Source organism: Poecile atricapillus, chromosome 29, assembly GCF_030490865.1.
Source record: "Poecile atricapillus isolate bPoeAtr1 chromosome 29, bPoeAtr1.hap1, whole genome shotgun sequence".
Taxonomy (NCBI): Eukaryota; Metazoa; Chordata; class Aves; order Passeriformes; family Paridae; genus Poecile; species Poecile atricapillus.
Window position 1 is genome coordinate 298,274 of NC_081277.1, and position 286,756 is coordinate 585,029.

The window sequence follows — 286,756 nt, forward strand, 5'->3', positions numbered from 1 at the left end:
TGACAAGTCCAATTGACACCTCTCTGTGACACCACGGCGCTGAAAGACCCATTATTCCATTCTCTGGGACATCACATCAGAGACAGAACCAAATGAAGACTCTCTGTCACACCACAGCCCCAACAACCTCAATTCCATCCCATTTGTGGCAACAGACAAATCAAGGCACCTGTGCAACTTTCTCTGGGACTGCACAACAGTGATCACTCCACTTTTCCCCTCTCTGGGACACCACACCAGTGACACACTCACTTTTCCCCTCTTTGTGACACCACAGAAGTGACAGGCCCAATTGATGCCTCTCTGTCACACCAGTGCAGAGGCAGTCTCAGTTTTTTCCTCTCTGTGACATCACACCAATCAGGGACCCATTTTCCCCTCTCTATCACATCACTGCACTGACAACTCTCATTTACGCCTCTCTGTGACACCACAGTGCTGACAGAGGCATTATTCCCCTCTCTGGGACATCACAGTCATCACAGCCTCAAATTCATCCCCTCTGTAAAACTGCAGCAGTGACTGATCCACTTTTCCTCCATTTGTGACATCAGAGCAGTGACAGGCCCAACTTACATCTGTTTATGACACCAAAGTGGTGGCAGCCTCAGTTTTTTCCTCTCTGTGACATCACAAAAATGAGTGATCCAGTTTCACCTCTCTGGGACATCACTGCAGTCAGTGACAAGTCCAATTTACACCTCTCTGGGACACCACAGTGCTGACAGACTCATTATTCCCTTCTCTGTGACATCACAGCAGAGACAGAACCAATTCAAACCTCTCCCTGATACCATAGCCATGACATCCCCAACTGCATCCCCTCTGTGGCAACAGACAAGTCAGAACACCTGTGGAACTTTCTCTCACACTCCACAGCTGTGATAGCCCCTCTTTTCCCCTCTCTGGGACATCACAGCAGTGGGACACCCCAATCTACGCCTCTCTGGGACATCACAGCAGTGAAAGACCCCAGTTTCCACCCTTTAAGACATCACAGCACTGACAGACCAAATTTCACCCTTTCTGTCACACCACAGATGCAACAAGCTCAATTTACACCTATCTGACACACCCCAGCGGTGACAGTGCCAGGTTTCTCCTCTCCGTGACATAACATCAAAGACAAGTGGGAATTCATCCCCTCCTATAGGCCACAGCAGTGACAGCCTCAGTTTTCCTCTCTCTGGGAGATCACTGCACTGACAAGTCCAATTGACACCTCTCTGTGACACCACGGCGCTGAAAGACCCATTACTCCCCTCTCTGGGACATCACATCAGAGACAGAACCAAATGAAGACTCTCTGTCACACCACAGCCCCAACAACCCCAATTCCATCCCCTTTGTGGCAACAGACAAGTCATAGCACCTGTGCAACTTTCTCTGGGACTGCACAACAGTGATCACTCCACTTTTCCCCTCTCTGGGACACCACACCAGTGACACACTCACTTTTCCCCTCTTTGTGACACCACAGAAGTGACAGGCCCAATTGATGCCTCTCTGTCACACCAGTGCAGAGGCAGTCTCAGTTTTTTCCTCTCTGTGACATCACACCAATCAGGGACCCATTTTCCCCTCTCTATCACATCACTGCACTGACAACTCTCATTTACGCCTCTCTGTGACACCACAGTGCTGACAGAGGCATTATTCCCCTCTCTGGGACATCACATCAGAGACAGAACCAAATGAAGACTCTCTGTCATACCACAGCCCCAGTTCCATTCCATTTGTGGCAACAGACAAGTCATAGCACCTGTGCAACTTTCTCTGGGACTGCACAACAGTGATCACTCCACTTTTCCCCTCTCTGGGACACCACAGCAGTGACACACTCACTTTTCCCCTCTTTGTGACACCACAGAAGTGACAGGCCCAATTGATGCCTCTCTGTCACACCAGTGCAGAGGCAGTCTCAGTTTTTTCCTCTCTGTGACATCACACCAATCAGGGACCCATTTTCCCCTCTCTATCACATCACTGCACTGACAACTCTCATTTACGCCTCTCTGTGACACCACAGTGCTGAAAGAGGCATTATTCCCCTCTCTGGGACATCACAGTCATCACAGCCTCAAATTCATCCCCTCTGTAACACCGCAGCAGTGACTGATCCACTTGTCCTCCATTTGTGACATCAGATCAGTGGCAGGCCCAACTTACATCTGTTTATGACACCAAAGTGGTGGCAGCCTCAGTTTTTTCCTCTCTGTGACATCACAAAAATGAGTGACCCAGTTTCACCTCTCTGGGACATCACTGCAGTCAGTGACAAGTCCAATTTACACCTCTCTGAGACACCACAGTGCTGACAGACTCATTATTCTCTTCTCTGTGACATCACAGCAGAGACAGAACCAATTCAAACCTCTCCCTGATACCATAGCCATGACATCCCCAACTGCATCCCCTCTGTGGCAACAGACAAGTCAGACCACCTGTGGAACTTTCTCTCACACTCCACAGCTGTGATAGCCCCTCTTTTCCCCTCTCTGGGACATCACAGCAGTGAAAGACCCCAGTTTCCACCCTTTAAGACATCACAGCACTGACAGACCAAATTTCACCCTTTCTGTCACACCACAGATGGAACAAGCTCAATTTACACCTATCTGACACACCCCAGCGGTGACAGTGCCAGGTTTCTCCTCTCCGTGACATAACATCAAAGACAAGTGGGAATTCATCCCCTCCTATAGGCCACAGCAGTGACAGCCTCAGTTTTCCTCTCTCTGGGAGATCACTGCACTGACAAGTCCAATTGACACCTCTCTGTGACACCACGGCGCTGAAAGACCCATTATTCCATTCTCTGGGGCATCACATCAGAGACAGAACCAAATGAAGACTCTCTGTCACACCACAGCCCCAACAACCCCAATTCCATCCCCTTTGTGGCAACAGACAAGTCATAGCACCTGTGGAACTTTCTCTGGGACTGCACAACAGTGATCACTCCACTTTTCCCCTCTCTGGGACACCACAGCAGTGACACACTCACTTTTCCCCTCTTTGTGACACCACAGAAGTGACAGGCCCAATTGATGCCTCTCTGTCACACCAGTGCAGAGGCAGTCTCAGTTTTTTCCTCTCTGTGACATCACACCAATCAGGGACCCATTTTCCCCTCTCTATCACATCACTGCACTGACAACTCTCATTTACGCCTCTCTGTGACACCACAGTGCTGACAGAGGCATTATTCCCCTCTCTGGGACATCACAGTCATCACAGCCTCAAATTCATCCCCTCTGTAAAACTGCAGCAGTGACTGATCCACTTTTCCTCCATTTGTGACATCAGAGCAGTGACAGGCCCAACTTACATCTGTTTATGACACCAAAGTGGTGGCAGCCTCAGTTTTTTCCTCTCTGTGACATCACAAAAATGAGTGACCCAGTTTCACCTCTCTGGGACATCACTGCAGTCAGTGACAAGTCCAATTTACACCTCTCTGGGACACCACAGTGCTGACAGACTCATTATTCCCTTCTCTGTGACATCACAGCAGAGACAGAACCAATTCAAACCTCTCCCTGATACCATAGCCATGACATCCCCAACTGCATCCCCTCTGTGGCAACAGACAAGTCAGAACACCTGTGGAACTTTCTCTCACACTCCACAGCTGTGATAGCCCCTCTTTTCCCCTCTCTGGGACATCACAGCAGTGGGACACCCCAATCTACGCCTCTCTGGGACATCACAGCAGTGAAAGACCCCAGTTTCCACCCTTTAAGACATCACAGCACTGACAGACCAAATTTCACCCTTTCTGTCACACCACAGATGGAACAAGCCCAATTTACACCTATCTGTAACACCCCAGCGGTGACAGTGCCAGGTTTCTCCTCTCCGTGACATAACATCAAAGACAAGTGGGAATTCATCCCCTCCTATAGGCCACAGCAGTGACAGCCTCAGTTTTCCTCTCTCTGGGAGATCACTGCACTGACAAGTCCAATTGACACCTCTCTGTGACACCACGGCGCTGAAAGACCCATTACTCCCCTCTCTGGGACATCACATCAGAGACAGAACCAAATGAAGACTCTCTGTCACACCACAGCCCCAACAACCCCAATTCCATCCCCTTTGTGGCAACAGACAAGTCATAGCACCTGTGCAACTTTCTCTGGGACTGCACAACAGTGATCACTCCACTTTTCCCCTCTCTGGGACACCACACCAGTGACACACTCACTTTTCCCCTCTTTGTGACACCACAGAAGTGACAGGCCCAATTGATGCCTCTCTGTCACACCAGTGCAGAGGCAGTCTCAGTTTTTTCCTCTCTGTGACATCACACCAATGATGGACCCATTTTCCCCTCTCTATGACATCACTGCACTGACAACTCTCATTTACGCCTCTCTGTGACACCACAGTGCTGACAGAGGCATTATTCCCCTCTCTGGGACATCACATCAGAGACAGAACCAAATGAAGACTCTCTGTCATACCACAGCCCCAGTTCCATTCCATTTGTGGCAACAGACAAGTCATAGCACCTGTGCAACTTTCTCTGGGACTGCACAACAGTGATCACTCCACTTTTCCCCTCTCTGGGACACCACAGCAGTGACACACTCACTTTTCCCCTCTTTGTGACACCACAGAAGTGACAGGCCCAATTGATGCCTCTCTGTCACACCAGTGCAGAGGCAGTCTCAGTTTTTTCCTCTCTGTGACATCACACCAATCAGGGACCCATTTTCCCCTCTCTATCACATCACTGCACTGACAACTCTCATTTACGCCTCTCTGTGACACCACAGTGCTGACAGAGGCATTATTCCCCTCTCTGGGACATCACAGTCATCACAGCCTCAAATTCATCCCCTCTGTAACACCGCAGCAGTGACTGATCCACTTGTCCTCCATTTGTGACATCAGATCAGTGGCAGGCCCAACTTACATCTGTTTATGACACCAAAGTGGTGGCAGCCTCAGTTTTTTCCTCTCTGTGACATCACAAAAATGAGTGACCCAGTTTCACCTCTCTGGGACATCACTGCAGTCAGTGACAAGTCCAATTTACACCTCTCTGAGACACCACAGTGCTGACAGACTCATTATTCTCTTCTCTGTGACATCACAGCAGAGACAGATCCAATTCAAACCTCTCCCTGATACCATAGCCATGACATCCCCAACTGCATCCCCTCTGTGGCAACAGACAAGTCAGACCACCTGTGGAACTTTCTCTCACACTCCACAGCTGTGATAGCCCCTCTTTTCCCCTCTCTGGGACATCACAGCAGTGGGACACCCCAATCTACGCCTCTCTGGGACATCACAGCAGTGAAAGACCCAGTTTCCACCCTTTAAGACATCACAGCACTGACAGACCAAATTTCACCCTTTCTGTCACACCACAGATGGAACAAGCCCAATTTACACCTATCTGTAACACCCCAGCGGTGACAGTGCCAGGTTTCTCCTCTCCGTGACATAACATCAAAGACAAGTGGGAATTCATCCCCTCCTATAGGCCACAGCAGTGACAGCCTCAGTTTTCCTCTCTCTGGGAGATCACTGCACTGACAAGTCCAATTGACACCTCTCTGTGACACCACGGCGCTGAAAGACCCATTACTCCATTCTCTGGGACATCACATCAGAGACAGAACCAAATGAAGACTCTCTGTCACACCACAGCCCCAACAACCTCAATTCCATCCCATTTGTGGCAACAGACAAGTCATAGCACCTGTGCAACTTTCTCTGGGACTGCACAACAGTGATCACTCCACTTTTCCCCTCTCTGGGACACCACAGCAGTGACACACTCACTTTTCCCCTCTTTGTGACACCACAGAAGTGACAGGCCCAATTGATGCCTCTCTGTCACACCAGTGCAGAGGCAGTCTCAGTTTTTTCCTCTCTGTGACATCACACCAATCAGGGACCCATTTTCCCCTCTCTATCACATCACTGCACTGACAACTCTCATTTACGCCTCTCTGTGACACCACAGTGCTGACAGAGGCATTATTCCCCTCTCTGGGACATCACAGTCATCACAGCCTCAAATTCATCCCCTCTGTAAAACTGCAGCAGTGACTGATCCACTTTTCCTCCATTTGTGACATCAGAGCAGTGACAGGCCCAACTTACATCTGTTTATGACACCAAAGTGGTGGCAGCCTCAGTTTTTTCCTCTCTGTGACATCACAAAAATGAGTGATCCAGTTTCACCTCTCTGGGACATCACTGCAGTCAGTGACAAGTCCAATTTACACCTCTCTGGGACACCACAGTGCTGACAGACTCATTATTCCCTTCTCTGTGACATCACAGCAGAGACAGAACCAATTCAAACCTCTCCCTGATACCATAGCCATGACATCCCCAACTGCATCCCCTCTGTGGCAACAGACAAGTCAGAACACCTGTGGAACTTTCTCTCACACTCCACAGCTGTGATAGCCCCTCTTTTCCCCTCTCTGGGACATCACAGCAGTGGGACACCCCAATCTACGCCTCTCTGGGACATCACAGCAGTGAAAGACCCAGTTTCCACCCTTTAAGACATCACAGCACTGACAGACCAAATTTCACCCTTTCTGTCACACCACAGATGGAACAAGCCCAATTTACACCTATCTGTAACACCCCAGCGGTGACAGTGCCAGGTTTCTCCTCTCCGTGACATAACATCAAAGACAAGTGGGAATTCATCCCCTCCTATAGGCCACAGCAGTGACAGCCTCAGTTTTCCTCTCTCTGGGAGATCACTGCACTGACAAGTCCAATTGACACCTCTCTGTGACACCACGGCGCTGAAAGACCCATTACTCCCCTCTCTGGGACATCACATCAGAGACAGAACCAAATGAAGACTCTCTGTCACACCACAGCCCCAACAACCCCAATTCCATCCCCTTTGTGGCAACAGACAAGTCATAGCACCTGTGCAACTTTCTCTGGGACTGCACAACAGTGATCACTCCACTTTTCCCCTCTCTGGGACACCACACCAGTGACACACTCACTTTTCCCCTCTTTGTGACACCACAGAAGTGACAGGCCCAATTGATGCCTCTCTGTCACACCAGTGCAGAGGCAGTCTCAGTTTTTTCCTCTCTGTGACATCACACCAATGATGGACCCATTTTCCCCTCTCTATGACATCACTGCACTGACAACTCTCATTTACGCCTCTCTGTGACACCACAGTGCTGACAGAGGCATTATTCCCCTCTCTGGGACATCACATCAGAGACAGAACCAAATGAAGACTCTCTGTCATACCACAGCCCCAGTTCCATTCCATTTGTGGCAACAGACAAGTCATAGCACCTGTGCAACTTTCTCTGGGACTGCACAACAGTGATCACTCCACTTTTCCCCTCTCTGGGACACCACAGCAGTGACACACTCACTTTTCCCCTCTTTGTGACACCACAGAAGTGACAGGCCCAATTGATGCCTCTCTGTCACACCAGTGCAGAGGCAGTCTCAGTTTTTTCCTCTCTGTGACATCACACCAATCAGGGACCCATTTTCCCCTCTCTATCACATCACTGCACTGACAACTCTCATTTACGCCTCTCTGTGACACCACAGTGCTGACAGAGGCATTATTCCCCTCTCTGGGACATCACAGTCATCACAGCCTCAAATTCATCCCCTCTGTAAAACTGCAGCAGTGACTGATCCACTTTTCCTCCATTTGTGACATCAGAGCAGTGACAGGCCCAACTTACATCTGTTTATGACACCAAAGTGGTGGCAGCCTCAGTTTTTTCCTCTCTGTGACATCACAAAAATGAGTGATCCAGTTTCACCTCTCTGGGACATCACTGCAGTCAGTGACAAGTCCAATTTACACCTCTCTGGGACACCACAGTGCTGACAGACTCATTATTCCCTTCTCTGTGACATCACAGCAGAGACAGAACCAATTCAAACCTCTCCCTGATACCATAGCCATGACATCCCCAACTGCATCCCCTCTGTGGCAACAGACAAGTCAGAACACCTGTGGAACTTTCTCTCACACTCCACAGCTGTGATAGCCCCTCTTTTCCCCTCTCTGGGACATCACAGCAGTGGGACACCCCAATCTACGCCTCTCTGGGACATCACAGCAGTGAAAGACCCAGTTTCCACCCTTTAAGACATCACAGCACTGACAGACCAAATTTCACCCTTTCTGTCACACCACAGATGGAACAAGCCCAATTTACACCTATCTGTAACACCCCAGCGGTGACAGTGCCAGGTTTCTCCTCTCCGTGACATAACATCAAAGACAAGTGGGAATTCATCCCCTCCTATAGGCCACAGCAGTGACAGCCTCAGTTTTCCTCTCTCTGGGAGAGCACTGCACTGACAAGTCCAATTGACACCTCTCTGTGACACCACGGCGCTGAAAGACCCATTACTCCCCTCTCTGGGACATCACATCAGAGACAGAACCAAATGAAGACTCTCTGTCACACCACAGCCCCAACAACCCCAATTCCATCCCCTTTGTGGCAACAGACAAGTCATAGCACCTGTGCAACTTTCTCTGGGACTGCACAACAGTGATCACTCCACTTTTCCCCTCTCTGGGACACCACACCAGTGACACACTCACTTTTCCCCTCTTTGTGACACCACAGAAGTGACAGGCCCAATTGATGCCTCTCTGTGACACCAGTGCAGAGGCAGTCTCAGTTTTTTCCTCTCTGTGACATCACACCAATGATGGACCCATTTTCCCCTCTCTATGACATCACTGCACTGACAACTCTCATTTACGCCTCTCTGTGACACCACAGTGCTGACAGAGGCATTATTCCCGTCTCTGGGACATCACATCAGAGACAGAACCAAATGAAGACTCTCTGTCATACCACAGCCCCAGTTCCATTCCATTTGTGGCAACAGACAAGTCATAGCACCTGTGCAACTTTCTCTGGGACTGCACAACAGTGATCACTCCACTTTTCCCCTCTCTGGGACACCACAGCAGTGACACACTCACTTTTCCCCTCTTTGTGACACCACAGAAGTGACAGGCCCAATTGATGCCTCTCTGTCACACCAGTGCAGAGGCAGTCTCAGTTTTTTCCTCTCTGTGACATCACACCAATCAGGGACCCATTTTCCCCTCTCTATCACATCACTGCACTGACAACTCTCATTTACGCCTCTCTGTGACACCACAGTGCTGACAGAGGCATTATTCCCCTCTCTGGGACATCACAGTCATCACAGCCTCAAATTCATCCCCTCTGTAACACCGCAGCAGTGACTGATCCACTTGTCCTCCATTTGTGACATCAGAGCAGTGACAGGCCCAACTTACATCTGTTTATGACACCAAAGTGGTGGCAGCCTCAGTTTTTTCCTCTCTGTGACATCACAAAAATGAGTGATCCAGTTTCACCTCTCTGGGACATCACTGCAGTCAGTGACAAGTCCAATTTACACCTCTCTGGGACACCACAGTGCTGACAGACTCATTATTCCCTTCTCTGTGACATCACAGCAGAGACAGAACCAATTCAAACCTCTCCCTGATACCATAGCCATGACATCCCCAACTGCATCCCCTCTGTGGCAACAGACAAGTCAGACCACCTGTGGAACTTTCTCTCACACTCCACAGCTGTGATAGCCCCTCTTTTCCCCTCTCTGGGACATCACAGCAGTGAAAGACCCCAGTTTCCACCCTTTAAGACATCACAGCACTGACAGACCAAATTTCACCCTTTCTGTCACACCACAGATGGAACAAGCTCAATTTACACCTATCTGTATCACCCCAGAGGTGACAGTGCCAGGTTTCTCCTCTCCGTGACATAACATCAAAGACAAGTGGGAATTCATCCCCTCCTATAGGCCACAGCAGTGACAGCCTCAGTTTTCCTCTCTCTGGGAGATCACTGCACTGACAAGTCCAATTGACACCTCTCGGTGACACCACGGCGCTGAAAGACCCATTATTCCATTCTCTGGGGCATCACATCAGAGACAGAACCAAATGAAGACTCTCTGTCACACCACAGCCCCAACAACCCCAATTCCATCCCCTTTGTGGCAACAGACAAGTCATAGCACCTGTGGAACTTTCTCTGGGACTGCACAACAGTGATCACTCCACTTTTCCCCTCTCTGGGACACCACAGCAGTGACACACTCACTTTTCCCCTCTTTGTGACACCACAGAAGTGACAGGCCCAATTGATGCCTCTCTGTCACACCAGTGCAGAGGCAGTCTCAGTTTTTTCCTCTCTGTGACATCACACCAATCAGGGACCCATTTTCCCCTCTCTATCACATCACTGCACTGACAACTCTCATTTACGCCTCTCTGTGACACCACAGTGCTGACAGAGGCATTATTCCCCTCTCTGGGACATCACAGTCATCACAGCCACAAACTCATCCCCTCTGTAACACCGCAGCAGTGACTGATTCACTTGTCCTCCATTTGTGACATCAGATCAGTGACAGGCCCAACTTACATCTGTTTATGACACCAAAGTGGTGGCAGCCTCAGTTTTTTCCTCTCTGTGACATCACAAAAATGAGTGACCCAGTTTCACCTCTCTGGGACATCACTGCAGTCAGTGACAAGTCCAATTTACACCTCTCTGGGACACCACAGTGCTGACAGACTCATTATTCTCTTCTCTGTGACATCACAGCAGAGACAGATCCAATTCAAACCTCTCCCTGATACCATAGCCATGACATCCCCAACTGCATCCCCTCTGTGGCAACAGACAAGTCAGAACACCTGTGGAACTTTCTCTCACACTCCACAGCTGTGATAGCCCCTCTTTTCCCCCTCTGGGACATCACAGCAGTGGGACACCCCAATCTACGCCTCTCTGGGACATCACAGCAGTGAAAGACCCCAGTTTCCACCCTTTAAGACATCACAGCACTGACAGACCAAATTTCACCCTTTCTGTCACACCACAGATGGAACAAGCTCAATTTACACCTATCTGACACACCCCAGCGGTGACAGTGCCAGGTTTCTCCTCTCCATGACATAACATCAAAGACAAGTGGGAATTCATCCCCTCCTATAGGCCACAGCAGTGACAGCCTCAGTTTTCCTCTCTCTGGGAGATCACTGCACTGACAAGTCCAATTGACACCTCTCTGTGACACCACGGCGCTGAAAGACCCATTATTCCATTCTCTGGGACATCACATCAGAGACAGAACCAAATGAAGACTCTCTGTCACACCACAGCCCCAACAACCTCAATTCCATCCCATTTGTGGCAACAGACAAGTCATAGCACCTGTGCAACTTTCTCTGGGACTGCACAACAGTGATCACTCCACTTTTCCCCTCTCTGGGACACTACAGCAGTGACACACTCACTTTTCCCCTCTTTGTGACACCACAGAAGTGACAGGCCCAATTGATGCCTCTCTGTCACACCAGTGCAGAGGCAGTCTCAGTTTTTTCCTCTCTGTGACATCACACCAATGATGGACCCATTTTCCCCTCTCTATGACATCACTGCACTGACAACTCTCATTTACGCCTCTCTGTGACACCACAGTGCTGACAGAGGCATTATTCCCCTCTCTGGGACATCACATCAGAGACAGAACCAAATGAAGACTCTCTGTCATACCACTGCCCCAGTTCCATTCCATTTGTGGCAACAGACAAGTCATAGCACCTGTGCAACTTTCTCTGGGACTGCACAACAGTGATCACTCCACTTTTCCCCTCTCTGGGACACCACAGCAGTGACACACTCACTTTTCCCCTCTTTGTGACACCACAGAAGTGACAGGCCCAATTGATGCCTCTCTGTCACACCAGTGCAGAGGCAGTCTCAGTTTTTTCCTCTCTCTGACATCACACCAATCAGGGACCCATTTTCCCCTCTCTATCACATCACTGCACTGACAACTCTCATTTACGCCTCTCTGTGACACCACAGTGCTGACAGAGGCATTATTCCCCTCTCTGGGACATCACAGTCATCACAGCCTCAAATTCATCCCCTCTGTAACACCGCAGCAGTGACTGATCCACTTGTCCTCCATTTGCGACATCAGATCAGTGGCAGGCCCAACTTACATCTGTTTATGACACCAAAGTGGTGGCAGCCTCAGTTTTTTCCTCTCTGTGACATCACAAAAATGAGTGACCCAGTTTCACCTCTCTGGGACATCACTGCAGTCAGTGACAAGTCCAATTTACACCTCTCTGAGACACCACAGTGCTGACAGACTCATTATTCTCTTCTCTGTGACATCACAGCAGAGACAGAACCAATTCAAACCTCTCCCTGATACCATAGCCATGACATCCCCAACTGCATCCCCTCTGTGGCAACAGACAAGTCAGACCACCTGTGGAACTTTCTCTCACACTCCACAGCTGTGATAGCCCCTCTTTTCCCCTCTCTGGGACATCACAGCAGTGAAAGACCCCAGTTTCCACCCTTTAAGACATCACAGCACTGACAGACCAAATTTCACCCTTTCTGTCACACCACAGATGGAACAAGCTCAATTTACACCTATCTGACACACCCCAGCGGTGACAGTGCCAGGTTTCTCCTCTCCATGACATAACATCAAAGACAAGTGGGAATTCATCCCCTCCTATAGGCCACAGCAGTGACAGCCTCAGTTTTCCTCTCTCTGGGAGATCACTGCACTGACAAGTCCAATTGACACCTCTCTGTGACACCACGGCGCTGAAAGACCCATTATTCCATTCTCTGGGACATCACATCAGAGACAGAACCAAATGAAGACTCTCTGTCACACCACAGCCCAAACAACCTCAATTCCATCCCATTTGTGGCAACAGACAAGTCATAGCACCTGTGCAACTTTCTCTGGGACTGCACAACAGTGATCACTCCACTTTTCCCCTCTCTGGGACACCACAGCAGTGACACACTCACTTTTCCCCTCTTTGTGACACCACAGAAGTGACAGGCCCAATTGATGCCTCTCTGTCACACCAGTGCAGAGGCAGTCTCAGTTTTTTCCTCTCTGTGACATCACACCAATCAGGGACCCATTTTCCTCTCTCTATCACATCACTGCACTGACAACACTCATTTACGCCTCTCTGTGACACCACAGTGCTGACAGAGGCATTATTCCCCTCTCTGGGACATCACAGTCATCACAGCCTCAAATTCATCCCCTCTGTAACACCGCAGCAGTGACTGATCCACTTGTCCTCCATTTGTGACATCAGATCAGTGGCAGGCCCAACTTACATCCGTTTATGACACCAAAGTGGTGGCAGCCTCAGTTTTTTCCTCTCTGTGACATCACAAAAATGAGTGACCCAGTTTCACCTCTCTGGGACATCACTGCAGTCAGTGACAAGTCCAATTTACACCTCTCTGAGACACCACAGTGCTGACAGACTCATTATTCTCTTCTCTGTGACATCACAGCAGAGACAGAACCAATTCAAACCTCTCCCTGATACCATAGCCATGACATCCCCAACTGCATCCCCTCTGTGGCAACAGACAAGTCAGAACACCTGTGGAACTTTCTCTCACACTCCACAGCTGTGATAGCCCCTCTTTTCCCCTCTCTGGGACATCACAGCAGTGGGACACCCCAATCTACGCCTCTCTGGGACATCACAGCAGTGAAAGACCCCAGTTTCCACCCTTTAAGACATCACAGCACTGACAGACCAAATTTCACCCTTTCTGTCACACCACAGATGGAACAAGCTCAATTTACACCTATCTGACACACCCCAGCGGTGACAGTGCCAGGTTTCTCCTCTCCGTGACATAACATCAAAGACAAGTGGGAATTCATCCCCTCCTATAGGCCACAGCAGTGACAGCCTCAGTTTTCCTCTCTCTGGGAGATCACTGCACTGACAAGTCCAATTGACACCTCTCTGTGACACCACGGCGCTGAAAGACCCATTATTCCATTCTCTGGGACATCACATCAGAGACAGAACCAAATGAAGACTCTCTGTCTCACCACAGCCCCAACAACCCCAATTCCATCCCCTTTGTGGCAACAGACAAGTCATAGCACCTGTGGAACTTTCTCTGGGACTGCACAACAGTGATCACTCCACTTTTCCCCTCTCTGGGACACCACAGCAGTGACACACTCACTTTTCCCCTCTTTGTGACACCACAGAAGTGACAGGCCCAATTGATGCCTCTCTGTCACACCAGTGCAGAGGCAGTCTCAGTTTTTTCCTCTCTCTGACATCACACCAATCAGGGACCCATTTTCCCCTCTCTATCACATCACTGCACTGACAACTCTCATTTACACCTCTCTGTGACACCACAGTGCTGACAGAGGCATTATTCCCCTCTCTGGGACATCACAGTCATCACAGCTTCAAATTCATCCCCTCTGTTACACCGCAGCAGTGACTGATCCACTTTTCCTCCATTTGTGACATCAGATCAGTGACAGGCCCAACTTACATCTGTTTATGACACCAAAGTGGTGGCAGCCTCAGTTTTTTCCTCTCTGTGACATCACAAAAATGAGTGACCCAGTTTCACCTCTCTGGGACATCACTGCAGTCAGTGACAAGTCCAATTTACACCTCTCTGAGACACCACAGTGCTGACAGACTCATTATTCTCTTCTCTGTGACATCACAGCAGAGACAGAACCAATTCAAACCTCTCCCTGATACCATAGCCATGACATCCCCAACTGCATCCCCTCTGTGGCAACAGACAAGTCAGACCACCTGTGGAACTTTCTCTCACACTCCACAGCTGTGATAGCCCCTCTTTTCCCCTCTCTGGGACATCACAGCAGTGAAAGACCCCAGTTTCCACCCTTTAAGACATCACAGCACTGACAGACCAAATTTCACCCTTTCTGTCACACCACAGATGGAACAAGCTCAATTTACACCTATCTGTATCACCCCAGAGGTGACAGTGCCAGGTTTCTCCTCTCCGTGACATAACATCAAAGACAAGTGGGAATTCATCCCCTCCTATAGGCCACAGCAGTGACAGCCTCAGTTTTCCTCTCTCTGGGAGATCACTGCACTGACAAGTCCAATTGACACCTCTTGGTGACACCACGGCGCTGAAAGACCCATTATTCCATTCTCTGGGACATCACATCAGAGACAGAACCAAATGAAGACTCTCTGTCACACCACAGCCCCAACAACCTCAATTCCATCCCCTTTGTGGCAACAGACAAGTCATAGCACCTGTGCAACTTTCTCTGGGACTGCACAACAGTGATCACTCCACTTTTCCCCTCTCTGGGACACCACAGCAGTGACACACTCACTTTTCCCCTCTTTGTGACACCACAGAAGTGACAGGCCCAATTGATGCCTCTCTGTCACACCAGTGCAGAGGCAGTCTCAGTTTTTTCCTCTCTGTGACATCACACCAATCAGGGACCCATTTTCCCCTCTCTATCACATCACTGCACTGACAACTCTCATTTACGCCTCTCTGTGACACCACAGTGCTGACAGAGGCATTATTCCCCTCTCTGGGACATCACAGTCATCACAGCCTCAAATTCATCCCCTCTGTAACACCGCAGCAGTGACTGATCCACTTGTCCTCCATTTGTGACATCAGATCAGTGACAGGCTCAACTTACATCTGTTTATGACACCAAAGTGGTGGCAGCCTCAGTTTTTTCCTCTCTGTGACATCACAAAAATGAGTGACCCAGTTTCACCTCTCTGGGACATCACTGCAGTCAGTGACAAGTCCAATTTACACCTCTCTGAGACACCACAGTGCTGACAGACTCATTATTCTCTTCTCTGTGACATCACAGCAGAGACAGATCCAATTCAAACCTCTCCCTGATACCATAGCCATGACATCCCCAACTGCATCCCCTCTGTGGCAACAGACAAGTCAGAACACCTGTGGAACTTTCTCTCACACTCCACAGCTGTGATAGCCCCTCTTTTCCCCTCTCTGGGACATCACAGCAGTGGGACACCCCAATCTACGCCTCTCTGGGACATCACAGCAGTGAAAGACCCCAGTTTCCACCCTTTAAGACATCACAGCACTGACAGACCAAATTTCACCCTTTCTGTCACACCACAGATGGAACAAGCTCAATTTGCACCTATCTGACACACCCCAGCGGTGACAGTGCCAGGTTTCTCCTCTCCGTGACATAACATCAAAGACAAGTGGGAATTCATCCCCTCCTATAGGCCACAGCAGTGACAGCCTCAGTTTTCCTCTCTCTGGGAGATCACTGCACTGACAAGTCCAATTGACACCTCTTGGTGACACCACGGCGCTGAAAGACCCATTATTCCATTCTCTGGGACATCACATCAGAGACAGAACCAAATGAAGACTCTCTGTCACACCACAGCCCCAACAACCTCAATTCCATCCCATTTGTGGCAACAGACAAGTCATAGCACCTGTGCAACTTTCTCTGGGACTGCACAACAGTGATCACTCCACTTTTCCCCTCTCTGGGACACCACAGCAGTGACACACTCACTTTTCCCCTCTTTGTGACACCACAGAAGTGACAGGCCCAATTGATGCCTCTCTGTCACACCAGTGCAGAGGCAGTCTCAGTTTTTTCCTCTCTGTGACATCACACCAATCAGGGACCCATTTTCCCCTCTCTATCACATCACTGCACTGACAACTCTCATTTACGCCTCTCTGTGACACCACAGTGCTGACAGAGGCATTATTCCCCTCTCTGGGACATCACAGTCATCACAGCCTCAAATTCATCCCCTCTGTAAAACTGCAGCAGTGACTGATCCACTTTTCCTCCATTTGTGACATCAGAGCAGTGACAGGCCCAACTTACATCTGTTTATGACACCAAAGTGGTGGCAGCCTCAGTTTTTTCCTCTCTGTGACATCACAAAAATGAGTGATCCAGTTTCACCTCTCTGGGACATCACTGCAGTCAGTGACAAGTCCAATTTACACCTCTCTGGGACACCACAGTGCTGACAGACTCATTATTCCCTTCTCTGTGACATCACAGCAGAGACAGAACCAATTCAAACCTCTCCCTGATACCATAGCCATGACATCCCCAACTGCATCCCCTCTGTGGCAACAGACAAGTCAGACCACCTGTGGAACTTTCTCTCACACTCCACAGCTGTGATAGCCCCTCTTTTCCCCTCTCTGGGACATCACAGCAGTGGGACACCCCAATCTACGCCTCTCTGGGACATCACAGCAGTGAAAGACCCAGTTTCCACCCTTTAAGACATCACAGCACTGACAGACCAAATTTCACCCTTTCTGTCACACCACAGATGGAACAAGCCCAATTTACACCTATCTGTAACACCCCAGCGGTGACAGTGCCAGGTTTCTCCTCTCCGTGACATAACATCAAAGACAAGTGGGAATTCATCCCCTCCTATAGGCCACAGCAGTGACAGCCTCAGTTTTCCTCTCTCTGGGAGATCACTGCACTGACAAGTCCAATTGACACCTCTCTGTGACACCACGGCGCTGAAAGACCCATTACTCCCCTCTCTGGGACATCACATCAGAGACAGAACCAAATGAAGACTCTCTGTCACACCACAGCCCCAACAACCCCAATTCCATCCCCTTTGTGGCAACAGACAAGTCATAGCACCTGTGCAACTTTCTCTGGGACTGCACAACAGTGATCACTCCACTTTTCCCCTCTCTGGGACACCACACCAGTGACACACTCACTTTTCCCCTCTTTGTGACACCACAGAAGTGACAGGCCCAATTGATGCCTCTCTGTCACACCAGTGCAGAGGCAGTCTCAGTTTTTTCCTCTCTGTGACATCACACCAATGATGGACCCATTTTCCCCTCTCTATGACATCACTGCACTGACAACTCTCATTTACGCCTCTCTGTGACACCACAGTGCTGACAGAGGCATTATTCCCCTCTCTGGGACATCACATCAGAGACAGAACCAAATGAAGACTCTCTGTCATACCACAGCCCCAGTTCCATTCCATTTGTGGCAACAGACAAGTCATAGCACCTGTGCAACTTTCTCTGGGACTGCACAACAGTGATCACTCCACTTTTCCCCTCTCTGGGGCACCACAGCAGTGACACACTCACTTTTCCCCTCTTTGTGACACCACAGAAGTGACAGGCCCAATTGATGCCTCTCTGTCACACCAGTGCAGAGGCAGTCTCAGTTTTTTCCTCTCTGTGACATCACACCAATCAGGGACCCATTTTCCCCTCTCTATCACATCACTGCACTGACAACTCTCATTTACGCCTCTCTGTGACACCACAGTGCTGACAGAGGCATTATTCCCCTCTCTGGGACATCACAGTCATCACAGCCTCAAATTCATCCCCTCTGTAACACCGCAGCAGTGACTGATCCACTTGTCCTCCATTTGTGACATCAGATCAGTGGCAGGCCCAACTTACATCTGTTTATGACACCAAAGTGGTGGCAGCCTCAGTTTTTTCCTCTCTGTGACATCACAAAAATGAGTGACCCAGTTTCACCTCTCTGGGACATCACTGCAGTCAGTGACAAGTCCAATTTACACCTCTCTGAGACACCACAGTGCTGACAGACTCATTATTCTCTTCTCTGTGACATCACAGCAGAGACAGAACCAATTCAAACCTCTCCCTGATACCATAGCCATGACATCCCCAACTGCATCCCCTCTGTGGCAACAGACAAGTCAGACCACCTGTGGAACTTTCTCTCACACTCCACAGCTGTGATAGCCCCTCTTTTCCCCTCTCTGGGACATCACAGCAGTGGGACACCCCAATCTACGCCTCTCTGGGACATCACAGCAGTGAAAGACCCCAGTTTCCACCCTTTAAGACATCACAGCACTGACAGACCAAATTTCACCCTTTCTGTCACACCACAGATGGAACAAGCTCAATTTACACCTATCTGACACACCCCAGCGGTGACAGTGCCAGGTTTCTCCTCTCCATGACATAACATCAAAGACAAGTGGGAATTCATCCCCTCCTATAGGCCACAGCAGTGACAGCCTCAGTTTTCCTCTCTCTGGGAGATCACTGCACTGACAAGTCCAATTGACACCTCTCTGTGACACCACGGCGCTGAAAGACCCATTACTCCCCTCTCTGGGACATCACATCAGAGACAGAACCAAATGAAGACTCTCTGTCACACCACAGCCCCAACAACCTCAATTCCATCCCCTTTGTGGCAACAGACAAGTCATAGCACCTGTGCAACTTTCTCTGGGACTGCACAACAGTGATCACTCCACTTTTCCCCTCTCTGGGACACTACAACAGTGACACACTCACTTTTCCCCTCTTTGTGACACCACAGAAGTGACAGGCCCAATTGATGCCTCTCTGTGACACCAGTGCAGAGGCAGTCTCAGTTTTTTCCTCTCTGTGACATCACACCAATGATGGACCCATTTTCCCCTCTCTATGACATCACTGCACTGACAACTCTCATTTACGCCTCTCTGTGACACCACAGTGCTGACAGAGGCATTATTCCCCTCTCTGGGACATCACATCAGAGACAGAACCAAATGAAGACTCTCTGTCATACCACAGCCCCAGTTCCATTCCATTTGTGGCAACAGACAAGTCATAGCACCTGTGCAACTTTCTCTGGGACTGCACAACAGTGATCACTCCACTTTTCCCCTCTCTGGGACACCACAGCAGTGACACACTCACTTTTCCCCTCTTTGTGACACCACAGAAGTGACAGGCCCAATTGATGCCTCTCTGTCACACCAGTGCAGAGGCAGTCTCAGTTTTTTCCTCTCTGTGACATCACACCAATCAGGGACCCATTTTCCTCTCTCTATCACATCACTGCACTGACAACACTCATTTACGCCTCTCTGTGACACCACAGTGCTGACAGAGGCATTATTCCCCTCTCTGGGACATCACAGTCATCACAGCCTCAAATTCATCCCCTCTGTAACACCGCAGCAGTGACTGATCCACTTGTCCTCCATTTGTGACATCAGATCAGTGGCAGGCCCAACTTACATCTGTTTATGACACCAAAGTGGTGGCAGCCTCAGTTTTTTCCTCTCTGTGACATCACAAAAATGAGTGACCCAGTTTCACCTCTCTGGGACATCACTGCAGTCAGTGACAAGTCCAATTTACACCTCTCTGAGACACCACAGTGCTGACAGACTCATTATTCTCTTCTCTGTGACATCACAGCAGAGACAGAACCAATTCAAACCTCTCCCTGATACCATAGCCATGACATCCCCAACTGCATCCCCTCTGTGGCAACAGACAAGTCAGAACACCTGTGGAACTTTCTCTCACACTCCACAGCTGTGATAGCCCCTCTTTTCCCCTCTCTGGGACATCACAGCAGTGGGACACCCCAATCTACGCCTCTCTGGGACATCACAGCAGTGAAAGACCCCAGTTTCCACCCTTTAAGACATCACAGCACTGACAGACCAAATTTCACCCTTTCTGTCACACCACAGATGGAACAAGCTCAATTTACACCTATCTGACACACCCCAGCGGTGACAGTGCCAGGTTTCTCCTCTCCGTGACATAACATCAAAGACAAGTGGGAATTCATCCCCTCCTATAGGCCACAGCAGTGACAGCCTCAGTTTTCCTCTCTCTGGGAGATCACTGCACTGACAAGTCCAATTGACACCTCTCTGTGACACCACGGCGCTGAAAGACCCATTATTCCATTCTCTGGGACATCACATCAGAGACAGAACCAAATGAAGACTCTCTGTCTCACCACAGCCCCAACAACCCCAATTCCATCCCCTTTGTGGCAACAGACAAGTCATAGCACCTGTGCAACTTTCTCTGGGACTGCACAACAGTGATCACTCCACTTTTCCCCTCTCTGGGACACCACAGCAGTGACTCACTTTTCCCCTCTTTGTGACACCACAGAAGTGACAGGCCCAATTGATGCCTCTCTGTCACACCAGTGCAGAGGCAGTCTCAGTTTTTTCCTCTCTGTGACATCACACCAATCAGGGACCCATTTTCCCCTCTCTATCACATCACTGCACTGACAACTCTCATTTACGCCTCTCTGTGACACCACAGTGCTGACAGAGGCATTATTCCCCTCTCTGGGACATCACAGTCATCACAGCCTCAAATTCATCCCCTCTGTAACACCGCAGCAGTGACTGATCCACTTGTCCTCCATTTGTGACATCAGATCAGTGGCAGGCCCAACTTACATCTGTTTATGACACCAAAGTGGTGGCAGCCTCAGTTTTTTCCTCTCTGTGACATCACAAAAATGAGTGACCCAGTTTCACCTCTCTGGGACATCACTGCAGTCAGTGACAAGTCCAATTTACACCTCTCTGAGACACCACAGTGCTGACAGACTCATTATTCTCTTCTCTGTGACATCACAGCAGAGACAGAACCAATTCAAACCTCTCCCTGATACCATAGCCATGACATCCCCAACTGCATCCCCTCTGTGGCAACAGACAAGTCAGAACACCTGTGGAACTTTCTCTCACACTCCACAGCTGTGATAGCCCCTCTTTTCCCCTCTCTGGGACATCACAGCAGTGGGACACCCCAATCTACGCCTCTCTGGGACATCACAGCAGTGAAAGACCCCAGTTTCCACCCTTTAAGACATCACAGCACTGACAGACCAAATTTCACCCTTTCTGTCACACCACAGATGCAACAAGCTCAATTTACACCTATCTGACACACCCCAGCGGTGACAGTGCCAGGTTTCTCCTCTCCGTGACATAACATCAAAGACAAGTGGGAATTCATCCCCTCCTATAGGCCACAGCAGTGACAGCCTCAGTTTTCCTCTCTCTGGGAGATCACTGCACTGACAAGTCCAATTGACACCTCTCTGTGACACCACGGCGCTGAAAGACCCATTATTCCATTCTCTGGGACATCACATCAGAGACAGAACCAAATGAAGACTCTCTGTCACACCACAGCCCCAACAACCTCAATTCCATCCCATTTGTGGCAACAGACAAATCATAGCACCTGTGCAACTTTCTCTGGGACTGCACAACAGTGATCACTCCACTTTTCCCCTCTCTGGGACACCACAGCAGTGACACACTCACTTTTCCCCTCTTTGTGACACCACAGAAGTGACAGGCCCAATTGATGCCTCTCTGTCACACCAGTGCAGAGGCAGTCTCAGTTTTTTCCTCTCTGTGACATCACACCAATCAGGGACCCATTTTCCCCTCTCTATCACATCACTGCACTGACAACTCTCATTTACACCTCTCTGTGACACCACAGTGCTGACAGAGGCATTATTCCCCTCTCTGGGACATCACAGTCATCACAGCTTCAAATTCATCCCCTCTGTTACACCGCAGCAGTGACTGATCCACTTTTCCTCCATTTGTGACATCAGATCAGTGACAGGCCCAACTTACATCTGTTTATGACACCAAAGTGGTGGCAGCCTCAGTTTTTTCCTCTCTGTGACATCACAAAAATGAGTGACCCAGTTTCACCTCTCTGGGACATCACTGCAGTCAGTGACAAGTCCAATTTACACCTCTCTGAGACACCACAGTGCTGACAGACTCATTATTCTCTTCTCTGTGACATCACAGCAGAGACAGAACCAATTCAAACCTCTCCCTGATACCATAGCCATGACATCCCCAACTGCATCCCCTCTGTGGCAACAGACAAGTCAGACCACCTGTGGAACTTTCTCTCACACTCCACAGCTGTGATAGCCCCTCTTTTCCCCTCTCTGGGACATCACAGCAGTGAAAGACCCCAGTTTCCACCCTTTAAGACATCACAGCACTGACAGACCAAATTTCACCCTTTCTGTCACACCACAGATGGAACAAGCTCAATTTACACCTATCTGTATCACCCCAGAGGTGACAGTGCCAGGTTTCTCCTCTCCGTGACATAACATCAAAGACAAGTGGGAATTCATCCCCTCCTATAGGCCACAGCAGTGACAGCCTCAGTTTTCCTCTCTCTGGGAGATCACTGCACTGACAAGTCCAATTGACACCTCTCTGTGACACCACGGCGCTGAAAGACCCATTATTCCATTCTCTGGGACATCACATCAGAGACAGAACCAAATGAAGACTCTCTGTCACACCACAGCCCCAACAACCTCAATTCCATCCCCTTTGTGGCAACAGACAAGTCATAGCACCTGTGCAACTTTCTCTGGGACTGCACAACAGTGATCACTCCACTTTTCCCCTCTCTGGGACACCACAGCAGTGACACACTCACTTTTCCCCTCTTTGTGACACCACAGAAGTGACAGGCCCAATTGATGCCTCTCTGTCACACCAGTGCAGAGGCAGTCTCAGTTTTTTCCTCTCTGTGACATCACACCAATCAGGGACCCATTTTCCCCTCTCTATCACATCACTGCACTGACAACTCTCATTTACGCCTCTCTGTGACACCACAGTGCTGACAGAGGCATTATTCCCCTCTCTGGGACATCACAGTCATCACAGCCTCAAATTCATCCCCTCTGTAACACCGCAGCAGTGACTGATCCACTTGTCCTCCATTTGTGACATCAGATCAGTGACAGGCTCAACTTACATCTGTTTATGACACCAAAGTGGTGGCAGCCTCAGTTTTTTCCTCTCTGTGACATCACAAAAATGAGTGACCCAGTTTCACCTCTCTGGGACATCACTGCAGTCAGTGACAAGTCCAATTTACACCTCTCTGAGACACCACAGTGCTGACAGACTCATTATTCTCTTCTCTGTGACATCACAGCAGAGACAGATCCAATTCAAACCTCTCCCTGATACCATAGCCATGACATCCCCAACTGCATCCCCTCTGTGGCAACAGACAAGTCAGAACACCTGTGGAACTTTCTCTCACACTCCACAGCTGTGATAGCCCCTCTTTTCCCCTCTCTGGGACATCACAGCAGTGAAAGACCCCAGTTTCCACCCTTTAAGACATCACAGCACTGACAGACCAAATTTCACCCTTTCTGTCACACCACAGATGGAACAAGCTCAATTTACACCTATCTGACACACCCCAGCGGTGACAGTGCCAGGTTTCTCCTCTCCGTGACATAACATCAAAGACAAGTGGGAATTCATCCCCTCCTATAGGCCACAGCAGTGACAGCCTCAGTTTTCCTCTCTCTGGGAGATCACTGCACTGACAAGTCCAATTGACACCTCTTGGTGACACCACGGCGCTGAAAGACCCATTATTCCATTCTCTGGGACATCACATCAGAGACAGAACCAAATGAAGACTCTCTGTCACACCACAGCCCCAACAACCTCAATTCCATCCCATTTGTGGCAACAGACAAGTCATAGCACCTGTGCAACTTTCTCTGGGACTGCATAACAGTGATCACTCCACTTTTCCCCTCTCTGGGACACCACAGCAGTGACACACTCACTTTTCCCCTCTTTGTGACACCACAGAAGTGACAGGCCCAATTGATGCCTCTCTGTCACACCAGTGCAGAGGCAGTCTCAGTTTTTTCCTCTCTCTGACATCACACCAATCAGGGACCCATTTTCCCCTCTCTATCACATCACTGCACTGACAACTCTCATTTACACCTCTCTGTGACACCACAGTGCTGACAGAGGCATTATTCCCCTCTCTGGGACATCACAGTCATCACAGCCTCAAATTCATCCCCTCTGTAACACCGCAGCAGTGACTGATCCACTTGTCCTCCATTTGTGACATCAGATCAGTGGCAGGCCCAACTTACATCTGTTTATGACACCAAAGTGGTGGCAGCCTCAGTTTTTTCCTCTCTGTGACATCACAAAAATGAGTGACCCAGTTTCACCTCTCTGGGACATCACTGCAGTCAGTGACAAGTCCAATTTACACCTCTCTGAGACACCACAGTGCTGACAGACTCATTATTCTCTTCTCTGTGACATCACAGCAGAGACAGATCCAATTCAAACCTCTCCCTGATACCATAGCCATGACATCCCCAACTGCATCCCCTCTGTGGCAACAGACAAGTCAGAACACCTGTGGAACTTTCTCTCACACTCCACAGCTGTGATAGCCCCTCTTTTCCCCTCTCTGGGACATCACAGCAGTGAAAGACCCCAGTTTCCACCCTTTAAGACATCACAGCACTGACAGACCAAATTTCACCCTTTCTGTCACACCACAGATGGAACAAGCTCAATTTACACCTATCTGTATCACCCCAGAGGTGACAGTGCCAGGTTTCTCCTCTCCGTGACATAACATCAAAGACAAGTGGGAATTCATCCCCTCCTATAGGCCACAGCAGTGACAGCCTCAGTTTTCCTCTCTCTGGGAGATCACTGCACTGACAAGTCCAATTGACACCTCTTGGTGACACCACGGCGCTGAAAGACCCATTATTCCATTCTCTGGGACATCACATCAGAGACAGAACCAAATGAAGACTCTCTGTCACACCACAGCCCCAACAACCTCAATTCCATCCCATTTGTGGCAACAGACAAGTCATAGCACCTGTGCAACTTTCTCTGGGACTGCATAACAGTGATCACTCCACTTTTCCCCTCTCTGGGACACCACAGCAGTGACACACTCACTTTTCCCCTCTTTGTGACACCACAGAAGTGACAGGCCCAATTGATGCCTCTCTGTCACACCAGTGCAGAGGCAGTCTCAGTTTTTTCCTCTCTCTGACATCACACCAATCAGGGACCCATTTTCCCCTCTCTATCACATCACTGCACTGACAACTCTCATTTACACCTCTCTGTGACACCACAGTGCTGACAGAGGCATTATTCCCCTCTCTGGGACATCACAGTCATCACAGCCTCAAATTCATCCCCTCTGTAAAACTGCAGCAGTGACTGATCCACTTGTCCTCCATTTGTGACATCAGAGCAGTGACAGGCCCAACTTACATCTGTTTATGACACCAAAGTGGTGGCAGCCTCAGTTTTTTCCTCTCTGTGACATCACAAAAATGAGTGACCCAGTTTCACCTCTCTGGGACATCACTGCAGTCAGTGACAAGTCCAATTTACACCTCTCTGGGACACCACAGTGGTGACAGACTCATTATTCTCTTCTCTGTGACATCACAGCAGAGACAGAACCAATTCAAACCTCTCCCTGATACCATAGCCATGACATCCCCAACTGCATCCCCTCTGTGGCAACAGACAAGTCAGACCACCTGTGGAACTTTCTCTCACACTCCACAGCTGTGATAGCCCCTCTTTTCCCCTCTCTGGGACATCACAGCAGTGAAAGACCCCAGTTTCCACCCTTTAAGACATCACAGCACTGACAGACCAAATTTCACCCTTTCTGTCACACCACAGATGGAACAAGCTCAATTTACACCTATCTGTATCACCCCAGAGGTGACAGTGCCAGGTTTCTCCTCTCCGTGACATAACATCAAAGACAAGTGGGAATTCATCCCCTCCTATAGGCCACAGCAGTGACAGCCTCAGTTTTCCTCTCTCTGGGAGATCACTGCACTGACAAGTCCAATTGACACCTCTCTGTGACACCACGGCGCTGAAAGACCCATTATTCCATTCTCTGGGACATCACATCAGAGACAGAACCAAATGAAGACTCTCTGTCACACCACAGCCCCAACAACCTCAATTCCATCCCCTTTGTGGCAACAGACAAGTCATAGCACCTGTGCAACTTTCTCTGGGACTGCACAACAGTGATCACTCCACTTTTCCCCTCTCTGGGACACCACAGCAGTGACACACTCACTTTTCCCCTCTTTGTGACACCACAGAAGTGACAGGCCCAATTGATGCCTCTCTGTCACACCAGTGCAGAGGCAGTCTCAGTTTTTTCCTCTCTGTGACATCACACCAATCAGGGACCCATTTTCCCCTCTCTATCACATCACTGCACTGACAACTCTCATTTACGCCTCTCTGTGACACCACAGTGCTGACAGAGGCATTATTCCCCTCTCTGGGACATCACAGTCATCACAGCCTCAAATTCATCCCCTCTGTAACACCGCAGCAGTGACTGATCCACTTGTCCTCCATTTGTGACATCAGATCAGTGGCAGGCCCAACTTACATCTGTTTATGACACCAAAGTGGTGGCAGCCTCAGTTTTTTCCTCTCTGTGACATCACAAAAATGAGTGACCCAGTTTCACCTCTCTGGGACATCACTGCAGTCAGTGACAAGTCCAATTTACACCTCTCTGAGACACCACAGTGCTGACAGACTCATTATTCTCTTCTCTGTGACATCACAGCAGAGACAGATCCAATTCAAACCTCTCCCTGATACCATAGCCATGACATCCCCAACTGCATCCCCTCTGTGGCAACAGACAAGTCAGAACACCTGTGGAACTTTCTCTCACACTCCACAGCTGTGATAGCCCCTCTTTTCCCCTCTCTGGGACATCACAGCAGTGAAAGACCCCAGTTTCCACCCTTTAAGACATCACAGCACTGACAGACCAAATTTCACCCTTTCTGTCACACCACAGATGGAACAAGCTCAATTTACACCTATCTGTATCACCCCAGAGGTGACAGTGCCAGGTTTCTCCTCTCCGTGACATAACATCAAAGACAAGTGGGAATTCATCCCCTCCTATAGGCCACAGCAGTGACAGCCTCAGTTTTCCTCTCTCTGGGAGATCACTGCACTGACAAGTCCAATTGACACCTCTTGGTGACACCACGGCGCTGAAAGACCCATTATTCCATTCTCTGGGACATCACATCAGAGACAGAACCAAATGAAGACTCTCTGTCACACCACAGCCCCAACAACCTCAATTCCATCCCATTTGTGGCAACAGACAAGTCATAGCACCTGTGCAACTTTCTCTGGGACTGCATAACAGTGATCACTCCACTTTTCCCCTCTCTGGGACACCACAGCAGTGACACACTCACTTTTCCCCTCTTTGTGACACCACAGAAGTGACAGGCCCAATTGATGCCTCTCTGTCACACCAGTGCAGAGGCAGTCTCAGTTTTTTCCTCTCTCTGACATCACACCAATCAGGGACCCATTTTCCCCTCTCTATCACATCACTGCACTGACAACTCTCATTTACACCTCTCTGTGACACCACAGTGCTGACAGAGGCATTATTCCCCTCTCTGGGACATCACAGTCATCACAGCCTCAAATTCATCCCCTCTGTAACACCGCAGCAGTGACTGATCCACTTGTCCTCCATTTGTGACATCAGATCAGTGGCAGGCCCAACTTACATCTGTTTATGACACCAAAGTGGTGGCAGCCTCAGTTTTTTCCTCTCTGTGACATCACAAAAATGAGTGACCCAGTTTCACCTCTCTGGGACATCACTGCAGTCAGTGACAAGTCCAATTTACACCTCTCTGAGACACCACAGTGCTGACAGACTCATTATTCTCTTCTCTGTGACATCACAGCAGAGACAGATCCAATTCAAACCTCTCCCTGATACCATAGCCATGACATCCCCAACTGCATCCCCTCTGTGGCAACAGACAAGTCAGAACACCTGTGGAACTTTCTCTCACACTCCACAGCTGTGATAGCCCCTCTTTTCCCCTCTCTGGGACATCACAGCAGTGAAAGACCCCAGTTTCCACCCTTTAAGACATCACAGCACTGACAGACCAAATTTCACCCTTTCTGTCACACCACAGATGGAACAAGCTCAATTTACACCTATCTGACACACCCCAGCGGTGACAGTGCCAGGTTTCTCCTCTCCGTGACATAACATCAAAGACAAGTGGGAATTCATCCCCTCCTATAGGCCACAGCAGTGACAGCCTCAGTTTTCCTCTCTCTGGGAGATCACTGCACTGACAAGTCCAATTGACACCTCTCTGTGACACCACGGCGCTGAAAGACCCATTATTCCATTCTCTGGGACATCACATCAGAGACAGAACCAAATGAAGACTCTCTGTCTCACCACAGCCCCAACAACCCCAATTCCATCCCCTTTGTGGCAACAGACAAGTCATAGCACCTGTGGAACTTTCTCTGGGACTGCACAACAGTGATCACTCCACTTTTCCCCTCTCTGGGACACCACAGCAGTGACACACTCACTTTTCCCCTCTTTGTGACACCACAGAAGTGACAGGCCCAATTGATGCCTCTCTGTCACACCAGTGCAGAGGCAGTCTCAGTTTTTTCCTCTCTCTGACATCACACCAATCAGGGACCCATTTTCCCCTCTCTATCACATCACTGCACTGACAACTCTCATTTACACCTCTCTGTGACACCACAGTGCTGACAGAGGCATTATTCCCCTCTCTGGGACATCACAGTCATCACAGCTTCAAATTCATCCCCTCTGTTACACCGCAGCAGTGACTGATCCACTTTTCCTCCATTTGTGACATCAGATCAGTGACAGGCCCAACTTACATCTGTTTATGACACCAAAGTGGTGGCAGCCTCAGTTTTTTCCTCTCTGTGACATCACAAAAATGAGTGACCCAGTTTCACCTCTCTGGGACATCACTGCAGTCAGTGACAAGTCCAATTTACACCTCTCTGAGACACCACAGTGCTGACAGACTCATTATTCTCTTCTCTGTGACATCACAGCAGAGACAGAACCAATTCAAACCTCTCCCTGATACCATAGCCATGACATCCCCAACTGCATCCCCTCTGTGGCAACAGACAAGTCAGACCACCTGTGGAACTTTCTCTCACACTCCACAGCTGTGATAGCCCCTCTTTTCCCCTCTCTGGGACATCACAGCAGTGAAAGACCCCAGTTTCCACCCTTTAAGACATCACAGCACTGACAGACCAAATTTCACCCTTTCTGTCACACCACAGATGGAACAAGCTCAATTTACACCTATCTGTATCACCCCAGAGGTGACAGTGCCAGGTTTCTCCTCTCCGTGACATAACATCAAAGACAAGTGGGAATTCATCCCCTCCTATAGGCCACAGCAGTGACAGCCTCAGTTTTCCTCTCTCTGGGAGATCACTGCACTGACAAGTCCAATTGACACCTCTTGGTGACACCACGGCGCTGAAAGACCCATTATTCCATTCTCTGGGACATCACATCAGAGACAGAACCAAATGAAGACTCTCTGTCACACCACAGCCCCAACAACCTCAATTCCATCCCCTTTGTGGCAACAGACAAGTCATAGCACCTGTGCAACTTTCTCTGGGACTGCACAACAGTGATCACTCCACTTTTCCCCTCTCTGGGACACCACAGCAGTGACACACTCACTTTTCCCCTCTTTGTGACACCACAGAAGTGACAGGCCCAATTGATGCCTCTCTGTCACACCAGTGCAGAGGCAGTCTCAGTTTTTTCCTCTCTGTGACATCACACCAATCAGGGACCCATTTTCCCCTCTCTATCACATCACTGCACTGACAACTCTCATTTACGCCTCTCTGTGACACCACAGTGCTGACAGAGGCATTATTCCCCTCTCTGGGACATCACAGTCATCACAGCCTCAAATTCATCCCCTCTGTAACACCGCAGCAGTGACTGATCCACTTGTCCTCCATTTGTGACATCAGATCAGTGACAGGCTCAACTTACATCTGTTTATGACACCAAAGTGGTGGCAGCCTCAGTTTTTTCCTCTCTGTGACATCACAAAAATGAGTGACCCAGTTTCACCTCTCTGGGACATCACTGCAGTCAGTGACAAGTCCAATTTACACCTCTCTGAGACACCACAGTGCTGACAGACTCATTATTCTCTTCTCTGTGACATCACAGCAGAGACAGATCCAATTCAAACCTCTCCCTGATACCATAGCCATGACATCCCCAACTGCATCCCCTCTGTGGCAACAGACAAGTCAGAACACCTGTGGAACTTTCTCTCACACTCCACAGCTGTGATAGCCCCTCTTTTCCCCTCTCTGGGACATCACAGCAGTGGGACACCCCAATCTACGCCTCTCTGGGACATCACAGCAGTGAAAGACCCCAGTTTCCACCCTTTAAGACATCACAGCACTGACAGACCAAATTTCACCCTTTCTGTCACACCACAGATGGAACAAGCTCAATTTGCACCTATCTGACACACCCCAGCGGTGACAGTGCCAGGTTTCTCCTCTCCGTGACATAACATCAAAGACAAGTGGGAATTCATCCCCTCCTATAGGCCACAGCAGTGACAGCCTCAGTTTTCCTCTCTCTGGGAGATCACTGCACTGACAAGTCCAATTGACACCTCTTGGTGACACCACGGCGCTGAAAGACCCATTATTCCATTCTCTGGGACATCACATCAGAGACAGAACCAAATGAAGACTCTCTGTCACACCACAGCCCCAACAACCTCAATTCCATCCCATTTGTGGCAACAGACAAGTCATAGCACCTGTGCAACTTTCTCTGGGACTGCACAACAGTGATCACTCCACTTTTCCCCTCTCTGGGACACCACAGCAGTGACACACTCACTTTTCCCCTCTTTGTGACACCACAGAAGTGACAGGCCCAATTGATGCCTCTCTGTCACACCAGTGCAGAGGCAGTCTCAGTTTTTTCCTCTCTGTGACATCACACCAATCAGGGACCCATTTTCCCCTCTCTATCACATCACTGCACTGACAACTCTCATTTACGCCTCTCTGTGACACCACAGTGCTGACAGAGGCATTATTCCCCTCTCTGGGACATCACAGTCATCACAGCCTCAAATTCATCCCCTCTGTAAAACTGCAGCAGTGACTGATCCACTTTTCCTCCATTTGTGACATCAGAGCAGTGACAGGCCCAACTTACATCTGTTTATGACACCAAAGTGGTGGCAGCCTCAGTTTTTTCCTCTCTGTGACATCACAAAAATGAGTGATCCAGTTTCACCTCTCTGGGACATCACTGCAGTCAGTGACAAGTCCAATTTACACCTCTCTGGGACACCACAGTGCTGACAGACTCATTATTCCCTTCTCTGTGACATCACAGCAGAGACAGAACCAATTCAAACCTCTCCCTGATACCATAGCCATGACATCCCCAACTGCATCCCCTCTGTGGCAACAGACAAGTCAGACCACCTGTGGAACTTTCTCTCACACTCCACAGCTGTGATAGCCCCTCTTTTCCCCTCTCTGGGACATCACAGCAGTGGGACACCCCAATCTACGCCTCTCTGGGACATCACAGCAGTGAAAGACCCAGTTTCCACCCTTTAAGACATCACAGCACTGACAGACCAAATTTCACCCTTTCTGTCACACCACAGATGGAACAAGCCCAATTTACACCTATCTGTAACACCCCAGCGGTGACAGTGCCAGGTTTCTCCTCTCCGTGACATAACATCAAAGACAAGTGGGAATTCATCCCCTCCTATAGGCCACAGCAGTGACAGCCTCAGTTTTCCTCTCTCTGGGAGATCACTGCACTGACAAGTCCAATTGACACCTCTCTGTGACACCACGGCGCTGAAAGACCCATTACTCCCCTCTCTGGGACATCACATCAGAGACAGAACCAAATGAAGACTCTCTGTCACACCACAGCCCCAACAACCCCAATTCCATCCCCTTTGTGGCAACAGACAAGTCATAGCACCTGTGCAACTTTCTCTGGGACTGCACAACAGTGATCACTCCACTTTTCCCCTCTCTGGGACACCACACCAGTGACACACTCACTTTTCCCCTCTTTGTGACACCACAGAAGTGACAGGCCCAATTGATGCCTCTCTGTCACACCAGTGCAGAGGCAGTCTCAGTTTTTTCCTCTCTGTGACATCACACCAATGATGGACCCATTTTCCCCTCTCTATGACATCACTGCACTGACAACTCTCATTTACGCCTCTCTGTGACACCACAGTGCTGACAGAGGCATTATTCCCCTCTCTGGGACATCACATCAGAGACAGAACCAAATGAAGACTCTCTGTCATACCACAGCCCCAGTTCCATTCCATTTGTGGCAACAGACAAGTCATAGCACCTGTGCAACTTTCTCTGGGACTGCACAACAGTGATCACTCCACTTTTCCCCTCTCTGGGGCACCACAGCAGTGACACACTCACTTTTCCCCTCTTTGTGACACCACAGAAGTGACAGGCCCAATTGATGCCTCTCTGTCACACCAGTGCAGAGGCAGTCTCAGTTTTTTCCTCTCTGTGACATCACACCAATCAGGGACCCATTTTCCCCTCTCTATCACATCACTGCACTGACAACTCTCATTTACGCCTCTCTGTGACACCACAGTGCTGACAGAGGCATTATTCCCCTCTCTGGGACATCACAGTCATCACAGCCTCAAATTCATCCCCTCTGTAACACCGCAGCAGTGACTGATCCACTTGTCCTCCATTTGTGACATCAGATCAGTGGCAGGCCCAACTTACATCTGTTTATGACACCAAAGTGGTGGCAGCCTCAGTTTTTTCCTCTCTGTGACATCACAAAAATGAGTGACCCAGTTTCACCTCTCTGGGACATCACTGCAGTCAGTGACAAGTCCAATTTACACCTCTCTGAGACACCACAGTGCTGACAGACTCATTATTCTCTTCTCTGTGACATCACAGCAGAGACAGAACCAATTCAAACCTCTCCCTGATACCATAGCCATGACATCCCCAACTGCATCCCCTCTGTGGCAACAGACAAGTCAGACCACCTGTGGAACTTTCTCTCACACTCCACAGCTGTGATAGCCCCTCTTTTCCCCTCTCTGGGACATCACAGCAGTGGGACACCCCAATCTACGCCTCTCTGGGACATCACAGCAGTGAAAGACCCCAGTTTCCACCCTTTAAGACATCACAGCACTGACAGACCAAATTTCACCCTTTCTGTCACACCACAGATGGAACAAGCTCAATTTACACCTATCTGACACACCCCAGCGGTGACAGTGCCAGGTTTCTCCTCTCCATGACATAACATCAAAGACAAGTGGGAATTCATCCCCTCCTATAGGCCACAGCAGTGACAGCCTCAGTTTTCCTCTCTCTGGGAGATCACTGCACTGACAAGTCCAATTGACACCTCTCTGTGACACCACGGCGCTGAAAGACCCATTACTCCCCTCTCTGGGACATCACATCAGAGACAGAACCAAATGAAGACTCTCTGTCACACCACAGCCCCAACAACCTCAATTCCATCCCCTTTGTGGCAACAGACAAGTCATAGCACCTGTGCAACTTTCTCTGGGACTGCACAACAGTGATCACTCCACTTTTCCCCTCTCTGGGACACTACAACAGTGACACACTCACTTTTCCCCTCTTTGTGACACCACAGAAGTGACAGGCCCAATTGATGCCTCTCTGTGACACCAGTGCAGAGGCAGTCTCAGTTTTTTCCTCTCTGTGACATCACACCAATGATGGACCCATTTTCCCCTCTCTATGACATCACTGCACTGACAACTCTCATTTACGCCTCTCTGTGACACCACAGTGCTGACAGAGGCATTATTCCCCTCTCTGGGACATCACATCAGAGACAGAACCAAATGAAGACTCTCTGTCATACCACAGCCCCAGTTCCATTCCATTTGTGGCAACAGACAAGTCATAGCACCTGTGCAACTTTCTCTGGGACTGCACAACAGTGATCACTCCACTTTTCCCCTCTCTGGGACACCACAGCAGTGACACACTCACTTTTCCCCTCTTTGTGACACCACAGAAGTGACAGGCCCAATTGATGCCTCTCTGTCACACCAGTGCAGAGGCAGTCTCAGTTTTTTCCTCTCTGTGACATCACACCAATCAGGGACCCATTTTCCTCTCTCTATCACATCACTGCACTGACAACACTCATTTACGCCTCTCTGTGACACCACAGTGCTGACAGAGGCATTATTCCCCTCTCTGGGACATCACAGTCATCACAGCCTCAAATTCATCCCCTCTGTAACACCGCAGCAGTGACTGATCCACTTGTCCTCCATTTGTGACATCAGATCAGTGGCAGGCCCAACTTACATCTGTTTATGACACCAAAGTGGTGGCAGCCTCAGTTTTTTCCTCTCTGTGACATCACAAAAATGAGTGACCCAGTTTCACCTCTCTGGGACATCACTGCAGTCAGTGACAAGTCCAATTTACACCTCTCTGAGACACCACAGTGCTGACAGACTCATTATTCTCTTCTCTGTGACATCACAGCAGAGACAGAACCAATTCAAACCTCTCCCTGATACCATAGCCATGACATCCCCAACTGCATCCCCTCTGTGGCAACAGACAAGTCAGAACACCTGTGGAACTTTCTCTCACACTCCACAGCTGTGATAGCCCCTCTTTTCCCCTCTCTGGGACATCACAGCAGTGGGACACCCCAATCTACGCCTCTCTGGGACATCACAGCAGTGAAAGACCCCAGTTTCCACCCTTTAAGACATCACAGCACTGACAGACCAAATTTCACCCTTTCTGTCACACCACAGATGGAACAAGCTCAATTTACACCTATCTGACACACCCCAGCGGTGACAGTGCCAGGTTTCTCCTCTCCGTGACATAACATCAAAGACAAGTGGGAATTCATCCCCTCCTATAGGCCACAGCAGTGACAGCCTCAGTTTTCCTCTCTCTGGGAGATCACTGCACTGACAAGTCCAATTGACACCTCTCTGTGACACCACGGCGCTGAAAGACCCATTATTCCATTCTCTGGGACATCACATCAGAGACAGAACCAAATGAAGACTCTCTGTCTCACCACAGCCCCAACAACCCCAATTCCATCCCCTTTGTGGCAACAGACAAGTCATAGCACCTGTGCAACTTTCTCTGGGACTGCACAACAGTGATCACTCCACTTTTCCCCTCTCTGGGACACCACAGCAGTGACTCACTTTTCCCCTCTTTGTGACACCACAGAAGTGACAGGCCCAATTGATGCCTCTCTGTCACACCAGTGCAGAGGCAGTCTCAGTTTTTTCCTCTCTGTGACATCACACCAATCAGGGACCCATTTTCCCCTCTCTATCACATCACTGCACTGACAACTCTCATTTACGCCTCTCTGTGACACCACAGTGCTGACAGAGGCATTATTCCCCTCTCTGGGACATCACAGTCATCACAGCCTCAAATTCATCCCCTCTGTAACACCGCAGCAGTGACTGATCCACTTGTCCTCCATTTGTGACATCAGATCAGTGGCAGGCCCAACTTACATCTGTTTATGACACCAAAGTGGTGGCAGCCTCAGTTTTTTCCTCTCTGTGACATCACAAAAATGAGTGACCCAGTTTCACCTCTCTGGGACATCACTGCAGTCAGTGACAAGTCCAATTTACACCTCTCTGAGACACCACAGTGCTGACAGACTCATTATTCTCTTCTCTGTGACATCACAGCAGAGACAGAACCAATTCAAACCTCTCCCTGATACCATAGCCATGACATCCCCAACTGCATCCCCTCTGTGGCAACAGACAAGTCAGAACACCTGTGGAACTTTCTCTCACACTCCACAGCTGTGATAGCCCCTCTTTTCCCCTCTCTGGGACATCACAGCAGTGGGACACCCCAATCTACGCCTCTCTGGGACATCACAGCAGTGAAAGACCCCAGTTTCCACCCTTTAAGACATCACAGCACTGACAGACCAAATTTCACCCTTTCTGTCACACCACAGATGCAACAAGCTCAATTTACACCTATCTGACACACCCCAGCGGTGACAGTGCCAGGTTTCTCCTCTCCGTGACATAACATCAAAGACAAGTGGGAATTCATCCCCTCCTATAGGCCACAGCAGTGACAGCCTCAGTTTTCCTCTCTCTGGGAGATCACTGCACTGACAAGTCCAATTGACACCTCTCTGTGACACCACGGCGCTGAAAGACCCATTATTCCATTCTCTGGGACATCACATCAGAGACAGAACCAAATGAAGACTCTCTGTCACACCACAGCCCCAACAACCTCAATTCCATCCCATTTGTGGCAACAGACAAATCATAGCACCTGTGCAACTTTCTCTGGGACTGCACAACAGTGATCACTCCACTTTTCCCCTCTCTGGGACACCACAGCAGTGACACACTCACTTTTCCCCTCTTTGTGACACCACAGAAGTGACAGGCCCAATTGATGCCTCTCTGTCACACCAGTGCAGAGGCAGTCTCAGTTTTTTCCTCTCTGTGACATCACACCAATCAGGGACCCATTTTCCCCTCTCTATCACATCACTGCACTGACAACTCTCATTTACACCTCTCTGTGACACCACAGTGCTGACAGAGGCATTATTCCCCTCTCTGGGACATCACAGTCATCACAGCTTCAAATTCATCCCCTCTGTTACACCGCAGCAGTGACTGATCCACTTTTCCTCCATTTGTGACATCAGATCAGTGACAGGCCCAACTTACATCTGTTTATGACACCAAAGTGGTGGCAGCCTCAGTTTTTTCCTCTCTGTGACATCACAAAAATGAGTGACCCAGTTTCACCTCTCTGGGACATCACTGCAGTCAGTGACAAGTCCAATTTACACCTCTCTGAGACACCACAGTGCTGACAGACTCATTATTCTCTTCTCTGTGACATCACAGCAGAGACAGAACCAATTCAAACCTCTCCCTGATACCATAGCCATGACATCCCCAACTGCATCCCCTCTGTGGCAACAGACAAGTCAGACCACCTGTGGAACTTTCTCTCACACTCCACAGCTGTGATAGCCCCTCTTTTCCCCTCTCTGGGACATCACAGCAGTGAAAGACCCCAGTTTCCACCCTTTAAGACATCACAGCACTGACAGACCAAATTTCACCCTTTCTGTCACACCACAGATGGAACAAGCTCAATTTACACCTATCTGTATCACCCCAGAGGTGACAGTGCCAGGTTTCTCCTCTCCGTGACATAACATCAAAGACAAGTGGGAATTCATCCCCTCCTATAGGCCACAGCAGTGACAGCCTCAGTTTTCCTCTCTCTGGGAGATCACTGCACTGACAAGTCCAATTGACACCTCTCTGTGACACCACGGCGCTGAAAGACCCATTATTCCATTCTCTGGGACATCACATCAGAGACAGAACCAAATGAAGACTCTCTGTCACACCACAGCCCCAACAACCTCAATTCCATCCCCTTTGTGGCAACAGACAAGTCATAGCACCTGTGCAACTTTCTCTGGGACTGCACAACAGTGATCACTCCACTTTTCCCCTCTCTGGGACACCACAGCAGTGACACACTCACTTTTCCCCTCTTTGTGACACCACAGAAGTGACAGGCCCAATTGATGCCTCTCTGTCACACCAGTGCAGAGGCAGTCTCAGTTTTTTCCTCTCTGTGACATCACACCAATCAGGGACCCATTTTCCCCTCTCTATCACATCACTGCACTGACAACTCTCATTTACGCCTCTCTGTGACACCACAGTGCTGACAGAGGCATTATTCCCCTCTCTGGGACATCACAGTCATCACAGCCTCAAATTCATCCCCTCTGTAACACCGCAGCAGTGACTGATCCACTTGTCCTCCATTTGTGACATCAGATCAGTGACAGGCTCAACTTACATCTGTTTATGACACCAAAGTTGTGGCAGCCTCAGTTTTTTCCTCTCTGTGACATCACAAAAATGAGTGACCCAGTTTCACCTCTCTGGGACATCACTGCAGTCAGTGACAAGTCCAATTTACACCTCTCTGAGACACCACAGTGCTGACAGACTCATTATTCTCTTCTCTGTGACATCACAGCAGAGACAGATCCAATTCAAACCTCTCCCTGATACCATAGCCATGACATCCCCAACTGCATCCCCTCTGTGGCAACAGACAAGTCAGAACACCTGTGGAACTTTCTCTCACACTCCACAGCTGTGATAGCCCCTCTTTTCCCCTCTCTGGGACATCACAGCAGTGAAAGACCCCAGTTTCCACCCTTTAAGACATCACAGCACTGACAGACCAAATTTCACCCTTTCTGTCACACCACAGATGGAACAAGCTCAATTTACACCTATCTGACACACCCCAGCGGTGACAGTGCCAGGTTTCTCCTCTCCGTGACATAACATCAAAGACAAGTGGGAATTCATCCCCTCCTATAGGCCACAGCAGTGACAGCCTCAGTTTTCCTCTCTCTGGGAGATCACTGCACTGACAAGTCCAATTGACACCTCTTGGTGACACCACGGCGCTGAAAGACCCATTATTCCATTCTCTGGGACATCACATCAGAGACAGAACCAAATGAAGACTCTCTGTCACACCACAGCCCCAACAACCTCAATTCCATCCCATTTGTGGCAACAGACAAGTCATAGCACCTGTGCAACTTTCTCTGGGACTGCATAACAGTGATCACTCCACTTTTCCCCTCTCTGGGACACCACAGCAGTGACACACTCACTTTTCCCCTCTTTGTGACACCACAGAAGTGACAGGCCCAATTGATGCCTCTCTGTCACACCAGTGCAGAGGCAGTCTCAGTTTTTTCCTCTCTCTGACATCACACCAATCAGGGACCCATTTTCCCCTCTCTATCACATCACTGCACTGACAACTCTCATTTACACCTCTCTGTGACACCACAGTGCTGACAGAGGCATTATTCCCCTCTCTGGGACATCACAGTCATCACAGCCTCAAATTCATCCCCTCTGTAACACCGCAGCAGTGACTGATCCACTTGTCCTCCATTTGTGACATCAGATCAGTGGCAGGCCCAACTTACATCTGTTTATGACACCAAAGTGGTGGCAGCCTCAGTTTTTTCCTCTCTGTGACATCACAAAAATGAGTGACCCAGTTTCACCTCTCTGGGACATCACTGCAGTCAGTGACAAGTCCAATTTACACCTCTCTGAGACACCACAGTGCTGACAGACTCATTATTCTCTTCTCTGTGACATCACAGCAGAGACAGATCCAATTCAAACCTCTCCCTGATACCATAGCCATGACATCCCCAACTGCATCCCCTCTGTGGCAACAGACAAGTCAGAACACCTGTGGAACTTTCTCTCACACTCCACAGCTGTGATAGCCCCTCTTTTCCCCTCTCTGGGACATCACAGCAGTGAAAGACCCCAGTTTCCACCCTTTAAGACATCACAGCACTGACAGACCAAATTTCACCCTTTCTGTCACACCACAGATGGAACAAGCTCAATTTACACCTATCTGTATCACCCCAGAGGTGACAGTGCCAGGTTTCTCCTCTCCGTGACATAACATCAAAGACAAGTGGGAATTCATCCCCTCCTATAGGCCACAGCAGTGACAGCCTCAGTTTTCCTCTCTCTGGGAGATCACTGCACTGACAAGTCCAATTGACACCTCTTGGTGACACCACGGCGCTGAAAGACCCATTATTCCATTCTCTGGGACATCACATCAGAGACAGAACCAAATGAAGACTCTCTGTCACACCACAGCCCCAACAACCTCAATTCCATCCCATTTGTGGCAACAGACAAGTCATAGCACCTGTGCAACTTTCTCTGGGACTGCATAACAGTGATCACTCCACTTTTCCCCTCTCTGGGACACCACAGCAGTGACACACTCACTTTTCCCCTCTTTGTGACACCACAGAAGTGACAGGCCCAATTGATGCCTCTCTGTCACACCAGTGCAGAGGCAGTCTCAGTTTTTTCCTCTCTCTGACATCACACCAATCAGGGACCCATTTTCCCCTCTCTATCACATCACTGCACTGACAACTCTCATTTACACCTCTCTGTGACACCACAGTGCTGACAGAGGCATTATTCCCCTCTCTGGGACATCACAGTCATCACAGCCTCAAATTCATCCCCTCTGTAAAACTGCAGCAGTGACTGATCCACTTGTCCTCCATTTGTGACATCAGAGCAGTGACAGGCCCAACTTACATCTGTTTATGACACCAAAGTGGTGGCAGCCTCAGTTTTTTCCTCTCTGTGACATCACAAAAATGAGTGACCCAGTTTCACCTCTCTGGGACATCACTGCAGTCAGTGACAAGTCCAATTTACACCTCTCTGGGACACCACAGTGGTGACAGACTCATTATTCTCTTCTCTGTGACATCACAGCAGAGACAGAACCAATTCAAACCTCTCCCTGATACCATAGCCATGACATCCCCAACTGCATCCCCTCTGTGGCAACAGACAAGTCAGACCACCTGTGGAACTTTCTCTCACACTCCACAGCTGTGATAGCCCCTCTTTTCCCCTCTCTGGGACATCACAGCAGTGAAAGACCCCAGTTTCCACCCTTTAAGACATCACAGCACTGACAGACCAAATTTCACCCTTTCTGTCACACCACAGATGGAACAAGCTCAATTTACACCTATCTGTATCACCCCAGAGGTGACAGTGCCAGGTTTCTCCTCTCCGTGACATAACATCAAAGACAAGTGGGAATTCATCCCCTCCTATAGGCCACAGCAGTGACAGCCTCAGTTTTCCTCTCTCTGGGAGATCACTGCACTGACAAGTCCAATTGACACCTCTCTGTGACACCACGGCGCTGAAAGACCCATTATTCCATTCTCTGGGACATCACATCAGAGACAGAACCAAATGAAGACTCTCTGTCACACCACAGCCCCAACAACCTCAATTCCATCCCCTTTGTGGCAACAGACAAGTCATAGCACCTGTGCAACTTTCTCTGGGACTGCACAACAGTGATCACTCCACTTTTCCCCTCTCTGGGACACCACAGCAGTGACACACTCACTTTTCCCCTCTTTGTGACACCACAGAAGTGACAGGCCCAATTGATGCCTCTCTGTCACACCAGTGCAGAGGCAGTCTCAGTTTTTTCCTCTCTGTGACATCACACCAATCAGGGACCCATTTTCCCCTCTCTATCACATCACTGCACTGACAACTCTCATTTACGCCTCTCTGTGACACCACAGTGCTGACAGAGGCATTATTCCCCTCTCTGGGACATCACAGTCATCACAGCCTCAAATTCATCCCCTCTGTAACACCGCAGCAGTGACTGATCCACTTGTCCTCCATTTGTGACATCAGATCAGTGGCAGGCCCAACTTACATCTGTTTATGACACCAAAGTGGTGGCAGCCTCAGTTTTTTCCTCTCTGTGACATCACAAAAATGAGTGACCCAGTTTCACCTCTCTGGGACATCACTGCAGTCAGTGACAAGTCCAATTTACACCTCTCTGAGACACCACAGTGCTGACAGACTCATTATTCTCTTCTCTGTGACATCACAGCAGAGACAGATCCAATTCAAACCTCTCCCTGATACCATAGCCATGACATCCCCAACTGCATCCCCTCTGTGGCAACAGACAAGTCAGAACACCTGTGGAACTTTCTCTCACACTCCACAGCTGTGATAGCCCCTCTTTTCCCCTCTCTGGGACATCACAGCAGTGAAAGACCCCAGTTTCCACCCTTTAAGACATCACAGCACTGACAGACCAAATTTCACCCTTTCTGTCACACCACAGATGGAACAAGCTCAATTTACACCTATCTGTATCACCCCAGAGGTGACAGTGCCAGGTTTCTCCTCTCCGTGACATAACATCAAAGACAAGTGGGAATTCATCCCCTCCTATAGGCCACAGCAGTGACAGCCTCAGTTTTCCTCTCTCTGGGAGATCACTGCACTGACAAGTCCAATTGACACCTCTTGGTGACACCACGGCGCTGAAAGACCCATTATTCCATTCTCTGGGACATCACATCAGAGACAGAACCAAATGAAGACTCTCTGTCACACCACAGCCCCAACAACCTCAATTCCATCCCATTTGTGGCAACAGACAAGTCATAGCACCTGTGCAACTTTCTCTGGGACTGCATAACAGTGATCACTCCACTTTTCCCCTCTCTGGGACACCACAGCAGTGACACACTCACTTTTCCCCTCTTTGTGACACCACAGAAGTGACAGGCCCAATTGATGCCTCTCTGTCACACCAGTGCAGAGGCAGTCTCAGTTTTTTCCTCTCTCTGACATCACACCAATCAGGGACCCATTTTCCCCTCTCTATCACATCACTGCACTGACAACTCTCATTTACACCTCTCTGTGACACCACAGTGCTGACAGAGGCATTATTCCCCTCTCTGGGACATCACAGTCATCACAGCCTCAAATTCATCCCCTCTGTAACACCGCAGCAGTGACTGATCCACTTGTCCTCCATTTGTGACATCAGATCAGTGGCAGGCCCAACTTACATCTGTTTATGACACCAAAGTGGTGGCAGCCTCAGTTTTTTCCTCTCTGTGACATCACAAAAATGAGTGACCCAGTTTCACCTCTCTGGGACATCACTGCAGTCAGTGACAAGTCCAATTTACACCTCTCTGAGACACCACAGTGCTGACAGACTCATTATTCTCTTCTCTGTGACATCACAGCAGAGACAGATCCAATTCAAACCTCTCCCTGATACCATAGCCATGACATCCCCAACTGCATCCCCTCTGTGGCAACAGACAAGTCAGAACACCTGTGGAACTTTCTCTCACACTCCACAGCTGTGATAGCCCCTCTTTTCCCCTCTCTGGGACATCACAGCAGTGAAAGACCCCAGTTTCCACCCTTTAAGACATCACAGCACTGACAGACCAAATTTCACCCTTTCTGTCACACCACAGATGGAACAAGCTCAATTTACACCTATCTGTATCACCCCAGAGGTGACAGTGCCAGGTTTCTCCTCTCCGTGACATAACATCAAAGACAAGTGGGAATTCATCCCCTCCTATAGGCCACAGCAGTGACAGCCTCAGTTTTCCTCTCTCTGGGAGATCACTGCACTGACAAGTCCAATTGACACCTCTCGGTGACACCACGGCGCTGAAAGACCCATTATTCCATTCTCTGGGACATCACACCAGAGACAGAACCAAATGAAGACTCTCTGTCACACCACAGCCCCAACAACCCCAATTCCATCCCCTTTGTGGCAACAGACAAGTCATAGCACCTGTGCAACTTTCTCTGGGACTGCACAACAGTGATCACTCCACTTTTCCCCTCTCTGGGACACCACAGCAGTGACACACTCACTTTTCCCCTCTTTGTGACACCACAGAAGTGACAGGCCCAATTGATGCCTCTCTGTCACACCACTGCAGAGGCAGTCTCAGTTTTTTCCTCTCTGTGACATCACACCAATCAGGGACCCATTTTCCCCTCTCTATCACATCACTGCACTGACAACTCTCATTTACGCCTCTCTGTGACACCACAGTGCTGACAGAGGCATTATTCCGCTCTCTGGGACATCACAGTCATCACAGCCTCAAATTCATCCCCTCTGGAACACCGCAGCAGTGACTGATTCACTTGTCCTCCATTTGTGACATCAGATCAGTGACAGGCCCAACTTACATCTGTTTATGACACCAAAGTGGTGGCAGCCTCAGTTTTTTCCTCTCTGTGACATCACAAAAATGAGTGACCCAGTTTCACCTCTCTGGGACATCACTGCAGTCAGTGACAAGTCCAATTTACACCTCTCTGAGACACCACAGTGCTGACAGACTCATTATTCTCTTCTCTGTGACATCACAGCAGAGACAGATCCAATTCAAACCTCTCCCTGATACCATAGCCATGACATCCCCAACTGCATCCCCTCTGTGGCAACAGACAAGTCAGAACACCTGTGGAACTTTCTCTCACACTCCACAGCTGTGATAGCCCCTCTTTTCCCCTCTCTGGGACATCACAGCAGTGGGACACCCCAATCTACGCCTCTCTGGGACATCACAGCAGTGAAAGACCCCAGTTTCCACCCTTTAAGACATCACAGCACTGACAGACCAAATTTCACCCTTTCTGTCACACCACAGATGGAACAAGCTCAATTTACACCTATCTGACACACCCCAGCGGTGACAGTGCCAGGTTTCTCCTCTCCGTGACATAACATCAAAGACAAGTGGGAATTCATCCCCTCCTATAGGCCACAGCAGTGACAGCCTCAGTTTTCCTCTCTCTGGGAGATCACTGCACTGACAAGTCCAATTGACACCTCTCTGTGACACCACGGCGCTGAAAGACCCATTATTCCATTCTCTGGGACATCACATCAGAGACAGAACCAAATGAAGACTCTCTGTCACACCACAGCCCCAACAACCTCAATTCCATCCCATTTGTGGCAACAGACAAGTCATAGCACCTGTGCAACTTTCTCTGGGACTGCACAACAGTGATCACTCCACTTTTCCCCTCTCTGGGACACCACACCAGTGACACACTCACTTTTCCCCTCTTTGTGACACCACAGAAGTGACAGGCCCAATTGATGCCTCTCTGTCACACCAGTGCAGAGGCAGTCTCAGTTTTTTCCTCTCTCTGACATCACACCAATCAGGGACCCATTTTCCCCTCTCTATCACATCACTGCACTGACAACTCTCATTTACACCTCTCTGTGACACCACAGTGCTGACAGAGGCATTATTCCGCTCTCTGGGACATCACAGTCATCACAGCCTCAAATTCATCCCCTCTGTAACACCGCAGCAGTGACTGATCCACTTGTCCTCCATTTGTGACATCAGATCAGTGACAGGCCCAACTTACATCTGTTTATGACACCAAAGTGGTGGCAGCCTCAGTTTTTTCCTCTCTGTGACATCACAAAAATGAGTGACCCAGTTTCACCTCTCTGGGACATCACTGCAGTCAGTGACAAGTCCAATTTACACCTCTCTGAGACACCACAGTGCTGACAGACTCATTATTCTCTTCTCTGTGACATCACAGCAGAGACAGAACCAATTCAAACCTCTCCCTGATACCATAGCCATGACATCCCCAACTGCATCCCCTCTGTGGCAACAGACAAGTCAGACCACCTGTGGAACTTTCTCTCACACTCCACAGCTGTGATAGCCCCTCTTTTCCCCTCTCTGGGACATCACAGCAGTGAAAGACCCCAGTTTCCACCCTTTAAGACATCACAGCACTGACAGACCAAATTTCACCCTTTCTGTCACACCACAGATGGAACAAGCTCAATTTACACCTATCTGTATCACCCCAGAGGTGACAATGCCAGGTTTCTCCTCTCCGTGACATAACATCAAAGACAAGTGGGAATTCATCCCCTCCTATAGGCCACAGCAGTGACAGCCTCAGTTTTCCTCTCTCTGGGAGATCACTGCACTGACAAGTCCAATTGACACCTCTCTGTGACACCACGGCGCTGAAAGACCCATTATTCCATTCTCTGGGGCATCACATCAGAGACAGAACCAAATGAAGACTCTCTGTCACACCACAGCCCCAACAACCCCAATTCCATCCCCTTTGTGGCAACAGACAAGTCATAGCACCTGTGGAACTTTCTCTGGGACTGCACAACAGTGATCACTCCACTTTTCCCCTCTCTGGGACACCACAGCAGTGACACACTCACTTTTCCCCTCTTTGTGACACCACAGAAGTGACAGGCCCAATTGATGCCTCTCTGTCACACCAGTGCAGAGGCAGTCTCAGTTTTTTCCTCTCTGTGACATCACACCAATCAGGGACCCATTTTCCCCTCTCTATCACATCACTGCACTGACAACTCTCATTTACGCCTCTCTGTGACACCACAGTGCTGACAGAGGCATTATTCCCCTCTCTGGGACATCACAGTCATCACAGCCTCAAATTCATCCCCTCTGGAACACCGCAGCAGTGACTGATTCACTTGTCCTCCATTTGTGACATCAGATCAGTGACAGGCCCAACTTACATCTGTTTATGACACCAAAGTGGTGGCAGCCTCAGTTTTTTCCTCTCTGTGACATCACAAAAATGAGTGACCCAGTTTCACCTCTCTGGGACATCACTGCAGTCAGTGACAAGTCCAATTTACACCTCTCTGAGACACCACAGTGCTGACAGACTCATTATTCTCTTCTCTGTGACATCACAGCAGAGACAGATCCAATTCAAACCTCTCCCTGATACCATAGCCATGACATCCCCAACTGCATCCCCTCTGTGGCAACAGACAAGTCAGAACACCTGTGGAACTTTCTCTCACACTCCACAGCTGTGATAGCCCCTCTTTTCCCCTCTCTGGGACATCACAGCAGTGGGACACCCCAATCTACGCCTCTCTGGGACATCACAGCAGTGAAAGACCCCAGTTTCCACCCTTTAAGACATCACAGCACTGACAGACCAAATTTCACCCTTTCTGTCACACCACAGATGGAACAAGCTCAATTTACACCTATCTGACACACCCCAGCGGTGACAGTGCCAGGTTTCTCCTCTCCATGACATAACATCAAAGACAAGTGGGAATTCATCCCCTCCTATAGGCCACAGCAGTGACAGCCTCAGTTTTCCTCTCTCTGGGAGATCACTGCACTGACAAGTCCAATTGACACCTCTCTGTGACACCACGGTGCTGAAAGACCCATTATTCCCCTCTCGGGGACATCACATCAGAGACAGAACCAAATGAAGACTCTCTGTCATACCACAGCCCCAACAACCCCAATTCCATCCCCTTTGTGGCAACAGACAAGTCATAGCACCTGTGCAACTTTCTCTGGGACTGCACAACAGTGATCACTCCACTTTTCCCCTCTCTGGGACACCACACCAGTGACACACTCACTTTTCCCCTCTTTGTGACACCACAGAAGTGACAGGCCCAATTGATGCCTCTCTGTCACACCGGTGCAGAGGCAGACTCAGTTTTTTCCTCTCTCTGACATCACACCAATCAGGGACCCATTTTCCCCTCTCTATGACATCACTGCACTGACAACTCTCATTTACGCCTCTCTGTGACACCACAGTGCTGACAGAGGCATTATTCCGCTCTCTGGGACATCACAGTCATCACAGCCTCAAATTCATCCCCTCTGGAACACCGCAGCAGTGACTGATTCACTTTTCCTCCATTTGTGACATCAGAGCAGTGACAGGCCCAACTTACATCTGTTTATGACACCAAAGTGGTGGCAGCCTCAGTTTTTTCCTCTCTGTGACATCACAAAAATGAGTGACCCAGTTTCACCTCTCTGGGACATCACTGCAGTCAGTGACAAGTCCAATTTACACCTCTCTGGGACACCACAGTGGTGACAGACTCATTATTCTCTTCTCTGTGACATCACAGCAGAGACAGAACCAATTCAAACCTCTCCCTGATACCATAGCCATGACATCCCCAACTGCATCCCCTCTGTGGCAACAGACAAGTCAGAACACCTGTGGAACTTTCTCTCACACTCCACAGCTGTGATAGCCCCTCTTTTCCCCTCTCTGGGACATCACAGCAGTGGGACACCCCAATCTACGCCTCTCTGGGACATCACAGCAGTGAAAGACCCAGTTTCCACCCTTTAAGACATCACAGCACTGACAGACCAAATTTCACCCTTTCTGTCACACCACAGATGCAACAAGCTCAATTTACACCTATCTGACACACCCCAGTGATGACAGTGCCAGGTTTCTCCTCTCCATGACATAACATCAAAGACAAGTGGGAATTCATCCCCTCCTATAGGCCACAGCAGTGACAGCCTCAGTTTTCCTCTCTCTGGGAGATCACTGCACTGACAAGTCCAATTGACACCTCTCGGTGACACCACGGCGCTGAAAGACCCATTACTCCCCTCTCTGGGACATCACAGCAGAACCCATTTAAAACTCTCTGTCATACCACAGCCCCAACAACCCCAATTCCATCCCCTTTGTGGCAACAGACAAGTCATAGCACCTGTGCAACTTTCTCTGGGACTGCACAACAGTGATCACTCCACTTTTCCCCTCTCTGGGACACCACAGCAGTGACACACTCACTTTTCCCCTCTTTGTGACACCACAGAAGTGACAGGCCCAATTGATGCCTCTCTGTCACACCGGTGCAGAGGCAGACTCAGTTTTTTCCTCTCTCTGACATCACACCAATCAGGGACCCATTTTCCCCTCTCTATCACATCACTGCACTGACAACTCTCATTTACGCCTCTCTGTGACACCACAGTGCTGACAGAGGCATTATTCCGCTCTCTGGGACATCACAGTCATCACAGCCTCAAATTCATCCCCTCTGGAACACCGCAGCAGTGACTGATTCACTTTTCCTCCATTTGTGACATCAGAGCAGTGACAGGCCCAACTTACATCTGTTTATGACACCAAAGTGGTGGCAGCCTCAGTTTTTTCCTCTCTGTGACATCACAAAAATGAGTGACCCAGTTTCACCTCTCTGGGACATCACTGCAGTCAGTGACAAGTCCAATTTACACCTCTCTGGGACACCACAGTGCTGACAGACTCATTATTCCCTTCTCTGTGACATCACAGCAGAGACAGAACCAATTCAAACCTCTCCCTGATACCATAGCCATGACATCCCCAACTGCATCCCCTCTGTGGCAACAGACAAGTCAGAACACCTGTGGAACTTTCTCTCACACTCCACAGCTGTGATAGCCCCTCTTTTCCCCTCTCTGGGACATCACAGCAGTGGGACACCCCAATCTACGCCTCTCTGGGACATCACAGCAGTGAAAGACCCAGTTTCCACCCTTTAAGACATCACAGCACTGACAGACCAAATTTCACCCTTTCTGTCACACCACAGATGCAACAAGCTCAATTTACACCTATCTGACACACCCCAGTGGTGACAGTGCCAGGTTTCTCCTCTCCATGACATAACATCAAAGACAAGTGGGAATTCATCCCCTCCTATAGGCCACAGCAGTGACAGCCTCAGTTTTCCTCTCTCTGGGAGATCACTGCACTGACAAGTCCAATTGACACCTCTCGGTGACACCACGGCGCTGAAAGACCCATTACTCCCCTCTCTGGGACATCACAGCAGAACCCATTTAAAACTCTCTGTCATACCACAGCCCCAACAACCCCAATTCCATCCCCTTTGTGGCAACAGACAAGTCATAGCACCTGTGCAACTTTCTCTGGGACTGCACAACAGTGATCACTCCACTTTTCCCCTCTCTGGGACACCACAGCAGTGACACACTCACTTTTCCCCTCTTTGTGACACCACAGAAGTGACAGGCCCAATTGATGCCTCTCTGTCACACCGGTGCAGAGGCAGACTCAGTTTTTTCCTCTCTCTGACATCACACCAATCAGGGACCCATTTTCCCCTCTCTATCACATCACTGCACTGACAACTCTCATTTACGCCTCTCTGTGACACCACAGTGCTGACAGAGGCATTATTCCGCTCTCTGGGACATCACAGTCATCACAGCCTCAAATTCATCCCCTCTGGAACACCGCAGCAGTGACTGATTCACTTTTCCTCCATTTGTGACATCAGAGCAGTGACAGGCCCAACTTACATCTGTTTATGACACCAAAGTGGTGGCAGCCTCAGTTTTTTCCTCTCTGTGACATCACAAAAATGAGTGACCCAGTTTCACCTCTCTGGGACATCACTGCAGTCAGTGACAAGTCCAATTTACACCTCTCTGGGACACCACAGTGCTGACAGACTCATTATTCTCTTCTCTGTGACATCACAGCAGAGACAGAACCAATTCAAACCTCTCCCTGATACCATAGCCATGACATCCCCAACTGCATCCCCTCTGTGGCAACAGACAAGTCAGAACACCTGTGGAACTTTCTCTCACACTCCACAGCTGTGATAGCCCCTCTTTTCCCCTCTCTGGGACATCACAGCAGTGGGACACCCCAATCTACGCCTCTCTGGGACATCACAGCAGTGAAAGACCCAGTTTCCACCCTTTAAGACATCACAGCACTGACAGACCAAATTTCACCCTTTCTGTCACACCACAGATGCAACAAGCTCAATTTACACCTATCTGACACACCCCAGTGATGACAGTGCCAGGTTTCTCCTCTCCATGACATAACATCAAAGACAAGTGGGAATTCATCCCCTCCTATAGGCCACAGCAGTGACAGCCTCAGTTTTCCTCTCTCTGGGAGATCACTGCACTGACAAGTCCAATTGACACCTCTCGGTGACACCACGGCGCTGAAAGACCCATTACTCCCCTCTCTGGGACATCACAGCAGAACCCATTTAAAACTCTCTGTCATACCACAGCCCCAACAACCCCAATTCCATCCCCTTTGTGGCAACAGACAAGTCATAGCACCTGTGCAACTTTCTCTGGGACTGCACAACAGTGATCACTCCACTTTTCCCCTCTCTGGGACACCACAGCAGTGACACACTCACTTTTCCCCTCTTTGTGACACCACAGAAGTGACAGGCCCAATTGATGCCTCTCTGTCACACCGGTGCAGAGGCAGACTCAGTTTTTTCCTCTCTCTGACATCACACCAATCAGGGACCCATTTTCCCCTCTCTATCACATCACTGCACTGACAACTCTCATTTACGCCTCTCTGTGACACCACAGTGCTGACAGAGGCATTATTCCGCTCTCTGGGACATCACAGTCATCACAGCCTCAAATTCATCCCCTCTGGAACACCGCAGCAGTGACTGATTCACTTTTCCTCCATTTGTGACATCAGAGCAGTGACAGGCCCAACTTACATCTGTTTATGACACCAAAGTGGTGGCAGCCTCAGTTTTTTCCTCTCTGTGACATCACAAAAATGAGTGACCCAGTTTCACCTCTCTGGGACATCACTGCAGTCAGTGACAAGTCCAATTTACACCTCTCTGGGACACCACAGTGCTGACAGACTCATTATTCCCTTCTCTGTGACATCACAGCAGAGACAGAACCAATTCAAACCTCTCCCTGATACCATAGCCATGACATCCCCAACTGCATCCCCTCTGTGGCAACAGACAAGTCAGAACACCTGTGGAACTTTCTCTCACACTCCACAGCTGTGATAGCCCCTCTTTTCCCCTCTCTGGGACATCACAGCAGTGGGACACCCCAATCTACGCCTCTCTGGGACATCACAGCAGTGAAAGACCCAGTTTCCACCCTTTAAGACATCACAGCACTGACAGACCAAATTTCACCCTTTCTGTCACACCACAGATGCAACAAGCTCAATTTACACCTATCTGACACACCCCAGTGGTGACAGTGCCAGGTTTCTCCTCTCCATGACATAACATCAAAGACAAGTGGGAATTCATCCCCTCCTATAGGCCACAGCAGTGACAGCCTCAGTTTTCCTCTCTCTGGGAGATCACTGCACTGACAAGTCCAATTGACACCTCTCGGTGACACCACGGCGCTGAAAGACCCATTACTCCCCTCTCTGGGACATCACAGCAGAACCCATTTAAAACTCTCTGTCATACCACAGCCCCAACAACCCCAATTCCATCCCCTTTGTGGCAACAGACAAGTCATAGCACCTGTGCAACTTTCTCTGGGACTGCACAACAGTGATCACTCCACTTTTCCCCTCTCTGGGACACCACAGCAGTGACACACTCACTTTTCCCCTCTTTGTGACACCACAGAAGTGACAGGCCCAATTGATGCCTCTCTGTCACACCGGTGCAGAGGCAGACTCAGTTTTTTCCTCTCTCTGACATCACACCAATCAGGGACCCATTTTCCCCTCTCTATGACATCACTGCACTGACAACTCTCATTTACGCCTCTCTGTGACACCACAGTGCTGACAGAGGCATTATTCCGCTCTCTGGGACATCACAGTCATCACAGCCTCAAATTCATCCCCTCTGGAACACCGCAGCAGTGACTGATTCACTTTTCCTCCATTTGTGACATCAGAGCAGTGACAGGCCCAACTTACATCTGTTTATGACACCAAAGTGGTGGCAGCCTCAGTTTTTTCCTCTCTGTGACATCACAAAAATGAGTGACCCAGTTTCACCTCTCTGGGACATCACTGCAGTCAGTGACAAGTCCAATTTACACCTCTCTGGGACACCACAGTGCTGACAGACTCATTATTCCCTTCTCTGTGACATCACAGCAGAGACAGAACCAATTCAAACCTCTCCCTGATACCATAGCCATGACATCCCCAACTGCATCCCCTCTGTGGCAACAGACAAGTCAGAACACCTGTGGAACTTTCTCTCACACTCCACAGCTGTGATAGCCCCTCTTTTCCCCTCTCTGGGACATCACAGCAGTGGGACACCCCAATCTACGCCTCTCTGGGACATCACAGCAGTGAAAGACCCAGTTTCCACCCTTTAAGACATCACAGCACTGACAGACCAAATTTCACCCTTTCTGTCACACCACAGATGCAACAAGCTCAATTTACACCTATCTGACACACCCCAGTGGTGACAGTGCCAGGTTTCTCCTCTCCATGACATAACATCAAAGACAAGTGGGAATTCATCCCCTCCTATAGGCCACAGCAGTGACAGCCTCAGTTTTCCTCTCTCTGGGAGATCACTGCACTGACAAGTCCAATTGACACCTCTCGGTGACACCACGGCGCTGAAAGACCCATTACTCCCCTCTCTGGGACATCACAGCAGAACCCATTTAAAACTCTCTGTCATACCACAGCCCCAACAACCCCAATTCCATCCCCTTTGTGGCAACAGACAAGTCATAGCACCTGTGCAACTTTCTCTGGGACTGCACAACAGTGATCACTCCACTTTTCCCCTCTCTGGGACACCACAGCAGTGACACACTCACTTTTCCCCTCTTTGTGACACCACAGAAGTGACAGGCCCAATTGATGCCTCTCTGTCACACCGGTGCAGAGGCAGACTCAGTTTTTTCCTCTCTCTGACATCACACCAATCAGGGACCCATTTTCCCCTCTCTATCACATCACTGCACTGACAACTCTCATTTACGCCTCTCTGTGACACCACAGTGCTGACAGAGGCATTATTCCGCTCTCTGGGACATCACAGTCATCACAGCCTCAAATTCATCCCCTCTGGAACACCGCAGCAGTGACTGATTCACTTTTCCTCCATTTGTGACATCAGAGCAGTGACAGGCCCAACTTACATCTGTTTATGACACCAAAGTGGTGGCAGCCTCAGTTTTTTCCTCTCTGTGACATCACAAAAATGAGTGACCCAGTTTCACCTCTCTGGGACATCACTGCAGTCAGTGACAAGTCCAATTTACACCTCTCTGGGACACCACAGTGGTGACAGACTCATTATTCTCTTCTCTGTGACATCACAGCAGAGACAGAACCAATTCAAACCTCTCCCTGATACCATAGCCATGACATCCCCAACTGCATCCCCTCTGTGGCAACAGACAAGTCAGAACACCTGTGGAACTTTCTCTCACACTCCACAGCTGTGATAGCCCCTCTTTTCCCCTCTCTGGGACATCACAGCAGTGGGACACCCCAATCTACGCCTCTCTGGGACATCACAGCAGTGAAAGACCCAGTTTCCACCCTTTAAGACATCACAGCACTGACAGACCAAATTTCACCCTTTCTGTCACACCACAGATGCAACAAGCTCAATTTACACCTATCTGACACACCCCAGTGATGACAGTGCCAGGTTTCTCCTCTCCATGACATAACATCAAAGACAAGTGGGAATTCATCCCCTCCTATAGGCCACAGCAGTGACAGCCTCAGTTTTCCTCTCTCTGGGAGATCACTGCACTGACAAGTCCAATTGACACCTCTCGGTGACACCACGGCGCTGAAAGACCCATTACTCCCCTCTCTGGGACATCACAGCAGAACCCATTTAAAACTCTCTGTCATACCACAGCCCCAACAACCCCAATTCCATCCCCTTTGTGGCAACAGACAAGTCATAGCACCTGTGCAACTTTCTCTGGGACTGCACAACAGTGATCACTCCACTTTTCCCCTCTCTGGGACACCACAGCAGTGACACACTCACTTTTCCCCTCTTTGTGACACCACAGAAGTGACAGGCCCAATTGATGCCTCTCTGTCACACCGGTGCAGAGGCAGACTCAGTTTTTTCCTCTCTCTGACATCACACCAATCAGGGACCCATTTTCCCCTCTCTATCACATCACTGCACTGACAACTCTCATTTACGCCTCTCTGTGACACCACAGTGCTGACAGAGGCATTATTCCGCTCTCTGGGACATCACAGTCATCACAGCCTCAAATTCATCCCCTCTGGAACACCGCAGCAGTGACTGATTCACTTTTCCTCCATTTGTGACATCAGAGCAGTGACAGGCCCAACTTACATCTGTTTATGACACCAAAGTGGTGGCAGCCTCAGTTTTTTCCTCTCTGTGACATCACAAAAATGAGTGACCCAGTTTCACCTCTCTGGGACATCACTGCAGTCAGTGACAAGTCCAATTTACACCTCTCTGGGACACCACAGTGCTGACAGACTCATTATTCCCTTCTCTGTGACATCACAGCAGAGACAGAACCAATTCAAACCTCTCCCTGATACCATAGCCATGACATCCCCAACTGCATCCCCTCTGTGGCAACAGACAAGTCAGAACACCTGTGGAACTTTCTCTCACACTCCACAGCTGTGATAGCCCCTCTTTTCCCCTCTCTGGGACATCACAGCAGTGGGACACCCCAATCTACGCCTCTCTGGGACATCACAGCAGTGAAAGACCCAGTTTCCACCCTTTAAGACATCACAGCACTGACAGACCAAATTTCACCCTTTCTGTCACACCACAGATGCAACAAGCTCAATTTACACCTATCTGACACACCCCAGTGGTGACAGTGCCAGGTTTCTCCTCTCCATGACATAACATCAAAGACAAGTGGGAATTCATCCCCTCCTATAGGCCACAGCAGTGACAGCCTCAGTTTTCCTCTCTCTGGGAGATCACTGCACTGACAAGTCCAATTGACACCTCTCGGTGACACCACGGCGCTGAAAGACCCATTACTCCCCTCTCTGGGACATCACAGCAGAACCCATTTAAAACTCTCTGTCATACCACAGCCCCAACAACCCCAATTCCATCCCCTTTGTGGCAACAGACAAGTCATAGCACCTGTGCAACTTTCTCTGGGACTGCACAACAGTGATCACTCCACTTTTCCCCTCTCTGGGACACCACAGCAGTGACACACTCACTTTTCCCCTCTTTGTGACACCACAGAAGTGACAGGCCCAATTGATGCCTCTCTGTCACACCGGTGCAGAGGCAGACTCAGTTTTTTCCTCTCTCTGACATCACACCAATCAGGGACCCATTTTCCCCTCTCTATGACATCACTGCACTGACAACTCTCATTTACGCCTCTCTGTGACACCACAGTGCTGACAGAGGCATTATTCCGCTCTCTGGGACATCACAGTCATCACAGCCTCAAATTCATCCCCTCTGGAACACCGCAGCAGTGACTGATTCACTTTTCCTCCATTTGTGACATCAGAGCAGTGACAGGCCCAACTTACATCTGTTTATGACACCAAAGTGGTGGCAGCCTCAGTTTTTTCCTCTCTGTGACATCACAAAAATGAGTGACCCAGTTTCACCTCTCTGGGACATCACTGCAGTCAGTGACAAGTCCAATTTACACCTCTCTGGGACACCACAGTGCTGACAGACTCATTATTCCCTTCTCTGTGACATCACAGCAGAGACAGAACCAATTCAAACCTCTCCCTGATACCATAGCCATGACATCCCCAACTGCATCCCCTCTGTGGCAACAGACAAGTCAGAACACCTGTGGAACTTTCTCTCACACTCCACAGCTGTGATAGCCCCTCTTTTCCCCTCTCTGGGACATCACAGCAGTGGGACACCCCAATCTACGCCTCTCTGGGACATCACAGCAGTGAAAGACCCAGTTTCCACCCTTTAAGACATCACAGCACTGACAGACCAAATTTCACCCTTTCTGTCACACCACAGATGCAACAAGCTCAATTTACACCTATCTGACACACCCCAGTGGTGACAGTGCCAGGTTTCTCCTCTCCATGACATAACATCAAAGACAAGTGGGAATTCATCCCCTCCTATAGGCCACAGCAGTGACAGCCTCAGTTTTCCTCTCTCTGGGAGATCACTGCACTGACAAGTCCAATTGACACCTCTCGGTGACACCACGGCGCTGAAAGACCCATTACTCCCCTCTCTGGGACATCACAGCAGAACCCATTTAAAACTCTCTGTCATACCACAGCCCCAACAACCCCAATTCCATCCCATTTGTGGCAACAGACAAGTCATAGCACCTGTGCAACTTTCTCTGGGACTGCACAACAGTGATCACTCCACTTTTCCCCTCTCTGGGACACCACAGCAGTGACACACTCACTTTTCCCCTCTTTGTGACACCACAGAAGTGACAGGCCCAATTGATGCCTCTCTGTCACACCGGTGCAGAGGCAGACTCAGTTTTTTCCTCTCTCTGACATCACACCAATCAGGGACCCATTTTCCCCTCTCTATCACATCACTGCACTGACAACTCTCATTTACGCCTCTCTGTGACACCACAGTGCTGACAGAGGCATTATTCCGCTCTCTGGGACATCACAGTCATCACAGCCTCAAATTCATCCCCTCTGGAACACCGCAGCAGTGACTGATTCACTTTTCCTCCATTTGTGACATCAGAGCAGTGACAGGCCCAACTTACATCTGTTTATGACACCAAAGTGGTGGCAGCCTCAGTTTTTTCCTCTCTGTGACATCACAAAAATGAGTGACCCAGTTTCACCTCTCTGGGACATCACTGCAGTCCGTGACAAGTCCAATTTACACCTCTCTGGGACACCACAGTTCTGACAGACTCATTATTCTCTTCTCTGTGACATCACAGCAGAGACAGAACCAATTCAAACCTCTCCCTGATACCATAGCCATGACATCCCCAACTGCATCCCCTCTGTGGCAACAGACAAGTCAGAACACCTGTGGAACTTTCTCTCACACTCCACAGCTGTGATAGCCCCTCTTTTCCCCTCTCTGGGACATCACAGCAGTGGGACACCCCAATCTACGCCTCTCTGGGACATCACAGCAGTGAAAGACCCAGTTTCCACCCTTTAAGACATCACAGCACTGACAGACCAAATTTCACCCTTTCTGTCACACCACAGATGCAACAAGCTCAATTTACACCTATCTGACACACCCCAGTGGTGACAGTGCCAGGTTTCTCCTCTCCATGACATAACATCAAAGACAAGTGGGAATTCATCCCCTCCTATAGGCCACAGCAGTGACAGCCTCAGTTTTCCTCTCTCTGGGAGATCACTGCACTGACAAGTCCAATTGACACCTCTCGGTGACACCACGGCGCTGAAAGACCCATTACTCCCCTCTCTGGGACATCACAGCAGAACCCATTTAAAACTCTCTGTCATACCACAGCCCCAACAACCCCAATTCCATCCCCTTTGTGGCAACAGACAAGTCATAGCACCTGTGCAACTTTCTCTGGGACTGCACAACAGTGATCACTCCACTTTTCCCCTCTCTGGGACACCACAGCAGTGACACACTCACTTTTCCCCTCTTTGTGACACCACAGAAGTGACAGGCCCAATTGATGCCTCTCTGTCACACCGGTGCAGAGGCAGACTCAGTTTTTTCCTCTCTCTGACATCACACCAATCAGGGACCCATTTTCCCCTCTCTATCACATCACTGCACTGACAACTCTCATTTACGCCTCTCTGTGACACCACAGTGCTGACAGAGGCATTATTCCGCTCTCTGGGACATCACAGTCATCACAGCCTCAAATTCATCCCCTCTGGAACACCGCAGCAGTGACTGATTCACTTTTCCTCCATTTGTGACATCAGAGCAGTGACAGGCCCAACTTACATCTGTTTATGACACCAAAGTGGTGGCAGCCTCAGTTTTTTCCTCTCTGTGACATCACAAAAATGAGTGACCCAGTTTCACCTCTCTGGGACATCACTGCAGTCAGTGACAAGTCCAATTTACACCTCTCTGGGACACCACAGTGCTGACAGACTCATTATTCCCTTCTCTGTGACATCACAGCAGAGACAGAACCAATTCAAACCTCTCCCTGATACCATAGCCATGACATCCCCAACTGCATCCCCTCTGTGGCAACAGACAAGTCAGAACACCTGTGGAACTTTCTCTCACACTCCACAGCTGTGATAGCCCCTCTTTTCCCCTCTCTGGGACATCACAGCAGTGGGACACCCCAATCTACGCCTCTCTGGGACATCACAGCAGTGAAAGACCCAGTTTCCACCCTTTAAGACATCACAGCACTGACAGACCAAATTTCACCCTTTCTGTCACACCACAGATGCAACAAGCTCAATTTACACCTATCTGACACACCCCAGTGGTGACAGTGCCAGGTTTCTCCTCTCCATGACATAACATCAAAGACAAGTGGGAATTCATCCCCTCCTATAGGCCACAGCAGTGACAGCCTCAGTTTTCCTCTCTCTGGGAGATCACTGCACTGACAAGTCCAATTGACACCTCTCGGTGACACCACGGCGCTGAAAGACCCATTACTCCCCTCTCTGGGACATCACAGCAGAACCCATTTAAAACTCTCTGTCATACCACAGCCCCAACAACCCCAATTCCATCCCCTTTGTGGCAACAGACAAGTCATAGCACCTGTGCAACTTTCTCTGGGACTGCACAACAGTGATCACTCCACTTTTCCCCTCTCTGGGACACCACAGCAGTGACACACTCACTTTTCCCCTCTTTGTGACACCACAGAAGTGACAGGCCCAATTGATGCCTCTCTGTCACACCGGTGCAGAGGCAGACTCAGTTTTTTCCTCTCTCTGACATCACACCAATCAGGGACCCATTTTCCCCTCTCTATCACATCACTGCACTGACAACTCTCATTTACGCCTCTCTGTGACACCACAGTGCTGACAGAGGCATTATTCCGCTCTCTGGGACATCACAGTCATCACAGCCTCAAATTCATCCCCTCTGGAACACCGCAGCAGTGACTGATTCACTTTTCCTCCATTTGTGACATCAGAGCAGTGACAGGCCCAACTTACATCTGTTTATGACACCAAAGTGGTGGCAGCCTCAGTTTTTTCCTCTCTGTGACATCACAAAAATGAGTGACCCAGTTTCACCTCTCTGGGACATCACTGCAGTCAGTGACAAGTCCAATTTACACCTCTCTGGGACACCACAGTGCTGACAGACTCATTATTCCCTTCTCTGTGACATCACAGCAGAGACAGAACCAATTCAAACCTCTCCCTGATACCATAGCCATGACATCCCCAACTGCATCCCCTCTGTGGCAACAGACAAGTCAGAACACCTGTGGAACTTTCTCTCACACTCCACAGCTTTTCCCCTCTCTTTTCCCCTCTCTGGGACATCACAGCAGTGGGACACCCCAATCTACGCCTCTCTGGGACATCACAGCAGTGAAAGACCCCAGTTTCCACCCTTTAAGACATCACAGCACTGACAGACCAAATTTCACCCTTTCTGTCACACCACAGATGCAACAAGCCCAATTTACACCTATCTGACACACCCCAGCGGTGACAGTGCCAGGTTTCTCCTCTCCGTGACATAACATCAAAGACAAGTGGGAATTCATCCCCTCCTATTGTCCACAGCAGTGACAGCCTCAGTTTTCCTCTCTCTGGGAGATCACTGCACTGACAAGTCCAATTGACACCTCTCGGTGACACCACGGCGCTGAAAGACCCATTACTCCCCTCTCTGGGACATCACAGCAGAACCAATTTAAAACTCTCTGTCATACCACAGCCCCAACAACTCCAATTCCATCCCCTTTGTGGCAACAGACAAGTCATAGCACCTGTGCAACTTTCTCTGGGACTGCACAACAGTGATCACTCCACTTTTCCCCTCTCTGGGACACCACACCAGTGACACACTCACTTTTCCCCTCTTTGTGACACCACAGAAGTGACAGGCCCAATTGATGCCTCTCTGTCACACCAGTGCAGAGGCAGTCTCAGTTTTTTCCTCTCTCTGACATCACACCAATCAGGGACCCATTTTCCCCTCTCTATGACATCACTGCACTGACAACTCTCATTTACGCCTCTCTGTGACACCACAGTGCTGACAGAGGCATTATTCCGCTCTCTGGGACATCACAGTCATCACAGCCTCAAATTCATCCCCTCTGGAACACCGCAGCAGTGACTGATTCACTTTTCCTCCATTTGTGACATCAGAGCAGTGACAGGCCCAACTTACATCTGTTTATGACACCAAAGTGGTGGCAGCCTCAGTTTTTTCCTCTCTGTGACATCACAAAAATGAGTGACCCAGTTTCACCTCTCTGGGACATCACTGCAGTCAGTGACAAGTCCAATTTACACCTCTCTGGGACACCACAGTGCTGACAGACTCATTATTCCCTTCTCTGTGACATCACAGCAGAGACAGAACCAATTCAAACCTCTCCCTGATACCATAGCCATGACATCCCCAACTGCATCCCCTCTGTGGCAACAGACAAGTCAGAACACCTGTGGAACTTTCTCTCACACTCCACAGCTGTGATAGCCCCTCTTTTCCCCTCTCTGGGACATCACAGCAGTGGGACACCCCAACCTACGCCTCTCTGGGACATCACAGCAGTGAAAGACCCAGTTTCCACCCTTTAAGACATCACAGCACTGACAGACCAAATTTCACCCTTTCTGTCACACCACAGATGGAACAAGCTCAATTTACACCTATCTGTAACACCCCAGCGGTGACAGTGCCAGGTTTCTCCTCTCCATGACATAACATCAAAGACAAGTGGGAATTCATCCCCTCCTATAGGCCACAGCAGTGACAGCCTCAGTTTTCCTCTCTCTGGGAGATCACTGCACTGACAAGTCCAATTGACACCTCTCGGTGACACCACGGCGCTGAAAGACCCATTACTCCCCTCTCTGGGACATCACAGCAGAACCCATTTAAAACTCTCTGTCATACCACAGCCCCAACAACCCCAATTCCATCCCCTTTGTGGCAACAGACAAGTCATAGCACCTGTGCAACTTTCTCTGGGACTGCACAACAGTGATCACTCCACTTTTCCCCTCTCTGGGACACCACACCAGTGACACACTCACTTTTCCCCTCTTTGTGACACCACAGAAGTGACAGGCCCAATTGATGCCTCTCTGTGACACCGGTGCAGAGGCAGACTCAGTTTTTTCCTCTCTCTGACATCACACCAATCAGGGACCCATTTTCCCCTCTCTATCACATCACTGCACTGACAACTCTCATTTACGCCTCTCTGTGACACCACAGTGCTGACAGAGGCATTATTTTCCTCTCTGGGACATCACAGTCATCACAGCCTCAAATTCATCCCCTCTGGAACACCGCAGCAGTGACTGATTCACTTTTCCTCCATTTGTGACATCAGAGCAGTGACAGGCCCAACTTACATCTGTTTATGACACCAAAGTGGTGGCAGCCTCAGTTTTTTCCTCTCTGTGACATCACAAAAATGAGTGACCCAGTTTCACCTCTCTGGGACATCACTGCAGTCAGTGACAAGTCCAATTTACACCTCTCTGGGACACCACAGTGCTGACAGACTCATTATTCCCTTCTCTGTGACATCACAGCAGAGACAGAACCAATTCAAACCTCTCCCTGATACCATAGCCATGACATCCCCAACTGCATCCCCTCTGTGGCAACAGACAAGTCAGAACACCTGTGGAACTTTCTCTCACACTCCACAGCTTTTCCCCTCTCTTTTCCCCTCTCTGGGACATCACAGCAGTGGGACACCCCAATCTACGCCTCTCTGGGACATCACAGCAGTGAAAGACCCAGTTTCCACCCTTTAAGACATCACAGCACTGACAGACCAAATTTCACCCTTTCTGTCACACCACAGATGGAACAAGCTCAATTTACACCTATCTGTAACACCCCAGCGGTGACAGTGCCAGGTTTCTCCTCTCCATGACATAACATCAAAGACAAGTGGGAATTCATCCCCTCCTATAGGCCACAGCAGTGACAGCCTCAGTTTTCCTCTCTCTGGGAGATCACTGCACTGACAAGTCCAATTGACACCTCTCGGTGACACCACGGCGCTGAAAGACCCATTACTCCCCTCTCTGGGACATCACAGCAGAACCCATTTAAAACTCTCTGTCATACCACAGCCCCAACAACCCCAATTCCATCCCATTTGTGGCAACAGACAAGTCATAGCACCTGTGCAACTTTCTCTGGGACTGCACAACAGTGATCACTCCACTTTTCCCCTCTCTGGGACACCACACCAGTGACACACTCACTTTTCCCCTCTTTGTGACACCACAGAAGTGACAGGCCCAATTGATGCCTCTCTGTGACACCGGTGCAGAGGCAGACTCAGTTTTTTCCTCTCTCTGACATCACACCAATCAGGGACCCATTTTCCCCTCTCTATCACATCACTGCACTGACAACTCTCATTTACGCCTCTCTGTGACACCACAGTGCTGACAGAGGCATTATTTTCCTCTCTGGGACATCACAGTCATCACAGCCTCAAATTCATCCCCTCTGGAACACCGCAGCAGTGACTGATTCACTTTTCCTCCATTTGTGACAGCAGAGCAGTGACAGGCCCAACTTACATCTGTTTATGACACCAAAGTGGTGGCAGCCTCAGTTTTTTCCTCTCTGTGACATCACAAAAATGAGTGACCCAGTTTCACCTCTCTGGGACATCACTGCAGTCAGTGACAAGTCCAATTTACACCTCTCTGGGACACCACAGTGCTGACAGACTCATTATTCCCTTCTCTGTGACATCACAGCAGAGACAGAACCAATTCAAACCTCTCCCTGATACCATAGCCATGACATCCCCAACTGCATCCCCTCTGTGGCAACAGACAAGTCAGAACACCTGTGGAACTTTCTCTCACACTCCACAGCTGTGATAAGCCCCTCTTTTCCCCTCTCTGGGACATCACAGCAGTGGGACACCCCAATCTACGCCTCTCTGGGACATCACAGCAGTGAAAGACCCAGTTTCCACCCTTTAAGACATCACAGCACTGACAGACCAAATTTCACCCTTTCTGTCACACCACAGATGCAACAAGCCCAATTTACACCTATCTGACACACCCCAGCGGTGACAGTGCCAGGTTTCTCCTCTCCGTGACATAACATCAAAGACAAGTGGGAATTCATCCCCTCCTATTGTCCACAGCAGTGACAGCCTCAGTTTTCCTCTCTCTGGGAGATCACTGCACTGACAAGTCCAATTGACACCTCTCTGTGACACCACGGCGCTGAAAGACCCATTACTCCCCTCTCTGGGACATCACATCAGAGACAGAACCAAATGAGGACTCTCTGTCATACCACAGCCCCAACAACCCCAATTCCATCCCCTTTGTGGCAACAGACAAGTCATAGCACCTGTGCAACTTTCTCTGGGACTGCACAACAGTGATCACTCCACTTTTCCCCTCTCTGGGACACCACAGCAGTGACACACTCACTTTTCCCCTCTTTGTGACACCACAGAAGTGACAGGCCCAATTGATGCCTCTCTGTCACACCAGTGCAGAGGCAGTCTCAGTTTTTTCCTCTCTGTGACATCACACCAATCAGGGACCCATTTTCCCCTCTCTATCACATCACTGCACTGACAACTCTCATTTACGCCTCTCTGTGACACCACAGTGCTGACAGAGGCATTATTCCGCTCTCTGGGACATCACAGTCATCACAGCCTCAAATTCATCCCCTCTGGAACACCGCAGCAGTGACTGATTCACTTTTCCTCCATTTGTGACATCAGAGCAGTGACAGGCCCAACTTACATCTGTTTATGACACCAAAGTGATGGCAGCCTCAGTTTTTTCCTCTCTGTGACATCACAAAAATGAGTGACCCAGTTTCACCTCTCTGGGACATCACTGCAGTCAGTGACAAGTCCAATTTACACCTCTCTGGGACACCACAGTGCTGACAGACTCATTATTCCCTTCTCTGTGACATCACAGCAGAGACAGAACCAATTCAAACCTCTCCCTGATACCATAGCCATGACATCCCCAACTGCATCCCCTCTGTGGCAACAGACAAGTCAGAACACCTGTGGAACTTTCTCTCACACTCCACAGCTGTGATAGCCCCTCTTTTCCCCTCTCTGGGACATCACAGCAGTGGGACACCCCAACCTACGCCTCTCTGGGACATCACAGCAGTGAAAGACCCAGTTTCCACCCTTTAAGACATCACAGCACTGACAGACCAAATTTCACCCTTTCTGTCACACCACAGATGGAACAAGCTCAATTTACACCTATCTGTAACACCCCAGCGGTGACAGTGCCAGGTTTCTCCTCTCCATGACATAACATCAAAGACAAGTGGGAATTCATCCCCTCCTATAGGCCACAGCAGTGACAGCCTCAGTTTTCCTCTCTCTGGGAGATCACTGCACTGACAAGTCCAATTGACACCTCTCGGTGACACCACGGCGCTGAAAGACCCATTACTCCCCTCTCTGGGACATCACAGCAGAACCCATTTAAAACTCTCTGTCATACCACAGCCCCAACAACCCCAATTCCATCCCCTTTGTGGCAACAGACAAGTCATAGCACCTGTGCAACTTTCTCTGGGACTGCACAACAGTGATCACTCCACTTTTCCCCTCTCTGGGACACCACACCAGTGACACACTCACTTTTCCCCTCTTTGTGACACCACAGAAGTGACAGGCCCAATTGATGCCTCTCTGTGACACCGGTGCAGAGGCAGACTCAGTTTTTTCCTCTCTCTGACATCACACCAATCAGGGACCCATTTTCCCCTCTCTATCACATCACTGCACTGACAACTCTCATTTACGCCTCTCTGTGACACCACAGTGCTGACAGAGGCATTATTTTCCTCTCTGGGACATCACAGTCATCACAGCCTCAAATTCATCCCCTCTGGAACACCGCAGCAGTGACTGATTCACTTTTCCTCCATTTGTGACATCAGAGCAGTGACAGGCCCAACTTACATCTGTTTATGACACCAAAGTGGTGGCAGCCTCAGTTTTTTCCTCTCTGTGACATCACAAAAATGAGTGACCCAGTTTCACCTCTCTGGGACATCACTGCAGTCAGTGACAAGTCCAATTTACACCTCTCTGGGACACCACAGTGCTGACAGACTCATTATTCCCTTCTCTGTGACATCACAGCAGAGACAGAACCAATTCAAACCTCTCCCTGATACCATAGCCATGACATCCCCAACTGCATCCCCTCTGTGGCAACAGACAAGTCAGAACACCTGTGGAACTTTCTCTCACACTCCACAGCTGTGATAGCCCCTCTTTTCCCCTCTCTGGGACATCACAGCAGTGGGACACCCCAACCTACGCCTCTCTGGGACATCACAGCAGTGAAAGACCCCAGTTTCCACCCTTTAAGACATCACAGCACTGACAGACCAAATTTCACCCTTTCTGTCACACCACAGATGGAACAAGCTCAATTTACACCTATCTGTAACACCCCAGCGGTGACAGTGCCAGGTTTCTCCTCTCCATGACATAACATCAAAGACAAGTGGGAATTCATCCCCTCCTATAGGCCACAGCAGTGACAGCCTCAGTTTTCCTCTCTCTGGGAGATCACTGCACTGACAAGTCCAATTGACACCTCTCGGTGACACCACGGCGCTGAAAGACCCATTACTCCCCTCTCTGGGACATCACAGCAGAACCCATTTAAAACTCTCTGTCATACCACAGCCCCAACAACCCCAATTCCATCCCCTTTGTGGCAACAGACAAGTCATAGCACCTGTGCAACTTTCTCTGGGACTGCACAACAGTGATCACTCCACTTTTCCCCTCTCTGGGACACCACAGCAGTGACACACTCACTTTTCCCCTCTTTGTGACACCACAGAAGTGACAGGCCCAATTGATGCCTCTCTGTGACACCGGTGCAGAGGCAGACTCAGTTTTTTCCTCTCTCTGACATCACACCAATCAGGGACCCATTTTCCCCTCTCTATCACATCACTGCACTGACAACTCTCATTTACGCCTCTCTGTGACACCACAGTGCTGACAGAGGCATTATTTTCCTCTCTGGGACATCACAGTCATCACAGCCTCAAATTCATCCCCTCTGGAACACCGCAGCAGTGACTGATTCACTTTTCCTCCATTTGTGACATCAGAGCAGTGACAGGCCCAACTTACATCTGTTTATGACACCAAAGTGGTGGCAGCCTCAGTTTTTTCCTCTCTGTGACATCACAAAAATGAGTGACCCAGTTTCACCTCTCTGGGACATCACTGCAGTCAGTGACAAGTCCAATTTACACCTCTCTGGGACACCACAGTGCTGACAGACTCATTATTCCCTTCTCTGTGACATCACAGCAGAGACAGAACCAATTCAAACCTCTCCCTGATACCATAGCCATGACATCCCCAACTGCATCCCCTCTGTGGCAACAGACAAGTCAGAACACCTGTGGAACTTTCTCTCACACTCCACAGCTTTTCCCCTCTCTTTTCCCCTCTCTGGGACATCACAGCAGTGGGACACCCCAATCTACGCCTCTCTGGGACATCACAGCAGTGAAAGACCCAGTTTCCACCCTTTAAGACATCACAGCACTGACAGACCAAATTTCACCCTTTCTGTCACACCACAGATGGAACAAGCTCAATTTACACCTATCTGTAACACCCCAGCGGTGACAGTGCCAGGTTTCTCCTCTCCATGACATAACATCAAAGACAAGTGGGAATTCATCCCCTCCTATAGGCCACAGCAGTGACAGCCTCAGTTTTCCTCTCTCTGGGAGATCACTGCACTGACAAGTCCAATTGACACCTCTCGGTGACACCACGGCGCTGAAAGACCCATTACTCCCCTCTCTGGGACATCACAGCAGAACCCATTTAAAACTCTCTGTCATACCACAGCCCCAACAACCCCAATTCCATCCCATTTGTGGCAACAGACAAGTCATAGCACCTGTGCAACTTTCTCTGGGACTGCACAACAGTGATCACTCCACTTTTCCCCTCTCTGGGACACCACACCAGTGACACACTCACTTTTCCCCTCTTTGTGACACCACAGAAGTGACAGGCCCAATTGATGCCTCTCTGTGACACCGGTGCAGAGGCAGACTCAGTTTTTTCCTCTCTCTGACATCACACCAATCAGGGACCCATTTTCCCCTCTCTATCACATCACTGCACTGACAACTCTCATTTACGCCTCTCTGTGACACCACAGTGCTGACAGAGGCATTATTTTCCTCTCTGGGACATCACAGTCATCACAGCCTCAAATTCATCCCCTCTGGAACACCGCAGCAGTGACTGATTCACTTTTCCTCCATTTGTGACATCAGAGCAGTGACAGGCCCAACTTACATCTGTTTATGACACCAAAGTGGTGGCAGCCTCAGTTTTTTCCTCTCTGTGACATCACAAAAATGAGTGACCCAGTTTCACCTCTCTGGGACATCACTGCAGTCAGTGACAAGTCCAATTTACACCTCTCTGGGACACCACAGTGCTGACAGACTCATTATTCCCTTCTCTGTGACATCACAGCAGAGACAGAACCAATTCAAACCTCTCCCTGATACCATAGCCATGACATCCCCAACTGCATCCCCTCTGTGGCAACAGACAAGTCAGAACACCTGTGGAACTTTCTCTCACACTCCACAGCTGTGATAAGCCCCTCTTTTCCCCTCTCTGGGACATCACAGCAGTGGGACACCCCAATCTACGCCTCTCTGGGACATCACAGCAGTGAAAGACCCAGTTTCCACCCTTTAAGACATCACAGCACTGACAGACCAAATTTCACCCTTTCTGTCACACCACAGATGCAACAAGCCCAATTTACACCTATCTGACACACCCCAGCGGTGACAGTGCCAGGTTTCTCCTCTCCGTGACATAACATCAAAGACAAGTGGGAATTCATCCCCTCCTATTGTCCACAGCAGTGACAGCCTCAGTTTTCCTCTCTCTGGGAGATCACTGCACTGACAAGTCCAATTGACACCTCTCTGTGACACCACGGCGCTGAAAGACCCATTACTCCCCTCTCTGGGACATCACATCAGAGACAGAACCAAATGAGGACTCTCTGTCATACCACAGCCCCAACAACCCCAATTCCATCCCCTTTGTGGCAACAGACAAGTCATAGCACCTGTGCAACTTTCTCTGGGACTGCACAACAGTGATCACTCCACTTTTCCCCTCTCTGGGACACCACAGCAGTGACACACTCACTTTTCCCCTCTTTGTGACACCACAGAAGTGACAGGCCCAATTGATGCCTCTCTGTCACACCAGTGCAGAGGCAGTCTCAGTTTTTTCCTCTCTGTGACATCACACCAATCAGGGACCCATTTTCCCCTCTCTATCACATCACTGCACTGACAACTCTCATTTACGCCTCTCTGTGACACCACAGTGCTGACAGAGGCATTATTCCGCTCTCTGGGACATCACAGTCATCACAGCCTCAAATTCATCCCCTCTGGAACACCGCAGCAGTGACTGATTCACTTTTCCTCCATTTGTGACATCAGAGCAGTGACAGGCCCAACTTACATCTGTTTATGACACCAAAGTGGTGGCAGCCTCAGTTTTTTCCTCTCTGTGACATCACAAAAATGAGTGACCCAGTTTCACCTCTCTGGGACATCACTGCAGTCAGTGACAAGTCCAATTTACACCTCTCTGGGACACCACAGTGCTGACAGACTCATTATTCCCTTCTCTGTGACATCACAGCAGAGACAGAACCAATTCAAACCTCTCCCTGATACCATAGCCATGACATCCCCAACTGCATCCCCTCTGTGGCAACAGACAAGTCAGAACACCTGTGGAACTTTCTCTCACACTCCACAGCTGTGATAAGCCCCTCTTTTCCCCTCTCTGGGACATCACAGCAGTGGGACACCCCAATCTACGCCTCTCTGGGACATCACAGCAGTGAAAGACCCAGTTTCCACCCTTTAAGACATCACAGCACTGACAGACCAAATTTCACCCTTTCTGTCACACCACAGATGCAACAAGCCCAATTTACACCTATCTGACACACCCCAGCGGTGACAGTGCCAGGTTTCTCCTCTCCGTGACATAACATCAAAGACAAGTGGGAATTCATCCCCTCCTATTGTCCACAGCAGTGACAGCCTCAGTTTTCCTCTCTCTGGGAGATCACTGCACTGACAAGTCCAATTGACACCTCTCTGTGACACCACGGCGCTGAAAGACCCATTACTCCCCTCTCTGGGACATCACATCAGAGACAGAACCAAATGAGGACTCTCTGTCATACCACAGCCCCAACAACCCCAATTCCATCCCCTTTGTGGCAACAGACAAGTCATAGCACCTGTGCAACTTTCTCTGGGACTGCACAACAGTGATCACTCCACTTTTCCCCTCTCTGGGACACCACACCAGTGACACACTCACTTTTCCCCTCTTTGTGACACCACAGAAGTGACAGGCCCAATTGATGCCTCTCTGTGACACCGGTGCAGAGGCAGACTCAGTTTTTTCCTCTCTCTGACATCACACCAATCAGGGACCCATTTTCCCCTCTCTATCACATCACTGCACTGACAACTCTCATTTACGCCTCTCTGTGACACCACAGTGCTGACAGAGGCATTATTTTCCTCTCTGGGACATCACAGTCATCACAGCCTCAAATTCATCCCCTCTGGAACACCGCAGCAGTGACTGATTCACTTTTCCTCCATTTGTGACATCAGAGCAGTGACAGGCCCAACTTACATCTGTTTATGACACCAAAGTGGTGGCAGCCTCAGTTTTTTCCTCTCTGTGACATCACAAAAATGAGTGACCCAGTTTCACCTCTCTGGGACATCACTGCAGTCAGTGACAAGTCCAATTTACACCTCTCTGGGACACCACAGTGCTGACAGACTCATTATTCCCTTCTCTGTGACATCACAGCAGAGACAGAACCAATTCAAACCTCTCCCTGATACCATAGCCATGACATCCCCAACTGCATCCCCTCTGTGGCAACAGACAAGTCAGACCACCTGTGGAACTTTCTCTCACACTCCACAGCTGTGATAGCCCCTCTTTTCCCCTCTCTGGGACATCACAGCAGTGGGACACCCCAACCTACGCCTCTCTGGGACATCACAGCAGTGAAAGACCCAGTTTCCACCCTTTAAGACATCACAGCACTGACAGACCAAATTTCACCCTTTCTGTCACACCACAGATGGAACAAGCTCAATTTACACCTATCTGTAACACCCCAGCGGTGACAGTGCCAGGTTTCTCCTCTCCATGACATAACATCAAAGACAAGTGGGAATTCATCCCCTCCTATAGGCCACAGCAGTGACAGCCTCAGTTTTCCTCTCTCTGGGAGATCACTGCACTGACAAGTCCAATTGACACCTCTCGGTGACACCACGGCGCTGAAAGACCCATTACTCCCCTCTCTGGGACATCACAGCAGAACCCATTTAAAACTCTCTGTCATACCACAGCCCCAACAACCCCAATTCCATCCCCTTTGTGGCAACAGACAAGTCATAGCACCTGTGCAACTTTCTCTGGGACTGCACAACAGTGATCACTCCACTTTTCCCCTCTCTGGGACACCACACCAGTGACACACTCACTTTTCCCCTCTTTGTGACACCACAGAAGTGACAGGCCCAATTGATGCCTCTCTGTGACACCGGTGCAGAGGCAGACTCAGTTTTTTCCTCTCTCTGACATCACACCAATCAGGGACCCATTTTCCCCTCTCTATCACATCACTGCACTGACAACTCTCATTTACGCCTCTCTGTGACACCACAGTGCTGACAGAGGCATTATTTTCCTCTCTGGGACATCACAGTCATCACAGCCTCAAATTCATCCCCTCTGGAACACCGCAGCAGTGACTGATTCACTTTTCCTCCATTTGTGACATCAGAGCAGTGACAGGCCCAACTTACATCTGTTTATGACACCAAAGTGGTGGCAGCCTCAGTTTTTTCCTCTCTGTGACATCACAAAAATGAGTGACCCAGTTTCACCTCTCTGGGACATCACTGCAGTCAGTGACAAGTCCAATTTACACCTCTCTGGGACACCACAGTGCTGACAGACTCATTATTCCCTTCTCTGTGACATCACAGCAGAGACAGAACCAATTCAAACCTCTCCCTGATACCATAGCCATGACATCCCCAACTGCATCCCCTCTGTGGCAACAGACAAGTCAGAACACCTGTGGAACTTTCTCTCACACTCCACAGCTTTTCCCCTCTCTTTTCCCCTCTCTGGGACATCACAGCAGTGGGACACCCCAATCTACGCCTCTCTGGGACATCACAGCAGTGAAAGACCCAGTTTCCACCCTTTAAGACATCACAGCACTGACAGACCAAATTTCACCCTTTCTGTCACACCACAGATGGAACAAGCTCAATTTACACCTATCTGTAACACCCCAGCGGTGACAGTGCCAGGTTTCTCCTCTCCATGACATAACATCAAAGACAAGTGGGAATTCATCCCCTCCTATAGGCCACAGCAGTGACAGCCTCAGTTTTCCTCTCTCTGGGAGATCACTGCACTGACAAGTCCAATTGACACCTCTCTGTGACACCACGGCGCTGAAAGACCCATTACTCCCCTCTCTGGGACATCACAGCAGAACCCATTTAAAACTCTCTGTCATACCACAGCCCCAACAACCCCAATTCCATCCCATTTGTGGCAACAGACAAGTCATAGCACCTGTGCAACTTTCTCTGGGACTGCACAACAGTGATCACTCCACTTTTCCCCTCTCTGGGACACCACACCAGTGACACACTCACTTTTCCCCTCTTTGTGACACCACAGAAGTGACAGGCCCAATTGATGCCTCTCTGTGACACCGGTGCAGAGGCAGACTCAGTTTTTTCCTCTCTCTGACATCACACCAATCAGGGACCCATTTTCCCCTCTCTATCACATCACTGCACTGACAACTCTCATTTACGCCTCTCTGTGACACCACAGTGCTGACAGAGGCATTATTTTCCTCTCTGGGACATCACAGTCATCACAGCCTCAAATTCATCCCCTCTGGAACACCGCAGCAGTGACTGATTCACTTTTCCTCCATTTGTGACAGCAGAGCAGTGACAGGCCCAACTTACATCTGTTTATGACACCAAAGTGGTGGCAGCCTCAGTTTTTTCCTCTCTGTGACATCACAAAAATGAGTGACCCAGTTTCACCTCTCTGGGACATCACTGCAGTCAGTGACAAGTCCAATTTACACCTCTCTGGGACACCACAGTGCTGACAGACTCATTATTCCCTTCTCTGTGACATCACAGCAGAGACAGAACCAATTCAAACCTCTCCCTGATACCATAGCCATGACATCCCCAACTGCATCCCCTCTGTGGCAACAGACAAGTCAGAACACCTGTGGAACTTTCTCTCACACTCCACAGCTGTGATAAGCCCCTCTTTTCCCCTCTCTGGGACATCACAGCAGTGGGACACCCCAATCTACGCCTCTCTGGGACATCACAGCAGTGAAAGACCCAGTTTCCACCCTTTAAGACATCACAGCACTGACAGACCAAATTTCACCCTTTCTGTCACACCACAGATGCAACAAGCCCAATTTACACCTATCTGACACACCCCAGCGGTGACAGTGCCAGGTTTCTCCTCTCCGTGACATAACATCAAAGACAAGTGGGAATTCATCCCCTCCTATTGTCCACAGCAGTGACAGCCTCAGTTTTCCTCTCTCTGGGAGATCACTGCACTGACAAGTCCAATTGACACCTCTCTGTGACACCACGGCGCTGAAAGACCCATTACTCCCCTCTCTGGGACATCACATCAGAGACAGAACCAAATGAGGACTCTCTGTCATACCACAGCCCCAACAACCCCAATTCCATCCCCTTTGTGGCAACAGACAAGTCATAGCACCTGTGCAACTTTCTCTGGGACTGCACAACAGTGATCACTCCACTTTTCCCCTCTCTGGGACACCACAGCAGTGACACACTCACTTTTCCCCTCTTTGTGACACCACAGAAGTGACAGGCCCAATTGATGCCTCTCTGTCACACCAGTGCAGAGGCAGTCTCAGTTTTTTCCTCTCTGTGACATCACACCAATCAGGGACCCATTTTCCCCTCTCTATCACATCACTGCACTGACAACTCTCATTTACGCCTCTCTGTGACACCACAGTGCTGACAGAGGCATTATTCCGCTCTCTGGGACATCACAGTCATCACAGCCTCAAATTCATCCCCTCTGGAACACCGCAGCAGTGACTGATTCACTTTTCCTCCATTTGTGACATCAGAGCAGTGACAGGCCCAACTTACATCTGTTTATGACACCAAAGTGGTGGCAGCCTCAGTTTTTTCCTCTCTGTGACATCACAAAAATGAGTGACCCAGTTTCACCTCTCTGGGACATCACTGCAGTCAGTGACAAGTCCAATTTACACCTCTCTGGGACACCACAGTGCTGACAGACTCATTATTCCCTTCTCTGTGACATCACAGCAGAGACAGAACCAATTCAAACCTCTCCCTGATACCATAGCCATGACATCCCCAACTGCATCCCCTCTGTGGCAACAGACAAGTCAGAACACCTGTGGAACTTTCTCTCACACTCCACAGCTGTGATAAGCCCCTCTTTTCCCCTCTCTGGGACATCACAGCAGTGGGACACCCCAATCTACGCCTCTCTGGGACATCACAGCAGTGAAAGACCCAGTTTCCACCCTTTAAGACATCACAGCACTGACAGACCAAATTTCACCCTTTCTGTCACACCACAGATGCAACAAGCCCAATTTACACCTATCTGACACACCCCAGCGGTGACAGTGCCAGGTTTCTCCTCTCCGTGACATAACATCAAAGACAAGTGGGAATTCATCCCCTCCTATAGGCCACAGCAGTGACAGCCTCAGTTTTCCTCTCTCTGGGAGATCACTGCACTGACAAGTCCAATTGACACCTCTCTGTGACACCACGGCGCTGAAAGACCCATTACTCCCCTCTCTGGGACATCACATCAGAGACAGAACCAAATGAGGACTCTCTGTCATACCACAGCCCCAACAACCCCAATTCCATCCCCTTTGTGGCAACAGACAAGTCATAGCACCTGTGCAACTTTCTCTGGGACTGCACAACAGTGATCACTCCACTTTTCCCCTCTCTGGGACACCACAGCAGTGACACACTCACTTTTCCCCTCTTTGTGACACCACAGAAGTGACAGGCCCAATTGATGCCTCTCTGTCACACCAGTGCAGAGGCAGTCTCAGTTTTTTCCTCTCTGTGACATCACACCAATCAGGGACCCATTTTCCCCTCTCTATCACATCACTGCACTGACAACTCTCATTTACGCCTCTCTGTGACACCACAGTGCTGACAGAGGCATTATTCCGCTCTCTGGGACATCACAGTCATCACAGCCTCAAATTCATCCCCTCTGGAACACCGCAGCAGTGACTGATTCACTTTTCCTCCATTTGTGACATCAGAGCAGTGACAGGCCCAACTTACATCTGTTTATGACACCAAAGTGGTGGCAGCCTCAGTTTTTTCCTCTCTGTGACATCACAAAAATGAGTGACCCAGTTTCACCTCTCTGGGACATCACTGCAGTCAGTGACAAGTCCAATTTACACCTCTCTGGGACACCACAGTGCTGACAGACTCATTATTCCCTTCTCTGTGACATCACAGCAGAGACAGAACCAATTCAAACCTCTCCCTGATACCATAGCCATGACATCCCCAACTGCATCCCCTCTGTGGCAACAGACAAGTCAGAACACCTGTGGAACTTTCTCTCACACTCCACAGCTGTGATAGCCCCTCTTTTCCCCTCTCTGGGACATCACAGCAGTGGGACACCCCAACCTACGCCTCTCTGGGACATCACAGCAGTGAAAGACCCAGTTTCCACCCTTTAAGACATCACAGCACTGACAGACCAAATTTCACCCTTTCTGTCACACCACAGATGGAACAAGCTCAATTTACACCTATCTGTAACACCCCAGCGGTGACAGTGCCAGGTTTCTCCTCTCCATGACATAACATCAAAGACAAGTGGGAATTCATCCCCTCCTATAGGCCACAGCAGTGACAGCCTCAGTTTTCCTCTCTCTGGGAGATCACTGCACTGACAAGTCCAATTGACACCTCTCGGTGACACCACGGCGCTGAAAGACCCATTACTCCCCTCTCTGGGACATCACAGCAGAACCCATTTAAAACTCTCTGTCATACCACAGCCCCAACAACCCCAATTCCATCCCCTTTGTGGCAACAGACAAGTCATAGCACCTGTGCAACTTTCTCTGGGACTGCACAACAGTGATCACTCCACTTTTCCCCTCTCTGGGACACCACACCAGTGACACACTCACTTTTCCCCTCTTTGTGACACCACAGAAGTGACAGGCCCAATTGATGCCTCTCTGTGACACCGGTGCAGAGGCAGACTCAGTTTTTTCCTCTCTCTGACATCACACCAATCAGGGACCCATTTTCCCCTCTCTATCACATCACTGCACTGACAACTCTCATTTACGCCTCTCTGTGACACCACAGTGCTGACAGAGGCATTATTTTCCTCTCTGGGACATCACAGTCATCACAGCCTCAAATTCATCCCCTCTGGAACACCGCAGCAGTGACTGATTCACTTTTCCTCCATTTGTGACATCAGAGCAGTGACAGGCCCAACTTACATCTGTTTATGACACCAAAGTGGTGGCAGCCTCAGTTTTTTCCTCTCTGTGACATCACAAAAATGAGTGACCCAGTTTCACCTCTCTGGGACATCACTGCAGTCAGTGACAAGTCCAATTTACACCTCTCTGGGACACCACAGTGCTGACAGACTCATTATTCCCTTCTCTGTGACATCACAGCAGAGACAGAACCAATTCAAACCTCTCCCTGATACCATAGCCATGACATCCCCAACTGCATCCCCTCTGTGGCAACAGACAAGTCAGAACACCTGTGGAACTTTCTCTCACACTCCACAGCTTTTCCCCTCTCTTTTCCCCTCTCTGGGACATCACAGCAGTGGGACACCCCAATCTACGCCTCTCTGGGACATCACAGCAGTGAAAGACCCAGTTTCCACCCTTTAAGACATCACAGCACTGACAGACCAAATTTCACCCTTTCTGTCACACCACAGATGGAACAAGCTCAATTTACACCTATCTGTAACACCCCAGCGGTGACAGTGCCAGGTTTCTCCTCTCCATGACATAACATCAAAGACAAGTGGGAATTCATCCCCTCCTATAGGCCACAGCAGTGACAGCCTCAGTTTTCCTCTCTCTGGGAGATCACTGCACTGACAAGTCCAATTGACACCTCTCGGTGACACCACGGCGCTGAAAGACCCATTACTCCCCTCTCTGGGACATCACAGCAGAACCCATTTAAAACTCTCTGTCATACCACAGCCCCAACAACCCCAATTCCATCCCCTTTGTGGCAACAGACAAGTCATAGCACCTGTGCAACTTTCTCTGGGACTGCACAACAGTGATCACTCCACTTTTCCCCTCTCTGGGACACCACACCAGTGACACACTCACTTTTCCCCTCTTTGTGACACCACAGAAGTGACAGGCCCAATTGATGCCTCTCTGTGACACCGGTGCAGAGGCAGACTCAGTTTTTTCCTCTCTCTGACATCACACCAATCAGGGACCCATTTTCCCCTCTCTATCACATCACTGCACTGACAACTCTCATTTACGCCTCTCTGTGACACCACAGTGCTGACAGAGGCATTATTTTCCTCTCTGGGACATCACAGTCATCACAGCCTCAAATTCATCCCCTCTGGAACACCGCAGCAGTGACTGATTCACTTTTCCTCCATTTGTGACATCAGAGCAGTGACAGGCCCAACTTACATCTGTTTATGACACCAAAGTGGTGGCAGCCTCAGTTTTTTCCTCTCTGTGACATCACAAAAATGAGTGACCCAGTTTCACCTCTCTGGGACATCACTGCAGTCAGTGACAAGTCCAATTTACACCTCTCTGGGACACCACAGTGCTGACAGACTCATTATTCCCTTCTCTGTGACATCACAGCAGAGACAGAACCAATTCAAACCTCTCCCTGATACCATAGCCATGACATCCCCAACTGCATCCCCTCTGTGGCAACAGACAAGTCAGAACACCTGTGGAACTTTCTCTCACACTCCACAGCTTTTCCCCTCTCTTTTCCCCTCTCTGGGACATCACAGCAGTGGGACACCCCAATCTACGCCTCTCTGGGACATCACAGCAGTGAAAGACCCAGTTTCCACCCTTTAAGACATCACAGCACTGACAGACCAAATTTCACCCTTTCTGTCACACCACAGATGGAACAAGCTCAATTTACACCTATCTGTAACACCCCAGCGGTGACAGTGCCAGGTTTCTCCTCTCCATGACATAACATCAAAGACAAGTGGGAATTCATCCCCTCCTATAGGCCACAGCAGTGACAGCCTCAGTTTTCCTCTCTCTGGGAGATCACTGCACTGACAAGTCCAATTGACACCTCTCGGTGACACCACGGCGCTGAAAGACCCATTACTCCCCTCTCTGGGACATCACAGCAGAACCCATTTAAAACTCTCTGTCATACCACAGCCCCAACAACCCCAATTCCATCCCATTTGTGGCAACAGACAAGTCATAGCACCTGTGCAACTTTCTCTGGGACTGCACAACAGTGATCACTCCACTTTTCCCCTCTCTGGGACACCACACCAGTGACACACTCACTTTTCCCCTCTTTGTGACACCACAGAAGTGACAGGCCCAATTGATGCCTCTCTGTGACACCGGTGCAGAGGCAGACTCAGTTTTTTCCTCTCTCTGACATCACACCAATCAGGGACCCATTTTCCCCTCTCTATCACATCACTGCACTGACAACTCTCATTTACGCCTCTCTGTGACACCACAGTGCTGACAGAGGCATTATTTTCCTCTCTGGGACATCACAGTCATCACAGCCTCAAATTCATCCCCTCTGGAACACCGCAGCAGTGACTGATTCACTTTTCCTCCATTTGTGACATCAGAGCAGTGACAGGCCCAACTTACATCTGTTTATGACACCAAAGTGGTGGCAGCCTCAGTTTTTTCCTCTCTGTGACATCACAAAAATGAGTGACCCAGTTTCACCTCTCTGGGACATCACTGCAGTCAGTGACAAGTCCAATTTACACCTCTCTGGGACACCACAGTGCTGACAGACTCATTATTCCCTTCTCTGTGACATCACAGCAGAGACAGAACCAATTCAAACCTCTCCCTGATACCATAGCCATGACATCCCCAACTGCATCCCCTCTGTGGCAACAGACAAGTCAGAACACCTGTGGAACTTTCTCTCACACTCCACAGCTGTGATAAGCCCCTCTTTTCCCCTCTCTGGGACATCACAGCAGTGGGACACCCCAATCTACGCCTCTCTGGGACATCACAGCAGTGAAAGACCCAGTTTCCACCCTTTAAGACATCACAGCACTGACAGACCAAATTTCACCCTTTCTGTCACACCACAGATGCAACAAGCCCAATTTACACCTATCTGACACACCCCAGCGGTGACAGTGCCAGGTTTCTCCTCTCCGTGACATAACATCAAAGACAAGTGGGAATTCATCCCCTCCTATTGTCCACAGCAGTGACAGCCTCAGTTTTCCTCTCTCTGGGAGATCACTGCACTGACAAGTCCAATTGACACCTCTCGGTGACACCACGGCGCTGAAAGACCCATTACTCCCCTCTCTGGGACATCACATCAGAGACAGAACCAAATGAGGACTCTCTGTCATACCACAGCCCCAACAACCCCAATTCCATCCCCTTTGTGGCAACAGACAAGTCATAGCACCTGTGCAACTTTCTCTGGGACTGCACAACAGTGATCACTCCACTTTTCCCCTCTCTGGGACACCACAGCAGTGACACACTCACTTTTCCCCTCTTTGTGACACCACAGAAGTGACAGGCCCAATTGATGCCTCTCTGTCACACCAGTGCAGAGGCAGTCTCAGTTTTTTCCTCTCTCTGACATCACACCAATCAGGGACCCATTTTCCCCTCTCTATCACATCACTGCACTGACAACTCTCATTTACGCCTCTCTGTGACACCACAGTGCTGACAGAGGCATTATTCCGCTCTCTGGGACATCACAGTCATCACAGCCTCAAATTCATCCCCTCTGGAACACCGCAGCAGTGACTGATTCACTTTTCCTCCATTTGTGACATCAGAGCAGTGACAGGCCCAACTTACATCTGTTTATGACACCAAAGTGGTGGCAGCCTCAGTTTTTTCCTCTCTGTGACATCACAAAAATGAGTGACCCAGTTTCACCTCTCTGGGACATCACTGCAGTCAGTGACAAGTCCAATTTACACCTCTCTGGGACACCACAGTGCTGACAGACTCATTATTCCCTTCTCTGTGACATCACAGCAGAGACAGAACCAATTCAAACCTCTCCCTGATACCATAGCCATGACATCCCCAACTGCATCCCCTCTGTGGCAACAGACAAGTCAGAACACCTGTGGAACTTTCTCTCACACTCCACAGCTGTGATAGCCCCTCTTTTCCCCTCTCTGGGACATCACAGCAGTGGGACACCCCAACCTACGCCTCTCTGGGACATCACAGCAGTGAAAGACCCAGTTTCCACCCTTTAAGACATCACAGCACTGACAGACCAAATTTCACCCTTTCTGTCACACCACAGATGGAACAAGCTCAATTTACACCTATCTGTAACACCCCAGCGGTGACAGTGCCAGGTTTCTCCTCTCCATGACATAACATCAAAGACAAGTGGGAATTCATCCCCTCCTATAGGCCACAGCAGTGACAGCCTCAGTTTTCCTCTCTCTGGGAGATCACTGCACTGACAAGTCCAATTGACACCTCTCGGTGACACCACGGCGCTGAAAGACCCATTACTCCCCTCTCTGGGACATCACAGCAGAACCCATTTAAAACTCTCTGTCATACCACAGCCCCAACAACCCCAATTCCATCCCCTTTGTGGCAACAGACAAGTCATAGCACCTGTGCAACTTTCTCTGGGACTGCACAACAGTGATCACTCCACTTTTCCCCTCTCTGGGACACCACACCAGTGACACACTCACTTTTCCCCTCTTTGTGACACCACAGAAGTGACAGGCCCAATTGATGCCTCTCTGTGACACCGGTGCAGAGGCAGACTCAGTTTTTTCCTCTCTCTGACATCACACCAATCAGGGACCCATTTTCCCCTCTCTATCACATCACTGCACTGACAACTCTCATTTACGCCTCTCTGTGACACCACAGTGCTGACAGAGGCATTATTTTCCTCTCTGGGACATCACAGTCATCACAGCCTCAAATTCATCCCCTCTGGAACACCGCAGCAGTGACTGATTCACTTTTCCTCCATTTGTGACATCAGAGCAGTGACAGGCCCAACTTACATCTGTTTATGACACCAAAGTGGTGGCAGCCTCAGTTTTTTCCTCTCTGTGACATCACAAAAATGAGTGACCCAGTTTCACCTCTCTGGGACATCACTGCAGTCAGTGACAAGTCCAATTTACACCTCTCTGGGACACCACAGTGCTGACAGACTCATTATTCCCTTCTCTGTGACATCACAGCAGAGACAGAACCAATTCAAACCTCTCCCTGATACCATAGCCATGACATCCCCAACTGCATCCCCTCTGTGGCAACAGACAAGTCAGAACACCTGTGGAACTTTCTCTCACACTCCACAGCTGTGATAAGCCCCTCTTTTCCCCTCTCTGGGACATCACAGCAGTGGGACACCCCAATCTACGCCTCTCTGGGACATCACAGCAGTGAAAGACCCAGTTTCCACCCTTTAAGACATCACAGCACTGACAGACCAAATTTCACCCTTTCTGTCACACCACAGATGCAACAAGCCCAATTTACACCTATCTGACACACCCCAGCGGTGACAGTGCCAGGTTTCTCCTCTCCGTGACATAACATCAAAGACAAGTGGGAATTCATCCCCTCCTATTGTCCACAGCAGTGACAGCCTCAGTTTTCCTCTCTCTGGGAGATCACTGCACTGACAAGTCCAATTGACACCTCTCGGTGACACCACGGCGCTGAAAGACCCATTACTCCCCTCTCTGGGACATCACATCAGAGACAGAACCAAATGAGGACTCTCTGTCATACCACAGCCCCAACAACCCCAATTCCATCCCCTTTGTGGCAACAGACAAGTCATAGCACCTGTGCAACTTTCTCTGGGACTGCACAACAGTGATCACTCCACTTTTCCCCTCTCTGGGACACCACAGCAGTGACACACTCACTTTTCCCCTCTTTGTGACACCACAGAAGTGACAGGCCCAATTGATGCCTCTCTGTCACACCAGTGCAGAGGCAGTCTCAGTTTTTTCCTCTCTCTGACATCACACCAATCAGGGACCCATTTTCCCCTCTCTATCACATCACTGCACTGACAACTCTCATTTACGCCTCTCTGTGACACCACAGTGCTGACAGAGGCATTATTCCGCTCTCTGGGACATCACAGTCATCACAGCCTCAAATTCATCCCCTCTGGAACACCGCAGCAGTGACTGATTCACTTTTCCTCCATTTGTGACATCAGAGCAGTGACAGGCCCAACTTACATCTGTTTATGACACCAAAGTGGTGGCAGCCTCAGTTTTTTCCTCTCTGTGACATCACAAAAATGAGTGACCCAGTTTCACCTCTCTGGGACATCACTGCAGTCAGTGACAAGTCCAATTTACACCTCTCTGGGACACCACAGTGCTGACAGACTCATTATTCCCTTCTCTGTGACATCACAGCAGAGACAGAACCAATTCAAACCTCTCCCTGATACCATAGCCATGACATCCCCAACTGCATCCCCTCTGTGGCAACAGACAAGTCAGAACACCTGTGGAACTTTCTCTCACACTCCACAGCTGTGATAGCCCCTCTTTTCCCCTCTCTGGGACATCACAGCAGTGGGACACCCCAACCTACGCCTCTCTGGGACATCACAGCAGTGAAAGACCCAGTTTCCACCCTTTAAGACATCACAGCACTGACAGACCAAATTTCACCCTTTCTGTCACACCACAGATGGAACAAGCTCAATTTACACCTATCTGTAACACCCCAGCGGTGACAGTGCCAGGTTTCTCCTCTCCATGACATAACATCAAAGACAAGTGGGAATTCATCCCCTCCTATAGGCCACAGCAGTGACAGCCTCAGTTTTCCTCTCTCTGGGAGATCACTGCACTGACAAGTCCAATTGACACCTCTCGGTGACACCACGGCGCTGAAAGACCCATTACTCCCCTCTCTGGGACATCACAGCAGAACCCATTTAAAACTCTCTGTCATACCACAGCCCCAACAACCCCAATTCCATCCCCTTTGTGGCAACAGACAAGTCATAGCACCTGTGCAACTTTCTCTGGGACTGCACAACAGTGATCACTCCACTTTTCCCCTCTCTGGGACACCACACCAGTGACACACTCACTTTTCCCCTCTTTGTGACACCACAGAAGTGACAGGCCCAATTGATGCCTCTCTGTCACACCGGTGCAGAGGCAGTCTCAGTTTTTTCCTCTCTCTGACATCACACCAATCAGGGACCCATTTTCCCCTCTCTATGACATCACTGCACTGACAACTCTCATTTACGCCTCTCTGTGACACCACAGTGCTGACAGAGGCATTATTCCGCTCTCTGGGACATCACAGTCATCACAGCCTCAAATTCATCCCCTCTGGAACACCGCAGCAGTGACTGATTCACTTTTCCTCCATTTGTGACATCAGAGCAGTGACAGGCCCAACTTACATCTGTTTATGACACCAAAGTGGTGGCAGCCTCAGTTTTTTCCTCTCTGTGACATCACAAAAATGAGTGATCCAGTTTCACCTCTCTGGGACATCACTGCAGTCAGTGACAAGTCCAATTTACACCTCTCTGGGACACCACAGTGCTGACAGACTCATTATTCCCTTCTCTGTGACATCACAGCAGAGACAGAACCAATTCAAACCTCTCCCTGATACCATAGCCATGACATCCCCAACTGCATCCCCTCTCTGGCAACAGACAAGTCAGAACACCTGCGGAACTTTCTCTCACACTCCACAGCTGTGATAGCCCCTCTTTTCCCCTCTCTGGGACATCACAGCAGTGGGACACCCCAACCTACGCCTCTCTGGGACATCACAGCAGTGAAAGACCCAGTTTCCACCCTTTAAGACATCACAGCACTGACAGACCAAATTTCACCCTTTCTGTCACACCACAGATGGAACAAGCTCAATTTACACCTATCTGACACACCCCAGCGGTGACAGTGCCAGGTTTCTCCTCTCCGTGACATAACATCAAAGACAAGTGGTAATTCATCCCCTCCTATAGGCCACAGCAGTGACAGCCTCAGTTTTCCTCTCTCTGGGAGATCACTGCACTGACAAGTCCAATTGACACCTCTCGGTGACACCACGGCGCTGAAAGACCCATTACTCCCCTCTCTGGGACATCACAGCAGAACCCATTTAAAACTCTCTGTCATACCACAGCCCCAACAACCCCAATTCCATCCCCTTTGTGGCAACAGACAAGTCATAGCACCTGTGCAACTTTCTCTGGGACTGCACAACAGTGATCACTCCACTTTTCCCCTCTCTGGGACACCACAGCAGTGACACACTCACTTTTCCCCTCTTTGTGACACCACAGAAGTGACAGGCCCAATTGATGCCTCTCTGTCACACCAGTGCAGAGGCAGTCTCAGTTTTTTCCTCTCTGTGACATCACACCAATCAGGGACCCATTTTCCCCTCTCTATCACATCACTGCACTGACAACTCTCATTTACGCCTCTCTGTGACACCACAGTGCTGACAGAGGCATTATTCCCCTCTCTGGGACATCACAGTCATCACAGCCTCAAATTCATCCCCTCTGGAACACCGCAGCAGTGACTGATTCACTTTTCCTCCATTTGTGACATCAGAGCAGTGACAGGCCCAACTTACATCTGTTTATGACACCAAAGTGGTGGCAGCCTCAGTTTTTTCCTCTCTGTGACATCACAAAAATGAGTGACCCAGTTTCACCTCTCTGGGACATCACTGCAGTCAGTGACAAGTCCAATTTACACCTCTCTGGGACACCACAGTGCTGACAGACTCATTATTCCCTTCTCTGTGACATCACAGCAGAGACAGAACCAATTCAAACCTCTCCCTGATACCATAGCCATGACATCCCCAACTGCATCCCCTCTGTGGCAACAGACAAGTCAGAACACCTGTGGAACTTTCTCTCACACTCCACAGCTGTGATAAGCCCCTCTTTTCCCCTCTCTGGGACATCACAGCAGTGGGACACCCCAATCTACGCCTCTCTGGGACATCACAGCAGTGAAAGACCCAGTTTCCACCCTTTAAGACATCACAGCACTGACAGACCAAATTTCACCCTTTCTGTCACACCACAGATGCAACAAGCCCAATTTACACCTATCTGACACACCCCAGCGGTGACAGTGCCAGGTTTCTCCTCTCCATGACATAACATCAAAGACAAGTGGGAATTCATCCCCTCCTATTGTCCACAGCAGTGACAGCCTCAGTTTTCCTCTCTCTGGGAGATCACTGCACTGACAAGTCCAATTGACACCTCTCTGTGACACCACGGCGCTGAAAGACCCATTACTCCCCTCTCTGGGACATCACATCAGAGACAGAACCAAATGAGGACTCTCTGTCATACCACAGCCCCAACAACCCCAATTCCATCCCCTTTGTGGCAACAGACAAGTCATAGCACCTGTGCAACTTTCTCTGGGACTGCACAACAGTGATCACTCCACTTTTCCCCTCTCTGGGACACCACACCAGTGACACACTCACTTTTCCCCTCTTTGTGACACCACAGAAGTGACAGGCCCAATTGATGCCTCTCTGTGACACCGGTGCAGAGGCAGACTCAGTTTTTTCCTCTCTCTGACATCACACCAATCAGGGACCCATTTTCCCCTCTCTATGACATCACTGCACTGACAACTCTCATTTACGCCTCTCTGTGACACCACAGTGCTGACAGAGGCATTATTCCGCTCTCTGGGACATCACAGTCATCACAGCCTCAAATTCATCCCCTCTGGAACACCGCAGCAGTGACTGATTCACTTTTCCTCCATTTGTGACATCAGAGCAGTGACAGGCCCAACTTACATCTGTTTATGACACCAAAGTGGTGGCAGCCTCAGTTTTTTCCTCTCTGTGACATCACAAAAATGAGTGATCCAGTTTCACCTCTCTGGGACATCACTGCAGTCAGTGACAAGTCCAATTTACACCTCTCTGGGACACCACAGTGCTGACAGACTCATTATTCCCTTCTCTGTGACATCACAGCAGAGACAGAACCAATTCAAACCTCTCCCTGATACCATAGCCATGACATCCCCAACTGCATCCCCTCTCTGGCAACAGACAAGTCAGAACACCTGCGGAACTTTCTCTCACACTCCACAGCTGTGATAGCCCCTCTTTTCCCCTCTCTGGGACATCACAGCAGTGGGACACCCCAACCTACGCCTCTCTGGGACATCACAGCAGTGAAAGACCCAGTTTCCACCCTTTAAGACATCACAGCACTGACAGACCAAATTTCACCCTTTCTGTCACACCACAGATGGAACAAGCTCAATTTACACCTATCTGACACACCCCAGCGGTGACAGTGCCAGGTTTCTCCTCTCCGTGACATAACATCAAAGACAAGTGGGAATTCATCCCCTCCTATAGGCCACAGCAGTGACAGCCTCAGTTTTCCTCTCTCTGGGAGATCACTGCACTGACAAGTCCAATTGACACCTCTCGGTGACACCACGGCGCTGAAAGACCCATTACTCCCCTCTCTGGGACATCACAGCAGAACCCATTTAAAACTCTCTGTCATACCACAGCCCCAACAACCCCAATTCCATCCCCTTTGTGGCAACAGACAAGTCATAGCACCTGTGCAACTTTCTCTGGGACTGCACAACAGTGATCACTCCACTTTTCCCCTCTCTGGGACACCACAGCAGTGACACACTCACTTTTCCCCTCTTTGTGACACCACAGAAGTGACAGGCCCAATTGATGCCTCTCTGTCACACCAGTGCAGAGGCAGTCTCAGTTTTTTCCTCTCTGTGACATCACACCAATCAGGGACCCATTTTCCCCTCTCTATCACATCACTGCCCTGACAACTCTCATTTACGCCTCTCTGTGACACCACAGTGCTGACAGAGGCATTATTCCCCTCTCTGGGACATCACAGTCATCACAGCCTCAAATTCATCCCCTCTGGAACACCGCAGCAGTGACTGATTCACTTTTCCTCCATTTGTGACATCAGAGCAGTGACAGGCCCAACTTACATCTGTTTATGACACCAAAGTGGTGGCAGCCTCAGTTTTTTCCTCTCTGTGACATCACAAAAATGAGTGACCCAGTTTCACCTCTCTGGGACATCACTGCAGTCAGTGACAAGTCCAATTTACACCTCTCTGGGACACCACAGTGCTGACAGACTCATTATTCCCTTCTCTGTGACATCACAGCAGAGACAGAACCAATTCAAACCTCTCCCTGATACCATAGCCATGACATCCCCAACTGCATCCCCTCTGTGGCAACAGACAAGTCAGAACACCTGTGGAACTTTCTCTCACACTCCACAGCTGTGATAGCCCCTCTTTTCCCCTCTCTGGGACATCACAGCAGTGGGACACCCCAATCTACGCCTCTCTGGGACATCACAGCAGTGAAAGACCCAGTTTCCACCCTTTAAGACATCACAGCACTGACAGACCAAATTTCACCCTTTCTGTCACACCACAGATGGAACAAGCTCAATTTACACCTATCTGTAACACCCCTGCGGTGACAGTGCCAGGTTTCTCCTCTCCATGACATAACATCAAAGACAAGTGGGAATTCATCCCCTCCTATAGGCCACAGCAGTGACAGCCTCAGTTTTCCTCTCTCTGGGAGATCACTGCACTGACAAGTCCAATTGACACCTCTCGGTGACACCACGGCGCTGAAAGACCCATTACTCCCCTCTCTGGGACATCACAGCAGAACCCATTTAAAACTCTCTGTCATACCACAGCCCCAACAACCCCAATTCCATCCCCTTTGTGGCAACAGACAAGTCATAGCACCTGTGCAACTTTCTCTGGGACTGCACAACAGTGATCACTCCACTTTTCCCCTCTCTGGGACACCACAGCAGTGACACACTCACTTTTCCCCTCTTTGTGACACCACAGAAGTGACAGGCCCAATTGATGCCTCTCTGTCACACCAGTGCAGAGGCAGTCTCAGTTTTTTCCTCTCTCTGACATCACACCAATCAGGGACCCATTTTCCCCTCTCTATCACATCACTGCACTGACAACTCTCATTTACGCCTCTCTGTGACACCACAGTGCTGACAGAGGCATTATTCCGCTCTCTGGGACATCACAGTCATCACAGCCTCAAATTCATCCCCTCTGGAACACCGCAGCAGTGACTGATTCACTTTTCCTCCATTTGTGACATCAGAGCAGTGACAGGCCCAACTTACATCTGTTTATGACACCAAAGTGGTGGCAGCCTCAGTTTTTTCCTCTCTGTGACATCACAAAAATGAGTGACCCAGTTTCACCTCTCTGGGACATCACTGCAGTCAGTGACAAGTCCAATTTACACCTCTCTGGGACACCACAGTGCTGACAGACTCATTATTCCCTTCTCTGTGACATCACAGCAGAGACAGAACCAATTCAAACCTCTCCCTGATACCATAGCCATGACATCCCCAACTGCATCCCCTCTGTGGCAACAGACAAGTCAGAACACCTGTGGAACTTTCTCTCACACTCCACAGCTGTGATAAGCCCCTCTTTTCCCCTCTCTGGGACATCACAGCAGTGGGACACCCCAATCTACGCCTCTCTGGGACATCACAGCAGTGAAAGACCCCAGTTTCCACCCTTTAAGACATCACAGCACTGACAGACCAAATTTCACCCTTTCTGTCACACCACAGATGGAACAAGCCCAATTTACACCTATCTGTATCACCCCAGCGCTGACAGTGCCAGGTTTCTCCTCTCTGTGACATAACATCAAAGACAAGTGGGAATTCATCCCCTCTGTCTTGGTTCTAGAAGACAGGTGTCTGCTATGGAGAGCAGGAGCCTCCCTTGCGATGAAAGAATGTAGACCCCCTCCCTCCGAATTATTATAATTTTGAAATCAAAGGGTTTTCAGGCAGCGATCTGGGGATAGGAATAACAGTTCTTTACTAGTATAACCAGGTAAACAAACAAACAATAACTACAGCAATAACAAGAAAACAGAACCAGGGACCCCGGGACAGCTTTCTCGGCTGAGACGGGATGGAGGAGAGGCTTTGTTTTCACAAACCCCCTCGGGCAGTCAGTCCTGGTGCTCCTGCAGAGCTCCGAGGAAACAGTCAGCTGGAACAGCAGGGACGAGCTGCGATCCTGGGCTGGTGGATGAGGTGTATCAGCAGCTCCACGGCGATGCCTGGCAGGACAGGGGGTGCGAGGCCACCAACCAAAGAGGGGAGAAGGAGAGGCAGCAGCTCCGCGACCCAGCGCACGAACGTCCTTCTTCCCCGAAGCCGAGGAAAAAAAGCCAGCTAAAAACTGTCCCCACCCTCCTTTTTCTGCCCCCTTCCCCGCCACCCTGGGCCCGGCTACTCTTTGTCTTTTGTGAGCACCCTTAAGTACCGGTAGTTAGGTTTCCCAGCACATAATGGGTAAAAATTCCCACCTAACCCTCAACACCCTCCTATAGGCCACAGCAGTGACAGCCTCAGTTTTCCTCTCTCTGGGAGATCACTGCACTGACAAGTCCAATTGACACCTCTCGGTGACACCACGGCGCTGAAAGACCCATTACTCCCCTCTCTGGGACATCACAGCAGAACCCATTTAAAACTCTCTGTCATACCACAGCCCCAACAACCCCAATTCCATCCCCTTTGTGGCAACAGACAAGTCATAGCACCTGTGCAACTTTCTCTGGGACTGCACAACAGTGATCACTCCACTTTTCCCCTCTCTGGGACACCACACCAGTGACACACTCACTTTTCCCCTCTTTGTGACACCACAGAAGTGACAGGCCCAATTGATGCCTCTCTGTCACACCAGTGCAGAGGCAGTCTCAGTTTTTTCCTCTCTCTGACATCACACCAATCAGGGACCCATTTTCCCCTCTCTATCACATCACTGCACTGACAACTCTCATTTACGCCTCTCTGTGACACCACAGTGCTGACAGAGGCATTATTCCGCTCTCTGGGACATCACAGTCATCACAGCCTCAAATTCATCCCCTCTGGAACACCGCAGCAGTGACTGATTCACTTTTCCTCCATTTGTGACATCAGAGCAGTGACAGGCCCAACTTACATCTGTTTATGACACCAAAGTGGTGGCAGCCTCAGTTTTTTCCTCTCTGTGACATCACAAAAATGAGTGACCCAGTTTCACCTCTCTGGGACATCACTGCAGTCAGTGACAAGTCCAATTTACACCTCTCTGGGACACCACAGTGCTGACAGACTCATTATTCCCTTCTCTGTGACATCACAGCAGAGACAGAACCAATTCAAACCTCTCCCTGATACCATAGCCATGACATCCCCAACTGCATCCCCTCTGTGGCAACAGACAAGTCAGAACACCTGTGGAACTTTCTCTCACACTCCACAGCTGTGATAGCCCCTCTTTTCCCCTCTCTGGGACATCACAGCAGTGGGACACCCCAATCTACGCCTCTCTGGGACATCACAGCAGTGAAAGACCCCAGTTTCCACCCTTTAAGACATCACAGCACTGACAGACCAAATTTCACCCTTTCTGTCACACCACAGATGGAACAAGCCCAATTTACACCTATCTGTATCACCCCAGCGCTGACAGTGCCAGGTTTCTCCTCTCTGTGACATAACATCAAAGACAAGTGGGAATTCATCCCCTCCTATAGGCCACTGAGGTACACATCGTGTTGTTCCATCTCTCTGCATTATCTACCATGTACAACCTGGTCCTTGAGCAAAGACAACTCCACGAATGGGTTTGTCTGTGCTCGAGGTAGAATTGACCTAAACTGTCTTCTCTAGCAGACTTCTGACATGTACTACTGGGACTTTGTCTCCGTCTACTCCATATAAAGACTCAGACTGGGCAGGACCTGCTCGGTTGTTGGAACCTTTGGTGTTGACTAACCAGGTGGCCTTTGCTAGATGTTGCTCTCAGTTTTTAAAAGATCCTCCACCCAGTGCTTTTAAGGTGATTTTTAATAGTCCATTGTACTTCTCCACTTTCTCAGCAGCAGGTGCATGGTAGGGGATATGGTACACCCACTCAATGCCATGTTCCCTAGCCCAGCTGTTTATAAGGCTGTTCTTGAAATGAGTCTTATTGTCTGACTTAATCCTCTCAGGGGTGCCATGCCTCCAAAGGACCTGCTTTTTAAGTCCCAGGATGGTGTTACGGGCAGTGGCATGAGGCACAGGGTAGGTTTCCAACCATCTTGTGGTGGCTTCTACCATTGTGAGCACATAGTGCTTGCCTTGGCGGGTTTGGGGCAGTGTGATGTAGTCAATCTGCCAGGCCTCCCCATACTTGTATCTGGACCACCGCCCACCGTACCAGAGGGGCTTCAACCGCTTGGCCTGTTTGATCGCAGCACATGTCTCACAGTCATGGATAACCTGAGAAATGCTGTCCATGGTTAGATCCACCCCTCGGTCTCGTGCCCACTTATAGGTGGCATCTCTACCTTGATGACCCGAGGCATCATGAGCCCATCGGGCTAGGAACAACTCTCCCTTATGTTCTCAATCCAAATCTATTTTTGACACTTGTATTTTCGCAGCTTGATCTACCTGCTTATTATTTTGGTGTTCCTCATTAGCTCTACTCTTGGGGACATGGGCATCTACGTGGCGGACTTTTACTGGTAGTCTCCCTACTCTGGTAGCAATATCTTTCCACTCTTTAGCTGCTTAAATTGGTTTTCTTCTACGCTGCCAATTAGCCTCTTTCCACCTCTCCAGCCATCCCCACAGAGCATTGGCCACCATCTATGAATCAGTGTAGAGGTACAACTTTGGCCACCTCTCTCTTTCAGCAATGTCCAGGGCCAGTTGGACAGCTTTGAGTTCAGCAAGTTGACTTGATCCACTTTCTCTTTCAGTGGCCTTTACGATCTGTCATGTGGGGTTCCATACGGCTGCTTTCCACTTCCGGTTCATCCTTACGATGCGACAGGAACCATCAGTGAAAAGAGCATAGCGTGTTTCTTCTGCTGGAAGCTGGTTATATGGTGGAGCTTCTTCAGCTCTTGTCACTTCTTCTTGTTCTTCATCTGTGAGACTAAAATTTTCACCTTCAGGCCAGTTTGTAATTATTTCTAAAATCCCAGGGTGGTTCAGTTTACTAATACGGGCGCGTTGCGTGATAAGAGCACTTATCCATGTGCTCCACATGGATAAGTGCTCCACTTATCCATGTGGCACTGGTTGCATGATGGGTGGAAGGAACCTTTCTCTTGAACATCCATCCTAGCACTGGTAGTCGGGGTGCCAGGAGGAGTTGTGCTTCAGTGCCGATCACCTCTGAGGCAGCTTGGACTCCTTCATAGGCCGCCAAAATTTCTTTTTCTGTTGGGGTGTAATGGGCTTCGGACCCTCTATAGCTTCTACTCCAAAATCCTAATGGTCGGCCTCGAGTCTCACCAGACACTTTCTGCCAGAGGCTCTAGGACAGACCATGGCTCCCGGCTGCAGAGTAGAGCACGTTCTTCACATCTGGTCCTGTTCTGACTGGGCCAAGGGCTACTGCATGGGCGATCTCCTGCTTGATCTGAGCAAAGGCTTGTTGCTGCGCAGGGCCCCAATGGAAATTATTCTTCTTCCGAGTGACCAGGTAAAGAGGGCTCACAATCTGACTGTATTCAGGAATATGCATTCTCCAGAACCTTATGGCACCTAAGAAAGCTTGTGTTTTCTTTTTATTAGTTGGTGGAGACATTGCTGTGATTTCATTGATGACATCAGTAGGAATCTGACGCCGTCCATCTTGCCACTTTACCCCCAGGAACTGAATTTCACGAGCTGGTCCTTTAACTTTGCTCTTTTTGATGGCAAAACCAGCTTTCAGGAGGATCTGGATGATTTTCTCTCCTTTCTCAAACACTTCTGCTGCTGTGTTCCCCCACACAATGATGTCATTTATGTACTGTAGATGTTCTGGAGCCTCACTCTTTTCCAGGGCAGCCTGGATCAGTCTATGGCAGATGGTGGGGCTGTGCTTCCACCCCTGGGGCAGTGGGTTCCAGGTGTACTGCACTCCCCTCCACGTGAAGGCAAACTGAGGCCTGCATTCTGCTGCCAGGGGAATGGAGAAAAATGCATTGGCAATGTCAATAGTGGCGTACCACTTCACTGCCTTGGACTCCAGCTTGTACTGGAGCTCCAGCATGTCCGGCACGGCAGCGCTCAGCGGTGGAGTCACTTCATTCAATGCACGATAGTCCACAGTCAATATCTATTCTCCTTCAGATTTACGCACAGGCCAGATAGGGCTGTTGAAGGGTGAGTGGGTTTTGCTGACCACCCCTTGGCTCTCTAGTTCTCGGATCATCTTGTGGATGGGGATCAAAGCATCTCGAGTTGTTCTATATTGTCGGCGGTGCACCGTCGAGGTGGCAATTGGTACTCGCTGTTCTTTCACCTTCAGAAGTCCTACTGTAGATGGCTTCTCGGACAGTCTAGGCAAGGTGTTCAGTTGCTGGACACCCTCTGTCTCCACAGCTGCTATTTCAAATGCCCACTTGAATTCTTTTGGGTCTTTGAAATACCTACTTCGGAGGTAGTCTATGCCCAAAATGCATGGGGCCTCTGGGCCTGTCACAATAGGGTGTTTCTTCCATTCTTTTCCAGTCAGGCTCACATCTGCTTCTACCAAGGTAAAATCCTGTGATCCCCCTGTCACGCCAGCAATAGAAACAGATTCTGCCCCTACATGTCTTGATGGAATTAGCGTGCACTGGGCACCAGTGTCAACTAAGGCCTCATATCGTTGTGGTTCTGATGTGCCAGGCTAATGAATCCACACAGTCCAAAAAACACGATTTTCCCTAGCCTCTACCTGGCTAGAGGCAGGGCCCCTCTAAGCTTGGTTATCCTTCTTTCCTTTGGTATATGTCTTGGATGTTCCTTCAAGGGGATCAGACATCTCATCATCATCATACTTGGCAGTTTGGCTACGGGCAACTGGAGCTGCTTCCCTTTTGGTGGATCTTCCTTTGTGACTCTTCTCCTCCTTCAATTCACGCACCCGTTGTGCCAGAGCTGCAGTAGATTTCCCATCCCATCTCCTCATGTTTTCTCCGCAATCACGCAGGTAGAACCACAGCTCAGCTCGTGGGGTATACCTTTTCTCCCGATCTGGGGAATGCCTGCGTTGAGTGCCAGGACCTCTGATCTGTACTGCTGAGATTTGGAGAAGGTCCTCTTTAATCTCATTTCTAAGTTTTTTGTGATTCTCCTCTATCTTATCTTCTAATTTCAGTAGACATGTTTCTACAGCTGCGATTCTTGCATGGGTGGGCCCATGCACAGCATCTGCGTATGCTCGAAGCTTCTTCGCCATATCCAGCACGGTCTCCTCCCTTTCATCTCGTTTCATTATTGCTAAAGCAGATGCATATTCTTGTGGCCCAAGTCGTACCAATTTTCGCCACGGATGTACATGACACCAAGTCAGGATTCTTAGTTGGTATGTCATCTGAAAAAACTCTCTGCCACTGCCATTTCTCTCAGGCGTTGGATCCTTTGTTCGATGGTTTTCCACTGTGTTTGTTGCGTGTAGAGGTCATCTACACATAGATATCTTTGGGCTACACTTTCAAGGACCCGTGCCCAGAGACTGTGAGGGTTAGCTCCCCTCATCATCCCCTGGTCGATTACCGGATCATGTGACAGGGATCCCAGATGCCTCGCTTCAGTGCCATCTAGAACTGTAGCCTCACCTGCGGCATCCCACAGACGGACTAACCAACTAATTATAGATTCATCAGGTCGTCAAGTGTAGTCCTTTCTCAGGCCACGAAGATCTTTCAAGGAAAAGGACTCAATATTAGCTTCTGATCTTGTTCCAGTTGCTTTGACTCTTGGTTTTGTGTCAGGAGGCGTTGAGGGTCCTTCTCCTGCATCCTCATCATCATCATCCACTGGTCGATTGGTTTTGTTTGTGCACTTTCCACTTCTTGTGCTAGTAGCAACAGTCATTGGTTGAGGCTTGCTGTCTGGTTTAGCTACCAGCTTTGTAACTGGGAGGTTGGCTGCAGCCTGAGTAATTGGGGTAGCTGTTGATTTATCTCCCTGTCTCCTTCCTCCTGTTTGCTGCCCTACAGTATCCAGCAATGCACGGTACGCATATGCTAGGGCCCAGCTTACTGCAATGATCTTTTTTTCTTTGGACTCATCCTGACACTTCTCTTTCAGGTATTTCTCCACCTCAGCTGGATTCAGAATTTGTTCATGTGGGAAGTCTCAAACTACAGGGTCAGAGAATTCCTTCAGGATTTGGCCCATATCCTCCCATTCTCCACCCCACTCAGGATTTTCCATGCTCGGTTCAGGGGTCTCATCAGTCCCTCTAGAAATCTCAGCCCTCATTCTAGAGAGGCTGAAGACTGTATAGAGGAAACTTACCAGATTAAATGCCAGGAAGATGGTCTCTTTAACATTCAGGGGGAACTGAACACTCTCCAATAGTGATGTAACCGATTCAGAGGAGAAGAAGGAAAGGAAAGGTTGAAAAGCCTCGTTCCCTGCTCCTCCTTTAACAAACTGTGTGCATAACCATACCCATGAATCCTTTATATTTGGAACAGACTCCAGCACCTGAATAAACTTCTTGTAAATCATAATCACTAGGCCCAGCCCAATAGCTATTCTAATCCGTGCCCCTCTACTGTAAAAGCTATGTGTTAGGGACAACACCGGGGCTAGTTGTGGATAAGAAAATAAACCAAGGGACTATAAAGGTATTAAAACCTCAAAAAAGCCTAGCGACCAGAAACACATGAAGGCCTGCACCCCAAAAGACATTATTAATTCAAGCAGCATGGCTGGATGGCTAGGGACTGCTTTATCTTATCCTAATACAAAGTAATTGCCACTTCAATACAATCAGTACAGGGTTTTTCCACTCTCTCGAGCCCCATGTTGGGCGCCAATGAATGTATTTGTCCTGGTTTAAGGCAAATTTAGGAGAAAACCTCCAGTGGGGCTCCCCCCAGGAAGCAAACCTACGTGGCCCTTTTCCCCCACCCCCCAACCGGTTCGGGAAGAGATTTTTCTGAGAGAAGTGGAAAAAACCTGTTTATTTCACAGGCACAGCACTACTCAGCACAAAAATGAATGATATCAAGTTACAAAACCTCTCGCCCTTCAGAAAAGATTACAAACTTCAGAGGGTCTCTTTCCTGTGGGTGTTCGCTCTGTTATCAGTCCCTCTGGCGCTGGAAAATGCCGCTGCCCAGGCTGGGCTCCCGGTAGTCCAAGGGTGCAAGCTCCCGGTGCTCCCCCGAGTCCCCAGTCCAAAGCAGATTCGATTTGTTTCAGAAAAAGGGAAAGAAAACAGTCCAGGAAGACCTCTCTGCTCCGGCTAGTTGGAAAGCCAAGGCGATTTGTGTCTTGTTGTCTGTCTGTGCTGTAGTCAAAACTCCCGATGCGGGGGGAGCAAGTAGAGTCTCTGATAACAGACTCGGTGCTTCTTTTCCACTCACTTTTAGTCTCAGATGGAATTTTAAGAATATGAAACCTGTCTCTAGGTTAGGTGGACGAATGGGGATACAATTTAACATCATAATCAACCCAGGATACCCTACATTACAAATTTCAAATTACAGGGGCCTGGGACTTGGCCTTTTACACCTACACCCAGGCTGGGCAGCAGGGCAGAGCAGCTCCGCAACAACTACACCCAGACACCCGTGACACACAAGACAACAGACAAGGGCACACAACGGGGAGACAAAACTCTGGGCCACAAGAATGGCCACAAGGACCGAGAGAACGCGGAACGAGATGAGCCAGGTGAGAATGAAGGCGAGCTGATGAAGCTCGCAGAACCCGGGAGGAAGAAGATGCTGATGGAACGATTAACTCCAAGAACTGCCAAGAGGGATGCCCAAGAATCTTAGGGCCACAGTCCCCTACCTATCTTTGCGTTTCTTCAAATCTTAAGCTGCAGCAATGGATCCTCGCGGCGCACGGCTGTCGACACAGCTTGGAACAAGACCTCTAAAAGACATCCGATCGGATGCTTTTCAAGAGAGATGCGATTCCAAGGCCTCTGAGAGCTGCCGAGCCGTGGAGCCCAGAGAACGGAGATGCTACAAGTGACGCTGGGGTTTCTGGTAAAAGCCCCTGGAAGGGATAAGGGAAGGCACGTACGACACAAAAGACACAGAAAGCACAATGGACAAGTGACACGACATGGCCTGACTCTGCTCTGTCCTGCACACCTCAGCGTTGGGAGCAAAAGTGAGGCCCTCCCTTCAGGTGACCTAAGGGGCCACAGCCTGGACCTCTCAATCCCCAAAGCTGACTCAAAAATCCTGGGTCACGAGTCCCGATGTGGCCTCCAACTTTCATCCCCTCTGTGGGTCATAGCCTTCGACTCAGTTCTCGGATGCCCGGTGGCAAGGATCCACGTGGAGTGCCAAGGAAGGCTGCCTCGCCATCCGGGAAGTTCCTGCCATCACCAGGATGTCGTCCCTTGGTCAGCTACAATAAATAAAACAGAAAATCAGTGCGTGATTGTCACAGGACATCGGCCAAAATCCAACAATTCCTCACGGTCTCCTGCAAACAGCTGCGTCCTGAGGCCGCACGCTTCGGCCACGTCGGGAGCCGGACGCCGTCGTCACAGGGCGCACCTGAGTTAAGAGAAGACAAAGTGATGCGGCATTGCTGGAACTCAAAGGGACCCTCGCTCCTCCTCCCAACATCCCCAACTCACGGCAAGCCCTCGCCCCGTTCCTGAAGGCCACCCACACAGCCCCTTTACGTGGAAAAAGCTCCGTCACATGGTCCCGTAACGCTTCCGCAGGGCTCACGGGAGAGGCGAAGCAGGCGTGCCGGTTGGTTGGTGAGGGGATCTTGACGAAACGCGACTGGACCGCCTAAAGCACGCAAACGAGAAGGGACGCTTGGCATTGCACCAGAATCTGAGAGCCCAGCGATAACAACAGTTTCCCTCCACCGGTCAACGCTCACCTTGCCCACTTCGCCTTGACTGCTGCTAGCTGGCTTTACTTCCTAAAAATAAAGACAAAGAGGAGACCTGTTACACAGTGACCGGTTCCAGTTGCCCTGCAAAGACAAACGTTGACTTACCTTCTTGGGGGAACCCCCTTACCCTGGATGGTGCGCTCTGCCACTGATTTCATCCGTCTGCATCTGAAAGAAAGCTAAGACAAAAGTCAAAGTGCTGCAGGGTAACTTCACAGCTCCAGACATCTTGTGTCCATCTAGGAACCCCTTCTAGACTCAAACTACACCCTACACCTCAAATTTCAAATTACAGGGGCCTGGGACTTGGCCTTTTACACCTACACCCAGGCTGGGCAGCAGGGCAGAGCAGCTCCGCGACAACTACACCCAGACACCCGTGACACACAAGACAACAGACGAGGGGACACAACGGGGAGACAAAACTCTGGGCCACAAGAATGGCCACAAGGACCGAGAGAACATGGAACGAGATGACCCAGATGAGAATGAAGGCAAGCTGATGAAGCTCGCAGAACCCGGAAGGAAGAAGATGCTGACGGAATGACAAACTCCAGAAACTGCCAAGACGGATGCCCGAGAATCTTAGGGCCACAGTCCCCTACCAATCTTTGCGTTTCTTCAAGACCTAAGCCGCAGCAATGGATCCTCGTGGCGCACGGCTGTTAACACAGCTCAGAACAAGACCTCTAAAATACATCCGATCAGATGCTTTTCAAGAGAGACATGATTCCAAGGCCTCTGAGAGCTCCTGAGGCAAAGCTTCGACTGCATCGGGCCGAGGAGCCCAGAGAACAGAGATGCGAGGAGTGACACCGGAGTTTCTGGTAAGCCCCCAGAAGAGATAAGGCAAGGCACGTACAACACGAGAGGCACAAAAGAGACACAAGGCACTATAGACAAGTGACATGATGTGCCCCGGGGCTGCTCTGTCCTGCGCACCTCAGCACTGTGAACAAAAGTGAGGCTCTCCCACCGTGTGGCCTAAGGGGCCACAGTCTGGACCTCCCCGTCCCCAGAGCTGACTCCATAATCCCGGGTCACGCTTTCATCCCGTCTGCAATTTGTAGCCTTCAACTTAGCTCTCGGATGCCCGGAGGGGAGGATCCACGTGGAGCGCCAAGGAAGGGCGCCTCGCCATCTGGCAAGTTTCTGCCATCGCCAGGCTGCCATCTCTCGGTCAGCTACAATAAATAAAACAGAAAATCAGTGCGCGATTGTCACAGCGCATCGGCCAAAATCCAACAATTCCGCTACTCACGGTCTCCTGTGCACGGCCACGTTCTGAGACTATGCGCTTCAGCCGCGCCGGGAGCCGGACGCCGTCGTCGCAGGGCGCGCCTGAGTTAAGAGAAGACAAAGTGATGCGGCATTGCTGGAACTCAAAGGGACCCTCGCTCCTCCTCCCGACATCCCCAACTCACGGCCAGCCCTCGGCCCGTTCCTGAAGGCCACCCACACGGCCCCTTTACATGGAAAAGGCTTCGTCCCATGATCCCTGTAACGCTTCCACAGGGCTCACGGGAGTGGCGAAGCAGCTGTGCCGGCCGGTTGGCGAGGGGATCTCGGTGAAACACGACTGGACTGCCTGAAGCAAGCAAACAAGATGGGAGGCTTAGCGTTGCACCGGAAACTGAGAGCCCAGCGATAACAACAGCTTCCCCTCCACTGGTCAACGCTCACCTTGTCCACTTCACCTTGACTGCTACTAGCTGACTCTACTTCCTAAAAATAAAGACAAAGAGGAGACCTGTTACACAGTGACCGGTTCCAGTTGCCCTGCAAAGACAAACGTTGACTTACCTTCTTGGGGGAACCCCCTTACCCTGGATGGGGCGCTCTGCCACCGATTTCATCCATCTGCATCTGAAAGAGAGCTAAGACAGAAGTCAAAGTGCTGCAGGGTAACTTCACAGCTCCAGACATCTTGTGTCCATCTAGGAATGCCCTCTAGACTCCAAGTAAAACCTACAAATTTCAAATTACAGGGGCCTGGGACTTGGCCTTTTACACCTACACCCAGGCTGGGCAGCAGGGCAGAGCAGCTCCGCAACAACTACACCCAGACACCCGTGACACACAAGACAACAGACAAGGGCACACAACGGGGAGACAAAACTCTGGGCCACAAGAACGGCCACAAGGACCGAGAGAACGTGGAACGAGATGAGCCGGGTGAGAATGAAGGCGAGCTGATGAAGCTCGCAGAACCCGGGAGGAAGAAGATGCTGATGGAACGATTAACTCCAGGAACTGCCAAGAGGGATGCCCGAGAATCTTAGGGCCACAGTCCCCTACCAATCTTTGCGTTTCTTCAAGACCTAAGCCACAACAATGGATCCTCGCGGCGCACGGCTGTTGACACAGCTCGGAACAAGACCTCTAAAAGACATCCGATCAGATGCTTTTCAAAACAGACGCAATTCCAAGGCGTCTGAGAGCTCCCGAGGCAAAGCTTCGACAGCGTCGGGCTGAGGAGCCCAGAGATCAGAGATGCTACGAGTGACACCGGGGTTTCTGGTAAGCCCCCAGAAGAGATAAGGCAAGGCACATACAACACGAGAGGCACAAAAGACACAGAAGGCACGACAGACAAGTGACATGATGCGCCCCGGGGCTGCTCTGTCCTGCGTACCTCAGCACTGTGAACAAAAGTGAGGCTCTCCCACCATGTGGCCTAAGGGGCCACAGTCTGGACCTCCCCATCCCCAGAGCTGACTCCATAATCCCAGGTCACGAGTCCCGACCCTGCACCCCGCTTTCATCCCATCTGCAATTTGTAGCCTTCGACTTAGCTCTCGGATGCCCAGCGGGGAGGATCCACATGGGGCGTCAAGGAAGGCCGCCTCGCCATCCGGGAAGTTCCTGCCATCGCCAGGATGTCGTCTCCTGGTCAGCTACAATCAAGAAGACCAAATATCAGTGCAGGATCTTAGCGGCACATCTGTGAAAACCCAGCACTTACCTTCTCTAGAGAACGCCCAGGTTCATGGGCTGCACACTTCACCCCACAGGGAGGCAGAGGCTTGCTTCACAGCAGTATTGGCTGACACAGCCAAATTACCACCACCTCAAGGAGGGGAGGAAGACTCTCCAGTCAGTGAGGGACAGGGAGCCCAGGGTACCCCAAGGATGGAAACCCCAGCTTATATGACAGCAGTAGGCCCTAGCACTCACTATCACTTCCTGGCTGGCCCTAGCACCAGGGGTACTGCCTGCAGCTCTCGAGGGTTCTGGCACTCTGCTGCTTTAGGGTTCCTGCCTGCAGCTTTCTCAGGAAAATGGGGGGCATTTTTAGGGCTACTGTTTAGGGTTCGAATAGTCCTGTACGCTACCTTATATCCCAACCTGTACCCCTTTTATTTTCACTGTTTGTTTCCAGCCTTTGAGCTTTTGACCTCTGAAGCTCTCCCTCAGTGTCTCTGTGTCACTGCCAAGCTCCAGCGCTGAACCCTACAAACTTACAACCCTACGCTTGCAACCGGGGATGCTCCTTATCCATAGGCCCCAAGAGATGTCCCTTAGCCCGGACCAGGCAATCCACAGTTGCTCCCTACCCTACCTAAGTTTGGCCCTGAGACAGGGCAGAGGCTGACAGAGCCGAACTCTTTGCGGAGGCTAGGCACGAAGCCCTGCCAACCGCCGCCTCGAGGAGGGGTGGGAGCAATCCCCGGCTGCGGAGGGACCGAGAGCCCAGGGTGGGGCGGGGCGGGAAACCCCGTTTCCCCAACCCTACGGATCGTCCCCCCACTATCTCCTGGCTGACCCTAGCACCAGGGGTACTGCCTGCACCTCTCGAGGGTTCTGGAACTCACCTGCTTTAGGGTTCCTGCCTACAGCTGCCTCAGGGAAATGGCAGTACTGTTAGGGCTGCAGTTTAGGGTTTGGGGTGGGGTACACCTGAACTCCACCTTACCTATACCCCTTCTTTTCAGTGTTTGCTCAGCCTTTTTTTTTCTTGGAATTCTTGTGACAGGGCCCCGGCAAGGGACTGCCAAGATGAAATCAAAAGGGAAATGGAGAAAGATCAGCCCTGCAAATCCACACTGGCTCACCTGTTCAGGTGCTGCTTCCTGGCAAAAAGCTTTGTCCCTCACCACCTCCTTTAAGCGGTGCTCCAGGTCCAAGTGCATCCAGGTGCTCCCCCAGACCCTATGAGATGCTCTCACCGTCACTCCATGAGATGTCACTGGGAGCCCACCAGAAACTCCTCTCCTCCGGCAGATCCATGCCAACGTTGATTTGCCACTCGTATTTGGCCCTGTAATAACAGCAAAATTGTTGCCCTCTGTCAGGTACGTGTTGTTAGACACAGGTTTTTCCATAGCCATCTTTTCAAGAATGGGGTGCCATCCCTGCTTGATTGCTAAATTATCCATAAATTCTGGAAAACCTAAATGAGAAAAAGAATCTAAAAGACTGAGGAGTTAGTATGGGAACCTTTACATCATTAAACTAGTATGTTTTGAAATAAAGTGAATTCTTCCAGTCCAACTGCAAAAATCCAATTCCTAAAAATAAAATAACCAAAAAACAAACAGCATCAAATTCCCACCAATATCATCAATAAAATCACAATACCTCCACCAGCCAAGGGAAAAAAATCTTAACCTAGAAAAAAATCCAAACCACCTCAAAAAGATTCAACACTGAAACACAACTCATCCTAACACTTCAACTAACAATACTAAAATAAATTTTCAAAACAAATATTCCCTCTATGCACACCACCAATACCACATAAAACAAATAAAGTACTCTCATCACAGCACCCCCGAATCAAAAACCCAAATTGCCCTAAAATCTTTAAAATAATCACAAATTAATCCCAAAATAAAAACTTTAATCTCACTAACAAAAAAAAAAGAAAACAACCCAAAACAGGTAACACAAACAAAACCAACACTGTACAACCAACTACCAGCAAAAAAAGATGCTATGCTCTGTCATTAACAGTTCTTATCACATCAGCAAAGTTAAATGTAAATAAAAAGCAACCCTACTGAACTCCACACAACAAATCACACCAACTATTCAAAAATAATCAGACCAACACACTGAACTCAAAACCATTCAACTAACCCTAAACATCAGCAAAAAAACCCCAAAGCTCTACATTTATAATAATACATAAATACTCACCAATACTCTATAAAAAAATGTAATAGCTAATTGAAAACATAAAAAACCAATCTAAGCTACTAAAAAATTAAAAAACATCACCCCCAAAAATATACCTATAAAAATCCACCATATAAATGCCTGTGTCCCCAGAAATGAAACTAAGAAACACCACAACCGAAAGAAATCCAAACTTATCATCAACACCTAAACCAAAAAGCACATTAAATAAATAGAACATATACATTATTATACACCAACTACAAACAAAATAAAATTCTACCATCAACTACTAAAAATCACCTTAAAACCACTCAATAAAAAACTTTCAAAAATTGAAAACTGCATCTAACAAAAGCCACCTAATTAACACCCAAAACTCAGCTAACCAAACAAACCCTACCCAATCTGAACCCCTACATAGAATAAACAAAACCCACTAATCGATATCAAAATCTATTTTAATTCATTCTACCTAAAATACAAACAAACCCATTCATAAAATCATCTTTATTCAAAAACCAAATTTCACTTAGTATACAACACAAAAAAATGAAACAACATACTGTGTACCACCAAAAAAATCTAATATTGAATAAAAACCACATATAAATGCCTCTACTTACTAAATATTACTACCACTATTTATATTTACCTGCATCTGTATAAAAGCGTATCTAAAATTAAAAAACATTAATTTGACCATTAATCCAAAGATACACAATAAAAAAAACATGTTCTAAAATTATATTATATTATATCCCCATCATCTGCTTTATGCCCAAACATAAATTCTGTAACTTTAAAACTAAAAAAGAAAAAATTCTTTGAACATACAATCTATATACAGTACTAATACAGCCTCACCCAAGTTCTCTCTCAACTCTATTGTATAACACAACAAAAAATCCATTTTTTACTTTTTTAAAATAACTTCTCATTGATTAGTGAATACAAAATAATTGCCAGAACCGTAACAACTTCTTCTAAAGCTATTCAACTTTACTCCGATCCAAAAACCCAGGCTACCACCAAAACACCCCACGGCTCAAAAAGATCCACGCCACAGCCCAACTCCAAAAACATCCAAACCATACGTGCAGAAAAACCCTTCTAAATCTCCTGAGCTTTTCTCCACAACAAAAAAACTATCTAACGTTATTCATCCTTTTTTCCTCTTACCTACGCCCTACGTATTAAAATAAACATTTTTTTTCACTTTTCCTCAAAAAAAATTCCTTTAAAATCAATTAAAAAACAGACTGAAACCTCCCCTCTATTAAGAAACACATTCACTTTAAAACATTTCCTCCCAATTGGTCTCTGACCTTTCCAAGGTTTGGACCCCGTTCCAGTGCACCAGAACCAAATCAACCTGCTCTGGCTCTGGAAACATCAGCGACACCAAACCCAGAGCACGAAGCACCTCGCCGTTCCTACCCCGCTGTCCCTCGGCCCTGCTCTCTCGCGCCCTACGCTGCAGAGCGCTGGGAGCCAGGTTCAGCCCCGAGAATTGTCGCATCCATTTCCTCAGACATTCCAGCTTCCACGGGGATATTGCGGGGACCCCCTGCATTCCATTCCCTAGTACAGCAGCAAGACAAAGTTCTCCCCCAGCCCGCATCTCCAAAAGATCGGCTTAAACAAACCCCGAGGCTTGACAAATACGGTCTGCCCAAAAAGCCCTACTCTGCATCCAGAGGAAATGAACATCACAAACAGATTCATGCACACCAGATGCACGGGACGCTGTCAGCTTGGACCTGCAGTTAACTCGGCAATGGAAAAACCTGAGCTCGAAGCCCTCGCGTGAGGGTGCAAAAGGTATTGGACACAGTTGCTAGAAAGCGTCACATCGTTATTTAAAGGCGCGGCTCGGCTAAAGAGCAACACCGACAAAGCCCCGAGACAAAAAGGCCGAAAGGTCGTGCTTTTCCCCCTCCCCTCCTCCCAGCGGCTTTTGCCAGCGCACTCTGAAGCTGATAAGCCACAAGTGTCCCCCAGCGGCCCTCGCCGGGACTCGCTCCCGGGCTGGCGCCGCTCCAGGTGCGGGGGGACCGGGGGAGCCACGCGAGCCCCAGCAGCGGCGGCACTCGGCACCCGGGGGCGGCCCCGCGCTCCCGGCCCCGGACGGAGCGCGGCTCCTGGCAGGAAAGCGGCTCCTCCGGCAGGCGGGGGCGGCCCTGGCCCCAGGAGAGCCCGGCCCGCCCAGCGGCACCGGGACCGGCCCGAAGGGACCCCGGCGGTGCCCGAGCCCCACGCCCAGAGCGGGCGGAGCGGCCGGGACGGACACAGCTCCGCGCCGCGGCTCCCACCTGCTGGCCCAGCAGAGCTCACCTCGCCTCCACACGGCTCTGTCGCTCCCCGGCAAGATGAAATCAAAAAGGAAAAGGAGAAAAGTCCCCCCTGCAAACCCGCACTGGCTCACCTGCTCAGATGCTGCTTCCAGATACAAAGGTTTGTCCCTGGGCACCTCCTTTAAGCAATGCTCCATGTCCAAGTGCATCCAGCTGTTCTCCTAGACCCTATGAGATGCTCCCAGTATCGTTCTATGAGACACCCTCGGGGAGCCCACCATAAATGACTCTCTTCCAGCTGCTCCATGCCCAAGTGAACTGAGGGAAACCCTCCCCCTAAAACAGCCCCGGGCAGAACCCACCCGCTCCTCATCAACCTCACTGCTCACACCTGGGGCTGCTCTGTCCCCTCATCAACCTCACTGCTCACACCTGGGGCAGCTCTGAGCCCTCATCATCCTGAGTTCAGTTTGTGCTGTTGCCATCCTACGGGTGAGGGCAGTGGCAGAAGGAACTTGCTGCTCATTCCCTGGACAGCTCATTGTCTGCACCTGACACACAGGGGCACCAGGCATTCCTTGCTATGGATGAGGACACCTCTCCTCCTCCAGGTGCCCAAGGCTGAAAATGGAATTCCACCTCCACAATTCCATGTGTTTGAGTTTCATAATTCCCAATGCAATTCCCCATGGATCACAACCCATCACCTCTAATTTTTCCTCTAGAATCACTGCTGACTTGCCTTTCTGTGGAAGTGTTTGACACATCAATGCAGAGTTCAGGGGCTTGTTTATGGCTTATCCTGATGAGCACAAAGGAAATCCAAACACCCAGAATTACAGGGAAGTAGGGATAAAGTTTATAAATACTCCTCTTCCCTGCAACTCCCTGGCAACCTCCCATTGACCTTTTACTCTTAACCTCTGAATTTTGACCTTTGACTCTTGACTTCTGCTCTTTGAAGTTTGATTCCCTGATAATTGACCTTGGACCACACAACCTTGGAAAATTAACCCATAACATTGGACCTTGGACCCTTTACTCTTGATCTTTGAACCCTGACCATTCACATGTGACCCTTGAAGTTTGAATCCCTGACTTTTCACTTAAACCACTGACCCCTGAGCTTTTGCCCTTGACCTCAGCCCTTTGACCCTGCCCCAACATCAATATCACTGACCTCCAGTGATTTCAGCATATGAATGCTACCATAGTTATCTCACCCAGCAGTGTCAATCCCACTATCAGTCTCTATCCCAGCCCCACAGTGATTATAGCTCCAGTCCTAGTGACCCCTTCCCTGTCCCAGTGATTTCAGCTCTTGTCCCACAAGCTTTATTTCACTGCAAGCTCTCTTCTTCCAGCTCCAGATGTGTGTTTCTCCAACTCTGCTGGTTGAAACTTCCCCAGGTTCAAGGAGCAGGATCTTCCTCTTTTCTCCAGCTCTGCAACATTTCAGCTCTCCCTCTACAGTCTCTGAGCCCACCCCAGAGTCAATATCCCTGTCCCAGTGATTTCAGCTCTTGACCCACAAGCTTTATTTCAGCTCCAGCCCTGGAGTGCCCATCCCTGCCCCAGTGATTTCAGCTCTTGACCCACAAGGTTTATTTCACTGCAAGCTCTCTTCTGGAAGCTCTCTTCTTCCAGCTCCACATCCGCTTCCTTTTCCCCTGCTCCACTACGTGAAGCTGCTCCAGGTTGAGACAAAAGGGTCTTTGTTTTGGTTCCAGCTCTGAGGTTTCACCTCCAGGCCAAGAAATGCCACTCTAACCCCATGCCAACCCCAAAGCAATCTTTACTGTATTTGCAGCCCATCCCATTGTGTACCATTCTATGGTTGCTTCCCACATCTACAGTCACTGTCCCCTCAGAACAGCGTTTGCAGCTGCAGCACTGCAGTCCCCACCCCGGCCCCAGTGATTTCAGCTTCAGTCCCACAAGCTTTATTTGACTGCCGGCTCTTGTGCTGCGCTTCTGGCTCCACATCTTCCCAGCAGTGCCACATCATGCTGCTTTCTGGCTCTCCAGGCAGGATCTCTGTTTTAGCTCTAGCTCTCTGTGGTGTGAGCTTAGCTCTTGAACCCACATTCCAGCCCCAACCTGACAGCTCTGCAAGGCCCTATCCCAGCCCTTACATTGATTTCAGCTCCAGCCACGCAGTCTGCATCCCGGCTCCATATTCCTTATCCCAGCCCCACAACAGTTTCACCCTAAATCCTACCATATTTGTGTCTCCTCCAGCTCTGCTTCCTCAGTTCCAGCTCCTCAGCTTTCCACTGCCGGTGGCTAAAAGCTGCTCCTGCTTCTCACTGCAGCCTGGGGCTGTTGAGAAGGCCACATATCAGTTATCATCATCACATCAATGTCTCTAGGAATTGTCCTACCCACCCTAATGGGAGCCCAACTTTGGGGCCACTTGAGGCCTCAAGCCCAACAGGTACCTTCCCCCTCCCCCTGGGTCTCAGCCCAGCACTTGCCCAAAAGCCCCCTCACCTCCCCCAGGCATAACCAGGGGCTGGGAATAGCCATTGGGCCCCTGCTCCCCCATCCCAAAAGGTGCCCTTGGGCTGGTTCTCGGGCCCTGGAGCCCTCCCAGCCCCCAGACCCTCAGCCTCTGCTTGGTACCAGTGGGCAGGGGCTGCTAAGCCCCCAGGCACCTCCTGCAGGCCCTGAGCTGCAGCTCCATCCCCTTCCCCCATGGCATTTATCCAGCTCCAGCCTCAGTATTTCCATTGCCCCACATTGCTTTAGGCCTGACTCCAGTGCCAAGGTCTTTAGTCCACACCCTGGGGCTTTATGTCTCCACTGGCCCCACAACTGGTGTTTCAGCCCCAGCCCCACAGTCTTTACTGAATTAACATCAGCTATCCAGCAAAAAAGCCCCTAAAGTAATTAAGAAATAATATTTAATCATTATTTATCAATAATATTTAATTAATAGATTAATAAATCTAAACAGAAAAATATATCTTATTAAAAGTAAGGATCATTAATAATAATAATTTTATTATTTTAATAAAACGAGCAAAACAAAATAATGTAATAAAGAAAATCTTTATGATTTTAAATAAAAGCAAAATACAATAATAAAATCGCAAAAAACCCAGCTTTGTTCCCAATATTTTAAACATTATCTTCAATCCAGAAACTACGAAACAGCTCCTATCCGTCTTGCAGTAGCAGCCTGTACCCCTGTGCGACTCCAGACCCCACACCCGCCTCCGGCCGCCCGAACAGCCCAGGGCGTGGCGGAAATAACTGGCCACGACTGGCCCCACCGCCCCAGGACACCGTCGGCCCCCAGATGCTCGCCCCGGCAGACGCGGACGTCGTGCACGAGCTCACCGGCGCTCCCCGGATCGGCAGCCGCGGGGGTCCCGTCCTGGCGCTCCCCGGATCGGCAGCCGCAGCTCCCGCCGCCGCTCGCACCTCACCGCTGAACTAACGCCCGCACCCCTCCAGCGCACGCTGTTTGTGCCCCAGGGCCGGCCAGCACAGCCGATCCCAGCCCGAGGCAGCGCCGGGCCCGCCGATCCCAGCCCCCCTGTTCCCGCCGCACTCGCCTCCGCGACCCCCCGCTGTCCCCTCAGGCCCCGCTCCTGCAATCCCGCCCACTCCCCGCCTTCTCCCCGTTTCCCTGGGAGAAGCAATGGCCGGGACCTGAACGGGAAGCCCCCGCCCACCCTTCCCAGGACCCAACAGCACCTGCCGGGGCTGCGGCAGCACGGCTCCGCCAGATCCCAAAGCGACAGCGGCCGCAGCGGCGCCTCAGCAGAACGGGGGAGCGGGGCCGGGCTGCCTGAGGCGCTGGGCCGCGACTGAGCGAGCTGAGATTGGCGGGACCGCGCCCGGATTCAAAGGGCGGCTGTGATTGGCCAGAGCAGAGCAAGGCGGGCCGGGATTGGCGGAAGCTTTGAGGCTGCGGCCCATGGGAGCTCAGCACCCTCGGCACTCATCCTGCACCCTCGGGATGATGCTGAGCACCCTCGGGACGGTGCTGAGCACCCTCGGGATGGTGCTGAGCACCCTCGAGACGGTGCTCAGCACCCTCGGTTTGGTGCTGAGCACCCTCGGGACTCGTCCTGCACCCTCGGGATGGTGCTGAGCACCCTCAGGACGCTGCTGAGCACCCTCGGGACTCATCCTGCACCCTCGGGATGGTGCTGAGCACCTTCGGGATGGTGCTGAGCACCCTCGAAACTCATCCAGCACCCTCGAAACTCATCCTGCACCCTCAGGACGCTGCTGAGCACCCTCGGGACTCATCCTGCACCCTCGGGATGGTGCTGAGCACCTTCGGGATGGTGCTGAGCACCCTCGAAACTCATCCAGCACCCTCGAAACTCATCCTGCATCCTCGGGACCGTGCTGAGCACCCTCGGGACTCATCCTGCTCCCTCGGCACTCATCCTGCACCCTCGGGATGGTGCTCAGCACCCTCGGGACTCATCCTGCTCTCTCGGCACTCATCCTGCACCCTCGGGATGGTGCTCAGCACCCTTGGGATGGTGCTGAGCACCCTCGGGACGGTGCTCAGCACCCTCGGGATGGTGCTCAGCACCCTCGGGACTCATCCTCCACCCTCGGGACTCATCCTGCACCCTCGGGATGGTGCTGAGCACCCTCGGGACGGTGCTCAGCACCCTCGGGATGGTGCTCAGCACCCTCGGGACGGTGTTCAGCACCCTCAGGGTGGTGCTCAGCACCCTCGGGACTCATCCTGCACCCTCGGCACTCATCCTGCGCCCGCGGGATGGTGCTGAGCACCCCCGGGATGGATCCAGCACCTTCTGGAAGGCGCTCAGCACCCTCGGGATGGATGCAGCACCTACTGGAAGGCGCTCAGCACCCTCGGGACCCATCAAGCACCTTCTGTAAAGCGCTCAGCACCCTCGGCACGCATCCTGCACCTTCTGGAAGGCGCACAGCACCCTCGGGATGGATGCAGCACCTACTGGAAGGCACTCAGCACCTTCTGGAAGGCGCTCAGCACCCTCGGGACACATCCAGCACCTTCTGGAATGCGCTCAGCACCCTCGGGACCCATCAAGCACCTTCTGGAAGGCGCTCAGCACCCTCGGGACGCATCCAGCACCTTCTGTGAAGCGCTCAGCACCCTCGGCACGCATCCTGCACCTTCTGGAAGGCGGGTGGGAGCAGCCGAGATCCCCGCACCGCCCATCCCGACCTGTCCCGGCTCCATCCCCGCTGCTACCGAGGGCCGGGAGGACTTCGGGAACCGAGGAGGAGGAGGGAAGGAAGAGGCGGAGCGGCAGTAGGAACACGGAGGAAAAGAGGAGGTGAGGGATCCGCACGGCTCTGGTGTCGCCTGAGCTCGCGGCCCCCCCGGGATCATCGCTCGCCATCCCGCAGGTGCCCGGGGAGGGGGAGCTCTCCCCAAATACTCCGGGTGTCCCTGGCTTTGGGGCTTTTGGAGAGATGGAGATCGCAGGGCTCCGCAGCCGAGCCGCAGATGCCCCTTGGGGGGAGATTGGGGGTCCCCGGGAGGTGTTTTTGGGGGGTCCCGGTGGCGGGGCCGGGGGGATGCGGGTCCCCCCGCGGTGAGGGTTGGGCATCCCGGGCCGGGCCCCCCGAGCTCTGCGGCGCCACGTGGGGAGAGCGGTTTTGGGAAGCCCCGGGAGAGCCGCGGCTTCCCTGAGCGGGACCCCAGAGAGAGCAGAGCCCCAAAGCGAAGATCCCGAGAGCGGGGGAACCCCTGGGATTCCCTGACCCCCGGCGGGGGGTGCTGGGGCTGGAGGGGCGGAATGGCCGGGAAAGGGGTTCGGGGCTCCCGGTGCCGGCGGTCGCTGCCACAGGATGAGCCCAGGTGCTCCCTCCATGGGCGTTCCAGTTTCCTCCTCTGCACACCCTCTATGAGCCCAGTCAGTCCCGATACGATGCTGATGACTTCCCCTTGCCCCCTGTAAGGATCCCAAGTCCTGCCGGTATGAGCCGAGTCACTCCCAGTCATTCCCTATTATGATGCAATTTGCCCGCAGCACGGTCCCAGTTGCTCCCAGTTGCTTCAGCTTTTGTCCAGTGTGCTTCCAGTTCCCTCAGCATACTGCCCCTAGTGTAGTCACACTCTCAGTATGATGTCAGTATCTCCCAGCAGGGCCCCAGTCACTCACACCTGCCCCCAGTTGCTCCAAGTGTAGTCCCAGTTCCCCCCAGCACCTTCCCAGTTGCAGCCAGTGTGGTCCCAGTCACCACCTGCATGGTCTCAGATGCTCCCGGTGTATCCCAGCTGCTCTGAGCATTCTTATAGTCATAGCCAGGCACTGCCAGCTACCTCAGCATGGTTCAGTTGCTCTCAGTATTGTCCCAGTCACTCCCAGTACATGCCAGTTGTCACCAGCACGCAACCTGTCATTTCCACTTGCTCACAGTATGTATGCAGTTGGCTCCCAGCATGGGCCTGGGAGCTGGCGGTAATCCCCAGTCAAGGTCCAATCACACCCGCTATAATCCCCATATGATTGTAGCCAGTCCCAGTATGATGCCAGTCACTTGCAGTCTAATTCCGGTCACTCTCGGTATGAGGCTCTCCTGCTCCATCTCCCAGCCCAGCACGGCCCTGGCTGCAGGACCACCCCGCTGCCGACACCGTCCTGCCGGGGATGCGTTGGGGGTGGGGGGGTGTATCTCCTTCCCTTTTTCCTCTGGCACGGAGGCACATCCCATCCTCTCCTTGTCCTTCCTCCCCCAGACAAGGAGCTGAAGATGGAGACCGGGGAGGACAAATCCCCGCAGCAGAACCTCGTGGAAGAGGCCATTTTGAGTGGCTCCATGGCGCAGGAATCCGAGGGGGAGGAAAAGCCCCGGAGATCCCGCAGGAGGAAGGGCTCCAACCCCAGCCCGGGGTGCTCTGAGGAGGAAAGACCCACCCTGTGCTGGGAAGGTGGCCGGAGCTCCAGTCTGGTGGTCCACGAGCAGCTTCGGGATGGGGAGAAGCCTCACAAGTGTTTGGAATGTGGGAAGAGCTTCAGGCGGAACTTCCACCTGATCCGCCACCAGATGATCCACACCGGGGAGAAGCCCTGTGGGTGTCCTGAGTGTGGGAAGAGCTTCAGAGACAGCTCCCACCTGATCCGCCACCAGATGATCCACACTGGGCATTGGCCCTATGAGTGTGTGGAATGCGGCAAGGGCTTAAGAGACAGCTCCCACCTGATCCGCCACCAGAGGATCCACACTGGGGAGAGGCCCTTTGAGTGTGGTGAATGTGGGAAGAGCTTCAGGCAGAGCTCCTACCTGATCCGCCACCAGAGGATCCACACTGGGGAGAGACCCTTTCAGTGTGGTGAATGTGGGAAGAGCTTCATCCAGAGCTCCAGCCTGATTGTCCACGAGAGGATCCACACTGGGAAGAGGCCCTATGAGTGCTTGGAATGTGGGAAGAGCTTCAGCCAGAGCTCTCACCTGACCTCCCACCAGAAGATCCACACTGGGGAGCGGCCCTACGAGTGTCCCGAGTGTGGGAAGAGGTTTCACACCAGCTCAGATCTCCTCATACATGAACGGATTCACACGGATGAGAGGCCCTTCCGCTGCCCCGACTGCAGGAAGGGCTTCAAGCACAACTCCAACCTCACCGCCCACCGGCGCATCCACACCGGGGAGAGGCCCTACGAGTGTCCCCGGTGTGGGAAGAGCTTCTCCTGGAGCTCATCCTTGACCCATCACCAACGGAGCCACCGGTAAGGGAAGCATTGGGAATGCCCTGACTACAGGAAGAGCTTTGTGTGCTGCTCCAACTCCATCTCCTATTGGAGGACCTACGTTGGGCAGAGCCCTGGTGGCCCACATTCCCGGTGACCCGCATTGGGAAGACACCCGGCCAGTGGTTTCCATTTTCTCCTGGTTTCCCAGAGGCACTCGGATGAACGCGAGGGCATGAACCTCCTTCAGCAGTCAAATCAACATTAGAAATTCATTAAGATCTGATTTCTTAGCTTTACACCATAAAAAGATCTTGTGTGCTCTGTCCAATTGTTTCTTCTGGTGGCATCAAGCAGTGCTGGATGATCTTGGAGATGTTTTCCTACCTGAATAATTTCCATCTTTATCGCATCGAAATGTCCAGAACCGGGGTAAAAATAAATTAAGTAAAGGGATCTAAAGCGGCACCATTTTACCAGGATTTTGGGGTGAATTTGGGGTTGGTTCACAGAATTTTTCGGGAGGATTGGGCATCATGGGGTTGCCCGGGCTGGGCAGATGGGGCTGCGATCTCATACTTGTGCTGGTAGAATGTGTCCACCTGAGCCCATCTGTTCTCCAGGAATTCTGTTTGTCTCTCCCAGTCCCTGGGCTGGGTTTCACCATTTGGGATGTGCCCCACAAAGGGCCCAAATCGCTGCTGAAGCGCAGCTGTTCCTGGCTGGGGATATTCCTGTCCACCAGCCTCTCCTGCTCTGTGCCATGGGGGGCTGGGAGGGGGTTTGGGGGATCCTGGGGGAGCTGGGAGAGGCTTTTGTGGCTCTTGGGGCCATTTGTGGTGCAGGGAGGGGGATTTGAGGGCTTCTGTGGCAGTCTGTGAGGGGGTTTTGGAGGTAGTGGCCGAGCTGTGTGGCTTGGAGAGAATTTGGGTGGGACTTGGGGGAGATAGAAAGGGGTGTCGGTGGTTCTTGGGACCATTTATATTGCAAGAAGGATGGAATGTAAGCTCATGGATCAAATCTATTACTGAGAGTCTGATAATCCTACTGATTGTGTTTTTAGCAATCTGGTTAATCTATGCAGTTCTGAAAGGAGAAATAAAGAAAAGAGTATCCTGGAACCAGAAGATAATAAAGGCACTGACACGGGACAGAGATCCACATCTGCATTTATCATCTCCAAGTCCTCCAAAGTGTAACAACGCTTACGATAACTGTGGATTCAAAGATGAACATCGAGTATAAACTCAGAAGAACAGGACTGTATACAGTGAAAGCATTACACTTACGATAGTAAAGTGAAATACTTTCAAAGGGGGGAAATACGTTACTATGGGGTTAGATGTTTCTGAAAGTGTTTCTTAAAATTGCGTAGAAGTAGGCCACGAGAATGCTTGGTATTAGGGATGGTCTAGCAAGCTGAAATGTTTACGGTAACGGGAACTGGTATTTGGGGTCTCAAAGATACCCACCCAGAGATAAGGTTCATACATGTTCGTACAAGGATGAGCTAACTCTCGTGAAGCAATATCGATAAAGTTAATGAAGCAATATTGATAAGGTTGTTATAGTGATTACTGCTACAGCTGAAATTGTATAAATATGTGCATTTTGGACAAAGACAATGGAGCTAGATTTGGGTCGCAGGTAACCCTAGTTTCTGCGCGCTTCAATAAAGCACCTACATACGATCAATCTGTGATTATGTGTGTTCCTGAACGCTAACGCTGAGAGGAATAGAGGTGGGCAACCAATGGGATCTGTGTGAGTTCCTGTGTAGAAATGCTTTTTCACCAAATTATCCTTAAATAACATTATCTTAAATCATTTCCATTGGGTGGGTGCAACTGGGAGTGCTCAAAGCCCTGGAAAGCTGACCCATTGATTACTGGGGAAAAGGAAGAGGAGGAAGTGTCGGTTTTACAAACCGGTTGTGCGGCTGTATTTTGAAACATGATATTCTGGTATTGTAAAACTGGATTATTTTGTAACTCTGCGTTCTAGTATTTTGAAACTGGGTTACTTTGGTATTATACCACACGTAATAAATGGAATTGATTTGTGATACCTAAATTGTAACTGTTATTAAAGTTGTTATTGGAAGCAATCAAAAGACGGGGCAGATGCACCCCTTTACAGATGTTGCATGTTGGGATTGAGGTACAGGATGTAGTTTGGAGGATGGGTGATGTCCCAGGACGAGGGTGGCCTTGGGATGGACAAGGTTGGAGCGACTTTAGGCATTGGGCATAAAGATCAGTAAATGTGGGACCGATCGGTGGACTTACATAACACAACGCTTAGTACGCACGCGCAAACCTGTAAGGTTATCCGAAGGACGACGAGGAAGAGGAGAAGCCTTCGCCAAAAGACCACCGATAGAAGATTGAAGACCCCCTAACAACAAGTGAGGCATGCGCCGTGAAGAATAGTGGCGTAAAATCAGAAATGCCGGCAATAGGAAATTTACGGGAAACATTAATAAATACGTGTAAGCACACAGTATATAAGTTTAGCTTAAAGTGCTTTGTTTTGTACGTGAGGCAGCGTGGGAAGCCTCCGTACCCGGGTCGGTTTTGTGTGTGAGGTGGGGTAACGAGCCCTCCCCGTACCCTGGTCGGTTTTGCTTATGCTTTAATCATACTTAATTACTCGCACATTATATATATAAATTGTAATTTTTAATAAATTGTATTCTTTTACTAAACTGTATTGTTTTGTACCAAATTACTATTCAATTTACTAAATTGTATTCATTTTTAATTAAACTGTTATTAACTCAAGGGACCTAGTTGTCAAAATTCTAATTTCATTTATAACACCACAGCTGCCGATACGGTCTGGAACGGTGCCGGTAAAGCAGACTGGCCAAAAATCTTAGATATGTGAGGCAGACACGTGTGTGCTGTGCGTGAAAAGAGGATTGTGAGGGGGCCTAGGTCGGCAAATACGGACATTCGAGACGCGGGTGGTGACACCCGAAGCCTATGACACTCGGGCAAGAGCTACGCTGACGTCAAGCCGTGAGGAGGGCCTGTAACGCGGCGCACCGACTTCTGCCGCTCTCCTCCGCCATCTGCGGCCCCGCCCGGACCGAGACCGGACGCGCCGTGACGCCACTGCCGGAAGCGGCTCCCTGCGATCGCTGCCCGAAGCTCCCGCGGGTGCTCGGTGCTGGTGCCGGCCATGAGCAAGCGGAAAGCTCCCCAGGAGAGCCCCAACGAGGGCATCACCGATTTCCTCACCGGTAGGTGTGTGCGCTCTGTCGGTTCCGTGGGTGGGCAGGGCCGCGGCACGGCTGCTCTCACCGCGGTTCTCTTGCAGAGCTGGCCAACTACGAGCGCAACGTGAACCGGGCCATCCACAAGTACAACGCGTACAGGTACCGCCTCCCTCCCGCCGCGCCGCCGTCCCGGGCCCCGGCCCATTCGGGCCCTGACCCACGCTGTTCCACAGGAAAGCGGCCTCGGTCATTTCTCGGTATCCGAGCAAGATACAGAGCGGGGCGGAAGCCAAAAAGCTGGTAGGTGCTCGTGCCCGGGTGGCCGGCGGGAGGATCTGGGACAGCCGGAGCGGGGACGAGGTGCCGGAGGTTCCTGGGAAGCGTGGCTGCAGCCCCGCTTCTACCAGCGCCTCTTTCCGGTACCCGAGTCGGAGTTCGGGGACGGGGACGAGGTGTGGCTACTGTGGGGGTGTCGGAGCTGGAACTGGGCATGCCGTCTAAGTCTCGGCCTGTGAAAATATCTTTCCCCTTTGCTCTCTTACTCCTTTGTTAATTTAGAGATCTTGAGCAGTAAGAATGAAAGCCTTGTTCAAACTTCCTTCTTCGGGGAAACTTGATACAGCCCTTGCGTTACAGTGTTTATGCCGTTTATATTGTACCCTTGAATTCTTGTGCTCTTTTATGGTCCAATATTTTACTGTAGTCTTAGGTGTCCCATAGTTCTTTCCGGACTCTAAATTGTAGGGACTTTTCCTCGCTTCCCACACAGAATGACTTTAAGTCATTGAAATTAACTTGTCTGTATTCACCCCCCAATATTTAGGATGGAGTAGGTGCTAAAATAGCCGAAAAGATAGATGAGTTCTTGTCCACTGGAAAACTACGCAAGTTGGAAAAGGTGGGTTTCATTCTCTTGTTTTGTGTTTCTCAATAGTTGCTTTTCTCGATAACTTGCAAAGTAGCCTGCTTGCTTTGCACAACTCTGTTGTTGTCCCTAGAGAATCTTAAGAGTGGTGAACACCAGAGTGTATGGTAAATAGAAATCAAGGATTGAGAGGCTCGGCCAAAGCCAGAAAACTGTCTACTTAGGAAAATATTTTAGCTTACGTAATCAGCATGCGCAGGTCTTCTGTCAGAAGTGGAATTCTGTTACTGGAAGGCTGATGAGTTTCATGCTTTAGGCCTGCTGTTTGCTAGTTGGGTGGTTTTCAGGCTAGTTATGTGTGGCATTATTCTGATATGCCATACTACCCTTGGTATTATTTTGCAGTGACTTATAGTGAACCTTCCAACCAGAGTCTGACTGAGCTGTTTTGTCTTCTCAAGGCTTCTTTTTGTTTGTTTATTGCAAATGGAGTAAAGAAGGATTTGGGTTGCATTGCTTTGTTTTTGTAGATTCGACAAGATGATACAAGTGCTTCTATCAATCTCCTGACACGAGTCACTGGCATTGGGTAAAAGTTTCTTGGGCTTTTTTTGGTCGTTTTTTTTCCCTTCTCCTGTTCATTTGATAGACTTAGGACCAGTATGTGGATGATGGCACATAATGAGGAGAATGAGCTTGAGCTCTTGATGTAATGCCCACACTGATACACCGTAGGCATAATTACAGGATCGAAGGAGACAAAAGGATATAGAATCATGAACTACGGACTTTGTGGTACGGGAGTGGAAGTGGGACGCTCCTGTGTGCAAGCTGAGAGGGGAAGGAGGGAGATGCAGGTCAAGAATGGAACTGTGAAAGTCTGACAAAAGTGGAAGTGAGACTCTGGCCTCGGGGCTTTTGTAAAAAGACAAGCAGAGCCTTGAAGCACGCAACAAAACAAAAACAACCAAACAAAAAGCCCATCATAACACTGCTGCAGTGTTACCATGCATTTGGTATTATTGTGTGAAGCAATATTGCCTGTTTGGTGTGATTTATTTAATTTTTTACAATTATACATCAGCATATAGTTGTATCAGTGCTAAAAAATGTGCAGGCCAAGCTTTGGATCTCTGCTGACCAAAAGCATAAACTGAAAATGCGTATGCTGGAAAGATGTAAGCGTCACGAGCTGCTTTGGTCTTGGCCTATAAGAACCTAGACAGTTATAAATAATGTGAATGTGCTGTTCGGCGTTGTAAGATTCTTATTGTTCCTGATGCCAGGTTGCCTTGTCTCTTTGCAGTCCTGCTGCTGCTAGGAAGTTTGTCGAGGAAGGAATTAAGACTTTAGAAGGTAAGTGTAAATATGGGGCCTCGATTCACGTTCCAGTAATCTTTTTTTCTGTCAAGCTGCCTTTTCTACGGCGGTACTGTGGTAGCATATATGCCCTAGGTTTTGAGAAAGGTGTGTAAGATTATAAAGCTAGTATACAGTCTTAAGGCATTTCATACATATCCGAAGTAAAGTACGTGCAGGTTACGTGGATGGTAACAAGGATTTTGGCTCTTTGGTGGTCTGTTAAGTTTTTATCAGAAGTGCTCTGTGCATTTGTGGTTATCCTATCAGCTGTTATGTAGTTTGAAATTCCCTCCTTTGAGGTTGTATTCTCTTTACGTATCCTATACGTGCATCATCTTTGCATTTAGATGTCAGTTAACTATTTTGTTTGGATATTTTTTCCTAGATCTAAGAAAAATTGAACACAAGCTGACCCATCACCAGCGAATTGGGCTGAAGTAAGCTTTCTCGGGTACAAGTTAGGGTGCTCGGTGTTTTTAATGGCTCCTTCAGACACCAGGATGTAATGTCAGGTTACGCAGGCTGAGTAAGATTCTCTTCTCCCTGTGCTCTCCATGCTTTTCAGCAGTTATTTAGAGCTCTTGTTTCATTGGGGTTTGAAGTCTTAGTCTGCATTCATAGGGAAGTTGATATCAAGTGACTTCCTCAGTTAGCTCACAGAGAGTCACTTTAGTGAGATTATGGTGTTGTTTCTTCACAATCTGCATTGAAGTGGCCCAGGCTGTTTTTTTAAGGTGCTATGAACAAGGTAAGACCTTTGAATGTCTGAACTTGAGAATGCTGCACGGAATGTGTATTTATCCCTCTGTATTCAGCTTGACTGCTGCTTGTTGAGTGTCTGTTTGGTGTGGTAGTTCTGGAAGAGCTGTAGCTGTGTTTGTCAGAAGCTTCAAGTGAACCAAATAAAGCAAAATGGTATTTCACTTGCCCTCTTTTTCTCACAGTCCAGCAACATTATGACAATCTGAATTTTACAGTGCAAGCCAACTATATCTGGAGATGTATTTGAGTTCTGAGCTTCCATTTAGCTCCTTCCAACATAGATCATCTCTGACCATGGGCAAGGGACCTGTTCCTCCTGCTTGCTGGAGGGCTGGGTTTTGTCAGGAGCCTTTTGTATTTCCAGAGAGCTATGTAAATATTAAGCAATTGGTTATATGACGATACTTCTCCCACCTCATAGCAGTTCTTTGTATACAGTGGAAATACTGAAGCCACGTTCTGAGGATTGTTAGACTCGCAGTTGTGAGTTTTTACTGTCGCCTTGCAAGATGTTTTCTAAGATGTTTGATGAGACTCAGGAGCTTTTTGTGATGTGACAGTAGTGTAAGTTAGTACTCTTACCTCTGATAGACATCTAATTGACTAAAATTTTAAGATGCTGCCCCTGCCACTCTTTCAGATACTTCTATTTTTATATTTGCAGATACTTTGAAGATTTCGAGAAAAGAATCCCAAGGGAAGAAATGCTGCAAATGCAGGTAAGAATCTCTTTGTTAAGAATGTGAGGTACTGATGGCCAGTGAATGACTGACACCTCTGAACACGCTTTTTTCCTTTTTACATAGGAAATTGTGCTGAAAGAGATAAAGAAGCTGGATGCAAACTATATTGCTACAGTCTGTGGCAGTTTTAGGCGAGGTTGGTACTCTGTGATCTTGTTATCTTTATTTTGGGATAGAGTAAGCAAGGTGAGTTACTACTTATATTGTTCTTCTTGGTAGAGTCTGTGCTGGAACCTGGCCTTTCCTGTTAATATTATTTTGACTAGCTAGTTCAGTGATGAGACACCCACATAAATCCTTGCTTCTCCACCCTTCCCCCATAAAGAGTAGGCTGTTGTAATATGGTTTGCTTTGTTTTTCAATTAACAACATTTGTGCTTCGTTGCTCTAGAGTACGGCAAGAAAATTTTGGATATTTTCTTAGCTATGTGGAATATAAACTTTTTGATGAAAGAACAAGATTCTTTTACTTTAAGGTTTGTTTTTTTTTGTTTTGGTATTATTTCCAATAGCGACCATTTTCTGCTAGAAAAACACGTTTACGGGAAGAGGTAAGGCATATGTTTACCACCATTAGTATACTTCGCCACACACAGAAGGGTTTTTCTTCGCTTCTTTCTTGCCTAGGTGCAGAGTCAAGTGGCGATATGGATGTTCTCCTAACCCATCCCAGTTTCACATCTGAATCATCCAAACAGGTGTGTTTCTCAGATGCTGTGGATCAGTACTGTACACTGCATATAGTCCCAGGCTTGTATTGCAGCTTTTTGTGGTTTTTTATTTACTGTAATATTAAACTTTTCTCTTGGATCATGATTTTTTATTACAATCACTTTTCAGTTCCATGTATTATGTTGTGTTTCTCTTGCAGAACTAGTGAATGTGCTTATTTTTACCCTTCTGTCCTTCTTCCTGTCACACATACTCCCCCCCCCTTTGAATTCATGTGCTTTTATAATGCAGAACTGTAAAGCTAGCTGGATTAAAGGTAGACCGAGTATCTTTTTATGTAGGCATAATCATTTAGATGATAGGAAACTTGCGCTGCCCTTGTAATCTTTTGGGATTAAGTCTGAAGGTAGTATTAATGACAGTGGTTTTGAGTGGGGTTTTTTTGCGTTCCTTCTATCGGTTCATTGCTTAAAAGCTGGATTAGATTTGTCATTTCCAACTAAAGGCAATCTCACGTGGGGGTATTGGTGGAAATTGTTTTCATGTTATACGACTGTAATTTTATTAGCTTTTTCCCAGTATTATTGTAACTTTTCTTTCTGTTTGGATCAAATTTCATGTAGAACAGTACATATAATAATGATGATGTTCTGCACTTATAGGAGCCTCTGTCTAGTAAATAGTTATGATATTCTTCTTATTTGTGAAGTAATTTTTTCTTCTTTGTTATCATTGTTCCTAGTCAAAACTTTTGCATCAGGTTGTAGAACAACTGGAAAAAGTCCACTTTGTCACAGATATGCTGTCTAAAGGTGACACAAAATTCATGGTAAGAGTTTTTTGGGTGGTGAAGGATGCTGTGGCGGGATTACTTTTCCTGACAGAAGCTAGGATGAATACAAGATATATTACTTGGACTACTGGAATTGGGGGTGGGGATGATGTGTGCTTGTTTTTTTAATTCTCTTGCTTGCACCTCACAAGAATTTCCGGCAGTTAACTCTTAGGGAATACCTTATGGTAAGATTTCAGTATTAGAAAGTGTACAGATATTTGTGTGTCACTGTTGGACATGATGTAGAAGTGTGGGTTCTATGTAGCACACCAGAAAGAGCTGCTGGGAAAGGCCTTTATTCTCTGAACTTTTCAGCCTTTTATAGGGTTTTACGCTCCATGTTTAACATGATTGGTAAAGGGAACACCAGCTCTTGTCCCATTGGTGGGACAAGAGACAAACACGCTAACCACGGCTGTACAGAACTGTTTTGAGAAAGTGGTTTACAAAGGTAGTTCTTGAGTGAGAGACGCTCCCAAGGGACTTTCCTTTGGGAACAGATCAGCCACGGACAGGCTGTAATTCTCTCAGGCTCAGAGAAATCAGGTCCACATTTGTGTAGTTCTGAACTCTGCTGACATAACCATCATCACATAATGTCAGTTGCATCTATATTGCTGGATGTTTCTTGGAACCTCTGCACGACGTCACTTCGTCAGTTGCACCAGTGACTACTTCTGTAATTGTGTCCTCAGGATCTTGAAAACATTTAGCTTTGATCTCAGAACTATGTTTACCTGATTTTGTCTAATACATAATATACTTTTGTCTCCTTTTGTGTCAGTTTTGCTGCAGAACCTATTTAATGGATAAGGTACTACACTTAGGATATCATAATAGGGATTATGTGGGATGCCTAAAGCAAGTAATGAATGGCAAGAACATTAATTTTTTTAGATCCCATGCTGACGGTGCAGGGCTTTTTTTCTTTTCTTAACCTGCATGCTGAAAATATGCCTGATAATAATTACAACAAGGAAATGAGGAGTCCCGTAATCCTTCCTGGTGCAATAAGAATTTAAGAAACAGTCATATGCTGCACTGAACAGCAGTTCTCATAACAGTGTAAAACAGTGATTCACTGTATTCTGATATCTGGCTCTTCTAGTAAAATACTTATTCAATTGAGCAGGGTTTTAACTTTGCTTTCCAGGATGGCTGAGGATTATTTAGATGTTGTTTAGGGCTGGGGAGGTAAAGATGATTCTCGAATCTGTTTTAATTTCATTTGAATCTTTCACTTGCCTCATAGGGTGTCTGTCAGCTGCCAGATAAAGAAGATGGAACTGCCTATCCACATCGGAGAATTGATATCCGGTACATGCACCAAAACCCCCGACCCAAATCCGTAGTTTAGCTGTCTGCTACCGAGTAGGCATTTGCATCGATTTTTGCATTCAAATCTCTACTTCCGTGTTCAGAACATGGCATTCACTACGTTTCTAATGCCTTTGCAGTGTGGCAGCCGCTGGACAGCTGCCAGTAGCTACAACAGGTTATTAGCAGTAATGCTGTGTTTCAAATCCCAATACTCTATTCAGATTCAGAATTGTGTCCTATTTTATCATCCTGCTTTGACATTGATCCTCAGCAGGAGTGCAAGCACCATAAGCAGGTAGTGGCTGAACACCAGTAACTTCTGGGTAGGGGTAGATATGCTGAACCTTTCTTTCACATGCAGTTCTTTCACTCTTGCATCTGGCTTGTGGGCAAATTAAATGTACGGAATTGCCGAATGTAGACACAGAAATACAAAGTAAACTTACGAGTGTCTGAATGACTGAATTCTAAATGGCTTGTTACTTCTGTGTTATATATTTATTCTAAGTCTTCGCTTCTGCTTTTTATTCTAGGCTTATCCCGAAAGATCAGTATTACTGTGGTGTACTGTATTTCACAGGAAGTGATATATTTAATAAGAACATGAGAACTCATGCTCTGGAAATGGGCTTCACAATCAATGAATATACAATACGTCGCTTGGGTGTTACTGGTCAGTCTGGGCCTTTGCACAGAATATTCTTTCTAGTTACGTACTTTGTGTGATCTCCTTCAATTGGTTGCAATGTTTCGGAAATACTTCTCATAAACGCTATAGTTTGTGAAATTTTTCAGTGTCCTTTTTGGTATTGGGCACCGTTACGGAAAGAAGGGGCAGGCTACTTACATACAGGCAGCTCTGTGGCATAAAGTTACCTCTTTGGGCCTCCTAATCTACTTAAAGTCTTACTGATTTAAAGATTTTTTTTCTGTGCCATGCACAGCATGTGTTTGGTTTCCTACTCCTTTCACAGCGTATGTAATGTCCTTCAGTTGCTTTGCTTTGGAGGAGAGCTGACTATATATACCCACACACAGTTATAAATTTATTTAACTGCTTAACCACATGGTCCCAAAGTTAATTATCTTATTTCCTTTGACACTAATAAGAATCAGTATGTAAACCTTATCAGAATTTCTTGGAGGGTGGGGAGGTTGTTCTGGGTGGAAATTTTTAGATCTTTTACCTACAGCAGTTTTGTCATAATCTTGCAATGCATTTGGCATTTCTGAATGGTAGAGGCTTTCAACCTTTCAAATGGCCTGTGTAATTTGCTTGCAGGAGTTGCTGGAGAGGCCCTGCCAGTAGAGTGTGAAAAAGACATCTTTGACTATATCCAGTGGAAATACCGAGAGCCAAAGGATCGGAGTGAATAACTAACTGCTTGTCTAGGTTTGTAGCCTAGAGAGATGTTTTCATAGCTTTTTAAGAACGTGTGAAAGTGCATAGTCTTACTTTGGATGTTACGTGAAAAATTGCATATTACTGATGTTTAAAGCAAGTCCACAGCACTTGAACAGAACGTGTTGTGAAAATAAATCCTGTCGGATTTCATTTTCACATAATCACAGATTAATTTGGGTTAGTAGGACTCCCTAAATGTTGTGTAGTCCAGTCCTCCTGCCATGAGCAGGGCCATCTTTGACAAGAGAAGATTGTTTAGAGCCCAGTCCAATCTGACCTTGAATGTTTCTGGGGATGGTGCATCCGGCATCTCTTTGTCTCTTATATACATGCAGATAATAGAATGAAAAAGCGAGCTATATCATGAAGTACTCCTAAAGAGTACCATTTTCAACTACTGTCTGTATCTTCTCATACCTGTGTTAAGTGCTGAAGCTTATGACGAGTTGTTTTGTGTACTTCTAAAATCTTTCAATATGGGCTATATGCTAAGATGGCAATTCTCCTATTGTATGTGACCTCTGAATTTTGTTACTAGGTATGTTGCATTGATTGCTCTGTGTTTTGTTCAGCTTGTAAAGTTTGGTCTGATTAATTGATGCACTGCTACCACTCCTGTAGATTCAATCTGCCCTTTTTTACATGCAAACCTGTCAAATCTTCCCCTTTAACTGCTGGGAAAGGTAATGGGTATTTTGGAAGTGAGACAAGGTCTCTTCAAGAATGCATTACTAGTTGCATTTGGGACAGGAGTTCTGTTGGTTAACTTAAAACTTTTCAAAGTAGTAAACTATTGCTTCCATGTGTTACAGAGCATGAGCTTTGAATGTATTGCAGCTACTATATTTGAATACCTTGTAGCAGTAAGGCAACTGTATTACAGAACTGCAAGCTTGAAAAGATGAGACTTTTGTATATAGTCAAATTGACTATTGCGAACAATATAATACTTCTCTTGGTTCCTTAATGCTTAGGTTCTCTATTGGCATCTATGAGGGCAGAGAGGATTTTGTACAGTTAGACTACTTAACTTGACCTGAATCATGAAACAGATGTACCATTTCTTATTTTTATCTCACTTAAGCTTGCGGAGCAACTACATTTTTAACTTGTCCTTATATAAGGAGAGTTGATTAATCTTAGTAATGGAGATTATAGGCTGATGCTCTTACTTATCCATTTATTTTCTTTTCTTGTTAGGAGTTTTAATTATTTTCTGGGAATGTTCTCCAATGCTAATGCATGCAGTAGTATGTAATGAAAAGAGGTTAACTTGGTACTATGTGAAGTATTTTGATGCCTCATTGTAAAAATATACATAGCTGATATATTTAGTATTTTCTTCAGTAATCAGTAGGAATAAAAAAATGGATTATTCCATCATGAATGTGTAATGGGGTTTATTACTTTATTAGCTGTAATTATAGAAGATCAAAAAGCATAATACATTTGCCATGTTTACATGTTTCCTGGACAGCACACAGCATTACACTGATGCATTCTCCATCATCTTCAACAGGTTGCCCAGAAAACAACTTTGTCTTGTGTCAGGATGTGACACTGATGACTGGGTTCTTTTCCCCAGGACTGAGAGTAACGAGACAGAGGCTGTCTTCTCGTGTTTGGACTTGGCTGTTTATTCTTCTCTTATCTTTGTTTCATATATACAGAGTACAAGGAGCTATAATATACTAAGAAAGGTGCAAAATGGCTAACGAAGAACCTCTTCAAGGTCTTTTATTTGTCCAATTAACAAATGCCATGTAAATTATTTTTCTTAGTGACCCAATGACCCGACACCTGTGTGCTGCACTCTGCGGCATCTTCTATCCAATCGCTCATTATTACCCAAAAATCCCTAGAAGATGGAGAAAGGGACATCAGCCAAAGTCCTCCGTCTTGTCTCTTGTTTTCTAAAATAGCTTGAACCTTAAACTTTAACTTTCTCACTCAGTGACTTAAGAAAACTCCCTTAACTTACACACTTACATTCCCAGTTTCTCAACAGCTGTCTCCCTGATGTTATGTGAAATTTTCTTTCTTGGGTGTCAGTCAGGTATCACAGATAAGGGCACATTTCCTGTGCCTCTGACCCCAACAGTCTTTGGCCTTGACACGGAATTTGTTGGCTTTGCAGTCTCTCTCCATAATACTATGAATTCTTCTATGTGAAAAAAAAAAAGAAAAAAAAAGAAAAAAAACTTCTTCAGAGAGCTTGCTTGTTTTCTTGTGAGTTATATAAATATACATTGTGTCTTTTTTTTCCTCTCTCTCTCTCCACTCCCTATATCTCAGTTGTCTGGCTTTTCTTCTAGACTTGTACTAGACTGCAAGATGTCTGGTTATCATGTGAAGCAATGGCTGTGAACTTTGTCACAGGGAATCTGTATAATGGGGCGGTCTTGTTTGGGTGCATAGACAACCTTATTTATGTGCAGAGTAACAGTTGGGCTTTGTCAGCAAGACTGGCTGCACCATTCTGTCGGTGTTTGGTTTTGTCCCAGTTGCCGAGCCTTACCTTAAGATTGGGTGGGCCTGTCTCCTTGCTTTGATTCAGGGCTATAGTGGCCCTAAGGGGTTTGTCTGTGCACAAGTTCCAAACGGGGCTGACAAGGAATTAAGGAGATTTGTTAATTAGGTAGGTAGGGAGGGAGGGAGGTAGGGAGGGAGGTGAAGGGTTTGAGAGGGCCTTTAGTGTGTCCGCTGGAGTCTCATACGGACTCTGACGGGCTGGGTGAGGCAGGGCTGCCCTGCTCACCTCGGCACTGAATCCTTCGTCCCTCCGAAGCACAGCTTTGTACCGGCGGCCGAGCCCGGAGAAGGCCGAAGCGCGCTCCTGCGCGTGCTCCCGCGACACCGCCAGGCCGTGACCGCGCGCGGGGCGGGGCGGGGCGGGGCCGCGCGGCGGAAGCCGGCCTGGATGGGCGGGGCCAGAGCCGGGGCGCGTGCGCAGGGGTGGCGCCGCGCATGCGGGGGTGGGGGCGCCGAGAGCCGTACCGGAGGCAGCGCGGGCGGCAGGTAGCGCCGGGGCCGCGGTGGGGGCCAGGGCCGTGCCGGGCCGGGTGGGATCGGGTCCCGCGGCGCTTTCTGGATGAAGCCCGGTGCTGCCCTCTGGGCCTCACCGAAGCTGAGGCGGGCGTCCCCTGAGTCACCTTGCCGCGGCGGGGCTGGGCCAGAGGCTCGAGGGGGCGTCGGCCGCTCGCTTCGGTGGCAATTCCCCGTCCGCAGGCCCACGGGCTGCCGAAAGGGCAGCCCCGGAACGCGGGCCAGCTCTGTCTCTGAGACCGGGTGGCTGGGGGTCTTGCCAGACGCTCCGGTTTCTCGGCCGGGAGGCACGAACTTGTCGGGCGGCTGTGCCCCAGTGTTCCCACGGCGCCGGCACTTCTCCAGGGAGAGGAAGAGGCGGCGGAGCGCGCCCGCTCCGTTACCCGTTGCGTAACGTGGGCAGTGCCGGGGCGGGGGCGGTGCTCGCGCTCCTGGGGCCGCGCAGCCGCCGCCCCTCCGGCTCCCCCATCAAAGGTGCGTGGCGGTGGTTGTGGGCAAGGCCCCGCATCCGTTATGAAACATGAAACCGGCCGTTCGGTTATTGTTGTTTCTTTGGGGGTTTTTTTTAGGGTTTTGTTTGTTTGTTTGTTTTTTTACTTGGTTTGGTTTTTTACACTTATTCCACAGACCCATGAGTGTATTCTTGTGTTTCTTTTCTCACTTCACACTGTGTTTCGTTGGCTGTTGCCATTTCATCTGTTTGATTCGAGTTTAATGTTAAGAGCTGTGAAAGCGAGATCGATTCCTCTAGACAAGTCGGTTGTGCAAGTAGATCTGCTTGTTAGCAAAGAATTTACGTGTTTTGGTATGGGCTAACCTCGAGTATCTCTTTTTTTTTTTTTAATACTGTTTAAATGCTTGCATAAAATTTAACATGCATATTTGAACACATAGAATGCAGAAGATATAGCTGCATAGTGTAAAGAAAGTGAATAGGCTCACAATTCCAAGATGTCTCGGTAGCCTTGTTAAAATGAGGTGTAAACACAAGAGATTGTCACTCAAAAAGGTGAGATTTAGGTTGAGAAGGTGCTGATCAGAACGGTAACGTCCTCCTTTACTTCAGGTATTTTCAGTGAAGCTGCTGTGGAGAGCCCCAAGACTACTGAGCACTTTTGTCATTTGTCTCTCTAAAGCCCATACCCATCTGTGCAGGGAGGCAGAAAGGCTTAAGAGGCAGCCAGCAAAGCATGAAAGATGTAGAGGGGTGGCATGTTTTCAGAAACTGGAGTGAGGGGTTATTATTTAAGGTCTCATTTGATGTAAAAATCTCGATGTAATTTGAAAGTTAGAACAGACTGATGTCTTTCAAACTCTGAATTGGTCAATCCCAACTCCCAGATTATGTTGTGGTTTACCACCAACTATTATGAAGCTTTCAGGTTATGTGGTTTAGAGGCCAGCTATAAATCCATTATCATTGAGTTCTGTAATGTTTCCATGGGCTCCAGATCCTCTAAACCCACAGGTATGTATAGAACCATAGAACATCCTGAATTGGAAGGAACCCACAAGAACCACTGAGCCTGTGTACTGACAGAGATCTACTGCAGGTTAGTTATTAAGTCACCGAACAAGGAGTTTGTATAGTATGCTGTGTACATTGCCCAAGTGCTTCATTTTAGGATCGGCCGGCTGTCTGAAAGCAGGACTGTAGTGTTGCATTTGCAACAGGGAAACTGCGTACACCAGTAAGTGACTAAAATGGTGGAGGACAAGTGATAACTTAAGTACTTCCACACATTTTGTTCACCTCATTACTTTTAAGATTAGTCTTTCAGTTTGGTATAAACAAATGGGGGATCAGGGATTTCTGGTGTTGGGTATTGCAGAGAAGAATATGAACAAATGCATCAGCAGTAGGAATAGCAAAGAATTGCCCTTAAAATTAAATGAAAGCAGCATCTTTGATAGCTCTTCTCTTCTGGAGCAGGTGTGCCTTTACATTTATGTACATTTATTTTAGAAGAGGAAGACTAATTTTTCTCTGGGGAAGAATTTGCCTACTTCTTTATTGTGAGCTTTCTGATGCAAAATCCCTAAATTGTGATAACTAATGAAGTGTATTGTCTACACTGCAATATTACATGCCCATCCTTTTGAACTTTGTCCTCTTATGTAGTTGTAACAGTAACATTAGGAAATGTACCCCTATTAGCAAATTTAGGTTTTGCTGCTCTGTGTATGCAGTGCGCTGATGGCTACTGGACAGTGTACAGAGATGTCTTTTATATTTTTCAAATCTCTGGAAAAGCTTTCTATGAAATCACAAGTGCAGATGGAAGTGAGATCTGTTTTCCTTTGGGATTGTTAGGTGTTGATGTAGTTTCCCACTTGGCGTCCCTTTCAGAACGGGTCCTGTCACAAAAGCAATGTTTCCTCATTAGAACAGCAATAAGACTCCTATGAATTCTTTCTGCAGTGTAAGACTGTGAGGCCAGCGTATGTAATTGAATGTAATAGCTGGGGTTCAGTGATTGTGTATAACGGATTGGCTTTTATAAATTCTTTGAATTAAATTGACAAAGCAGCAATGATGCAATGATGACTCTGATGAACATTCTTCAAAGATTTTACAGTTCTGTATCGGTGAGGTACTCGGAGACTACTAATCATAGACATTTATTAATGCTTTTGATGTAGTTTAGATTTTATGCTGTTACAGCTAAGATTTTTACAGCTTCCCGTATGTTTCAGATCCAATGGCTGTCCCACCGTCATACTGTGACTTGGGAAAGTCTGCCAGGGATGTTTTCAACAAGGGATATGGTAAGTAAGATGAGGATCACCTTCCATATTTTTTTCCTTAGGCATCTTGAAAACGCCTGCAAGAACATGAATATTTCAGAGATTCCCTAATACCTTATGGCAGAAAATCAGCAAAGCCCTGGAGCATCTAGTGCCTTCTGATTCTGAACTTGGGATGTACATTATGATAGTACTGCACTGGCGGAGAGTTTGAGGGGAAGGTTACAAGTTTGACCTTAATAATATGCGCTCCAGAACAGTCTGAAAAATGCTGCGCCCTTTATTTACCTTCTGATTTTTCTATTTGGAGTCATTAAATCAGGTATACTAAGATAGATTGCTGTAGGAGATCGTATGTGGCAATAAACAGGTTCCTGAGGAAGAGTGATCTTTATGTTAATTGGAATAGCCTATTGTTTAAGCTGGAGTACAAATATTTTCACAGTCCATGCATTTGTCCCTTTTCTGGCAACTGCTAGAAAGTGTTGATTTTTTTTTTTAAATCTGATTTTGAAATTGTCAATAAAGATTTAATTTGTATCCCAAATCCATATGCTGCATAAAACTAAAATGCACTGTGGTCTGGAGTTCAGGCTTTGCTAAAATCAACTCAAGTTCCATGCTTTAGTGTCAGTTACTTCAGGCTTTTCTGTTTAGTGCAAGGGCCAGATATTTCCCTAGATTCAGAGCAAACAGAAAAGGAAGAAAGCAATAGCACTTTTATGTATGGCACTGATTGAAGTAAGTTAAAACATACGTTTTTTGGATAGGGGAAAAGAAAAGTTTCCTGCCCTGTAATCAGAAATAAAATGTAAACTATATAAATCAGAAGAGATGGTTAACCATATTGATGGGTCCCAGACTGCAAGTAGCTGCAGAAGGTGGAGATACTTGATAGTTGGTGTCTGTTATAAGTTATTAGGCCACTTACTTTGAGTTGTCAAAATTCCTTCAGTCATCCATCTATAGTCCTTGTAACCCTCAGTATGATCAACAAGTGTTTAAACATGAAAATAGGCTGTTTCAGGTCAGTGTACCCTATCTGGCATACTTTGGGTATGTTGGAAATAAGCCTTGTTTGCGTCTTTCAGTGAAACAGGCCCTGTGTGCTATTTTATTTTCAGGATTTGGAATGGTCAAGTTAGAGTTGAAGACCAAGTCTTCTAGTGGAGTGGTAAGTATTGAGGGCTTTCAACATCACCAGCGTAGCAATGGAAGGACAAATCCCTGAACTGGTAACAAGTATTAACTTGCTAGCAGATGTAGCTTCTCTCTTTCATTTCTCATTTTAAGATTCATACCTGACTGAGATATTTCTACAATAGTATGTAGCTGATGTAGCAGTACTTCTTTTCCTGGGGCGTGCAAAAATTTTCACATACCTTGTTGTTATTTTCTTCCCTGTTCCATTGACACATCCCAAACATGAGTTTCTTCACCTTACATAGCTCTAATTTCTGCTTAGGAATGCAATTGAGTTTCCTTGCTGTTACTAGTTTTCATGGGATTTTTAGTCCAGAGGGACTTTTATCAAAAAGGTCAAGGGACAAATAAGCACCAGAGTTTAACTTAGCTGCATTTTCACTCATTTCTACTGTGCTTAAACTGCAAGATTTAATTAAAACTGAAAACAGTCCTTCTGCAGTACCCTATATGTAGAATTTGAGAGCTTAAGTAAGCTTTAACATTCCAAGTAACAAGAATATTCTGTGATCCCCATTTTAATGATGGAGAAGTGGAGCTTCCTTGCAATTTCACAGGAGGGCTGGCAAAACCAGGAATCGCTGTCATAATTTTGATCTTTAACCACAGGCGTATATTATTTACTAGATAATATTTTTTTACACTCACTCTGAGTTCTGCACGTCTTGCCGCTCAGTGCCGTTCTGATTGGTAAAACGAGCTGCTTTTCAGCCTACTTTGTAACTGTATTTGCCTGAGCTCCCTCCTTGCGTTCTCATTGTGCAAATGGTGCAAGTCCTTACTTTTGTCTTAGTGTATCCTGTCTTAATTGAGCTTTTGATGATTACTTCCGTTGTGCACCAGGAACATGTAAGCATGAGGAGCTATGTGGTCTCCATACTGTGGCTGCCTTCCCTTACTGACATCACTTGATAGGCAGTTTTCCTGGCTGGAAGTTTTGATTCTCAAATAATATGCTAATAGTTAATTATGCTGTCTTCTGATTGTGATGGAACATGAACAACTGTATTAAGTTCTAAAATGGGCTTTTTCTTTTCCATGCAATTTTCTTTGGATGTTTATCCAGTTGGTAAGAATAGTGACTGTTTTGACATGTTGGCTCTTTATTGCTTTGTCTGACAAGGCTTTCTGTGCTGCGTACTAAGTCATTTTTAAACTGCTGAATTGTTTTCAGTCATGTTATTATTCATGTTGTACAGTTTGACTCTGTCCATAGCTCTAGATCTGCTGCATGATCCATGCATGTAAAGCCATTTGCAATCTTTGTCCAACAATCCACAACAAGAACACTGAAAAAACAGCAAGAGGGAAAACAAGATCAATATGGTATCGGTACAGTTGTCTGTTGCTTCAGGTTTTGAGCTTGTGTGTGTTTCTGATGAGGATTCCGATGCAACAGAATAGAGTTTTGGGGATGGAGATGAAGTTAGGAACGAAACACGAGATCTAATTCATACACAGATACTGATAGTACCTCCGATTGTTACGACTCAAACATTTGGGTGTTTTTCTCGTGAACTTTAAAAACAACGGTGATACCTGTAGACGTAGAAAGCCACAATGACGGTGTCTGTTGATTTGAACCGTTTCATAGATTGCAAGTGGTTTTGCCTACTAAGTGTGTGGCATTCCTGTAGATGCTGGGCACCATAAACTAAAAGGACAATCAGAAACGCCGCTTAACTGCTGATGCAGACTGGTGTGTGACATGGAGCCAGAATGAGTTTGATTTTTCAGCTACAAAAAATTAAAGAAATTATGTTTTGGTGAGATGTTCTGGTTTACACAGATAAAGACTGATGGCTGCAGACTTTTGTCTCTGCGGTTTCTGCTTCCAGAAGCAGACTGAGTTCTTGATGCCTGATGGAATGCTTTGGCTTTTGATCATATGACAATGCAGGGTTTTTTATTTCCTTTGGCTTTGAGACAAGTGTTCACAATCTGTCCTTTGCTTAATATGAGAAAGAAACCAAGCTTTTTTAATCAATTACCTGTTCTAAGATAAGACAAAAGTTACTTCTGAATTCTGATGCAGGTTTGAGATGTCTTTACACTGAATTTGTGGAAGTGACATTAGAACACTGTATAGCAATTATGTCTTAAAGTAGTCTAAACGCATCCTGACTTTTGTCACATGTTTTTGTTAGCTGGCTAGATGTGTTACAGTAACTGATGTGCTATTGTAGTAGTGCACTACCTTGTCCCTTCCTGCCCCAGCAGCATCCCTCACTGCCCCAGACTGTGTAAGGAATCTGACCTGGCTCCCTAGCACTTCTCAACCGCTTACAGACGGTCTTTGTATCCTTGTATGCTCTGCAAAGTTCAGAACTGTGAAAGTAATGTACGTCCAGGAATACAATCCTGGAATGAGAAGGATCTGGAAAGTCGGGGTTCCAAAGCTTGGATATGTTGGGAATGGATCTTGCTGTCTCTTAATCGCTGTATCATTCAGTATTTAAACTTCAAGAGAGACAAAACTTTTACATGTAGTGACAGATTATTTATCTTCCTTCAAGGGAAATACTTGAGAGATGAGGATAACAAATGTGAGAAGTTCTCAGATGCTTCTTAAAATCTAACTCATACACCTTGAGTTTGCTACTGTGGCAATATACCTACTCAGTGCTTAATACTTAGCTGAGTAGACTGCCTCTTGAGCTATTCCAGGAGAGAGGTATATTGAGACTTCAAGTCCACTAAATAACAGGAAGCTCTGATGTGTGGAGCACTGATTGAATAGCATATTACAAAATACATGTTACACAAAATGCAAAGTTGTTGGTTCCATTACACTACTCGGTGAAAGACCAGCCTGACAGAGACGTCAAGGTGCTGGGGTCAGGGTACTTCCGGATACTGTAAAAGAGAAGAGGTCTGCAATTTGAAGGTGCCTTATGAAGGGTGACAGCTTCTGAAGTGGAGTTACGGCCTGAGTTAATGAAAGAGAAGTTGTGGGGGAAGGTACTAAAGTCATCACCGTAGTATATGAAGAGTCTAAATGACAATATCGTAAATGGTAGGGGGAACCAAAATGTTAATCCACAATGTTAGGGTGCAGTAGTCCGTATGAAAAGCATCAGTTCTCCTGAAAACATTTTCACTGCTGAAACGGGAAAAAATTACAACCATGAGGAAACATATGAGGTGTTTGGAGAAATGTGAGAAAAGACTCTTTTTTTCTTCTTGCTGTTCTTCTAACGATGTAACGAGTGTAGGATTGCTTTTGTTAAGGGGGAGCAGATTTCCAGGACTGCAACAGGTGCTTTTTCATCCACAATCGGCCCAGTACTACTAAGATGATAAAAGGAATTAGAGGAGATTGTGAAGAAAAATATGGGAATATATACTGTGTTGCATCCCGAGCAAGTATCTTTTTATATCTGGGAATGGAGTCGTGTGAAGGTACAGAGCAAATTGTGGAATGTTGAAATAACTGCCACTTTGGCAGTGAAAGTCAGAAAAATAATTTTTTGATGGATAAGCCTGGAAAAAAGTATGGTTAAAGTTAAGATGGGGGAGAGGAAGTAATCAAATCCCATGATGAAAAGTAAATGAGGGTGTTGGATCTTTGTGTAATAAGGCTTCTGCCAGCCTAGGCAAGTTCCAAAGCTCTATCAGTACACCTCAATAAAAGAAATATTCAGAACGGAGATGCCAGAACGAGTAGCATTTTGTGACACAAAGTAAATTATTTTAGGTGGAGATAAGGAAGAGGAGGATGATGATTTTGAGGGTTCTGTCAAAAGGCCTAAGGGTGTGAGTGCTGGCACTTGACAAGTGGAAGAGCTGAATGTAATTAAAGAGTGCTGAAACTCGTGACCCTGTGATTAGCTCAGCTGATGAGAGCATGGTGGCTAAAAATGCCAAGCTTGTGGGTTTGATCTCTGTAGGGGCCATTCGTGTAAGAATTGGACTCTGTGATCCTTCTGAGTCCCTTCCAACTCTGTCTGTTTTGTGATTCTGTGATGCTGTGCTCTTGACAGGAGTTCACTGCAACCGGTTCTTCCAACACAGACACAGGCAAGGCTTCAGGCAGTCTGGAGACCAAATATAAGGTCAAAGACCAAGGACTTACATTCACCCAGAAGTGGAACACAGATAACACATTGGGAACAGAAGTTTCTGTTGAGGATAAGGTAAGACCAAGTAGATACTTTGGAAATGTTTCTTCATCTGGTATGAAACAGTATTGAGTTGAACAGAAAACAGTGGAGAATGAAAATTGCACAAAGTATGTGGAATATTTGAAGAAGTTACATTTATTTGCAGAACACACAGGCTGGGAGTGGGGAGTTGGCATTCTCAGAGCCATGAGCTGCTAGGTAATGATTTGAGTATGTACAATTACTGCAGTTACTAGGTGTGTGGAATTACCTAGCTGGTTGAATGAACCTAATTATGTAGAACTGTCACTGCTGCAGTCAGGCAAGGAAGCCAAAGACGGATCTCGTAATTTTAAATGCTTTAATGTATAAGAACTCAAGTTCGGCTGCCTTGAGATAGAATATATTTTACAAGGTTTAAGAGAAAGATGAGTGTTTGCAGCTTGGCACTGCTTACAGAGGGTTGTTAGCATACAGCACTCTCAAAACATGGTTCTTTTGGACATTAACAGGTTTATGCTTTTCACTTAATGCCTCAAGTATAAGGTAATGATACCAAAGATAGTAAAAGTTCTGTGGTGGTCTGCCACATATCGCCATTCATGCTTGTACTTTTACCTGTGCTTTAAAATGGAAAATGCTGTCTAGCTAGAGGGGAAAAAATGAGATGGGAATGTGCTTTGGCCAGCCAGTAAAGAAGTACTGTGTCTTAACAGAGTATCTGTAATTAAGAGAGAGATGTTTGAGCTACTCTTCGAACTATAAAGAATAAGCAAACATGAACTGAGTAGTTCTCTTTCTGTCATTATTTTGTGAATAATTTTCTTGTCAGCACTAGATGTGTCATCTTCCTGCATGTAAAAACATACCTTAAAAGTCTGTGCTGTTAAAGGACTTCATTGTGGGAAGAAAAAAAGTCCTATTTTAATCCTTCATCGTGCAGCATCTTCAGATGTTGTTATAAATCATGAGGGAGACATGGTATCTGGTTTTCTCTTTAGACAGGAAGTAGAGTTCTAGTAGTAGAATATAACAAATTATGTTTCAACCGATTTTTGAGCAGATGTGTTTTCTTTGCAGTTCGCTACAGGGTTGAAGGTGGCTCTTGACACTACATTTGTACCAAACACAGGGTAAACATTTTCTATTACCTTTATCTAAGGAATGCTAGAATTTCCACTAACTTCTAAAAGTACTTACTCTATTCATTGTGTAAAAGCCCAGCATTTATTGGAGAAGATTCTGCAGTCACTAGAATCTTCTGCAGACAGGGGATAATACTTAACTCAGAAGGACAAGTTCTGCTTGAAAGCATTCTTCAGCTTTTTGTCCAGTGGCAAATTGTTTTGCAGTTAGGTACTAGATCTCTCACTCTCCCCTTAAACAACTATGTCTTCATGGTGTTGACAGTCCTAAGGCTGTCAACTCGGTAAAACTTTTTTTTTTTTTCCTGATGTTTTTGGCCAGATGTCTGCGCAGTTGAATGAGGAGGTAAAATGGGAAGTGGAATAGGACTTAGCTGTCTTTCTCAAGTCTCATGTAGTTAAATTTGGTAGAGCAAAGAAGGGGTGTTTATGTCTGAATAATGCACAAAGATTGAGACTGCTCTGCAATAGTGACTGGTATTAATTTACTGCTGGGGAGAGCCTGTCGGAAGAATCCTGAGTGTGAAATACTGCTTGGATATGAGGAATTAGAAGCTAAGTCAAAAATGAGACCCCAGGCCTACGTGTGAGTGACAGGCAGCACAAATGTTCTGCTCTGTCTTGAGTGGAATAGAAAGGGAGTTGGGGAGAGAGTTAAAGAGGTGGTGAAGTTTTGTTGTAGTTGTGTTTAAATTGGTAGCAAGATCAACAAAGACGTGGATTGGAGAGAGCAAGAGGTATCACAGTAGGGACAGAAAAAGGCAGACTAAGTAGATGCTGTCTGGAGGATGCAGAAATCTACTTTTGGTAGAGGAGACTGGTACCCAGCAGTGAAGAAAGGAAAGCAAGTACTGCACAAGGACAGTGGAGAGAACAAATAGACAAAAATTCATTGAAAGACAGCTGTTGCTGCAGGTTTATGGATGCTCCTGAAAGAAACTGAAGATGCCGTAACACATTACACAAAAAAAAAAATTGAAACTAGATGGGTGTTAAAGCATTAAGTAGAAACAATTTTGTCTTTCTTGCTTCTTGAGGATTTTAGGGAGTTTGAGGTGATAGGGGGAAACGTGACACCATGTGAATATATGTAACACCATTATCCTTATCCTGTGCCCTCTTCAGCAGCAGTTAAGCTTTGAGTAGGAATTACAGTAGTTTCATTAACTAGCCTTAAAGACATGACATACATATTGGAATAAAAGTACATGTATTACATACTTGTATACTGCTGTGGATAAAACGGTGTGTTTCTCTCTGCAGGAAGAAGAGTGGAAAGTTGAAGACCTCCTACAAAAGAGAATATATACATCTAGGCTGCAGTGTAGACATTGATCTCTCTGGACCAACCATTTATGGCTGGGCAGTGTTGGGCTTTGACGGCTGGCTTGCTGGCTACCAGACGGCTTTTGATACAGCCAAGTATAAGCTTTCACAAAATAATTTTGCCTTGGGCTATAAGGCAGGAGACTTTCAGCTGCATACTTATGTGTAAGTACCACCTGAGCCTAGAAAAATGTTATCAGAGGAGCTGAACTATAGGGAATAGTTAGCAGTAAGGCCTTAGGTCAAAGGTGGGTGAAGGGAAGGGGATGCCAATTTGTTTCCAGTTAATTTATATTCAGTGTTTTCATTTCCAGTACAACTTCCCAACTCTTGGCCGTCTTGATACCTTGTTTCTGAGCAATTTTGGGGTTTGCATATCTAAGAGGGTGATGTTAAGGCACTTTATGGTAATCTGTAATTAAAAGCTGTGTGCTTTAATTTCTGTTATGGCACAAGAGAAAAAAAGCCTTCAAGTAAACTACTCTACCTTCCCCTCTCCATCAGACAGGAAATTTCTCCCTCAGAAATGCCCAAGGTGACGGAGAAAGGCATGTGTAGCATTGTGTTTGTTTCCGGCTTTCATCACTGCATAGCTCTAGTCTTGGTATTCAAATGGCCTGAGATGCTTTGAAGCTGGTGTATTTAAACAATTGCAATGCAACAACATTGTTTTCAGTCTTCTCATTCCCATAACCCAAGTCTCCTTTATGTGTTACTTCACACTGGCTTACTTAAGACAAGTAACCAGGTTATCTGGGTGGGTTGTTTTTTTCATGTCAGAACCTCAAACTGTATGTCTCTGGCTGTGGGAAAGTCTTGTTCCAAGCAAAACGTGTTCTGTGGAAAAAAATAGCAGCAGGAGTCTGCCAGCTCCAGCTAGGAAGTAGTGAGCCTGGGTTCAAGGAAGTATTGGATCTCTTGGTTCATTTTAGGAGATAACGATCAAATGATTGTGGGGAAAGGTTAATATAAAGAGTTACTATAAATAAGGCAAGGCTTGACTCACTTGCATCTATTACAAACAGGAATGATGGCACTGAGTTTGGTGGGTCTATTTATCAGAAGATTAATAATAAGGTAGAGACATCAGTTAATCTTGCCTGGACTGCTGGCAGTAACAACACACGTTTTGGTTTTGCTGGAAAGTACCAAATGGATGAGAAGACTTCCGTTGTGGTAAGAATTTTTTTACAGAAATGAGTATTTCAAGCTCCCCTAAAAACTGAAAATTCGTGTTACAAAGCAGTCACTTTAACTAGTTACTGAGGAAGTACAGTAGATTGCAAACTATGGCTTTTGTTGTGGTTCATATTTAAAATTTGAAATTGGTACTTCACACATCATTCTTTTGAAATTATGGGGGAAAATAAATCTAAAATAAAATTTTGTCCATATGCAATAGTCCGACTAGCGTGCTTGGAATACTGTGCTGGTGTACTGCAAAATATATTTTAGAAGACAGTATCCTTTTATTTCTTAAATCCATAGTGTAAAGTTGTGTTATAGTTGCAATGGTGTAAGTTTAGCTGAACTTACAGCCTTCTCCTGAAAGTAAGTTAACCCTTGAAAGTCAGCTGGCATGTGTGTTTTAATACTAAGAACTGAAGTAGCAAGCATTTATGGACTATTGAACCAAAATCAAAGATGAGAAATAGTATTGTAAACAGCTCAGTAATACAAAAAGGGGATTGCATATTCCTGTATTTCTTGCTCATTACATTAAAAAAGAAAATCACTTCCGAGTGATTTTAACAAGACAGGCTCTGAGGGACTGTAATAAGTAGCTATTTAAAGGATATAAAGACATAATAGAGGAAGCAATGAAGAACAGCATGGCATTTTGTGTAAGCAGAATTTGACCACCATTTCCTTAAACTGAAGACTTCTGAGAAAAGATTAGGAACGTGCTTCTAATAGAGGTTGGTCTACAAGTAACTGAAGAGCATTAGCATGCATAAGCCACCTTTTCTCAGGGCACTGGGACACTTCTGTATGAATACTTAACACAGTTTATAAATACCATGTTGTTTTTTTTTTTCTTGTAGGCTAAAGTGAACAATGCCAGCCTCATTGGAATTGGTTACACTCATGCCCTCCGACCTGGTATGTAATTCTCACTGGTGGCAGCAGATAGCATTAAGTACTACACTATGGTTTCATTTACTGTCATCTTAAGAACAGAATAGATGAACAAAGGAGCTAGAAGTCTTTATGCAGACTCAGAAAAGTAAAGGATGTCTGTGTACACAAGTTCCTGTAGCAGCTAAACCACATTACTGAGGTCAAGTACCTGAGGGAGAGCACTGTACAGGGATCTCGGTGAATGATGGTTCTCATGACTTGCTTTTGTAGGTGTAAAGCTGACCCTCTCGGGCTTGATTGATGGCAAGAATTTCAGTGCTGGAGGTCACAAAATTGGGCTGGGATTTGAGCTGGAAGCTTAACACAGCTTTAAGTAAAACAACTAGTGGTGCTCTGGAAGATGAAGGAAAAGTGTACCCAGTGTATTTCAGCCTTAATATTACTCTGAAATTTGAAGAAGTGTGAACTTTCTGCTCTTCCCAAGAATGACTTTAACCCAGTGTTGAAGTCCAGAGTGTGCCAGCACAACAGAGGAAGACACCTGAAGGCATGCATGGAAGTTGTGATGTTTGTGCCACATTTCGGTTTCCTGTATTTTAAATCTGTTCCAAAAAAACCAGAAGAAACTCCAACCTCTCCCCATTACTGTATTGCATTTTGCATGTCCTGTACTTCACAGCCTTTTATAAAAGGAGGTCTCTGTGCTGTAGTGGAAATTTGGGGTTACATCAGAATAAAATAAATTGCTCACGGTCAGAACAGAAGGTTGGTGTGTGTTGACTTGCACCAAGGTTCCATTCAGCTTGGTTTTTTGGTGTTTTTTTTTTTTTTTCTTTTCATGCAACTTTAAGTATGGTTAATAGATACTCTGCCAATGCTTTGTTACACGATACCTGTACACTGAAGATTTCCTTCTCCTGTGGTTTCTAGGATAACATTCTTACACCTCTCACATTTTAGAGACCTGCACAGTGAAAGCAGCTTTTTCCACTATAATGTTATTAAGGGCATCAAAAAGAGCAAACCAAAAGTTTACATGTTTTAGATAATTTCGTTCCCACATAGGAAACAAGTATTAGGTAAATACAACCATTACACTTGAAGAAAAAAAGTGCAAATCAGCAAAGTTAAGAAATTAAGTTCACAGTTCATTAGGAATGCAACATCTACCAGTGACTGGCTATACTGTTGTTGTCCATTGTTCATTAGAAAGCCTAAAATGCAGCAAAACAGCCACAGGTGATGCCTAAGGGAAAGATATATCAGGACAGAATATCTGCTGTCTTAAGGCACAATTAAGAACATTTTCCAAGCAGTTAGAACAGGCATTCCCTAATGTATCATTGTGGAAAAGTGTGGACACTAAAAGCTAGGCCATAGGTATAACAGAGCAGTTGGTAACAGTAGAAGGCGGCTGATACTCCCTTCTCAGAGGCAGCAGCTTTTCACAGTTGGCTTCCCAAAGTAGCATGGCTTCAGAGGCAACCAAAGTGATTTTACATCTGGGTTTGTTCTGGACTGTTTGTTTCTTCTACCTGAAACTGCAGCCAGCTCCAGTCTAGAGCCTAAAGAATAAACCAAGTTCAACACTAGCTGAGTTTTCTCTAGAATAAATGAGAAGCATGTTAAGAGTTTTTAAAAATTTACTGTCAACAAGTTGGTCAGTATAATTTCATGATGAGCCACATGACTGCTGTCAAGGAAACACTTCACCTACTTGCACTCTCTTGTAATTTTTAGTATTCTGCATCATTAAATTAAGCATACCTGCCCACCACTGTACTGCCACCCGATCATGCCAAATTTACATGCAGTTTTGCAGTATTTTCATACAAGAGTCAAGTGCTTTGCCCCATCCTTTACTGTTCAGCACAAGTTCCCAGCACATGGCTCCCAGTCTTGGCAAGCAAAGGATGTCAGTCAGCAGATCATGAGGGAACAGGTGCTTCCTATCTGCAGCTCCCGCTTTCCCCTTGTCCAAGAGTAAATTGCAGATTTCAATCAGCTGTATTAATGGTGGCAAAGTTGCACAAGCGCAACTTCGAACCCATGCACTTCCCCCGTCCATTTATAGAAGAATGAATACATTACCAAGAAACTCTGCTCTTGATCCTTCATTGTGTCATGCATCATGTTTTCTAGTTGGCTACAAAGTTTCCGAGATTCCAGCAATAGCTCCTCACTGGAAGGGACAATTATTACACTATTAATTCTATGACAGTGTAAAGAGCTGCTGCCTCTATTGTTAAGAAATATTTCTGGCAGATACGCTGCAGAACACTGAAGTCAGTCAGATCATAGGCTTGTAATTCATACTGCAACTTGAAAAGTTGGTGGCAGCCCCCTGACTTACTGGACAGGGAAAAGGAAATGTATTCCAAGATGGACTGGGTTCTTATGATGAGGAACCATTGCTGTTAGAGAAAAAGCTGAGAACAGCCTATAAACTTAAGGATGGGGGCAACATACAAATAAACAAACCAAAGTCTTTAATTCCAAGTGGCGACCCAGTTCAGTTTAAGCAAGCCAGAACTACACATGCTTGGTTACAGCAGCCTCCTCAATGATGCAGCTCAGCTGCTATGACCATAAAAGACAATGCTTCAACAATTCTTGCTGGCAGAGTACCTCCACGTGAGCTCAACCATCTCAGATTAAAGGAAGAAAACCAAAGAAACACCTTTACTACTGAGGCAGGGAGAAGTGAAGCTATATATGATTCCCCATTTTTCAAAAGGAAGATCTGCTAGCCCCAGGAAGTCTTAACTACTAAGAAAAACAACAGTGCTGACAAAGCAAGCTGAACACAAAGTGTGAAATATGAAAAACCCTGTGTGCCATTATTTCACAAAGCAGGAAGTCTAGCTTTGTAGTGCCGGCATTAGCAGCTGAAGAACACCAGACTTCGCCTCACCTTTTTCTTACAGATTCTGATAAATTGTATGTTCCAGAAGGGACCTGCAGCAGCAGCTGACCTGAGCTACCAAGACGTGATGTGTTCATGCTCTCTGGGCTGCCAGTAACAGGACCACGTACTTTACTCTGAAGAAAACACAGAATATTCAGAGTGCAATTATTTCAACTAGTTTCCAGCAGCTAGGAATGTGAAATAACTGGAACTTGGCTTCAATACTACTTCAAAATAAAGAAAAGAACCACAGGACACTCAATTTACTGTTATTTCAGTAACCTGTGCTACAAACCATATTCTCAGGTTAAAGTGGAGTTTTTATTTTACTTACACAAGCAATTTTCAGCAAGTTCCACAGTTCTTTCTGTCGTTTCTCCTGAAGCCTAACAACAGTTTCCTCATCTTCACTCATCAGATTCATCACTTTCTCCACTCTGGGGAATAATTCCAATGCCTTCTGTTTGCAAACTACAGTTTTACTATTAAAAAAGTAAAAACTAATCAGATCACACGTGGGCCACTGCAGTCGGAGAACATTTCTGAATTCACTTATTTCCTGTAACACTGCAAGATCTCATTAATTGTTATGCATTGAGTTTTAAACCTTCTCTTGCTGGAAGAGAAAATGCCTTCTCTCAACTCTGAATAGAATCTACAAAGCTCACCTGAGCTGAGCATAAATGACTCGAACTTTTTTTTCAAAGGTCTGGATTGCCTGGAGGAGCAGTCGTACTATTTCCTGGCTGTCACCGCTTGTCCTCTGATCTGGAATGAGAGCCAATATTACACAGAAAGGTAGGTTTATAGGAGAGAGTGAGAAGATTCTTAGTGGATTGTTTCCATACTGCTTCAATCCTGAGACATCCAAAATTGAGGATATTCAAGTCTGAGTGGGATGAATTACACTGATTTTTAGCCACCTCCTTCAAAATTTAAAGAACTTGAAAAGGAGAGTTGGGACTGTATCAAAGGAACGGCCATGTCGGACTGTATCAAAGGAACGGCCATGTCTTTCATCCTTCCTACACAGAAGTGGCAGCATATATGTGTGGCAACAGCCTGCTCTGAGAAAAGCTCCAGAGGAGTTTGGAGAACAGCTTACAAAGCACCAAGACAGGAAGGCTGGCCTGGTGTGAAACTGACTCCCTGACTCCCCTCTCAAAAAAAAGGCAAGATCAGGAGAGTCCATATGCTGCTAGTGTCTGGGCAGGCCTAGAAGGCAGGTAATGATCATTGAGAAAACTACTACATCTCCAAAGTTACTATCCACACAAAGAAAGCTGACCTTGAGCTAAAGTGTCTTTTACCTCTTGGCTTCTCTCTCAGTCTTCGGTACAGCTCTCTGGCTTGTTCTTCCCTAGACGGAAGAAGCACAAAAAACCAAAGGATTTCCAAAGAACCAAAATTAAGAACAAATAGTTTGAGACCTCAAATCTTTTCTATACCTGTCTGCCATTTCAGACCAATGACAGATGAGTCAAAAACCATCTTCAGTTAAAGTCCTCCCAGTCCCCCATAATTTGGGTGGAAGAAACAGCCCTTTCATTGTCCTGTAGTGAGTAAGCTTAGCTAGAAATACTCCTGCATCTGAAACTCAAGGTAGTTCAACTCACAAATCCTCCAATGTTCCTCCTTGTTTACGACCTAGTGGGCTTCTCTGCAGGTCCACAATGTCTGTCTGAAGGGCCATCATCCTCTTCACTAACTGGTCCACATCATCCTCCTGAAAGCAGGGTAGAACATAAGCAACAGAACATTCTCAGAGACTCTACCACTCACATTCGTTCTTCCTTTCTCATTCATAGTTTGAAACACACCAGCAAGATGCAAACAGCAGCCTTGGCCAAGACAAATGAGAAATATGAGTCATTTAAATTCAAGGAAATTAGGTCGGTGCTCTTGGATAAAATAACTTCCAAGACATTTCTGGAGTTTCCCCAAGATCTCCCTTTTTACCCTGAACCTTACAACAGAGTGAGCTTCATGTAGTAATGGACAAAAATGGTGCCACACAAACCAAGGTAATGTGAAATCTGGAATCAGTCCAGACACAAGGAGTTTCTATTTAAGGAAGGGACAATGAAGAAAAAGGGGGAGGAGGGGAGAGATAATAAAAACAAGCCTCTTTTTCTTTATGATAGGCAGTTAGATTTAGAAACATACCCGCCCACAAAGTTCCACAGCTTGCTCCATCTCTTTCCAGGCAAACAGCAGCTTCTCAGAAGCTACAGGAATCAAAGAAGAGTGATTGGCTTTCTCAGGTTTACAGAGAAAGGTGTTTTTGTGAAGATAAGAGGCATGAAAAGACCTGTTTTCCAGATGCTATACTCACTAATTCCAAATTCAATCTGCTCTTTATACTTTTCCAGATCGATCTGGATGCTTGTTTTAAAGAAGTCCAGCTTTGCTTTCAGCTGCTGAGAAAGGGAAGCCATAGAATTCTTCATCTTCGAGAGGGTACTATTGTAACGCAACAGATTCATCCTGTATGGACAAGAAAGTCCGATTAGCCTCCGAAACTAAAAATTCAGCAGGCTTCCACTTACATCTGAAGTAGATACTTGAGATAGCAGTGAGGACAAATGTAGTTGTGCTAAAGGGCTCTCAGCATTTCATTAATTGCTTACAGCTCCAATCATGGGCTTTCCCATTCCAACAGGGTCCCATTTCTGTCTTCCCTTTCACCAGTGCACAAAGACAGAGATAAGTATTCTAGAGAAACTGCCACCGTACATGGCTGCTCGCTGCCCCTGCTGAAGCCGGTTACAATCCTCTTTCAGCATCCGGATTGTGTGCCAGATCTGACCCCACACCTTCCGCAACTGGAAAAAGTGGAGATTCTTCTTTGGATCCTGAACTGAAAATGGAGAAGGTGGGGGAAAGGGAAATGTACATATCAACATGAAGCAGGAAAGTTGGGTTATCACAGAACAGACCAACATATTGCTCCTTTGAGGGCATGTTACCACCTGCAAAGCCTACAGCTGAATAAACCTGTGCAGTTCCCCCAGTATATCAAAATCAAACATTCCCTTTTTTCAGTTATGCTGATAAGTTGAATGAATGACAGTCCATTTTACTGCTTCTTCAGTCACAATATGCAAAAGCTCTCTCTACTATTTGTGCATGATACGGACCACAGAACACTGACACCCCTCTCAACACAGACCTGTCCCCCCCCCCATCACATTCATGCCAGAGAAAGTCCTTACGGATGCAGTCAACACTTTCTGGATGAGGACGCAATGCCACTTGAGCCTCATAGGAAACTTTCTTGTTATCAAAGAGGAAGAGAAGGTCTGTGTCTGCAGCTGCGGTATCATTCACCTAGAGGAGACAGAAGACCCAACTAGGTCTTCTCAGGAAAAGCAAGCTTTGGTGACACCATAAACAGAACAGTCCTCCTCAGCCAAACACAGAAGACCAAAGGCAACAGGGTGCCTGTGCTACAATGGCTGTTAGGTCTGTGAGGTTACCATGACAAAAGCATGCCACAACAGCAGGGAGTGGTGTGATCTCAAAGTGAGAGCAGTATATTCTGATTCACTCAAAAGCGAGAAAGGAAGTATCCAGACTCACCTTGCTATCAGCTGTATGTTTAGTGACCAACTTCTGAGAAAACAATGCAAGTCCTGCTTCCTGCAGTAGTTCCTGGTCCTGTTCTGGAATTCCCGTATCTGACTGAATCCTGGCCTTCACACTCTGCAAAGTCTCTTCCTCTGTCACAGGGTAGGTGTGCACAGTTCCGGTAACCATGTTCAAAATGTGAAGCAACTACGAGAGTAGCATGGCATGAGACAGGCTGAAGATTTTGGTCATGTAGCAGAGCACAGATGGAGGGACTGAGACAATGACCACCAACAAACTGTTCAAAGCACTTGGCAGACTCAAGACTGCAGACTTTGCAGCTACTTCCTAACATTACGGCAATGTTCTTGTCCTCCATCAAGTAGGAGAGAGGCTACATGGCAATTAAACGGCTTCAGCTGTAGAATCCTCTATAAGAATATGGAACTAACCATGCAAAGAAACTATTCACTACTCCCAGAAAGCTCAAGGAGTATTTGTCCTCAAAGAAGCAAGAGAAAAGCACCTGTCACTAACTGCCAGGAGACAGTTCTACAAGCTTCTGCCTCACTCTTTCCTCCTGTCTATGGGTCAAGCCTCTCCTCTCATAGGCTACAGGCACCTGCTCTCTGGAAAATTTTTCAGTGTAATACATACCCTATTGCTTACCTTCAAGTTCAAAATGTCATCCAAAGCTTTGAAACACCCATTGGGTCCATATATAGGATCTGTACCTCTCTGCCGTGGGTGCCACATTAACATGAGTTGCAGCCATTTCTCCAGCCTCCCAGACAAAACGCTGAGCAATAAAAACCAGATGAATATCAGAAGATTTAAAAGTGCATTTGCAGCAACCATATCGCCTGTTCTGTGTAGGTAAACTGACAAAACTCCCCCTCCTTCTCCCTCCAACACTCCATCTCTTCCCATCACAAATGCAGCATTTAGAAGGCAGAAACCAAGACTATACAAGTCTGACAAGCAACAATAGTATGTCCTGGGGTGGCAAGACATAGTCTTGCCTGTGTCACGCACTCAATTTACTCACAGATTAACACAGTAAGGCATATAATATAAACTTGGTCTTTTTGCAGAAGAATCAGTTTATCTCAGGACAGCAATTTCTAGTACTCACCTGTTTAGATTGTTTGGGCAGGGCAAACTGCTAGAAAACTTAACTTCTCCGGATAAGTCTTCTGAAACAACAATATCCAGCTCACTCTTCTGACGCACTTTTGTATGCCTAACGTAAGCAAGTACAATGGTGAAATAATTACCTGCCTTTCCCAGCCTGCATGTTAGTAGGCGCTTAAAGCTACTCTTGACACATATAATACAGATGCCACTTTGGTTTCTGTTATCTGCCCTGCAGGAGTCAGCCCTTATCCCATAGAGCAAGTATCAGGAATGCTGAACTTGCTCAGGTTTGTCAAACTCCTGTGAAGGGGGTCAGTTTCCATAAGGGCAAGGAACATAGGGATATTATCATCAGAATCGAGGGACCACAATTCTACTTCCTGTAAACGGAAAGGTCACATAATGCCCACTCATCACCCAAACACGGCTCACTCACCATTGCACTGGCTGCCAGTTGGGTAGGAAAGGTCGAAAGCCTGTAATACACTCAAAGGCAAGCGTGCCAAAGCTCCAGTAATCCACTGTCACAGTATACTTCTGTTGTTCCAGCAGCTCTGGAGCCTGATACAGTTTACATACATGAGACAAAGCCACCCAGCTCTTAGCTTTCTCTATCCCTTAAAATCTCATTAACATTTGTACAAATGATTAAAGACATTACTGAATGCTGCCTCTCATGCACTTTAAGACCCTCTCGGAGTAAGCAGCATAGATTACTGGCACTCCTGCTTATTTATAACAGACGTAGGTAGCAAAAAACCCAATGTCAGCAGAAAAGCAGTCACCTTTGCTAGCTTCAGCACCACAAAGGCATCCCATACCACGCAAGTACTTAATCCCAGCCCAAAGCCTGGTAACAGTAAATTCTATCCCACTAGAAAGCAGTAGCTGCTCTTCTAGGTGAATTCCTTTCTTACCAAGTACTGCAGAGTCCCAACAAAGGATGTGCATAGGCTACCCTGATCCAACTCCTTAGCATAACCAAGGTCAATGATTTTATGTATTAACTGAAACACACAACAGAGAATAAGAACGCTAGACTGAAGTCCTGTTAAAAGCACCTCATACAGCAGAAAGAAAAGGTTCAGCTCTTCAAAGCTATACAGAAAAGGTGCCAGTGAAGAGACAGAAGCAGAAACAGGAGGCTACTGTAGATTCCTAAAACCACAGTGAATTTTAAGGTGTTGTAGCACACTTAGCAGTTATGCGTCTAGCTCCTTCCAATCTTTGGTCAATCAGTACAGCCTGGTTCTTTCCTTAGTAGTTGAAAGTCAAAATGTCAGGTGTTAACAGATGTCTATTACAATGTCTCATCTCAGCTGCACACAGAATATTATTCATCTGACACAGTAACCTGAGACAGGTGTTTTCCAGGGCTGAGTGCTCTTGCAGAGGGACCATGTAACTGCATGAAGCACATGCATATTCCTTGTAAGCTTACCTGTCTGTGCAGGTAGAGACAACTGCTTCCTGCTTACCCTTTGCTCTCCTTGCTGCAGCACAATGTTCTCTGGTTTCAAGTCTCTGTGGATGATCCTGTTCTCATGAAGGTATCTGAGAGCAGAAGCTGAGACACAGAAAAAGCTAGTTGTAAGAGCATAAGTAACAGTACCTAGCACAAGCTCAGTAAGGATTCAGTTCTATCTAGTAATAAGCATGGCCTTCACATCAAACCTTGTACAATCAAATATACAATGAAACAATAAGTGTAAGGGGTAAAGTCAGCACCATAGAACTCTGGACACAAACTGCATTCTCACTCTGGGTTGTTCCCTCACATCCTTCCTGTAAACTGTAGTAATGCTGGCTAGCTTCCAGTAGGCAAGGACCTCCCCAGACTCCCAACACTTTTGGTAGATGAACAAGATGATAAAACATCAATCTAAAATTAAGTCACTAGGGTCACTGCTGTATATTTGAAGAGTGGATTCAGGACTAAAAGGGTTTCTCCACAGCTCAGACAACTGAAGGTACTGCTACCACTTACCAATGTCAGATAACAAGATAAGAATAGCTTCTTCCCGCAAGCCACAGCAATTCTCCAGTTGATTCAGGTACTGCAAGTAAGCAACACAGAATGTAGTCTTTCCTTCCTCTATCCTGTGTGAGGCCCACAGTCCCACGTATTCTCAAGGATGCAAGAAGTTTCAGCAACAGCAATTAAGTTCTCCAGAAGCACAAAACTCTATGGGCTGTGACCTGTGGTAGCAGCAATTACAGCTTCGTGCCTTGGTTTAATTGCATGGGAGGATAAAGGAGCAGGTGAAAGAAGTCACTGTCATCCTATTCTCACCCTTCTATTTGTTCCATCCCTTTGTCATTTCCCCTGTGTCTGACAGTATCAACTCGAATCTGAGACCTAAGGTCTCAGATTCGAATTGATGGACAGATTATGGGCAGATTATAGCAAAGGTCAGAAAAGCCTTAGGATTAGAACTATCGTGTTATTTCTTCCTATGACAAACAGGAGTTAATCACTTTCAGGAAGGGTACAGCCTGCAGATGCCCCCACCCTACAGTGGTCTTGGCCAAACTCACATACTGTTACACATCCCTTACATTTGCCCTCATTCCTTATGTGCAAACTCCTCACAGTGTTACTTGCATCCAAAAAAATACAAGTAGTTTCACAAAGCACTTAATTCTTCAAAAGCCAAACGTACTATCAAGGACAAAGCCACCAACACCTGTTGATGTCATGACTACAATTAGGAACTATCAGGATGTCAAAGCAAAGGTTTTAAGGGAAAACTTCAGTGGAAAACCTGGGATCAGATTAGAAGCTGATCCATTCCTTGGCTATCACCCTAGGGACCTCACCTTTCGGAGGTCTCCACCTTGGCAGTACTCCATGGCCAACAATGGCAAGTCATTTGGTGCTAGCTTCTGCATCCCTTCAGGGACATCACGGGCAGCCACCACATTGGGATGGTTCAGTCTGCGGAACAAAAATTAGGCGACAGAACACATGATGTTCGGCAACTGCTATACAGTTTCATATGCTCATGGTCACCACTCAAAGTCCTACATAGTCACAAATCCTTTTAGAAACTGAATTAGTAGTTCTAAAGGGTTGCATCTTTCACGTATCTAGATTCATTCCAACTCCTGGCATTTCACATGCAAGACTGTGTTTCTTCAATGCACCTACGTGCTACGGATCTGTCTAGAAGGTACAGCAACAAGCCTTGCAAAGGAGTGCAAGGCAGTCTGTTGCCACCGTCCAGAAAAGACCCAAACTACAATCAGACCGCTACCGAAAATCCGACACCCCGCGGGACTGCCCCGGCACAGACGTTAAGTCAGGCAAAGCGGCGGCTAGGTAGCAGTACTGTAGCGCTAAGGGCACGGCAGACGAGTCGAAGACGGCAGTGTGAGACTCAAGATTCTGACGCAGCACAACGCGAAGTTTTCTTACGCGTGACTTTCCACGCACTTGCCGCCGCAGTGGAACGGGCACCTCCCGAAAGGGCATTCCTTGGCGGCCGGCGGCCGACAGCTTCTCCCACCATTTCCCTCAGCGCATCCGTCAGATCGGCGCTCCAGGGCCGTCTCCGCCACGCGTCCCGAGGCACGGACGCGACACAGCGCAGTGACCCCTCCGCCCGGCCCGGCCGCAAGCAGGCACCGGGCTCGGTCCGGCAGCACCGCCGCCCGGCCTCACCTCTTCATGATCTGTATTTCCAGCGCCCAGCGGTCGCGGTTGCGCGGGCTCAGCTCCTGCCGGCACTGCTTGATGGCCACCTGCTCGCCGGTTTCCTGTGGACACAGCAAGGGTTGGGCTGAGCTCGGATCCCGAGCCAGGGCGCCGAGGGCCCGGCCGCGGCCTACCTTGTTGTGCCAGCGGATGACGTTACCGAAACCGCCGGTGCCGAGGCGCTCCCGCATCTCCCAGGGCCCGCAGGTCAGCGCCTGCAGCGCGGGCGGGCGGCTCATGGCGGGCCCGGCTCCGCTCCGCGGCACCGGCGCTTCCGGCTCCGGCGTGAGCGCCCGCCCGCCCTTAAAGGGGACGCGCGGCCGGCGCCCGGCTCGGCCGGGGCCGTCCCGGCGAGGAGTGGGGGAGTCGCCATCGTCGTGGCCGCGATACCGTGTGGAGTCATCGGGTCGCGATGAGAGGAGTGTACTGTACCACAGCTGTAGCTCGTGGACTGTGTCAGTAAAATTGCAGAGTTGCCGTCTTCTTCCTACAGCATCTCCAAAATTCGCCAATCCGGAACGCACCATTTGCGTTTCCCACCGCACCGCCCGAGTCAAGGCGCTATTCTGGGCATTACATCGGGTGTGGGTACTTCTTCGTCTTGGGCTGGCTGGCGTGCGGTGCTTTAATGCCACGGCAAAGACGCACGACAGAACGGGGGTGGAAAGAGCACTCCAAGAGCTACAACTCCAGCCTGCGCTGGACCTGCCAAAGTCACCGGGCACAGAGGATCCCGTCAGGGTGACATGGGCCTGCTGTGGGATGTCATGATTTTACACTTCGTTCTGCTGAAATTATCCCGAGGATCAACTTAAAGAAAAGCCAGTAGATGGTGCTTGAGAGAGCAGACACTTTTATTGCTGGCTTTCCTAAAACATGTTAAGCCCTACGAATGACATCACACTCTGTAGACAGTTATAATAGTCCTTAAGCTGTGAAAATCCAGGAAATAATTTTTGAAATCTCCCCCAATGGCCACTCTTTTGTTAGCATCTTTAATCTAGAAGTCAAATGACTGTTATCTTTAAAAATAAAATAAATTAACCCCTGCTTGCTCAGCAGTGTTCAATCTCAACAACTGGAAGTCCTTTTTGAAAGCAGTCAAATGCAGCTACACTTAAATCAGATTTATGGCAGTAACGTTATCACCAGCACCGTGACTCATGGAGAAATACATTTGATAATCTTGACATAGATCTCCATGCAGAGAAGAGCTAAATATGCAGAGTACCCAGTGTTTCATCTTTACCATCATGCAAAATAACCAGGGTCGTGCTTTCCAAATGAGGACTCCATGCAACTGCTTCCTGAAAATGGAGGTCCCTCACATACTGGTTCTTACATCTTACACTAAATTCTGTCAGGAGCCTGATTGCTAGTGAATCAGTTCTATGTAGGTAGGACACATTCATCGCTGTAACAATTGCACCACTGACTGTTTTCATAACAGTGCCCTAAGATCAGCTCTAAAACTGATCATCACATTTATCTGCCACACTTTGATAACTGAATACCTCATGACCACATCCTGGTGAGTAGATCTTAATTTTCTAGTATGAGTAGTATCAGTGATCATTTAACTCTGGCCCTCAACATGTTGTTCCTTATTTGTATCTGAAGTTCATTAGAAGTTTTTCTCATTTAACTTGCAAGCTCCCCTGACTGTTTCTTCTCTTATGGCTCTGTTCAGGGCATGCTTTGCTCCACGTGTGGGTCAGGGCCTCTCTGCCAAACATCTTAATTAGGAGTACAGCACACTTGTGCTTGAAACAGGAGTTTCTGGAGTTTTTCATTATTAGGACTAAGTCTACATACAGCAGACTTCTAATTATGTTATAAATAACACCGCTATGCATTCATTCAACAATCCTAGAGAAGCATAATGGGACAGAACAATTCATTGTAAGGGACACGTGCTAGTCTGTCATTGAACAGTAAGGTGTCCAATGGGGAAAAAAATGTTTTGAAGACTGAATCTGCTCTCTGACTGGAAAAGAGAAAGAACAAAAAAAACTGTCTCTAAAACCCAGCAGCATGCCAGCAAGCAGCTTCCCTCCCCGACAATGCGGACGCCATCCGCCCGCCTGGACCATCCCCTAGATGCTCGGGAAGGGGTGGGATGCAGACAGCACGCCCCAAGGCCCTGGGAGTCTCCACCCCCTCGAGTGGCGCTACGAGCAGGACAGAGAGATCGGAGCAGAGACACAGGAAACACAAACACAGACTGGTCTGGAAAGAAAATCATCAAGAGAATACAGAAGAGAAAAAGCAAAAAGGTAGGCACTACTCTGCACCTGTTTCAAAGAGGGTATTTCCTGTTTTCGACATCAATGGCACTGTCATTAAATACTATTTAATAATATTTAATAAAATAAAAATAAATATAATATAAATAAAAAATAAAATAAAATAAATATTTAATAAAATATTATTATTTAATAAATCCCACTGAAGCACCATGATAGTTAACTAACTGAGCTATTGCCTTCCTGCTTTTGAAGAGATTCATAGTGTGGGTAAAGCTGCTAACTTTCCGTTGTTTCAAGAAAGATGGAACTTTCCAGGGAAAGGGCTGACAGCCTTGGGCTCTGACCATTTAAGCAAGGAGGAGTGTCCTGCACAAAGGACATTAGCAGAACTTAAAGGAAGAGATACGGTCAAATATCTTGATGGTAAGGTACGGAGACATAGAGAACTAGCTGCAAAAGGAGAATTTATCTAATCTTCCCTGGCATGAAAGGCACAGTCTTCTGGAGGAGATCAGACTATGGCTTTCACCCCAGGTTCCAAAGCATGATAATGGAGGGACACAGAGGAGGAAGAGGGTGGGTCATCTTTAGTTCTCCCTAAATATGCTTCTCCTTAAAGGTGGCCAAAACCACAGGAAATACTGAGAATGATTCCATAAACAAAGCGAGACTTTGAGTAATTAATTTCCTCCAATGTCTTCAAAGGCTATAGCATCTTATTTTTGTTTTCTTTTGGGTTTTTTGCTCTTTCCCCCAAAAACTTGTTATATATTTAAGGAGAAATAGTTCAAATCTGCTATTGGTCTGCTCAGTGCAGAAAGAGGATATACCGAAATGCTTTATCCAGAAGGCTTCAATCCTAAACTAAATCAAGATAGTTTATCATCATCAAGAAAGCTATTAGTGCTATAGATTCAGAAACAACGTATTTTGGAATGGATGCATTATGTCATTGGGAGGAAAGAGAGCTACTTTTAATTTTTGTATCTATAGATGTCACACGGACATGGTTTAGTGGTGGATTTGGCAATGTTAGTTTTACAGTTGGACTCAAGGATCTTAAAGGTCTTTTCCAACCTAAATGATTCTATGATTAATGACTTCTTGTTCACACTTGATAAGTTAGAGGGTTTTTTTAGGTCTTATTCCACATTGGTAAGATAATGGTAACATTATTACCACTTAGAAAGGCTGTTAGTAATAATAGGTTAATATGTGGGATTTTAAATGTTCCTGCTAATGATGCTTCAGCAGAAAGAGACAAATTTAGGGTATCACATATTGTTATGTCCTAATGTACTTGAAAGTGTAGGATCAAAATGTCAGAACATTACATCTAGGTCTTTGACTTGTCAGCTTAATATTTTTGATCAGAAAGGAAAAATAGGCTGAGATCAGAAGGCACACACTGTTTATGAGACCCCTACCATTGCTTGCAGGTTTATGCTTGGAGCCTTGTAAACATACTTTTCAAACAGCCATATGAGTTCAATTTGATGTAGCTTATCATTCAAGACATTTCAATTGACTGGCCTAAGTTGTACCTTTCCCAAAATCAAAAATAAACGTATGGTGACATCTGTTACCAGTTTTCCATGCACAGTGGGACAGTAGCCCTGAGAGGAAGGATAGGTATCCCACAGGGAGAAGGGGAGAAGTGGGGGAAAGGCTAGAGCATTATAATCTAAGACAGCCTAAACAGGCTAGGATGTGGCATCTGATGCAAAACAACTTTAGAGAGACTATCTACAGCATTTTGCAGTATAAACACATGCTGTGTAAGGCTAGAACCTACTTGTACAGGTGAATATATGAGATAAACTTGATTAAGCCATGCAGGTGGCTTTTTAAGTAGAGACTTCTCATGTCAGACTTCCAGGCAAAGAAAAAATAAAAAAGATATTTTTAAGTCTAAAAGATGTTTCTGGGTACTGCCTGAAAATGATCTACAGTTCCCTGGTAGTTTTATGTAGCTGTCCTCCCACAAAAAAAAAATCAAAAAATAAAAAATTATATATGTGTGTATGTGTGTGTGTGTGTGTGTGTGTGTGTGTGTGTGTGTGTGTCTATATTCACTGGTATTGCCTTGTTTTTGGGGCATCTTAGCAGGTTCCTCAGAAATAAGATCTCAACAGTTCTTTACTGCGCTTCCCAGGCAGAAATTCTAACAAGGCAGCTCAACCCAGATCTAAGTAGATCTAAGTAGTTTCACTGAACAAAGCTTTCCTTGAAAGCATCTTAGCTACCAGAATCTTGTTTCTTACAGTTGTAAGAACTTCAAGCCTTCAGATAACAACGAAGATCACCAGTGATACCAATAATTAGCAAGTTAAAACATTGCCACTGTGGGATTCAGAACACAAGCCTGCATAGCTGTAATAATGAGCCACAGCACAGGGAGTAAGGATACTGTAACACAGGGTTACAGCAGAAACCAAGTGACTGGATAGCAGTTCAGATTATTCACTTCAGCCTTGGGAATGCTGCTGATTTAGTTCAGATTCAATTGAAGCTAATGCCTATTTGGAAATCACTTGTACTGCTTTTCAAAAGGCTTGTTATACAATGCAAAATGTTTCCTAAGAGGTGAAAAATGGCTTGAAAATATATAAAAAGTGTACTGTGAAATCTACAGACCAATACAAATCACTAAGAGATGCTCCAAAGTATAAGGATTTTATCATCAAGATGTGATCCAAAAATAAAGCATGGAGTAATTAAGGTTCTTGGAGGATGTTCTTGTGAATCTTTTCAGTCTGACTTGAAACTTCAGTCCCCTCTTTTTGCAGCCTAATGATGAGAAATGACGTCCTAAATTATCCTGCTGTACTCTTGGTTGTGCTTCAGAAACTGGACTGTTCATGCCTTTTGCTTTGAGCAAATTTTAAAACACACAAACAAAGAACAAAACCAACCAAACAAACAAAAAACCCAACAAACCTACTAAAAAACCACAGTCTTTCTCCATGTTAGCCTCGAATCCCAATTTATGACTCATATATCATGCTCCAATTTCACCAGCTGTTATCCAGCTGCCTTCTCTGGCTTTATATAAACAGAGTCTGAGCTCATGATTCCTGGAAGAAGCAGTTTTCTCAAATAATTGGGTTAGCTTTATGCATATAACATAGATGATAAAAAGATGATAGTGTGGGCAACAGTGCCTGAATATTATTTCAAATATTTGGAACCTCAGGGTAATCCTAGAGACTGGAAATTAAATTGTATCTTCTTCCCTGTATCTTGTGCCTGCTACTCTTATCTCACTCCCAGCTCCTGGTTTGTATAGGAAGCATTATATTTTAAAAGGAAGAGAGAAAATGGTGTGGGACTTGTTCAAAGCAGGGGGGTTTCACCACATTTACATCATACTTTCACAATCTCCCACTAGGGATCAATGAATGTTCTCTTCCAAGAGTACTGATATAGGAGTCAGACTATGTAAATTGATTTTGAGAAAGTAGAAACTTTTCCCGGTGGACTGAGGAGGGCTTTGAAGTGTAAATCTGCTGAAGGGATTAGAGGGAATAATGTATAGTTGTGACTGCATAGAAGTGACATACAGAAAGATGCTGCAACAAATAAATGAGACTATCAGAACAAAACTGCCATACTCTGCCTTTTTAGAAAAAGCACATGATAACAGTAGAAACTAAAAACTTAGTTGGGGAGAAGCAGTAGAAATATTGAAAATATGAGACATAGCAGTACTGTCCTCACCTATCATCAAGCAAAGTCATTTTGCCTACACATCCTCTACACAAGAGATAAGCCTTCACTCTCACCTAAAGCAGCAGTCATACCAAAAAAAAATGGAAATCCTCTTAAACCACTGTTACCACAAAATGACCCTTCAGCAGACATCTGTGACTCTGCAAGAGATCTCTTAAGTAGGTGTCAGTAATATGAATCTCAATTAGCGCATTCGAATCACCATTACACTGCATCATCAGACAAGCCCATCTTTCTAACAGTACACATGGTACTGTTGGCATTCTGCAATTTAGGGAAAAAATACTTGGAATTTATTTCTGTCTTACTCCCCAAGAAACACTCTTCAGTCTCCTCCAGACATAAAAGAGTGTGCTTCTGCTTATCAAGTTTCTAAGTTTATCAAGTAACAGCACATCTGGACCTGCACAAGTCCAGCCTGACAGTTTTCCTGGGAAGACCAGGACAGTTAGACCAGACAGCTGAGAAGCAACGAGTTGAAAATGTATAAAAAGAATTTTCATAATTTAAAACTTCCATTTAAAGTTACACCTTGAACTCCATTCACACTGTAAACTTCCTTTGTTCAACATCGTATTTTTTGTCTCTACAGATAATTTGAGATTTGGAGCTGATGTGGAAAACATTCAGAATGGAAGGCAAACTCCCATGTCTTCTTGTGCTGGTGGGAGCAATTATGACTGCCCAGTGCCAGGTATGAGGCTAATTCTCTTGCCATCTTCCTGTATTTTCAGCAGCACTTCCTTACCATTGACTCCAGCTGTCTGCGTCAGGCAGGAGAATCTGCTTAGCTCACTAGAAATCAGAGGAAGGAAAATGTTACAAAGTAGTCTACCTCTTTTTGTGGATGTGTTATGTGTTATCCTGGCTGGTTTCCATTTCAGTAACGAAGTCTTCTCCAGGTATTCTCAGTGTATCTGTTCACTGTTACCTTTCACTGTTATTAATGAGTTCCATTGTAACCAGTCTTTCATTTTCTATGGTCATCATCTTCACCACTACTCTCACTTCAAAGTGCACATCAATGGTTCCCTTGTCTCCTCACTTTAAGCCTCAGACTGCACACAGCTTGAGTAAATGTTATACAATTCTAAAACGTTTACTCCCTTTTTCAAAAAATTGCTATCCCACCCTTCCTCTTTCTTTTTACCTTCTTTCTCTTGTGGCCTAATTGAAGAAGCTTTCTAAACTGGTTTCTTCCATAAAACTTTATCAAAAATATTTAATTTAATTGGCTGCAGAAGACATCTCTTAAAGATAATCAATCTACAAACTTTTATGGGGAAACTGCATCTCAGTGAGCAAAAGTAACTGCTTGTTGACTTTACCTTGGAAATTATTTGCTTGAACTTCCTTCAAGCAGCAGAAAGCTGACAAGCTTTAGTTAGCATTTGCAATGCCCCAAGAGCAGATAATGACTTAACACACAATGTAAGTACAGCACATCCCAAGTTCGTGTCACTCAGATGACAAGCAATCACCTGGTAATCCATGGCAACTGTTTACAATTCTTAGGAATCCATACTAAGGTACTAGAGGCACTTTTCATTGTACTGTCTGACAAGAGGGCAGACACTTCCTCAGAGCTTCCCTGATTTACATAACCTCAAAAAAAGGACTGACTCTTTGAAAGTACTTGTTCGCTCATCTTTTTTAAGAGAGCAGTTACTCACATAATTAACTTTCTTTACTTGCAGGGCTTATACGTGCGTTTCAAACGTGGAGCCAGATCTAGAGGTAAGCCAGGCTAACTTCAACCGTGCATTATGAACATCGGAGGGGAAAGCAAATGATGCTGCAGAAACAGAGCCTGAAAGCTTTTTGTCATGGCTATGTGGGCGAGAGATTGAGAAGGCAAAATACCAGGCCATTAATACCATCCACAACAAAGTTTTCCCTCCCTCTGCTCTTCTTGAAAAAGAAGAAAAAGAAAAAGAGGCCAGTCAATAGTGGAATAGTACATCCAGCAGCAAGAGAGATGGGACAGTTGTGGTCTGAGAAGAAAGAAGGGTAACCCATTAGACAGATGCTCCCATCACAGATACTTTTCTCCTAGAAATAGAAGGGAGTCATTTTGCTCAGCCAGGTCTTTTCCCTGAATCTCTAAATGAGGATTTCCTTTCTCTGATTACAGCCATTTGCACAGATAATTCATCTGCAGAAATTTACCAACCCAGGGGGACCTGGCTGAGGTTTTCAGGGAGCAGAATAGAATACTGTAGGTGTGACAGTGGTCAGAGTCGCTGCCACACTGTGCCTGTCAGAGGTAAGTGTGACAAAGCAAAAAGGAAATGGTGAGAGATTGTCCATCTAATCATCCTAAAGAGCTCCACTGTCAGGGCCAGAGTTACTGCACAGAAAATTTGTCTGGGAATAGAAAAGGATAGAAATGAAAACACCAGTGTACACTGTCTCGGGCACTACTAAGTAGGAGTGGGCATGGGGCTAAGGAAGTCAAATAGAATATATGGAGAGAATGAAATGAAGAAATAATGGAAGCACTGCACAAAAAGGCTGTAAGCACATGGCAATAGGTGCTTAGCACATGTAAGCACATGGCAATAGGTAGGTAGAGAAAAACAGAACAGACTAGAGGAGACTGACAAGAAAATGAGAGATGTATATACATTGCCAGCTTCTTGCTTCTGTGAAATCTAACAGTATTTCCTGGCTTTTGCTTATTCCACAGCCTGCACTAGAAATAAATGCTACAATGGGGGCCAATGTTCACAGGCATATTACTCCCCACAGCTCTTCATCTGCCAGTGCCACCAAGGTTTCTCAGGGAAGCAGTGTGAAATAGGCAAGTATACCACATCATCTACTGTGAACGGTGCTATTGGTGTTAGCTATGCAGTGCACAAGGATGAGGTACCCAGAAGCTTCTGCTGAAGGCCAAGCTCTCTAATAAGTTGTCTTTTTTTATTCTAAAGCTAATGCTTTAAGGACACCTGGGTTGTTCTAGGTGTCCCTTAATAAAACTGAATTTTGTAACTGAAGACTGTCATATGTTTACTGTCTGCCTGACGCCATTTTCACTGACTTACTAGACAAGACATCTGAAAGCCAAGTTTAAACAGAACAGAGAAGCAGTGAAAGAATTGGGATGCTGTCCTAACATTTTGTTCCCTTTTGTTCAGATACTGAAGTTAAATGCTACAAAGACACTGGAGTAACATATAGGGGTACCTGGAGCATGACAGAGAGTGGAACTGAATGTTTAAATTGGAATAGCAATGGCTTGGTGGACTGGATGTACAGCGGCCAAAGAGAGGATGCTGCTGAGCTGGGATTGGGCAATCACAACTATTGCAGGTGAGGGGCTGACTACATACAGGTCAGAGCCACAGGAATCAGCCTGTTCTAAGAGCCTGGAGCAAAAGAATGGCTGCTTGTTGTAGTCTGATACCAAGCAGAGAGCACTCGGCACAGGTGCAGATACTGTGCAGCCCGTGAGCAGTAATTACAACGTCTGTAGACGTATCTGAACTTCAGATCTTCCTAGATTGGATGTTTATGGCAGACTACATCATGCAAGTATCTCTCACCCCACAGTCTTTCCCTTGCCCCTTCTCAGTCCTCCCTAAACTCCACTTGTAATTCAGTTTCCTACAACTTCAAATCCTGATCAAAACTAAAAATACAGTGCTTCCTGTACATGACCTAAAGTGCACAAGCATGCACAAACACTCCTGCTAGCTACTGGCCATCTCATCGTCACCTCAATGTACTCCACAGTTTTATAATTAAAATAGGAATTCTAGCAACTTCTGATAGTTCAGTCCACATCTTCACTGCAGAGCAGGACTTTTAGCAAATTAGATGGCCTACATGACACTACAGACAATAGCTTTATAATGATATCTATTGTAACTCTTTCAGAAACCCAGATGAGGATTCCAGACCTTGGTGCTATATCTACAAAGGGGGAAGGTACGCCTGGGAACACTGCAGTGTGCCCTCCTGTTCAAAAGGTACATGCAGGGGACAGGGAAATGACTTTGGAATTTCCAATATTCACTGCATATATAAGGGTTCTCTTGGGCTATTTTTGTAGCCTAAAAAGTTGATACTCTCATGTTATATCATATTTAGATTTTTAGTATTTATGAAACTGAGAGAATGAGACACATAAAGGTAATATATAGATGCCTTGACAGAAATCACACCTAGGAACAACTGGCAGGTTAGCATCAATCATTTAATGTGCAGCTTTCTTACTGAAGTTAGGAACACCAACTGCAGATCTGGACGAGGCACAGATTACCGTGGCAGCCACAGTGTCACCAGTTCTGGAGCTACCTGTTTGAAGTGGAATTCTCAAATCCTTGTCAACAAGCTATATACTGCCTGGAGAAGAGATGCTTACCGGCTGGGTCTTGGTAGTCACAATTTCTGCAGGTATGTAGTTGGTTATAGAATTAAAAAAAACAAACATCAAACTGTCTTGTAGTACTCTTAAAGCAAGGCTCTAGTCTTTTACATGGACTAGTAAAGCACAGGAAATACACAAAATTACTGGTGGCAATGAAACTCACTCCCAATAGTATTTTTATTCCACCTGATCTATTTATGCTTCTCTAAGATTAGACTCCTCAAGTGCAAATTTCATGGGCCCTTAGGGCCCTCTGTATCTCTAGAAAAATCAAAAAGAATACACTCAGGGCATAGTCTGATACCTTTAGGTCTCTACAGATCTGATAATACAAATAGCTCTTCTCTTCCCTATGCTGCAGGAATCCTGATAATGACAGCAAGCCCTGGTGCCATGTCCTGAAAGGAAATCGGCTCACATGGGAGTACTGCAATGTGCCTACTTGCTGTAAGGACACCACCACTCCTGGTTCTTCTCTTTCTTGGAAGCATTACTGTCCTGCATGTCATCTGTATTAAAATAAGATCTGGAGAAAAAAAAGCTGTAGTGCACTCAAGCATCTTCCAGTAAAAAAAGAGCTGGAGGTAAACAAACAAACAAAAAAGGAGCTTTTTGGAGCAGAAAGAGATTCTGTAGCTCCACTCTCACAGAAGTGCCTTTTGCTCTACCAGAAGGGAAGATTGCAGAAATGGAGGACAGGAAAGGGTTTCCTTACTGTATTTTTCAAATCAGAATACAAGTTTCCTAGGAAACAGGGATGAGTCAAATACTGAACAGTTCGTGGCAGCCTGCCTCACCATGGACTGGTGACTAGCAGGCTCTTAACCCTAACCCAAAGCAAGAGTGCCTAAATAAAAATTCTATTTCTGGGTTTCATCCACAGCCACCTGTGGCTTACGGCAGCGCAGAGTACGCCAGTACAGGATTAAAGGTGGTTCCTACACAGACATTGCAGCTCACCCATGGCAAGCTGCCATCTTTGTGAAGTATCACCGTGTGCCTGGAGAGCACTTCCTCTGTGGAGGAATTCTGATCAGCTCCTGCTGGGTTTTGTCAGCTGCTCACTGTTTTGAGGAAGGGTAAGTTGAGGATTCAGTACTATCTGGGGGAAAAAAGTCTGGAAAATAGAAGCATCCAGTATAGCTTTACTGGAAGGGTAAAAGACTTGGAAAAACCCCTCTTTATCCCAGTAAAAATGCACTAAATGATGCACTAAAGATTATAGTTAATTGTGTTGAACATTACAGAGAGGCATTTAATTGGGCAAACTAACAGGATGGCATTAAGGTACCACAGGAGAGTATCAGATACCTCAAGAACAAAGTTGTCAATACACATGCAGAGCCATCTGAAACTTGAGAACAGCAAGGGGCTGGCAGAGGAGCTTTGCCCTGATGGCTGTAAGCATATAGAACAAAAATGACGGCAAATAGGTCACTTTGAAGTTAAGCTGCCTGGGTAACAAAGTAGTAATAGAGCTAAAATTAAAAAAAACCCCAGACCTTCCAATGGCACATCTTCAAGGGGAGGGTCCACTTTAGTTAACAGGAATAGGGACTCTCTTGTTCTTCAGCTTTAGTACAAATCAGCTGAAGATTGTGCTGGGTAGGACTTCCCGAGCAACTCCCGAGGAAAATGAACAGAAGTTTCAAGTGAAGAAGTACACTGTGCATCAGAGATTTGACTCAGAAAATTTCAACAATGATATTGGTAAGAACTTTCCTGACTTTGTGATTGGAGGTCATGGTTGGCTCAAGTTTGTGATTGATGAAGTGGGGATCTTTTTTCCTTGTTCAGCTCTGTTGCAGTTGAATTCAGATGCAGAAGACTGTGCTGTTGAAACAAGCACTGTCCGTGCTGCCTGCCTCCCCATGCCAGAGCTGCAGCTGCCTGACTGGACTGAATGTGAGATCTCTGGTTATGGAAGAAATGAAGAATGTAAGTACAAGATACATGTCTACATGTCCAGAGCTTGAGTCCTCTGCCCTCAAAGAATTCAAGTCTTTAGCATCACTGAATGTGTAATGTATCATATTGGCTTATATGAGCACTACAAAATGTATGCTGAAGTAGGAGTTATTCAAAACCAAGTTTTGCTGTAAGTTATTCATCTGAGTCCTGTCAGTTGTATAGTAGAGTCTTCCTTGATACTCTCCACAGTACAAAACTAAAAAAAAAGGCACAGTGGATGGGGTAGGAAAGACGTAAGATTTGCAATCAGGGCCGCCAAATCTGCTGTACTCAGTACAATTAGATACTGTAATTTGGACAGAAATCCATTTCTGTCAAGGCTTGATATACCATACAGTTGCAGATTGATGCATTATTCTAAAAGAGACATTGGCTATAGAGATTAGCTGTGGCAGCGCAGCAGGAGCTGCCGAAGCCACCGCCTTCCCGAGAGCTTTGTGCCTCCGCTGGGAAGGGATAGCTCTGAGCACCGAGCACTCACACACCGTGATGTTGTCTGAGGGTCAATGGATAAGTACGAGAGGAGCTCTTTGTATGGTATTCCTGTGGAGTTCATTGATTTCACACAGAAGGGAACCAGGGACAAAAAACCCAGAGCAAAGGAGGGACTAAGGTTATACACAGACAGCGAAGGGCGGAGCATCAGAACTGAGGGCCAATGGACTGAGGGCACAGGGGTAGTACCAAGGTGGAGCCAAGGGATAACAGCCAACCAGGGTCTTGGGGGTGGAGTGATGGGGAATGGGAACCAATAGGGAAAACAAAAGCAGGGAACATGCTAGAACTGGAGTGGAGACTAGGGATGACATAACTCTTGGGTGGGGACAAGGAATGACATAACTAGGATGATGTAACTGGAGTACATAAAACACCAAAAGAGTGTAGAAGAACAATTCTTTAAACAGGGGTCACATCCTAGGGCATCTTACTAACAACTTTCCTCACCAGCTCCTGGGATGTAACAATTATCAAAAAAAAAAAAAAAAAAAAAAAAAAAGCTGAAGAAATAAAAATAAATCCCAGATAGACATTAAAAGGCAAGTTAAATTGCTTTTAAAGTGAGCTATGACAAACAGAAATAAAAGCTGCCTGAAAGTATATACAGGCACACTTACATTTAAAGCAAAAAACCACCCCCTCTCTTCCCCCAGCTCTTTATTTTACTTTCTCCCTTTTCCATTTTCATTCAATTCTCTAACTTGTAAACTTAGTAAGACAGAAACTGTTAAGCACCCATCATACAAGACCTAATCACAGTTTGGACCCATATGGGTTTTGGAACAGACCTAAAAACACCGCATGTAAGTGTGGCATAAAGTGTTTTTGAAGTGCTTTTAAAGATTGTCCTCAACATTGCTTACAGGAAGTACAGGATAAACTCTGAGAGGGAAAAGATGCTGCAACTGTAATTCAAAACTCTACTGAATAACAACAATCCTGCCAACTTTCAGTTTTGTGCAATTGTAGCTTTAAAACTGATAATAAATATATGTAGATTTATATATAGATTTATACATAATAGATATAAAACCAATATCCAAATCAACCAACCAAATCTCTTCCATTCTAACTTAAGTATACCAGTTACTCAGTATTATGTATGACAAAGCATCTAACTTTTGTTAGTGCAAGTCTAATGTTAAAAAGTTAGTTAAACAGTTAAACTGTTTCATACAGTTAAGGCATTTTCATAGACATTTCCTGTTACTTCATTTTGATTGATATAACTACGCAAAGATGACTTATCCACCCAAAAAACCCAGCAGTGTTTAATTTGGAGCCTACATAAACCTCTCTAGCATGCTGAAGAAACAATATTCTTTCTCAACTAGATTTAAGCTGTTCTGATTATTGAAGTGGAACACCCAAGATACAAAAAGACCCTTTTGCAAGGAAATTTTAGTTTAGCCCGAGCTACTTCTGTTCACTCTCCCCTAAACTATGGAAACTGAATAGCAACTTTAAAAAAAAAAAAAATATATATATATATGCACATACACAGACATATATATATATCTATGTATTTATATTGTCATTTTTCTTCCAGTTTCTCCATTCTATTCAGAGCACCTGAAGGAAGGCCATGTCAGATTGTTCCCAGCCAGTCGGTGCACAGCACAGTATCTAGACAACCGGACAGTTACAGACAATATGTTATGTGCAGGAGATACAAGAAACCTTGATGATGCCTGCAAGGTAAACCCAATTCTGTTGTTCTTTTTTTTCTTTTCCTTGTCTCTTTTCTTTTCTCTGTACTTTGATCTAACTAAACAAAAAGCTTGAGAAAATAGTTTAAAGAAGTTACGCATTTGCCTGCATGGCAGTTCTAGTAGACTTTTCATGAACAGAACAGAACTGGTGGCTCCTCTTTCATTTCTCTTCCTCTACCCTTCATGGAGGGGAAGGCAGGGAACACTTAAGCAATCAAACCAGAGCAACACAGACTGAAAATCCCAAATACAGGAAATACCAAAAAACTGAACAGGAAAATCCACCCAAGCATTTCCTAGTATTTTCTGTTATGTGAGCATGCAAAACACTCAGCAGGAGGTTCTGTAGAAGGAAGGGGTTGCCCCTCTACTGAAAAGTAGAGAAAAGAAGAAGAAAGCCTACAAGATGGCAGAGAACAAGCAGCTACAACATTAGGAAAAAGGAATCCCCATCCTTGCTGTTTAAACAGCTATTTAATAATTTTGCTTTACTGTTACACACAGCAGTATAAAACCCCTTGGATCTTTAGAGCTTTAATAATGGCCTTCTTCTCTTTGTTCAACATTTTACCTGCATTTCATAAATGAGCACCATACAAAGTTTGACACTTAAGTGCTACATTTTCCTGTGTCTCTCCCCATGAGAGGAGCACTGAGGGAGTCTGGAACATAAAAGTGACTTGGGTAAAAGTCACTTTAGTGACTGCAATATGCTCTTGTTTTGTGAGCATATTACATAGACTATTTCTATAAACACTAGTGCATCCCTAATGGGGGGTGGGAAAAACAATGCAAAACCAAATGAAGAGATTGTTGCTAATCTGCTACTTCTCTGTAGGGTGATTCTGGAGGACCTCTGGTCTGTATGAAGGATGATCGTATGTATCTGATTGGAATCATCAGCTGGGGAATAGGCTGTGGCCGCAAAGACACACCTGGTGTTTATACAAATGTGAATCGTTATCTTGACTGGATTCAGGACACCATGAAACTCTGAGAAAGAAAAATGAACCCTTTGCAATCCTGTGACCATGCCCTCACAGCTTCCTTCTGTGTGCTTTAAGTAGGCTAACAGGGCTTCCTGTTTGTCCACATGCTTCTAGTACAACAGAAAAGCAAACTGCAATGTATGGGAAGGTCATGTTCTCAAAATACTCTCCTTTCCTTATTACAGGTTATTAGAAGCTAATCAACCTTTTCCCAAACATCACCAAACTTTCACCTTGCATCAAATCACATAAGTGCAATAAAAAAAATAATTCTGGCCGAGTGAATAAACCAAGAGACAACACCTGGGCACCATGCATCTCTTTAGCAGCTGTACTGTTTTTAGGAATGGGTGTGAACTGAAGGGGACATTTAATTTCCTGAAAACTTCACCTCCCTCCTTACTTCACTGTACAATTGGAATACCTTAAGCTCTGTCCTTATACCATGTCACTTTGGTAATTTAAGCTGGTTTCAATAGAAAGAACAAAAGCTGTAGACACGGGCTATTTATTTCCAGATTAATATACTACTTGCTTCTGCAGTTTGGAACCAATTAATTAACCAAGTTTAAGCTCAAACTCTCAGAGCAAATTCAGGATGGCATGCTTATTATGACATTTTATTCTTTCATTTGGTTTTGCTCCTGGTAATAGAATGGGTAAAAATTTGAACAGCAGCCTGATCTGCCACAGAATCAATGCATATTTTTGACTATTAAATTTCTATGCATTATCATCGGATACGAAGCAAAAGCTCTCTCTTCTGTGCAGCAGAGCAAAACAAAGGACAAATGTATTGGTAGCTAGATTTACATCCACAAGTAAAGGCCAAATCAGGTATCACAAGGCTGCCTTTGTCCTTAAACAGAAGACAGGACAGGTACAACCAAGTCATCATGAACCAGAATCTCAGTAATCGGCATTACTTCCTTGCACTGCTGCTGCCACATGACGCTAAATGCCACCTATGCACATCCTAAGAGTGAAGCCTCTCTGAGAGCTTCTCTTGTGCCTCATTGTTTCGTAAAGCAAAACCAGGCGTAATTACCTTTTAACAAAAGGAAAACATTGTATTGAGGGTACATAAGGAATTTAGTTTTAGCATCAATCAGTAGCTAGAAAACTAGCCTGTTGTATATGGGAAATTCAACACATTTTTGAAACTCAAAATGTTTACTCTAACAGTTTTTAAGGAGCTCTCTGATAACCCACTAGCACAACTACTCAGATAAATAATCTAAGTAGGTATAGAAGAGATTTGGTAAGATGGCCATTACTTTCTCAAAGTTGTTTTGTAAATGGCAACTTTATGAATGGTGAGTTTCTAGCTACCGGCTTAGAAACTGACCTCAAAGAGATCTTCTCTAATGGCCTCGGAGGAACAGTGGTCCAGTTAGCTTCAGCAACAAGTCTCATATTCCAGGCCGTAGAAGGAGAAAATACGTTTTTTAATGAAGAGTCACAGTTTAGGTTTTTGGTGTGTTTTTTTTTGTTGCTGTTGCTAATTTTATTTTGTTATTAACCTTGAGAAAAATACAAATTAATTTCCCTTCATTTCCCCTGAGCCCACTTCCATGCGCTCTTGTGCCTCACTGTACTGGCATTCCAAGCCTGCCAAATACCTGCAGCCTGTAGAACAGTCTAAACTATTTCACAGACTAATGCAAGTCATAGTCCTCAGGAAGGCAACTTTTGTTTCGAAATTCAAGCAGTCTACTAAATACAATATTTGAGCTCAATGCCATCTAACAGCCACTGATAAAATGTAACTGAACCACACCTGACACAATCTCTTTTAGAAAAATAGAACCTACAAAAACGTAAGCTGCAGAGAAAAGTTTTACCTCACAGTTATTACCAATTCTTGGAAAATACCATTACATTAAATATCCAAGTTGACAAAGAATGCTGGATAAGCCCTAGCTGCAACCTCTGCACTTGTTCATTCCTTTCATCCTGGTCTATCTTTTGAGACATCTTCTACGTAGCTGACTAAAAGAATGGCCCAGAATCAACCCCAGAGTTTTACAAATGCTTCTTTGTCCTTCATTTTCTCCCTTAATCTGGGAGATTTACCAAATCCTTGTCCAATAGCTAGCATCTAGTATTCTCCAGCCTTACTTTAACTTTCATTTCTCAGAAGTTGCTGCCACCTAGCTCAGTGCATTCAACTGCCTTTCTCTGTCTTCTTTACCCATTACATCCCTCTCTAATAAAAAAAATTCCCTGAGATTGTTTCTGTCTTTACATCAACTTTTCCACTTACACGCTTTTTATCCCTACTTGTCCCCTTCCAGCACACAGTAGCACCATCTTGAGACAAGGTCTAAGAATAACAACTGCCATCTGCCTGCTTGCTTTCCTCTGACTTTGCAGCTGATATATTGTCATACTCAAGTTGTTTCAGAACCCAAATCAACATCAGCATCTTTTGTAACTGAAGTACACAGCTGCACCTCATATTTAACCCCAGAAATCCTTCTTATGTCCAACTTGCGTCATTGACGTTCCCCATTTCCCCTTTCTGCCCTGCTTCATCTTCCATAGGAACTTGCAACCATTTCAGACTGGCATGTCATAAGGGCCTGATGTCCTTACATATATAAGAAATCTTCCAGTATCTCGAGTAACATGAATCACTTCAGCAGTAAATAAAAGACCCTTTAAAAATCAAAGCTACAAGCCAAAAAGCAGTATCGATATTTGAGGAGCAGGAAGGTGATGAGGTATTTGTCTTCATAATCAAAGCAGTGCCCTTAGCATGCTACCCAACCCAGTAAACAAAAATGGTTCAGCTGCATTCCTAAGGGCATTTTCACTTGAGGTTCTAGGAAATGCTCAGCACTTCTTTTAGGAAACACTAAGAAAAATTACCAAGAAAGCAATTAATTTTAGTTTATCAGACAGCAACTTAGTCCCAGGTTTACAATGCCAACTGCATAAAGACATTTATCTCCCTAAGGCACCCACTATACACAATCCAATTGGCATGATTTACCTTCCTCCTCAAATAGCAACTTTATTTCAACTTGTAAAACCACTCTGAAATGACACGGATGACATGTAAAAATTAATTTTATTGATGCTCTTGTTGAAGGTTTTGTTTGCACTGAACATGCTTAGCAGTAATGTCACCTCAGCAGAATGCCACCTGCTATGGAATTCTTCAGCTGCACCGGAACTTGCAATCCAAGCAAGATGCCACTCATCCACTGGAAGCGTCCACCACATGCAAGGTGGAACAAATGCTACCCTTTGTCTAGAGTCACCTTGTTCCGTTTACAAAACAAACTGTACATGCTGGACTCCACAGCCGTACGTGTGTGGTCACGTGTACAGCAGATTAGGTGCAAGTTCTGCTACCAAGAGAAAACACATTGGCATGTAGTGGCCAAAGAGCCTGTTACAGACAATATGAACAGTGCAGGTGACTCTCATTTCCTATTTTTGCTGTACAGAGGGATGTACCACAGGATGGAATGGGCAGCTATAACAACAGTTTTTGAGGAAGAGATGATCCCAGTGGAAAATCTGGTGTAGGTTTGAAGCATCTGCACAGCACCTGACTGGTACAGGAACTGAAATGAGGTAGGACAGGAGGAACACTAAAATGGTACCAGGTCACAATTATCTCAAAGAAAGCTATCAATGAGCAGGAAAACAGCAGTATCACCTTCATTTGCAATAGGCAAGGACAGGCAAAAAGAGGTTCCAACAAGTTACTAGGACAGTGGTTATCTTCACATAGCCACAGCTTCAAATTCCATCAGTGCTCTCACCACCAAAGTTCCTCTGTCTCTTCTGATTTCCCAAATAACCTAGGACAATTTCTACCTTCAAACACTGATGAAATAAGAGAAGCAGAATTATATGGAGATACCATTGCCCATCAGTTACAAGATCTGAATGTATTTTAAGTCTGTATTCAGACTCAAGATCCTTGATGACCAGGATGCCTTATGAAATATCTAGAGAAATTATGTACTTCCTCCCTTTGTAGCAACATTCCCAATTTCAGGCTTCTCAACTTCCCATCCTGGGTGGAACAATCTACCCTTCCACTTCTTCCAGACCTTTTGAAGCAGAACACCTAGATATTCTCCCTGCTGGAAAGAACTACACAGTTCTTCAGAACTACATAGATGTTTTCTACCCTAACAGCCAGTGATCCAAGAAGGCAGCTGCTGGATCATCATACTGAAGTTTGTGGAAATTCAATTTAGTATCATCTACAAAGGGATAAAAAACAAACAAAATACATGAAAAGGAGCTACAAAAGGCCATAAATCCCTAGAATTTCCTCTAAGACAGCAAAATGATGGTGATACAAGCTTACATAGCTGACTCACTAATCATAAGGGACCTGAGCAACTCTCCCATCTGCTATGGTTCCAAATACTTCAGACTCAAGTAGGAATGAGGTGGTATCAGGTCAACCTTACTTTTCCCTGTTTTCCAGCACTCTGAGCACTGGCTTTCCTGCTTATGCTACTACAGACAAGAGAGCAACCCTAAACAGATGGATGGGATCCATCAGCCAAGGGACAGGGGAAACAGGAAAAGTGCTCTTCCTCACTATCAGGAGCCTCTAGGTTCGGACTTGGAACTTGCCAGCCTTAGTCATGTATTTTATCCCCTTGAATGGCTTGTACTTCTCCCCATACATGTCCAGGCGATTCACCTTCAGTCCTAGAGGCAAACAAACACAGCATAAGACTGACTGCTGCCACAAAAAAAGCTAACAGGCCTTTGGGATAAAGGGACAGAAGATCATACTAGTGGTGCAGAAAGCACAGGGAAAGTTTTAGCAAGCAGCAGACAGAACTGAGAAAAGCTGACAACTGCTAATTGTTATAATCATTCTTTACAAACACATCCATACCCTAAATTTCTTCATCGGTCTGTAAGCACAAAATGCAAGGAAATGCAGGTAAATTGTTTCACAGACCACCAGCAAGAACAAATCCATAGATATATAGTCAAAGCAGACAACTTTTTTGCTTGAAGAAAGTGTTTCAGGTAGAATGTACTTCAGAGCATGAAGGTTTGTGAAGTTACTTCAGCTACATACAGAATGAGCACTGGCACAGCAGAGAACATTCCACTTCTTTACAAAGTCACTTACCAGATATAGCCAGCTGCTGAATTTTAAACTGCAGGTTAATGGTGGGATTTTCATCTGGTTTTGATGTCCCAGCTTGCAGACTCACGCTCCCTTTCAGACTCGGCAGTTTCTGGGGGTTTATTTTCCCAACATCCCATGACAGTAACTTTAAGGAGCAGAAAATACACCAGTGAAACTCAAATGCTGCACCCTCTAAAGAAGTGTCCCCTTCCAATGACAGCTTTTAATATTTCTCTATGAAAAATGTCTTTTTCTTAGTATCTTACCTTTCATATTGGCCAGACACCAGATTAAGGAGCAGATACCTCAGAACCTTTGTTCTCCCTCTCTTTTCCATGGGGCTCCCCAAAAGACTACTATGAATTGTATTTCCACTACTTGTGCTAAAGGCCATACAGGTAAGCCCCTCAGATTAAAGTTTGTAAGAAGGAAAAAAAAAGTTAACTCCTCAGGTTCAAACAACAAAACCAGAACATCCCAAACCAAATCAAAACCGTTAACCAACCCTCAGTGTTTGCAAAATACCAACATGCAGCACTGAGCATGACAACTAGATATGCAGATGTTTGTAAGCCATCCAGCAGACTGATGGCACATCATACAAAACCAGTGCTTGGATTTTCTTCACTCACCAAGTAGCTAGAATTACAATCCACTCAGACACCAAGGTATTTGTTCTGGGGATTAAGAAAACTCCTAGTATGCAGTTGTTCAGAAAAAGATCTCACCCCAACATGCTGCCTTCAGCAAAGCAGTATTCATGGAAGTGTTAATGTAAGCATGATCAGGCTGGCTTCATTTTCTGATTGGTAAGAAAGATTAAAAAAAAAATAAATAAAAAAAATCTAATTTCTGTCTTTTGTCTTACCTTTGTAACTGGATCAAAGACATGTGTTCCCTGGGAGGGTGTAAGGGTCATATTTAAGACACTTTTTGGCATCTGGCTAGTGACCATCACTCCCTCTACAGTCTTCCCCATAGTCTGCTTTGGCCCCACTGTGATCTCAAACCGTCCCAGGGAGCTGCCATCACGAAAACTGATGTTATGCTTAACGTAGACAGGAATTGCCACAAGGCTAGAATAAAGACACAAACAGAAAGTCCTTGTCATTCTCTTCCCCTCCTATTTGCTTAAAAGAGAAGGAAATCCTACATTTGAGTTAGGAGCAAAGTCAGGATTCAATTCTCAAGTCTTACTTACACTTTTTGTAATCAAGCTTGCTGTATCCTGTTTTATCAGAACAAGGAACTACCTCAAATAAAACAAGAGGCTTGAGCAAAACATGAGAAATGTTTTTGCATGTCACAACCAGGCTGGCAAGTGGGTCCTGGCAATGCAGCAGCACTTGAACTTCACGTTTGTGCTTTTGGTTGCATTTGCCACTCCTTTTCATCTACTAGAGATAAATCTGACAAAGGTCTAGCAAAATTTCTTTAGCAGCTGTAACCCCAAGTAAATATTACTTGGCAAGCTGCTTCCAGAAAAGAGTGTAAACGTGGGCAAGAACTTGTGGTTCCATTAAGAGAGATGTCAAAAACCTAACAGGAGCACCAAACTATGTTGTTTTATTTTAAAAGGTTTTTATAAACACATGAAATCAACAGCTTGATTACTCTACACTGTCTAATTCTTTCCCTATCTAGTTTGTTAATCTGCTAGTAGTCTTTGAAAAATGTTGGCTGGCCAGAAAGAAATTACAGAATCACTGCCCAAACAAGGACAAAAAGTCACCATGCACTTCTACTTCACTTGGCTCAATATGCCACCTCATCTTTAAAAGTTCCTACTTTTATCCTCTTCCTAGCCAGAAGGATCCAAATTTCATAATTCACAGCACCAGACTCATCACCTACTTCTGAGCACTGACATGGTAGGACAGCAAGCGGAAATTTCCATCAGGTGGAATGAAGGAGAGTATTCTCTCTGACTCCCAGCGCTTAAAACGCACACATGGGTGAAAACTGACATCATCCAATAACCGAGGGTTCTGAAACAAAAAGAAAGTCTCAAGGTTTGTGAAGGCAGTATAATTTAAAATTACCTCCTCTTCTTAGCAATCCTCTATCCATGAAGGACCTGCCATTTGACACACTCTTGACCGGTTGAAGGTGTATACATTCAGACATGTCTGACACTGTTATATCCTTGTGAAAGCAGTACTCAATAACCTCTATCCTTTTTTAGGGTATTTTTAATCCTATTTTAGAAAACTCAGTCATGTCACATAACTGCATTGGTGCATACTCATAAAAGAGGTGGCCCTTCAGAATATCTGCTTAAAGCACTCCTGTATCTCAAAAACTTAGTCACAGCACACATTACATGGGCTTTTAAGCAAATAGTCTGAAAAAGCTCTTTTAGGCTCTAAGTTGCTGAAGTTCCTGATGAGTTCCCATTGTCATTTCTTTCTCTTTTCATCTGGCATACCCAGATTCTGATGTCCTGGGGTCCATCATCACAAGGCTGTGATCTTAGCAGCAGGGCTGGGAAACCCCTTTCAAAATATTTAAGTAAAGATACGTCCTTGAGATTTACCATAAAGGAGAGAGTAAGGTCTGGCATCCCAGTCAGCTTGACACAAGCATCAATCACTCCTTGTATTTCAGCAGTAATCGTGGAACCTGTAACAATAAAGTAAACAGAGGTGATTATGTGAAGCTGATCAAAAAAATCCCAAAGTGGAAAAACTATCAGTGAAGAGGAAGGAAATCTATTTTCTTAATGAAATGCTGTGGCTCATTATGTTGCCTGCTCAACATCTGTATCATTCACAATGACTCCTCTAGAAGATACATTCAGTTAAGAACCACGGACACCAGCAGTGTCCATTTTAATGGCCAATGACAACAGCTCCTAATTCTAACATGACTAAGAAGCACAACGGGAAAGTGCTATGCACGATTTTTACTCATCCTCTATTTTCCCAATATAGAATTGCTTATGAGACCTCAATAACAAAGACTAGTGAAAATCTTGGTGCCTCTGTAAAATTTTTGACTGAACAGCACATATAAGTTAGCAACATTCCAGAGTAAAAATAGGAACAGAGCTTCCCACATTTGGATGAAGGTGCACCTATTTCAAAACCTCTCTTCAGGCACTATCAGGACAAGTTATCCTATGCTTAACCAGGAGCAACTTCCATACCCGATTTGTCAATGATTGCATCTATCTCCTCAATCACATCAAAATAGGCCTCATTGTTGGTATATTTTACACCAGTACGTCTCCAAGGCACCACAGAGAGCTGTCCAGTGGGAAGCTGGTCACCCACATTAGTGCTTCCTGGAAAAAGAAAGGGAATCAACAACCACGGAAGTTAGGCAATGCTGCAGAACAAATCCTTGGCCTTATAGAGCTTAATTGTAATTAATCCCCGAGAACTTGTTTCTTTGTAGGAGAGCAATTACTCTTCCTGATTCCCCGTACTCATACTACAGTAATGCATGGGGAAGTGTTAACACATGAGGATGTGTAAACTCACAGCAAACTAACTCATCCTGGTAGTCATGTCATGTCATGTCTGTAACCGAAAATGTAATCTGGCTTTTTTAGGTTCAAAAACCCCAAATCAGACCAAAACCAAATGCAAAACTAAAGTGCAGCTGGTGTTGAAATTGGAAGGAACCACAAGGCAAAGCACTAACACACGACTCCCTAAATACACCTGTACTGCATGAATGGTATGGAACACCACAAATTTTCTTCACCCATGTCCTAATTTACTTATGCAGGAATATTACCACCTGGACTCCCGTTAACCTTCTTTTGTTTCCCTGTACCTGTGATGGTGTTGACGACTGTTCGCAGAATAGTAGGAGGCTTTATCAGTTCCTTAAGTATATTAGACTCTGTTGCCAATGGAAAGCCATTGTCCAGCATCTCCTCCAGCACCTCATAAACCACCACAACATTGTCCTTGATTATTACCTCTGAACAGACACCAAAATAATCCTGTGCAAAAGAAAGAATTACTCAACACTCTCTGAAAGAGAATCTTAGTGATCATTCAGTCCAGTACTCTCCCACACAGGACGAACTTGAGCCTCTTCTTGGAGGCAAAAAAACCCACTGAAACTCCCTGTATTACTACAAGCACATCAAACACACCAGTCCCACAGACATGTACAACTGAGCACACCTTGGCCACTGCTCCAGCGATGTGGCAAATTCCTGCATCTGCAGTCCCAACTAATTTAGCAATTTTTAAAGCTGAACATTTAATTTACTTTCTGTCTTATTCTATGTGGACTTCAAGCACCTTTATGGAGAGAGCAAGTGCACATGCACAAACACAAACCCGAGCTTCTAGTTAACTTACGTCGATTAAAGAGATCAGACATTTTGCATAAAGAATGAGTATACGCATACTCTGACAGTGGAGGAATCCTAGTTCTGCATTACAAACACTATTTTCCAGACATATCAGATTTTAATATACATCTAAGTCAGTGACAACACATTCATGCCTCATACCCTCATAAAAAACAAGACCTAAGGGTCTGACCCTATCCACTGCCGGTCTGAATGGCCAATCCACTCTCTAAAGTCAGAGAAACATAACTCAGAATACAGTCAGGTTCTGACATATTGGAAGCAAAAGCTCTCATATTACTTGTTTGGCCAAGCACACACATTTCCTGTATGCTGGCAAGATGCTGGTCACAAGACATTTCAAATCCAGACAACACAATCCTTTTGTTGGCAGGCAGAAGACAGACATCTTTACCGTTTTCCTAAACTGATCAGAAGATGTGTCAACCATAGTACACAGGGAATACAGCTACTCTGGGGCAATTCCTGAAACTCACTGCTTTAGGAAGCTTCCAAGAAGCATCACTAGATGTAAATGCACAGGCAGGTTGTTCGTTAAAGCACGTGGCTATGAATTGCAAAAGTTCCTTGTGAGATCAAGGACAGCTTGGTCCTAGTTTACAGTTCCCAGAGCAGGTAAGGCTGCAGAACAGAAATACTGATTGCTGAAAGGTTCATCCTGTGAGCACAGGTAGATACCGAATCCATCGTAATCCTTATCAGCAGTAAATTCTCGGCTACGGCAAGCCCTGTCTACATCCTCACAAACGCAGGATGAAAATTACGTGACAGGAAACAAAAATAACCTAACAGCTGAAAACGAGAGGGGCTCTTTGCGCCCCCCGCCCGTTCTCCCCCGCAGCGCGGCCGTGCCGAGGCTCCCCCGCTCCAGCCACCGGGGCCCACCTCAGCCATACCTGGAACGTGTCCACGACACGGTGCAGGAACTCGATGACGAAGAGCGGCGGCACCTCACTCTGGATGACGGCCACGAAGAAGATCTTATGGCGGTAAACGCTAAGGAGGTAGTGGTGGGGCGTGGGGATCACCGGCGGCACGTTCTCCGCCTCCGAGGCCCGTTCCTGTGCCTCAAAGAAGTAGTCACAGACGGAGCGGCTGACGACGCTCTTCCAGTGCTTCTCCAGGAAGATGTCCCCCGAGGCGTTGATCAGGAACAGGCTGTGGATCATGGCTGCAGCGGCGCCGGGCTCTGCCGGAGCGAAACCCCCGAAACCGCTCTCCACACAGGCCCCGCCCCCCGAAAGCTCCTCCCGCGCTTCCCCCGCTGGCCCCGCCCCTCGCGCGGGTAGCATGGCTGCCGCCAGCGCCGCTCCCACCGCTCGGGACGGGGCTCCGCAGCGAGCCCTGCGATTGGCCGACGCGCCCGCACCCGGTGAGGCGCGCTCCTCGTGACGAGAGCAGCGAGACGGCGCGCTCACGCTTCGTAACTATCCCGGCAGCGGCCGGACGGGGATCCGGGCCGGTACGGGATCGCGCCCGGCAGAGCCCCACGCGCCACATGTCACAGTGTTCCGTGTCTCTGTCCCGCCCCCGTTACACGCCTGACAAGGCAGGGAGCGGCGAGGGGCCCTCAGGCCCGGAGCTACGCGGCGTGCCCCCGCTAGGCGGCACCATCGCGACCCGGGGACGTCCCACATAGAGGCCGCTGCACGTTCCTCCTCGTTTGGCGGGGTGCGCTCGCGGCGCAGCTGCCCCGCCTGCTCCTAACCGACGTTTAAGGGTTCCTTTTCTGGAGGGGAACCTAAGCATAGTCCATGAAATGAGGAAATAACCCGGTTTTTTGCAGGGAGGAGCAGCTAGGGGAACGTTTTTCACTTCATTATCTTGCTGTTTCGTTCAACCACGGAGTAACACCCCAGAAAACATCCAGCTGGCGTGAAAACAATTATCATGCCAAATTTACGTAAATTCTCTAGCAAATTATTCCTTTGCATAATTAGAACTAGTGTTTCATGTTCATATAGTAGATCCCTGGACTTCTGAGTAAAACGTGCTGTGACAAACAATTTTCCTAGTACTCTGCTGGGAATATACAAAAACAATGGAAAAGCAGTCCTTTGTATCCCATTAAATAAGCTGTCTGAGCACACAGCCTTTCTTTCATGGGAGGAAGGTCGGACTGTTGCACCAGCACCGAGAGACAGGTCTGAGAGTTCACATCCAACTGGGATTGTGGGAAAATCTTTTTAAGTAGTGATATCCCCAAGTCTGGAAGATGTGACAAGCTATATCAGAGCACAAACAAAGGCCCAGTTCTGAGCTGGTATTGTCAGGAAAATTAATCCACAAACACCAGAAGTTTATGTCCAAAAAGGAGACAGAGGAGTCCTTTTACTTTATTCGAATAAAGGGAGAGGCCATGGGGCATTCCCCTGGGGTCTCTGAAATTTTTGGAGGGCACAGCCTCCTTTTTATCCTAATTTCCCAGCCGCATGTCCCTTTCTCTCTTTCCCCATAGGCTGAGGTACTTGAGAGGTACAGACTTCCCGGAATGCCTAATACCTGGGAGACCCCCCCCCCCCCCCGCATAATCCCCTTCTTAATTCTTAATCCTTGTGGAACTCTATGGTGTTTCCCCAGTGTCTCTTTCATCTTTCAGTGGAATCTATCCCATTGGTTCTGTTACCTTTCAGTGATAGTTTCATCTTATCAGCAGATCCATAGCTTGTTTGTAAAGACAAAGCTGTCATTCCTCTCAGTATCTTTTATTTCTATCGATTCATTGTATCTGTTTGTTCCCAAAAATGGGGCACAGGTCAGCTCACTTATTCTGACACTACTTTTCAATACTAATGTATGCATACATCCTTATTTAAAGCATTAGGTAATTCTACACGGGCTACATGAGCTTTTTGCTTTAGCAGTACAATAATGAAGGAGAAATGACCTATATATTAATTTTTTTTTATGGTCATTTTTTGTATCAAATGCATTTTTTTAACAACAAATAACGTTTTTAAATGTCTAATTTAAATTACAATGATGAATCACAGCTTTAAGAGCAACAGAGGCATCAATTTGTCATTTAATTAACTAATCACTTCTATATTTACAGTAATTATTATTTTAATATAATCTGCTTTTAACACAAAGGCACGGTAAAGATTATCATATCAGTCTATGAGGAGGTTGTATTATTGGGAGTCATATAGGTATCACAGACAGAAAGCAGCAGAACATAGTTAAACTGGCAACATAAAACATTTATACACTTAGTTCTCCATCAAACACAAAATGGTTCTGTTTTTAACTTGGACTTTAAAATCAACAGACATGGCTACGTCTTTTCAATAAAAGCATTTCTTTATTGTCTCCTGAAATGCAATTAAGTTTTGACATTGTATTACATTATTTAAATCCTGCCATTTCCCTCTGACTACCTGTACCCATTATAAAAAATTCATTTTATCCAGTTTATTATATTGTCACTTTCCTATATTTCCTACAGTTGCTTCAGCTTTCTTAGCCATCAAGAACACTGGTACTGATACAAAAGCATCCATATCGTAACTTACTATTTCTGCACACCAGTGGGAAAGGTTGTTGAGGGAAGCCTAGCTGCTTCCAAACCATTAGACCATGCTTTGTTCTGACAGTCTGCACAATGGTTCGGGAGCTTATAGAAACTGGAAATTAAAGGGAAACATGACAGAATATGCTGCCAGAACAGAATTTAATTTTGCTGGTTAACTTATGGACAGCCTGAAAACTGCTCAACTGAAGGGTACTTTTACTTTAATTATGTGAACCTCAAGAGAAAACTATGCACGGTCAAAGAGCAGTGCTACAAAATGGTGCTGTCAAAACATCACTGTCTTTACAATAAAACAATTCCTTACTGTCTGTAGACTGCCATATGCAGGAATTCTGATGATTTAACTGTTAGCCTGTGCTGTGAAATTACAAGACAGAGTTGATGAAAACAGGCCATTTTTTAGTTGGCCTTCTTTAGTTTAGTTGAAATAGAGTAGTCTACAGACCAACATGTTGTAGCAACACAATTAGATTTCACTGTTCTGTACTGCAAACTCCATTTGCTTAAACTAATAAACAGCTCACTGGGAAAATAACACGGGGAAAAACTTACTGTTAAAACATCAAAGTAATTCCTCTTGCTCAAAAGAGAAATTTCCCACCTTAAGACACTAAACAAAGCCATTCAGAAAACATGTTTGTTTTAGCAGCTCTGTCTCTAGAACATTTAAGATTTTTTTCTTTTCTTGAAGCATAAGCTCACAAGAAACTTTATGCCATAGTTGTACTTTAAGGCAATGGTGAAAAAGTCTATGATGTGTAAACAACTAGTAAGCTGAGCCAGAGGTTACAAAAGGTGATGCATGCAGCACAAAGCGACATAGAACGCATAACAAAATGAGACTCTTTCAATTAAATATAACCTGAGAGAGAATGCTGTTAAATTTGAGTCTGCTCCTTGCTCACCACATGCCAGTGGAACGCTGTACCTCTGCAGAGCCGAGGAGAACCTGTGGTGTGAGCAAGCCAAGGCTGGACCTCTAACGGGCCCCTTCTGATACCTGCGAGGAACAGCCGGCTCTGCGCAGCCAGAAGTACCCAGAGAGCTCCTAAGGTACTGTCATGTGGAACAGGTAATGTTTTGACAGTGTATTATTCACTACTCTACACAGTAAAATACGTCAGAAAGTTACAGAAATTACCTGGCAAAGATGGCCAAGGAGAGACTAGCCCTTATTCACGCACATATCAAGTGGCACAGGCAGAGTACCCGTTCTCAGAGCTAAATGGTATCGTTATTCCAGCACTCCACATCACTTCGGAAAAAGCCTAGGGTCGCGGTTTTAAGCGCAAGCTTAACTAAGCTTAAGAGAGGAATATCCTTCTTTTCATGGTATGGGTATCCATCGCCAGCGCGCACCCGGCAGCCCCAGCCCTCTTACCATCCTGCCCGTTTCTCGGCGGTCGGAGCCTCCGGCAGCCACAGCCCGCGCTCTCGGACCGCAGGGGCTCCGCACAGCCACAGCGAGACGCCCAGGTCTGCAGCCGCTACCCCCCAAGTACGCTTCCAGTCAGCCTTTACCGAGCGCCGCCGCCTCGCCGCACGGCACGGCACGGCACGGCCCGGCACGGCCCGGCCCGGCCCGGCACGGCACGGCACGGCCGCTTCCCTCACTCGCCGTCCGCCCCGCTCGGGCGGCTCCAAGCGCGTCCCGGCCGCCCCCGCCCGCGGTGGCGCAGCTGCGGCTCCACAGCGCCCCCCGGCGGCCGCCTGCGCCCCGCCGCGCTGTTCCGTCACCTCGCCACCCCCCTCCCCCCGCTGGCTGTTCCACCTCACGCCCCCCCGCCCCCCGCCGCAGCGCGCCGGGCCCAAGATGGCCGCCGTGTCAGTTTCGGGCTTCGCTGCCGTCCGGCCTTCACCTCCCGGGTCCCGGCGCTCGCGGGCCTCGGTAAGTAACGCTGGCGGAGCCGCGCCGGCTCGGGTGGTTGATGCCGAGGAAGTCGGGGACAGGCGGTTGGCGAGCTCCGTGGCCTGGGGAAGGAGAAGGCCTCTTGGGCGCTCTAGGCTCGCGGCCTGTTCCGGCCCCGCCGCCGCTCTGCGCCAGGCCCGGCCCCGCCGTCCGCTCCCGCGGTGCTCGCTAGGCCCACGCCTCGAGGAGCTGGCGGTCGCTGCACAGCACGGGTGAGGCGAGTGGAGCGGCCGGGGGTCGGCGAGCTGAGCTTCGTTCAGTGTCTGGCGCGAGAGAGCGCGGCTGAGGCGGGCGCGGGCCCAGCCGTACCAGTGCGAGGAGCTGACCGGGCTGCGCTGCCCGTATCCGGGAGGACGGAGAGTTGCGTGGGGCCCGGTTTTCTGCCGCGGTTGCGGCCTGCGCCCTGCTTTTCCCGACGAGCCTCTGTGCTGGGGTAGCGCGCTCCTTGGGGCGCCGTGTGCGGGACCGAGCCGCGTAGGGATGGGGACGAACGGTAGCAGGTGCAGGGGTCGCTTGTCACGCAGACAGCGAGTGAGCGAGCGAGTGACCCACCGGCGCTGGGACTGTCCCGGTGTCCCCGGCCTGGTTGCATAACGCCCTGTGCACGGAGCTCGGCTGTGGACGGGGGACGGAATCCTTCGGGCCTCGGGATCCAGGCGGGCGGGCAGGGGCACCGCGGGAGCGCATCTCTACTTTGCGAGGAGAGCAGGTGTCGAGGGCCATGTTTCCCTTTACATCTGTTGTTCGCAGGATAAAAGAGCTCTAGGCAAGCACTGCATCCTTTCTGGTTTAAGCAGTCATTCAGAATCTTTCCAGTACTGGCCGTGTGGAGCTCTGCTATTGAGTCTAATGTCTGTATGCAAATGTCTTCTGAGTATTGATAAAGTCTTCAGTATTTACTAGAAAGCAGAACATGATAACTGTGTTGTCGACTTAGCTCTTGTCTCAAACTTCCCTTGTAGAAAATCGTTATTTTTTGTGATAAACACTTTACAGATCCTTCTTGGTTAATGTACTATTGTACTCCTAAAGTAGAATTTCAGCACAACAGACAGTTATCTCACCTAGAAAAAGCTATTTTAACGATAACAAACTAAAGGCTCTGAATTAGAGCCTCATACTCTTTCACCAGCATCGTTAATTAGCAGTGTCATAAGTATTCCTTTTATGCTGTGTACAGTCACCCGTTACTTTGTCCTCAGGTGTTTTCAGTGGGCCTCATCAATACTGAAAATTGCATTGTATTCTTTTTTTTGATGGCCTCTAGAAGTAGAGCATTTAATTACAATCTCCAGCTGTTTATCTTCACTTCTTTCCTTTATGGAACAACTGTCAGAGCCTTTCTTCACAGAAGGGAAACCCATGATTACACTCCTGAAAGTGCACTGAAAGTTTCTTGTTGTTTGCTCAAGAGTCTTGGTTATTTTCTGTTGAAGTTTCAGGCAGTGTCTTCCATGTGTAAAAATTAAGAGAGCTGCTGCTCTTTTAAGATGTTTGTTGTGGTTTTCTTAATTTATTTGTGATCAGCAGTGGTAAAAATATTTTTATAGACTAATGGATCAAAATGGAAAGGACACTTTTCTCTAGGTTGTATTGAATAATTTTAGCGCTAAGATATGGCTTTTATTAGTAGTGAAGATAAAACCTGAAGTATTACTTCAGTATTTCAGAACTGTAGTGGCTTAAAACTCTTCTATGTGTTTAACAAATTAACATTGTCTGCTACTTTTTTTCCTTTTCTTCATAACTGTTTTGTTTTTTAAATGTCTCTCTTGTTTTCTTCCAGGCCTAATGTTAGAGGTCTTTTGATTGTGAGACGGGAAGCTCAGGTGAGATAATGCTGAAATCTTTATACCTTTGTGGGAAACCTTGCTGTGAAGCTGATACGGGATTTATTGGAAAGAGTATAGATGTTTCTAATTGTTTTGTTTTCTTCTCTTCAGTGTGACAATAAATAATGTTTGAGAAAGAAAGATTAATTCAGAACAGAAAACGTGTATGCTATGGTTAGCTGGTTCCCATCATTCGAGGATCTGTTTTCTCATCATTTGAAACTCGTTCAGCATCAGGATAAAGGATAACGACTCTATGGATATACAGAATTATTCACCATGGTAAAACTCGCCAACCCGCTGTATACAGAGTGGATTTTGGAGGCAATCAAAAAGGTAAAGAAGCAAAAACAGCGACCTTCAGAGGAGAGGATATGCAATGCAGTGTCATCTTCTCATGGTTTGGACCGCAAAACTGTTCTGGAACAGTTAGAGTTGAGTGTTAAAGATGGAACTATTTTGAAAGTCTCGAACAAAGGTCTCAACTCCTACAAGGATCCTGATAATCCTGGGAGAATAGCACTTCCGAAGCCTCGGAACCATGGCAAGTTGGATGGTAAACCAAACGTGGACTGGAATAAACTTATTAAACGGGCAATTGAGGGCTTGGCTGAGTCTAGTGGCTCATCTTTGAAGAACATCGAGCGCTTTCTTAAAGGTCAGAAAGATGTGTCTGCATTATTTGGAGGTAGCACTGCCTCCATTTTTCACCAGCAATTACGATTAGCTGTCAAACGTGCTGTTGGCCATGGTAGGCTGCTTAAGGATGGACCTCTGTACCAACTCAACACTAAAGCAACCACTAATGCTGATGGGAAGGAGAGTTTTGAGTCTCTTTCCTGTCTCCCTCCAGTGTGTCTCCTTCCCCATGAAAAGGATAAGGTAAGACACAATTTTTGCGTGATCATTTTCTTGTGATCAATGGAACGTGTCACTACAGAGCTGCAATTTGAGGCCAATGATCTTGAATCTGGTATGTTAGAAATTATTAATGTGTATTTAGTATCCCATTGTATCCAATTTTCTAAACACGAGAGGAAATGTAATGGATTATAAATTGTATTTCGGACCAGAAAATTGCAGATGAGCTGCTGTGGGGAATTTACAACACTTCTGTGCAGTGGAACTGGAAGTATGGTGACAGGCTTACTGTAGGTGTGTCAGCAAAACATAGAAAGTAAGCCTCCTTTCTTGAAGGTGAGGTGGATTTGCAAAGCAAACTTGAGATGATCTCTTACTTTCGCATTTTTATTTGACTGACATTTCTTCTTTCTATTTGAATTCAGTTAACATAGTGATGGGCTGATTAGCAATTGCTACCTAATGCTGTCTTAGATGCTTTCTTTATAATGGACAAGGAACTTTTTGTCCCAGAATCTCTTCGTTGTGAAATAGGAAGAAACCTGGTCTAGTGGAAGGTGTTCCTACCTATGGCAGGGGGTTGGAACCAGATGATTTTTAAGGTCCCTGCCCACCCAAACCATTCTATGATCTAGAGATCATGGAGATGCTGGAAAGAGCACCCAGGGACTTCTGTACCCTCTGCCCCCTCCCCTCTCCCCCATTTTAAATATACGCTCTTTATAAAAAACAAAATATTTTTTTCTGTTGCTTTCTCTTATTTTTTGTGGTCTTCCCTTCCTTTCTGCCATACTTCTGCATTCCTAAGGTCATTAATCCTCCACTCTAACCTCAAGGTGAAGTTGTTGGAGTGAAATTCATACCCAATCAGTATCTTTTTATTCTTTCTGTTACTGTGAATGCAGAGTAAAACAGGAGCTTGTTTTTGTTTACTTTGTTTATTAAAGATCAAATTGCCAATGATTAATATATTGTACTACTTATCTCTAGGACATCTAGAATATGAAAATTATTCTTTTTTATCCTAAAGAGATACATTTTTCATCAGAATGGGAAATTTTTGGTTGTTAGAAATATCCTGTTCAGGGATGAGTTCTTTGGGTGTGTCCTAACTCATGGTTTTTGAAGTCAGCTTCAATCTTTGGTGAGAGATGCTTTAATGATTGATTAGGATTTGAAGATTTAAAGCTGCTACAGGAGTCTTCTTCCTAAGGAAAATAAAATCTACACAGCTGCTTTATCACCAGTAAAGTTTCTCTGAAGTTCTAATATATCTGTGGGAGCTTTACTGTGGACACAGTACTTGTCAGTGTGTTGTGCTGTGGGCTGGTGTAGTGTAGGAAGTATTAATTCCAGTGTTCTGTCTACAAATGTTTCCTATGTAAGTCTCCAACTTTATAATGAAATCAGTATAGCTGTAAAATGTTACGAAAACTGAACATAAACAAACCTGGCACATGAGGTGGCTGGATTAAGAATGTTGCTAACAGTTGATATTAGTGGCTGTGCATATTGTTAACACAGCCTGTTCAGCCTTCTTGTAATGTGCCTAAGCTCCGGAGCAGCCTGATATTCTTTGAGATTAATTGTTCCCTGCGCTTTTCTTAAAATGTTATAAATCAGAGTGGTGAATGGTAGTATGAGCTACTATAAATACTGAATTTAGTCTGGGATTTGTTCTTTGTCCCCCTGGAAAAATATAAATTTTACAAGGGATTATTGCAATACATTCTTCAGTTTTTGTGTCTCTGTGTCTGTGTTTAACCCTAATTTTCTGCTCTTCATGTAGTATCTCTGTGCTGTGTAACTCAGACAGAGTTTCATACTAGTTTCTGAAGTAATTTTGAAGATAACAATGTTAAAACATGTAGGTTCTGCCAGCATTAATTGACTGGCAAGTCAGTCAGTGGTGGCTCAAAGTTCCTGTTCTCCAGGATTTTTAAGACAGTTTATTTTTTGGTTTTGGTTTGTTCTTGGTTGATTGTTTTCTCCATGCAGACAGTGCAATGACCTTCACTCGAGCGCTTTCTGTTAAATCTCAACCAATTTATGCAGGTGCAGAAGACATACTGTGCTATAGTGATTTTCTTGACTTATTGATGGGTTCTTGAGAGTGGTGAGGTATTTTTTCTCTTCTTTTTTTTTTTTTCTTTAATTCTTTGGGAGTATTGTGATAATGGTTCCCCTAATTCTTAGAAGGGACTTGGCAGTAATATGAACAAAAGGAAAAAAAGTTCAGCCTCCCACCTGCCAATTGATGGCTTGACAGTCCCTGAGCAGCAGCCCCCAGACAGCTTCTCCCCAGTTTATGTACTGAGCATGACACCATATGGTCCAGAATATCTCTTTCGACAGGCTGGGTCAGCTGCCCTGGCTGTGTCCCGTCCCAGCATCCTGTGCCTGTCAGCCTCCTCACTGTGGGTGGGGTGAGAAGCTAAAAAGTCCTTGACTTGTAAGCCCTACTTGGCAACAACTGAAACATCAGTGAGTTATCCAAAGTATTCTCATCCTACAAAACGCAGCATCATACCAGCTACTAGGAGAAGAATTAACATGATCTCAACCAAAACCAGGACAACTGTTAATATAGTATTACTACAATGCTGTTATTACTACATTACTTTGAGAGACTACTGCAACACAGTAATATTTAATACTGTTTAAGAGAAAAGAGCCCTTTCTTGGTATGCCATCATGAGGAACTTAAGTGGTAGTAAGTTGCAGGTCTTAAGGCTGGATGCCTTAAAGATAGCTTGCTCTGCTTTTGTTTTGTTGACACTTGCTACAGAAAGAATCTTTGTAAAATCATTATTATTAAAAAAAACCAGCAGTAACATATCAGTTAACTGAAGAAGTGGAAATCATTGCTATACGTGTTAGAAGTTTCTAGAGCATCTGAATTTTGATCTCAGGACAAGAGTAGGACTGTTTCTTCCTCAATTAGAAGGAAAATACAAGTGGTATTGTTTGATATTCATTTGTACTGTCCTTGAAACTGTCTTTTATGTCAGTTAAAACTGGCTATGGCTGCAGCAACCTTTAAGTAAATATCTTAGTATTATCCTGCAGTACAGGTGAGAGTATAAAGCCAAACTTTTGGAAGTGCTTCCTGAAAAAAAAAGAGAGGAACTTCTGTGGCCGAAAAGTAGGAGTAATATTTAAAGGAGATTGCCTGTGCTGCTGTCTTGCATGTTCCTTATGGCATATCTGTTTCTTAGTTTTCTGTTGCTGTTTGTATCTGTTGGTACTTATCAATCAGTTTGTGGCTGTGACTGTGGGCTATTATATATGCAGCATCCTTCAGGCCTTCCCTCTTGCCAACAGTGGTTCTAGATCCCAGTGTGTACTCATAAATTCACATAAAGCCAAACTTCTTGTATCTTTTTAGAAAGTTTGTATGCTTTGAGGGCATCATAGTTGTTTTGAAGGGTTTAAGAATACAATAACTATTGCTATAGTGCGCCCGTTTAAAGTTAGTAATTGTTAATTCTGTGTCTTAAATGAAGGAACTGTCCGATTACTGGTAAAGAGGTTATTTTTTGATTGATTTGTGTGGGGTGGAGCACATAAATGATCTGCAACCAGAGCACTGTAATTACATATTGAGACCTCACCCATTTCTCCAAGGGCGCTAATCAAGCTTAGGCTCCCAGCTGGAGGAGGATTAGGATTCACTCTTTTCCAGCTGGTTCTGGGTAAGAGAAGTCTGTAGTTCTGTCTAAAAAAACCTTGTGGTTGGTAACAGATGGCCTCCATCTGTATGCTGTGAAACTCTGGAAACCCAAATGTTAAAAAATTACTTTGAACTTTATTCACTCGATTAGTGAACAGGTGAAGTAGCTCATAGTAATTGCGCAAATCTAAGTAGGTCCTAATACTCTTGCCATGGACACCTGTGAATGGATGCTATGAACTGATGCATTTAATGTGGAATGGGGCTGAATGGTACCAAGAGTGGCGTTGGCCGTGTCTGGAGTCATGATAACTTAGATGCAAAGCATGTCACTCTGGTCAGGTCCCTGTTGTCAGTCCTTTCTGTCCAGTAGATTATTGACAGATACGGAATGACATTTCTCTGAAGTTAGGTTAATAAAATAATTGTATTTACTACAGAGCTTTAAAGGCTAGTCAGACAGGGAAGAGAGTGCATGATGGAGAATGTTGATAAAGAAACAACAGCTTGATTCCAGTGTTAGCTTTGTTATGTAGGAGGGGAAGAGACAGCAGAGAGAATGAGGACAGGTCATTCCGTCCCTGCTTTTCTCCTAGTTTCCCAGCAGTTTTATCTTCAGTCATAGTGATGGTGGAAAATCAATTGAAAAGCAATAGTTAGTAAATGATGTGCTGCCATTTTAGTTGAAAAATAGGTTCCATGTTCTTAAGTCCAAACATGCAGTCAACAAAATTGGGTGAACAAACACTATGTGTGACAGACTGCTGTGTCCTTCAGCCTTTGTGAAGTAGGTGGGTATTTGCTTGTTCAAGGATTTCAAACTAGATTTATCCTAGTGAGTTGTGATTAATTCATGTTGGCCTCTAATCGATGTATTTAGGTTTTTTCTGTATTTGGTGTATAAATCTTAATTTTTCTTTCCTTGCCAATATTTTTCTGACTGTATGAACACCTTTCCTTGGAGCAGCTACTAATACTGCTTCTGGCATTGGATGAGAGGTTGTAATGTTGCTTGTTTAAATGTTCAGGAATCTGGCAGTCTACCCATTGTTACAGCTATTGAGGTAAATCTGGACTTGTAGTGAGATACAAAAAGGAAGGGGGGAGAAGGATGTCCAAGAAGAATGACCCTTGAGTAGGAAGCAGAATTCCATTTGTAATATATTTGCTTGTTTTGAGGTACTTTTGAAGGTCAGTTAATCAGTCTGTAGACCTATGCATGAGCAATGACTTCTAGTTTGAAAATACAGAATCTTCCAAACATGTTTCTGTGAATACTTTTGAATTACTAAAACCTTTAATTACCAATAGTTGTGTTAGTTCACTGTATTTTGGAAAATTGAATAGAACAAATTATGGATCTTTTAACTATGGTACATAATTAAATACCTTCACAAGTGCTATTAAAAATATGAGACTGGACCACTTCATTTCCTGGAATCTTTGCTTGCTCTTTTTTTTTTTTTAATCTTTAGCAATAAGTTGAGTCGCCATTCTATCTCCACTTATCAGTGTATAAAATGAAAATTTTGTCAAAACTAAAGGTGTTCTGAACTATAAAAGAACTCAGTAGTTCTACATATTTCTCCCCATTTCTGCTGAACTGTCCCATCTAATCTTAAAAGTTCAGAAAAATTGATGTTGGATACAGCCTTTAGATGAGTGTGTGTATGGTCTGACTTAATTTAGAATTCATGAACAGTATACAGCCTTTCCCAGGCAGTAGATTTCTCCTCAGTCTTTGAGACTCAGTTCTGGATATTTAGTAATGCATGTTTTGATTGTAGTGCTGGATCTCTGAACTTGTCTGGACTCATAGTGAATTCCTTGAAGGTGTGCATGGAAGGAAAGAAAGTAATTCTTCTGCTGAGCATTGCAATGACTGAACTTCAGAAGCTGGTAATCATTAAGCTGCATGCAAAATCTTTAGTGCAATCTCAGGAACAAGTAGATGCACTTGCTTGGTGCTGCCACCAATGTTTTTTGGTTTTTTTTCCTTCAAAATGTACAACCATAAAATGTTCTGACTGACTTCACTTAGCTTTGCAAATTTAGGATACCTTTGTATGTGTGGTCTGTCAGCAACAGACCTGTTTAGGAAAGGTTTTATCTGCATGTGTTTGGGGTTTTGCCACACTTGCAGTATAAGGCTGCTCATGTGAGAATGGTCTGTGTCTGTGCAGATGGTGCAGGGAGAGAAAATAGCATGGAATGACTATGGGTCAAGAACGTGGGACTTCATTAAATCTTACTGTCAAGAGTGTCATATCGAACAGTGAATTTTGATAGTGAAGACTTATGTGTAGAATGGTTTTTTTGTTCTCTCCATTTTGTGCTCAAGGTGGCAAATTTTCAAAAACTGAGTAGGATTTGGTCTCAAAGTTGAACTTGTGTGGGTATTCTGGGTAAACTACAAGTAGCGACCTTGAATCAGGCAGAGATCTTTAAAATGCATGAAACACTCATTGACAGTGCCTTTTGTGTCTTCTCTGGTATCATGCTTATATGGGAGCTCTGCATTCTCTTAAATACTTTTTTCCATTTTCTCACTGAAGTATTTTCCATTCTTTTAGGGATGCTGCTAATCATGAAGTAATGCAGTGTAGTGTTTAAAGATAGAATAATTACCTCTATGCACAGACATTACTTGGGTTTTAACAAAAATCTCTTTTCCAAAGTAACTTGCTATTTCTAGAAATCAAAGTCAATGTTGAAGTTTCTTACTTTTTGTGGCAATCTAAGTATTGTGGAGTGCAATTTTTTTTTCAGTGAGAGGAATTAGGATTGTAGCTTGCTTTTGATTCTGTAGTTTTTCTTTTGCAGCTGTGGAAGTCTGTGACGTCTTAGAAATACCTTTTGATCTAAAATAGAGTAATATAATCATCTGTCACTGCCAAGACAGCATCCTATATTTTCTTGAAAATTATGAACTGAGACAAAGTGTAGGTGAGAGCTCACAGGATATAACTTTGGGTAAAGACAACGTCAGTAACTTGAACTGCTAGGTTTCTGAATCAGTGTCAAGGGAGTTTCTTTATACTACAGAGAAGGAAATCTGAGCCTCTCTTTCCCCTCACTGCCCTGAGTTTGCAGTCAGGAAGGCATTGGATTCTGATTGTGACTAACAAATCTTGAATAGTTTTAACCCTCTGATTAGAGAACTTGTTAGTTCTGGGAAGGTTATTTAACAGTTGACTATCTAAGCATTTCCAGTTGAGATTCTGTGAAGTTTTTACCATGCACATATCTGACAGTAAGATAATTTCTTCAGTTTGAACATCGGTCCCAGATACTATTCACATTGCTTTTCTGCACTGGTTTCCAGATATCAGTAAACACTGCAGAAAATTCAGCCTGTCTATACCTCACTAATATCCAAGTTATTGGCCTTTGCACTTGGCTCTACTCTTGGAGCAGCATTTCAGATTTTCTCTCTGTTGTGTTAGTCCTTCCTCAAACAGCAGCACACATTTAAAATGTCCTTTAATTTTTCTATTTAAATGATCCTATATGTTTCTCTTAAAAAGCGGCATGTATTTCATGCTTGTTCCTTTCTTCTGTATGCTATTTTATCTTTTCTCCCTTACATTTGTTTTAATGTAGTCTCATGTTTTAGCCCATCATTCTGCCATATAAATATGCTTCTTCCATTCAAGTGAGATTCAGCAAGTGAATTGGAGACAATATCCATTTACACAAACATATGTATGTTATGGTAATAGCTTTTCTTGGGTGTATTAAAATATATTTAGCATTGTTTTCTTTAGTAAAAAAAGTATTTTTAGGGATTTCTGGTTTTACTCTCCGGTTCTTTTTTTTTTTCTTTACTATAGTGTCTGGAGGGAACATGAAGAGTTGTGATTTCATAACTTACATAGAAGAAGGGTTAGTTACTAACCATTGCTCCTACAAGTTGATATTATTGGATAGTATTTCCTAAATTCTGCAGTTTTCTCTACATAGAGCAAAAAAGCTCACATGATTTGTAAAATTACTTTGATAATATGAAATTCATTGGTTCTGATTTTATTGAGGCATGGAACTGGAGCAGTTTTCCTCTCCAGCTTTCCTCTCCTGATCCAAAAGACATGGAATCCAGGCTTTGTGATGCTGTGCACACTGAAGCATGTTTCCTCATGTTTTAAATAATTTTTTCCATGTGGTGGTAGGTTATACTTTCCCTCTGTCTTTTCTGGTTCATCTGCTTCTTGCCAGGAGCTACAGCTTTCGAGGGAGACCTTTGCAAGAGAAATGGACTATTTGAAGTGAGGAGTAATGATTCGTCACTTGTTTAAAAACAGACATACAAAAAAAGCATTATCTAGCGTGAATTCTCAGAAGCCATCTAGCGTTGCTTCTAGGGGGCTCACATTCAGTGGTTCTTGAAGAGCAAAACAAAACAAAACAAAGTTGGTGTGAGTGTATGTGTTTCTTTTATGCTGGTTTAAATTCTATACCCACTCGATTACAACCACAGTGACTACCAGAAGCATATATATGATGATGGGACAAAGATAGTCCTGGTATCTAGTGAGCCCCAGATGGTATTAAAACATCTGCAAATTAAAGTGCTTTAACATTACTGGCAAGTGACCATAGTGGCATTGTGGCCTGCAGACTTGACTGTGAGTTTTAAGGCGTTTCCTAACCTCACTTTTCCTAAATTAAAAAGACTACAAAGCAGATGGGTAGGCCAAAACTGAGATTGTAAAATTACTACACACACACTTTTTCCGTAGGAACTTCTCTGTAGTTGCCTTTAGGAGAGCATACAGTCTGTGAATCTTTAAGGCACATTTGGTTTCTAGGAACCCCTTGTATAGTAACGACATGTGCTGAGAGGCTGGCAGGCTGTAAGACACTGTCAGTCCAATTTATTCTGGCTCCCTCCCTCACTGAATCTGGTGACATCACACAGATAGATGTGCTTGCAAGCAAAACAGCAGAAGGAGTTGAATGTCTGCCAAAAATTTGCAGTGTGAAACTGAGCTGCCTGCTTCCATTCTTGTTTTCACGAATCTTTTATTGTGTGCTTGCATTTTTCACTTGCCAGGATATTCTTTGCTGAACACAGCAGCAGCAGCGAAATCTCTCCATACTTAGCATAACAGTCTTACACAGAAACCTTGGAAGAGAAGCCTGATCTCTACATTAAAAATTGTTCCAACTTAATTATTCTAAAACACTTTGAATTCTAATAGAACCTTCCTCCAAACTGTAGATGTTTTGAGTTTTTAAAATGTGGTAAAGTGTTTGCTTGCAGCTTACCAGGGGTGATAAATACAGGAAACATTGAAGCTGTGAAGGATAATCTTTGATCTGGTTCCTCCAAACCTAGACAGTGTTTACATGTGGGCATCCAAGTTTGAAGGACTGTAGGGATGAACAGGGTATGCACAAATACTGGCTAGAACGGAAAATAACTACTGTCTTAGGCTGTTGACTCTCTATAAAACTCTGATGAAATAAATTGTTCATGAACTTCCTGCAGAGGATGCGTGAAATAATTTTATTTCTCCCCTGAAAAGTTACAGCTTTCCTTTCAAAAGGCAGAAGGTAAAAGTAGTTACTGAAATCTTGATTCCAAGGAAATTCAAGCATTGACTGACCCTTCATACACAAGGCTTTTTCCCCCCAGTAAACCTGATACTGAATGGAAGCAGCTAGTTGTCTGGCACCTAGAGCCCAGTCATGAACAAAAAGAGAACAATTTGTATACAGTAGATCCCCTCTCGCTCTTTAAAGAGGATGGGGAATCCCTACACAGTTGATTTCAGCTAATGTTGCTGTGGTGACCATGGCAGGAAAGATACTGCCTGTGGGTAGTGAAGATGCTAGCTTCCCCCTCCCACTTGGATATTAATGATTTGTATGCTTGGCATAACTATCTACAGTTGCCTTGTGTTCTCTGTTTCTCAAAAGGAGCAAAAACTACAATCCTTCAATTAACTAATCCTGTGAACATATTCCAAACTGAAGTAGTTTGATAGGCAGGTGATTTCATATTAGTTTACACTTCAGCATCATTTGAGGTTTACCCAAAGGTTAATATAAATACTTGTATTCTAAATGAAGAATGTCAGGCTTTTGTTCCTGTTGTATGGCTTAATTTTGAAACAGCAAATCTCCAGGGTGTTCAGATTGTTTTCATCTAGTGGGTGCTTTAAGGACCACACCTCAGACTGAAAGTGTACAGTATGTACCATGTCTGTACATTGAACAAAAGGCAGAGCTTTCAAATTTTCATTTTCTGTATTAGAGTAATATAAACAAACTTGATTCCTGCAAGAAACTATTCTGGATACAGCTTTGGCTTTGGCTTAGGTAAAGTAAAGTTAATTGAAGTTCTGGCATATACTTCCATGCAATTATTGACAGCATGCACATATGTATCTGCGGAATAGATTCTGAAAAGGTATGTTCGAAATCACTAACTGTATCTTGATACAGCTATACAAAGAATGTTTCTCAAAACTTGACGTAATCTAATGTTATTCCCATTTCCAGTGTTCTAAATGTGATTTTAGCATATTTTTTTTTAATTTTTAAATTAAATTTTGTGTACATCTTTGCACTGGAAACTATAAATCACAGGATTTAAATGCAGAATTGGATTAGAGAGAATTTGCTAGATAACAAAATCCAGCACTTAATGTTAAATTAGGCTATCCTTTCACTCTTATTAGTTGATCAAGTGCCACTTTAAAAGAAAACAATTATTGCACTTGCTGCATCTTTGATGAGGCTGTAGAATGTCAGTCCTTAAATTTAAAAATGTCCTGCTTATTCCAGTCCAAATGTATTGCTGGCTAGTTCATACCTATTTCTTACTTTGCTAGTGCTGTGCCTCATCTTAAATACATCTTTTTTCTACACAATGTCTAACTCACCCCATAACTTTTTCAAAGAGAGCACACCTTTTTTATCTTCCTGTGATTGCTAAATAGCATACTCACATAATTTTCTGCAGGAATATTTTATTTTAATTTTTCATAACAGGGTTAATAGTTGTACAGTTTTTGTACTTTGAAGTACTAATTTCTATTCAGTTAGTGCTATATTCAGTGTGAGAGCCAGGTAAAATCTTTGAGACATGATATGTATTACATCATGTTTATGTGATATATAAATGCCTGTGTCCTTTTGTGTATTACAGTTTGCTCCCTTAAGATACCCAGTGCTCTTACTGTCTGTTTTCCTCACAGCCGGTTGCTGAACCAATTCCAATTTGCAGTTTCTGCCTTGGTACAAAAGAGCAAAATCGGGAGAAGAAACCTGAAGAGCTCATCTCTTGTGCTGACTGTGGCAACAGTGGTAGGTGACCATTGACAGGGCTGCTGGTGTTATCCCCTTCCCTTGAGACAGAAAAGTTGGTACACTGCCTGGTGCTGCCTCATGCACAGAAGGAGTATGCATCTATTAAGAATCTTGCCACTTAAGATAGAGAAGTCTAGTATGCAGTCACTCCTGCTGACCCAGACGTGAGGAATATGCTTCTGTGGCATACAATACAGTCAGTTCAGCTGAATCTTAGCCTTCCAGAGAGGAGACGGTTAAGTTAACCTAGCTCGAGTAATTAATTTGGTTCCTGGAAGTTTATTTTTTTCTAAATGTAGCAATGAAGACCAATTTCACCATGTTTCTCAATTCAGTTATGAAGAATTATCTTTGGGTGCTTTTGTATGTGGGCCTGCCATTTGCTATCTAGGGCACTGGTTTGTGTTATAAGTAGGTAAGAATAGAAGCACCTAAAAATAGGAGTATCTGGATAACCAAAATTCTGCATGGGAATGCATAATTGATAAAGTAGTCTCTATATGAGCTATCTGTGACCGTTAACAGAAGTATAATGATTTTACCAGTAAAATCTTCTCTTTTTTCTCTAGGTCATCCGTCCTGTTTGAAGTTCTCTCCAGAGCTGACAGTTCGAGTGAAAGCCTTGCGATGGCAGTGTATTGAATGCAAAACATGCAGTTCCTGTAGAGATCAAGGAAAAAATGCTGTGAGTATAGTGGAGAATGGATTGAATGAAGAGGATATCAGTTTTGTGGATGTTACATTAAACTTTAAAATAAAATTATTTTAGAGGCAAATATCTGTAGCTTTTATTTTAGTGTGGTAGTCTTTCTGAGATCTTTGAAATACCTTGAATTGTCCGTAGTTCAAAACTATATACCTGTTCTCTGAAATGGTGACAGATTAATGGAGGGCTTGATGCTGATGCACATATAAAGAGAGATTATCTGTCTTCAACAGGATAACATGCTATTTTGTGACTCCTGTGACCGTGGCTTTCACATGGAATGCTGTGATCCTCCTCTTACGAGGATGCCAAAAGGTGAGGAGTTTGTCGTGAAAAGGATAATTTAAGATGGTGTTGGAAGAGATCAGTGGGCAGGCAGTGCTTTCACTTAATAGGTCCTCTTTTAGCTACATTTAGCTCATTTTTGTATGGAATTACTTTTCAGGTATTAGAAACCAAAGAACGGTCAGAACTTCACATCCAGGTTTTTTCATTATCTCCTGTTTCCTGTACCTTACTCTTTGTAAAGGGATTTGAAAAAAACTTCTTGAGATTTGAAGGAATAGAAGTGATCCCTACAGATTAAGATGATCAGCTTTCATTTGCATGAATAGCCTTGTACAAAAGAAAGAGATAAGTCCTATGTTTTTGAAGTGATACCTATTTGGACAGTAGAATATTCTGGACAAATTAACTTCTCCTCCCAGTCAGAAAGCAGATTATCTACGGAAGAGTCTTCCTTGGTAGTTAGAAGAAAACTTTTGTGTATAAGATAGTTGGAAGTAGTATAGTCGTAAGCAGATAATGGGATAATTGGCCATTAAATTATGGTGTTCTGATGATGTACTGCTAGTTAAGGAGACTTCCTTTGTGTTTGGAACTCTTTGGGGGCTGGGGAATATTAACAGGACTTGAGTTCATATTGTTGAAGCATAATGCATAATTCTTTTTACGCGTGTATGTGATAATCGGTGCCTTTGGTACTGTTCCTACCCTTAATCTCAGAAGGCCTGTGGACTGTATTTCTCCCGTTTGTCCTATATAGGTGTCTCTTGCATTCAGTGATGGGGACTTGTGTCTTACAGGTATGTGGATATGTCAAATATGTCGACCACGGAAGAAAGGAAGAAAACTTTTACAGAAGAAGGCAGCACAGATAAAAAGACGTTATGCTAACCCAATAGGACGTCCCAAAAACAGGTTAAAGAATCAAAATACAACGTAAGTCTCTATAAGGAAGAGTAAGATGTGAGATTCTGTAGGACAGTAGGTATTTCTGAAATTTCTAGTCTGCTTTGTGAGAGGTTTTCTTGTACAATTGGCTGTTCATTACAGATTTTCTGAGAAGGGCTGTGAAAGACTAGAAGTAACCTTAGTGCTTATTTTGGCCAAGATTTTTTACTCTTTGTAGTAATTTACTATTTATTTTTTAACTATTCTTTATAGTCATGGACAAATTTTACTGTTTGTGTAATCTCTTTTGCTGGATGTCTCCTCCTTCCAGCATAATTGCCTTGCTTTGCGTTTCCCAAGAACACTTTCTGTTGTGTAAAGAAATTAAGTAATCACAATAAAGCATATGAGATTGTTTGACATATATTTAATCTGACCCTGCTGCCAGAAAATATTTTGCCCCTTTCTGCTTCTGTCCTCATGTTTCTGCATTTGTGGAGAACTCTGTTGTGCTGAGACAGAAGACTGTGTTGGTGCAGCCTTGTCATGGTTGTTGTGGGGCAGCTAGTTAGTTGTCAGGGAATTGGATTTGGGTGGGCAGGAATTCTTTGGATAACTGTTCAGCCAAAGCAATTTCCTTGAATTAAGACTGCTGTGCAGTGCTGGTTGTGATTCAGCAGTTGACTCTTCAGGGTGCAAAACAATGAAGGAGCATGTCACAAGAACATCTGTTTCGGACATCAGGTCAGCTAAAAAAAGTAGTTGAACCACCAATTTATTCCAACCAATAGCACCAGAGGATGTTCTGGAAAACAACCTTACAAAATTTAATGCTTCTGAAAACATAGAGGGAGTGTCTCTATTAAACATGTTTTTTGGTTTTGGTTTTTTTTTTTCCAGTCAGTACAATAATTTTGCATAGAAGAACTCTCAGCATAATTCAGAGGAGCAGAAGGAACACTAGCTATCCGCTCTTACTGTTTTGTCTTTTTTAACTATTATTTCATGATTGATTCACATTTTTTTTGCCTTTGTTCCATCATTTGACTTGCAAAATATATTAGAATTGTGTGAAGATGTGTAGTTTATCTTCTTAGGAAAAAGCTGCCTCTTTCTGTCCTCTGTAGCTGAAAAGACTGTGGCTGAAAACAGTCAGTCAGTCACTTCTTCTGAAAAGTGTTGAATACTCAGTTATCTCATAGAATCATAGGATCATTAAGTTGGAAAAGACCTCTAAGATCATTGAGTCCAACCATTAAGCCAGCATCCTTGTGTTCACCACTACCCATATCCCCAAGCCACATCCACACACCTTTTGAATACTTTCATTTCAACAGTTTTAAAATTTACTGTCTTGAAGATGGCATTTGTTTGGAGAGCAGCACTGTTTCAGCTAAGGTGACCATCAGTGGTATAGGTTCTTAGCTAATAGATGCATCTTTCATGTAGTAACTTTCTGTGGAATTTTTACAACAATTTACTATCAGTACAAAAATTATGGCAAATGGCAAGTTTAAATGTTTAATGATTGCATAAATTGAAGCCTTCTGTGCAATGTATTCATTCTGATTACTGATTTTAAGATTTAATGTTGTGTTAAATTTGGTGAAAGTCTATTGTTTATATTCAAATTAGTTTGACATAATGTTCAATGTAGAGAACAGTAGTACAGTACTTCTACTGAGATGTTTAAATCCTGGCTCCTCTAGGGTATACAGACTCTTAATGACTCCTGTACTATTAAATTCTTCAGCTCACATTCTGCATGGTTGATAAATATGTTAAAGAAGACGGTAGGCCACCTTACCACATCTTCTGACCATATCTTTCCCCTTCTCATCCTTTAGATCAAAAGGTCCTTTCAGCAAAGTTCGCACTGGTCCTGGTCGGGGTCGGAAGCGTAAGATGGCTCTGTCCAGCCAGTCAGCATCATCACAAGGAGGATACCTGGAACAGACAGATGTCTTGGACTTCTGCAGAGATGGCAGCAACACCTTGAAGTTTAACAAGAAAACCAAAGGGCTTATAGATGGCCTTACTAAATTCTTCACTCCCTCCCCTGATGGACGAAAAGCTCGAGGAGAAGTGGTTGACTATTCTCAGCAGTATAGGATCAGGAAAAAGGGTACCAGGAAATCTAGCACTTCAGAATGGCCCACAGGTAAAGATTTTTCACCCTGCCAATGCAAGTATCCTGTATACCAAGCAAATGTTCAAAGGCTAGGATGTTGAATTGACTGGAATTGTTAGAGGCTGGAAACTTTGAGCTGAAAGTTAACACTGGAATGCACTTACCTTTGGTGCATTGAGGTAGAATATGAGCTGCAAAGAGGAAGTGATCCTAGAGACCTTAGCCTCTTTATATATGATGGCAATGTGTGATGAGGGGTTGAATGATTACAGGGAGGTAGAATGCCCATTTGTAAGGAGGCATTTGCAGACAGGCTGGGAAATGGGCTAAATAATGTCACATTTGAAAGAAATAACAGAGGCAATGGTTCATGAAAATTAAGAGCAGCAAGACAGAAGTATGAAATGGAAAACAGATAACTAAAACCAGTCTGACAGACCTGTGAGCTTCCAATCTATGGATGCATGCAATTGTTTCTTAATTTTCTCAGCCATAGAGGAGCCTGTTTGTGTGGCTTGGCATCTTCTTGCTGAAAACTATCCCTTCCCTTTGGAATGCAATTCTCCTTTCCTTGTTTTTTTTGCCTTTCTAGCTTAAGATATTATCTATGTGTGGACCTTTATCTAATTTCTGTATTCAGATATTTACAGTTTTGGTGAATGGCTCTGAATTGCTTCTAAGCAGGCAGTGGGAAATACTCCACAATAAAATACTATGTTTACAGCTTTAGAATAGTTAGTCACCTGCATTAACCTGGCTGGTGCTGGAAGAACAGCAGTGTGACTTATGCTTTGGGAGTGAGGTGAAGTGTCTAGAGGGTTTTGTTGGGTTTTTTGTTTAGATTTGTTTGTTTGTTTTTGTTGAAGGGATGTTTCTGAGGTGATGAATGTAGGTGTCCGGGTTTTGGTTTTACCAGATACGGCGTTTAAATAGTTGTGATCCTTGTTTGTGAAAAATAGACTTAATGGTAAGCCATTTATGCCTTCATGGTATTGTGAATATCTAGGTGACGACATTTGGACCTGCTTAAACCTAGGACAGTACTACTTACATGGTCCCAAATCTAGAACTTGTTCTTCTTTTGTGGTCCCAAATCTGAATAGAAAATCCTATCAAAAAAACCTGGCACAGCGTGTGAATACAGCCAGATGTTGTTTGTCACTGCACTAAAAGCAAATACTTTCTTGTAAATGTAGGTGAAAACAATTTTCTGTCTCATTTACAGACAATCAGGATGGCTGGGATGGAAAACAAGAAACTGAGGAGCGTTTTTTTGGAAGCCAGGATGTCTTAAATGAAAAAGACATGGAGTTATTTCGAGATATTCAGGAACAAGCACTGCAGGTAAAGTTAAACTTTCGGTGTCTGGCAGTAAGTACCAAATCTGTAAAAGAAGTTTAAACAAATCTAAACCCACCACCCTAACAACAAAATAACAACAAGAAATACAGACTTCAGACTGCAGGTTTGTCACAGAAGCTAATGTTCTTGGTTTCTGCTGCTTGAGAGTAATGGAGAACTGACATCAAGAGAGCTGAAGGATACTGTAAAAGTGAGCATAAGAATGTAAGAGGTTAAGGTGGCTAAAAATCCTGTGGCTTTAGTCCTCTCAGAACTGTTAAATAGCTGCTAAAGCATGTGGAAAGTGAAAGCAATAAAATATGGGATGGTTTGCTAGCAGCATGGGTCACATAGACTCTCTGAGTAGCTGAAACATTCTTTTTCTAGATACTTTAGCTCCTTATGGAACAGGATTGAGCATTGCTGTTTGTGTCTGTGTACACACTGAACAGAGGTTGCTGTTCCTTTTCATCTAGAACTCCACAAAATATGGGTGCCTAGGATAGATCCACCAGTCCCACTCAAGAAGCTTAGCAATATGCTAACTTGAAATGTTACCTTTCAAACAGTAGCCCATTGCCCTGGGTATAGCTGTCTCATTCTGCTACCATAAATTTGCATATAGGTAATTCACTGGTACTCTTCACATTAGTTGCTGACCTCCTGCATGAAGTGTTCTCATTTGTTAGTAACTTCAGTCCAGGGTCGTTCATATTATAATGCAAGGCTAGTGGGAATACTTGTATTTCCATAATTCTGTGAGTGACAGTCTTTTGAGATAAAATCTTTGTGAATCAAGAAAGCATTTATTTTCATTTAAAGTGGAGCATTTTGTATCCTTATTTTTAGTTGCTATAAAATATACAGTTACTGTCAGAGGGACAGGGGAAATAAAGGTTGTATAAGTAGTTTAAAAAAACTCTATCTTCTATTTTTTTCTTCTTCTAATAAATGTGAGGTTTTTTTCTTTAGTTCTTCAGCACTTGTGATGATAAGCAGGTAGCCGCATCCTGAATATTTTGTTGGTTTGGTTTGGTACATTTGGTTTGGTAGCTGCTACATTTACAGTAGTTCATCTAGTCTCAGAGCTGGGAAGACACTAATGTGTGATGTTAAATACTCGCATATTCTAGTTTTTAACCTCAGGAGCAGTTTATGTTTCTGTTCTTCATTATTGAAATAACAAGAAAGAAAATTGCAATGAGACTCAAAAAAGATTGTATTAAACTTCACTTTCTACTAATTTGTATTTAAAACTGTGACATGCAATACTGTGAATGGTAGTGGAGATACATGGTATGATAATGTTTATTAATTCTTTCTGCTTGTGAACCACATCACATGGTTGCTTGAAGTGTGACTGGTACTGGTTTTTAGTGTCAGAGTCACATGCAGTGTCACAACATCTGCATCTTCCTAATTCCCAGTGAGTTTGAGCAGGATAGGCTGTGTAGATAAAAATGTTTTGATTTATTTAATCTTAAAAGTCTTTCACTTGGAAATTCATGAAAACTTGGGTTTTTTCCCCTTGCATAGAAAGTAGGGGTGACTGGGCCTCCTGATCCACAAGTCCGCTGCCCTTCTGTTATCGAATTTGGCAAGTACGAAATCCAGACCTGGTACTCCTCCCCATATCCACAGGAATACTCGAGGTCAGATTCTTCTTTTTATGGGAAAGCTGTACTCCAGCAGGCATAGAAATCTGGTGGTTTCATTTTGGTGACTGAAAGGTTGTTCTACTATGTTGCATATATAGTTGCTTCACTGTTCTCTTGCTTAAGAACCTTGAAAATTGTCTAGGCTGCAAACTGTTTGAACTTTATTCAGAAAGAGGAATGACTTGTAGGGGCTGTAGCTAAAGGAAGAAAATCAAGTCAAACTCTTTATTCTGCCATTAAACAAGAATATGTGGTCTGTCACAAGGAATTATTCTAGCTGTATAAAGACATTCCTGTCTAAGCTAGAGTATATCAATGGTGTTAAATCACAAGAATTTTGGGATACTTGCATTATAGTTGTTCATGTCAGTTTAGTATGTAAAACCGTTTTAAAGTAAATGGGTACCCATCACTCAAGGGTATGTACATACAGCTGGGATGTTGTCTGTGATGAGGAAAATAAGGGAATAGGAACTATTTCTCTCATCCATCCTAGGATGATCACCATTGGTGCAAAACTGGGAGGGGTTACTGGTTTTTTCCTAGGATTTTAATCTATGTCTTCTGGCACAACTTAATAATGTCAATGTAATTATGCAGGATATTAAGGGCATTTTTTTAATATGCATTTGTTACAGAACAAGTGTCATGACTTTAACTATGGTAAGTAAGGTGGTTTTGCCTTCATTAGCACACACACAAGGTCAGTGTATATTGGGTTTGTTTTCATCAAGTTCTCTATCAGCAGGAGTGAGGAAAGTTATACAAAAGTCTCTCTCTGTCTTCAGTCTCTGTTCTTTCTTTATCTTCTCCTACAGGCTACCAAAGTTGTACCTTTGTGAATTCTGTCTAAAATATATGAAAAGCAGAACTATTCTCCAACAGCATATGAAAAAATGTGGCTGGTTTCATCCTCCAGCCAATGAAATTTACAGAAAAAATAATATATCAGTCTTCGAGGTAAGTTAGAAAATTAAGCCGCTTGCTCTTATCTTTGAAATAGGGTCCTCAGCACCTAAGCATGTGATAAATTTTTCATAGTCCTAAAAATCTGCATTCTTGAAACACTGAGTTTCCAAGCATGAAGAGCAACATAAGCAGCCAGTAGGAACTGACCTTGCGTATAGATTATTCATCCATAAAACACAGAAGACTCAATTTGTAAAAATGTGGGGGGTTTATTTTACAAAAAATAATTTTACGTTTTCACTTAAGCTATATTGAATGTAACAGTAACTTGGTCACAGCCTCTATTCTGTGGAAGTTTTTAGTCCTTTGACATGCTACCTGTGATAGAAAAGTCTTTTCTCATGTTAAGATATTTCAAATGTACGGGGATACTCAGGTGAAGCCTGTCCTTGCATAACAGCAAATGGAGTGACAGAACTTTTCCTCATGTCTCTAAGGTTGATGGCAATGTCAGCACTATCTACTGCCAGAATTTGTGCTTGTTAGCTAAACTCTTCTTGGATCACAAGACTCTGTACTACGATGTGGAGCCATTTCTTTTCTATGTGCTGACGCAGAATGATGTTAAGGGCTGTCACCTTGTTGGCTACTTTTCCAAGGTAAGTATTTGGGTACAAATTGTTTGGTATGATGAGCAGCGCTGCTTTGTATTCTTTAAATTGTTGTAATTTAGGTTCCTGCATTTCATATAATAAATTATGTAATACAGGTATAGACATCTATTGTAACCAGGTTTTATTTATTACATTTATTTATTACATTCAGAGACCACCAGTTAGTAAATCAAACTTTCCTGTAACACTGAATAGCATATACTTGTTAAGAAACTTGTACTGCAGCTAGTGGTTTAAAAAAACTTCAAATTACTTTCTGCTCTTGGTAGGGATTGGGTAGTACTGTTTGTGAGATAGAGCTGCTTGGTAGTTCTGTTTATCTCACCTTTTGTTCAGTATATACATTGTTTTCCAAACAAGTTTGGCAACTTTGCACCTGATTTGAAGACTTTTAATTTTTTTGAGGGAACAGGGCCAAGATTTCAGATAGGACTTTTCTTAAGATTTTCATCCTTAATTATTTCAATTATTTATAAATAGTTTTATTTGAAGCTTTTTTTTTGTAGTATTCAGAACAGCATATATGAGACTGGATTTTGGTATATTATGCCTGTAACATTTAAAGAATCATTGGAATACCTCAGTCTTTTGCAATGAATTTAGCTGCCTTCAGATTTATTCTTAGAATTTATCTCCTCTGCAGCTTATGTTCTTTACAGTATGCTATCTAAGAAGGTTATGTCAAGTTTTCATTCTTTTTGCTTTTCATATCTGAAATGATGGTAGAGTTTTAATATTGTCACTTTGAAGTCTTTCCTTGGCTTTATTGTTCCTAAGAAACTTTGACTGTGGCTTCCTATCTCACTTTTTGCTATAGAACCACCTAGGCACTTTTACAGAGCAGCTTACGCTATTTCTCACTGATCTGTTTTTTCAATAAGAATTTTTTTTTCCAACAGGAAAAACACTGCCAACAGAAGTACAATGTTTCCTGTATAATGATTCTTCCACAATACCAGCGTAAGGGCTATGGCAGGTTCCTAATTGACTTCAGTAAGGAACTTTTTCTTTACTTTTTGTAGTCTGTCTTTTCATTTTTTAAAGGATTTAACAGTAGAAGCGGATATTTTTCTAAACAAAACACATCTCAACACAAAGGCTTCTAAAACTCACAAAATCATTTGAACTTCGCCACTTACTCTTTTTGTTGGAACTTCAGCTCTAAAGACAAATTGATCATTTCCCCCTTAATTCCAGTATTTTCCTTGTAAGCAACTTAAGGTAGAAACTAAAGGCATGTGTCAGTATAGTGATTTTAGCAGAAGTTTGTCTTTTGCATATAGTTCCTTTTACAGAAAACCAGCTGTAAGACTGCATGGTCTGTGGAAATCTTCAGCCGCTTGATTAGGTGAATGAGTGTCTTAAGCAAAAGTGTCTTTTTAAAATTTTAATTTAATTTAATTTTAATTTAACTTTGAGAGCAATAAAACCAGACATACTTAAGCTCTGAATACTCAGATAATTCTGAGATTCATACATGTATCTCAGTAATGTCATGGGAAACTTCCCCTGTAACTATACATTGTTTATTATGCCTAGGGTAATTTAATACAGGCCTCCCTATGGACATACAAGTTTTGGAGTTAATGTTCAGAGGAAAACTACTGGTAGAATTATATCAGAATATCTTTTGTAGATAAGTTTTTGTTCTCCTGAAAATACTGGTGAAGCAAAAGAACTCAAGGATGTATCTTGAGAAATCACCAAATGCAGGTTAGGGTAGAATAGCAGTGAGAAAGCACATTTGTCATCTTCCATCCATCGCCCTTTGTCTCACTGAGTAGAATATAATCTCTCAGCCTTTACTGAGCCTGTGCAATGTATCACAGTCTTAAATTAATGAAATCTCTGCAAATAGAGCTTGATACTCTCCAGTATGGTCCTGGAGTTTGACAGTAGAGAATTTTCAAGAAAATTATTAGTCACATTAGTTTTAAGAGTATGTTTTTCCTTTGTCATTTCCAAAATTGCTATTGCAATTGTGCATCATGCTTGGTGTAGTTTCTAGGTAGGCACCTGCCGTCATCTCAGGGCATTACCTATAGTCAGTGTCTGATGGCAGCAGAGTTCAGAAATATCATACTCCATCACTGAATAACAGGAGTTTAAACAAGCAAATAAAAAATGGGCCCAACAATTCAAAGTATCCTTCAGAGCTGTTGTCCATATCTTGTAGGCAGCACTAAGCTATTATATGAGGCCTTTGTAGAAGTCAGGATGGAAGCAGAAGTTAATATTTTGAAACTTTTTTCTTGTGTATCTTTAGGCTATTTGCTTTCAAAGCGTGAGGGTCAAGCAGGATCTCCAGAGAAGCCCCTGTCAGACCTGGGGCGCCTGTCATACATGGCTTATTGGAAAAGTGTAATATTGGAGTGCCTTTATCATCAACGTGACAAGCAATTAAGCATCAAGAAATTGAGTAAACTGACTGGAATCTGCCCTCAAGATATCACTTCCACTCTGCATCACCTACGAATGCTTGACTTCCGTAGTGATCAGTGAGTACAGGAGTCCCGCTGTAATCCCAAATACCTTCAGATGTATTTCATTGAAATTTACTGGTGTTTGAAGACAAGTCACATCTAATAAGCTTGATTTTACTAAAGACTTCAGTGTCCAGATAATGTGGTACTCATGTGCAGTGCAAGAATCATTCAGTGCCAAAGCTGGCTCAGATGTCCAGCTGCGTAGCACTGTAGATGTGGAATTTCAAGTAATTTACTGCTGTGAGAGCAAGTTGGTTTCTTGGTCATGTTTTCTTGGGATCCCTCAGCCAAATCAGTCTAATACACTCACAAATAGAGCAAAGAACAACAACTTCCTTTCTCTAGAGGCAGATCTGCTCCTTATTTTCAGTCAGTGAGCAGACGGTTGCTTCTCTCTCCGTCTCAAAAATGCCATAAAATCTGTGGATTAACATGGAATGCTCAAAGAGTAGATCAGATCACTGGGAAAGATGAAGTGTGTAGGTATAGAATAGAGGTAGCCTGCTTGCTCAGCCTACAAGTCAGGTGAAACACAGGGAATTAGTCTTTGTTTCAGACCATAGGAGTTCAATGAGTGGGGTTGTATTCTATTATGCTTGTGTTAAAATTGAAACTTATTTGGAAAACTTGAGAACACTTTTATGTCCTCATCTGACAGTATACCTTAAACCAGTGATATTTCTCTCAAACCCTTAAACAAAATTCACTATGGTAGCAGGACTGCAACTTCTCTTGAGCAGTCCTTTTATTTCTCTTCAGTAGCTTTCACCCTGTATTGCCCATTCCCCAAATGGCATACCCCTTGTCCATAACAAAAACGATACTCTGCAACTGAATGTTACCCATGGAAGGATAATGGCTTCACCATTAACAAGAAGTGGAAAGGATTTTAACATTTCCTGGTAGTCAGATGGTAATGCAAATTGTACTATTTTAATGAGTTTCTGTTCTCTCTGAAGTTACTTGTGGCAGCACTGATTGAGAGTAATGTATTTTCTGTACTATATTTGTTTCACATGGCAACATGTACAGTATGTCACCTGTTATTGATTAGAGTATTATTGCTGTTCAGATTTGTGATCATTCGTCGTGAGAAGCTTATCCAGGAACACATGGCAAAGCTTAGAACTAATGTCCGACCTATTGATGTGGATGCAGAATGTCTGCGTTGGACACCTGTTATAGTTTCCAACTCAGTTGTCTCTGAAGACGAGGAAGAGGAGACAGAGGATGGGGAAAATGAAGAACAACAAAAGCAGAAAGAAAAGGATCCAGAGACCAGTGTAAGAGTGAATCTCTTGTTTCTGTATGGCTTTATGCTTAATGTGCACTTAATGTGTAGTTTATACTTAATGCTTTTGGAGGCAGTGCTAACAAAATTTCAGATGCGAAGCTTGCGCATTTGTCATAATCATAAAAAGCAATGCAATCATGGCTAGTTTATGTATCTTTATGGTTTCAGATTAGAAAATAAAACTAGAGAAAGCATCAAGGTGTAGTCTAGAGAGCAATCGTTGAAGGGGTTGCACTCTTGTATCAGGTGGTGAGCGCTGAGTAGAATACTGAGGCAAATTATCTGCTGTTGCTGTGTTCACATTAAGCTAATTGTGCATTTTAATGGAAAAATAGCTTCAAGTTTTTCTCACTTTTTTCTTGAAAATTGCACAAATACTGTGTTTGAATGTAGCACGGTGAAGGTAGCATTCTGGCACACCACTAAATGGCTGACTGAAGTGACTTGTTGGGAAGCTAAGTGAGGTATATTATCACCTATGAAGAAAGGAGTAGCAAGTAGCACTACATGAATCTCTTAAAGGTCAAATCTTTTTTTTAATCCCAGATTTTTAAAAGTCAATTTTGCTAAACTTTTTTGACTTTTTGCTCAAAAGCTTTTATGGAATCAAATTCAGGATATACATTTATGTTGAAATAGGAAGTGTGAAATCTATTTGTTTTTATTTAAATCAGATGGTAAAATCTGTGTCATGGGAGAAGAGCGAGCAAGAGCCTTACTCACCAACAGAGAGTGAAAAAAAGCCAGACATTGTTGCTCCAGCCAATTCTGCACGACCAAACAAGCACATTTTTCCCCTGGATAGTCTTCCTGCAAACAGTCAGCCATCACGAAGAGGTCGATGGAACCGCAAGAGCAAAAAACTTCATGAGCCCTTTTGTGAGAAGGAGCCAGCACTGCCCATCGAGGAAAAAACAGCAGTTCCCAGTGGACGATGCAATGAATGTGAGGAAAAATCAGTAGCCTCACGAGGCCGCTGCAGTGACTGTGAGGAGAAGTCAGTGGCCTTGCAAGGAAGATGTGGTGCATGTGAGGAGAAATCTCCAGCCTCGAGAGGCCGATATGCTGAAGATGAGGAAAAGTCTGCAGCTTCCCAGGGACAGTATGGCAAAGGTGAAAAACCTGCAGTTCCCCGTCGGCAGCACAGTGAAGGTGTGGAAAGGTGGAGGGGGCAGTTGAAAAAGAACACAGAGCCACCAAAATGTAGATTCCCAGAGGATTGTGACAGATTAACCCGGCGCTACAGTGATAGCGATAGGGCACTTCTGAGGCGTTTTAGTGAGAGTAGTGAAGAGGAAGATGATGAGCCTGTGAGTCCTCGATCAAGCTCTCCGCCTGTTCTCACCAAGCCTACATTGAAACGAAAGGTGTGTGTCTTATTTCTTGTTCTTTCTGACTGTCTTATCCAGTCAGTTTTGTCAGTATGTTGGGGCTTTCTGAAGGAAAAAGCAGTTCACGAGGTCTGTGTTAAGTGTATAGGGAGCAAATGTTCATTGTTCCAGAACTCTCTCTGGAGGGTACTTCCTGCTGGCTTCTTCTTCTCTGGTGGTTTTTGGTGAAACAGAGGTAGGAGTTTTGAGGGTTTTTAGATTCTAGCCTCTATCTTGTGCTTTTGTTTTTTTTTCTAATGCAGTTATTAAAATTTTTCTCAGTCACGCAAAAATAGAGATACAGTCCTGCTTATGAAAGAAGCTTGCAAAACACAGTTGCTAAACAACTGACATCGGAGTGTAAAGTCTTTGAAATTATTTACCACGGGGATGTGAATTTTATCAGTGTCTAAGCAAATGCTTTCCTCGTGGGATACTGCATTAAAAAGTTCTCTTCTGTATCACTTTTGCACCTTATTCTAAGCTATTCACATCTGTGTTATAGTGTGTCTAAAGTTCCAGCTGTTATGGATAGGCTGTTAGCTTCTGCTGTTTAAATTCTATCTAGTGGCAGGTGCCAGATTGCACTTTCTAGTGAATTCTGGATTCTAGAAGGGAGCTCTTTGCTCTTCATGTTTTGTATTTATCTAGTGTTTCATTTCTACTGCATGTGTTAAAATATCTTCTCTTTTCCCACCTTCCACTTTCAGAAACCAATTCTTCATCGGAAGAGGCGGGTCCGCAAACGTAAGCACCACAACAGCAGCGTTGTCACTGAAACAATCTCAGAAACCACGGAAGTGCTGGATGAACCATTTGAGGACTCAGACTCTGAAAGACCAATGCCTCGATTGGAGCCTACTTTTGAAATTGAGGAGGAGGAGGAGGAGGATGAGGAGGAGGACGAGGAGGAGGATGAAGAGGAAGAGAGTGAGCTTTCATCCAGCGGATACTTTCGGCACTTAGCCCAACCGGACACACTCAGGCATAGACCCTCTTCTAAGAGGAAGTCCAGAGATGAGGAAGAGTCTGATGACAATGGTATGTATGGTGGTACGCTGGTGAAAGTTTGATAGATTGTATTGGATGATAACAGCTCATTACAGAACCAATTGCTTTCTTTGGCTTGTAACTTCCAGCTGAAATGTAGGTTAGGCACAAATTACCAGTCAAACTAGCCTTAGACATTCCCTAGTTTTATAAAAATGTGGTGCATATATTAACCATCTTATTAGCAATGACCTGATCCCAGGCTATCCTTTTGATTCAGCTTTCCTAATGGAAATGGTATCTGTGATTGTGGAAAAACCCATACAGCAGAGTCACTTACAGAAATAAAACAGAAATGAACTGGCAAGCCCCCAGTTTTCCATAACAAAGGGAAATATTAAATTGTCTCTTCTGACATCGTCTCCTTCATCACATTGCATGTTCACCCTCTCAGCTTCTCATATCTCCTTAAAGTTCTCTGAACCTTCAGTTCATAAAACAAAATTTGGTTGTGACTGGTTGCTCAGAGTCCACTGTCATTCAGATACTCCATTAGCAATCTTCTTTATTGCTATTAGATGTCCTGTTGTTTTGATGGGCTACACAGTGCAAACCAGTCAGCAAAATAAAAATGAAAAACTGTGTGAAAAACAAGCCATTATCCCACCAGAAAAAAATTTTGCCTCATGAATTGATGACTTTCAATTAGGCTGTGGTTACCAGTACTTTCAAAGTACTTTAATACTAAAAGCATTAATATGATAATAGCCAGGTTTGCTATCTATTTAGCATAAGTTATCCTTAAATCCTTGCTACAGCATATAACTATGGAGATTTAGTACAAATGTGGAAACAGCATTAAGTTTGCTTGATGGGAATACATGTGCAGTCATCTTACATCATTGGTTTTTTTAAATTCTGTTATGATTAGATTACTCATTAAATACATTTTTGTGATACTTCAGCACCATTAATAAGACTATGGAGTTGGAGACACATCTGTTAGACCAGTTATTTTAAGTCTTTTTCATTTGTGCTCTTCTGAATGTTTTCTGGTGGAGATGCAGTGGAATCCCCCTTTAGTGATTACACTCAAAATATATTCTTTTATAAAATCAATGATTTTTAACCATCTTTTGCAGACTACAAATAGTCCTTTAAGTGCCCAGGAATCAAAAATGGTACTTGAAAAGCAACTGTTTTAACTTGCACCCATTTTATACTACAGTGACAAATTTCTGGCTCACCTACTTCATAAATACTTGTCATTAAGTACTTTCTGCTCCCCTGTCTCACTTCTGTTGCTTTTTTTTTTTCCTGAATTTCTGCAAATTGGTTGGAACCTCTGAAGCAATAAAGTAGTAACCATATTATTTTAGGATATTGCTGCTCCTGACATCACAGGGTATCTGTTGGCTGCTTTTGTTTTCAGTGCAGATGCCTTTGCATATACATATTAAAACTGTAATGTTTTTAGAGAAAATACAGTGTGCTGTCAGTTAGGTAAACATGTTCATCATAAGCAGCTGGCTTTTTATTTTGATAAAAATTTAGGCTGGGTGAGAGGGACAGCACTACCTTATGACAATTCAAGAATACAGTGCTGCAGTGTTGTGAATTAACAAATGGTTCTGATTGAAACTATCTAATCATAACTATGAGGTAGGAATGTTTATAGGAATCTTAGAAATTTTTTTTGAGATTTTCCCATCACTACAGAAACTTGCTTGTAATTTTTTTTTTTTCCTTTTCTTGACTTTCTGACTGGGCGCCATATTTTTCTGCTGAGAACTTATAATGTCTAGCTAACAGTGCATTGAAAGTGTTTTAAGATTTCTCTGAAATGCAGCATTGTAGTTTCTTAAATGGGTGTCTGTTGAAAATTTGGATTGGTTCTTACTGTTGTCAGGACAGCAGTGAGAATGGATTGTGTAGAGTGGTGATTTCAGGCCAGATTTTAGTAAAGGTTAGGCGTTCTGGAAGACAGAAGGTGTTCTGTGGTGTCAAAAACCAAGTTTGTTTCTCTATAGACTGCCAAATCTGTGCAATTTGAGTAGTGTTGTGTAGGGGAAGATGAAGCTTGGTAATACAGCTTGAGCTGTATTATTTTGCTTTTCTTAGTTCTACTTGTAATTTTTACTGTGAATGTGTGTAGTAGTTTAGATTCACCAATTTCATTTCCCAGCCAACGCACTAAATAATGTCGTGGTTTTAAAGCATTAGCTAAAAAATCACTAGAAAACTTATTTTTTGCTGTGATATAAGAATTAGGAGGAGGGCAAAACAGGCTTAAAATTTAAAAAGAACAAAGAAAGTTTATTAACAAAACTACAAGAATAAGAAGCCAGAATGAAACCTCCAGAAACCCTTTTTCCCCACCACCCAACCATTCCCTTGTTTAATTGACAACATAGAGACAAAACCTGGTGGTGAAAACAGTTCCAACTTTGCTATAGTCTCTTCATCAGTCTTTATAGAGAAAAAGAAGTTCTCTTTTGTCAATCTATGGAGTTTTTCACAAGAAAACCATTTTCTCATGGCTTTCTGTTTCTCAGATGCCAGCCGCCTGGAAAACTCTGCCATCAGTCCTTTCTTCCCATTTCACACCACTCTGAGGTGTGTTCATGGGCCATGGTTCAAGGGGTGGCATTTTAAGGATGTGTTATTCAAAGGCAAAAGTTCTCTTCCTCTGTCTCTGTGATCATCTCTGGAAACATAAGTTTTCTCTTTGTCTCTTAAGGGCCACAAATCTTCAACAACTCTCCTTTTTTTTTTCTGTTCCAGCATCTTATAGGATCACAACTGCTTCACCATTTGCTCAGCTCTATTAATTAACTACTTCTGCTTAGATCCACACTTTGAAATACTCCATTCCCCCCAAAATACTCTTTCATGAATTAAAGGAGTTTTTTCAGAACATTATTGTCCATCTCCATAGTTTTAACGAAAGAATATTTCAGCTTATTAGTGCATTTCCTTGTTCTCTTCTCATCTGAGGCTTAATTCCTTTCCTCACTGGCTTTGATAGTTTATGTTGTTTCTTTACATGTTGTTCACTCTCTCTTCCCCTCTCTCTGGAAAAAGGATTAATCTGCAAATCTCATCTGGGTATTGAAAAGGTTAAAATCTGGCTCAAGCTGTAGTAGGTATTTATGATGCCGAGTTTCAGCTCAGCTGTGATTAGGGCCGGGGATACCCCTGGGAAAAGCTTCAGCCACCCCCGGAGGCTTCCCGGGAGCTGCGGCAGAGCCCTGCAGGCTCCATCCCCTGCCCGGGAACTGCAGCAGAGCTCGGCCCGGGGGCCAGGGGAAGCCCCGCAGGCTCCATCTCCCGGCCGGGAACTGCAGCAGAGCCCGGCCCGGGGGCCAGGGGGAGCCCCGCAGGCTCCATCTCCCGGCCGGGAACTGCAGCAGAGCTCGGCCCGGGGGCCAGGGGGAGCCCCGCAGGCTCCATCTCCCGGCCGGGAACTGCAGCAGAGCTCGGCCCGGGGGCCAGGGGAAGCCCCGCAGGCTCCATCTCCCGGCCGGGAACTGCAGCAGAGCCGGGGCCAGGGGAAGCCCCGCAGGCTCCATCTCCCGGCCGGGAACTGCAGCAGAGCTCGGCCCGGGGGCCAGGGGGAGCCCCGCAGGCTCCATCTCCCGGCCGGGAACTGCAGCAGAGCTCGGCCCGGGGGCCAGGGGGAGCCCCGCAGGCTCCATCTCCCGGCCGGGAGCCACGGCAGGCCCAGCCCGGCCCAGCCCAGCCCCCCTGCCTGGGCCGCATGGCCTGGGTAGGGGACGGGAGCCCAGCTGGAGCTCTGTTCAAAACCTTTCAAAACCGGAAACCAAAGAGAGGGAGAATTAGGTTTTAAGGTGGTGTTCACAGGTTGATCTCACTTTTCAATGGTCAAAACTACTGTCAGTTCTCAGAAATGTCCAGTTATTGGCCATGAGAAAAAACTCCCATCAGCCTCCAGCAGCCTTAAGTTCCTTAGATGTTTCCTGTTTTTTCTTAAATGCCAATCTATCACAATGTGGTAAATCTAATTCTCTGTAGTAGATACGAAATGTGGAAATCAGGGAAGAGAAATAGTGATGGGCTCTTTTAAGAGGTGGGTTTTATTTCTAAGGGTTTAAGTGTTAATGCTTTAATAAATATTATGAAAATAAAGTTACCTTCTTCCTGTACAACAATAGTCTGTCTGACTGTGGCAGATCCTGTCTTTTCTTTGTGCACATTAGAAATATTTACTTTTGGATGACATAAGGAGTTGCTGATTTTTTAATTCTCTATTCATTTTTTAATACCTAGAATTTCTTCAGAATGCTTATCATTGGAGGGAATTATTTAAAATAAATGCCTTCCTGAGCAAAGGGCAAGACTAACTCCGCTTTTTACAGTTGTATAAAATGGCACTGACTGTCCTAATTGACAGGTTCAAACCAAAATTAATTCAGGGAATGCCTTATACTATTCAGTAAGTTCTCAGTAAGCTATCACACTCCTTTCTGGCTATATAAGCTCTGAACCTATTTGAGTGTTTGGAAAGTCACTGAAATGCAAATCTTGCTTCATCAAATAAAAGATTAAAGAGAAATTCAGATTCCTGTTAATGCTTTCTTCAATTAAAAAATTGCTAGCCAAATCCTGGCAGCTGTGTATTTCTATTAGCATTAAAAAGCATAAGGCTATGAAAAAAGTGAAAATACTTCCTTTCTTAAGCAGATGCACAGATCTAAAAGGAAACATGCTTTTATTGCAGCTTCATATGTTCCTGTATGCTGCAACACATTCATTTGTGAATAAATAAAATTTGTCTTTTCAGGACTTCATTATATAGCTTAGAGCTTAATTTGAATTGTGTATTAAAGGCTCAGAACTTTGAACATGGAAAATCTTGAAAACATTGATGTTATTAGAAAATGTAATGTGCAACATGCTGCTAATGAGCAGATCTTGATCCTTCTAAACTAATATTTCTAAGCTAATAAATAAATTCCAATAAATTTCTAAGTTAATATTGAAGTTGGTAAACATGTTGGGCATGCTTGGGAAGGCTTCCGTGAATGCTTAGGTCAAATAAAAATGTTTAAACAGTGTCTTTCAATTTGTATTTTCAGGTAATCCACCCTTGAAACCGTTATCTATGCTGAGGAATAGTGAAGCAAAAGATTCTTCACTTGAGCCAGATACTTCCACACCTATGAAAAAGAAGAAGGGATGGCCAAAAGGGAAAAGTCGAAAACCAGTCCACTGGAAGAAAAGACCTGGTCGAAAACCAGGTTTTAAACTGAACCGGGAAGAGGTGCCACTTTCAGTTCAGGATGACATAGTTGATGAAGTGGTAGCTAATTCAAAACCAGGGCATAAGGCCAAAATTTCAGATAAAGAAGAATGTGTTGAGCAGAAAGACCTGCCTCTCACTGAGGAAAGGAAAGAGGAAGATGTGAATATGGAAGCAGAAGAGGTAGGAGAGGGAGAAGAGGAAGATATAGCCAGCAGTGAAGTAAGAGCAGTTTCTCCTGTAGACAGCAACAGCAGTCTGGTGCCAGAAGTAAAAGAGCCTGAGATAGAAGAGGAAGTAGAGGAGAAGCCACGGATTTTAGAAGAGCAGAGGCAATCTGAAGAAGAGCAACAAGAATTAGATGAACCTGAACATGACCATGAGGAAGAAGAGGAAGTTGCAGTAGTGACAAATCAAAATGAAGATCATGATGCTGATGATGAAGATGATGGTCATCCAGAGTCTTTGAAGAAAAAAGAATTGGAGGAACAGCCTGTTAAAGAAGGGGTGAAGGAGGAGCCTCAGGTGCAAGAATGTTTTTTAGAAACAAGCATTCCAAGCAGTAGAGAAGATGCAAAAGAAAAAGATGAAGCAGAGGCAGATTCTGAGGAAGAGCAGGCTTCCAATGAGACATCAGTGGGCTCAGAGCATGTCCCTGGGTCTGAAGATGATCACGAAGAAGAGCAAAGTAATAAAGAGGGATTAATTGAATTAAAGGAAGAGGAGATTCCTCATAGTGAACTAGATCTTGAAACTGTTCAAGCAGTACAGTCCTTGACACAGGAGGAAAGCAATGAGCATGATGTAGCTTACCAGGACTGTGAAGAAACTCTTGCAGCTTGTCAGACTTTGCAGAGTTATACCCAGACTGAGGAGGATCCTCAGATATCAATGGTTGAAGATTGCCAGGCCTCAGAACACAACAGTCCAATATCCTCTGTTCAGTCCCATCCCAGCCAGTCTGTGCGGTCTGTCAGCAGCCCAAATGTGCCTGCTCTGGAGAGCAGTTACACACAGATAAGTCCTGAACAAGGATCCCTGTCCGCACCCTCTATGCAGAACATGGAGACCAGCCCCATGATGGATGTGCCTTCAGTATCGGACCACTCTCAACAGGTGGTGGATAGTGGCTTCAGTGACCTTGGCAGCATTGAGAGCACTACAGAGAATTATGAAAACCCCAGCAGCTATGACTCCACTATGGGAGGCAGCATTTGTGGAAATAACTCTTCCCAGAGCAGCTGTTCATATGGAGGACTGTCTTCTTCTAGCAGCCTCACTCAGAACAGTTGTGTTGTCACTCAGCAAATGGCAAACATTGGCAGCAGTTGCAGCATGATGCAGCAAAACAGTGTCCAGCCTGCAGCAAATTGTAATATCAAGTCACCCCAGAGCTGTGTAGTAGAAAGGCCCCCAAGTAACCAGCAACCAACAACACAGCCACAACAGCAGCAGCCTCAGTCCCAGCAGCCACAGGCCCCACCTCCACCCCAGCAGCAGCCTCCATTATCTCAGTGTAGCATGAACAACAGCTTCACCCCAGCACCTATGATCATGGAAATACCAGAATCAGGCAGCACTGGTAACATAAGTATCTATGAGAGGATTCCAGGGGATTTTGGTGCTGGGAGCTATTCACAACCATCAGCCACATTCAGTTTAGCCAAGTTGCAGCAGCTGACGAACACCATTATGGACCCTCATGCCATGCCTTATAGCCATTCTCCTGCTGTGACTTCCTATGCAACCAGCGTTTCTCTTTCCAACACGGGGCTGGCTCAGCTGGCTCCCTCTCACCCCCTGGCTGGCACCCCACAAGCACAAGCCACTATGACACCTCCTCCAAACCTGGCATCCACCACCATGAACCTCACATCACCTCTGCTTCAGTGTAATATGTCTGCTACCAATATTGGTATTCCCCATACCCAGAGGCTGCAGGGGCAGATGCCAGTCAAGGGGCACATTTCCATCCGCTCCAAATCAGCCCCCCTGCCCTCAGCAAGTGCACACCAGCAGCAGCTGTATGGCCGCAGTCCCCCCGCCGTCGCCATGCAGGCTGGGCCTCGGACCTTGGCTGTGCAGCGGGGCATGAACATGGGAGTCAACCTGATGCCAACTGCCCCATACAACGTGAACTCCATGAATATGAACACCCTGAATGCCATGAACAGCTACAGAATGACACAGCCCATGATGAACAGCAGTTACCATAGTAACCCTGCCTACATGAATCAGACAGCACAGTATCCTATGCAGATGCAGATGGGAATGATGGGGAGCCAGGCCTATACCCAGCAGCCTATGCAGCCAAATCCTCATGGAAACATGATGTACACTGGCCCCTCCCATCACAGCTACATGAATGCTGCTGGGGTGCCCAAGCAGTCTCTTAATGGACCATACATGAGAAGATGAGCAAGATCAACTTGCATCCTAAAAACTGAAATAAATATAAATAAAGGAACCTTTTATACTGACGAACCAGAGAAAATGGACCTTTTTCCAGTTAAAATATTGCTGTAGCTTTAGAGGGATTTTCTTTGGTTTATTTTAATTTTTAGGAAGCCTGGTCTTTTTTTTTTTTAATTAATTTTTGTTTGTGTTTTTTTTTTCTTCACAATCGTCAAACATTTTACAACTAAAATCACTTACAGATGTTTTTTAGAGGGGAAACATGCACAAAATCTTCTTATAATTTAAAAAGAGCCTTACTTTGCTGACAAAGTGGACAGACTATGTGTAACGTGAAATCATCTTCCTAAATTTTATTTCAATATATGTCCTTTTCCCTCCCCTGTGCCCCTCTGTATGCAGTTTCTAGTGCTGCAGCCATGTAAAATGTTTGACATCTCAAAGAATAACAACCCTTCCCTGAAAACCCCACCTAACATTTCCTACTTCTAGCAGGAGGCACTTATTGGGAGATTTGGAAGGGGACACAGAGGATAAATGAAGATCTTTATTTCTGCAAGTCAGGAAAAATCTTTAATTTTCCTTGACTCCCTTACCCTCAGTAAAATTTGGAGTTAGGTGTAAACAATAAACCATCCACATTGATGTTTTTGTAGATGAGTTAATTGAAATTGTATGTTTTATGCTGAAAATATAATGTAACTTTTAAATTATCCCATTCACCACCCAGTCATGCACGTGAACACACATGTGCATGCATGCACACACGTTCTGTCATTGAACTGCTGGAAGCATCTCAAGAGAGAACTTGTACTGTAGGCCTTTGGCAGTTGTGAAGAGGACAGGGTGGGTAATGGTCTGTTAGGACAAGAAAATGGTTACAGGCTCCTCTGGTGACCTGCAAGTCAGCCACAGCTCTGAGATCCCAAACTGCTTTAGTACGTACTTGGAAATGCTGAGGGTTTTGGTTCTGAGCCTTTGTGTCAAACTGAGCTCAGAAGCAGCTGTTTCCAGTTAATCTCTTGGCTTGGGAAATGCTGGAAGGAAAAGTGTGCATTTGGTGACTGGGATGAGAACCCTGTGGTGTCCTTGTCACTCTTCCATTCCTGGTCTGGGGTTGGAAGTCGCGGAATGTGCCGCTTATCTGGGGGTCAACGATGCTTTTCCTGATTCTCTTACTGTGTTTGATATCCATTTTATAGGAATAGCCACACATTTGATCTAGTGTGGGAAAAGAAGGGAATCGGCCTCTTATACAGCAGTGAAACCGTCCCAACACCGTAGCAGGATCTAGGCGGCAGGATTTTGCTGTTTATTACTGCAAAATCCAATTTACATTAATGTTGGCTACACTGCTGGCATGTCACCCAATACAAAAAGGGACTACCCTTTAATGTAAAGTTTTTTTTTATTGTATATGAAGTAGAAATGCAGACACATTAATAAGTCTAATCCCTTTTGTTTTTAAACCAAAAGAATCTAAAAGTTGGGGTTTCTTCAGATGCACTAAAATGGACTTTCGTTCAGTAACTGCTAACCATAAAAGGCAGAATTCAAAGGACTTCCACTTTTTATTTCTGTTTAGTTTTGAGCATGTACAAGGCTGTGTAGGACCCCATTTCTCTGTATATACTATTCCACTTCCAAATAACCCATGTAGAAAGCGCACTGTGCTGCCCTCTCTTAGATCTTCAGCTGTGTCGCTGCTTCCTGGGGGTGGGGGTGGGTCTGAGACAGGAGGAGAAGCTGTTGAAACGAGGGCCATGAATTTAGTTTGTTTGCCTTTATGTTTGGTTTGGTTTTGTATAGGTTTTTTTATCAATTGGGCAGCTCCCTTTTCCACAAACCTTTGTGACTGTAGAACTATTGTAGAAAAAAAAAAAGTTCTTTTCTATATATAAAAAGAAATTATCCAACGCAGTAATATTGGTACCTACCATTTTTTCACTTCTGTTTAAAAAAAAAAAATGTATTTTTAGCAAGATAACTTGGGTAATCTTCTAAAAGAAATTAAAAAAACTCACTGTTAGTGACTTCGATGCCTTTTAAAAATAAGAGCTTTTTCATTTCATTCCATCTTTAAAATTTTTTATCTTTGTTGTAGAATATTAAAAACTATTTTAAGAAAGATAAAATTCTCTTTAAAGAGATCTCTAGAGTGTGTGAATAGGAGCTCCAGATGCCTCTAAAAGCCGCATGTACAAATGAAGCTGAGTCTATTCCTGTCTGTTTATATTTGCTTTTCCTGTTTTGTAACCTCTTTGTACTTTGTTCATGGTGACTTGTAAGCTAAGGGGAAGGGGGTGCCTAGATGCCTTTGTAATTCTCCATGTCATACGCTCCTGGCTGGATGGTCTCCCTTCCTCTCCTTGTATGTAATATCACTTTTTTTTCCCCTTTCTAGCAAGTACTTTCAAAAGAACTCTGTACATTTTAACATAAAAAAATAAATTATGTTGAGCCATTTTGGATGTCAGTTGTGCGTGTAAATTTTTTTTCTTCCATTTGAGTGGTGAATGCTGTCCCTGATACTTGGTTCTGGGAATGTGATTCCCTGTGGGCCTTAATTCACTCATGTTAATTTTTATCTAGAATTTCTAATTAGAGAAAAATCAAGAAGAACAAACTTGAAGCTTTTCCAGACATCACCACCTTCAAATTTCTCTCTGGCCAAGGCTGGCCAAAACCAAGTGTGGTCCTGGTTTTTATCAGCTTCAGTTTGTAATTCTGACTTGTGTCCTTTAAAACTGGCAGTGTGTGTTTGAAGTTTCCCCCACCCCCTTCAGCTGCTCTTTCATCTGTATTGAGAATCTCGAATAGGAGGAGGAAACATTTTACCCAGCAAGGTTTGCTCTGCGGCTTTAAGGCACAGTTGGATCCTGGGGGTGCCATCTCGTTGTGTTGCTGCACATGCTCCACCAGCTCAGAGCTCTAACAACGCTAGAGGGAAGCACCGTTCCAGCGTGTGTGATGGATGCTAGAGTTTCCCCGGGACAAAAGAACCACTGCCTCAGCCTCCTGTGGTCCAAGGACTCGCCCAAGCCATATAAAGAACCAGTGGCCACAAGAACCTTCCAAAGTCTTTTCCACAGACGTGCTGTCACATGGTTGTGTTCAAGAAGGCAAGCTGTTTATAAAAAGCATTATTTGATCAAATAGGCTGCATTTTTAACTGGTTGTTAATTAAAATATAACAATCCAGCCTCAGTTTGTGTGGGCTAACTTGATGGCAACCACTCTTGGGTGCCATGAACAACATGACCTCTTTTTTAGAATCTTGTCCAACAAACTATCAAATCCTACCATTGGAAAATGACTGGGGGGGGGGGGGGGGGGACAGGGTCGTTGGGGTTTTTTGTTTTTTTTTTTCCTTTTGAGAGAGTTGCCAAGCCAAAACAGGTTTGAAATCTGTCTGCCTTGAAGAGCAAGAACCTTTGGTACCACAGAGCACGGTGTGAACAGCTGCTCCTGCAGTGCCACAGCCAGGTATCATACTGTGGACATGGGGAGAGTTCTTCTGTTCAACACTGTCAGGTTTGCTCTAAATTAGTTGATAGGTGAACCAAAATGTCTGCTTTCAGCTCTCAATATGCAGGGAACAGTTTGAATGCAACCCACAGCAAAACAAACTACTGTCTGGGAGACTAGGTTTGTGATTCCTGAAAGAAGCTAACTGAAAGGAGAATGATCTTAAAGGGTTACGGCAGTTCTGAAAGCTCATCAGTAAGATAATTCAGAAAAAGATAAAAAGAACTGAACCATCTTAATTAGCTCAGGGAAAAAGCTCCTTGCTGAGATCCAATCTCTGCAAGATCTCTGCAAGTAATAGAGGAATGCAGATTGACTGAGACCAAGTTTACAGCAGCCGAGGTGAGGCCTACAGCATCTTTTATCTTCACAGCTTGTCAGCCAGAATAATTTACCTAAAAATAGATGTCTGAAGTTGAGCTTTGAATGTAAAATTCTTTTGCCCCAAATACAGAGAATCTCAGCAACCTCACCAAACATTGATTTTTCATCTAGAGCAAGGCAGGACTCTAGCTACATGCTCAGTCTCTTGAAACAGCTGCACTACCTTGCAGAGAGAATCAGGAATTTGTTTCCGTGCTTCCTTCTTTATGGGAGGTTCTATTCTGTTGGACAGCTCTGTATGTGGAACTGGCACATAATGACCTTGTTCATTTTGTGTCATAATTTTCCTAAGGGTTCCTCTGTCAGTATTTGTTTGTTCTCCCTTGCCAAATACTTTGCCCTGTGAACTCTAGATAGTGACTGTTGTCAGTATGTTTGCCATTTGTGTCACATAGTAGAATCCCAGTATGTAATTGAGATAAGAGAATTATCACAGTAAAAATAATGAAGAAGTTTTCAATGAAAAAGTGATAAATATGGTGCTGTGTGACAAATAATTAAATAAAATTCTTGAAAAAATTCTACTAACATGTTGGCTAACGTATGCACATGGTACCTTTCAGCTAAAGGAGAAAGTCTGTTTACTGAAACTCTGTCATTCTCTCTTTCCCCATTTTACCCAATAGGAACAAGCAGCAACAAAAGGTCATCTGCAATTCCAGATACTTCCCAAACAACTTCTCCAAAGAAGATAAAAATCACTGTTGGACAAAATAAAATCATGGGGTGAGTTAAGTGAAATGGCTAAGGCCATTTCCTACTTCTCCTACTGTCCTGAGTCCTGTATGAATGGTGAAGACAGTAAGCTTTTGTTTATGAGCAGCAGATCTCCAGGGTCACTTTTTTACCAACCATACACTGACAGCACATAGAAGCTTGGTATCAGTTATAGGCCAAATGCTTCCTAACTGAGAATGTCCTAAGCATAAGCCCCTGCTCAGGACAATCTTATGTGTATGGCAGAGGTACCAAGTCCAGTTAACTTGGCTTTTAAATCATGCTGTCAAAATTCTAGACAGATGTTTGAAGAACAGCTACCACTAGTACCAAAGACCATTCAGTTGTCATGCTGCTTCCCCCCATCAGAGAGCTAAGAATCAGCTCAAATCCTAGCAGCTAGGGAGGTACCAAGACAACAGCTCTGAACCTAGAATTTGGTAGGGATGAAATTCTCTCTGATATCTTGGGGGAAAGGTAAAAGGGTGGCACATAGGAAGAACTGAATTTTAACTGGTCAGCTGATATCCTGGACCAGGGCTTCAGTCAGCCCAGGTGGGAGGAGCTAGTCTCCAGGGGAGCAGGTTCAAGTCGCTGTGTGTTCCCTTCTGGTAAAAATCTTCTGCAGTCTGAAGCAGACAAGACTGCAGTTACTTTAGGAGTGTCCTTGTCCTCCTTTGCATTGTGTTAGTGAGCATGCTCTTGAGACCAAAGCAAATCACAGAGGTTGGTCTGCAGAAAGTGATCAGAACTGCCTGAGTACATACAGCAAGGGGTCAGCAGGTGATGGCTGAAAGACTGGGGACAGAGGAAAGCACTGAAAAAAACAGTGTCTTTAGAGGCCATTGCAGACACCCTTGATCATCTCTGTCTATCCAGCTGTGAGAAAGGCACTTTGATCTGTTTGCAAATCTGATTGCTGTCCACAAGAACCTTCATCAAAGATTCTGCACAGGGCTCAGGAAGTCCAAGCAGCAATAGTTGGTGCAGAAGGAAGATAGAAAAGGGAATTGTGATGTTATAGGATAGCACTGTCTAGAAGCTCTGACAGCTTAGGTACAGCTGCACATAACTGTGTTATAGTCAGGGTCTGAAGAATACAATATTGCTCTAGGTAAGGTGATAAGGAAAATGAGTTTGAGCAGGGAAACATTTCTATCCCTAGAAAAGTGCAAGTATCTCTCTCAGCTGCACTGGTAAAAGCTATACATCTACTCAAGTTCACCTTCCAAAAGCATGACAGATGATGCTTTTGGTGTCTTTCAGGCTATACCTGAAGTACATTAGATCAATAATCCCTCTGATTTACAGATCGAGTCTGAACCTGGGACTATCTGAAGTCTTGCTAGCTAATTCTCTGCTCTGCTTTGTGGGAAGGCAGGGACTTAGTGGTATTTTTCAATTCATGTGTCTAGTGGTTTTCCAAATCATGACTAGTTATACAGTAATGCACCAGGCCACAGGGACAGGGGTTTAGGATCAATGCTATGGCCAGGAACAGTATTTTGAAAAGTTCTTTGAATCTCATTTTCCCTTCAGCACCCCTTTCCAGTATTCTCATGAGCCTGTGCTTTCAGGGCCTCTAGAGAAGGAGTCTGGGTCCAAACTGAAATCATAGAGGCATAGAATAGTTTGGATTGGAAGGGACCTCAAAGATCATCCAATTCCAACCGCCTACTATGTACAGGGACACCTTCCACCAAGACAGGTTGCTCTGAGCTCCTTCTGGCCTGGCCTTCTGGCCTGCCCTTGAACAGTTCCAGGGATGGGGCAACCACAAATTCTCTGGGCACCCATGACAGTACCTCACCACCTTCACAGGAAAGAATTTTATTCTCATATAAGATCTAGACTTATTCTCGGTCAGTGAGAAGTCCATCCCCCTTGTCCTGTCACTACATTCTCTTGTAAAACGTCTCCATCTTTCTTGTAGGCTCCCTTCCGGTGCTGGAAGACTGCAGTTGAGTCACCCCTGAACCTTCTTTTTTCCAGGCTGAACAAACCCAGTTGTCTCAGTCTTTCCTTGTAGTTCCATCATGTTCAATAGTCTGTGGTGGACCTATCCTTCCCAAATTTATCTACCTCACGTATTTTTTTGTTTTCACAGCATTCCATAGGTGTGGATTCCACATTTCATTTTTATGAGTAGAAAGATTATGAAGGGGGTTTTTTTGGTTATTTTAAATATGATGTCTCTGATTCTCCTTTGTGTGTAAAATTACTTTTTTCACTTTGTGTGTCCTCTGTATCAGTCACAATTTTCTGTGCTCCATTATCAAGTTTCTTTCAGTCTAGAGTTTCTCTGCTATCGTGTGCAGTCTCTTCATGTATCGCAGAATTGCAGAATGAGTGAGGTTGGAAGAACATCTGGCAGTCATTTGCTCCAACCCCTACTTCAGTGAGGTCAACTAAAGCAAAGGGCATACAATCCTAATGCAATTCTGTGTTGATACGGAGCTGCCTTCTGAACCGGCTGCCTGCTAGTATGTGGGAGATTCCTTCAAGCATCACTATACGCCGTTTGTGCTTCTTTGTAGAATCATTAGAATATTTTCATTATTTTTGTTCAAATGAGTGCCTCATTGTGAATTAAACAAAATGGCAGCCAAGCATCCACGTAAACATGTCTGGAGGCTTTATCAGGTATAAGCCTGCAGGCAATTTTGAAGAACTTTAGGCTAGCTATGCCTAAGCATATCCAGACTCCAAGAATGGCCACTCAACTAGTTAAAGAGTCTGCACTTGCAGAATAGCCTGCCAATGGCATGAGGTTTTCTTTGATTTGGCGAGTAGGTACACCCATGTTAATGACACTTGTGCCTCCTCCAAAAAGTGTCTCCTATGGTCACTCAAAGCACTTGCAAAATTGAGTTCTTCTGAGCCCTACAGTTCTGAGCTGTGCTATTAACCTGGAATAGTACATTCCAGGCTGGTTTTTGTAACTTTTTTCTTAGATGGCTTTTAAAACTCTACTCTCTGAGTTCATTAAGTGTCCCTATTCTTTAATGCTGCTGCTTTTTATTCCAGCCCTTTGTTTGGAGCACCTGGTAACACTGCATAAGGCTGCCTGGAAAAGGAAAAGAGAAATAGGTCTCACATATTCCCCTTCACATGCTTCTCACTGTACAGAAAAAGAAAGAACACAGTGCCTGATGCATAAACCAGCAAATAGGTTAGCAGGTTAAAAGCAGCAGTGACAAAATAAAAAGCTTTCCAAGAGACTCCTAGGCTCAACAAAGTGGTTGAAGTGCCCAGAGCTGGTGGACTCTGCTCCTTGTTCCCAGAGCAAATTTAAGAATTTTGCTTTTTAGCAGCTGAAACATCTCAACTGCATGCCCACACTGTCCTCCGAAGCTGTGAGCATGCAAAGCCTGACTAGCCTCAGCATTTCGTTCAGCAGTTGCAGGTTATTTACCTGCTCCTGCCCCGTGCTCACTCTGCAGTGGATTGTGAGGAGTTAAGAGTGGGATCTGTGTCCTGCTGCAGGCGGGCAAAGCGCGGCTGCTCCCGCTGATGGCGCGGCGCGGTGTCTGCTGTGCGCTTTCTTGACATCAGGGGAAAAAGAACACCCGTGCCAAAGCCTGGAGTGCAGCACAGCCATCCCTTGCGTGTCAGTGTGCAGGCCTTGGCACGGAGTGCGCCTGGATGCTGAGGTCTGACCCTGCTTAAACCTTGGCACCTGGAAGGCAGAAGTCGATCAAAGGCTCAGACCTCCTTGCTGGCCTTGCTGCGGGTGGCCCCTGGCACTGGGCAGGTGATGTCCAGACTGGCAGGAGGCATCTGGTGGGAAACGAGGTTGCTGCATGTAGCAGAACGTGGTGTCATACCTGAGTTCCCTGTTGTGAAAAATTAGGAAACTCCACAGAAAGAATTGCAGAGAGCTGATTTAGAATGCAAAGTCTAGAAGTGAGGTACTCCCAGTGTGTTATGGTTAATTTTGACAACTGCCTCCTGTGCGCCTGTTGTTGAACAAAGGTAATGTTTCTTCAGCCCCATATGGCCTGCAAAAGACTCGTGTGGAAGAGGCTCAGTTAGGGTGATAGTTCTGTTGTGCTCCCAGATCCCTTCTGGGGAGCGCTTTAACTGCAGCTTCTGTTTAATTTTGTGGGTTTTTTTTTTTCATGGGCATTGACAGAACATTGCTATAAAAAGATGTGTAGCTCTATCTAGACTTGACTGTATTATTTATTGACGTGGGTAAAATACACAAAACTAACCCTGTAATAGGAAACACATTGTCCAATATTATAATTTCCTATTCTTCATATTTTATTAGGACCTTCTCTATATTATTAGTCATCATATTCTTTAAAAACTGTATGATGTGCCAGTCTTTTTTCCAGATTTTAGCACACTCCTTTGTCTATGGGTGAAGCAACAGAACTGGGGGAACTTCAAAGGGAAAAGATACAAAGGGAAAAAAATCCAAGAAAACTTACTCTAGAAAAAAAGTGACCTACAGTGTCTGTACAATTAAGTTTGCATCTCAGCTTCTTGCCAGTCTAAATAATCTGTGATTGTCAGGTAGTTGCTGAGAAATTGACATTAATCCCTGCTTTGCCATCTTTTAACACAAAGGGACCATTACTGCCTAGAATTTGGGGACGCCGTTCCAGAAAAGTGCGGCATTTGCAGAGCTTCCTCCTGTGCAGATAGTTTTCCCATGGGTGCTTTGCCCATGGGTTTGCACCTAGGCAATGTTTTTTCCACAGGACAAGAACTGAGCTGATAAAAGGCAGGGCTGCTCAGAAGTGCCTGAACAGATAAGTGCACTTTGCTGCAGGTGATGGTGTGGTCCCCACTGAAGAGCCCACCCTGAAAACCCCATCCCAGTTTTATCCTGGCCCCCTTACACACTGGTGCTGTGTGCAGGAACCAAAGTCACTCCTCCAGGCCTCACCCCTGGGTTCCAACATGGAATTGTTTGTGCTTTTGGAAGACAGCTTCAGGTGAAACGTAGGGCTGTGTGTGGAGAAGAGATGGCTGACTCTTGGAGTCTTGCCTAGGTACCCTCAGAGAGGATTTGAGCTCTGGTGATGCCTGGGTGGGCAGGAGCTGGTAGCTTGGGTTTACTTTGCTGCTGCTGTGTAAAGAACAGACTGAACCCTTCATTTCTGTCTCCTATTCACAGCTAAGATCCCTCCCCTCCTCTTGCTGCTCACTCAGCGGAGAGATGCGAGGAGGAAAGGATGCTGCTAAGCTGCACTTTGCTCCAGTACTTGGCACATCCTTTGCAGTATCGGCTGTTTTCTGAGCAGAGATGCTGCCTGCCTGCTAACGGATGCAGCCATTCCCTACTGCTCCCTCTGAAAGAACATGGAATCGTAACCCAGAGAGTGAATGATGCGGCTGCTGCACAGAGACTGACTGTGAGGAAGAAAATTGGGGAGACTGGAATATGTGCCTGCCTCAGCAGCACTGCAGTGGTAAAGCCCCTGACTGAATATATGCAGGTTACTGTTCTTTAGGCATTGCTACAGAGAACTCAGGAGTCGGATGAAATGCATCAGCCTCCTTTTTCACTGCTTCTCTATTGTCATCATGCATTAATTCCTGGGAGTTATTTTCCTTCCTGTGGCTGACTGCCTGCATCTCTTCTCATACTGCAGGAGAAACAGTGAGGGAGAGAGCACAGCACCAATCCAGTGTCCTGTCCCACAAGAAGGCTTCTGCATGATGTGCCAGCGCAGTCAGGGGCTGCTACAGTGGTGCATAGAACCTCTGGAACAGCTGGATTTGGGATTATTAATGGTTTATAAAGGTGTCCTAGACTGCATCTAGCAACTACCTGGAGACATTGCCTGTCCTTTGGGGCTTACTGACTGCTTTCAATTTTCCTCTCATTACTGCTTTCACACTCATCTGGGTCGACAGCATTTGAGTGAGTGGAACGTACTTCCTTGGCCAGGAATCGGAGGGTGCTGCACAGAAAGTGCAGGTGTGAGCTCTGGAGGGGACTGCAGTCTGACCAGCCATGGCTCAAGCAGCTAAGCAGCTGAAGAAAATCAAAGATATTGAGGCTCAGGCTTTGCAGGAGCAGAAGGAGAAGGAAGAATCCAATCGCAAGCGCAGGAACCGTTCTCGGGACCGGAAGAAAAAGGTCAGTGGAACTGGGGCGAGCAGCCCTATATCCAGGTGCCTGTGGTTGTGACAGAGTGCTGTTGTGTTTGGGGGGATTGGAGGGCGAGGAAAGAATGACAGAGGGGCAGCCTGGTCCCTATACAAGCCTGTGTGCAGTCAGCACAAGAAACAGTCAAACAGAGGACAACTTTTGGGACCAAAAATCTGCTGTTTACCCTGACAGCTTGCGGAGAGCAGGGGGAGCACAGATATAAAAAAGCCTAATGAAGGGGAAAGGGAAGTGAGGGGTTTACCAAGGCAGCTTAATAGGCTCACTCAGACCAGTAACAGATTTGATCTCTAAGATAAAATTGCTCGTTTCAGGCTTCCTTCAGTTTCCCACAATCACTTTTCGTGTTCAGAGCTTAGGGACAAGAGACCCCCACCCCTTTCTCTAGTGAAGTACTAGTTTTGATGTCCACTCATCCCTTGCTTAATCTGCACCAGAATACTGAAACCAGGGCATAGAAGGAGCAGACCCCTAACAGAGAAGGCATGTTTGGGCAGAGGTCTGTGGGTTCTGCTGCTCCTGGGGGCAGGCTGTATTTGAGCAGGGTACGTGGGTCATCCTTCCCTGCTGGCAGCAGGTGAGGGGGATCAGGGGGAATGAAGATGTGTCTGTCCCTTCTGCTGACAGCAGCATGCTAGTGCCTGGGGTCTGTCAGCAGTTTCGAGCTATAGCTCCTCTCTGGAAAGTCACTGCCAGTTTTTTCTTGCTGCCAGCTTCCTGCACGAGTGGGCATATTGCTAAGATAGCTTTGCTGCCCCTTGAAGACCTCTTGAATCTGAATATTCTTCTCACAGTAGGGTCTGAGGATATATGTGCTATGCACCAGTGCAGAAAGGCAGTGAGGACAGAGGTGAAACCAAGGATAATCAAGGATATATCTGATAGCAGGTTATGACACAGGAATTCTTAGGTGGGCTTCTCCTCTGCCTTTACTCAGAGTTGGAGACTTCCATGTGCCCCTGTGAGCAGGAGCCTCACAGCAGAGCTCTGCTGTTGTAACATCTTGGTAGCTGGGCCCTGAGAATACTGAGGAGAGTCTTGCTTTTCTTAAAGCTGGGGCAGGACAGCCTGGGGAGGTCTGTCCACAGAGAGCAGCTTATCAGGGGCAGATCAGTAGACACATCAGGACAGATGTAAGGTCTGCAGGCAGCAGCTGGGGAGTTGAATGTGGGGGTCATTCAGCTGCCACACTGTTGTGTCAGATGCCTCCTTCTCCAGTGATAATAATGGCTTAGTGCCTGCAGGTCCATGGCTGTTCCCTGCAGGGCTTCCTGCACTGGAAGCTGATGGAGCAGCTTGCCTCTCACACTGCCAGAGGGCTTTAAAGGGGATCTGATGTGAAGAGCCACCAAATAAGGACATTTTTCTCCTGAGCCAGCTGTCTCTTGTTAGCTCCTGCCCCAAAGCCTCAGTGACTCTAGTGATATTGTTTTTCCTGTGCAAGTCTCTTTGGGGCCAAGTGGAGGCCTACCAGGATGTATTGCAATCTTTCATTCTGTTTTGCTGCAGAAGCTGTGGGGATTTGATTTGAGTTAGGTCAGTGTCCGTTTGTGCCCTGTGAGCCTGCATGGGACTCATGTCGTGTCCATGCCAAAGGCCCTTGCACAGCTGTTGGAATGTACTGACACCACTGTGGTGTCACTGGCTCCTTCTGTTCCTCTGCCAGTGCCTGCTGGCTGTATCTTGCTGTGTACACAGACACAGTCTCTTCGGGGCAGAGGCTGTTCATTCACCTGATGTTTGTACTGTGTAGGGTATCGGTGTCTTTTATCTAGTTGAGCCCACCAAGACTGGCTGCAATGAAAGTTAGTAGAGGCATGACCTACTATCCTGGGAAGTCTTAGCATGACACAAAGCAGTGAAGATGGCCAGAGGGAAAGAGATGATGGCCTCAGAAGAAATATCTTCTCATTTCATTCCATGTGAGCTGCTGTTACGAGCTGTTATGTCTTCAGTTTAGCATTTCCTGAAATTTTTGTGTGATTTTATGTGTCCCATGAACTGCACGGTTGTATCCTGCAAGAACCTTGTATTCTGTGATACGTTGAGGCATTGAGTTCTGTTATTTACTGCTGTGTTGCCCAAAAACCTTTTCCTTGGACCATGATTGTATTTGTTGCTTTCCAGTTTCCATAGCAATTTCTTGGGTTTTGTATTAAGTGCATGTAATGATAACCTGATTGACCTTGTACCGTCCATTTTTGTGTTCTCTACCTCTTGTTGGTTTCTTGGCACAAGGACAGTTCAGATGTATAACCTTGTCAGTCCTCCAGTATTCCCTGCACCCAACCTTTGTAACTCAAGATGATGACGGTTGAGCTTTCATTTGACAGGGGCTGCATCAAGGATTTGAGGAACAGTGCCTTGTCAGTCATCCATGCTCCCTGTCTAGCCCAGGCATACTTCTGCTTTGAGCAGAGCTGCCACATGAAACAGCCAGGCATGTCCTGAAGTGTTCCTGCTGTGTGTACTCTGCAGAGTGACTGGAGGTTGTCTCAATCTTAGGATGACCCCAGAGAGCAAATGTTCAATAGTCCCGTGTGTTCCCACATTCAGTGCAAGTGCTGAACTGTGAGGACTTACCAGGGCTGTGGCATGATGTGTTAGTGACTTCTGATGATGCCCTGCAGACAGAAAGCCGTGACAGAGAGCAGATGTGAGCAAAAGAGAGTGTGAATTAAGAGAAGTTCACTGCTATTAGAGAATGTGCCAAGCATCATCTGGGTTGGCTTCTTGCTGTTCCTGCTGCAGGATCCTAGCTTCAAATCTCTGTACATTTTCCTTAGATGAGAAGTTTATAGAGGACCAGAGCTGTACTAGCATTGCTGCAGGGCTGCATGTGGACTTTCTCATGTGGCCATCTGCACTGACAGGGAAGTTAGTGATTGACAGGAACAATATCTGTGCTTTGGATATGTATCTTTTTTGTGGTTTTGAGAGGCAGTCATAGTCAAGAACACTTCCTTCCTTTCTCTGCAGATGTGGTAAGGCTACCTCGGCAGGAAGCCCTCACTGGGAAGTCATACAGAGCCCTTCAAAGACACAGTCCTGTCTTTGCCAGGGTCAGTGGGCAGCAGCAAAACACATTGAAAAAGTGGAAAAGTGATGTTCTGACGCTGTTTATGAGGCAACTCTGTGGCTTGTTATGTGAACACAGTTATTGAGTCATTTTTGAGTTGCATGTGACCTATTGTAGTTATGTATTAAAGATAGAAAATGGAACAAATCCCTTGCCAGGAATTCTGGAAGCATTGGCAGAGCTCACCAAATGGGTTGTTAGAAAGGTCCCAAACTGTCCAACCCCCAAACTCGGGCCCAGAGCACTTGGCTTGCCCTTTGTCTTAAACATGCAACTAGAAGCAACTTGCAGCCGCACCAGATGCCCCCACAATTGATGGCTGGTGGCATTGTAACCTGACATGTTTTGACTGAGACTAATACACAAAAGTTAGTACTTCTATGAACATATTTCTTCCTATTGAAGCGTACTTTTTTTGGTACTAAATTCAGCCAAATATTTAGTCAAGTATAAACAGGGGCAGACACCTCCATCTACCTCTCTACAAAGATGCAGATTCCAGCTGTGCTTCTCAATGGACATACAGGATTCATGGAGCAGGAGGCTGAAACTTCTAAAATGGCTATGACAAGAGTGCTATGCAGCAAATAGCAAGAGGACTTCAGAAACTGCACCAGTGCCAGTAATCTCCAAAGAACTTGTCAAATACACATGTGAGAGCATACTCAGTCTGTGTGCAGCATAACTGGGGCTACAGTATTAATAACAATCTAACTAAAAGCTTGAAGGGAAATTCTTGTGACGATTCCTATCAGTGTTTAAATTAATGGTATGAAAGATGTGATACATCCTCTCAGTACATTCAGAGCAAACTTTGCTTGGGCATCTAAAGAACAAATGAACAAGGCTGCCTGAATTTACCACTTCTTTTTAAACTTCTTTTTTTTCTTTTTTTTTTGTTTTCTGGCATGGGGTGGGGGCACAGGGAAGGTATAAGGAGGAGCAAACCTTTTTTTCTGCTTCTGTCTCCTTTCTTTGTCTCGCAAATGTTCAAGGATAAGACAGTCTCTTGTTATGGATTTGTAGAGCATCTCCCACAGTGCATTCTTGAATAGTGATTCCTGATAAGAAACTCCCTGCATAAAACTCCTTGGCTTTTCTCTAGTTGATAGTTTTCTGAAAACAGCACACAGACCAGCCTGAGGGCTCATGGATCTTCACATTACAGTCTGGCACCCATCCTTTGTGCCGTATTGCTTCTGCATGCTGCAGCAGGAAATGTTGTAGTGCTCAAGATTACACACTGAAATATGTCCTGCCAGAAGAGGTTGTGAGGGTGCTTTGGAGGAGGGAGACAAGATATTTGAGAGTGGGTTTGAATTTTGTGGGAAAGCAGGAGCAAGGTGTTTCCATTTGGCAGGAGCTCTTCCATTTGGCAGAGAGAGAGCTCTTCCTCCAGCTGGAGTGAAGTGGTGGGAAAGTGCTAAGGGAGGACAGAGGATCAAGTGATCCCCTTCCAATATTTAAGTATGGATAAGGGAAAAATGTGGGTAATTAAATGGCTGGTAACAACTGTCAGAAGAAACTCCAAGCTGAGGTGTATAAGGTGACTGGGGAGAGGCAGCACTGAGATAATTGCAGCGATGTCGAGGATGCCAATGAGAATGCTTTTACATGGATTAATTTTTTCATCCTTTGGGAGCTAGGGAAATGTGGTAACTAGAACAAGTCAGGAAGAGTTTGGACCAACAACCACAAACTCAATCAGACAGAGGAGCAATTGCATGATTCCTTAGAAGGACAGTTAAACAGCCATATAGGGTGACCACGCTTGTGCTTGTTGTGTGACAAGCAAAAGAGGTCACTCAATGACTATTCACTGATAGGGTGTATCAGGGTGGTCTGAGCTTAGGATTCTGAGACAGAAAATCAAGACACTTCTGTCAGAATTATGCAATAAGCACATGAGAAACTGGGGTGAGAAATCGCTGCTGGAGTGCTGCCAAGGAGCAGCCACTGGGTCTGTTCTCTCTGCTCGCCTGCATCCTTTCAAATGGCTGTTTCTTTGCAGCAGCCCTCAGCTTGCGCTGGGTTTAGAGAGGATGCAGTGAAAAGAGTGATGGACAGAAGGAGGGCAAAGGATTTCAGCAGACCCAGCTGCAGAAGGCTCAGAACATCCCCACGATAACTGGACTCCTGAGCTCCACTGTGTCCTGCTCCCATGGATATCTGGCCACTGTACCATTGCTGGATTAGCCTACTGAGATTCTTGCATTCAGTGGCAGTAGATCCTGCCAGAGATGTGACATGGCTGGCTGTCAGCTGCCTGAGTCTTCACTAGCTGCTGGGAGGTGTGCTGGTATCTTACCTGCAAGCTGGAGCTCAGCAGCAGGAGAAAGGACCATGCCACCTGCAGAGTCTAAGAGCACAAGAGCTGCTTTGTCTCCTTTCCCCATGATGGGGTGGGGTGAACAGGAGCAGAATATGGGCATCTGGATGTGAGGGATGTTGGGTAGGAGCAGGATCCACTGTTGCAGGGATTCGCTGGTGGGAGAAAGCACTTGGGGGATGTTGGTGCTATTTTGCACTGCTGCTCTGCAGGCTCTTAAATTATTCAGGTAATAACAGCATCTGTATGTGCTTGGTGAGCCCACTGTGCTGAAATGAGGTGAGCAGTATCTGAAGCCTTGTAGCATTCAGAAATCTATTTCAAGAGCAAGTTGTCTCAAGCTGTGCCCTATCCTCTGTGCCTGGCACCTCGGCCAGGACGTCTGCCCCAGGAGGGCATGGGCTGAATGCAGAGGTGAACCAGCCTGGAGCAAATGCTTGCAGCAGGGTGAGCACAAAGGACAGTTCCTTCATAAAAGTCCTGCATGTGACAGCCTGGTGTGCTTAGTCTATCCACCATAGGAAGCCGCCTGCACTGTGGTGAAGCTCAGGTACAGCAAGCTAGATCTGAGCTCAAAGGAAAGCAGATTTACAGAGTGCTAAAATTAGAAGTTTAGTCTGAATTATGCTAATTTGTTTTAATTGTCTAAGTGTGTCAAGGTACTTCAGAAATGTAACCTCTCTGTAGTGGTCTGGAAAGGTGCAGCATCACCGGTGGTATGATGGAAGAATGGATCAAGGATGGTAGAGATTTCTGGGTTCCCTGGCCTATTTACATCTTGCTTGCAGTCCTCATCTCCAGCTCTAAAGATGGCACAAGGGTAGGTTCTGAAAGTTTTAGCTCTGGACTGAACAGACCAGCCTTGGGCAGCTTCCTAGGTGGGAGGAAGTTCCTGACATCTTCTCTTTCTAGGGGCACTTCTCAGCATGACAGAACCATCTGAAAATTCACATTTTCTTTCACAGATGATTATGTCATGTTTTGAGCCTCAACTCTGCAAGCAGCAGCAAAAATTCAAGCTCCCTTCCTATTTGCAAACCAGATTTTGCTGACTGGGTGAAACTTTAAGCCAGAGCCATACATCTCTGTGTACGGGCTGCAAGTGTAGGGGACTGTGTTAAATCTGTGGCTTCAAAATGTTGCATCCTCAGTGAAAAATCTGCAGCAGAGACAAAGCAGCAGGTATTCACTGAAGTGTCTTGAGAAGGAGAGAATGCAGTAGCAGGAGAGCATTTAGAAAACAGACGAGGTTTCTATATTTATAGAGAGGTGAGGAAGGAGAGAGTGTGTGCGTGCATGTTTGTGTGTGTGTGGCCAGGCCACCGGGGAGATTCCTGTTTAAGAGAAAAGGTACTCCAGCAGGATAGCAAGCAGAAGTGAAAGCTGTGGTTTGTCACTACACTGTGGTGATGAGACTTTGGAGGCTTTGCAGGGTGCATTAATGTGCCTATGTTGGAAATTTTAAATGGGAAATGCAGAGAAGAGCACACTGAAACCCTTTGCAGAATATAAACTATGTTTGATTCTTAGCCAGTGTGATAGTCTCTGCAAAGGAATAATAAATATTATCACCTTCTTACAGTGTCATTTCTCAGCAAATTAAGGTGTCCAGATACTCTGCAGGAAATGCAGTGCATTGAGTCCATCATGATGCCATGCTTGGAATGAGGAGCATTGTATCTTTCCCAGGACTTACTGATTACAATGCATAAATTACATTACAAGATAAATACTATGAGAATGTGCTGTTTGGTGGGTGTGACAGACAGGTGTGGAGTGAGTGAAACACAGGTTCAGCTTTAACAATATACTTGCCTGTGTACCAAGTTCTTTATTCCATTGATCTGGAAACAGAGGGTGATGCCCTGAGAATCAGGCCTTTTGATGCTATTTTTCACAAGTTCTAGCCACTTTCCCAGGAAAGAAACTATAAACATAGGTGTTTATACATTCCATTAAAGATATGCCTTTTGATGGACATCTCTCACGGCCAGTGGGGTTGAGAAGGTGGTAGCCTGACTATCCAATCCCTGGTCGTGGTGGAAAACCTATAAATACTGAAAGAACAAATAAACGAGTCTTCTTCTTTCACCACACCTCGAGCTGTGTCCGTGTGAATCATTTCGTGTCTGACAGTGACATCAGGGGAAGAGTAAAAGGTCTTTCTTTGGTTTGCCTGGAAATCCGTTGTACTTTGCTGATGACTGCAGTGTGAGTTTTACTGTGTGCTATATAACCATACACATACATCTTGTAGGTTCTCACACTGCTGTTTGAATCAATAATATTCTATTGTAAATGTTTTCCATGGATTTGATTATAGTAGTAAATACTGAGCCTTAAATAAGATGCTAAACTTCAGTAATCCAGTGTTCTTGACTTGTGAATCTCTGCATGGAGTTTCTCTTAATTTAGGGTGATTTTTTATTTATTTCTCCTCTCCATTTCCCTTGTGGTGAATGAAAGTACTCAGACTGACAGTGGGAACAGGGAGTGGACTACAGAGAGGTGGTGGTGTGCTAGAGAGTTCTAAGAAAGGTAAATCTTACTGAATTGGCTTTTGATGTTAGAATTGCCTTTACTGCAGTGGAAGTGTTATAGCTCTTCCCATCTAATTCCGATTTAATGCTGAAAGAGAAGTTGCATCTGTGGGACACTGACTTTGGTATGGGGGTTTCAGTGCTCAGGAGATGTCTGCATGGGATCAGTAGTTGTCCTGAAGGCTTTCATTTTCTATGCTTTTTCATTCTTCAGCTCTTTTTCTGGCAGAATCATCCTAGCTCACAGTGACAGTAGATTTGGTCCAAGCAAGAATTGCTCAGTGGAGCATGGCATGGCAGCTCTCCTTACACGCAGCTTGGACGTGCCACGGCACTGATGCATAGCAATGTGCTCCTGTTAAAGAGCAGCACGATGGTCAACAGGCTGAACCCCTTTCTGTGAGGACTGGGAAAAAATGCTTCCTGTCAGCCTGCTGTCAAATGGCTGTGGAGCTGAGATTGCAGTAAGAGGAGCTTCAGTATCACAGGGCAAAAGTATAAAATATCTGTTGCCCATCAGTACTGTATCAGCAAAACTGCTTTTCAAAACTTGTGAACTTATCCCTGCCAGTGGTGAGATGTGCTTCTCAGACCTGCCAGGGAAGTCCTTCAAGGCCAGCAGCAGTTCAGTAAGGCATAGCGAAAACACCTTCCCTCCATTCAAAATGTGAGGCAGCAGCATTTTCTGTCTCCTGACAACATTTCACAGGGATCAGCAGCACTTGCCTACAGGGCCTTTCAAGCACATTGTGTGGCACCACCATCATTTTCAGTGCAGTGTCAAAGAGGGACACTTATTCTGCCTTTCCTGTATATCCAGACACTGTGGGTAAATTGCAGATATTTGGGAAGAGGAGATGACATCTTTCACTAATTCACTTTGCTTTAAAGTCATGCCTTAGAGCTAAGAAATCTGTGAAGACGCAGCTGATTGAGAGGCTCTGCTCACAGCTGCAACTGTGATGCAACTTCCTCATGAAACTGGGAGATAAGGTTCGTCACTGAGAAGGGGCATTGCATATTAAGAGCTTTAGTCTCTTCCTCTGCAGAGGTAGTGTGGTTTTTTTCTGTTTTGTTAGGAATAAATTCAGCATTTTGCCTGGAGAAAGTGCACTGTAATAAGATATGAACCTGTAGTTTGTTCTTGACAGTAAAAACCTATTGTAAAACACTGAGGGGGAAAGAAAAAAAAAAAAAAAAAAGAGATCAGAGGAGGAAGAGGCTTCAGAGTTTCCTTTACTGTTCTTTGGAGATTTCTGGGTAAAAAAATAGACATCACAAATGAAGCACATAACACAAATTTTGTCCTCTTTCTGGAGCTGCAGCTGCTGCAGTCAGCTCCACACCCTCAAGCTGTCTGCTGTTTACTGCCAAGCTTTGCCAGCAGGTTGCTGGGATAATATTAGGCTTTTTAAATGACAAAAAGTGCCTGGAAAATAGATACATATATAATTTTTGCACTTATTTTAAAAGAGGTATATGACATGCCAGTGATCTGATTGGGAAGTGCCAAGAAACAACAAAGAATCAAGGAATCTCTTTAAGTGCCCAACCATGAAAACAATGATCTAATTTGGCTATGTTTTTAAAGACCAGCATGAATAAACATGCACTCAAACATGTTTGGAGGATGTTATGCCCCTGAAGAGGCACTAAGGGTTGCAATAAAGTAGGAGGGCAGAGTAAAATGCTGGAGGCTTCCAGCAGCCCCATGTTCCAAACCATGGTCAGCAGGTAACACAGCAAAGCAGCTGTAATAGAACTGGTACTCTCACATACCTGCCACAGTGGGCATCCTAGCCAAAATGGTTTCTCAGCCTCTGCCTGCTGGCAGGTGAAAATGGCTCGTCTTTTCTGTTGAAAAGAAGTTGAAGAAGTCAAAACAGGAAAGAATAGGATTTCTTTACCGTTTAATTCCATTCACAGACAATCACAACCTTAGTAGTCCCTGTAAAGCAGATACTTAGGTTCCCTCCAGAAGTCAGAAGGAGGAAATCTAAAGTTCTAGGTTGAGCTGCTTTTGTGAGCCTGATATCCAGCATCCTCTATAGTTGCTGTCAAAGATGCTATGGTATTTTTCACAATAAAGTGTTTGTGTGCATGGATTGGCTCTTCTGTTCGGCAAAAAAACCTTTCTTAGGAAATTGCATTCTGTTTCTTTTGAGCCACTTGTTTCCCCAGCTCCTAGAGCTCTCTGTAGCACTTCTGTGTTATGCTGAAGGCTGCCTACTCTTACTCTGCATATGGGATCACTAGCTTAGCAAGAGGGGAAAAGAATACAAGGAAACTTTGCAGCCGTGGAGTAGGCTGAATCTCAAAATTGAAGTGTGGGAATGACAGAGTCCAGGACACATGCTCTCTGTGTAGAAGAGAGACTACTTTCTGAAGTAGGAAACTACTTCAGGTTTCTGTGTTTCAAATTGTAAAGAAAATTCTGTCAGAAATCTGGCATAAAAATCCCTCAGATGTTTCAAATCTTTCTCTTTGCCTCTACACTTCAGAGCTTCTTGGCTTGTACTGAACCGCCATGACCTGGCAGCTCAGTAAGACAGGGTCAGCGTCAAGCATTTCCTGGCACAAACAGCACCGGTGTTTTGCAAATCCTCAGGGAATCATAGTTCTAAATGCTACAAGTGTGTTAATTTTGTAAGGTAAGCAACTGTGCAGTCATAGGCTCAGAGGTGTCCTTGCCATGCAGGGGACCTCTGTGCGCTGCTGGAGAGGGGGTCAGACCACCAGCTCCTCCTGTGGTTGGCACAACTTGTGTGTCATGTGGAATTACTTCCTCCTCTCTGCTGGGATGCAATGGAAGATGGGGACCACATTGTGCTGCATCTTACTTGGCTCTGCTGGCTTTTCCAGCAGTTCATCCCTTCCTGGATTCCCTATTAATGGCTCTGGGGCCAGCACTCTCATGGGGCTCAGCTCCCAGCACTGATAAGAGTACCAACATCCTGTTTTTTATCATTAGGGGGAAGGAGGATTTTTTTATTAATAACCCAAATTACCCTGTGAAATGGCACTTGTCTGATGTTAAATATTAAACTCCCTTAAATGGGTAAGCTGAGGCACAGAAGCAGCAGCGTGCTGGTAGTGACAGGCTGTGGCAGAAGACGAAGTGGTGCTGGACAGCATTAATACTTTCTCCCTGGAGGGCCTTCCATCTTCAGGGCAGTCAGGTGCTCTTCCACACAGCTCCCCAGCTTCCAAACTGTCACAGTACAGCTAGTCTGAAGCTGGACAGATAAATATTGCCATAAACAGAAACCGACCGCATGTAACACCAAATGGCATTTTTCACACTTTAAGCATTTTGCGTGCTTTGAGCAGATCTGAACATCAAAGGCTGGTGGATCCTGGCTCTGGCGTTACCATGGCAACAGCAGCTGAGAGGATTTGGATGTTTCTGGGATGGGATTTTGCTGCTGGGTGTGTTGGGCAGAGTGAGGCTGCTCTTCTCACATCGGTGCCATTGTGGGCATCATGCTGTGTGAGGGGATGGTCTGCCCCAGCCCAGGAGTACTGTGGTGCAGACCTCTGTGTCTGAGCTGCTCACCTCAGCTCCCTCCAGTCTGGGAGGAAAGGAGGGAGTCCTTCCCATGCTATGCTACATGTGGAAGTAGGTCAGCTGAATTATACCCTTAGATACGCTCCTTCCTCTCCGCTGGCTCTCAAGGGAGCTGAGCACTGAGCCCTGCTTCAGGCATTAACTCTGAAGGAGCCCAAAGCTGATTCAGTGAGACTACACTTGGGATGTTAGCTTCAGGTGCCTCTTCCACCCCCCTGCAGCTCCAGATATGTTGGATACAGTGGATTTTCAGGAGTGAACATAAAGCTGAGCTTTAAACACTGTGAAAATATGATACTGGTCTGTCTGGGTAGTGTGCTACAGCCCCACAGTCAAGGGGCTGCTGTTGGTCCTTATTGTGAGTCTGTCAAGCTGTGTGTCCTGGGCAAAATTGCCCGTCCTCCTCCTTGGGTGCTGTAAAATGGCCCCTGGAAATTCATTGCTGTTCTGTGAACATTACTCATTTGGGTGACTCTAGCATCTCTGGCCAATATCTGCTGAGGGGACAGGCACATGTGTGACTTACTCAGACATGCACATAGCAGATGTCCTTTGGGGGCTGGGAAGAGTGAGGGGGTGGTGTGTGTGTGCAGATAGGCACTTGAGACAGATGGGTAGTTTGATGAAGGAAAGCAGGTAATTCTGAGCACCCTGCCCATTCCTTGTGCTGTCACAGCAATAGACAGCCCTCAGACTTGTGATCTCAGTGCTGTTGGCCATTGCATACTAAAGGAAAAAATATTTTTTCAAACTGCCTGAACATGACAGAGCAAGATCATTTGGGTGCAGGCAGGTGTGGTATTTAGGTACAGTGCAGACTGCAGAGACTGATTGGCTAAGAATAAAGGTATACTGAAAGTGTGGGACAAGATCTGAGTTCTTGCTCTCTGGCTTGATGCTCAGGAGCAGAGCAGATTTATTTCCAAGAGGAGCAGAGTGCAGCCTGCCAGGTGGGGACTATGCATTCATCTTTTCTCACAGGAGGTCAGTCGCTGCTGCCTCCAGGCATATGCTGCAGCCAAGAGATGGCAATCTCTTGGTCTTGAGGTTCCCAAATAGGCATAACATTTAGGCACCTCTCAGTTATCTGTAGATTTGCAGTTACGGCAGGACCAGTGGATCCAACAGGATCAATAGCTGGGGTGGATTAACTGTAGCCTGAGAAGAGTCTTGTTACATCTTTCAGTTTGGTGCCTGTCTGAATGAAAGCTGAAATCTGCACCATGAGCAGTAATTAAGAAGTGATTTGCCCTTGGCCCATATTGTGGGCATAATGCCAAATTCTGAGTTCCCAGAGCTGGGAATTTTCAGATTCAGGCTGAGTTATGTGATGCTTTTTGCTCTCAGAACTGCCTAGTCTCTAAGAGGGGTCAAAGAGTGAGTGCTAATCCTGTGGGTGAGATGTGTTCTGGTCCACTGGATAATAGAGCTGGATGGAGGTTGCTGAACATTTTTATCTGTGCAGATATCTTCTTTTCAGCCAGGACAGCACAGTACTAAGCTGTAGCATAAACAATGGGACATGAATACTCCTTTCCTTTGGGAGCTTTGCAACTCTTTCATGTCTTCACTCTGAGAATCTTTCTGAGTTTTTATGCTTGAATAAGTATAAATAAGATAAATCAGTGTAATGACATTTTCAGTTGTGTTGCCTGGTTCGTTCAAATGATGAGCAAAAAGAGCACTTGATAAGTTGTGGTAAGATGCCAGAGAGGCACATGCTATGAAGCTGTCTGTCTGCTCAGTATGTGTGCAGGGAGGGGAAAAAGGCTGCTGCAACGTCTTGGTTTGGGGCTTAGACTGTTTCCTCTCCAAGAACTAAATTGTGGTTGTGCTGATAAAAAGCAGCTATCTCTTGGAGTAAGAGAGCAGTCTGCTTCACCTCCAAAGTCATGCCTTTGGAGGCAACAGTGCACAGTTCAAGAAACACAATCTTAAGATCTATTCAATTTGTATTTCTGAATTTTCTTCAGGAATCTCACAGATCAAATAGTTCTGAACTGATAAATGACCACAAAATGGTTTCTTAGATCAGGGCTATGACAGGAAGAGATTTCTTATTTCTAATAGCTGCTGAGCTTTGCAAACCCAGTCCATTGGATTTCTTTTCATTTGTTCTGTGCTTCTGCATGCCAGTTTTTAGACTGATTTGGAGAGAAGTATCTGTAAATTGGCTTCCCTGTCATCCCCCCAACAACAAAGGAGATGGAGAGGCAGCTAGAGAGCAAGGGCTAGACTCTTTGTGTACAGCGAATCTTTGTCCCACTCCCACCACACCACATTGCACAGCTCCTCCTCAGATGGAAAGGTGAAGAGCAGCTGTCAGTGTGTACCCCTCACATGCTTCCTCTGTTGCTCATGGCTGGTGATTCCAGCACTTCAGAAGCTGAGGACCAGCAGCACCTATGGACTTCCTGTTAAGCCACAAATTTCCATGCCAGAAGCCACAAACACAAGAAAGCAAAGCCTGTGTGATGTTCTGAGTGCTGCCTGCTCTGAGCTGCAGCATCTATCTCAGCTCTGCAAAGCATCATTATCTACTTATTTATGCCTGCATCACTGCTGCTCTCTCCCAACAGAGAGAAGTGGCCTGACAGTGCCACTGTTTTTCTGTGTACCTGCTGTTATCCATGGCTGGGCAGCAGTAGTGGAATTGCTAAACATTTAAATTATTAAGCTTCTGCTGTTGACTCAGCTTTAAAACTACATTGACATTTCCTGAGATAATGGCTTGCTGACTGGGACCTGGGAGCCCAGCTGGTCCTGGGAGCCTCAGCAGGTGACAGGAACACAGGGAGTGTTTGTCTCTGTAAGGAGAAAAGGGACATGCTGGAGTAAGGTGAACCCATGTGTATCCATGTCCTTGCACCAGGGGGGTACTGCAAGTGCTCAGAGGGAAGCAGCTCCCTTCAGTGGCTGCAGCTCTGGACTCATCCTGGCATCATTTCTCAAGTGGCTGAGCTCAGGAGGGGCTGTGCTTCCTTCCCTGGGCAAAGGCACCTACATATTCCTAAAAATATTAAAGCTCATTTTTATGTTATTTACTCTTCTCCAAGGTGATGTGTTTAAGATTCTCTGCTGCACACATTGCACTCCTCATTCCCCTAAATGAAAGGAAGAACAGCTGAGGACACACTGGCAGCAGCTAGCAAGTGCCTGGTTCTGGGCAGTCACTTCTCTGGTTACATCACGCATACCAAAACTGAGGAAGGAGCCTTGCATTCCTTCACAGCTACATCATCACTCAGCTGAAGAGTTTCTCCAAAGGTCAGAGGCAGAACTTCCTATCTTGGGGGAAAAAAAAATAATAAAAAAAAAAAAAAAAAAGGCTCTTTCTACAGAGACCTCTGCCTTCTAAATTTCTGACAGAGCTTCTCTTCACCCCTGACTCTGTCTGCAGTTGCTGCTGGAATTCAACTTCTTATCTCAGGTGTGAACCTGGAATGCAATGGCACTGAGGCACCAGGGATGCTGAGCCTGGTCCCAGGAACTGTCTCAGGACTGCAGAGGGAGAAATTAGTTTTCATGTTGGTATAATAAGTATTACAGCATCCAGGGAACAGCACTTAAGAGAATACTGGAATCCTGGCTTGCAAAAAATCCCAAAAGCCCACAGGGGTGCCCAGAGGTTGTTATTTGGTATTATTCACTGTAATTCTTGGTCACTTCTTCTCATCATGAATTTGCTCTTTTTTAGACGATATTCCTGTTTTTTCTAGTATAAATAATGTCCCTTTGCAGAGCTACAGCTTAACTGTGTATTAGCTTTTGTGAGTATAACATGACACTGAGTCCACCTTCAGTTATCTCTGAAGCCTTTATGTGACAATCATATGCTCAGCTATCACTGAGGACGCAGAATAAAATCTTGGGGAATGAGCAACCCAGACAATCTCAGTTCAGCATCTGGAATCAGGTAAGTGTTCAGGAGCTGCCTAAGACCTTATTTTTTTGAGGTGTTTTCATGAAAATGGAAAGAGCTTTTGGAATTAAAAGCTGATCAATTATTAGAGTTGTATTTGTATTTTTCAAGCTCTCACAAGCTGATTTCTCAAACATGGCTGTGCCCATAGTGTTGGCTTATCCAGAACTGCCAAGATGTTCCTATTAGATATAACAGGCACGATAATGGTGATAAACTGCTAGTAAAGCAAGTTGTTTGAGGTCTGAGTTTTCAACACTGATGCATGCAACTCACCTGTCTACAGTTAGGGGGAACTTCTGGAGATGCCTCAGGTGAAGGGGTAATGAGTGAATGAGACCTATTAGAAGCACCAATGGGAAGTGTTCGGGAAATTACAATTAACAAGGGACTGCAATTAATGGAGCAAAGAGACCAGTTTTCTTATAGATGGAGCCTGCACCAGCCTCACAAACAGCCTGGGAAAGAAATGGTTTTTAGTGTGTTACATACTCGAGGCAAAGTGCTCTTTTCTCTCCCATCTTCAGGGAAGGGAGAAAACAGACAGGTACCTCCTGCCTCACAGGATCTCCTTCACTCGTGCTCCCAAAATCACCTTTACTTCTAGAGCTATGTGACTAATAGTAGTATTAATGCTATGAACTCCATACAGTTGCCTCAAGATCCATGGGTCTGCTGCAGCCTGTGATTTGCCAACCCATGTGGATGTCACAAACAGCTGAGGATACCTCAGTGACCTGAGCTCTGAGCAGCGGGGAAGTTGCTGAGGGCTGTTTGCAGGCAAAGCTCCTGGTCTTAGTGGGGAAGCAGAGATTTTCTGGCTTGGCCAAACTTGCCAGGAACATACCTAAAGGTATTATTTCTCTGTCAGAGGAGCTCTGACCTGCACACATGTTGTATTTAGACACTTCTCTCATTCCTCACCGTAGTAGAAAGGTTCTGCCTCAGTGGTGGGGACCTGGGGCAGTTCCATCTTACTGTGTCTGCCATAGCACCATGTGGTCACCGTTCCAAACTCCACGGTCACCACAGCTGCTTCCTACCCTGCACACAACCAGAGACCTTCCTTCCCTGCACCTTGCTGTGCCTGTGGGCAAAGGGTGTGTATAAGGGAGCCCCGTGCTCCCTCTCGCATTGTACAGGGCTTACCTGTCCCCTCTCCATCCTTGTGCAATGTATGAGGCATCACTGGATTGCCAGAAATATGTAGGACTGAGCCAGACTGAGACTGGCTAAAAGGTTTGCTGTCCCAGGGATTGCCCCATGCTTGAGATTCCCTGTTCTGGGTTTGTGAAAGTCACCACTGCCAGAGGCTGCACAAAGCAAAGCCAAACTGAATGTCAAAATGAGGGGGGTGGTGGGTGGTGAGGGGGGCAATCTCATGGGCACTGTAATGCTGCTTTCCCTGAGGGGTGCTAGGAGGTAAGGACTGTAGGGCACAAGTTAGGGCTTTGTCAAGTGTATACACTCTCCTGGTGGATGCAGGATCTGGAGGAAGTTTGTATTTTGCTGAGGAAAAAACTTTGAATCAGTTCATGAGATCTTGCTGTTTATGGCCTGTGTCAGGGTGTGGACTTGTGTTTGCATTCATGACATGCAGCTATGGAGCTGGGGGGAGTGGAAGCAGGATCTGAGGCACTGATAGACACTGACTCTGTACGTTCAGAGCAGCAGCACTTTTTAGAGCAAATGTATGGTGCCAGCCAGTCATCAGTTGCAGTGCCCATCCTTTTGGCAACAAACATTTGAGCTCTACCTGAACTGAAGGTGGAGTATGTTCTATTTCAAATATCAGAAGGAATCTAGACTGTCAATGAAGTACTGAATGACACTGGACAAAGGGAAGGTGTTTTCCCTAGACTGAGGTAAGGACTCTGCTTTGCTCTAATGCTAAACTTGGTCTTTGCTCAGTATAAAAATATCAATTTCTACGTAATGCAAAGCATTTTGCCATCCTAACATGGTCTATTGATCTATTTTTCCTGCCTCTCAGTTCATATAAGCCTTTCTGGTGGTGGGCTCTGCTGTTTTATAGGAATTCCCTAGAGAGGTACAGCTGGAAAAGCAGTTGTTTCTTTGTCAAAGCTGCAAATGTCACAAGCTGTATTTATCTGTATACTGCCCAAGCCTTTCCAGGTGTGATCACCTCATGGCTGTGCATTCACTGGTTTGGCCCCAGTGCCTGTCTGGAAGCACCTTGGCCTTCTTGACCCTGTAACTGGCACAAAGGGCCAGGTGGGAGGTAGCTGGAAATAGAAACCAAGCTGTGTGACTCCCCTGCAGCACCCCAAGTCCTTTGCCAAGATGGGATAGGCAAAGCACTAGCAAGAGGGATGACTGCTGCCAGCCAGGCAGTCATTGCTCCACAGGGTCACCCTCAGCTAGAGCACAAGGAAAGGGGGGGACGGGAGCGGTCTCCAGGAGGTCTGTTCCTTTGGACAATTGGTGTGACTCCCTTGCGTGTCTTTCAGAGAGGGCATGCACCAACCACTGTGGACCCCTTGCCTTCTTGCTGCAAGCAAGGATCTCCTGAAGGGATGCTGGAGCAGGAGTCAGCTGTGCAGGTAGAAGGGGGGAAAGGGCGCGTTCATTGTATTGTAGTGGGCTCTAGGCCCTACAAAGAGCCTGGAGCTGCTGTCACTAGACTTCATTTGCCACTTCAGTTCCATCTCGGTGTCCTCCATTTGGGATTGTGCCCAGCCAAGGTCTGCAGGGACCTGTGAAAAACCTGAGGTCTTCTGCTCACTGTCTCCAGCCCAGCCTGCTTTGTGTGGCACAGACCAAGAGACAGTGTGGTTCTGGCCACAGAGCTGTTTCATTTTGCTTTGAATTGCTGAAGTTTCATCTTCCTTTGTACTATTTGAAGAGCAGGGTTCATGCACATGGGCTCCTCCCTTTTAACAGCTCGCAGATGTGTTTATGAAGTGTGGCTCAGGCATAACATTCACTAAACACTGTGCCCAGCCTGGCAACTCTCCCCAAGTTCCTGACGTGGGACAACCCATAATCTCCAGACTCCAGACAGGAGCTTCCTTGTTGTGCTGGCTTGTAGTCAGGTGTGTGAGTGGTGATAGGGTGCAGTCCTACTGCTGATAAACCTCTTTCCAGCCTGCTCATGCTTGGTTCAGCTGCAGCATTCAGCATAAGCAGGTTGATCAGAGCTGCAGACCCTGTCTGTCCAGGGTGAGCTGATCTTCTCTTGCAGTGATGACATGCATACATTGCCTGAGGGTGAGTACTTGGGAATGGTCAGGGGTTTGTTGGGCAGCAAAAGAGGAGAGGAATCAGGCGAGCTGGTTTGCATGAGGGAATTTAGGTATATTCTGGCTGGTAGTATGAACTTCAGTCCAAAGCTAACGCCTCTTCTCACCAAACAGCTGCTGCTAAATGGACCTCAGTCTGGCAGGAAGGGTTTGCTGCCCTTCTTAGGTCATTGGTAACTTACCTAAGATCATCCTCATCCATCATCAGGAGCCAGTGACAGTGCCTGGCATTGAAACCTCAGTGCTGTATTTGCCATGTCCTTCTCACAACTACTTTAGTGGGAGAAGAGAGGTGCCCCAGGTGTTGTTTTTTTGCAGTATTGTGATGGCAAACGTTGATTCCTATTCTGTCACCTTTCTTGTGACTTTCAGTTTTTGCCCCTGTGGAGCCCTGGGACAGGTGCACAGGATGATGTTTCTCTCTCAGCACAGCACTGTGCTAGCTCTGCTATGGAGCAGGTGGCTGTGCTGCAACGGCTTTGCTTGCATTCCTCACCAGGGACCTGCTGGCAGAGATATATCACCGGGGCTGTGCTTCTGGTACTTTTCTGTCAATGCTTTCTTCCCTGCATGGCTTCCAGAGGCTGCACCCGAAGTGCTGGCCAGGCAAGCATGACTTATGGCTGAAGACAGTAAATTTATGGTAGCCAAGCACAAGGACTGTACTTTGATACCATCCAGCATGCAGATCCCAACAGAAAAGCCCCTTCTAAGTGCTTTTATTCATGTAGGCAGGCAGAGCAGGTGTGGACTACTGCTGGAGGAGAGGTAGGGAATGAGTCAGAACAGACTGCAGAAATCAGGAGCAGTTTATAAGTGTCACTAGGAAAGAAAAGGAACCTACTCCACAGGGCACCAGGACATACCCTGATTGTATGATCTGGACTCCAGCACCTCACCTGAGCATGAGGGCACTGACAGAGCCCAGGGCAGGTTGAGGCCGATGCTGTGTCTTGGTCCCAGGCTAATATCAGGCAGGCTTAGAGCATGTCTCTGTCTCCCTCCATGCACTGCCAGCATGCTAGAGCCCTCTCAGCTCCCCAGTGTTTATTGCACAGACCTGTCTGAACCATGTCATGGTCCAAAAAAAGTGGTGCATCAGGAAAGTAGGAGATAGAACGCAGTTGCTGTGCTGCTGCATCTCTCTCAGCAGCTGTAAATGTTGTTATGTTATTAGATGTAGTGCCTGAGCAAAGAGCTCTCATTTATTGTCTTCAGTCACAGTCTATATATTTTTTGATGAGGTAAAAATAGCTTTTCTTTTTCAGGATATGCAGAGAGCAGAGGCTCCTGCTAACATCAAAGGAGAGTGACAGCTTTCCCCGGGTGTGTGTGGCCTCAGCTGGCAGGAGCAGTAGCTGTGTTAATTCTTTCATCGCTTTGGCTCTGTGTGAAAGGAAAGATGTTCTGGTCTCCTTTTCCCATTCAGGTCTCTGGACCAGCCCCTGTTTCACCCTCCACTTCTGCTGGATCCAGCACTGTACTTCAAAGGGAAAGTGATAGTTTGCAAATGACAGCACAAGATCTAGAACATGTTAGAAAACCCATTAGGCAGCAGACAGGCACTGCAGGCCCTCACAGAGCTGTGGGCTGTAGCCCTCCAGGGGATTCTTATCAGAAAGATCAGTCTGCTGTTTAGGGTCAGCTTCTTGCTGCCTTGCTCTGTGCAGATTAAGCTGTTTGTGATATCTGCCCTCCTCACAGTTCTGAACCTGCTCCAGCTGGAGCAGCCAGCAAAGGGGACCCATGAGCAGGGAACGAAGGAGCCAAATGGCAACACAGATGTCATCTGTATCTGAAAATGCTCAGCAGGGACTGAGTTAACCTTGACCCTCACCTGTACCACCAGTGACAGTCCAGAGCTACCTCTCCTGTTCAGGGTGCACAAAAATGGGCTTTCCAAAAGCTCATTACTCATGATTATGTAATGGTGGAGGATTGTGCATGGTGGAGAGGCCAGTCTGATGCTAAGGGAAAGCTTGCCCTCTCTTCAGCACCGGAAAAATGCTAATTGACAGGTTGCTTCCCTTTCCACAAACATGCCAGGGGTCTGCCTTCCCTCCTCCTTCTACTTTGGGATTTCTCCTTTGCTACTTGTGCCAAGTTCTTCTCCAGCTCTGTCCTTTGCATGGGAACATGAACAGATCTTTCACTTCCTGCATGCTCTGATTTGCCTGCTGAAAGATGGTTGAGCTCCCCCTTGCATCCTGCTCTGGGGATCTCTGCTGAGCATATCAGCCTCTGTGGTATGTGCTTTGGGGCTGTTGTGAAATCTCCACTAAGCAGAGAGGAGCATGGACAAAGGGTTTACTTAGGCTGGTGCATGAAAGGAGAACAAACTCACTTGGCAAATGCCTTCCAGACATGACTTCTTGTGCTTGACTCTCATCAGTCCTATTAAGGTCTGCAGACCTGTGCTAAATCATGTGGGCAGAGGTGAGGATGATGGGGGAATAGAACTTAAGCATATGCATTTTTCTGTCTTGAGTCATGTGGATAGGGGTGAGGATGATGAAAGAATAAAATTCACGCATTTGGATTTATCCTTTCATCGTCAGATGAATTTTCCCAATGCTTTTTCTTTTTCTTCTGGGTTTGCAGTATCTGCCTGTTCTCTGTGCTCTGCTGGCTGACTGCCTGAGGCTTTGCTACTGTGGCCTCTCTGGAGATGCTGTATTCTGCTGAATGCTGCCTTCTACTCAGAAGGCAGAAACCTGCCAGTAGGTTTTGCTTCTGCTGCAGGGCCCACTGAGAGCATCCAGTTTCTGTTAATACAGACAGGAGAGTAAGTTCCTGTAAGACAGACAGTATGGCTTCTGTTTCTGAGCATTTTGAGGTGACTCTCCTGATCTTCTCTGATAATCCTATGGGGACCCTAGGTGCTATCCCTACCTGCTCTTAATCTTATCAGCTCTTTTAGTGTGTTTTGAAGACTGACAAATTCTTCTCATCTGATGAGAAAGGATTGAGGTTATCAGCTGCAAAACTGTGTACTTGATATCTGCAAGGCAGAGAGGTCCAAATGAGCATTGGCTCCAGAGACATTCCTAGGTTGGACAGTTACTTAAAGGTCAACCACTACACTGATGTGAGGTTGTGGTGTTTCTGCTGGAAATAATGCCTCAAAGGTGAGGATCATGCCCACTGTTTGACACAAGCCCAGATGAGCAAGGAAATGTCCAAGCAAATGGCAAAATGGCTATTGCCCTTGGCGAGGGTTTATCATGTGTCCTCAGCTGCCAGAGCTGACTTCAGGTTCCAGGACACTGGCAGTAATAGCTGGAAGTAACTGAATGACCTCTGAGGTGTGAGTTGGACCTTTCCAGAGTATCTAGACAGGATGCCCATGGCAGTATATGGCTTGGTGCCAGGATTTGGGTTTGCATCTCACTGCCAATCCTGGGGTTCTTTGGCTCTTGGAGTGACTGTTGCTGTCCAGCCTTCAGGTGTTTCCTTGCTGGACCTCCTGTGTGCTGCTCCACGAGTCTGTGTCAGCTTGGCTGAAGAGACAAGTGGGCAGACAGGGTAAGGAGGGAAATGCAGCAGGAGGCGTGTGTGCCGGGCTGGAATAGAGTGGTGAGTTGCTTCTTGACTGTCTTTGTGTCCCAGAAAACACTGTGAGATCCAACACGAGTCCCTGAACTCATTTGTACTTGGAAATCATCTATTTATAGCATGTACCAGCTCATACAGAGTGGGCTCCTGCTAAGTGTGGCTACCTTTAACAGGAGGAGGCAATGCTGATACCCTCCCTTTTTTTATCAGTGATGAGCAGCAGGAGCTGGTGAGAGCTCCTCCCTGGGTGTGGGCGGGAGCAGGCACTGTCAGAAGAGATTAGAGCAGGACACTGACTGCAGCCAGAGACACAGCAGGCTTATGAACCTCTGACTGCAGCCCTTGAGATCCAGCCTGAGCCTCTGGTTTGACTTCCCCTTTGCTTATTGCCTTGGCCATGGCTACAGTGCAATATGCTCATGTGGTTCCAGGCTAATGGCATTAATGCTTTGAGAGCAGGACACCTAGGAAAAAGAACAGAAGAACCCTCTACTCAGGGCCAGGAGAGGGTGTAATGAGAAAAAAATTATTCTGAAACCAGGAAAGAGGAAAAGGGAAAAATATAGATTGTCAGCAGACAAGGGGAGATTTTATTTTCCTGAAGGAAAAGAAAGGGGAGTAAAAGCACAGCCTGATGTGCTGTGCTATGTTTTTTGACTTTAGAAGGTCTTGAAGCACTTAACGAAGTCCAGATCTGAGGCTTCTCTCCTGCAGAATTGCTGGCAGCAGCCTCCTGACACTTCACAGCTTGGATGTCTGCAAGTCTGTAGAGCATGATGCCTGTGTATAGGATTTAGCAGCCACCTTAGAGTGCAAGAGGTACACAACAGCAAGTGAGGCAGCTTATTTTCTTCTCCAGAATATCTCCTTCCTGGAAAATTACTAGGAAGGCAAAGGAGAATGGAAAAAAACTCTGCAAACTCCAAATAAAGGAAAATCAGCAGGGACAGTTTCTGCATCTGTAAGCAGTTGCTGTATGTTCTGGGGCACACAGTGAGTGACTGTGTGTACATGCAGCACGGCTGTGCTGCGCTTTGTGCTTGTTCGTGGGTGGTGAAAACAGTGCAACGCGTGTGTCGGTGGCTGGGTGAGGAGTTGGGATGGAGCTGACTGGGATATGTGTGTGTCTCTTCTCCATGTGCACATCTACTTGTGTTCATGGGATCTCTGCATTTCATGCTGTCAGTGCTCCCTTTAGCTGAAATTCAGGACACGGCAGTGACCCAGCCCATGCTTCCCTTTCCTGGGGAGCGAGTTGCCCTGAGCAATAGGCAAGCAGTCCCATTGTGCAGCCTGACATCAGAAGGACAGTGTGACTGCGGATCTGCTTTTACTGTTTGAGGGGAGCTACTCCATCTTCTCTGGTGGAATGTGTGGTCAGACTGCTGATGCCCTGTATCTCTCTGTGCATCTCTGGAAGGTACACGCTGAGCATGGGGAGCAAAAGCACAGCACCTCTGACACATTCCAGCCTTGACATGTTTTCCAAGGCCTGGGCCCCAGCATCCAGAAAGTCAGGAGGGAACCCCCAACCCCTCTCCTCTGTGGCAGGAGTTACCTGTGAGTTGCCAGGCTCCTGGGCGTATCTGTGGGGCTGCTTTTCCTCTGCTGTTCGTGAGGTGGTACCTGCAGCTCTGACCCCCTCCCTGCACTTGGCAGCAGTCATTTGCTTTCCGGAGATGGCTTGGTATTAAATATCCTGTCTGACACAATAATGGAGAGAAAATGAACAAATTCCATTAGCAGTTGGCGATCCCTGCAGGGTTTGCATTGGAGAGAGGACGGAGCCTGTATTTTTAGATAGAATGCAATGTAACTTACTGGCTCTCTCAAAGCTGTGGAGTAGATAACCAAGGAGGGAGAGAGGGGACACCAGGCTCAGGTTTCAGCCGAAGTGCCGGACTATGGCAGCACGAAAGGGCAGGTCCAGTCCAGACGTGGCTGTGAGTATTCAACACACTTCTTCTTCACACCCACAGAGACCTCTGCTTTGCTTTTCTGCTTGCTTTCTGCTTGTAGTCTCTGCTGCTGGGTGTGCTGGGGCTTTGGGAGCCCCTTTACTGCAGGGCCATGTAGAGTTTTACCATTTAATCTTCAGAGCTCCATGTGTGTTCCATGGATGACAGAGCCTGGTTGAGCAGTGCTTTGAATTTCCAACGGTTTACTGCCTTGTTGTCCTGACCTGAGAAGGAGAGGCTTCTAGCAGTGTCTGGAGTTGGAAAAGCCCTTTGCATTCAGCCTGTTGCTTGAAGCTGTCACTGTTTCCTCACTGGACCCCAGACGGCACGCAGAGCTCAGAGCGTGAATGTGCACTTCTAAGCACAACACTGGTGTTGCCTTCTGGCTCTTGCAGTTGATCCTTCTGTGTGAGCAGAGCACTGAAGTGCTGTGTCTCCTCTGTGTTCACAGCCTTCCAAAACCACAGCTCCGCTGTGAATCTGGGGGCTCTTCCTTGATAGATGGGGCTCTCCTCTGAGGTGGAAGCAAGCAGAGCCAGCTGGCACGGGAGGTCATGCAATCAGCACGTGTTCCCCCCGCACGCGGAGGCTGAGCACTATGATGTGGCATGGTGGTGCTGCCCTCCACCACCTGTCCTTCTGGCCCCTGGGCAGCCCCAGAGGGGCCATGGCACTCTGCCACTGTAGAGGTAGCCTGGCCTGAGCTCTGTTCCTGGTCCAGCAGGGCCAGGTCACCCTGTTTGTGAGCCTTACCTCTACAGCAGGGAACAGGGTCCTAATGGGCCCAGGGCATGGCTGCCTTTCTCTGTGGTAGGAGTGTCAGGCAGAAAAGTTGAACTGGGGGAGGCAGATGGAGAAGACCAGAAAGCATCTGAGTTGTGCTGCTTCAAAGTCCCAATTCAAATGTCTGAGACTGCAAAGAAAAGAGAAGAGAGGAGCCCTGAACCTGTGTGGTCCATCATCCATCCCAGTGCTTTTGTCTCTGGCTGTGTTGATTCCAGGTCCTCTCCAGGAGCTTCCTAATCCTGGATGCTTCTCTGCAACCAGGCTATGGGCAATACAGGATGGCTTGGGGTGGCAGTTCTCCTAGCACAGGAGGTCCCTTGGTCAATCCTGATGTGATTGGTACAAGAGGGGTTCTAATTTTCTCTTGGAGCTGAGGACAGAGGAGTGTATCCTGTACCCATGCCGTAGATGTCTTGTGGCTCTTGGCTGTGGAGAGCCCTTTGGGCTGGCCTGAGCAGGCGCATACCAGCTCCAGTTACCACCAGTCCAAGTTCCCAGACTCACAGACCCACATCACTGCATTTCCACCCTGTTCTCCAGCTTCTAGCGTGCCATGTCATTGTCTCCATTTGCTGCCTCACACTGCTGAGTAGTGTTGCTAAAAGGATTGCTGTGCCTTGCCTGGGCTGGCTGTGGTGTAGCAGGGAGGTGCTGTCAAAAAAGAGAGTTGTGACTTTCACAGCTGTGAGGTGCTGAGCTGGGGCCGTTGTCCCTGGTGCTGGTACCCAAGCTCACCAGTGTTGCTATCCAGTGGCTTCTGGAGGAGGGTAGGGGTGGCCTCACTACAGCTCCATCAGTGTAGTTCTTCAGCCCAGGCACAGAGGGGTTTCCTGGGCCAAGGGAGGCTGTTGTGGCAGGAGCTCCCTCCCTACTGTCCCCATAGTGTGGTGGGATGATCTGCAGACCTTCTGCCCCATTATCTGGATGCTCTTCACTTTAAGTCCAGGTCCCAGCCCTTCTTCCTGTCTGATTTGAGGCACCTCAGTCTGTCCCAGCAGTTCCCACTGTGACTTGCCTGGCCTCTGCCTTTTCTGCTTGGTCTGTTATGTTCTCTGCAGCTGAGTGAAGAATTGACCCGGTGCTGGTGGTGGGGGAGAACAAGGGGGCTCTGAGTTTCATGCTTTTTCTTTTTGTCCCCAAGGCTGATGCTGCAACCAGTTTCTTGAGAGCTGCAAGATCTGGGAATCTGGACAAAGCCTTGGATCACCTCAGGAATGGGGTAGATATTAACACCTGTAACCAGGTAGGTGAAACACACAGGGTTTCTGGTACTATCTCTTCTAGTTCATATGAAAATGTGGCTGACCAGAGGGCAGACCTGGAGCAGTTGTCTTTGGGGTCAGGAGGGCAGCAATAGCTATAAAGATCTGGGGACCCTGGATGTACTGGCTGGAGCGTAGCAAAGGACATTAACAGGTAAGCAGAGATGAGGTCCTTTAGTGTGGCAATCAGATGGGACAATTGCAAAGAGCTCAGCTGCTTCTCAGAGGGCAGAGCAGATAGCTGTGAAGAGTAGTGCACAGGGGCTGGAACATCACAGGAATGGCTCTTGGGGGTTATTTCCCTTGGCTACATTGCTGCAGTGCTGAGGCTTTTGGATTCCTAGAAGTTGCAGTTTATCACAAGCAGTGAATATTTGCAAAATGCCAGTTGCAGTGGTTTGGGAGATGTTGTACAGGAGGAGCCCTCCCATCCTGCAAAGAAACAGGTTTGTGCAGGAGCAGAGCTGCAAGCACTGACGATTTGTTTGCACATCATCATCAGAACATTTTGTATCTGTGTAGCTGCCAAATGCAAGTGGCTGAGCCTGAATTGGGGCAGATGCTGTAGGGACAGATTCAGGGGGCTTAGGCTGAGCAGGGGGAGCAGCCAGGCTGTGCTGTCACTGCTTTCTGGAGCAGTGGTATTGCTGGGGAGGCTGACTCAGCAGGCAGCACAAAGGCACACTCATCTGTTTCAGGATCAAGTCCCTGGACCAAGTGAAGTTCAGACCTACTGATTTGTGCAGTGCAGTTACTGGGGACAGGTTCCCACAGGGCAAGCAGAGTGCACCATGGATGTTCACTCATTTCCAATAGCAAGCCTAAAAGTAGAGGGAGGATTTCTAAGTCCACTGGTCCTGTAACGCTCTAGCCCAGAGGGATATGGGGGTCTGGAGAGGGCTCTGTAAAGAATTACAAAAGGGTGACTTATCCACAAGCTAAAAATGATGGCTTTGAACTTCTTCCTCACCAAAAGTGATGGTCTGTCATCAGCTGTCTCCACTGACTGGCTTCCAGTCCTGTTTTCAGCCAGATTTCTGATGCTGGTGAGGGCATTTAACACTTTGATGGAAAGACAATGGCTACAGCAGTATGAGGGTCTTCTCCCAGTGATGTCTTTGCACTGGTTCCTGCCATCTCCCTGAGGTTAGATGGCACTTTAGGGTTTCCTTCTGAGGAATATCAGACCTGTGGGAAAGGTCCAACCTCACATGTCCTGTATAGAATAAAGAGGGATATATGTGGTCAGACCTATCCCACAGGCCCTGTATTCTTACTCAAGTTCAGAGACCTTTACATGCCATCTGATCTTCATTCCGCCAATTTCACCTCCTTCATTGCTGCATCAATGTCTTCATCATCCACCTTTTGTGTTTCAAGTTCTGACATGGTCCCATCTCATCCACGAGGAGCTGGAGGACTGAGGATGAGTGCACCTTGCTGCCAGGACTCCAGCCAGCTGGGAACAGCACTGTGATGGCATGTGCCCAGAAGATGGTCTTTGTTGAGGTGGCCAGTCCTGATGGGCAGTCCAGAGCAGGTCCCTTCTTTGGGACAGGCTAAGTGCAAAGTCTCCGTGTTATTCTGTAGGGCTGCATTTGTCACATTTATAGCCAGTGGCTGGGATTTCTGGGAACTATTTGCAGAATTTGGTGAGGAAACTACAGCCCCTTTCAAATTACACACATCCTGTGGCAGTTTTGGGTCAGATGAGCTGTCCAGCCAAAGCAAATGTGCAAAACATTGCAAAAAAAGCCTGTACTGTTGCTGGAGCAGAAATACTGATGGGCCATCAATGGAAAAAATCTTTTGTGCTTATTGCACAACTATTTGTTACAGGTTAATGATTTGTCACAGGTTTATAGCATTCAAAAGGTTATTTATGAATCCTTTGCATAAAATGGGTTATGGGCTGAGTGGAGCAGCTGAGCATCTGTGGTTGTGCTCTCAATTTGTTGGTTAGTGAGTGTGACTGAGATAAAGCTTCCATGTCTGTGGCCACTTATCACTTATCTGACTTGTGAGCTCACAGAGGTAAGGGTGTCAGTGGTTATCTATATGGGATTGTGTAGGTATGTCTTCATCAAAGAAATGGGGCTTGGCCAGAGAGGATGGACTCAGTATAGCCAGACATGGCTGGGAAGCATTTCCTTTCAGTGGCACTGTTCTGTGGGTATTACAGCACTCCCACTTCATTTCCCCTTGGGAGCAGACCTTTTGTGCTTGAGGCTTGATAGAACTCTGGAATTGGGGTGCTGAGGAGGCCTGTGGGTTTTTAGATTTTTGCTCTTTGTACTGAAATCAGAGTTGAGCAAAAGAATATGTGACTCTTTGGCTATGATCCTGGGCAACTGGTGCTTTGAGTGGGAAAGAATGGAAAACCCTTTTCCAGTCTGGCAGCACTCTTGAAGCAGTTATGAGTGTTAACTGGAGTGTTGAAGGTTGGAACTGAGCCTCCCTGGGCATTTTCTGCTCCCCTACCCCTATATTTAGGTGTGGACATTTCTGTGAAGTGACCTTCCAGTCAGGAGTTGAAACACATGATTGCAAGGTGGAGTACTTGGGCAGGAGCAGGTGTCCTTCTGCCATGCAACAACACTGGGTAGGGGTGAGTAAACCTAGCATATCCACCTGGGAGAAGTGAGGGACAAGGAGAAAAAGTGGCATCTGAAAACGCCTGCATTTATTTAACCTCTTTTTCAGCAAATATCCCAGCCCTTTGGTTCACATCTGGGAAGTGGAAGAGGGTGTCAGAAATAACAGAGCAGAAGCTGTTTTAGTAGCCTTGAGGATGCTGTCTGGCCTGGCAACTCAGGGATGCTAAAGGAGCACTGGCCAGTCGTCTGCTCTTCAGGTTCCATGTGTAGGAAAAAGGCAAACTAAACTGGGGCACCTGCAGAGTTGTTCCTGAGAAGTGACTTTAGCTCTTTGGGAACTTCCTGAAACTGGTAGAGCTTAACAGTGATACAGCCAACACCTTCTCTACACTCTTTTCTGAAGCTGAATTCTGGGAGGAGCAAAGCCCACCATGGGCTGCAATATGGGGTACTGTTGGTCAGTCTGAAAGACAGGGAGAAGCCAGCTTCTGGCCTGGAAGCTCACAAACTAAACAAAGTGAATTAAATTTGGCAGCTGCTTGATAAAATCATTGTCCCAAGCAGGGCTTCTCCTCTGTCTGTGTAAGTGTTTAAGATTTGTATGTGCACTTAGCAGTAGTGGTGCATCCTTGCTCTGGGCTGTGCACAAAGCTCAGCTCTGTGCTTTAGGTGTGAAATACCTGACTGTAAGGAGGGGCACCCCATGGAAAGTCACTTGAGCAAAGACAGGATGTACATAAGGGATGTACAATGAGCAGGTAGGACTGAAGCAGTTCCTGTGCCTCAAGCACATAAACACTGAGCTGTGGTACCACCCATCCGTAAGAAATCGCCTACGTGGGCTGCATGTTTTGCTCATGGAGAAACCTCCAGCATTAGTCAGCAACTCAGCATTCAGCTGTGTGAAGTTTTCCTGGCAGCATGGAGCTAGCTGTTTATGGCACCAAGGCTGGATATCAATGCTGAGCTCAAGGACAGGGCAATCGCTCCTGCCCCCTCCAGCCTGGACTTTCTCCAGCATGGGCCAAGTTCCCGCAGTCATGTCTGCATAGGAGCTCAGAATAGGGTGCTCCCCAGAGAGCTCCATCCCCAGATGATGACTAATTCCCCATTCCCACCTTTGCTTCCTCCAGAATGGGCTGAACGCCTTGCACCTGGCCTCCAAGGAGGGCCATGTGAAAATGGTGGTGGAGCTGCTGCACAAGGAAATAGTTTTGGAGACAACAACCAAGGTAAGGACAAGGAAGTCTGGCCACACTGGTCACAGCTCTGCATCCTGCCATTGCTGCCAGACACACCAGCAGTAGCTGAGCAGTGATCATGCTGTTTGCTGTCAGCCCCCGGAAAAACTGTGCCAGTGGCAGTGCTGCTGGGCTGGGCCCTAGGACCAGGCTCTGGTTTTAGCACAGGCTTGACATCTCTAGGTGGGTGGGAGGTGCCTCCCCCCTGTGGGGGTCATTGTGGACTTCAGAGGGGAGTAACATAAACCACAACATGTGCTAATCCTGTCTTACTGAAATCTCCTCCTGGCAGGGGCTGCTGCCCCAGAGCAGCCCCTGCATGTTCCAGCACTAAGATGGCCTCGACACCATTGTCACAAGCCTGGAGATCTCTGGTGCTCCATAAATAACATCTTGTTCTCTCATGCATCAGCACAGCAGGTGTGTTTCATACTTGATGACAAGCAAGACAACGGCACAAGCAAGCAGGGCTGACAAATGAGCAGCCTCCATCACCAGCTGAGGGGCTGTGAGAACAGGAGGAGGCCTCAGTTGCCACCTCCGTGGTGCTCTGGCAGGGTTCTGGACACAGAGCAGAATCTGGCATTCTGCCACACCACCCAAAGGCACAAGTCGGAAGAACCTGTGTGTGTGCATTTTCCAGCCTGCTCATCATCTCTTATATTTGCTGGGATGCCTTGGCTACCAGGGTATACACTGCAGTTTTGCCTGAAGACTGCCAGCTCAGCTCCCCCAGCCTCCCTCCCCCAATCTCTCAGTGCTGGAGATGCACAGTGCCTGACAGTGCATAAAGCTTCTGCTGCCAGTATCTTCATGGGAGAGAAGAAATCACTCTCTTCCCTGGCCAGCAAATGGGAAGGGTGGCTGGTTGGTCTAAAGCAGGGACGGAACGTGGAGTGAGAGCTGCATGGCCTTCTAAAGGTTTTCCTGGCCAGCTGCTCTGATTGCATGCCTGTTAGCACATGTCAGGCCCATCCTTCCCTGGCATCCTGGGTTGCTTCAGCCCCTGAGCAGTGTCCTGTGGTGTCTTTCAGAAGGGAAACACAGCCCTGCACATTGCTGCCTTGGCTGGACAACAGGACGTGGTCCGGGAGCTGGTGAACTATGGGGCCAACGTCAATGCACAGTCCCAGGTAGGGTGACCTGGTCTGGAAGAGAAAGGCACCCATCATGTGTGATGGTCGTGTCCTCATGGTGGGAACTGTGCCCAGCATGGGTATTTCAGTAGCCCTTTGCAGTTTCTTTCTAGTCTTGCTCAGGAGCAAGGACTGCTCTGCCAAGAGACTCCTGAAAAGAGACAAGGGTGCAAATGGGGTGGAGGGAATCTTGAGGCACATGGGGAGACCAGCGTGGTCTCTGTTGAGGGAGTCCCTGTCAACACATCCAAGCATACTGAACTTATCCTGGGAGGACTCATTGCCGATGCCTCCCTGGTAAAGCTTTGAGATCTCCAGCAACCTGCGCAGTTAAACGTGCTGTGCTTCCTTCGCTCTCTTCCTTGGGCCTGATAGGGCTGAAAGTTCTTCAGATTTTGCCTGATGGGACGATTTTGCCTGATGGGACAATTGTCCCTGAAGCTAGAGACAATACTGGCAGTGAGCAGAAGGCAGTGTCTTCTGGGTTGATTCTTATGACCTGCTTTTTTCTGGATATGTGGAGCCTTGAGCTCCATCTCTCTGTGACTGTTCCACTGTTGCCAGTTTGTTTTTTTTCTTTTTCACACCCACAATAGATGTTTCTGCCCCTGTTCACTGACCTGGGAGTGCGGGCGTTGATGGGGGTGTAGGTCTTCAAAGAACTCAAGAAAGAGTTGTGTTGATGTGCATGGCCCTGTGTTTGCAGAAAGGCTTCACACCCCTCTACATGGCAGCGCAAGAGAACCACCTGGAAGTTGTGAAATTCCTGCTGGAAAATGGAGCCAACCAGAATGTAGCCACAGAGGTGAGATCCTTGGGGATCTCAGGGCCTATGGCCCTGCCTGTGGGGGCTACTGAGGGATGTGCTGGGTCCTGCTGTGGCTCCTTGATTCTCTCCCTCTCCTTGGCAGGATGGCTTCACTCCACTAGCTGTGGCTCTCCAGCAAGGACATGAAAATGTGGTTGCTCATCTTATCAACTATGGGACAAAGGGTAAGGTCCGTCTGCCTGCCCTGCACATCGCAGCCCGCAATGATGACACTCGCACAGCCGCTGTGCTGCTGCAGAATGACCCCAATGCCGATGTCCTCTCCAAGGTGCGTGGTTTTCCTGTGCTGTCTATGGGAGATTCCCCACATCCCCAGGGAGAACAGCAGCTTGGTATGCTGTATTAATCCATAATTTCATCAGGGAGCATGTGTCTGGCTGGCTGATCCTTCCTTCTTTCCCTAGACTGGATTCACCCCTTTGCACATTGCAGCCCACTATGAGAATCTCAGTGTGGCCCAGTTACTACTGAACCGTGGAGCCAGTGTCAACTTCACACCCCAGGTGAGTGCAGAGTGGGAAGCTACTGGGGTCTGTGCTGCTCCAGCAACAGAGGAGGATGCTGTGCCTCCTATCCATGGAGGGTGCAGCAGCAGCTGCCAGGGCTTCCTGGTGAGGTGGGGCTATGCAGAAAGTAGCACAGATTTCTGGGGAGGTGCAATTAATAATCATCATGGGCCTTTTCTGCTATGTCTCCCTTCTGTCAGAAGCAACCATGTGTCCCTGAAAGCTCTTGGGGACCTTGTGTCAAGGCTGAGGGAAAGCTGGTGCTGTTGCTGCAGGGCAGAGCTCATAGAACCTACAGTTAGGATGCCTCTTCCAGAGCCACATGTGAAGCCCAATCCATGAGTTGGTGCTTTCCTGCAAGCTCTGAGTAGCTTCTGTCTGCAGCCTTTAGCTGCACAGCCCTCTCTCACAGCCCTGTTAAACACGGTGTTCCCCAGCATTGTCCCTGGGCAGAGCTGTAGCTCTCCCTGCACTCTCTCCTTTGTTTGTCCCTTACCTCCTTCAAAGAGAAGGGGCTGCTCCTTCTGACAGGCTGTCATTCCTCCTGGCAGAATGGGATCACTCCCCTGCACATAGCTTCCCGCCGGGGCAACATCATCATGGTGCGGCTGCTGCTGGACCGCGGGGCCCAGATAGAAACAAGGACCAAGGTGAGAGCACTTCTGAACACATCCCATCTTTACACGGGCTGTCTCCCTCCCTGAGCTCCTTATGCCCAGTGCTTACTCTGCAAACATCTTGCTGGGAATGTGAGGGAAGGTCTCTGGTATACTAAGAGGATGGACCAGGTTTTTTGCTGGCACATGTAGATGTGAGGAGGCTGCATGGCTACAAAGGTGTGCCCTGGGAGCTGAGGCCATGCTCAGTTTCACCTTATTTTGTGGACAAGTCTAAAGTCCCTGTTAGTCCTCTACCTGAGGGAACCCTGCCCTTCCATGCCATAGTGAGCCCTTGAACCCTTCTCTCTTCCCAGGATGAGCTGACCCCTCTCCACTGTGCAGCACGCAATGGACATGTGAGAATTGCAGAGATCCTGCTGGACCATGGGGCTCCCATTCAAGCCAAAACCAAGGTACCCAGATGACTTGGTGGGGCTGTGATTGGTGCCAGGTCCCAGGGCAGCACAGTGGGGTAACAAGTTGTGCACACTAGCTGGATGGCACCCATGGCTGGCTTGGGAATTTTTTTGGCCTGATGAGGGGTAAGAAGCTTCCTACCCTACTTGGCCCTAGCTGGAGTCCTTTGCCTGAGGGCTTCATCCTTCAAAGGGACCAGTCCTGAGAAGGGGATGGCCTGGGTACAGTCTGCCCCAAGGCAGCAGCTCTTCAGGCCCTTCCCTCCACTCAACATAACTCCTCTGTATGTCTCACTGAGGGACTTTGGGGCTCCTCTCTGGTATCACCCTGGGGAACAAGCTGTCTCTTCTGCCCTAGAGTAGTGTCTGGGGGTGCGAGGCAGGGACTGGGTGGGATGCCTGGACCCCCTCCTGGCCCAGCCCTGAGGCCCTGCTCCACGGTCGCAGAACGGCTTGTCGCCGATCCACATGGCAGCACAGGGTGACCACCTGGACTGCGTCCGCCTGCTCCTGCAGTACAGCGCTGACATTGACGACATCACCCTGGACCACCTCACGCCCCTGCACGTGGCTGCACACTGTGGACACCACCGTGTGGCCAAGCTGCTGGTGGAGAAGGGGGCCAAGCCCAACTCTCGAGCCCTGGTGAGAAAGGGCAGGTGGGCTGAACCAGGGGAGAAGGAGTGTTCCTGCAAATGACTGTCCATCTATCTGTCTTGTCTGCAGAATGGCTTCACGCCCCTCCATATTGCCTGCAAGAAAAACCACATCCGTGTGATGGAGCTGCTGCTGAAGACAGGTGCCTCCATTGACGCTGTCACAGAGGTAGGTGGGCTGAGATCATCCTCAGCTCTCTTGCTTCTGCATGTGTGCTGGGGACAACATGGCAGGATGTGATGTCCCTGTTGCTTCTGCCATACCCCAGGGACCTTTCTTGATGCTCTTTGCAGCTCAGAACCTATTTAGCCTGGCAGCATCTTCCTAAAGGGCAGGGAGATGCAGGGGAAACAGCAGCTCTGTGTGTTTCCTTCATACTCACCTGCCAGGCTCCTGGAGCAGACTGGGGACTCAGATTTTGCCTGTGCTGAGACCTGCCCTGGGGAGAAGGAGGAGGGGACAGTAAGAGATATTGCCAAGGCTGTTAAGTCCCATCATGGTTTCTGGCCTTCTTCTCTTCACAGTCCGGCCTGACCCCCCTGCATGTGGCTGCCTTCATGGGACACCTGCCCATTGTCAAGACTCTGCTGCAGCGTGGAGCCTCTCCTAATGTATCCAACGTGGTGAGTTCCACCCTGACTGGGGCTTTGGGAGCTCAGCTTATTGGGATGTTCAGCAGGATATCCAGGTCCTGCAGCCTCTGTTCACCTGAGCAGTCCCTGGTGCCCTCTGCTTTGTGCTAGCATGAGGCACTGCTCTCCTCTCTTCAGAGCAGAGGAATGACTGTAGGAAAGCACTTTCCCTCCTTTAGCCTTACCACTTTATCCTGTCTTTGGTGCAGAAAGTAGAGACTCCTCTACACATGGCAGCCCGAGCTGGGCACACAGATGTGGCCAAGTACCTGCTGCAGAACAAAGCCAAAGCCAATGCTAAGGCCAAGGTAGGTATAGAGGACATGTGTGGTAATCAGCTCTGGAAAAGCTGGTGCTGGTTTCTTTGCTGTCACATGCCCAGAGCACAGCCTAGCAGGGGCTGTGCAACAGTGGGAGCAGGGCTGGGACTCCTTTGGTATTGCAAGACAGGACTGGTCCAGGTCTGCCCAAACAGCTTCTTTGCCACCCTCACAGGATGACCAGACTCCTCTGCACTGTGCTGCACGCATTGGCCACACTGGCATGGTCAAACTCCTTTTGGAGAACAACGCCAACCCCAACCTGGCCACCACAGCAGGGCACACACCCCTGCACATCACTGCCAGAGAGGGGCACATGGACACAGCCCTGGCCCTGCTGGAGAAGGGAGCCTCTCAGACCTGCATGACCAAGGTAGGCTGCTGAGTCCACTGCTGTGGAAGGTGACGCCCAGGTGGGGCAAGGCTGGGCAGGCTGGTGGCACAGTGTCCCTGTCACAGGAGGGGCAGCTTGCTCCTGTGTTGCAGCAGGCGCCAGCACTCTCTTCATCTCTGCCACTCTATGATGGGCTGCCTTTCTCCTCAGAAAGGATTTACCCCTCTCCACGTTGCAGCCAAGTATGGAAAGGTGGATGTGGCAGAGTTGCTGTTGGCACATGACGCTCACCCCAATGCATCAGGGAAGGTGAATGTTGCTTCTGTGGGGGGAGAGGTCTGGTATGGGGAGAGGCTCTGTCTCACCTGTCTGTACTGTCTCCCCCACTGCAGAATGGCCTGACTCCACTGCATGTGGCTGTGCACCACAACAACCTGGAGATTGTCAAACTCCTGCTTCCCAAGGGGAGCTCCCCACACAACTCAGCCTGGGTAAGTCTGAGCTGGGCTTCCCTAGGGACGTGGGGATGTGGTGTGTGTCCAGTGCCTGCCAGTTTGGGGCCAGCACTGCCCCTCAGCGCTGGCACTCAGGGAATGTCTAAGTGACTGATCACCACCAGCCTTTCTCCATGTCTGCTGCTCATGCCTGCCTGTCCTCACACCACGTGGAGCAGGCAGGGTAGCAGGCAGTGGTCCTGTTCCAGCAGATAGGCTGTGTCAGGGATGGTCCCTGCTAGCAGCATGGTGGTTGCTGCGTGGGGAATGTGTTTCCATGGCAAGTCCTGCAGAGCAGCGCTGCGGTCTGGCAGTTTGGGAAACCACAGGCGAATGTTTGCATGCAGCTATGAAGCAGTGAGTCAGAAAACCCACAAGCTTGTGAGAGTCACCCGGCTCTCCCTGAGCATGGGGAGCATCTCCCCACAGAGCACACCAGCGGGCGCCTTGCTTCCCATGTTGTTTGCAAAAGCTGCATCTTCAAAACAGCCAAGTGGCTGGTGGTGCCAGCCCGCCCCATCTGGCACTTTCCTCTCCCCTGTGCAGGCTGCCGGCAGACATGCTGGGCAGGCATCGGGAGCAGCCGGTACCAGCGCCAGCCCCCGCTGCTCTGCGTCACCGACAGCCCGCACGTCAGCCCGGGCAGCGGGTGGCTGCCAGCTGGTCGGCTCCTGCAGCGTGGCAGCAGAGGCAGGGCTCAAGGCCCTGCAGTCTCTGCCTGAATACTAATGCTGTGTATTGGGAGTTCAGCTCCACACCTCAGCCAGGCACATTCCAGGAGGTGTGCTGTCTGCCCCAGCTTTTTGCAGCTCCCAGAGGCTGCATACTGCTGCAGAAATTCACGTGTAGAAAACTTCAGGGCAGCCCGTTATCAGTCGAACCTGAAGCGGGTGGTCTTTGACACCCCCGTGCTGACTGGGCTGAAAGAGTGGGATTTGGCATCAGAGCCAAGGCTGGTCGCTGTCAGAGAGATACTATGGGGGGCATCCCTGCGCTCTGGAGGCAGCTAGGAAGGGCAGACCTGGTCTGCAGAGGCAGGGTGGCACCTCCTGTCCCTTCTGGTCTGCTTGGCAGAGCTGAGCACTGCAATGAGCCTCTCTCCCTGCAGAATGGGTACACCCCCCTTCACATCGCTGCCAAGCAGAACCAGATGGAAGTGGCCAGCAGCCTGCTGCAGTATGGGGCTTCTGCAAATGCTGAGTCTATGCAGGGAGTCACTCCCCTCCACCTGGCTTCCCAGGAGGGCCATGCAGACATGGTGGCACTGCTTTTCTCCAAACAAGCCAACGGCAACCTAGGCAACAAGGTAAGTTGTCCCAGCGCATCCTGCCAGGCTGGAGGCAAACATGCCAGCAGAGAGCAGCATCTGGGTGGTCGTCCAGGCCCCTGTGCCTCCCTGTGTTTGGGTAGCAGTACACTGTGTCAGTCAGTTTGTCAGGTTGGAGACCTGACAGAGTCTCTGCTGCTGGACCTGCAGTGATGGCAGTGCCACTGTGCTGAGACCTCTTCTCTTTGCAGAGTGGCCTGACTCCTCTCCATCTTGCAGCCCAAGAGGGGCATGTGCTAGTTGCTGATGTTCTAGTGAAACATGGAGTCACAGTGGATGCAATGACCAGGGTAAAGTAGTGCACTGACCACGGCTTTGGTGAAACACATGGGGGTACTACCTCTAGGCCTGCTCAGGGAAGAGCATTTCTTTTCTTTCTCTTTGTGCAAGAGACTCCCTTCTAACAGGCATCCTCATAATTTTGTCTGTGTCCTGGGTACCCTTCCTCTTCTTCCCCCCACCTCTCTGGAGGGGTGATTCTTACCTGTTTCTATAGCTCACCTCTGTACCCACAGGCACAGCATGGTTTGAAACCCTCTGCTTTGGTCTTGGGCTTTTGGGAAGCCCCCACATGTGTGCCTCACCCTTCATGCGTGAGGGCTTGCCTGTGGCATGAGCATATCCAAGCCAGAAGGGCAGTAAGCAGTGGTGAGGGCAGACTGAGACCTGACCTTGTCTTTCAGATGGGCTATACCCCGCTGCATGTGGCCAGCCATTATGGGAACATCAAGCTGGTGAAATTCTTGCTGCAGCACCAAGCGGATGTCAATGCTAAGACTAAGGTACAGAGGTGTCCTGTGCTCCAAGGACCCTTCTGCCCTCGGCAACATCATGCAGGTTGATGGGGAAGTGGAACTGTCCTCATGCTCCAGGCACAAAGCACCATGTGTGAGGCCTGGGGGCATTTTTGGGGCAGCAGATTTCCAGAACTGATTGCAGCATCCTCTGTCCTCCCCTGCAGCTGGGCTACACCCCCCTGCACCAAGCAGCACAGCAGGGCCACACGGATGTGGTAACACTGCTGCTGAAGCATGGCGCATCCCCCAACGAGATCAGCACGGTGAGTATAATGCTTCCCTGCAGCTCCCTACTCAGCTGCCTGAGCTGCCCCGTGGCTGCTGCTGACCCAGTCTTTCCTCTGTGCACAGAATGGCACCACTCCCCTGGCCATTGCAAAGCGGCTTGGCTACATTTCTGTCACAGACGTGCTCAAGATTGTCACAGAGGAAACCGACATCCCGGTGAGCCCCTGGTACTAGGACCAGGATGCTGTGAAAGAGGGCTGGGACTGGGAACAGCCAGGGAAAGGTCTGCAGCTGGGTGCCTAGCCTAGGTGCAAGGAGGGGGCTGCAGATAGCTGTGCAGAAAAATGCTGGCTTCCTCTGACTCTGCTCTGCTCCCACAGTCAGTTGGCGACAAGCACCGCATGAGCTTCCCAGAGACCGTAGATGAGATTCTGGATGTATCAGAGGATGAAGGTGAGGGGTGGGAGTTGGGTCACACCATCTCAGAGATCTGCCAGCTGGGTCAGTGTGGCAAGCAGCAGTCATGGGGATGACACTAGTGTTCCTGCTGGAACATGGACACCCCCAGTGCGGGGGAGCTCTGTGGGCCCTGCTGTGGTCTTGCAGAGAGGACAAGGGAAGCCCACCAGACCCCTGAGGTGGCACCTCCTGGCTTGGGTGCTTCCCGGCACTATGCAAGAGGGATATGTCTGGACATCTCCACGATCCCATGCCCCAAGGACTGTGCAGAGAGCCCTTGGGCATGCAGAGCCCCCACTGTGCCTTGCTCTGCTGGAGGGTACCAGCTCCCAGCCCAGCTGCAGCTGGTTTGCTTCTGCACCCTCCCACCAGTACCTCACTTTTGCCTCTTCTTACTTTGCAGGCACTGCTCATGTCACAGTAATGGGTATGAAATGTGTCCCCCTGTCCCAGCTCAATGGCCCATTTCACCCCATGGCCACTAGCCATCCACACGCCATATCCATCTGCTGAGCCTTGCTGCTGATCTGGTGCTCTCCAGTGGCAACCCTGCCATCCTACCCTGCCAATCCATGTCCGTGCTGCTTGCTTTGGTGTGACTGCATGAATAGGCATCCTCCCGCTCAGGAGGACCCTGACTCCCTTGTCAGACCCAGGACCTGTCCATGGCAGATGGAAGAACCTGTAACTGTGACAAACACTGGTGTCCCTCTGCAATTGCCCCATGCCATCCTGTCCAGAGCAGGGATTAACCTGACAGCTCAAGGGTCTCTTTGCTGCTGGTCCCCTCCCCATTTCTGGGGCACTCTGTCTGCTTTGGGAGGTACTGGACACCATCCCACAGGGGACTGGCCAGAGCCAAATTCCGATGAGCTAGTTAGCAGGTATTAATGAGACCAGTGATAGCATTAGCAGAGCTCTGTGCCTCCAGTAGGGTGTAGTGTTAGTGCAGCCTCCTGCACCCCAAGTTGTGCATATGTCCCTGACCCAGACATTGAAGTGTAAGGTGTCCTTTGAAGTCTCTGCACTGTGTTTGGTGCTGTGAGAAAGAGGTTAGTGAGCAGCCAAATTTCCCAATGGCTCCCAGAGCTCCTGTCCCACTGGCCTGCTGCATGGGCCTTGCCCTGCCAGAAGACCCATTCTGGCAGACAGCAAAGCCCCCTCTGTGTGTGGCTGAGACCCAGAGGGCGAGTGTCTCAAGCAGTGGGCAGGTATGGGCCCTGGCTCCAGCCCTGGGGAGGGATAGGGGCAAGGGCTGGATATCCCTGTGTTCCCTTGTCTGTCTGCCTCTGCTTGCTGAGCCAGCTCTTGGTTTCAGAGGAAGAGCTGATTGCACCAAAACCCAAGACACCTGATCTCGGAGACCAGGAAGGCAAAAGGGAGAGACTGGAGTTCATGACCACAGCGATACTAGAGCAAACGTAAGAGACACTGTATGGTGGGGAGGGAACAGGTACAGGGCACAGGAGCAGCCTTGTGCTGGGCTGGGCTTCCTGCGTGAGGCTCCAGGCAAGGAACAGATCACTGAACCCTCACCGGCTGGCATGGCAGGGGAAGCTAGTCAATGCTGTTTCTGCACCAGGACATGGGACTGCTGTTTAGTTTGCTTTTGTCTAGTGGTTCCAGGACTCTGTGGGGATGGGTAGGGGCTGAGGGACCCCCCATTTCTGTGGCTGTCACTACCCTCTCCTGCCAGGGTGGAGTCTCCAGCTGTCCTGCAGGTCCCCTGCATCCCACCTGAAACTGTAGTGACCAGAGCTGAGGAGACTGAGCAGGTAGGACCTGTGGAGACAGAAGCTGAGCAAGTCAGCCTGCTGCATGCACCCTCGGTGTCCCCACAGGAGGTGAGCATGAGATACAGCCTGCCATGGCCTCCCTCAGGCATTCCCTGCTGGGGCAGTTCCTCCATCACCACAGAGCTCAAGTGTGTGATGGGTAATGGGCATTGACTCGGTGGTACAGGACTGTCCAGCGAGGATTGTATAAGGGTGGGCAGGCTCAACACCCCCAGATAGGACCCTTTGTCCACAGGTTCTCTTCCCTGCCTTACACAGCCCTCCAAAGAGTTCGACGAGGACTCCCTGATCCCCAGCAGCCCTGCCACTGAGACCTCGGATAACATCAGCCCGGTGGCCAGCCCTGTGCACACGGGGTGAGTGCCCAGCCTGTGCAGCACACGCACGCTCTGTTCATGAGCTGGCTGCAAGGTGCCCACATGCTCATGCCTCTGTCCACTCCAGGTTCCTGGTAAGCTTCATGGTGGATGCTCGTGGTGGCTCCATGCGGGGCAGCCGGCACCATGGTCTGCGTGTGGTCATCCCGCCCCGTGCCTGTGCTGCACCGACCCGCATCACCTGCCGCCTGGTGAAGCCCCAAAAGCTACCTGCACCCCCACCACTGGCTGAGGAGGAGGGTCTGAGCAGTCGGATCATTGCTCTGGGGCCTGCTGGTGCCCAATTCCTCAGGTGAGCACAGCTGGGAAAAGAGCAGATTGGGCTGCCCACCCCAGGGTCATCCCTCAGGACTGGGAACAGATCTGGGCTCATCTGGAGGGCTTTGCCATCCAGGGCAAGACCTCTGCCTATCTCTGCTTCTTGAGGTTGGCAGAGGAGAGATCCTGCCTCTTGTTGGGCATGACATGTTTCTGGCATGGGTCATTCAAGGGTAACAGAACAGTGGCAGAAAAGCCCTGAGTAGCCCTGTCCCGCCACGTGCAGAGTCCTCTTTCCCAGAGAGAGGGAGATCAGCAGTCTTTCTTCCCCCAGCAGCTGCACAGCATGGGCAGGCACTCTGCCCAGGGCCATCCTGCTGCCTGCGTGTCCTTGTGGCAGCTTGTGTGGCCTTCCTCTGCTGTCTGCAGCCCTGTCATTGTGGAGATTCCACACTTTGCCTCGTATGGACGTGGAGACCGTGAGCTGGTAGTGCTGCGCAGTGAGAACGGCTCTGTCTGGAAGGAGCACCGCAACCGCTATGAGGAGAGCTACATGGACCAGCTGCTCAATGGCATGGACGAGGGTGAGCGTGCCAGGAGGGCTCCACACCTCACAGCTTCCTGCAGGCAGGACTGTGGTGGCCCGTGTGGTGGAATGGGGCTGAGGGGGTTGGTCAGCGTAGCACGGAGGAGTGTTGAGTGTCAGACACAGGCTTGGTGGATGAGCACTGATGGCTGTGCTGCCCTTGCAGAGCTGGAGAGCCGGGAGGAGCTGGATAAGAAGAGGGTCTGCCGCATCATCACCACCGACTTCCCTCTCTACTTCGTGGTCATGTCCCGGATTTGCCAGGACTGTGATATGATTGGCCCTGAAGGAGGGTGTTTGAAAAGCACACTGGTGCCCATGGTACAGGCCACCTTCCCAGACACTGCTGTCACCAAAAGAGTGAGGCTGGCCCTGCAGGTGAGCCTCAGAGAGCCAGGCCTGGGGCCTAGACATACTTCTGCAGTCAGGGGTGGGCAGCAAGCCCAGGCTGTGTCCCAGCCTGGGGAAAAGCCATCCCTGATTCCCATCCTTGTACTACCCACAGGCACAGCCTGTGCCTGATGAGTTGGTGACTAAGCTGCTGGGGAACCAAGCGACCTTCAGCCCCATTGTCACAGTGGAGCCACGACGGAGGAAGTTTCACCGCCCCATTGGCCTCCGTATCCCACTGCCACCATCCTGGAAGGACAATCCCCGAGACAGTGGTGAGGGTGACACCACCAGCCTACGTCTGCTCTGCAGTGTGATTGGTGAGACTACAAGCGTGCTCTCCACGGGGATGGGATGGGCTGGGCTGCCTCAGGGGGATGCAGCTCCAGGGAGCTCAGTAAAGGGTGCAGCTGTGGAGAAAGCAAATGCCTGGGGGATGCAGACCCTGGGCTTATGGAAAGAGACAGTATGATCACCCTTGCTTTCTGCTGCAGGAGGGACAGCCCAAGCCCAGTGGGAAGACATAACAGGCACCACAAAGCTGGTCTATGAAAATGAGTGTGCTAACTTTACCACCAATGTGTCTGCCAGGTGAGTCCTGGGCAAATGTGTCCATCTCAGGATATCTGGTACTCCTTGGGCCTTACTACAGGCTTTGCCGGGAAAAGCCCCTTACTGCTGTGCTGCCCTATTCCTACATGCAGGGTGGTTTCCTCTAGCCTTAAGACCCCCATGTTGCCTGAGCACACTCCAGGAACCCTCATGACAACTGGGTGTGCAGAAGGAAGGGGGCCATTATCTGTACTTGGCTGGGTCCCCATCACAGATGGGGCTACACCTGTGTCCAGAACTCTTGTGGCTTCCTCTGCAGTCCAGTTGGCTGCTGAGGGGAGCAGGGGGCAGCTCTCTGCCACCACCCAGCAGCACCCCAACCCAGATCTCCTGCAGGTTCTGGCTGGCCGACTGCCCACGCACAGCTGAGGCTGTGCACTTTGCCACCATGCTGTACAAAGAGCTGACAGCCGTGCCCTACATGGCCAAATTTGTGGTGTTTGCCAAGATGAACGATGCACGAGAAGGCCGGCTGCGCTGCTACTGCATGACTGATGACAAGGTTGACAAGACTTTAGAGCAGCATGAGAACTTCACTGAGGTGGCCCGCAGCAGGGACATTGAGGTTTGTCCCCAGCAGCATGTGTGGGGGGCAGCAGGGAGAGGGATAATAAAGTGAGGGGAGACTGATGCAAGTGGAAGGGCCTGGCCCTGGCATGGCTAGGAGAGTCAGGGTTACCTGCCCTATCCAGGAGCAGGATAAGCAGCTCTACACTGGGTCTGAGCATATTTTCTGCTCCCGGGCAGGTGGTGGAGGGAATGCCTTTGCATGTCGAACTCTCAGGGAACCTGGTGCCTGTCAAGAAGGCTGCTCAGCCCCGCACCTTCCTCTTCCAGTCCTTCCGGGAGAATCGTCTTGTCATCCCCATCAAGGTAATGTCAGGGTACAGGACCGGGCAAGCAGTCAGAGCCCTTCCTTGCGCCAAGCCACCTAACTGGGCTCTGGCACTCAGGTCCGGGACAGCAGCCGGGAAGCCAGTGGCTCCCTGTCTTTCTTGCGCAAGGCCATGAAATACGAAGACCTCCAGCATGTGCTCTGCCACCTGAACATCAGCATACCACCCTGCACCAAGGTCAGTGTAGGGGCTTTGGCACTCTGGTAGGAGCAGTGAGGGCACATCCCCTCCCCAAGTGCAGGGGACAGCCCTTGCTGTTAGCTTTCTTCTTCACCTGCTCCATTTGACCATGTCATGCCACTCTGGAGCTGAAGGAGAAGCAATCATGTCAGGGCAGAGCAGCTGCCCTCTTTCCAAGCTGTTGACCCCTTGTTTTGTCACCACTTTCACAGGGCAGTGGCAGTGATGAGCGAAGGAGGACACTGACGCCATTGTCTCTGCGGGAGCGATACAGCATTCTAAGTGAGACCAGTTTTGGTATGCAGCCTGCTGGGACCATTCCAGCCCACTCAATACCTGCACTTGGGGTTCTCAGGCCAGTGGGAAGGCTGGGATGGTCCTGTCACAGTTGCACTTACAGCAACTTCCATTTCCCTGAAGGTTTCCTTGGCCCTGCCTGCAGGGCAGTGCTGTGCCTATGGGTCTGTGTGACCCCCACAGCCAGCACCCCATTCCCCTCACCACTCTGGTGCAGGGCATTGTGCGGCTGGGCTGTGACTCCCTCTTCTCCTCCAGGGTCTCTGAGCAGCACAGACAAGGCAGACCAGAAGATGGTTGACATAGCAGAACAGCTGGGCCTCAGCTGGGCCGGTGAGTCCACACCTGACAGTTCTGAGGATGCACAACACTCCTTGCAAAGTTGACACTTAGGGAGGCTGGAAGTGTGCTGCCAGGTGTAGAGACTGCTTTGTGCTGCACCCCTGCTGTGAGCATTCCAGGGCACTGAAGTGAACTTTTCCATGGCTGTGCACATATCCACACACAAGGGTACCAGGCTCGGGCTTTGTTATGAGCTGTACGTATTGCTGCTGTTGGTTGCAGCCACACAATCCAACGGCAGACCCCACACTTCTTAGCATGGGACCCTATTGTGCTAGTCACAGCCAACCTGAGCAGGAGGGCTTCAGCTCCTGCCCCATCCCAGCTCCTGCATGTTCTGCTGTGCACAGTTACATACAACAGAGGGTTTCTGCACTGGTCCTGGCTGAGCCCTTCACAACGTCCCTAGCCTTGTGATGGGCACCAGAGGGTATGATACTGATGCGGTGTTTTCCCCAGAGCTGGCACGTGAGCTGCAGTTTGGGGTGGATGACATCAACAGGATACGTGTGGAGAACCCCAACTCCCTTCTGGAGCAGAGCATAGCCTTACTCAACCTCTGGGCCAGCCGCGAGGGCAAGAATGTCAAGAGTGAGTAGTTGTGGTGCCCTTTTACAGACACAGAGGTGGCAGAGCAGAGCAATGTGTGCATCTTCAAGGATCACTGGCTGGCTTTACAGTGGTGGTTCATGCATATCTGCCTTCCCTGCCCACCTGGAGGGTGTCTGGGGCATGGCTATGTCTTCCCAAGTGACTAGTTTGCTGGCACCATCTTTCCCTTGCAGTTGAGAACCTGTACACGGCACTGAGGAACATTGACCGCAGCGAGATTGTCAACATGCTGGAGGGCTCGGGTCGGCTGAGCCGCAGCCTGAAGGGAAGCTGGCGCTACACGGACAGAGACTACTCCCTCTCACCATCCCAGATGAATGGTGAGCCCAGCTTCTGGCAGGGAATGCAGGAGGGCCCTTGAGGCCACAGTGTGTGCGGAGACTGGGGCTGGTGTCTTGCCTGACCAGGTTGCACCCACTGAGAACTGAGTGGGCACATTGCTGACAGATGCGGCCTCTTCACTGGGGCTTATGCTGCAGAAAGCTTGGCTCTGCCATCCTGCTTTCTCAGAAACTCTCCAGGTGTTTCTTATCTCAGTGTGCCAGTGAGAGGTACCTCTGGCTATGCGAGCTGATCAGCGGCCAGGGAGCTCACTGAGTCCTGGCTGTACAGCTGTGGTGGTGTGCCTGGATGTGGGGACACAGCCAGAGTCAGCTGTGGCATACGCTGCTGGGGAGCCGGCACACCAGAAAGGGGCAGGGCTTTGTGCTGCTACAGCCCTGCACGGTGGCTCTGCCCCTGCAGCACTGGCTCATCGCTCTCTCCCTCTCTGTCTCTCCCCTTGTTCTGTTTTCTCTAACATGCCACCTAGTGCTGCCAGGTGCGGGCACTCCTGTGGGTCACTTCTTTTCACCTGTCTCCTCTGAGCTCATCCTGGCCTCTCCTCTCATCTTCCACTGCCTGTCTCCACTGTCTCCACCTCAGCTAAGCCCTCTGGGAGCCGCATCCTGCTCCAGCGACTGCATGTCATCAGGGACTACCCCTCTTACAGCTGTCATGCTTGCAGGCAGCCATCCCAGGCCTTCTTCTCCTGCACAGTCCCATGTTCCTTCCCTTGCTGGCACTGCACTGCATGCCCCTGGCCAGGCGCCTGGGTGTCCACGTGTGAGGTGCCCTTTCTGTGCCAGGGGTGCCAGCTGTACCCTGTGCCTTGGCTGTGGTTGCCATTCCCTGTCTGCCAGGGGAGCAGAACAGGTTCACTGCTGATCTCCAGGGGTGAAAAAATGGCTCAAAGCTGAAAAAGGCTGAGCAAAGCCACCTGCATGGGTGGGAGTGCCTGGCTTCATTGTAGTTCATATAGATACGCCTGAGCTGTGCACATCCTGGGTGATGAGACATAACAGTGGCTTGTAGCCCTGGAGACACTAACAGGGCTGTAAGGCCCTGACTGCCTTCTGCAGGGCCTTGGGGTGCATGGCATGTTCCAGGGCCATCCTTCTCTGCTCATGGTACTTCCAACCTGCTCTTCTGTGCTGTGGACAGTGTTTGGCTTTGAGAGTTGATGCCTGTCAGACTTGGCTCCAGGCTAACTGCCAGCCAGCTGATGCTGGATGGGGCTGTGGGCAGGGACCAGGGGTCTGATGGAGCAAGGTAGCAAAAAGGGCACTGTGTCCTTCAGTGTGGATGGAGCATCGTGTGAACACCAGGCCAGTCCTCCTCACAGGGAGGAGGCAGCCCCAGGACCTGCCCAGAGCAGCCCCAGGACTTGAAGGGAGGCATGGCAGCATTTGCAGGGACCATGTGAAAGAAGCCGCTGCTGTGAGCACAGCCCTGCTCAGCCTGGGCACAGGGCTGTGGCATGATCTTTGCTGTCCTTGGGGCAGTCATCCTCCCAGAAGCTGTTTCCCTTTTGTCCTACTGTGCTTGTGCGTGTGTGAGATGGCTGCTGGACATGATGCCTCTGTCTGCCCATATAGGTTACGCTTCACTGCAGGACGAGCTGCTGTCCCCTGCCTCCCTGCATTACACACTGCCATCCCCGCTGCGTGCCGACCAGTACTGGAATGAGGTGGCCATCATGGATGCTATCCCCATGGCTGCCACTGAGCAGGATGCCCTGATGGAGATGTCCGACATGCAGGTGTGGTCCTCAGGGCTCACCCCCTCGCTGGTGACTGCTGAGGACTCCTCTCTGGAGTGCAGCAAGGCTGAGGACTCGGATGCCACAAGCGAAGGCCGGTTCCCAGGGCAACTTCTAGCAGATGCTCATGGCCCAGACCACATGGGCTCTATGGACCTGGTTGAGGATGACACAGTGGACTCAGATGCCATGAATGGCCTGATTGACCTTCTAGAGGAGGAGGGGCAGAGGCCAGAGGGGAAGATGCCATCTGGTGATCATCAACCAGGGACTGGGGAGCAGGACCCGGAGAGTGAAGTCTCTTTTGTTTCAGTTCAGCAGAAGGTGCAAGCCAGGATCATGACATCACCTACCTTTAGCCATGCTGTGGAGAAGAGTGCAGACAGGTACTACAGCCTGGGGCACCAGGGTGACCATGGTAGGGGAGCACAACTGCTTTGCCAGCTACTGCCCTGTGCTCGCCAGCTGCAATAATCTCCCTGCTTTGCTTGCTTCCCTGCTGGCCTCCCACTCTGGAGCCCAGGCATCTGCAGTACATAGAACAATGGTTGGGCTGAGTGTCTCACACTTTTCTGGCAATGCTCTGGAGGGCTCCTTGCAGAGCACCTGGGAAGGACCCTAGTCAGCCAGGCCCTGCATGTAGGTTGTTCTTACCAGATCTAACCCTAACCTTGGCTGCCTGCTCCCCCATTTCCAGTGGCGGGGACCCATGAGCGGGCACCCACAAATGCTCCACAGCATTAGATCACATTAGAGCTAGACCACACTAGACCATGAGAGCACAGCACACTCTTGCCTAAGACTCTGGCAGCCAAACTGTGAGGCTGTGGGATGGGCAGGGAGCATAGCATAGAGGTGGCCTGTGCCTTTTTGTGCATCTGTGTATTTTGTGCTGCTTCTGCCAGATGCCCAGCAGTGCCGTGAGCTGGGGAGTGGAGCCAGCGCCTCTGGGGTGCAGGCTGCGCCGGTGTGCCTGCCGGAGCTCGGCTGGTGCTCAGGGTGCAGCACTCCATGCAAAGCTGACTGCCTCTCTCTTTCTGTCTCTCTCTCCCTATCCCTGTCCCTCTCTGGTGCCCAGGCTGAGGGACTGGAATGCAGAAGGCTCCTTTATCTCCTGCCTACAGGACCTGACAGCGGGCTCCTGGCAGGAGGGAGTCACCCAAAAGCTGCTCCCAACGCACACCACAGCCTCCGGGGCACAGGGCCAGGAGCAAGAGCAGGTCCTGATGCCAGCCATGGAGCTGATGCGGATCAGCTCTACAGAGGACAGCGACCGGCAGCCTCAGCACCCCACAGGCGGCTGGCAGGAGGAGGCCGACAGCCGCTTCTTTGGGCAGGTGAGGGTGGGAGCAGGGGACTCAGCCCTTCAGGAAGTGGTGGCCTCTTCTGGAGCCTGCTGCAAGGCCAGTCAGGCAGACCAGGTGCTAGCTCCTCAACTCTTCTGGCATACTTCCTGCCCCTTGGGGTGCCTCTCAGCCCGGAATAGCCTGCAGTGCTTGATACCTGAGCTCTTGCTCTCCATTTATAACCCAGTCACCCTCCCAGACTTGTTCCTTATTGAGTATCGGCCCTGGCTGCCAGCCCAACGGCCTGCTGGAGCCAGAAATAGAGTTGGTCCAGGGGCCAGGCTGGGTGGTGGGCTTGATGCCACGGTCACACAGAGCCAGCAGGTACAAGGTGAGGGCGAGCACCTTCCCCCAGCCAGGGCACGCACAGCCATCCCGGCAGCACGGCCGTGCTTGGAGGTGGCTGTTCAGCTCCCCCGTGTGTGTCACCTGGGTCACATGTGGTTCCAATGACACCCCAAAGCCCTGGCTTTTGCCCAGGGCTTCGTTTGTCCTGTAATGGAAGACTGCACACTGCCCTCCCACCGTAGTCAGGAGGACAGGCTGTTGGGCAAGCTGACAGAGCAGAGGGACAGAGCTGTCCTGCTTCCAGCCGGGCCGGGGCAGTCCCGGGCACATGACCTCGAGCGAAGCTGTGACTGCGAAGGACGCGCAGCTGCCCGCTCCCTTCTCGCCGCCCACAGCCAGCAGAGCTGCGGCAGCTGAGCTTACAGCAGCTCCCGCAGAGCCGGGGCACTGCGTGGGCAGGCTCACAGCCGCAGGCCACCAGCAGCCCTCAGCATGGCTGAGTTCTGACGGCGGGCTCGGAGCCGCGGCACACGCGCGGCTGTGCGGGCCCAGGCACGATGTGGGCTTTCCTGGCCCAGCTGCTGATCGCTCTGGTGCTTCTGGCCTTCTTCCTGGTCAGCTGCCAGAACGTCATGCACATCGTCAGGGGCTCTGTCCGCTTCCTGCTCAAACACGCCCATCGTGAGCTGGACAAGGAGCTCGGGGAGAGCCCGGGGCTGGCGGATGACGAGGAGGCTCTCTCCGCCAGAGTCGTCCGCCGGCGCGTCCTCCTGAAGGTAACAAGCGGGGCAGCTGAGAGAGCAGCCCTAGAGCCGGTGCAGAGGAAAGCAGTGAAGGGTCAGGGCAGGGTGGGAGACAGAGGCTGTGGGGTGCATGTCAGGTGCATTTTTCTACCTGCAAAACAACTTCCCTCATTGTCCTCGCATGCCCTGATCTCCCTTCCGTTCCTGCAGGGGAATGAAGCCCTTCATCTCCCTGGAGAGCAGGTGACTGAGGAGCAGTTCACAGATGATCAAGGCAATATCATCACCAAGAAGGTGAGTGATCAGCGGCAGGATATGGGCAAGGGCATGCCGCAGCCTTTCTCTTCTCCCCTCCGCCCCTGTAGCAGGAGGCCCATGTAGGGCATTCGTGCCCCGCTGTCTTCGGTTACAGTCACGGCGCTTCTCCAGCTCATGGGACACACAGAGGCTGCACACCAAGTGCAGTTTAGGACCAGACTGGGTGAGGAGGGAGTCACGGTGCCCTGGGGCCAGCTGTGACGCCCAGCTGTGTGGGTCTCCACAGATTATCCGGAAGGTGGTGCGTCATCTGGGCCCTGGTGTCATGGATGACAGGCAGGAACAGGAGGAGCTGATTCTGGAGGGCTCCCTACAGGAGCCCCAAGACCTGGAGGCTGAGGATGATCACTTCATGAAATACTCCATCTTGCGTCAGGATGGTCTGGGTGCCAAGGTACAGTGTGGCTCTTAACTATGCGTTGCAGGCAGCCTTCCTGGGGCATCACCCAGGACTCTCAGGACTTCTGCAGGACTCTCAGGCTCTGGGACAGTGTCACACTCTGTCCTTTCTTCTGCCCTGTACTCCTCTCCTGTTTCCCCTCTAAGACTTCCAGGGGCAAACACTGCCCGCTGCACCAGTCTTCTTGCTTGGTGTTTTCTGCCTGCCAACTGACTCTACCTTTCCCTCTCCTGTCCTCTTCTCTATGTCTGTCTGTTCACCTGGGTGATGTCCTGCTTCCTGCCCCTGCGGCTTCCTCAGGAGGAGGTGCGAGTGCGTGTCCCGAAACCAGAGGTCTCTGGGGGCAGGATGGGGGCTCAGATAGTGAAACGAGCCAGCCTGAAAAGGGGGAAGCAGTGACCCCTCAAATGGCCTCTTTTGAGGTAACCCTATCCTTGCTCTTCCTTCTGTCCTGGTTCTCCATATTGCTGCCTGCACTGAGCTGCTGGTCATGCATATTCTCCTGGGGAACGTGTGGCGGGGCTGCTCCCAGCTCTTGGCTTGCAGAGAGGGTTTGCTGTGCTGCAGCAAAAGACTGGGGGTAGGCAGCAGTGTGCCTCTAATGATAAGCTGCTCCTGGGTGCTGTGGGCACAGGGTGCCCTGGTCTGCAGTGATGCTCCAGCTAGCTGTGTGCACAGCACCCCACTGCAGCCACAGTGCCAAGGGCTGCTGCTGCAGTGACAGCACCCTGGGTGCTCGGGGTGATCGTCCCCAGTGACAGGGTCACCGAGTTGTTACTCCTGGTTATGCTGGGCTACAGGCAGAGGGGTGGTCTTTGTACAAAGCCAGTCCAGGGCCTCGATTGTGTTTGTATAAGGTCTGAGCCAAAGTACCCCCTTCATACATGAGCAGTAACTGTGCAGCCTTGTGGCAGATGAGACCAGCCCTTGGAGCTGGTGCCTTGGTATCCCCCTTCCCAAGGGGCATAGCTGGGCACTGGCAGAGCTGTGGGTCAGATGAAGCACGTCCCGGTTCTGTGGGGCCATGGCCTACTGCCTCTGCTCACTGTTCTGGGAGATGCAGCTACTGCCTCTGCCAGCCATGTAGAGGAAAGCATTGAGGTTGCTGAAGCCAGAATGGGGGCAGGCCTTGGCAGGGTGCTGCTGGGGAATGTCAGGACAGTAGGGATGCAGAAGTGGCGGGTGCAGGAATATGACACTTGTAGGGGCTGACGACATGGCACCCGCCTTTGACCTAGGACATTTCTTACATTGATCCCCACTGAGCTCAGAATGACCCCTTAAGTCTTGTGCATTTCCTGATCTCCCTGCCTTCCCTAGAGTGTGAATGGGACTAGACCAGGTTGAAGGCAAGGTGCTTGGCACAGCACGCTTGAGCCTAGCTGCATAATTTTTCTCTGCACACTCATTGCTGGGCTGACAGTGCAGCGCTGGGGGAAGGTGTTGCGTACGTGCTCCCCAGCTGTCCAGCACTACCTCCTACCGGTAGGAGGCTGCCAAGCAAGGGCAGTTGGTCCTCTGATCTCTGCTGTACGTGCACGACTTGCTCTGTCCTCCCTTTCCCTTCTCTCTTCTCTCTGTTAGTGAGCTCTCTGTGAGTGTATGGAAGTCAAGAGGCTTATGCTTGTGGGCATGTTGATGCAGACTGTCTCCCTCTGCCTGCCCCACTCCCCAGACAGTCCTTGGCTCTGCTTCTCTCTGGGGCACTGCTCCTGTTGCTTTGTCTTTGCAGTTTTCCATTGTGTGAAAGTGGCCCAGGGTGTGCACTGGGGAAGATTTTCATCACTGTTAGGAGAGTGGGGTGCAGTCAGTCACCCTCGCTGGGGGGGGCTCAAGGCTGGCCTCCTCCATTCCAGAACCTAGAGCAGCACTCCCAGCTCCTTCCCAGTGCCACGCTGCAGTTGGTGCAGCTCAGCCACTGCTTGCTGCTCTCTGCAGATGGGGCAGCACCATCAGTACCATCAATGTCATTGCTCCTAGTTCCAGGCCTGCCACTTAGTGGTGCTCTGTCACAGTCTCTCTGACACCCCTCAAAACTTGTATTATGGTTGCTTGGCAGCATGGGTGCATGTGGAACAAGCACAGTGTACAGAAGGGACTTGCCCCCAACATTTATCCTGGATGTACCACCAAGAATGCCTGGTAACTCCTCTGTCTCTCTCTCTGTCTCTCTAGGATCACACCTCAACACCAAACCACTGAACTTCACACACGTTCTGACACATACCTGAGAAGAGAAGAGAAGAAAGGAGAGGAGAGCAGAGAGTGGAGGGGAGCAGGGCTGGCTGTACATGTTTCTATAAGCTAATGGCATGATTTCTGTATGAGACATACTTACCGTCCTATCCGCATGACTGACTGACTGCAAGACGCATGAGCTACAGTACTTAAAACTGACGAGGGGCCTCTATCCCTGCCCCGCTGCTGCCAGGAGCCCAGAGACAGCACCACACACCAGGGGTATGCTCTCAGCTCCTTTGGGAGACAAGAGCTGGAGTAGAAGGAAATGAGATGGAAAGAGATTCCACATCTGTGTGATTGTGTGTGTAGATGCATCCCCAAGTCTGTGCTCCAGCTGTAAGAGGAAAGCTGGGACAGCATGGTGCTGCTCACCACAGAAGAAGAGGTGCTTGCCCCCCTGCAAATGCCTGTGCTGCCTCTGCTGGACTTGCTTCTCGTCCCTCCCTGTGAGTGTTGGGCTTTGGGGAGGGCAGCAGAGGCCAGAGGGTGCAAGGGGAGGCTGCAGGGAGCACAGCTGCCCTGGGCAGAGGGACTGGTGCAGGGCTGCCCTTCCTCTCCCCAGCACGTGCAAAGTCTCCCGCCAGGGCAGAGCTCTGGGCTGAGCACTGAGCTCCTTGCTTATGTTGAAAGTGTAAACTGTACAGCAATCAGCCTTGTGTATATGAACCAATAAATACTATGCAAACCCCTAGGGACACTCTAGCAGTATGTACAAAGCACTAACAGCTCTGCTCTCAAATACCTCTTCAGGCTGCAGGATGGGCAAAGCCTTTGGAATATGTGAGCAGCTCTGGTGAATGGAGCAGGAAGGCTATAGGAGTGGGAGGGCAGCAGCCCATCCCTGTCCTGTGCCACTCTGCCTGAGCCTGGCCCCTTCCTGGCCTGAAGAGGGGGGGCTAGAGGTGCAGTCCCATGGTCTAGCCCCAGTTTGTGTTGGATCCACCTGGATTGAAGCTGTAGGCCTGTGCTGAGGTTCTTGGAGCCCAGGGAGGATGTGCAGTGAGAGAGCAGGGGGTGCTTGTGCCACACGTGGGGTCGTGCCTAGCTCTACTCAGCACAATATCTGCTCAGGAGATGAGCCAGGAGCTAGCAATAGCCAACAGCCGTGCAATACGCACCCCAGGCAAGGGCTTTGCAGGGACCCTGGCCTCCCTGCAAGGGGCGTTATAGCCCTGCATACTGACCCTCTCGGGACCAATCCCAGAGACATGGGGTCTGCTGCCCTGGGGCTGGGGCAGCCTCGGGCCGGCTGCTCTAGCAGGAGAGCAGCACAGGGCAGAGCGCTCAGAGTCTGGGCAGTAGGTTGAATCTGTTGTAATACCTGACCCGAGGAGCACAGGGTGCAGGTAGTGGCACTTGGTCACAGGTCCCTGACCCTGTCCTTTACCAAACTGATACAGGGACCTGGCCTTTGTAGCACAGTGATGTGGGGACGCCCTGCTCTTTCTCCTGGAAGTGGCCATGAACCTGCTTTGCTGAGTCTGAGTTTGTTCTCCATGGCCAGGTGCAGAGCAAGTGCACCTCCAGCTTCAGGCCATGTGGCCTTGGCAGGGCAGCCCTCCCTTTCAGTGGGTACACATCTGCTGGGAGAGCCCCTGGCTGCCCTGCGGCCAAGAAGCCTCGCTCCAGCAAAGCGACTGACCCAGATTAGCCTTGGAGAGCAAAGCAGTCCCCTCCCCACCCCAAAGTTGAGCCATATAGGCACAGACTCTTCATCCGTCACCCTTGCTGCGTACAATAACCTCCCTAGACCCACTGCAACAGCTGACTCCGTAGCATCACCCTAGAGTTGTGTGTGGGTCCAGTGCTTTGGCCTTGTGTATGCCGTAGGGAATGTGCTGTCTGCAACCGTGCCAGGCACCTGCAGTGACATTGCTTTGCGCTCAGATTGCTTGTAGGGCTGGTAGGGGGAGGCTGCACCCAACATTGAGCCTAGAGAATGCTGCAGTCTGCACACTAGAAGCTTTTTAGAAGTTTTAAAAATTACTTTTATTTTCTTTTTTTAATTGTTATGGAAACAAGCCTTTTGGATCTCCCTGTCTTAGGCCCTGATGTATAGATCATTTCCCTGTACACCAGCTAACAGACTATGAATTAATAAATAAATCAACACAGTGTCTCGTCTCTGTTTTTCCAAAGATGAGAAAGATGGGGACCCCGGGGCTGGGTCCCCTCTTGCCGGGAGGGCGGGGGCGGCCGTGGGAGTGGCGGTTTCCTGTGTTCTGCCATTCCCGGGGAGCTGAAGGGAGCAGGAACGTGCGCAGCCTCTCCCGGGAGCCACGGGAGCGTGCGGCGGCCTCTCCCGGGCCTGGGCGAGGGGGAAGCGACCGTGCAGCCGGTGCCGCTGGTACCCAGCACGGCGGGGGCTGTCCCGGGGGCACCGGCGCTGCCGAGTCCCCGCCCGAGAGGCCCCGCCAGAGCACCGGCCCGACCGGCGCTGTCCAGCGTCCGGCCGCCCCGGCTCCGGCCCTGTATCCCACCCCTTCCCATCCCATCCCTTCCCGTCCCGTCCTGTCCCTTCCCATCGCATCCCATCCCGACCCATCCCCTTGCCGTGCCGAGCCGTGCCGAGCCGAACCGAACCGAGCCGTGCCGTGCCGAGCCGAACCGAGCCGAGCCGAGCCGAGCCGAACCGAGCCGAGCCGAACCGAGCCGAGCCGAACGGTGCCGTGCCGAGCCGTGCCGAGCCGAGCCGTGCCGAGCCGAGCCGTGCCGAGCCGTGCTGAGCCGAACCGAGCCGTGCCGAGCCGAACCGAGCCGAGCCGAGCCAAGCCGAACCGAGCCGAGCCGTGCCGTGCCGAGCCGTGCCGAACGGTGCCGTGCCGAGCCGTGCCGTGCCGAGCCGAGCCGATCCGAGCCGAGCCGAACGGTGCCGAGCCGAGCCGAGCCAAGCCGAACCGAGCCGAGCCGAACGGTGCCGAGCCGAGCCGAGCCGAGCCGTGCCGAGCCGAACGGTGCCGTGCCGAGCCGAACGGTGCCGTGCCGAGCCGAGCCGTGCCGAACGGTGCCGTGCCGAGCCGTGCCGTGCCGAGCCGAGCCGATCCGAGCCGAGCCGAACGGTGCCGAGCCGAGCCGAGCCAAGCCGAACCGAGCCGAGCCGAACGGTGCCGAGCCGAGCCGAGCCGAGCCGTGCCGAGCCGAACGGTGCCGTGCCGAGCCGAACGGTGCCGTGCCGAGCCGAGCCGAACGGTGCCGTGCCGAGCCGTGCCGTGCCGAGCCGAGCCGATCCGAGCCGTGCCGTGCCGAGCCGTGCCGTGCCGAGCCGAGCCGATCCGAGCCGTGCCGTGCCGAGCCAAGCCGTGCCGTGTTCAGCCCCGTTCCTCCCGCTCCCGCCGCCGCCGGTGTTCAAAGCGCAATTTGTCTGGGCCGGACCAATCGCCCGCTGGCCTGAGGCGCAGCCAATGGCTGCCGCGGCCGCCGAGGCCCGGCCAATAGGAGCGCCGCCCGCCGCCCGCCGGCCAATGGGTGAGCGTTATTCTAATGGCCCTCGTCTTTATCAGAGAAATGTTGGCGCTGCCCAAGCTCAAGTTGAGGGTCCGGGCCGGAGGCGCTGCGAGGTCACCGGGCGCTTCCCGGACTGCCCGCGGCCCCGGCCCGCGCCGGGATCCCAGTGCCAGCCCGGCGCCCAGGGGCCAGGGCGGGCTCTGGGGTTCTGTAGCCCCCAGGCCATTGGTAATGGGCCAGCCATCGCACCTCCGGGGTTCCGGGCTCTGAGGGCCGCCTCGGTGCTAGAGCCATGGATGCCAACCTGCCAGGCACCTTTCTGCTGAACGGCTCCTCGCTGGGCCCCTTCCCCGAGGCCAAGGCGCCTGTTTGCCAGTACTCAGTGCAGAGCTCTTTCTACAAGCTGGGACCCCCCGGGCTGGGTGCCCAGCTGGCTGCTGGCACCCCCCACGGCATCTCCGACATCCTCGGCCGGCCCGCGGCGACACCGAACAGCAGTCTCCTCCCTGGCTACCCCCACGCGGGCGGATTTAACGGACTGAGCTCCCCGGGCGTCTATTACGGGCCCCAGGTGGGCGCTCTCCCCAAGGCTGGTGGCGAGTACCTGCCGCGGGGCCGGAGCTGCTGGGCGGAGGCGGCCCCGGAGTGGCGGGGCGGCCGGCAGTGCGGCGGCCGTAAGTACGGGGGGCTCGGAGCGGCTGGGTGTGGGTGGCTGGGTGCCGCAGGTGACGAGCACCTTGCGGAGTCCTGAGCCGTCGGCATAAGGGCAAGGGGCAGGCTGTGTCTGCTCCATTGCCCTGCACGAGGCACAGCTGGTCGGCCAGCAGGCTGAGCCAGGACAGTGGGGAAGACCCCAGTGCCAGAGCTGCCGGACCTCAGACTGTCACAGAACTTCTGGCTCAAGGGCAGGGGCAGCTCTAATGGCAAATACAGTATTCTTTGCCTTCAGGCAGCCACAGCTGGCAAGGACAGGCAGAGCCCTCTGACTCACAAGATCTGCCTGTCTCTCAGACAGCCTCACTGGGGGTCAGTGCCTGGTTTAGTTCATGGCAGAGACAGGCAGGATAGCCAGCCCCAGAGCCCCAGGCTGGCAGCACTGCCGTCCTGGTGGAGAGTAGTCAGGGGAATTGCAGAGTATGTTGCTGCTGTCCCAGAGGGTAGGTGGGATGGGTGCATCCACTGTCACATGGGAAGCCCCAGGAGGCTGGGTGCAGCTGCTCAGAGCCTGCAGCTCTGGTCCCCTTCACCCCTTTGCAGGTGATGATTTTGGAGCAGATGGGTTAGGCAGTTTGGCCATCTGCTCCTGGCACAGCTGCGAGCCAATGACCAGCTCTGTCTGTCTGCTGTCATGCATCCTGCAAGGTGTGGGGCATGGGGGCACAGAGTTCCCAGCGCTGCATGGCTCTGGGGTCAAGCACTGTTGATAGCGACTCTTACCCTTGCACCACAACCACTTAGCACTGTCCTTGATCAGGAGGTGCCTAGCCCGGCTCTGGCTCTGTGAGACCTGCACAGTGGGAAGCTCAGCCCTCCTGGGATGGGGCTGAATCCCTGAAGCAGGAATACAGCTTTAATTTGGAGGGGAGCAGGTGTGGAGGGACTCTTTGGTCACCGGGGACTGGTGAGTGTGTATAGGGGGAGAGCTGTCCAGTGTTAGCTGCCAAGAGCTCACCCACTTCTCTCTTCCTCTCCTGTAGCCCCTGCTCACTTGGCTGACAGCATCCACAAGAAGAAGCACACACGCCCGACCTTCACGGGACACCAGATCTTTGCTCTGGAGAAGACTTTTGAGCAGACCAAGTACCTGGCGGGTCCGGAAAGAG

General features: G+C 47.2%; 9 protein-coding genes and 3 long non-coding RNA genes across 36 annotated transcripts in view; 7 read left to right on the forward strand and 5 right to left on the reverse strand.

The window, feature by feature from the left end:
* Positions 1 to 99,880: 99,880 nt before the first annotated feature.
* Positions 99,881 to 101,926, reverse strand: LOC131589603 (uncharacterized). The gene is made up of 3 exons (XR_009279796.1): positions 100,146 to 101,926; positions 100,004 to 100,045; positions 99,881 to 99,908 (listed from the first exon to the last, which is right to left on the reverse strand). It is a non-coding gene; the product is annotated as an uncharacterized LOC131589603 (long non-coding RNA).
* A 146-nt stretch (positions 101,927 to 102,072) lies between these two features.
* LOC131589605 (uncharacterized) lies at positions 102,073 to 109,784 on the reverse strand. 2 transcript variants are annotated; one of them, XR_009279797.1, is made up of 3 exons: positions 109,444 to 109,784; positions 107,960 to 108,060; positions 102,073 to 102,581 (listed from the first exon to the last, which is right to left on the reverse strand). It is a non-coding gene; the product is annotated as an uncharacterized LOC131589605 (long non-coding RNA). The 2 variants fall into 2 exon arrangements; XR_009279798.1 differs by lacking the exon at positions 109,444 to 109,784 and adding an exon at positions 109,084 to 109,317.
* A 1,210-nt stretch (positions 109,785 to 110,994) lies between these two features.
* LOC131589601 (zinc finger protein 239-like) lies at positions 110,995 to 116,111 on the forward strand. Of its 2 annotated transcripts, XR_009279795.1 has the most exons (3): positions 110,995 to 111,111; positions 112,448 to 113,831; positions 114,463 to 116,111. XR_009279795.1 is itself a non-coding variant. In XM_058859256.1 (2 exons), exon 2 carries the CDS (start codon positions 112,462 to 112,464, stop codon positions 113,440 to 113,442), a length of 981 nt encoding a protein of 326 aa, XP_058715239.1. In that variant the 5' UTR covers positions 110,995 to 111,111; positions 112,448 to 112,461; the 3' UTR covers positions 113,443 to 114,157. The 2 variants fall into 2 exon arrangements, 1 of the variants encoding a protein (XP_058715239.1); XM_058859256.1 differs by lacking the exon at positions 114,463 to 116,111 and having other exon boundaries at positions 112,448 to 114,157.
* A 381-nt stretch (positions 116,112 to 116,492) lies between these two features.
* On the forward strand, positions 116,493 to 126,231 carry POLB (DNA polymerase beta). Of its 2 annotated transcripts, XM_058859254.1 has the most exons (15): positions 116,493 to 116,646; positions 116,724 to 116,781; positions 116,856 to 116,922; positions 117,446 to 117,520; positions 118,018 to 118,076; positions 118,794 to 118,843; positions 119,235 to 119,286; positions 120,276 to 120,330; positions 120,418 to 120,490; positions 120,982 to 121,052; positions 121,769 to 121,855; positions 123,114 to 123,178; positions 123,715 to 123,854; positions 124,464 to 124,574; positions 126,106 to 126,231. In XM_058859254.1, exons 1-14 carry the CDS (start codon positions 116,586 to 116,588, stop codon positions 124,556 to 124,558), a joined length of 1,008 nt encoding a protein of 335 aa, XP_058715237.1. In that variant the 5' UTR covers positions 116,493 to 116,585; the 3' UTR covers positions 124,559 to 124,574; positions 126,106 to 126,231. The 2 variants fall into 2 exon arrangements, with proteins under 2 accessions (XP_058715237.1, XP_058715238.1); XM_058859255.1 differs by lacking the exon at positions 126,106 to 126,231 and having other exon boundaries at positions 124,464 to 125,973.
* A 1,302-nt stretch (positions 126,232 to 127,533) lies between these two features.
* Positions 127,534 to 141,002, forward strand: VDAC3 (voltage dependent anion channel 3). Of its 5 annotated transcripts, none has more exons than XM_058859257.1 (9): positions 127,534 to 127,604; positions 130,329 to 130,400; positions 131,504 to 131,553; positions 135,566 to 135,718; positions 136,766 to 136,818; positions 138,094 to 138,321; positions 139,182 to 139,332; positions 140,202 to 140,259; positions 140,509 to 141,002. In XM_058859257.1, exons 2-9 carry the CDS (start codon positions 130,334 to 130,336, stop codon positions 140,598 to 140,600), a joined length of 852 nt encoding a protein of 283 aa, XP_058715240.1. In that variant the 5' UTR covers positions 127,534 to 127,604; positions 130,329 to 130,333; the 3' UTR covers positions 140,601 to 141,002. The 5 variants fall into 5 exon arrangements, with proteins under 5 accessions (XP_058715240.1, XP_058715241.1, XP_058715243.1 ...); XM_058859258.1 differs by lacking the exon at positions 127,534 to 127,604 and adding an exon at positions 127,613 to 128,105; XM_058859260.1 differs by lacking the exons at positions 127,534 to 127,604; positions 136,766 to 136,818 and adding an exon at positions 132,799 to 132,908 and having other exon boundaries at positions 130,323 to 130,400.
* Positions 141,003 to 141,275: 273 nt separating this feature from the next.
* IKBKB (inhibitor of nuclear factor kappa B kinase subunit beta) lies at positions 141,276 to 151,843 on the reverse strand. Of its 2 annotated transcripts, none has more exons than XM_058859252.1 (21): positions 151,685 to 151,843; positions 151,518 to 151,612; positions 150,674 to 150,791; positions 149,841 to 149,910; positions 149,332 to 149,420; positions 148,771 to 148,860; positions 148,290 to 148,414; positions 147,852 to 147,959; positions 147,386 to 147,515; positions 146,729 to 146,923; positions 146,362 to 146,476; positions 145,883 to 146,006; positions 145,482 to 145,633; positions 145,313 to 145,374; positions 144,763 to 144,872; positions 144,457 to 144,506; positions 143,815 to 143,914; positions 143,481 to 143,628; positions 143,153 to 143,280; positions 142,330 to 142,420; positions 141,276 to 141,803 (listed from the first exon to the last, which is right to left on the reverse strand). In XM_058859252.1, exons 1-21 carry the CDS (start codon positions 151,787 to 151,789, stop codon positions 141,735 to 141,737), a joined length of 2,274 nt encoding a protein of 757 aa, XP_058715235.1. In that variant the 5' UTR covers positions 151,790 to 151,843; the 3' UTR covers positions 141,276 to 141,734. The 2 variants fall into 2 exon arrangements, with proteins under 2 accessions (XP_058715235.1, XP_058715234.1); XM_058859251.1 differs by lacking the exon at positions 141,276 to 141,803 and adding an exon at positions 141,821 to 142,210.
* A 1,847-nt stretch (positions 151,844 to 153,690) lies between these two features.
* PLAT (plasminogen activator, tissue type) lies at positions 153,691 to 170,053 on the forward strand. 3 transcript variants are annotated; one of them, XM_058859247.1, is made up of 14 exons: positions 153,691 to 153,826; positions 158,124 to 158,225; positions 159,229 to 159,268; positions 159,666 to 159,797; positions 160,221 to 160,334; positions 160,672 to 160,846; positions 161,414 to 161,505; positions 161,758 to 161,932; positions 162,268 to 162,353; positions 162,790 to 162,985; positions 163,480 to 163,616; positions 163,704 to 163,844; positions 165,925 to 166,073; positions 166,926 to 170,053. In XM_058859247.1, the coding sequence occupies exons 2-14, from the start codon at positions 158,145 to 158,147 to the stop codon at positions 167,082 to 167,084; spliced, it is 1,677 nt and encodes a 558-aa protein (XP_058715230.1). In that variant the 5' UTR covers positions 153,691 to 153,826; positions 158,124 to 158,144; the 3' UTR covers positions 167,085 to 170,053. The 3 variants fall into 3 exon arrangements, with proteins under 3 accessions (XP_058715230.1, XP_058715231.1, XP_058715232.1); XM_058859248.1 differs by having other exon boundaries at positions 163,725 to 163,844; XM_058859249.1 differs by lacking the exon at positions 159,666 to 159,797.
* Positions 170,054 to 170,133: 80 nt separating this feature from the next.
* AP3M2 (adaptor related protein complex 3 subunit mu 2) lies at positions 170,134 to 178,492 on the reverse strand. The gene is made up of 8 exons (XM_058859250.1): positions 177,434 to 178,492; positions 175,985 to 176,156; positions 175,350 to 175,487; positions 174,738 to 174,823; positions 174,056 to 174,189; positions 173,070 to 173,277; positions 172,202 to 172,346; positions 170,134 to 171,765 (listed from the first exon to the last, which is right to left on the reverse strand). Exons 1-8 carry the CDS (start codon positions 177,827 to 177,829, stop codon positions 171,665 to 171,667), a joined length of 1,380 nt encoding a protein of 459 aa, XP_058715233.1. The 5' UTR covers positions 177,830 to 178,492; the 3' UTR covers positions 170,134 to 171,664.
* Positions 178,493 to 181,855: 3,363 nt separating this feature from the next.
* On the forward strand, positions 181,856 to 220,545 carry KAT6A (lysine acetyltransferase 6A). Its single transcript, XM_058859201.1, has 18 exons — positions 181,856 to 181,960; positions 183,768 to 183,810; positions 183,925 to 184,695; positions 195,553 to 195,661; positions 196,234 to 196,349; positions 196,604 to 196,685; positions 197,456 to 197,591; positions 199,391 to 199,704; positions 200,900 to 201,018; positions 202,552 to 202,667; positions 203,492 to 203,633; positions 204,080 to 204,241; positions 205,156 to 205,249; positions 206,523 to 206,754; positions 207,815 to 208,025; positions 208,711 to 209,403; positions 210,117 to 210,447; positions 215,496 to 220,545. Exons 3-18 carry the CDS (start codon positions 184,093 to 184,095, stop codon positions 218,075 to 218,077), a joined length of 6,042 nt encoding a protein of 2,013 aa, XP_058715184.1. The 5' UTR covers positions 181,856 to 181,960; positions 183,768 to 183,810; positions 183,925 to 184,092; the 3' UTR covers positions 218,078 to 220,545.
* A 25,440-nt stretch (positions 220,546 to 245,985) lies between these two features.
* On the forward strand, positions 245,986 to 283,604 carry ANK1 (ankyrin 1). 15 transcript variants are annotated; one of them, XM_058859378.1, is made up of 45 exons: positions 245,986 to 246,136; positions 246,743 to 246,835; positions 254,975 to 255,076; positions 258,826 to 258,924; positions 259,968 to 260,066; positions 260,776 to 260,874; positions 260,981 to 261,166; positions 261,303 to 261,401; positions 261,956 to 262,054; positions 262,378 to 262,476; positions 262,927 to 263,124; positions 263,206 to 263,304; positions 263,661 to 263,759; positions 263,978 to 264,076; positions 264,264 to 264,461; positions 264,633 to 264,731; positions 264,815 to 264,913; positions 266,025 to 266,222; positions 266,435 to 266,533; positions 266,927 to 267,025; positions 267,205 to 267,303; positions 267,392 to 267,484; positions 267,649 to 267,721; positions 268,131 to 268,154; positions 269,046 to 269,148; positions 269,424 to 269,571; positions 269,782 to 269,879; positions 269,968 to 270,192; positions 270,588 to 270,742; positions 270,911 to 271,122; positions 271,250 to 271,454; positions 271,629 to 271,725; positions 272,083 to 272,311; positions 272,494 to 272,619; positions 272,700 to 272,819; positions 273,035 to 273,119; positions 273,378 to 273,452; positions 273,921 to 274,052; positions 274,247 to 274,393; positions 275,990 to 276,539; positions 277,232 to 277,490; positions 278,741 to 278,824; positions 278,943 to 279,242; positions 279,549 to 279,670; positions 281,424 to 283,604. In XM_058859378.1, the coding sequence occupies exons 2-44, from the start codon at positions 246,809 to 246,811 to the stop codon at positions 279,645 to 279,647; spliced, it is 5,934 nt and encodes a 1,977-aa protein (XP_058715361.1). In that variant the 5' UTR covers positions 245,986 to 246,136; positions 246,743 to 246,808; the 3' UTR covers positions 279,648 to 279,670; positions 281,424 to 283,604. The 15 variants fall into 15 exon arrangements, 13 of the variants coding, with proteins under 13 accessions (XP_058715361.1, XP_058715362.1, XP_058715370.1 ...); XM_058859379.1 differs by lacking the exons at positions 245,986 to 246,136; positions 246,743 to 246,835 and adding an exon at positions 247,358 to 247,502; XM_058859377.1 differs by lacking the exons at positions 245,986 to 246,136; positions 246,743 to 246,835 and adding an exon at positions 252,943 to 253,032.
* LOC131589681 (uncharacterized) lies at positions 250,438 to 253,050 on the reverse strand. Its single transcript, XR_009279821.1, has 3 exons — positions 252,911 to 253,050; positions 252,648 to 252,792; positions 250,438 to 251,893 (listed from the first exon to the last, which is right to left on the reverse strand). It is a non-coding gene; the product is annotated as an uncharacterized LOC131589681 (long non-coding RNA).
* A 1,174-nt stretch (positions 283,605 to 284,778) lies between the features above and the next one.
* NKX6-3 (NK6 homeobox 3) overlaps positions 284,779 to 286,756 on the forward strand; it is a 2,548-nt gene continuing 570 nt past the window's right edge. Inside the window, exons 1-2 of the mRNA XM_058859157.1 lie at positions 284,779 to 285,607; positions 286,631 to 286,756. The exon at positions 286,631 to 286,756 is cut by the window's right edge and continues 44 nt beyond it. Coding sequence (XP_058715140.1) covers positions 285,226 to 285,607; positions 286,631 to 286,756 — 508 coding nt within the window. The 5' untranslated portion in view covers positions 284,779 to 285,225. The remainder of the gene's footprint in view (positions 285,608 to 286,630) is intronic.

Bases quoted from the DNA above. Each gene is read 5' to 3' on its own strand.
- AP3M2 (XM_058859250.1), bottom strand. From the start codon at position 177,829: ATGCTACCCGCGCGAGGGGCGGGGCCAGCGGGGGAAGCGCGGGAGGAG. The intron at 176,157-177,433 runs GTATGGCTGAGG...TCTTTTGCACAG, and splicing joins GTGTCGTGGACACGTTCCAG to GATTATTTTGGTGTCTGTTC. The intron at 174,190-174,737 runs GTAAATCTCAAG...TTTTTGTTTCAG, and splicing joins ACCTTACTCTCTCCTTTATG to AACCCTCGGTTATTGGATGA.
- LOC131589601 (XM_058859256.1), top strand. From the start codon at position 112,462: ATGGAGACCGGGGAGGACAAATCCCCGCAGCAGAACCTCGTGGAAGAG.
- IKBKB (XM_058859251.1), bottom strand. From the start codon at position 151,789: ATGAGCCGCCCGCCCGCGCTGCAGGCGCTGACCTGCGGGCCCTGGGAG. The intron at 148,861-149,331 runs GTAAGCAGGAAG...TGTGTGTTTCAG, and splicing joins TGCAGCAAGGAGAGCAAAGG to TTAATACATAAAATCATTGA. The intron at 143,281-143,480 runs GTAAGTAAAATA...TGTTTTCTTCAG, and splicing joins ACTTGCTGAAAATTGCTTGT to AGTAAAGTACGTGGTCCTGT.
- KAT6A (XM_058859201.1), top strand. From the start codon at position 184,093: ATGGTAAAACTCGCCAACCCGCTGTATACAGAGTGGATTTTGGAGGCA. The intron at 203,634-204,079 runs GTAAGTTAGAAA...CATGTCTCTAAG, and splicing joins ATAATATATCAGTCTTCGAG to GTTGATGGCAATGTCAGCAC. The intron at 204,242-205,155 runs GTAAGTATTTGG...TTTTTCCAACAG, and splicing joins TTGTTGGCTACTTTTCCAAG to GAAAAACACTGCCAACAGAA.
- ANK1 (XM_058859377.1), top strand. From the start codon at position 252,994: ATGGCAGCACGAAAGGGCAGGTCCAGTCCAGACGTGGCT. The intron at 267,304-267,391 runs GTGAGTATAATG...CTCTGTGCACAG, and splicing joins CCCCCAACGAGATCAGCACG to AATGGCACCACTCCCCTGGC. The intron at 271,726-272,082 runs GTGAGTCCTGGG...GATCTCCTGCAG, and splicing joins ACCACCAATGTGTCTGCCAG to GTTCTGGCTGGCCGACTGCC.
- POLB (XM_058859254.1), top strand. From the start codon at position 116,586: ATGAGCAAGCGGAAAGCTCCCCAGGAGAGCCCCAACGAGGGCATCACC. The intron at 116,647-116,723 runs GTAGGTGTGTGC...GTTCTCTTGCAG, and splicing joins CATCACCGATTTCCTCACCG to AGCTGGCCAACTACGAGCGC. The intron at 121,053-121,768 runs GTGTGTTTCTCA...CATTGTTCCTAG, and splicing joins CATCTGAATCATCCAAACAG to TCAAAACTTTTGCATCAGGT.
- VDAC3 (XM_058859257.1), top strand. From the start codon at position 130,334: ATGGCTGTCCCACCGTCATACTGTGACTTGGGAAAGTCTGCCAGGGAT. The intron at 131,554-135,565 runs GTAAGTATTGAG...TGCTCTTGACAG, and splicing joins CCAAGTCTTCTAGTGGAGTG to GAGTTCACTGCAACCGGTTC. The intron at 136,819-138,093 runs GTAAACATTTTC...TTCTCTCTGCAG, and splicing joins ACATTTGTACCAAACACAGG to GAAGAAGAGTGGAAAGTTGA.
- PLAT (XM_058859247.1), top strand. From the start codon at position 158,145: ATGTGGAAAACATTCAGAATGGAAGGCAAACTCCCATGTCTTCTTGTG. The intron at 160,335-160,671 runs GCAAGTATACCA...CCTTTTGTTCAG, and splicing joins AGGGAAGCAGTGTGAAATAG to ATACTGAAGTTAAATGCTAC. The intron at 166,074-166,925 runs GTAAACCCAATT...ACTTCTCTGTAG, and splicing joins ACCTTGATGATGCCTGCAAG to GGTGATTCTGGAGGACCTCT.